General features: G+C 48.2%; 6 protein-coding genes and 1 pseudogene across 11 annotated transcripts; 5 read left to right on the forward strand and 2 right to left on the reverse strand.

Annotated features, from left to right (window-relative positions):
- Positions 1–10,806: 10,806 nt before the first annotated feature.
- On the forward strand, positions 10,807–85,567 carry CORO1C (coronin 1C). Of its 3 annotated transcripts, none has more exons than XM_019977591.2 (11): positions 10,807–10,933; positions 37,842–38,041; positions 57,958–58,080; positions 72,605–72,734; positions 76,418–76,599; positions 78,325–78,444; positions 79,316–79,420; positions 80,785–80,930; positions 83,133–83,190; positions 83,292–83,537; positions 84,603–85,567. In XM_019977591.2, the coding sequence occupies exons 2-11, from the start codon at positions 37,847–37,849 to the stop codon at positions 84,720–84,722; spliced, it is 1,425 nt and encodes a 474-aa protein (XP_019833150.2). In that variant the 5' UTR covers positions 10,807–10,933; positions 37,842–37,846; the 3' UTR covers positions 84,723–85,567. The 3 variants fall into 3 exon arrangements, with proteins under 3 accessions (XP_019833150.2, XP_019833149.2, XP_070625829.1); XM_019977590.2 differs by lacking the exon at positions 10,807–10,933 and adding an exon at positions 11,569–11,587; XM_070769728.1 differs by lacking the exons at positions 10,807–10,933; positions 79,316–79,420.
- On the forward strand, positions 11,741–28,036 carry LOC139176761 (translationally-controlled tumor protein-like; annotated as a pseudogene).
- A 14,558-nt stretch (positions 85,568–100,125) lies between the features above and the next one.
- On the forward strand, positions 100,126–116,405 carry SELPLG (selectin P ligand). Its single transcript, XM_019978000.2, has 2 exons — positions 100,126–100,282; positions 114,424–116,405. Exon 2 carries the CDS (start codon positions 114,429–114,431, stop codon positions 115,710–115,712), a length of 1,284 nt encoding a protein of 427 aa, XP_019833559.2. The 5' UTR covers positions 100,126–100,282; positions 114,424–114,428; the 3' UTR covers positions 115,713–116,405.
- Positions 116,406–122,877: 6,472 nt separating this feature from the next.
- Positions 122,878–135,392, forward strand: TMEM119 (transmembrane protein 119). Of its 2 annotated transcripts, none has more exons than XM_070769729.1 (2): positions 122,878–122,941; positions 133,781–135,392. In XM_070769729.1, exon 2 carries the CDS (start codon positions 133,793–133,795, stop codon positions 134,654–134,656), a length of 864 nt encoding a protein of 287 aa, XP_070625830.1. In that variant the 5' UTR covers positions 122,878–122,941; positions 133,781–133,792; the 3' UTR covers positions 134,657–135,392. The 2 variants fall into 2 exon arrangements, with proteins under 2 accessions (XP_070625830.1, XP_019833601.2); XM_019978042.2 differs by lacking the exon at positions 122,878–122,941 and adding an exon at positions 129,427–129,527.
- A 23,287-nt stretch (positions 135,393–158,679) lies between these two features.
- ISCU (iron-sulfur cluster assembly enzyme) lies at positions 158,680–164,811 on the reverse strand. Its single transcript, XM_019977814.2, has 5 exons — positions 164,655–164,811; positions 163,077–163,190; positions 162,163–162,273; positions 160,658–160,736; positions 158,680–159,225 (listed from the first exon to the last, which is right to left on the reverse strand). The coding sequence occupies exons 1-5, from the start codon at positions 164,766–164,768 to the stop codon at positions 159,140–159,142; spliced, it is 504 nt and encodes a 167-aa protein (XP_019833373.2). The 5' UTR covers positions 164,769–164,811; the 3' UTR covers positions 158,680–159,139.
- A 393-nt stretch (positions 164,812–165,204) lies between these two features.
- On the forward strand, positions 165,205–207,098 carry SART3 (spliceosome associated factor 3, U4/U6 recycling protein). Of its 2 annotated transcripts, none has more exons than XM_070769731.1 (19): positions 165,205–166,478; positions 176,882–177,008; positions 178,102–178,206; positions 180,313–180,497; positions 181,727–181,832; positions 183,054–183,178; positions 190,268–190,423; positions 191,109–191,247; positions 191,729–191,836; positions 192,527–192,604; positions 192,952–193,010; positions 193,925–194,034; positions 199,879–199,991; positions 200,893–200,969; positions 201,578–201,746; positions 203,547–204,001; positions 204,506–204,658; positions 205,386–205,576; positions 206,164–207,098. In XM_070769731.1, exons 1-19 carry the CDS (start codon positions 166,167–166,169, stop codon positions 206,321–206,323), a joined length of 2,928 nt encoding a protein of 975 aa, XP_070625832.1. In that variant the 5' UTR covers positions 165,205–166,166; the 3' UTR covers positions 206,324–207,098. The 2 variants fall into 2 exon arrangements, with proteins under 2 accessions (XP_070625832.1, XP_070625833.1); XM_070769732.1 differs by having other exon boundaries at positions 165,213–166,478; positions 181,781–181,832.
- A 1,514-nt stretch (positions 207,099–208,612) lies between these two features.
- On the reverse strand, positions 208,613–214,004 carry FICD (FIC domain protein adenylyltransferase). Of its 2 annotated transcripts, none has more exons than XM_019977685.2 (3): positions 213,771–214,004; positions 212,059–212,417; positions 208,613–211,243 (listed from the first exon to the last, which is right to left on the reverse strand). In XM_019977685.2, the coding sequence occupies exons 1-3, from the start codon at positions 213,944–213,946 to the stop codon at positions 210,171–210,173; spliced, it is 1,608 nt and encodes a 535-aa protein (XP_019833244.2). In that variant the 5' UTR covers positions 213,947–214,004; the 3' UTR covers positions 208,613–210,170. The 2 variants fall into 2 exon arrangements, with proteins under 2 accessions (XP_019833244.2, XP_019833243.2); XM_019977684.2 differs by having other exon boundaries at positions 208,613–211,246; positions 213,771–213,998.
- Between the last annotated feature and the right edge of the window lie 70,288 nt (positions 214,005–284,292).

Consider the following 284,292-nt stretch of genomic DNA (forward strand, 5'->3'; position numbering starts at 1 on the left):
CAGTACAGTATAGAACCTTGTTGTTCATTCATACTATATATAATAGTTTGCATCTCCTAATCCCAAACTCTTTATTCATCCCTCCCCCTGCCCCGTGGCAACCACAAATCTGTTCCCTGGGTCTGTGAGTCTCTTTCTAACGAGTACTGACTTTGTTACTATTGGTAATATAGCCTTGAATGAGTCCGCATCACAAAACAAGACAGATTCTTATTTGAATCCCGACTGTGTGACTGCACACGCATGCCTGCAGCAGTCAGAGCCTCTATTCTTGATCTGTAGACTAGGTCTAATCAATGCACCTTCCCAGCTTATTGTGCAGATTAAATAAGACAGTGTCTGCCTATGGACACTCAGCACACAGACCTGTAATGGTCGGTAGCTATTTCTGTGAGGGAAGATGATCAGAAAAGCAAATTATTGCAATGCAATTTTATAATTGCTGTAACCAGGTCTTTCCCATGGGTTTTGAGACTGGGCATGGATTTCTGAGGAATCATTCTATAATCCATTTGTGTAGCTAGGAACTGACTGAGCAAGTCCTCACTGACTCTGGAGCTGGAACTCTGGCTGCAGAGGCAGGACCCTGGGTGGTGGGCAGATGGTCCTGGAACTTCCAGGAATGATGGAGCTGTTACAAGAATTTGTCAGACCAGGGTCCACGATTCTGCGCACCATCAACTAGCCAAGTGAAATTAATCAATGCAGTCACGACTTTGAACCTCAGTGTCTTCATCTGTGAAGTCGTGTTAATGACGACAGTTGGCATGCACTGAGGGCCAGCTATGCGCCGGACCTTGTTTTCAGTGTTTATATTCCTTCACTCACTTAATCTTCATAACAGCCCTATGAAGCTGCTGCTAGTATCACATTCCCATTTTGCAGATGGGGAGGCGTGGCCCAGGGAGGTTAGCTCTTTCACTGGTAAATGGCCTGGCCAGGATATAAACCCAGGCAGTCTGAGTCCTCAGCCAGCGTTCTTTTAACTCTGTGTGTGTGCGCGTGTGCTCAGTTGCTCAGTTGTGTCCAGCTCTCTGTGACCCCATTGACTGTAGCCCGCCAGGCTCCTCCGTCCATGGGACTTCCCAGGCAAGAATACTGGAGTGGGTTGCCATTCCCTTCTCCAGGGGATCTTCCTCACCCAGGGAGTGAACCTGCATCTCTTGTGTCTCCTGCATTGGTAGGCACATTCTTTATCACTGTGCTACCTGGGAAGCCCTTTTAACTCTGCAGCTTTATTTTTTTAAAAAAATAATATTTAATATAACGTCCATATTCCAGCTACTTCTCACAGTACTGGGCTTCCCTGTTAGCTCAGCTGGTAAAGAATCCACCTGCAATGCAGGAGACCCTGGTTTGATTCCTGGGTCGGGAAGATCCACTGGAGAAGGGATAGGCTGCCCACTCCAGTATTCTTGGGCTTCCCTGGTGGCTCAAATGGTAAAGAATCTGCCTGCAATGCAGGAGACCTGGGTTGGGAAGATCCCCTGGAGAAGGGAAAGGCTACCCACTCCAGTATTCTGGCCTGGAGAATCCATGGGGTCTTGAAGAGTCAGACACGACTGAGCGACTTTCATTTCATGGGGTTTAGGGAAGGATTAAATGAGGCAAAGCATGAAGAGAGCTGTACCCAAAGTCTGTGGCATAGCGTGTGCCCTGTAAAGGAAGTTGCTGTGTACTTTTTTTTTTTTTTTGCTGTTTTATTCCACCTTCTACAAGGAAAGTATTTTTTCATTGATCCATATTTCAGAAAGGTCCTACATTCCTCCATTGCTGGCCATGAGATACACAGAACAGGTGACTAGGACACAGAGGGGACTGGTCAACATTTGAGGGTCCCCCAGTGAAATGGTACCATGCCTGGGTTGGGAAGATCTACTGGAGAAGGGAATAGCTACCCACTCCAGTATTATTATTATTATTATTTTTTTGGGTCCACTCCAGTATTATTGCCTGAAGAATTCCATAGGCAGAGAAGCCTGGCAGGCTACCATCCATGGGGTCACAAAGAGTCGGACACAACTGAGCAACGAACACATACTATTGCCAGGCACTGTTCTAGGCACCGGGAATATATCAGCTGGAAGAATTTCTGCATCCTGCAGACACGGAAGGAGAGCTCCCTAGACCCCACATCACACGGTTCCTTCCTACTACTAGCAGTTTGGGAGGCAAAAGCGTCTGTGTCTCAGAGCATTTGTTCTCCCATCTCAGCCTCCCTTTGGGAAAAGCCATTTTTCTCGCCTCTCAGAAATGGAGGTACACTTCCTTGGGGAAGAGAGATGATCCTCCATCCAGCTCTTCTGCTGGGAAAGGTAGCCACTGATGGGGACTAACATCAAAACTTGTAAAGAAAAAGGGAACAAATCCAAACCACTCGACAGGGGCTCCTGTGGCCCCGAGAACCGCAGGCTGGTGTGATGTCCCTCTGCGTGTTCAGGGAGTTCTGATTCTGCACGAGAGCACAGCACCCGTTAAGTTCCAAATGCAGCCCTGAGACAACAGTGTCTCAGCAGTTTGGGTACAGGGTGTGGGGAGAGAAGAGTGTAGGTGCTGAGTTAGGAAATTTTTTTTTTTTTTTTTTAGCTGTACCACGCTGTGTGGCACGTGGGATCTTAGTTCCCCGACCAGGGATCAACCTCATCCTTGCCAGTGAAAGCACTGGACCCAACCAGGTCCCAACCAGGACCCATGGTCCCTGGTCCCAATCATTGGACTGACCACGAATTCCTGCAACATGATTCTTGTTTTGTTTTTGACTGCACCTCGCAGCATGTGGGATCTTAGTTCCCCGGCCAGGGATCAAACCTGCATATCCTGCATTGGAAGTATGGAATCTTAACCACGGGACCACCCAGGGAAGTCCCCTTCCTTCAACACGATTTCTGATTCTGCAAGATGGAGTCATAATCTCAGGTTTCCTGCCGAGCAGACGCCTCAGTTTCTTCTTCTGTAAAATGGGCGAATAATGGGCCCTATCTCCTAGGTAGGATTGCTATGAGGATTAAATGGAATCTTTCCTGTAAATCCCCTGGTGCAGCCAGACTTAATAAGGTTCTGTGTTGGCTTCCCTGGTGACTCAGATGGTAAAGAATCCACCTGCAATATGGGAGATCTGGGTTTGATCCCTAGGTTGGGAAGATCCCCTGGAGGAGGGCATGGCAACCCTTTCCAGTATTCTTGCCTGGAGAATCCCCATGGACAGAGGATCCTGGTGGGCTACAGTCCATGGGGTCGCCAAGAGTCGGACAACGACTGAGCAACTAAGCACAGCACAGTACATGTTTGACCCAGGGTTTCTCGATCTCACCACCACTGACTCCTGGGACCTAAGCCTTTTTTGTTGTGGGCTGGGATGGGGCCTGTTCTGTGCACTGCAGGATATCAAGCGCATCTCTCATTATTATATACATTAGATGCCAGCAGCGCCCTCCTAGCTGTGACAGCAGCTGTGACAACCAAAAATGTCTCCAGACAATGCCAGATGTCCCTGGGCAGGAAGTGGGGAGCAAAACTGCCCCCGGCCTGGTTGAGAACCTCTGGTCTAAGCCTTTCTTGTTGCTATTATGAACAAGAGTTCCCTTCTCAGGTGAGGCTGAGGCACCTGGTTTGCAAGGGGAGGCCAGGTTGAGCTTTGGAAGCTGCAGCTCTTGCTGCTGCAGACTGCCTGGGCAGTTTGCAAGGTTTGTAATAAACCTCAATTTCAGTAATGAGATTGACGCGGTTGAGTGATTTTTTTTTTTTTCCCAAAATTCATGTTTAAATTTTGGAAACTTTACAGGAGCATTGTGTGGAGAAATTGTTCCAGCTGGGGTTCTGCTGAGGTTGTCAGAGGGTGACACTGGGCTTGGAGTCTGGAGATAACACCTTGAATTTATAGAATTTCTCCTTTCCCTTTAAAAAGATAATGTTTTTCAAAATGTATATCATTGAATGAACTTTGCAAAAGAAGTAGAAAACACAAAACAGGAAGTGTAACATGGAAACTCACCCATAACGTGGATCCTGTCACTCAGAGATCATTTCTATTATAGTATGTGTAAAGAAAATTACCGGCCAGTATCACTGATGAGCATAGATGCAAAAATACTATTACAAAATGTGTGTTTTATAAAAACAGGACATACTGTTTTTTGACCTGCCTTTTTCATCTAACAGCATCTGGAATATTTTTATGTATCATTAAACAACAAATATTCTTCCATAAATTTTTTTTACTTTTACTGCTTAAAAATCTCCTGTGGCTCCTGGCAGCCTGGAAATAGTCAGGATTCACAGGGGAAAAGGCTGAAGCCATACTCCTTGACTCATGTTGTCCAGGTTTTACCTGGACACGTGGAGGCAGAGACCATGGACCCCATGAAAGGAGAGGGCAGTGGTTGGGTTCTGGGAAGTCATTTTTGCCTCCAGGGCGAGGTGCAGACATTTCTGGCTGTTGTGCATTGTCTCCAGAGCCTAGCCCTATCTGTCTTTCTGATCGTGTCCCTCATTTATAGCCTTCTGTCCAGTTCCTACCCTGGAGTGTATTGATATTAATCCATCTCGTCTCACTGTTTGCCTTGAGGGCTGTTTCCCTAGCAGATAGTGGTGTGATAAGCATTCTTCCACATATAAACAGTTAATCTTCATTATTTGTGGACTCTATATTTTCAAATTCAGCTACTCGTTAAAATTTGTGACCCCCCCACAAAACCATACTCACTGTCCTTTATTAGTCATTTGTGGGCATGTGCGCATTCAGAGTGGAGAAAAATTTGAGTTACTCAATGCACAGGTTGCCAGCTGAGGTTGAAGGAGGTAAAGCTCTGTCTTCTTGTTTCAGTTCGTACTGTAAACAAGTATCCTTTCCCTATAAATCGAGTACCACATTTTTAGCATTTGTGTGTTGTGGCATGATTTTGCTACTTATAATGGCACCCAAGTATAGTGATGAAGTGCTGTTTAGAGTAACTGAGGACAAGAAGGATGTACGGTGCCTTATGGAGAAAATACATGTGTTCGTTTCATTCGGGCATGAGCTGTGCTGTTACTGGCTGTCAGTTCAGTGTTGGTGAATCAACTCCGTGCGTGCGTGTGTGCTCAGTTGCTCAGTCATGTCCAACTCTTTGAGACCCCATGGACTGCAGCCCGCCAGGGACCTTTGTCCATGGAATTTCCCAGGCAAGAAGTGGGTTGTCATTTCCTTCTCCAGGGATGATTCTTTCCAACCCAGGGATCAAACCCGCATCTCCTGCATTGGCAGGCAGATTCTTTACCACTGTACCGCCTGGAAAGTTGAATCAACTACACACACACACACACTCACATATATATATCTCAACAATGTACATGTTAAATAAGATGTCTTCAAGCAGAAGCACACGTTATATATAAAACCATGTTATATATGATTGGTTGGCGAACATGTGACCAGAAGCCTGTAGGAACCTTATTTTATATTTCTCCCAGAATTAATGATTCAATATTCACTCATTTAGTGTGTGTGGTGATTTTATAGAATATATCTCTTGAGTAATGAGAGTTGATTGTGTTTTTGCATGTCACCATGATTATTGCCTTAGGTTAAATTTCTGAGAATGGAATTACTGAGCCCATATAGAATGCCTCTACCGAGGTCTTTTCAGTTTGTATCAGTTAGTTCTTACTGCGTAACAAACCTGTTTCCACCTCTGTAAAACACTGATTTTTAAAAAGCCATATTATTTCCCGTCAACTTACGAGGAGTCAAAGAGTTAGTGTTTGGCAAGTTGGTTAACTCTGGGCCTGGTGAGCAGTATGTGGTTAATAAGTACAAGCTCCATCATATCATTTATTTGTATTGAAGATCTGTAGCAGGTACACACACAAACATAATCATAGGTTATTGTTATTTCTCCCCATTGAAGAGATAAGGAAGGTGAAGCCCAGGGAGGTAACACGACTTGTCTAAGATGTCAGAGCCAGGAAATGGCAGGACCAGTCATTACATCAGAGTTTCTACCGTCAGCTCAGTCCAATAGGGCTGTTGTGCATGGACTCATTATGATGGTCTAAGACTGAACCCACAGTATCTCTGAGGTCTGCCTGTACCATATGACCCAGCAATTAAACTCCTGGACATTTTTCCAGGAGAAATGAGGACCTGTGTTCACACAAAAACCTGTACATGAATGTGTATAGTGTTCATAGCAGCTTTATTCATAACAAATGATTCCAAACAGGAAACAGCCCAGATGTTCTTCAATGGATAAAGGGTTAAACAAATTCTGCTCTCTATGGAATATTACTTAGTCATAATAAGGGACAAAGGAAAAATGAAAAACTAACAACAAAAAGAAATAAGGAACAAACATGTAACAGTCTAGGTGCCATCTCCAGAGAGTTATACTGAGTGAGAAAAAGCCAGCCCTCAGCTGCTGCTGTGGCTGCGGCTGCTGCTGTTAAGTCGCTTTAGTCGTGTCTGACTCTGTGCAACCCCATAGACGGCAACCCACTAGGCTCCTCTGTCCCTGGGATACTCCAGGCAAGAAAACTGGAGTGGGTTGCCATTTCCTTCTCCAATGCATGAAAGTGAAAAGTGAAAGGGAAGTTGCTCAGTCGTGCCCGACTCTTAGCCATCCCATGGACTGCAGCCTACCAGGCTCCTCCATCCATGGGATTTTCCAGGCAAGAGTACTGGAGTGTTCATACAATATATGAATTCATTTGTCATTCTTTTTTTTTTTAAACATTTATGTACTTTTTAAATGTTTAAAAAAATGAATTCATTTGTCATTCTTTTTTTTTAAACATTTATGTACTTTTTAAGGGCTTCCCTGGTAGCTCAGAGGATAAAGCGTCTGCCTATAATGCAGGAGACCTGGGTTCGATCCCTGGGTTGGGAAGATCCCCTGGAGAAGGAAATGGCAACCCACTCCAGTATTCTTGCCTGAAGAATCCCACGGATAGAGCAGCCTGGCAGGCTACAGTCCACAGGGTCGCAAAGAGTCGAACACGACTGAGCGACTTCACACACACACACACACATGTACTTTTTGGCTGCACTGGGTCTTTCATTGCTGTGAGTGGGTGTTCTCTAGTTGTAGCAAGCGGGGCTACCCTTCATTGTGGTGCCAGGTTTTCCATTGCAATGACTTCTCTTGTTGCAGAGCATGGGCTCTAGGGCCCAGAGGCTCAGTAGCTGTGGGACTTGGGCCTAGTTGCCCCTCAGCAGATGGGATCTTCCTGGACCAAGGATCAAAGCTGGGTCCCCCGCATTGACAGGTGGATTCTTAATCAGGGGAATACCAGGGAAGTCCCATTTGTCATTCTTAAAATCACAAAGATTATAGAAATTGAGAACAGATGAGCTGTTGCCCGAGGTTAGGAGGGAATGGGGGCAGGAGGGAAGTGGGGGTGGCTGTAAAAGGGCAATGTCAGGGATCTTCCTGGTGGTGGAAATATTCTGTCTTGTGTCAAGATATAAATATCCAGAGTGTGAGATTATACTCCAGTTTTGCAAGATGTTACCACCGGGGGAGAGCTTCCCAGGTGGTGCTAGTGGTCAAAGAACCTACCTGCCAGTGCAGGAGATGTAAGAGACACTGGTTCAATCCCTGGGTCAGAAAGATCCTCTGGAGGAGGAAATAGTAACCCACTCCAGTAGTCTTGCCTGGAGAATCCCATGGACTCAGGACCCTGGCAGGCTAGAGTCCATGGGTTGCAAAGAATTGGACACAACTGAAGGGACTTAGCAAAGCACACACCATTGGGGTAAAAAGCACATGACCTCTTTGTATTATTTCTTATATTTACATGTGTACCTACGATTATCACAAAATCGAACATTTAAATTAAGAAAGGCATTCCAGACTATTATATACAGAATGGATAAACAATAAGATCTACTGTATAGCACAGGGAACTATATTCCATGTCCTGTGATGAGCCCTAATGGAAAAGAATATGAAAAAGAATGTATATGCATGTATAACTGAATCACTATACAGTAGAAATTAACACATAAATCAGCTATACTTCAGTAAAATAAATTTTTGAAAAAGACATCCTACCCATTGCCAATCAATGATTTCTAGTTCTATTTTGCAGAAAGCAGCACTCCAAGCAGTGAGAATCAAAATTGATCAATGGAGGGTGAATTTTTATATTCCCCAAGTTTTGTCCCCTTCTGTCACTCAAGCAGGGGTCTTGCCTACTGAGATTATTCCAGTAATCTGAGATTACTTCCAGTCTTTCATTTAATTGTTTTATCATTTGTTAATGCTTCCATGGGGCTAATCCAGCTCAGCTTCCATGTTGCCCTGGCAACCTAAGACTAAGGTCCCCATTTGCTACTAAGAGAAACTAGAAAAAAAGATTTTCTTAGGCGCTTCCAAATGCAGGTCTCACAGTTCTTTCTTCTTCATACATGAGCTGGCATGTGTATCATGTAGGATATGGGACCATTCTTCTTTTTCCTGATCACTAAATTCACCGTCATTTAGCGTCTATCTTTTAAGGCTATTTCAGAAATCAGCAGCTTTTGAGAGCAGAAGACTTACAAATCACGCATCTTACCTGCACCTAAATCTCTCCATTTGGGGCCAACTTGGACAGACCCAAGGTTTCCTTTCGAACCCTTGAAGAGGTTGCTATGGATTCAAGAACAATGGGATGATTTTTTTTTTTTCCTCAAAGAGGTATGCAATTTTCCAGCTGCTTCTGGAAGTAGCAGCTCTCCACTGAGCACATTTGGGTCAGGTGTGGGGTGAGCTGGGGATGTGGCATTGCTTCTGGCTTTGGATCCTTTCTGTCCAAGAATCATCTTCCTCACCCTAAGGATAAAACTGGAAGACAGATGCCTTGGGATCCTTCTCAGTATATTTCATGGTTGTGGTATGGTGGTGTCATCTGTGGGGAATTGATGTCCTGGGAAATTTTGCTTTAATTTTATCATTTATAGAACTGGGAGATGGGAATCAACACATTTTAAATACCCTCTGAATGCCAGGCACTATGCTGGATGCTTTGCCATGCCTTAATTCATTGACTCTAAACTCCTGAATCTTCAAAACCATTCCCTGAAGTAAGCACTTGGATGAATCCCACTATATAAAGGCGGAGGGCTGGGTGCAGAGAGGGGAAGTGACTTGCCCGAGGTCACACAACTGGTAAGAAGTAGAGCCTGGATTTAGAGCCAAGTCTGTCAGAATCTAAAGTCCATGTTTTTTCTATTCTGTCATGTTGCCAGAGAGGCGTTTTAATGTTTAGCGTAATGACTAACTGAGGGCTTATGCCAAGTCAGGCTGCTTGATAAGTGTATTACTAACTGGGACCTCATGGAATCCTTCCTAAGGTGCGTCTATTATCTATCTCTATTTTACTGAGGCTTAGGTGGGCCAGTGGTTAGGGCTGTGGGTCCAATGTAGGGGGTGCTGGTTTGATCCCTGGGGAACTAAGATTCCATATACTGTACAGTGCAGCCTGCTCACCCCCCAAAACCCTGAGGCTTAGAGAGGAAACATAATTTGCTTTGATAGCTGTTTTGGTTCAGGTGGACCCTGCTTTACATAACACACACTTCTCTGGCTGATGCTGAAAATGAAAAATTCCTCACTGTTAACTGCAAAGGTGTTTTGCTTTGGGAAGTAAATAGCCTACCCCATCAGAAGATCTGCTTTGTCAGTTCAGTTTACCAGGCCTGAAGATTAGCTTCCCCAAATCTTGTCATTTCAGAGCTTGGTATTTGAGAAAGGGACTCTGGCTATCAAGAGGACAGCTTCACGCTATAGATCAGGAAATTCAGGTCCAGAGAGATGAAGGCAACTGCCCCAGGACACACAGTCTGACGGCAGCAGAGATGGACCCGAAGCCCCGCGCTCTGACTTTTTTAGGCCTGGGTCGCCCAGTTATTAAGTGAGGGACTTCGGCCAGGAAAAGAAAGGGAGAGACCCTGTAATCCTTCATTTCCCCACCTGCGAAATTGGGTCAAGATAGGCCCTCCTGTGTAGTGGTGGGGGATACGCGAGTGTGGGAGTCCAGGGGCCGCCACCTTGTGCTAGCAAAGTGACAAGGTGTAGTGGAATGAAGATCAGCCTCAGGAGTTCCCAGAGCGGTGGGAGGGTGTGCTGGCTGCAGAGGCGGAGCTTCGGGAGCCAGAGGCGGGGATTCGAGGGTTCTGGGCGGAGCTTGATATTTAAAACAGTTAGATGGGCCCTGGGCGGGAATTCAGTCGTGTCCGACTCTTTGCGACCCCATGGGCCGCAGCACGCCAGGCCTCCCTGTCCATCGCCAACTCCCGGGCGGGAATTGCGATGCCACAAATAAGGGTAGTTCGCCCGTGGGCGGAGCTTCTAGAAGTTGGGACTGGGTTTGTGACGCAGAAGGGACAGTTCTGAAGGAATGGGAGGGGAGCTAGGCTTAAGGACCCAAGAAGCCGGCGAAGGGTTCGGATGGGGCAGTGGGCGGAGCTTAGAGGAGCTGATGTTCCAGTTTTAAGGGACTCTGGGGGAATTTTTGAGGAGCCAGGGAATGTGGCTCGGCTGAACCAAGCAGGTCAGTGGGCGGGCTCTAAGGTCGCCGCTCCCTGTTCTGAGGGGGCAGTGGGCGTGGCTCTCCGGTCACTCCGAGGGCTAGTGGGCGGTGCTTGCACTTGGGCACCGCCTTCTTCCAAGGCCCACCTGCATCCCTCGGCGCGACCAGAGGAGGCGCTAGGGAGAGTGAGGCGTGGAACGCGGGGTGGGAAGCGGGCTTCCCCTCCCGGAAGTAGGCGTGGCGTGCCGCAGCGCAGCGGCCCTGGTTGGGCGCGGCACGGCGCGGGGGCGGGGCCTGCGTGCGGCGGCGGGGGCGGTGGCGGCTGTCCGCGCCCCTCCCCCGCGCTGCGCTCAGTGCCAGGCGGGAGGCGGTAGCGGTTGGAGGCTTTGCCGGGCTTTGCAGTGGGGACTTCGGCAGCGGCGCCTCAGGCACCTCGGCCCTGGTGAGCTGCGCGCGCCCGGCAGGGCCGCTTGGGAGCAAGCGGGGCGGGTGGACGGATCTGTCCTCTCAGCATGTGCGGGCGCCGGCTGACAGGAGCCGGCGGGCCGTAGGGCAGGGCCCGGTGGAGCGGACAGGGCTGGGTGGGCGCGCGCAGCGCGGGTCCCTGGGTCGGGGGCCCGCCCTGGCCGGTGTGCAAGAGGCAGGGGTCGGGGCTGCTTCGGGAGACTTGGGGTTCGGCGGGGCGGGGAGTTGAGGACCGAACCGCTCGGCCTGAGGAGAGTGAACCCAGGTCGCCTGTGGGGAGGAGGCTGCTCAGGGGAGACTTTTAGGGGTCCGGAACCCTCCTGGACGGGTGAGAAGCCGCGTGGGAATGGGGCTACCCCGGGAAGGATTGTAGGGGTCAGGGCTCCGCCGGGTTGGGTGGGGTCTTGGGTGGGGTGGGGCTGCGAGAGGCCAAGGCGCTGAGCCCGGGGGCGCCAGGCCTGGAGGCGGGGCTTGAGCCGCCCTGGGGAGCGAGTTGGGGGGGTGCCAGGGGCCGGGCTCGAGTGGGGTCTGGGGGAGCTGGGTTCTGCTTGGGAGAGGTGAGGGCGGCGGTCTGGCCTCGGGGTGCCTGCTTTGGGGTGAGAGGCCGGCTCTGGACCCTGAAGAGCTCTGGGTAAGGGGTCGGGAAGGGCGGGGCAGGGCTGGGGCTGGACTGATGTGGGTGGGGGCTGTTTGAGAGGAGGCTGAGCCGGGCGGTGGGAGCCGAGATCTGGGACTGGCGGGGGAGGGGCGAGGGGGCAGGTTGGGAGAGGAAGAATGGGGCAGGAAGGCGGCAGGGTCGGGGGCCTGGAGCGTCCGCGTGCGCTGGGTGATTCAGAGCTAGGCTCGGATGAGAGCTGAGCAGCTGGCGAGGGACGCAGTTAAGACGGAGCGCGGTGCAGGTGGGGCTCCGCTGCGCCTAAATGACTGAGGATGAGCTCAAATGTAGAGGCTGGAAATACGGGAACCGAGCCCTCTCGCCTGTCCACACAGGCGCGCACACGCTGCCCTCCGTCTCGAATGATATGAATGTGTTGGGGGCAAGTGGCCGGCTGCGGGGAGAGCCGAGAAGAAAGGGGCTTCCTCTTGCAGGAGAGGCGCTGGTCCTCCCGTCCTTTTTTGGGAGTGTTCAAAGGGTTTTGATGGCTGGAAAAGGAAACGTAGCCTTTACTGCATCGCGGTTTAGAATCACATCCTATATTTGGCTTTAATGTAGGCTGTCCTTGTTTTGTGGTGTCTGAAGTCCTTGCTCTACATGTTGCAAACGTGGGATTCAGGGTACGAAGCAAATTGCAAGTCGCTCATCTTCCCCAGGGGAGCAAGATACAGAGGCCTTTCTTTCCTATAAGACATTTAAGCAGAATTGAATATAGTGCGCGTTTGGGGAACGAATGTATTTACTTTTGGAAATGGTTACAACAAAATAGTAGGCCCTCTCACTTCAGCCTTCCTGCCCCGGGTTCCATCCTCAGACAACACTTGTAGGGCTGGTAGTCACTCTATAATAATACATTTCATTGTCCTTATCTGGCAGAACTCTCTCCTGACACCAGCCTGCTAGAATAGACAGAAACATGATTAAGTATAAGCAGTTGCTTTGTACCGTCTGCTGTTCAATTGTGAAGGCAAATAGATAGCTGTTTATAGGACTGCACTTTCTGCACTGCCTGTAAAACTGAAGACATGGGAAGACTCTATTTTGGACTTGATTCTATGTATTTCAGAAAATTAATTTAAAGGAAACTTTTTTTTTTTTTTCTTTTGCCTTGGAGGTACATTTCAGAGTCACAGCACCATGTTTGGATATGAAGCCTAATAGTAACTCTTGAATCTGAGAGTTTGCATAAATAAATAGGGGGAGAAAGTGAAATAAAACTGGGAATTGTGTTGTATATTAGGCCTCCAGGTGCCACGTTCTGTGGTAGATGTTTGTCGTGTGTGCTGGGGATTGAACAAAGATTAGTATAAAGGTTGGGTACACACCTTTTTGACCAATCAGGAATGTGCCCTGTCTGTGTTTGTTTTCAGTTATTTGTGGAAGGTGCATTAAAGCCTGATGGATTCTGACGGACACATACTAACGAGAGATCACTGCACAAAGTATTACATTTTTCATGACCGTTTGTTTCTTTGCATGCAGATTGTGCTAATCAAAAGTTATGTCTATTACTTTATATATAGTTTGGGATCAGATTCAGGGTTGACAGACAAGACTTTTGATGTGTATGCTGCTTCATTTTTTTTTTTTTTTTAAATTAAGATGTAATTGACATGTAACATTGTTAGTTTCATGTGTACAGCATAATGATTTGACATTTGTATACACTGAAATGATCACCGTAATAAACCTAGTTACCATTCGTCACCATACAAAGTTACATTTCTGTTTTCTTTGTGATGAGAACTTTTAAGATTTAGTCTCTTGACAACTTTTAAATATGTGCTAGGTTATTGACTGTAGTTACTGTTGTCTGTAAAATCCCATGACTTATGCATGTTGTTACTAGAAGTTTGTACTTCTTGACTCCATTCACTCCTGACATATAGCCCTTTTTAAATACTTGGATTTTTTGATTGAAGTTTTATGCTCACCACAGCTGTCGCTGTTGAGATTCACTCCACCCATGAAGAGAGTCACTCAGATACCTACGAAATGGAATGTACAAAAGGAGAAGCGATCAGTTCTTATGTTATGTCACTGGGGGTGTGGAAATTCATTTCTGTAAGATGACAGATTATTTCTTAATACTGTGTTTTGTTGCAAACAGTATTTTAGAAATATTATATTTTGGAACCAAGTTGTTTTACCTTTGGTTTCTTTTTCAGAAGTGGAACAATAATAAATTTTGCGTGGTATTTTCAGATGCAGGGTACAAATCCAGGTTTGTTTTCCTTTGGATGCATCCTGTTCCTGAGTTATAAGAACTCTTTTCTGACACGTGTATATCTTTTTAAACATAAGATGCCTTTTCTCTATTAAAACGTGGAAATACTCATGAATATTTTAGTATGACCTAGTACCCAGAATGTTAAGTAATAGAATCTCTCTGGGTTTTCATTGCCCTAGTTCAGATCCTTTAAAATGAGTGAACAAGATTCTATGCTCCTTTTGAGAGTTTATTTTGTATTTCAGTGGCACAAAATGCAATCCTTTTTGTTTTATAACTACTTTATGGAGCTATAATCCACATATCATATAATTCACCCATTTAAAGTGTAGAATCCAATGATGTTTAGTATATCCACAGAGTTGTACAGTCATCATAACAATTTTAGAATATTTTCATCGACCCAAAAGAAACCCTGTACCCATTAACAGTCAGTCTTACCCCCGTCCCTCAATTCTTCTCCCCCCCTGCTCCAGACAACTACATATCTACTTTTTGTCTCTATGGATTTCCCTTGTTTTGGACATTTTCTATAAATTGAATCTATTATATGTGGTCTTTTGTGTCTTTTATTAAGCATAGTGTATGGAAGATTTATCTCTGCTGCAGAATGTGTAAGTACTTCATTCTTTTTCTAATAGTTGAAAAATACTCTGTTCCATTGTTTATCCATTCATCAGCTGATGGACATTTGGGTGTTTCTCCTTTTTGACTATTATGAATAATGCTCTGTGAACATTTATGTACAAGTTTCTGTATGGACATATGTTTTCCTTTCTCTTGGGAATTACTGGGTCATATTGGTTACTCTGTGTTTAACTGTTAGAAGAACTGCCAGATTTTTCCAAAGCAGTTGCACCATTTTACAGTCCCACCCGCAGCGTATAAAGGTTTTGGTTTCTCTGCATCTTTGCCAACACTTGTTATCCTCTGACTGTTTGATACTAGGCGTCCTAGTGGGTGTGACGTGGTATCTCATTGTGGTTTTGATTTGCATTTCCCTCTTGTCCTTTGGGATCCTCCGTGAAACCTGCCTTAGTCCTCGCAGGCAGACACTGTCCCTGTCCTCATGCCTCTGACATTCATCACTCCCATCTGCTACAAGGAACTGTATCTGAACTTGAGCTCACTGTCTGAAAGGCGCCTTCCTATAGAAGGCAGAATGTGAGAGAGAAATGGACACGGAAGGCAGATCGAGATTCGCTTGCTCACAGCGCGGTCTCTAGTGCTGAATGATTATTTTTATTGAAGTTAACTGGAAAGATCCTGAGGTCAGTGGTTTGTTTCTCTGGTTATTATTTACACCTTTGTTGCCTATGTTAAAATAACATGAAGTACAGAGGTAATTCCCCTCTGCCTTTCTGGCACCTGAGTCCGGCTCTTACCAAAAAATTGCTCAGATGTAAACTGAGTGTCTGAAACATTTTCCTGAGGGCAGAATATTCTCATCCAGGCTCTTTCCCCCTAATAAACAGTGATGACTGGCTCACAGCCTTCTCAGCAGGGCAGATGGCCAGGGAACACATTTGGTTGGTATGATTTAGCCCCACCAAGTGCAAGCAGGCCTACCCTGATGGTGTTGAGTCAGTCAGTCAGTGTTGGAACTGCTCGTGTGCACCCCTGATGGTGGGTGTAGGTTGAGTTTTAAAGGTGCATACTGCCTTCCTTTTCACTTGCTCTTGCTTCTCTCAGAGCATCCGATTAACACTTTAATTAAAAATACTCCATTTAGTATCTTCCTAAGAATTAGAAAAAAAGCAGTTGGCCATTTGAGGTTATGTTTTCTTTTTTGTGTAGTCACTGAAGCGATTGGAGTGGAGTGAGGTAAATTTCTAGGACTTCCTTGGTGGTCCAGTGGTTAAGAATCTGCCTTGCAGTGCAGGGGTCATGGGTTTGATCCCTGGTTGGGAAACTATTAATAAGATCCCACACGCCAAGGGGCACCTAAGCCGGGGTGCCTCGACTACTGAGCCTGTGCTCCACAACTAGAGAGTCTGGAGCGGATCCCTCATGACGCAACAGAGATCCCGTGTGCTGCAACTAAGACCTGAAGCAGCCAAATAAATAAATCAATGCTTTAAAACTAGTAAGAATAAATTTCACGTTTGTTCTTTGTCTCATCAGGCTCAATGAGCTATCTGTTCTTACATTGTTTCTTGCTCTGAGAGTTTTGTCTTTAGAGAAGTTGAAGCAACGAAGAATGCAGACCTTCAGAGCCAGACTGAGGGGGTTTCACTCTCTACTCCTGTTTTTAATAGCTGTGATTTTGTCTATTACCTGACCTCCCTGAGCCTTAGTTTCCTCTTCTGTGATACAGAGATGCTAACGGTACCTTGCTAGGTTTTGAGTAGACTCCAAATAAATTTGTGTTCCTTCTGTCTTCACTCTTAAATGTCTATTAATGAATGGAATTGGGGAGAATCAACGAGGGGCAGTTTAACACATTTTATTTTTGATGTTAAGCTATTAGTGTATGGATTCTCACTCCTACCTCTGCATTTTAGACTTCATATCAAACTTGAATCTCTGGAGAGGAAAAAAGTGTTTTAATTTTAGGATAGGAAGGTAGTGTTAAAAATGAGACAGTTTTTGGCCATCGATCTGAACTGGAACTGTCTATTCAGACGAGCTTCTCTTATGCAGGCCTTAGGCTGTATTAGGTCTGTGTATTTTAAGGAGAAAGGTTTAGCTACTGGCAAAAAAATTGATCTTTTTAGGATTTGGAAGGAGATTGTGCTGCAGTGTGTGAGATGCTCACGGGATGGAGTACGCTGTGAGTGGCAGTGTTGTGATCAAGTGTAACGTTCTGTGTGGGAATAGAGCCTCTGTTGTCTCATGGGGTGTTAAATTAGGCCTGTCACTTGAATCTTATATTAATGACAAAAATCGTTCCTTCGGTTTGCCATAGTCAAGAGAAATCAAATTAACGCGGAGGTTGGGGTGAAGGTGTACTCTAAGTGGGAGTAGAAACGCTTGTGTTTTGCATGACTGAAGGTGGAATTTCACAATACATATTTTTCCCCCTTTGGTCATGCAATTATCTACATTAAAATTATGAATAATGGATCGTAATTTTAGCACTGGTAGGTCACTGTCTTTTGACGAATGTATCGTTTTAGTGGGTTTGGGAGATTATTTCTCAGGCCCAGAGGTCCTCAACTTGATGCCCGTGAGGTTCAGCTTGGTCAGTCCAGCTGCCTGGGCTCCAGCTCCCTGGTGACTCTGAATCACAGCTCAAGCGGAAAGTACCTCGCTGGCTTGTTCCTCATCTGACGACCAGGGGACTGTGGTCACAGGCGCTTGAGAAGTCCTGGCATACTTGGGAAGTCCAGGAATTTGACTGTCCCTCCCTTCTGCCTCCACCTCCCTTCATGGATGGTGTAAGTTCATTTTTGTAATTGGTGGTGTTGATTTATACTATAGTGTGGATTTTTTTTTTTACAGTGTGAACCCTGATGGGCTTTCCTTAATTTTTAGTCCTTGACACAATGCAGTGATTCCCTCTTAAGCTTCCACCATGGTCTTTTGCCAGATTTACACAGTGAGCCCACTCACTGTCGTTTGCTTCAGTTCATCATCCAGATTGGTAGTTAGCACCAATTTCTTTTTTCCACTTCTCATCTTCAGATTGTACACGTATTAAACTAGGAAACTTGGTCCAGATTTTCAGGGTTTCTTTTTAGATGTAGTTTGGGGAAACTTGAAAATACATGGAATCTCTCAGATAAGCCTTTGGTAGACGTCCCAGTTTTCATGTAAAGCTCCTTGACAGTATTTTATTGACCCCTTTTTGTGTCCTCAATCTTGTAATCTGACCGTTACAGTATGTAGTTATGGTAAGGATTTATCTTGGGTGTTTCAAAGACCAATTAATATTGCAAAGGTCAGCCCCATTAGGCCATCCATACATGAAAAGGCTCATTTTGACAGGAACAAGATCCGACGGGTACTGGGACTATAGACAGGTGTAATGAAAACCCCACAGGGTTGGCAGAAGTTGATCACTGCTCCCCAGAGTGGTCATTATGTCTCTGGGGAGCCAGGATGGCCTGGGAGCCTGGGCAGGTGGCCATTCAGTGTAGGAGCCTTTTTTGCCTCATTGTGAACTCAAAGTATGTCCTTGTGTTCTGACAGCTGCTGAGGTCTTCATCCTGTGTGAACAAAGCCATAGTTTTTTCACTTTTGTAAATGGCCATAAACACACGTTGGAAAGAAAGTGTTGGGAGAGTGAAGCCTTTGGGGGTGTATTTTCCACTCTTGACATTATCAGGGTTCTTGACAAAATTCACAGGCTCCCCCTCTGTAGGATGAATGTTTACTCACCATTATTTGCTTGCTTCCCATGAAAGATACTTAAATTCCTTTTCATAATGGTCAAGCATTCTTTTCTAGTTAAAGACTCTAATTCCTTTCATTCTTAGGAACTTAAAGAATTGAGGCCGATTTATTAATATAAGAACTCAAGCGCTGCCTGAGCGGTGACTGAGAAACACATGTAAACTTGCGCTATCATCTCCGTTAAGCCGAAGGATTTATTAGGAGACTAGTCACTTTACAAGCTAGATGGTAAATTAATTTTGCGGTTAGTAGTGTCTTTAGTTTAACATTGTCATCCTAGTTTTTCTTGGCAAGCAGGCGAGAGGCCAGAGCCAACAAGTGTTGGCCATCGCTCTTTGGGGTGACACTTAATAAGCTGCGTGTTGTCTGGTTTAGAAATAAAGTAACTGTCCCCTTAGGCTCCCTGTCTTTTATGTGAACCGCTGTTGCTTTACCGTGTTACAGAGGAAAAGGGAAACTGGAAGTGTGTTTGTTTGTTTATTTTAACTCTGAGATGTCCTTTGTCTTATGTAGTATAGAGCTGTCTTGCATGCCCTGGGCTGAATTACAATGTCAAGTGGAACAAGTGATATGTCTTACCTGCAAAGGATAGTTGTGAGTCACATGGTTCCCTGACCCTGAAGGGTTCAGCTGCAACTTCTGTTCTGGAGGCAGCGTGTCCATTCAGTCCCCAACCCAGGATTGGGTTGCATTCCCAAGTCTAACTCAGTTATTTGGAACCGAGAAGGCATGTTTTTGGTATAGATTCAGTGTTATAGTGGTGGGTAAGTTCCCAGCCTAGACTGAAGAAATCTGTTTAAGTCTCAGCACAACTTTTTAAAGTGTTAGTGATGATAGCTGAATTCCGGGTCTTGGGAGCTGGGAGTCGAGTAAGGAAGGAACCCAGCTCTCCCCGGTGCCCAGCCCATGCCTGTCTGTGCAGGGACATCCCGCAGCCTCAGGCCACAGCAGGCCTCCAAGTTCAGCTTCCTTCTCTCTTGACTTGAAGCTTTCACTCCCCTGTTCAGCTGGTCTCCTTTAAATAGTAGTTGCAAAGCAGGTGGTTCAAATGTGTTTCTACTAACTAATGTGCTTCTGGAGGGCCACAGTTCCTATGAGACTGCTGTTACTCAGTGCTAGAACAACTGTGGCCTTAATTGTCTCAGCTTATTTTGCTCATGTCTCTTGCCCCTCTTAGAGATACAGTATTATTATTTTTACAAAGGAGATTCCTTACTGATAAACATCATCTCTGTGAAATGTTGGCCTGTAGTCAGTGTAACAGAGTTTCAAGGGAAAGGTTGAGGGAATTTGAGCGGGCTCAGGCAGAGCCCATGTAGGAGGCAGCCCTGGTTCCTGGAATTGGGAAGAAGCCTTGTCTGCTTTAGAAAGGTTGCTTCTGGAGAGCAGATGATGACATACTCTCCCACATCCACAAGACCTGGGAGGTTGTGGACGGGCTGTGTCTGGAGGTGGAGGGGAATATGGTCAGTAGGACAGAGGGTAACACTGGTGACTCGCTCCTTGGTGGCTGTGCCTCTGCTGAAGTCCCCAAGGGCAAAGGTGCTGAAAGCACAGTAATCACTGGTGTTGATATTGTCTTGAACCATCACTTGCAGAAAACCAGCTTCACAAAACAAGCCTACAAAAAGTACATCAAAGGTGATATCAAGTCAATCAGAGGGAAACTTGAAGAACAGAGACCAGAAAGAGTAAAACCTTTTATCATAGGGGCTGCAGAACACATCAAGCACATCCTTGCTAATTTAAAAACTGTCAGTTCTTTATTGATGAAAACATGAATATGGCAGGTTGCTCTGCTGGACTGCCGTGAGCGTGGTGTGACCCCGTATATGATTTTCTTTAGGGATGGTTTAGAGATGGAATATGTTGATACAGTTGACAGTCACTGTGGGTCCGTCACCTGTCGTCATAACTGGCTGGCTGCTGCTTTTCATCCACACAGCACCAGGGCTTAGACAGATGGGACTGATGTCATCTCAAGCTCTTCATTTGTTCTGAACGGTGATTTATTTGGCGCAAAGGCATTGTTTTTAAGCAAACATGTCGTGTACGTAGTCTAAAAATAAAATGCGTTTAAACTCAAGAAAAAGAAAAGTTCCTCATTCAAAACTCTCATGATCCTTTTTTTTTTTTTTTCTCTTTTCATTTGGGACCCGCGGCTTGAAAGGGTTTTAAGTTTTAGCAGTGACTTGGTTTCTGGAATCTTGGAGTAGTGGTAGGTCAGGTCAGGGTAATGGCTGTAAGTTGGGGTGACTTGTGCTGGCCAGAGCTGTGTGCTGGTCTCCACCTGTATTTCTAATCCTTTATAAACTCATCACAAAGCCCCTTCTTTCCTCAAACAAAGGGAAATAATTGATCTTACCTTTTTGTTATTACCTCTTTAAAGGGTTTGGAAAACATGTTCAACATTTTATGAAACTATAATAAGGATTAGGGACTTGATTTTTCTGGTGCAGGTAGAAAAGACTTCTTCACAAAGTGTTAATGGCAGGCTTAATGTTTTGATTTACTTTTAAAATGTGTAATAGTCATAAAAATACAAGCTTCCTCTAGCCCCCAAGTATACAGTTCTTGATGCTGAATTCTCTGTGTGGGGCCTGAGCCCTGTGGGGGTTGAAAGGACAGGGCGGTGGAGAGTCAGTGTCTCTGGGACACTGGGTTGAGGCCCTGCCCTCGGGTTTACGAAATGGCACTGTGCTGACTCAGGGCAGGTGTAACAGGGGAAGAGTAACGTCGATGGACAAGGCAGATGACCCAGATTGTCCGAGGTCGTGAGAACAGAATACACGTTCATACGGTGCATTTGAGTAAAATGGAAGTGTGGTTTAGCTATGGAGTTATAAAGGCAGAGGGAAATGTAATTTATGGGTGTCACTAACGGTACTGATTTCTGTGCTAATAGCAATTACATTTTGAGCTAAACGAGTAGAAGTTTAAAACAAGTGTGGAATTATTATTTTCCAGTTTGTGAAAGTGAACACTGGCACCACTATATGCCATGTTCCTCAAAGGCAGGGAAGTCTCAGGTTTTTTGGGCCTTCATTTCCCAGTTCGCTGCCGTGTGCCTGGCATACAGTAGGTGTTCAGTAAATGCTAGTCAAATAATTGAACTTCAGTTTTGCATGTTATACTTGTGCTAGGAATTGTTAGTCTTCCTATTTTGCTAGAAGATGAAAGGAATAGAGGGAATTTTCTGTGGTGTAGTACTGCTGATTGTAAACATTTGCTGGTTAAATTATGATAAGCTAGTCATCATTTTCATTTAAATAAATGTGTTAGCATATATGTACACATTTACTTACTGAAACATGTTTTATCTGTGAAGCAGATTTTGGAGTTCTAGTTATTTAAAGCATGAATTCTGATGAACTAATTTATTGAGTAAATTGAAAGTACTGGTAGCATGGAGTTCTTAGGGCTTTGATTTGTGGTTTGGTTAGCAACTCTGGGGCTTCCCAGGTGGCACTAGTGGTAAAGAAGCTGCCTGCCAATGCAGGAGACACAAGAGCTGCAGGTTTGATCCCTAGGTTGGGAAGCTCTTCTGGAGTAGGAAATGGCACCCCACTCCTTTATTCTTGCAACTGTGACTTCAGAAAGAATCTGAAGAAACGTCCTAGTGGAAGTGTGCCTTCGGCTGGAGAGTTTCTGTCAAAACAGGTGTGGGAAGAAACCTGATCTGTACCAAGGTGAGGATTTGTAGTTAAGGTAGCCCTTGAAGAAATGGAGTTTCCCTTTATTGTCTTTCTCCTTCTGTCCAGTTTCCTGTCCTTTAATATACTTGCTGTAAAGTGCCCAGAGTGGACGCTGCAGGGCCCCCAAGCCAGCCCCGGGGAGTCACAGGGCAGGTCTCAGCTCATTTCAGTGGCTCCTAGATCTCCAAGAATTTAATATGTTTGGGTTCATTTCACTTGAAAAATTGACAAGAACCAAGTACATTAATGTAGGGTGAATTGGGCACCCTTCCAGCTGTTGAATCATTTAGGAGTTCATTTGTGCAGTATTAAAATTTGAAAATCCGTAGGCTTTGGTTTATATCCCGTTATAACATGCGATCACAAAAAAAGAATCATTTTGTAGCTGCATTTTTGTGTGTGTTATTTTTGGCCATTTTTAGAGGTTCCTGTAAACTATACATGTAAGCTTGTTATAAATGTAGTTTTTAGACAAGTAGTGTTAGGGGGTGGGGCACCTCTGACCTTCCTGCTGGCCTTCTACTCACAATGCCTAAAGGATTCTTCCTGGTTTCATTTGAGGCATTTGAAAATTCTCTTTTAGTTACTATTATGTAGTCCAATTAATTTAACATAAAGGATTAAGGGCTATGATTTTCTTTTCAAATCTTTATCCAGTTTGGAGGGAAATTGGATTTGGAATGGATGAGGTTACAGTTTTACCAGCTAAGTCTGGTAAAAGCTTCTAGTAATAGAATTCACTCCCAAAATACTTAGCCCAAATGAAAGCTCATTTTGCTTCTGAAAGTGAGCTTTATTTGTCTCCACTTCCCCGGAGGTATTTTCATTTTATTAGTAAAAGAAGATGTGTGACATTTCCCACTTAAAGAACTGAGACCTTCTAAAGGTTTTGAGTGGTGGTAAAGTATTTTTTTGATAGTAATTACATTTTCCCTAGTGATGTTACATTTTACAGTTTCTTGGTTGTAGACACTGATATTCTGATTTTTTTGTGTTTCCCCCCTTTGGAAGAGAGGTATGCTGATGAGGAAGTAGTTTGTAATTTTACCAAAAAGGATTAGACAAAATGACCTGTCCAAAGGTGCGGTAAGACTTCACGAGGTACCGGCATGCTCACGCTCAGTTGCTCAGTTGTGTCCGATGCTCTGCGACCGCATGGGCCATCGCCCACCAGGCTCCTCTGACCATGGGATTTTCCAGGCAAGGATATAGAGTGGGTTGTCATTTCCTTATCGCACTTCACAGATACAGTTTTTTCACAAAGTGGAAGGTTTGTGGAAGCCTCGCATCCAGGAAGTCTGTCAGCACCGTTTTTCCAGCAGCGTTTGCGCACTTCACGCATGTGTTCGCAGTTTGGTGCTTCTTGCAGAATTTCAGACTTCTTCACTGTTATACTTGGTATGACGCTCTGTGATCAGTGGTCTTTGATGGTCCTGTTGCAGTTGTTGTGGAGCATCACGAACCACGCCCATGTAAGTGGTGAACTTAGTCAAGGGGTTTTCTGACTGCGCCACTACCTGGCTGCTCCCTCGTCCCTCTCTCCGTGCGCCGCCCTATTCCCTGAGACACAGCAGTGTTGAAATTAGGCCCGTTAATAACCTTGCAGTGGCTTCTAAGTGTCCACGTGAGAGGAAGAGTGTTAGGTCTCTCACTTTAAATCAAAAGTTAGAAATAATTAAGCTCAGTGAGGGAGGCTAACAGACTTCTTGGGCCGGTTCGTCCAGTTGTGAATGCAAAGGAAAAGTTCTTGAAGCTTGCTCGTGAACCTGGAATGATAAGAAAGTAAAGCAGTCTTACTGCTGATATGGAGACAGTTTTGGTGGTCTGGAGAGAATACCAAACCAGCCACAGCATTCCCTTAAGCCAGAGCCTAATCTCGAGCAAGGCCCTAACTCTCTTCAGTTCTGTGAAGGCTTGAAGTGAAGAAACTGCAGAAGAAAAATTTGAAGCTAGCAGAGGTTTCTTCATGAACTTTAAGGAAAGAAACTGTCACTGTAACATCAGAGTGCAGGGTGAGGCAGCAAGTGCTGATGTAGAGCTGGAGCAAGTTATCCCGAAGATCGAGCGCAGGTTATTAACGAAGGTGACTACACTAGACAACAGATTTTCAACACAGATGAAGTACTCTTCTAATGGAAGAAGATGCCACCTAGGACTGTCATAGCAAGAGAGGAGAAGTCAGTGCCTAGCTTCAGAGCTTCAAAGGGCAGGCTGACTCTCAGTGGCTAACGCAGCTCGTGACCTAAGGTGAAGGCAGTGCTCGTTTACCATCCTGAATATCCTAGGGCTGTGAAGAATCACTCTAAATCTACTCCGCCTGTGCTCTATAAATGGAACAACAAAGCCTGGATGACAGCACAGCTGTTTACAACGTGGTTTCCTGAACATTTTAAGCCTACTGTTGAGACCAACTGTGCAGAAAAACATTCCTTTCAAAATATTACTGCTTGTTGCTGACATACTTGGTCACTCCAGAGCTCTGGTGGAGAGGTAGAATGAGGTGAATGTTGTTTTCCTGCCTGCCAACACAGCTTCAGCTCTTTAGCCCACAGATCAAGGAGTAGTTTCAACTTTCAGATCTTACTGTTGAAGACATACGTTTTTGTAAGGCTATAGCTGCCATAGATGGTGAGTACTCTGATGGATTGTGGCAAAGTCAATTGGGAACTTTCCGGAAAGGACTCACCATTCTAGATGCCACTTAGATCATTCATGATTCATGGGAAGAGGTCAGAATACCAACATTAACAAGAGTTTGGAAGAAGTTAATTCCAGTCGTCATGGATGACTTCAGTGGAGGAAGTAACTGCAGATGTGATGGAAATAGCAAGAAAGCTAGAACTGGAGCCTCAAGATGGGCCTGGATTGCTGCCGTCTCATGCTCGGACTTGGACAGATGAAGAGGGGCTTCTCACAGGGGAGCAAAGAAAATGGTTTCTTGAGGTGGATTCTGTACCTGGTAAAGATGTGAAGATTGTTGATATGACAACAAAGGTTTTATTTAGAATATTACGTAGATTTAGATGATAAGGCAGCAGCCGGGTTTGAGAGGATTGACCCCAATTTTGAAAAAAGTTCTATCATTGGTAAGATGCTCTCTAACAGCTTCGTGTGCTACAGAGAAATCTTTTGTGAAAGGAAGAATCAATTGATGTGGCAGGCTGTTGTCTTAAGAAATTGCCACAGCCACCCAGCCTTTCGAAACTACCACCCTGACCTGTCAGCCATCAACCAAAAAGGGTTATCACTCACTGAAGGCTCAGATGATAGCTAGTTTTTCAAAAAGGCAATTAGGTATTTTTAAATAAAGATGTATACGTTGTTTTCAGACATTATGCTGTTATGCGCTCAGTAGACTGTGTGCACGCTAAGTCGCTTCAGTCGCATCTGACTCTGTGACCCTGTGGACTGTAGCCTGCCAGGCTCCTTTGTCCTACGGATAACGTGAACGGAACTGTTACGTGCACTGGGAAACCCTAAAATTCTTGTGACTCACTTTACTTTGAGATGTGCTTTGTTGCAGTGGTTTGAAACTGAACCTGCATTATCTTTGAGCTGTGTACACCTGTGCACTTTCCTGTCTCTATAAAATGGCTGAAAATTCTGGAAACAGGGAGATTTTTTATTTTAAACAATGTTAGTTTTGTTTTCAAATAGCTTGTTCTGTATGTTTACCTTCAAGCTCTGGGGCACCTCTGTGGGCAAACTACCTTAGTTTGTTAGCCACAGATTGTTACTAATCTGAAAAGTCACAATAAGTAATTTAAATATTTTCCCCTAGTTTTTGCTATTTTCAGATACCCTGCTTATAAAGAGAAGGCTCTTGGGAACTCCTCCTAAAAAGGTGGTTCACCCTGAATTGACTCCCTGCCCCATGTACTTTGCGTCCCAGCAGCACAGTGACTTTGGTGTGAATATTCTATTGCAGTGTCTCCTCTTGGAGACTGTCAGCTCCATGAGAGCCTGGCTCCTCTTCTTAGCATCATGCCAGACACATGATCAGAGCTCAGTAAATAGTTGGTGAATAAATGCATGATGAATGACTGGGATTAAAGACCTCTTCAGCATTCACAGTCGAGCATGTGTGTTATGAGTATAACCGTATGGGTGCTGGTAACTCCATTCTCCTTGAATTGTGTGTGTTTTATGGGGGGATGTAGATTGCATCCCAGTGAAAGAAACGTTCCGTATAGACTTGTAGGCTTTAGATTAATACATTTAATAATAATTGTATTAGTAATAGCATCCTAGAAATAATTTATTTTAGTTCTCCCACTTTTAGATGAAGAAACAACCAACCATAGGACTGAATTGATTTAGTGGTTAGGTGACTGTGTCAGGTTAAGTTTATCTTGCATCAGGCCAGAGTTATTCCTACTCTACCTCCCTTGAAACAGGGTCAGGAGTGTGTTTATTTGATCACTGTTTGCCTAGGGTATATAGTATTAAAAAGGGAAGACGGCAGTTCTTCAGTTGAAGGAGATTAGTGGTTTTTTTTTTTTTGACATTGCTACTTTTTCCTATGGCTAGCTTTATGAGGGAGAAGGCAATGGCACCCCACTCTAGTACTCTTGCCTGGAAAATCCCATGGATGGAGGAGCCTGGTAGGCTGAAGTCCATGGGTCTCGAAGAGTTGGGCATGACTGAGCGACTTCACTTTCACTGTTCACTTTCATGCATTGGAGAAGGAAATGGCAACCCACTCCAGTGTTCTTGCCTGGAGAATCCCAGGGATGGGGGAGCCTGGTGGGCTGCCGTCTCTGGGGTCGCACAGAGTCGGACAGGACTGAAGTGACTTAGCAGCAGCAGCAGCCTTATGAGGGTCTTCATAAAAATGCCTTTAAAAACCCACAGAAAGATCTGGGAGTCTGATAATTTCATTTCCTGCTCTAAGTATATAGCTAAAGAATCATTAAAATTTTATTCCAAGAGAAACTCCATCTCAGTAGTTGGAACAGACTTAGCAAGTTTGAACAGTCATACACAATGTGCTTTCCCCCAGCTGTTGATAAGAAAAGTAGGTCATCAGTATAGAAAGAGCATTTCAAAACACACTTGTCATTAATTTTTAAGTGAGAGTGCTGGGTCAGTCATGTCGGTAAAGGTTCTGCAATTGGGATGAGCACTCTTGGGATTAATTTGGCTCTTTGAAGAGGGAGGCAGAACCAAGCTTCCGAGCCTGGTCTCCTGTGGGGCACTTCAGGGAGATGCTTCAGCTCAGAGGATTTTATTTGGTTCCATCGTGTTGTCTGGGCAGGCGGTGCCTGTCTCTTGGATGGGGGATTCTTCAGCGATCCTTTCTTAAAGCTCCAGGGAAGCATAGCATGGTGCATTTATAAAGATGCTGCTGCTGCTAAGTCACTTCAGTCGTGTCCGACTCTGTGCGACCCCAGAGATGGCAGCCCACCAGGCTCCCCCGTCCCTGGGATTCTCCAGGCAAGAACACTGGAGTGGGTTGCCATTTCCTTCTCCAATGCATGAAAGTGAAAAGTGAAAGTGAAGTCGCTCAGTCGTGTCCGACCCTCAGCGACCCCATGGACTGCAGCCCACCAGGCTCCTCCATCCATGGGATTTTCCAGGCAAGAGTACTGCAGTGGGGTGCCATTGCCTTCTCCATAAAGATGCTGGTGATAGCAAAAAGCTGGGAGATACAAGGGACTGTCGTCCTTATATGTAATCTTGGGGGAAACCTGCCCTTCCTTTGATAAAGTAATAAAAAAAATTCTGTCATTAAAGAGCTAGAGATGACCCTTGCGACCTTTTAAAAGTTCTTGATTTAGTAACTAAAATTCATGGCATCTAATTCTTCTTCATTTTAAGGGAGTTCCAACACAGACCTCTTTGGTTGACGAAGGGTCTTTCTTTAAAGAGACGAGCGTGCAAGAGCTGAAGTGGGATTTCGAGTTTTTGTATTTAGGATCTTTTTCTGTGGCTCTGTTGCTGTTCACGTCATGCTCATTTCTTTTTTAAAAATCACAGCCTTGTTGAGTGTGTTGACAGGTGCTTGTAAGGTGTCTGAAGCCTGCCTCGTGGTGATCTGGTGCAGATGACGGCTTGCTTGGTCCCTTGCCGCTGCGTTTTTTGCTGTCACTCTGAGCTGCCCATCGTACTCTGTGTCATCGGGGAGCGCCTACTGATTTCATTTTAGAGACTCTGTAACCAGGTCCTGTGAGTACAAAGTTATAAACTGTAAAAGCAGGAGTTCTTTTCTTAGAAAGCTCCGTACCTCACCTTTTAGAAAGTATTCTTTTTAAAAAACTAATTTATCTTATTTTCAACCGTGCCAGATCTTGGTTGCTGTGCAGGCTTTTCTCTAGCCTGGGCGCGCGGGGGCTGCTCCCTAGTGCGGTACACGGGCTTTTCACCGCGGTGGCTTCTCTTGTGGAGCACGGGCCCTGGGCTCGTGGCTTCAGGAGTTGAGGCACTCGGGCTTAGCTGCCCCAAGGCATGTGGGATCTTCCAGGATCAGGGATCGAACCCATGTCTCCTGCAACTGAGCAGCTCCCAGGGAAGCCCAGAAACTATTCTTGACATGTAGATCTCCAGCTTTTTATACATGCCCGGCTCTTCTCTTGGACATTTGAGCACAGAGTCCCTTGACTTAAACCTAAGGGTTTTCAATCAGAAGCAAAGATGGGTTTCCTTCGGCATACCTGATGTGTTCTGTCATTCGTCTCAGTGTATTTGAATGCAAACAGCCAGCTTCTGTAGTTTATAAAGTGTGAGCCCAGTGTCATTTCCTATTTAAAAATGGCACCAGCGGGCCAAGTGGAACTGTGAACTGTGGAGGCACCGCCTGAAGGAGTTCTGAGAGGCGTTGCTGGCTGATGTGGGAAACCCAAACTGAATGTGTGTGTGGAGTTTATCACTGAAAAAGTATGAAAGTTCAGGGGGTGAGAAGTTGAACTGCCCTGTACTTTGTGGTTCGAGGTCAAACTGTCTCTCTGGAGTCCTTTATCTTTGGGCGAGTCACGCAGTGTCTCTGGTCTAAAAATGAAGGGCCTGGAACAGATGACCCTTTTTACTCCAGGCTGCTTCTGTGGGGCCCAGTCTGGATACTTCTTGGTAAATCCTACTTGCATTTCTTTGTATTTTCTTTCCAAGAAGCATTTAAAAACCAAAATGTTGTAGGATTCTTGGGTCAGAGCAAAGTGCACTTATTGTTGGTATGCCTCATTTGTGGCATTTGACCTAGGACCTGAGTGGATAAGGGGACGTCAGTGTTTGGAAAGCTATAATGGGTGAATTTTCACCCATTACTTTTGCCCTTTTTTTTTAAGTCTTTTATTGAATTTGTTACAATATTGCCTCTGTCTTATGTTTTTTGGCAAAGAGGCCTGTGGGATCTTAGCTCTGACCAGAGATGGAACCCACACCTCTGCATTGGAAGGCAGAGTCGCAACCACTGGACTGCCAGGGAAGCCCTGTCACCATTCCTCATGTCATGATGAATTGAACCAACATCAAGGCTGTTTCATAGTTGCAGTCAGTTGTCTTAAGTGGTCAGCAGTTTTTCTAAAAAATAATTTCCAACATCTCTGGAGTGCAAACTTTCACCCTTAGCTGCTGTGTGTGAGGAATGTTGTGTGTCTGTCTGACTTTCTGCTGTGCTTTACGTAAAGCAGATTGTTGCATGTGGTCTTTTTTTTCTTCCTTTGTAAAACAGCTTCTATTAAACTAAGTAAATTAGGCTTCTTTTTTTTTGAGGAGCTCATATATGGATCTATTAAGGGATTGGATGCAATAAAAGTAATTTGTTAGGTGAACTCTTCAAGTATCACTGGTGGGTTTGGTTTAAGGCAATTCAAAAAAGCCAAGCCATCTCATATCCAAAAGTGATGAACCTTGAATTTCTGTATTTAATCAGAGTACCTCTCCCGTATTTGCTCCTGGTGTCTGCTGTCTTAGGAATGTGCATCCTACATAGGCTTGCGTGATACCTTTACAGCTTCTCACAAAGACTTTTTAACTGTTGGTGCTGCCATTTAAATAGCGGATTTGGGGACCCTTGTTTCCTCCCCTGCTGTCCTGCTTGCCACTTTCTATTAAATAACGTGTCTGATCTCTCCCCACATCTAAAAGGGCCAGAAAAACAGCAGCTCAGGGAACATGTCCTTTCCCTGTAGGGACACTCTGGAGTCTTCCTGTGGTTGCTGCTGCTCAGCCTCCTGAGCCCTTGAGCGGTCTGGCCTCTGGAATGGTCTCCGCACATGTGCGGAGCAGGATTTTGCTGCTAGTAGGGGTTTTCCTGTATGTGTTCCTAGCAGGATGTGCTTCCTTTCATACACACCACAGAAGTGCATCTGCTGGAATCTTTAAACAGATAACTTCTCAATAAACAGGAAAATGTCAAAATTGTGGTCCCTTTTTTATGAGATTGATGGAAGCAGAGAGAATGGAGAAAAAACGCAGTGACATTTACTCAGGTGTTTGAGTGTTTTATTTGGTGCCATTATAAACACCCTGTTTGGTCTACGTTTCCCCCTGTAAACACCCAACACATTTCTTTTATGGCCTTTGAAATATATTTTCTCTGTTAACTTGACTAGGCATTACCACAAGAAGCATGCCTTTACACTCTCGTCGAGGTTGATGATGATCAGCTGACTGTGAGATGGAAGTTTTCTTCTGAGAATGATTTTTAGCAAACTTTGCTCTGATGCCTATAAAATAGGTCCTTAAAACATGGACCTTATTTTTCACAGTTTGTTCTTGGTTAAAATGTTTACCCAACATGTAAAGAAAATTTTAATAATTTTTTGTTTCCTTAGATGAACTGTTAAGTATTGTGGGCATCAATAGCTTATAGGTTTTCTTTCTTTTTTTAAGAGTCTTTCTTTACAGATCAGCTTTATTTATCTCTGGCTGTGCCGGCCTTAGTTGCTACACTTGGGTTTTCTCTAGGGCAGGGAGTGGGGACACTTTTGGTAGCAGCTCCTGTGCCTCTCTTTGTGGTGGCTTCTCTTGTTGCGGCTCCCAGGCTGTAGCACACTCGGGCTTCAGCAGTTGAGGTGCATGGGCTTAGTTGCCCCACAGCATGTGGGGTCTTACCAGAGCAGGAGTCAAAAACCCGTGTCCCCAGCATTGGCAGGTGAATTCTTAACCACTGGACCATCAGGGAAGCCCTAGATTTTCTTCATGAAGCTGAAAACAAGGACATATTATCTACTGATTAGAAATTTGTGCGGGAATGTAAATTGGTGTAATCAGTATGGAAGATGGTATGGACGTTCCTCAAAAAGGTAAAAATCGAACTACCATATGATCCAGCAATTCTACTTCTGGGTATTTATCCAGAGGAAACTAAATCATTATCTTGAAAAGGTATCTGTACCCCTGTGTTCATTGCAATATTATTTACAATAGCCAAGATAATGGAAACAACGCAGATGTCTGACAGATAAATGGATGAGAAAGTGTAGTATTGTGGAATATTATTCAGCCATTAAAGAGAAGGAAATTCTGCCATTTGTGACAAGATGGATGGATCTTGAGGGCATTATTCTAAGTGAAGTAAATCAGAGACAAATACTCTTTATCGCTTACATGCTGAATCTTAAAAACGAAAGCCAACACAAAACCCAAACTCTAAGCAAATAGCACATTTGGGGGCTTCCAGAGGTGGTGGGTTAGGTGGGCGGGTGAAACGGGTGAAGGGGTCTGAAGGTGCAAGCTTCTGGTTGTAATATAAGCAAGTCCTAATGTACAGCCTTGTCAGCTACAAAAAGGGTAAATGAACTGAAAAGAGGCTGCCATGATGGCTGCTCAACAGTCAAGACTTAACTTTTAATCTGCTTGCTTGGCTTTCAGTATCATTTAGAGACTCGGGCAGAGGAGATGTGTCTGTGAGAGTGTTTTATAGTTGAACCTGTGCTCTCAGCCTGTTCTTACAGTCTTTGTCTTTCAGATATTCATCAGTTTTTATTATAATGAAAATCATTCTAGAACAGTCCCAGTCTTACTGGAAATTTGGGCAGAATGATCAATTGCTTATTATAAGGCCTTGAGTAAGGTTCATAATTCCCAACATTTTGTGGAAATTAAACAACACATTGCAAACAGAACAAAAACCACATTGCATTTTTTCTATCTAAAATCAGTTTATTTTGAAATTTGTAAACATTGATTGCTTAATGATTGCTGCGCTGTCTCCCTCTTTATTACCACGAGGACCTTAATTACTGTGACAGTTGGAAAGAAAAGGCCCTATGCAGTTCCAAGAACTACACTTGAAAGACTAATGGGCAGACAACCTCTCCAAGAGTGAACTCTGATAAGATATTTGAAATTGAATGTATTCTATCCTTGGGCTTTTTGTCTGTGTATTTGTTCAGCATTGTTTCATCTATTCTTTTTAATATAACTGAAAATTAAATTTACTTATAAAATGCCTTCATTTGGGGGATGCTTTAGTTGTGTAATTTGGGATACGATATTTAATAAAAGAACACCTAAGTTTGATGGTATGACACTTTGGAAATTTATAGCTGAACATCTAAGAAATTGGTGAAACACTAATGTATACTACAGGCTTCTTTATCAGGAAGAGGTTTGTTTTTCTGTAGTGAACACCATGCTGCCATGGGAGAATATAGAGTTTTGTAAAGGTTCGTTGATAACTGTTGCTAGGTCATTAATGTGAAATCGTACTTTTGGCTCATAAATTGGCAGGAAGTTGACTTGTTTTTTTTCCCTTGGGGTAGGGAAACCTATTAGCAGGCTCTGAAATAACAGTTGCAGACATTTATCAGACAGTGCTTACTATGTTTCAGACTCTATACTAGGCACATTGCATATTTTTAAAAAACATTTTTATTGAGAGATAATTCACTTATACAATTCACCCTACTTAAAGTATACAGTTCAATGGTTTTTAATATATTCACAAATATGTACAAATATGTAGAGCTGTCACCACAAATCGTAGAATATTTTCATCACTTCAGAAAGAAAGGCTGTACTCTTTAGCTATAACCTCCTATTCTGTGATACCCCTTTCTCCCCACAGGCAATCACTAATTTGCTTTCTGTGTCCATGGGTTCGCCTATTCTGGGCCTTTGTGTGAATAGGAATCATAATATGTAAGCTTTTGTATTTAGCTTCTTAGCATAATAAGGTTTATTTAAGTTGTAGCATGTATTAGTATTTTTTTTAATTGCCAAATAATATCCCTTTGTGTGGATATATGCCATTTTGTTTGTCCATTCATTGTCCAGTGGGGATCGAGCATTTGAATTGTTTTCACCCTTTGGCTGTTGCAAATGGGCTGCTCTTAAAATTCTTGTACAAATATTTGTCTGACTACCTGTTTTTAGCTCTTTGAGGTAAGTTCCTAGTTGTGGAATTTCAGGGTCATAGTGTAACTCTGTTGAATCATTTCAGAACTGCCAGACTGCCCTCCCAAGCAGCCCACTACCTGTGTCTGAGGGTTCAGATTTCTCTGCGTCCTCATTGACACTTATTCTCTGGCCTGATTCTAGCCATCCTGGTGGGTGTGAAGTGGTATTTCAATGTGATTTTGATTTACATTTCCCCAGTGACCAAAAATATCCAGCATCTTTTCTTGTGTTTTTGGACATTTCTCTTTTGGAAAGACCTATTCAAGTCTTTTGCTCATTTTGAAATTAGATTGTTTGTCTTTTTTATTACTAAGTTGTAGGAACTCTTTATACTAGAGACAAGTACTTTATCAGATATATTATTTCCAAAAATTTTCTCCCATTCTGTGAGTTGTCTTTTTACTTTCTTGATGGTGACTTTGAAGCATAAAGGTTTTTAGTTTTGACGCAGTCCATTTTGTATACTTTTTATTTTTGTTGCTTGTGTTTTTGGTGTCATAGCTAAGAATCCTTTGCCAGATCCAAGGTCATGAAGATTTACTCCTGTGTTTTCTTCGAAGAGTTTTAAAATTTTAGCTCTTAGAGTTATATCTTTGATCCATTTTGAGTTAATTATTTTATATTATGTGAGGTCAGGGTCCAGCCTTTTTTTTTAAAATCATGCGTTTATTATGAAAATATGGTAACACATTTACAAAAGACTTGGAAAATACAGAACAAAGTTACATAGAGTTCCGCTTCCAGCTTCTTTTGTGTCTGTTGTGCGGTCTCAGCACCAGTTGTTGAAAAAAAGAGTCTTATTCCCCACATTGAATCATCTTGGTACCCTTGTTGAAATCGCTTGATCAAAGATGTAGGAAGAACTGTCAGTTCTATTCCATTAACTTATATGTCTGTCCTTGTTCTGATTTTGTCAGATACTTTTTCTGTGAGATGGTCATGTGATTTTTGTTTTTTATTTGATTGACACGTTACATTAATTGATTTTCAAATGTCACACCAACCTTGCATTGTGGGAAAAGTCCCACTTGGTCACAGTGTAGAATCCTTTTCACATGTTGCTAGATTTGGTCTGCTAGTATTCAGTTGAGGATTTTTGCATCCATATTTATAAAAGATATTAGTCTAGTTTTCTTGGGATGTCTTTGTCTGATTTTGGTATCAGAGTAATACTGGCCTTATAAAATTAGTTTGGAAGTAATTGGTGAAGAACTGGTATTGATTCCTTAACATTTGATAGACTTCAGCATTGAAGTCATCTGGACCTGGTATGTCAAATATCGTTTTTAATTCTTATTATAAGGTATCATCCTCTTCCATAGGTGAGGAAACTGAGGCTCAGAAAGGTTAGTGGCAGGAGTGGAACTTGAATCCGGATTACCTTATGTCAAGGACCAGGATGATAAAGACAGCTGTGTGTCTCTGACTGTATAGGGCAGTGTAATAAAATGCGATCCTGCTGCAGTCCCGGTAACAGGGGCTCGTTTAATGGTCACTGCAACTTTATGTGTATTGTGTCCATTTCCAGGCAGAGACTCTGACCCTGAAGGAGGTTATGACTTGCCCTGCTGAACCCCAGCCAGGAGGTAAACGGAGTGCTTTGCGCTCACACAGCTGCCCGACTTGCGAGCCCGCCCTGTTCACTGCTCTTCTCTGTTGTGTGCAGTGTGAGCAGCCGTGCCACACGTGGGCAGCTGAGCCCAGATGAGGTTCGACCTCGGGTGTGGATGGCCTGGCCCAGACAGCGCAGCACGGCCAAAGCCCTGGCCTTCGCCCTGTCTGCTCTGTCACTAACACTCTGCTCCGTGGTTGTAGCAAAAGAACCTCTCACTCAGACTTCGTGTACTTGGGATGGAAATTTGTGTAACATACGTCACTTTGTGTAATACAGACGTGACTTTTAAAGGTATTTTAGTACGTCAGACAGCCAGCAGCTTTGTGAGATGTTTTCCAGTGAAGACATTCAAAGCATATTTATATTAATATTCACGTTGTTGGTGAGATTAGATGGTATCCTGGCCTGTTTGACTGAAGAGGAAAAACTGTCTCCATTTTTCAAGTTAGAGGGCTTCCTCACACGTCTGTTCACACTGACTGAATGGTGGCCCGAAAAGCTGACCCAGTGCCCATGTGGGTGGAGGGGCTGGGTGGGTGGAGGACTTCCCAGAGGGCGACGAGAGCTGTCTCAGCCTAGCAGCCAGTGTTCGGGACCTGCTGGGACACTGGGGCTGGAGGCTCCACTGTGCAGACTCAGGCTGTCTGGGTGGCACCCGCTGGTACCTCTGCTCACTTGTGCTGTGTTGTCCTGTCCAGGGCCCCCGTGTGGCTTCTGGGGCAGGTGGGGGCAGCGCCTGACTGTGCCACACGGGAGGAGCAGAGCTGGGTGTCTGGCTGCTCCTAACTAGGCTGTCGGTCAGTTTTCCCTGCAGCACCCCTCCCCCCCCCCGACCCCGCTGGCCACGCACCGACATCAGTTTCCCTTCTGAGCGCTGGGCCTGGCGTCCTGTGAGCTGCTCCTCCGAGACCTCTGCTGCGGGGAGAGCACTCACTTCTGTCAGCTCCACGGGCTCGACAGCATTCCTCTTGCACAGGCTCGTGGTCCCGCTTGCTCTCTGTAGGCTCCTTTCCAGTGTCTTTGCTTCTCTTTTGGCGTTTATACCTGTGTTTATTCCTTTACTGTCATTTTATTAGGATTTCAGGAAGGAGTGGAGAGAAATGCCATTTGTGAATTTCTTTTGTAAATTACCTCATCGTGTCCTTTGTGTGATTTCCCATTGGGATTTTCATGTTTGAAATCTGTAAAATCATTACTTAAGCGGGATCAACTCTTTGGCACATAGTGCAGGTCTCCCTTCCTCTGCGTTAACTGCACTTCTGAAACGCCTGCTAGAAGGTCATGGCGGGGATTCCGGCTTCTGCGACTTGTGTAGGTGGTCAGGGAGGGAAGTGGACCCTGAGACCAGCTGACTGTACGTTGCTTTTTGTATGGACGTGCTTTTCTTTAGGTTTCACCACCTTGTGGAAGCTGTCTTGTCTTCTCCAGCTTGAGACGAATTCATTCTGTTGCACGGATGGAGGGCCCCGGCCAAGTGGGAGGAAATAATTTACCGTCTCCTCACTGAGGGCTTTCGGCATCTGCTCTTCCTGGTCAGCTGGGAAGGTCTGGCAGCTGCTGCACTGAGGAACACGGGTGCGCAGCAGCCTGCCAAGGCTTTGCTGCCTCAGCCCAGCCACATGCCCTGGGCTTCTGCACTTAGCAGTGGGCCCAGAGCCGTGAGGAAGGGGATTCAAGGGTCGGGGCTGGTGGTAATTAGTGGCCCCCCACATATGTCCCATTTGGCACGAGTGGACAGGTATTATGTGCCCTCCTCTGTCCTTGGGGACAGGGGAACTAGTTTGCAGCTGAGTTGTGAAGGTTTGCCTGTGTTCCATCGTCACGTGTTTTCCGGGGGCTCCTTCCTCCCTGGCCAGCATGAATGGAATGTCCTGTGTTAGAGGACAGGAAGATGACACTGCGGTGCAGCCCAGGAGACCTCAGTCAGGTGGGGCCTGCTGCTCCTAAAGCCTGACTGCTTTCAGTGTTGGACAACCCAGTGGAATTTGGGGTCTAAAATGACCCCTGAGGAAGCCCGGGAACACCGGCTTGGTGTCCCTTTCTGTCCCCAGGTCCCCTGGGCCCCTTGGGAAGTGGCTGTGCTGAGTGGTCAGCTCTGACATACTGGTTTCCTTTCCCCTCCTTGAGTTTTTCTTTTCCTCTGCTCATGGCTGCTGCCGTGATGACCCCAGGCCTTTCTCCATCACAGCAGCTTCTTAGCCCAGCCCCTTTCTGCCTGATCAGTCCAGTGTGCCGGTGGCACCCCTCTTATCATCCAGTTCATCTCCACTTTTCATGAAAATTTTTGCCTTGCTTTTTCTCTTCCTCAACCTGGCTTTGGCCCCATGATAGCAGAAGTAGTCAGACTGCAGGTAACATCACCAGAGATGTGGTTCTCAGTTGCTCTGATTGTTCTGCTTGTGTTGGAAGCCTCTTGAAGGCAAGGGCGGTTTGTTTGTGTTGAATTCTCCACTGTTTGTAGCTGGTCTTGTGGAAACACTCGTGAGCAGACACTGCTCTCAGACGGCAGAGTGCTGATGTCTGGGGAAAATGCTTAAAAATGGAAAAATTACCTTGGCAGACTGAGGAAAAAGCCACAGTATCATAATTTGGGAGAGGAGGGGATTCCTCAGCTTCAAATCAACCAAATGACTTCACTTTGGAGTTTTTCTTATCCATAAAGGGGTGGGGGTCATAGTGGATTGTCTTTTCAGTCCCACCCAGCCCTGAAAGGCTAATTTCTTTCATTCTTTACCTTGATTTTTCTCTTAAAATTAAAACTAATGAGCTGTTTCTGGATCTCGAATTTGGAATTTTTCATTTCTTTGTAATTCTTTCCCTGACGCATTTTGCAGTTCTCTCTGAGTACGTGCTGCTAAAGGAAATTTGGATTTGCCATTTGGCCACCATTTAAGAGAGCAGACAAAATGCTATACTGTTCTGTTTTTTTTTCCCTGACTTGGAGCTCTTCATTTGTGAAAGTAAACTTTCTCTCAGGGGCATGATTTTAACTTACTTTTTGTCCTCCCACAGACACGATGAGGCGAGTGGTACGACAGAGCAAGTTTCGGCATGTATTTGGACAAGCAGTGAAAAATGACCAGTGTTACGACGACATCCGGGTTTCTCGAGTGACCTGGGACAGTTCCTTTTGCGCTGTCAATCCCAGATTCGTTGCCATAATCATAGAAGCGAGCGGGGGAGGAGCGTTCCTTGTACTCCCTTTGCACAAGGTAAGTCATCTGACTTTCCATCCTGTGAGATGACACCCTCCAGTAATCTCTGCTTAGCCTATAATGGATTGATTTTGGAGACTGATAGTTCACTAAGCATTGTGTGATTTCTGGGACCATTAGACTCTGCTGTAATTGAGGTTAAGTTCCACACGCTTTACTAACCACATTAGTTTTTCTTTGACAGAGAATCATTAAACAGAATGGTGAACTCTGTTCTGGACATGCCCTCTATGGATAGGAAAGATTCTTACAGTGACGCTGTGAGTGTGGACAGGCACAGGGACTTAATGATTTGGTTAGTAACCATCCGCTTGCCTTGAAAGATTCCCACCCAAAGTGCAACTTTAAAAGCAGTAATGTTTTTAAATGGGCAGAAATTGTAAAAGATATATAAGAAACTCTTGTGTATGTGTGTATGTGTGAGTGATCATGAGGAATGAGACTTCTTGGTTTTGTTTTGTTTTTGAATGGTAAATGGGATGAGAGCCCAAGAAAATGTCCCCAAACAATGCAAATTGCAAGTCTGTGCAGTAGTAAGTTTCGGCATAGGATCTAAACAGCATTCACAAGTGGTAGAAATAAAGGCTATCTACTGAAAGTGGTTCCATGTGATTTTCAGCCTTGCTGGGCTTCCTAGTTCTCCCTTCTGACTTCATCCTTCCAGAGAACCCTCTCTGATATAGGGGAGCAGATAGGCGGTTTGTAACTTTCTGACCATTCTTGAAAATTGTAGATGAGGTCTGTGCGAGCTTTAACAGGAAATCCCAGAATTGCAAATAATGGAGGGGTGGGCGGGCGGGAAACACTGTGAAGAGAGAGCCTGGAAAGAGTCATTTTCTGATTAGCTTTTAGGAGGAAAATAGGTTTGGTGAGTCCTGAGCCCTCATGATAAGGATGCAGAGGCTGGGTCACGTCACAGCTGTTTCCACTCTGCTGGGAACAGTGGATCTCCCTGAGCCCGAGCCATGCCTGTTAGGGGCGTGTCTCCTCATGATGGGCCGTGTGATCCTGAAATGGTTACGGTCCGTGAATTTCTGTCAAAGTTTGTTTCCCATTGTATTTTGGTGTTTTTTTTCTTAGGAAGACTCTTGCTGGGAAAGCTTCCAGTTTTTTTTGACTTTTCATTCTCTCAGATGCTCGTGACCAAACTTGTTTTATTTTAGCATCTGATCTGCACCTCGGTGACTGGATTGATGTGGTATTGTACAACAGAACCATCTCACTACAGAAACAGGACATGGATGCCTTTGGGGAACAAATCTGATATATGTCTCCACATGTACTTTCTTATTGGCAAAGTTATCTATCATTTTTTAAAGAAGACTCTTCATTAAATTGAAATTATTTTGTACTCAGACACTTTCGCTTTTGTGGAGAAAACGTCTGCTTTGGTGGTGAATAATACATTCAGTTCAGTTCAGCCGCTCAGTCATGTCCAGCTCTTCTCGAGCCCATCGACTGCAGCACATCAGGCTCCCCAGTCCATCACCAACTCCCGTAGCTTGCTCAAACTCGTGTCCATTGAAGTCAGTGATGCCATCCAACCATCTCATCCTCTGTCATCCCCTTCTCCTTCTGCCTTCAATCTTTCCCAGCAGAATAATACATTACACTGTTACATCTGTACTTACCTGATTTTGGAGTGGGATTTGGAATCTAATGCCAGTTTTGCATTTGATTGCCACGACTTTTCAGTTGATTTGTCCACCAAGAGCAAGGAGCACTTGAAAACTTGACTTTCAGTGGTGTCTTAATGGTGGCTAGCTGAGAAGATAGCTCAGCTTGTTGACCAAGATCAGGCTCTGAGGCACCGTGATCTCTTTTGAGTTCAAGAGGATAAATTTAAGACTTTTGGGGTTTTTTTTTTTTTTTTTTTTTTTGCTTCAAAGAAATGGAACAAGCCAATTAAGAAGCCCAAAATAAACTTCCGAGTGGCTAATCTTCCTCTGAGTTCAGACAGTTCTCTTCAAGTCCTACATCCACAGAAGGCTTTGTGAGTCCACTTTAGCTTTCACCAACCATGGAAAGCTTAGGGTTCTGCTTATACCATGTAAGGGACACTCGTGTGCAGGTCCAAAGCCAGCTGGATCCTGTGCTTTGGTTTTTAACATGAAGTGGTCAATAAGTAGATTTTAGCATTTTGTTCTTTAAGCAACTGTGTAGGAATTAGGATAGAATGAGTTGCTTCAGAAATTATCATGTTTGAGCAAAGTGGTGGTTTTGGAGGAGCCTCCAGGGCCTGTATTTCCCAGGCTTATAAATAGCATTCTTTGCTCCTTAAATATTAATTTGTGTTGGAGGAGGTGACATTGGCATGAACTAAGCCCAGTGACACCCATTGGAAATAAATCCAGTACTTGGGGTTACCAAATTTTATAATCAATGGGTTCACACATACTCTGGGATTTTTGTGTATTAAAGCATGTGTGTTGCGTCCTTAGGATCAGTGTGGTGTTGAGGAAGGAACATGGGCCCGGGAGTCGGGGAGCCGGCCGCTCAGTGCTGCCTCGGTCACTGACTTCTAGTAGGGCGTGGATTCCTCACTCTGTCCTTCTCTCCCATTTCTCTATCTGGAATGTGAAAGGCTCTGTATTATACGAAAGTGATTTTCTGCTTTGGCAGTTCCAGATGATCTTGCAAGTATTTCTCGTCTCCTGTGGCACTCAATGTTAATATGACTTCTCATTTTGCTACCCAGAAGTCAGCAAGGGAAATGCTGTTGTTCCTTTTTTTCCCTCCTTAGTGCCAACATGTAACTTTGCGAAGTAGATGCCTGTTTACTCCTGGTTGCTTTTCTACCAAAGGCAAGGCTGAGCCAAGCAAAGAAAAGTAATCCTTGGCCTCTGTAGACAGTCCTGTGTCTCAGCAGCTCTTGAAAGGCTCTGCTAGGATGGCAGGGCCTAGCCCAGAGCCCTGGAGTGTCAGGTAACACTCCCCTTTCTTTTCTTCCTAAGACCCTGTCCCTTAACTACTTACTACCTGTGCTTTTAGAAAATAGAACTCTGTTCCACGTTGTCAGGAAACCTACATTTCTGCCTGCTTTGTAGGGCCGACTGCCCCCAGATATCTCTTTCCTTTTAATTTTAGTTTAATAGTATATATTTGAATGAGGATCATAAGTTTTACGTTTTCACAAGTGATAGTTCATTGTTAGATGTGCACAGTTGGTTAGATGCGCATGTGATCAGTTGGTTTGATCGTCTGTAATCTCTGTCCTCCAGGAGTGCTGTGTCTGCCTTTTATTGTGGTCAGTTTCCTGACACCCTCCCCCACCCCCCGAAGATTGCTGGTACTGAGATGTTTGTCTCCCCTTTAGAAGTGCAGCCTTGAAGGAGGAAAACACTAGGGACCCCGAGTGCATGTTGAACCCTTGGTCCTGAACAGGATTCTGTCCTGGAAAAGAGATCCTGCAACTTCAGTGTCTTGGCAACTTTGAAATTGTTTTATAATGAGGTGCTGCTTTTGTTTAAAGGGAAGGGAAAACCAAATTCCCACATGTAATATGAAGTGATGCTTGAAGTGAAGATTGCAGGGAATGATGCTCTGGGTGTGTGTTGGGCTCCTGTGTGTGAGGATGGCAGTCTAGGATTTCTCTAAACATGAACTTAAGGGGATGCGTATGGTTTTAAATAAATATCTCAGAGATTTCTGGTAATGTGCGTCGCCCCCTGCTCCCCACCCGCCACGTCCTCCCCTCATGCCCTCTGCGGCTGCAGTTTTTACCCCTTCTTATAGTCAGCCAGGCTGGTTTTGGTGGTGCTTTGGAGGTTTTCTGTCCACATTAATAAGTGTGTATTGATTTTAAGATGTATTGTGACTCTTTCTGAAAGGCTCCCCATTTTAAAACATGGCCTCTGTGAGTTTTTCTTCAAAGTTAGTGTCAGCAGTAAATACGACTGACTGCAGCCTCATGAGGCTTGTGGTTAGATTCTAGGAGAATCATGGTCTCTGTCTTCCAGGACTTTAGAAATGGAAAGAGTATTAGAGACAAATACATTGATGTGTACACAGCAAGAGATAAGCTTAGGAAGGAATATGTTTGTTTAAGTGTATTGGTTTATGAGGTTTTTGTCCAGAAGATTTTATAGGATTTTAAAGGGTCACTGCTGGGGGAATGTGGAAAGTACTGAGCCCCGAGGTGGGGCAATTTAGATTAGTACGCGTGATTCAGGGTTTCTTCCTTAATACTTCCATCAAGCTGCGGCATGCTGTCCTGTCATGACTTCTCGAGGTGTGGCCTAGTACGTTTTCTGGTTCTTTGGTCTTTCAGAGGATGAATAATAGCTGTCTTGCCGAACAGAAGTTGGCTCTGTGGTTTTGGCCATGGAGTTTTCCCACAACTGCACAAGCTGCCATGTCAGAAGCATGCAGGTTTTGGCCCCCTGTGCGCTCTACCACGTGGGCTGAACAAGCCTTCCTGAGTATGGGAGCCACACTCATGATGTGGGACTGAGGCACTCCCATCCCTGTTGTGAGCCACTGTGGCTTACACGAACACGGCAGTGTTTGTGGGTAGGTGTGTGCGTGCACGTGTGTACACACACACACACTAAAGCTGCCGATCACAGAGAACCTGGAAATCCTAACCTAAACAGGGGTTGAGGAAGTTGGTTAGAATTTTTGCTCGCGATCTCTTATCCACTTGGGTGTAGGATGCAAAGTGGAGGGCTCCTGTCTTCCTTCCTCCCTTGACGGTCTTACTTCAGAGGATTGGCGTGATTGCTGATTTCTTCTTCCCAGCAATTGCCTTGGAGAGCAGGTCTGCTCTTGGCCATGCTGGGGTGGATGTGGCTCAGTCTTTGCTAACCTTCTGGGCCTCTGTCTCCCCTCTGCTCTTGTTCCTCTGGTGTTAGCTGTGTCTGCCTTCTTATACATCGTTATGTTTCTCCCATATATTTTGTGGGAGTATTTGGGATCTTGCTTTATTTATGTCCATGAACTATCTTTTCAATTCATTTGTAGCCCTTTACAACTAGAGTTTTGTGAAAGAATTCGGCCCTACAGAAATCATCTCCGTGAATATTTTCTTAGTTCTCTTAAGGAATGGACATTGCTAAGCCTTGTAGATGCATAGGAAAGAAATTAATCCACTACGTAAGTAGCTGCCTCAGGGCGTTAGGACTTAATTCTTCCATGGACTCAGGTTGGCAAGGGCTGCTTTAGAGTACTTTTCTGTCATATTTATTGAAGAAGAAATTTATTGAGGAAGAAATCTTGATTCATTGTAGTCAGTATTCTAAGTGCTGCTGCTTGATATTTAGTATCCAACTCAGAGTTTACCTCTGATTCACTGAGACAGTGGAAATCAGACTTTGGATTTCCTGAGCTGCTTGTCTCAGGCTGCATCCTCAAGCTGTCAGGTAATTATGCTTTTAGCCACCTGACAGATAGAGGGAGGGTGGTTGGGGTGGTGTGCAGGCTGGCTGGCCGGCTGTGTGGCAGGGCTCTCCGTCGTCTCGCCTCACTCCCTGTGGGCGGCAGCCTCCAGAGTGGCCTCCAGTGGGCCTCGCCTCCTCGTGTCTCGCCGTCAGGCGGTTTCCTCCCACATTAAATGGAAGTGACCTTTCTCGCCGTTGGGATATGGAGGAACTGATGGAGTGTGGCTTCCGAGACTAGGCCTTAAAAGCATATTGACTTCCGCTTTGTTTCTTTTGGAGCTGCCATGTTGTAAAGACCCTCAGTTGGCCTTATGGAGAGGTCCTCGGGACTGCCTGCCAGTGGCCAGCACCGACTGACCAACCTCGTGAGTGTGCCGTCTTGAAGGTGGATCCCTGCAGCCCTGGCTGACACCTTGACTTATGAAAACCCTCAGCTGGAACCACCCAGATAAGCTGCTTTTGCACTCCTGACCCCACAGAAACTTTGTGAGATAAGAAATATTTATTGTTTTAAGTAGCTAAATTTTAGGATGACTCATTAAGCAGTCCAAGACACTTGGCCAGCAAGATCAAACCAGACAATCATAAAGGAAATAAACCCAGAATATTCATTGGAAGGACTGATGCTGAAACTGAAGCTCCAATACTTTGGCCACTTAATATGAAGAGCCAACTCATTGGAAAAGACCTAATGCTTGGAAAGATTGAGGGCAGGAGGAGGAGGGAGCGGCAGAGGATGAGATGGCTGGATGGCATTGTCGACTCAATGGACATGAGTTTGAGCAAACTCCAGGAAGTAGTGAAGGACAGGGAAACCTAACATGCTGCAGTCCATGGGGTGGCAAAGACTTGGACACAACTGAGTGACTGAGCAACAACAATTAAGCAGTAATGATAACTGAAACATTGTACAGTTGACGCTTGAACAACTAGGGTTACAGGCACAGAGCCCCCAGGCAGTTGAATATACACGTTTAAGGTTACAGTTGGTCCTTTGTATTAATGGTTCTGCATCTGTGGATTCAACCAACTATGGATCTTGTAGTACATACTCATTGAAAAAAATCTGCATCCTAAGGGGACCTGCCTAGTTTAAACCCATGTTGTTCAAGGATCAGGTGTATTCTCAGAATATGATGCTTACTTGACTCATAATGTTAGATCACACAGTGCGTAAATAAATAACTCAAAATAGCCTAAATGTCCTTTGCGTGCATGCTCAGTCACTTTGGTTGTGTCTGACTCTTTGTGACTCTATGGCCTGTAGCCTGCCAGGCTCCTCTGTCCATGGGCTTTCTCCAAGCAGGAATAATGGTGGGGGTTGCCATGCCCTCCTCCGGGGATCTTCCCAACCCAGCCACTGAACCCATGTGTCTTACGAGGCTCAAAGGCCTTTTGGGTAATTTTAGATACTATTTCCACCTCTCCTTTTAAAAAAATATATGTAGATAAATATATAGATACATAGCATTCTTTAATAAATCTTAAATGAATATTGAGGGATTAGGTACAGTAGCAAGAGAAATTTATGTTGGATGGCGGTACTTTTATCCTATGTTCTGTGATTTTGTCATACAACCTAAAAATGTGTTATAAGGTTATAGTCTGCCTTATGTGTAACTTCAAATTATGTTATTAATTTTGGGGGAAAACTGTAATGTTAACATAGATGGTGGGACTAAAGGTGATTATTTTCTTCTTTATAATTATCGGTACTTCTTTCAAAATGTTTTATAATGAATTTATTACATGTAAATATTATTTTTAAAAAGCATTCTCATTAATATTACCGAAGTGTATATGAAGAGCTACTTGTTGTTTAAACTTTAATGAAAGCTAAATCAGTACTTTAGAAAAATTACATTAATTCATTCACATGCTTATTCATGAGACATTTGAACACCTGCTCTGCCAGAACGTGTGTTGGATTCTTGCTCTTAAAAAGGCTTTGCCAGCAGTTGACGGTGATCCCTGCAGTGGGGAGATATGTTTGTGCCTAAAGGGCTCTTGACACAGTGATGGGAAATGAGTTCTCACCAAGCCTCAGAAGTCAAGGAAGATGTCACAGAGAATATGTATAGTCTGTGAAAATAAAGTCTTCCAGGATAGAATACTGCAAGTTGGGTTTCTCCTGAGCGTGGGAGCCAGAGGTGAAACAGAAGAGGAGCGCAGCCAACTCACTAAACTCATGGGTGAGAAGAGGGGCCCTGTTCCCAGGAGGGCAGAGAACCAGGGAGAGCCCTGTCCCTCCTCCCTGCGTCGGGAGGACCTTTTCTAGTGTTGGAGAAATGGAATGTTTGATTAGGGAGGAATTTGGAGGAGCTGTAGAACAGCCTTTTGGTAGAAAAATCTCACGCTTTTGGGCCGTTTTTCCCTTCACTTCCAGTATAAATAGTGCAGAAGTGGTATTTTCCTTCACCATTATATGAAGGAAAACCAGAGTAAGCATTGCTCTGAATTTTAGGATTATTGTTAAAAGTGGATCCATATAGCATCTTTGCGCTGTTTCAGCTTCAGAAAGCGGTGGTGACTTCATGTCATATTCACGACATCAACAATGTGCTTGGCGGGCCCCATTCACACCTCATGTCTTGGTTTTTGCATACAGTGGGGTTGCTGTCATACGCCTGTTCTACAGCTGCGGACATTGACACGCAGACCGAGTGACTGCCCAGAGCTCTGAGTCCTTCCGTGGATTAGAACTTTGAGTCTCTATTTGATTTGTACATGTATATTTTTGATTAACATTTATTTTTTCCACTGAGGGTGAAAGATTTAAAAAAAAAAAAAAGAAACCATGGCCTAATTGACACTTAATCCTTGGCATTGTTTCTCTGGGGTTGGAAGGCTTAATAACAAAAAACACTAGCCTGTCAGGGCTCCGATGCTGGCAGCTTGAGAATTGTCTTGAGGTTCGGAAAGTGCTTGGTCTCCGCCGCGCTCGCGCGCAGACAGCGGCTATGATGGAGTCGCAGCAGCTCACATCGTTGAAGGCTTCCTCTAAGTGCCAGGCGTCGTGCTGATAAGTGCCTTCTTTCATGGACTAGTTCAAAAGGAACGGCAGTCTCCCGATGGCGCTTTTCTCTCTGACCCCCAGTCACTGCCAGCACCTGCTGGATTTGCATTGGCTGTGACTCCCCCTGACTGTACGCCGTTGACAGGCAATTTCCATTCCCACAAATAGCGGTGCCCCGTTTTGGAGAGGGCTGGCGATGCTGGGAGCCCTTTGTACCGATGTGGACGTTTGGCACAGGGTAGCTTTGGTGTGACGGGCCAGAGCTTTTACGCAGGGCCAGTGTCCTGATGTGTCCCGGGATGCCCATTCACTGCCTCCTGAAGTAGATGCTGTCTGCTGCCCTGAGCACCTTAACTGTCGGTTGTACGGACAACTGTGAAGGGCCAGGGGGTGGGGCTGGGGGTGGCGGTGGCGGTGGCGGGCACCAGGTGCAGAACAATGACTTCCAAATTGTGTCCCGAGCTGCCAGCCCCATGAGCGCCGCACAGCCTCATTACCACATGAAGCGCCACAGAAGGACCTTTTCATTTTCTCCCAGTGACTGTTCTCCACAGTCATGCTGGGGGTGGGGGGCCGGGGGGACACCCTCCTCACCCCCAGTTATTAACAGTGGAGCACAAAGTCCTGGCAGAAGGAACCTCACCGTGTACCCGGGGGCTATTTTTGATTACAGCGAGTGGCTGTGTCTCAGAGTATGCCCTGGCAGATGACGCCGCGCCCCCGCCCCTCATCCTCCGCCCTCTCGTGGAGATGAGCAGGCAGCCTGTCCTTTGTGCGTTTCCTTGGCTGGCCTCTGGCGCTGCTGCAGTTCACTGATATGTCCACAGCAGCCGGCCCGCAGGCCTGACAGGCTCTGACAGTGGTTTTTACCATATATGGCCATCAGAGCTCTGGGGCTGTCAGCCGGCCAGCATCGTTTCCTTCCTTTGCTTTGATTGGCTGCGCAGCGGGCTTGGAGAATGGTGGGATCTGGGAGTCTGTGGTGAGGGGAAGCCACTGAGTCAAGTGCAAAGAACGTTTAACTCTTTCCTGGTTTTCTGGAGCGTGTGAGCCCGGGCTGAGCACACAGGCAGTGCTGCTGGCAGAGGCCTCTGTGTATAAATGTGACGATGACCCCACATTGGGCAGGCAGCGAGGAGCAGGTTTCTACATACCAATTACGCTACTGAAATAGACTCCAGGTGCTGTAGACAGATTCCTGCCGTCCCCGCTTGTCCAGAAGCCTCTTTGTAACCATATGTAGTAGACGTTATGCTCTCGCCAAGTTGAATTCCGCACTGACTGGGGGTGGGACCTAAGCTGGGTCCAGGCTGAGCCGGAGGGCAGTGATGAGCACGTGTTGGCCTTCTCGGAGGAGCGGGGACTTGGGTTTCCTTTCTGGCTGAGCTATAAGTCGGGAGTAAATGATACAGGCTACTGAATTGGGTCTCTGCTCTGGTGCTCCTGCTTGTTTACAACCACTGCAAGATGTCAGCTGCGTTGGCCATGCAGCCCAAAGCATTTGCCTAAAGAAAGAAAGAAAAAAAAAAAGAGCTGTGATATTTTTCTGGTTTTCATCCCCACTTCAAGGAAGGGTGGGTTTCTGCTCTGAGGCTTGTGGGTAAACCAGTGCAGAGCTGGGATTGGAAGGGGTGGTTCTGGGGCTTTTCCCCATTCGTGAAGGGTCCTGTGGGAGGAACCCCCAGGGTCAGGGAGATGACACTCAGGACAGGGGTTCGGCAACCAGTTCCCCTCCTTTCTGAGTGGGTGTCAAATACTTTGTTTTAGTTTCCTGTAGTTGCTCTTACATGGATAGTTCTTTTGCTCTCCAGCTTTTCCTTTCAAGCTGAACTGTGTTTTGACTCATTTCTACCTCATCATGGGTTCCTAGTTTTTAGGTTCTCAGACCAGAGGTAGTATATGGAATTATTTGTCTGCAGTGATGAGGTTTTTGCTTTATAAATTTTCTGTTAAGTTAAGAAGTTAGGAGATAGAGCCTCTCCATTTGCTGTTGTATATTTAGGCGTGGCTGAGCCAGGAAATGCCAACTCTTCTACCTTTCTGCTTTCTGATGATAAAATATCCATATTTTTACAGTAACTGCCGCCAGATTCTTCATGGACTTTTAAAATGGTCTCCTCACTCTTCAATACAGTTTTTAAAGAGGACATGCAGTGCCAGAATGGTTTGCTTGGCATTTTCACTTGTGCCCATAGAGACTGTTTCTTTTTGCTCACATGCAGGTGAGGGCTCCCACACCGTGCCTGGCGGCTGTGGTGGCCAGCTTACTTTCCAGCGCCTGGTAACCCAATCTGTGTGTGCTCTTCCTGAGCCCCTCCTCTCACCTCCACCTAAGGCTGGCGTTTCTGGTTCCCTTAAGGTAAAACCTCCTCAGAATGTTCCATTCCTGGGCCATGTATGAGCTGTCACTCTTGGTGACCGCCTGTCTGCAGGCCCTGTGTCATGTGCATTGGTCTTCCCGGCCAGCTGCTGGGCGCCTAGCCTTGCCCTGTGGACCACTCTCCCTGCACCACCCCCTGCCCCCCACCAGTCACTGTAGCTCCTTCCTGTGGAGGAACAGGGCCTGAAGAGATTTCAATAGAACGCATATCCACATAAATAATACTGCTCTAAGAAAAAGGAAGTTGAAAAAAAAAAAAAAAAAGAAAGAAAAACCCACTTCAATAGTTACCCTTTTTTGACTCCTTTGAACTCTGCACAGTGTGAATGGAGGCCTTATGCCCAGGCTCTGCAAACTTTTCCTTTGCGTCTGAGCACATGTTTAACTTACCATTCTCCTTGTGGAGAATGAGTTTTCAGGGAATTATTCCAAGGCTGGTGGTGAGAGATGACCGTGCCTCTGGAAAGATCTTCTGATGTATCAACAGTATGATAGTTACTGAACTTTGGACACGTCAAGTGATTTTGATCAGCATTTTTCCCTAAAATGAAAACCTGTATGAATATAAAGTAGGGATGAACAGTTTGGAAAAATCTTTGTTCCTTGAGCCAGGGTATGGGGGGAAGCTGTTTGGGCCTTATATCTGAGGATGGTGTAACCAGTCTGGATAATAAACTCAGATTATCATAATGGATTATAAAATGGCTGAATTATAAGACGACTGCAGATGAGAAGTTTGGAGGGCAGTCGTGGGAGCTGCCTGTACTGGACTGACTGAGGGAGACTGCTGAGGAAGCAGGCAGAACCCATCGCCCCGGAACAGCCTGCATGTCTGACTGAATCCAGAGTGTAGACCAGAAGGACATAGTGTGTGGAATACTCTCAGCATCTTAAAAAGGAATATCTGATTTGAATGATAGAACTAACGTGTCACTTTTTGACACCATGGGAGTTTTGTTTTTTTTAAACTTTACAGAAACATGTTAGTTGTGAGAAAGAATAAGCCTGCCGGGTAAAGTGTTGTATGGCTTTTACCAAAAGTCGCTTTTGGAAGTAACCAGTAATTATCAGATTGAGCCTCCTTGGCACCAGTTTGGTAGCATCTTCAATTTAATATTAAGCGAGCTAATGTGTGGATTGAAAGCAGTTACCATGTCAGGCGGTCGGTCTTAAATCAAGAAATAGTCAACTTAAATGATTAATGCAAAGGTCTTATGGAAGCGTTCCAGAGTTGTATTTTGAGACTTTGGGAGGGTGAAATGTCTGCACCTGTAAAATACACCATTAGCTTCCTTGAAAATACATCCCAGAGTGGAACTCCTTTATAGAAACGTCTGTGACAAGATTTTTGCATGTGTCTGTTTTGTATGTATCCAAAGGGCTTTGATTGCGTGGTAGTGTCTTCAGTGACTGCGATGAGTGCACTTCCTAAACGTGGATTCTTTTTTGAAAGGAGATACAAAAGGTAAGGTCGGGAAGAGCCTCTGGAGAAGGGAATGGCAATCCATTCCAGTATTTTTGCCTGGGGAATCCCAAGAACGGAGGAGCCTGGCAGGCTACAGTCCGTGGGGTTACAAAGAGTTGGACATGACTGAGCAACTAACACTCCACTCTATGACACATAAGTAAGATACTATTAGATGTAAGTGGAATCAGTTGTGGTTTCCTATTCAAGCTAATGGGAAATACCTTTGCAATTAGGAATATTTAGTTATGTTGAATTTTTTATGCCTCAGGAGGAATGTTTTTGCCAACTTATTTAAAATTGCAAGCATTCCTTCCTAGAGCAGTTTTACAAAGATGTATTTACTAATGCTTAAATTTTGATTTTTCACCACCCCCCCAAAAGAGAAAAGAAAGCCTATGGGAGGAAAGTGTTCCCAAACTCTGTGGGTTTAGTGAAGCGTCAGTCTCCAGGAGCTGTGCTGAGGCTTATAGCCCCTTTGAAATATTTGAGAACTTTTCCCAAACCCAGAGTAAACGACAGTGCCAGTGTCCTGGTGGTTCTCAGCTACAGGAGTGCTGGCTGGAACCTGTCGGAACCGCCAACCTCAGCCAGGGCCGCCACGTGGAAACTGCTGTCACAGCTGTCCCTGGTGCCAGCCACACATGCACTTCGGAGCTACATTTTACCCGGGGCTCATATTGCTGGATCTCCGGCGGGCCACTGAGTCCTTTAGATAATAATAGTCTGTAAGCCAGTGCTCTGACCTATTTCACTGATATGTCCCACAGGTGTATGCAGTGGGGTCTGAGCCAGAGCCTTTGGGAATCTTGGTGTTGGTCATTTTCGCCACTTGAGTTGACTTGCTGGTAATTCTCATCACTTGGAGTTTTAGCTGGAGAGGTACAGTAGAAGTTGTCCTATGGCATGTGATGGGGATAACTAGTAAATAATATATTTAAACAATTATTTAAAGCAGGAAATTTACATCTGACTGGCTAGTCTCAGCTAAGCTTTGAATTCCATGCTAGCAAAGCAGTAATATTCTAGATGATGTAACTGAGGTGACGCATCCTTAATGAAACAGTGGACTGATTTGTTAGTAAATGAAATTATTCTATATATAAGCCTTGGGAAATTGATGAGTAGTTCTTAAATCACTGTTTAGCCAGAGATGATACTTTAAAAGCTGTTATTAAGTTCTTGTCAGTCTTCCTTCCATCCTCTGCATTCATTTAAATTTGCTGCTTAGATGTGCAGGTAAGCCATGTTGTCACCATGACTTGTAGTCATGTCTTTCTGAATGGCCCTTCACAATCTAGAGTTAGACATGGATTCCTCAGTTTATTCACTGGATGATAAATGAGGATGTGTCATGATTATGAATGAGAAGTGCATTCGCATTAGGTCCCGGTGCAGAAGGACTTTCAGAAACGATATGCCCTCATCTTTACCATATAAGGCCGTTATAGTATGGTTTCCTTCGGTTTCCAGGGACTTGAGCTCTCAGCAATTTGTAATTCCCCAGCTCCGCCCTTTTAAAGATACATACTCATGGGTGAAATATGTTGTTGTGCTTTGGGTTTGATTTTATTGCGGGTAAGAAACTATTTGGATGTGTAAGCCCTTGGAATCAAGGGCTGATGCCTGACCGTGTGTGGAGAGCATCCTGCGTGTGAAACCACCAGTGCACACTGAAAACGGCAGTGTTCCTCACACGCTCTGCCTTGTGTTCCTTTATCACTACCAGACTTTGAGTTGATTCCCTTCCTGCCATGCTGTAGGAGGATGTGACTTTCCCTGCTTTATTTGTCGTAAGGATTTAGGGCGATGTTATAACCAGAGGAAGCAGCTGTTTGCAGGGTATCAGTTTTGATTAACTTTGGGTTTCTGATGACTAGCTGCCAATAATTTCCACTTTACTCTCGTGCCTTTTTCACAACCTCATGGCATAGTGGAAATTATCTTTCCCTGTAGAAACCTTGTAGGATTGTCAGTGATGTTTTCGATCTGTGCTTCTTGGCTTTCTCTGTTGGTATTTCTTTATCTAGAAAATGGGAATAATAGAGTTGCTCTATCATGCAGGAAGTTGTGCTAATGCAGATTAAAGATCTTCATACAGTTCTTAGCATGTAATGTAAGTCTTCTGAAAGCACTAGTGATTTTTATTACTGATTTTTTTTAATAGAAAGGAGGGAAATAAGTGGCACGTGTCCTTTAAATGACATCCAAGTCCCTGTGAAAATGTTGGGCCCTTTAGTACTTTTATCCTGTAGACTTGTTGGGGCTGAGCTGAGAATGCAGAAATGCGTCTTACTATTCTCAGGTACCTTACTTAACTGAAGAATACTGGTAAGTAGCTATTAACTTTTGGCCAGGGTTGTGTAATTTTAACCTAAAAAAGAAAAGTCATTTAATAAGCTTCTGAGTATATAAGAACAATTAGTTCCCTGGTGGCTCAGCCGGTAAAGAGTTAGCCTGCAATGCGGGAAACCTGGGTTCAATCCCTGGGTCAGGAAGAGCCCCTGGAGGAGGGCGTGGCAACCCACTTCAGTATTCTTGCCTGGAGAATTCCCATGGACAGAGGAGCCTGGTGGGCTGCAGTCCATGGGGTCGCAAAGAGTTGGACAGGACTGAGCAACTGAGCACACACAGCACAGCATTAATGTACTCCCAGATTCCCCTCAAGATTGCTGTATACGTAAGCAAAAGCTCTTCTTAGCTCAGATTGAAAAAAATTATTTGGTGTCCTTAGCTTTTGAGAGCTTAGTGACTGTACTCTACCATTAAGAATGCCACAAGTGGTTTGCTAGGGAGAGCCCCAGAATGCAGAGACCCTGAGATCAAATAAAACAATTCAGGTAGAAAAATTTTCTAAAGTTAAACATTTTAAAAAAATGTAAATTAGTAGCAATGCATTAGTGTGTTTCTCAACCTTATTATATTTTAATTATTTTTAAAACTAGGAAACAAGTCATATATAATAGAACACTCCTGTGCTCACCCACAAGATTAAACAGATGTTAAAATTTTGCCATGTTTGTTTCATCTCTGTTTTTGAAAAACAGTAAAGCATAACAGATGTAGCTAAAACACCATTCCCCTTTTCATCTTTTTTCCTTCCCCAGAGGTAATCATCTTCTCAAAGTTGCTGTGTATCATATGTTTGTACTTTTATTACATGTACATATACCTATAACACAGACTGTTATTTTCTATGTATTAAACTTTTATGTAAGTGAGGTTTATTCTTATACCAAAGGACAGTTAAATTGCTTCTGCTTTTTTCACTATTTCCAACAGTGCTGCCATGAATACCCTTCTTGTGCAAAATATGGGACAGACCATGTAGAAGTGGTATTGCTGAGTGGTGGGCATCTTCCACTCCAGTTGTTTCCAGACTGCTCTCAAAGGAATTGTGGCAGGATACTCTCCTGGGTGCAGTTTTTATGAGTTCCCCTTTCCCAACATCTTTGCTAGCACTTGTATTTAGATTTCTAAATTCTTGCCAGTTTTAATAGGGGTCAAATATTATTACCTTATTGTTTTAATTTGCAGTCCCCTGATTACCAGTGAGATGGAGTGCTTTCCATGCATCTGTTGGCTCTTCAGGCTTCCTTCCCTGTGGATCCCTGTTCCTGTCATTTGCCCCTTATTCTGTTAAAGTGTTGTTGATTTTGTCAGATATACATTTTATGTATACATGCATATAATAGTGTACAAATACAGATGTAAATATTAAATCTTCTCCCATTCTGCAACATATCTTTTTACTTATGTTTTTTGAGAACAACCCACACTGCTGAGTTTAGTTTACGTTTTCCCCCCATTTTGAGGGATGTTGGCATCAATATTTATGTCCTGTAGGTTTCCTTCATGTCAGGTGGTACATTCCTTAGGTTATGGCTTCAGCAGTGTGCCTTGATTTTCTGTTCTCTGGGAATGTTGGTTGGAGATGAGTTCTTCCTTGAATGTTGGGTAAAACTCATCTGTACAACCATCCAGCTCTGTTACATTTGGAATTTACTAACTGATTGGTTTTGAGTGGGCAGTGAAATATGGAGTTTACAGTACTGGTTCTTTTATGGTTCTGGGTCTCTCTAGGTTTCCTGTTTATTGAAAAACTTTTGATACATCACATATTTTCTAGGAGATGGCTTATTTTGTCTGGAATTTTAAGATTTGTTTTAGCTATATTCTACAAGTTTTGATACGGCATGTATTTACTGACCAGTTTTAACCTTTTTCTTACACTTTCACTTTTCTTTTTTTAACCTTTTTCTATTGGCTGTTGGCCAGTTTTGATTTTCTATGTGAATTATTGAGTAATTCGGATGCATTGGAGATTTTTGGTTTATATTTTTCTGTTAATTTTTAATTGTATTGCATTGTACTCAGAACATGCACTTTAGGATCTTGATTCCTTGGTATATTTGGAGATTGACTTTGTGGTATCCTAATTGGTTATTTTAAAAATAAATATTTAATGTGTGTTTGGAAATGATGTTAATATGTGCCTTGTCTTACCTCTGTTGCAGTTACTCATAATTACTACTGTTCTATACAGTCAGTGCTCATTTACACTGATCACATTTACCAGTTTTTTTGCTCACTGCTTGATTTGGGATCCCAGCTCTTTCTTTTGGTTAACTTTTTTTTTCCTGAAATAACCCCTTGAACTTAATTCTTTGAAATTATCTTTGAAATAAGTCCAAGAACTTAATTCTTTGCATAAGAGTCTTTAAATGCTAAGTTCTCAGTATCTTTTTGTTTAAAATGTCTCGTTTTTTTTGGCCGTCCATCACTTTTGAATGATAGTTTATCTGGGTATAGAATGCACAGGTGGTTGTTTTTCTTAGCGTTTCCAAGATATTCCCCCACATCTGTGTTTCTGTACTTGCTTTTGAGAAGTCTGCCCACAGTTGACCTAGGCATGCTCTCTCCAAGTAATTTGTCTTCTCTGGCTGCTTTTGTCTGAGATTTTGTCTTTGTTTTAGGTGTTTCGGAGTTGCACTAGGATGTGAATAGATGTGGATTTGTTCTTTTTCTCCTTGGGACTTGTGCCTCTTCAGTCTGAAGATTTGACCTTCAGTTAAACCGGGAAAATCCTCCGCTCTCATCTCTTCAGTTTTTGTCTTTCTTGCATCCTGTCCTTCTGCGATGTCTGTTGCAATGTGTATCAGGTCCCACCTTGGGCTTCCTGTCTCAGAATGTTTTAAATTACAAAATACCACACATTCAAGAGAGTAACTACTATATAGTTTAAATAATGATAATAATGCATAATATGATGATAATATTAGAAAACAAACACGTGTAAGTTCACCGCCAGCACCTTGAGCAGTAGACTGTTACCTGGGCAGGAGCTCCAGGGAGGAGTGCTCACAGGGAGAGTCAGGCTGAGAACTCCTGGCCTAGGTGCTTAGTGACAGTTCCTTCTTTATGGAAGGGTGTCGTCAGGGATGCTGATAGAGTGGGTTCCAGCAGTTGAATTCTGGCAACATTTTCTGAGCGTTCGAAGTGTTGGGACAGTACCACGTGCTTTCCCTTGATTGTGTCAGTCCGTTCTCACATCCGTTCTGGAAGAAAGAAGTCTAGGGTTCTCGTTTTACAGGTGAGGACCTGAGGCTTGGCCAGGGCCTCAGGGAGAAAACGGCAATGCCACACCCCAGCCCTGGCACCTGGTCCCTGACTTTTGCTGCTTTGTGGCCTGTCAGTGACCCACATGGCTTCTCATATATGACCCAGCTTCTCTATAATACTAATTCAGGACCCACACACACTCTGGGTTGAATTAGTTTTGCAAGAGAAAGGGAGAGTGTGTGAAAAAACCCAGGCCTCAATTCTGTAGGCTGGTCCATCTTCACCCCTCAACTGAGAACTCGCGTTTCTCAGCAGAAAACCCTCCCAGAGACTAAGCCCGACGCCCCTGGCTGACCGTCCTCCTGTGTCCTCGCCGCCCGGGGCCTCTCCTGCTGCCGCAACGTCTTGTGCTGCGCTGTAACTGGAGCTTTAGGTGGACTCCACGCTCGGCCAGGCCAGGCCTCCCTGCTTACCTCTGTGTCTCCAACACTCAGCTCAGTATCTGGCCCAAAGTTCACAGATAGCACACATTTGTAACTCTTAATGATGGAGTGAGTGAATATGTTATGCAGGAAAAACTAGTAATAAGTGCCAGTTTTTCATTGAGTGTTTACTGTATTCCAGGTACTATAATTTTTTTATAGATCTTATATAGATCATTGTAATGCTGGGCTGTGATTTACCTCATTTCTCATTTCCTCTTCATGGTAATCCTAGGAGGTAAGTATTATTATTACTCATTTCATAGGTGATGAGCTGAAACTTACAGAAATTACTTGTCTGAGATCATATGCTGTTTAACCAAGAGAGCCTGGGTTTGAACCCATATCTCTCTGACTCTGAGCCTGTGATCTCTGTTTTAGCACACTGCTTCCCTGGAGATTTCCATAGTCAGTGGAGAAATCCAAATTCACTGATCTTAAACATTTTCCAAAAAGCCTGCCCCTGTGTTGTGACAATTGGCCATAACAGGAGAGGTTTGGTTTTACACTGTAGTGATCCCTTTCTGTCCACCTGTGTTTAGCACATGTAGAAGAACCTCAGAAAGGACTGGCATTAAGCTTTTAAAAAGGAAGTGGCTTTTATACATCTGTTGTTGTAATAGCGTTTGTCTTGGTTAACACTGAATTGGTCCAGCAAGCCACATTGGCTCGTTAGGTTCAAGTGTGTAACGTGAGCACACTGTGACGGTTGCTATGACCAATCTTAAAAGTGGTGCTCTTAATGCGATGTGGATCTGTAGTGACTGAGTGCTAAAGTGGTCTTCTGTTGATTGAAGACAGCAGAGACCTGGACACATCCTATGTCCTTCAGCCCCTGAGCAGTGGTGAAGGCTTTTCTTTGTATTACCTTCACTTGCTTGCTCACAGTGCCATCCACTTCCAGAGCTGTTAATTTGTATATATTCAAGGGTATTAGCTTATTATATTAAAGGTTATATTTTACACTTTGAGTAGTACTAGGGTGTTTTGTTTTTTTTTTAAAACAGTAGAAACACCTATAATTTACAATTCAGCTGTTTGTTAGAATTGTATTTTGGTAAAAAGACTTTTTCTTTTTTGCTGTGTCTCTTAATGCCATTGATTAATTAAATCTCTGGTTCTGGAAATGTAGCTCCTTTGTTTGATAGAGTGTCCCCAGTAGTAACTCAGAGAAGGCAATGGCACCCCAACTCCAGTCTGGAAAATCCCATGGACAGAGGAGCCTGGTAGGCTGCAGTCCATGGGGTTGCTAAGAGTCGGACACGACTGAGCGACTTCACTTCGCTTTTCACTTTCATGCATTGGAGAAGGAAATGGCAACCCACTCCAGTGTTCTTGCCTGGAGAATCCCAGGGACTGGGGAGCCTGGTGGGCTGCCGTCTATGGGGTTGCACAGAGTCGGACACGACTGAAGTGACTTAGTAGCAGCAGCAGTAGCAGTAGTAACTATTTCTAGAAATGCAAGTTGACAGTTCTTATTGGTTGACGTTGGCTGATCTGAATGAACATTATCATTGGTAGAGTGTTGAGAGTTCAGGGTAGAGGTAATAAAGGAAAAATGGATCTGAGAAAACATACAGACTCTGTGGCCTTGATGATACCTAATAGGTATGTTTCTCTCTCCTTTCAGACTGGTCGAATTGACAAATCCTACCCAACAGTATGTGGCCACACAGGACCAGTGTTGGACATAGACTGGTGCCCACACAACGACCAGGTCATTGCCAGCGGCTCGGAGGACTGCACTGTTATGGTAAGTCCCCGTGGTGTGGTGGGCACGCCGGCCAGCGCAGCTCACATGCTGCCTCCCAAGAGTGTGTGTGAGGAGGTTTGAAATGCAGAAAATCGTGGTAGATTTGATTGTCCATTGTATTATGTAAGAATTTAGCAACATCAAAGTTTAACTTTGGTAAATCATTTTACAAGCCCTTATATCAAGGAGTTGTACTCTGTTGTCTTTTTTTCTTCTTTCGTATGAGTGTGTGAGTGTGTGTGTGTGTTCTTCCTTGTTAACAGTTGACAAATCTGCTTGGTTGGGAAGATTTTGGAAAAGATAAAGTGACTTTCAAATATTTCCGTGAATGCCATTGGACAGCATAACCTTCCTCCCCACCAAAAAGGCAGAGAAAATTGTTCGCATGAATTGCATATTCCAGTGAAATATGATGCCAGAGGTTATACAGATAAATGGGACATGAAACAGATACTGAGAGATAGTAATGAATTTTTTGCAAGTGCTTGTTTCCAAGCTAATGTTTGTGGACCCTGATTAAGAAAGTCCTTTCTCTGCAGGTGTACAGACATCCAACTTGAAAGATTTTTAAAGTAAGTTCTTTATGTTCCCTAGGTTCTGAAAGTAGGTTATGTGTGAAACCAGGCTTTGGTGGAAGGAAGGAGTACTTTTGAAAGTGAAGCTTCTTGTTCTTGATTATGTTCTTCTTAGCCTTCAAGTGTAATTATGGGTTTGAATGCATTTTTAACCCTATCCCAACATCTGCTGGAAAGGTTGAGCCTGAGCGCGGAAGGGGAGTCCTGAAGTCAGGTCTGGATGGGAGCAGGTCTTCCCTAAGGCAGCCTCTCACTTGGCAGTAGAGAGCTGCAAGAACCGCACTCGGGTAGCTCCCTCTTGGTTTTCTGTGCACTGAACCAGACCTAGAAACATTGTTTGGAAGGCTTTGTTAATTATAATTATTTTACATAAACACAAATTAATTCCTGAACTGTGCCATTTAAACATTTACCAATTTTTCTCATGGACTTTTGGCTGAGAATAACTCCTCCTGTGATCTCATGATTTTGGCAGCCAAAGCATATTAAAGAAATATGCTGCTATTAAAAGGAATTGTTCCATTTAACATGCCTTGCTAAACTGATCATTTGAATGGCTACAGACACATTTTGCTAAGGGAGAAGAACAGTGTTCAGACCCAATGCCAAATCTTAATCTAGGAAACCTTAACCTTTCTTAGAGAAGGGTGTTTGACACATCTCTCCTCATCTCCAGCATTATTGTTCATGTTGCCCTTAAAAAAAAACAAACAAACCACCTTTGTGTTATAAAACACACTGAACAGTTAAGTGAAAAAGTGAATTGAGAGATTTATGACAGAGTGAACATCCTGTGACCACCACCCAGGTCAAGAAGTGGGATTCTCCCAGCCCTCTCAGACTCTTCCTATGCCCACCCCAATCCTGAGCCACCCCTCCCTCCACAAGTAACCAGTAAATTCACCTCCTTGCCTCTCTTTGTGGTTTTAATCATGTAAACGTGCATCTCTGGATGATGCTAGAGCTCAGCCTTCCAAGTTTTAAGAGCTTGATAGGTCTTTTAAGTCTTTCCTAGTCTACAGGAGGAGTTCCTCCTCCATCCTTTCCTTGTTGAAGATGCCTGACCTTCGACCTGAAGCTTCCAGCAGTCCAGATTCTGCTGATTGCACCCTCATGGTCCAGTTCAACCTGCTTCTCTGTCTTTCAGATTCCCTGCGAGTTGGCAGCTGCATCCTAGAGTGTGATTAGATTCAGATTCCAACCCTTTGACAAGCCTAGAGCTCCAGCTCTGGTCTCCTTCAAGGCACGAGGTCTCAAGATGCCTGTTTTTTTGTTTTTTTCTCTTTTTTTTAATTTGCACAGTTACTGGGTATCAGTTGTTTTCAGTTTTCAGCTGGTAGAAGTTGTAAGCTGGTCCTCCCTCTTATCTATTTAGTTACCCAGGAGTACAGTTCATACAGGAAAGCAGGGTAAACATTTGATTCTTTCCTTTTATTTACCCAGTTTTCAAGATAATGAATTGGTTCTTGGTCTTCCTCAGAACGTGACCAATTAGTTTTTCCTTTGGAGGTTTTCTTCCCCTTTCATTTCATATGGAACTCATGGATTTGAACTTACTTCACAGTTTTTGATCCACTACAGTTCTTCTTTCAAAGCTCAGCTCATTCCGTCTTTGTTAATGGAAACCTGTCTGCAGTTCCCGAGTCCTTCTGACATGACCCTACTTGTTTCTGTGGCTTCCTTACTCTTTGGTATGTCGAAGTGTCCAAGGCCCATCCTGGACATCTCTAGCCCCACGCCTCGAATCGGCCTTTCTCTCAGAGGCCCTGGTTTCTTTGAATGGAAAATGGAATTTCTCGGTCACTGTCCGGGTGCTTAGGGATGCTCATTGTTACTGTGGTGATCATTGTTTATAAGACCGTGTGGTAAATTTGTTCAGAATATACATATATATTTAAAGATACGATACCTTGTGACTTAGTTTTAATCTTTCTAGTTCAAAGTCAGGACTATAGAGTTTTTATCTGACTTCTTTAATAATGCATCTGTCTCCTTTCTTTCACACCCAGAATCCTGGTTTTCAGGGAGTCAAGATGAATTAAAATATTCTAATCTATCTCATTTGCTGTTTCACGGTATACACACAGTAATCTCACACTAAAAATACCAATAGTATCACCACTGTCATGATTGCTGAAAGCAGTTTAAAAAAAAAAAGTCATTTGGATCATCTGACCTCCTCTGGTCGATTGTAGACCCCAGTTCTCTGGAAACCAATCTGAGAGGGCTCCCTCCTGGGACGGGCTGGATCCATACTGAGGAGCAGTTCCAAGGGACGGAATCAACCTGGAAAGGCTCGTGGGAACACGCGCTCTAAGCTCTTCTATATTGACAGCAGCTTGTTATGACCTTTATTATTTATTAGTTCAGTTCAGTTCAGTCGCTCAGTCGTGTCCGACTCTCTGTGACCCCATGAATCGCAGCACGCCAGGCCTCCCTGTCCATCACCAACTCCACGTCCATTGAGTTGGTGATGCCATCCAGCCATCTCATCCTCTGTCGTCCCTTTCTCCTCCTGCCCCCAATCCCTCCCAGCATCAGGGTCTTTTCCAGTGAGTCAACTCTTCGCATCAGGTGGCCAAAATATTGGAGTTTCAGCTTCAGCATCAGTCTTTCCAATGAACACTCAGGACTGATCTCCTTTAGGATGGACTGGTTGGATCTCCTTGCAGTCCAAGGGACTCTCAAGAGTCTTCTCCAACACCACAGTTCAAAAGCGTCGATTCTTCGGCACTCAGCTTTCTTCACAGTCCAACTCTCACATCCATACATGACCACTGGAAGAACCATAGCCTTGACTAGACGGACCTTTGTTGGCAAAGTAATGTCTCTGCTTTTGAATATGCTATCTAGGTTGGTCATAACTTCCCTTCCAAGGAGTAAGCGTCTTTTAATTTCATGGCTGCAATCACCATCTGCAGTGATTTTGGAGCCCCCCAAAATAAAGTCTGACACTGTTTTCCCATCTATTTGCCATGAAGTGATGGGACCAGATGCCATGATCTTAGTTTTCTGACCTTTATACTTGAAGGTAAATTTTTCTGGATATAAAATCCTTGGCTTGCAGCATTTCCTTGAGTATTTAAATATCTTATTTTGGCATAAAGTGTTGCTATAAAAAACCAGATGATGGTGTAATTTTCTTTTCCTTATAGATATGTTATTTTTGCCTAGATGTTCATAAGATTTTTGTGTTTTTTTTCTTAAAATGTAGTAAATTTCGCTAGAATATTTTTGGTTATTCTGAGTTGGTGTTTCTGAGTATGTGATGTGCTCTTTCAGTGTAGCTTCAGGTCTTCTTCTTTTTTTTTTTCCTACCCTCCAGGAAAGTTTTCTTGACTTAGAAGTCTTCAAAGTTTGTTCTTTTGCTTTGGTTTTTTCCTTCAGGGACTCCTGTTATCCAAGTGCTTTATCGTCTTTCTTTGATGTTTGATATTATCTATCTAGCTTTGATATTTATCAGTTTCTCTCCAAACCTTTCTTCTTCTTCTTCTTTTTTTAGCGTTTACAAAGATGTTTAATAGCACTCCTGTCTATTAAAGAAAATACAAAGTTCAAATGCCCAACAGTAATTATGTTTAACACTTGGTATATACATTTGGATAAAGAGAAACGCTGCTGAGTAGACATTGGACTTAAATAAAGGTGTTGTAGGTATAATTCATTACAATTTATATTATGAATAAATTAGAAAAAAGGGCTGAAAAAGACAGGAGAGGTTTATTTTTCATTATTCTTTCATTTGGACCCAGCACACCACGCCCCCGCCCCGCCAAGAACTTATTACTTCCCACCATTGAACCATCATGATGACTCTCCACCAGGCAGTCACAGCACAGAGCCAGCCCCTGGTTCAGTGGAAACATGTTTGGCTCTACAGTTCATATCCTAACTCCGCCCCAGCTTCAGGAGTGCAAGCTCATGCCTTTGGTCACTTGAGACTTTTTAACAAGCACCAACTGATGGTGTTAGCTGATTTGGACCCGAAATGCCACTGTGCACCAGAGAAGAGGCTCTCACTGGATTCCGAATCTGTGATTTATTTTTCAGAAATCAGAACAAGAAGAAACTTATGAGAACAAGGCCATCCTAGGGATGTTCATAAAATCTCTCTTCAGCTTGTGACTGAAGATGAAATTACAGATAAATAAATATCCCCTCCCTAACCAGGTGTGAGGCTTAACCAGCAGCTTCAGAGGCCTGGTCTATCTATCGTGTTCAGAAAGAAACTTTGCCTTAAAAGGTCAGACCAGTAACACTGCAGCCCCAGCGGCCTCTGCAAAGAGGCCTTGCCAGCCACCGGCAGTGGGACATGACAGTGTCCAGCACCAGGCCCCAGGCCTCCGTCCCTGGAGTTTCACAGGCAGGATCCATGTGAGGGGAGCAGCCCGTATTGCTGGAGGATGGCCCAGTACTCCCCAGGGCACACCTGGGCAAAGGATGCCAGACTTTCCGGGCACAGGCAAGTCGACCACAGTTGAGCCTGACACCTCAGGGCTCTGGTTGTCCCCAGTGGGTCCCTAATCACCAGTGACAGACAAGGCCCGAGGTCCTGGAATTCCTCGACATTCAGAGAGCTGGCCTGAGGGCTGAGGTTGGCGCTGGTGAAAGCAACTGGTCCCCCAAATGCCTGGGCCGAGTCCTGCCTGAAAGGCGTGGTCAGGAACCCGGATGCGTGCAAGAGGAGTGGAGAGGTTCGGATCCTCTGAGGGCTCCATCCCAGGGTCACTGGACCTGGTGGCAGCAGGTGGCTCAGGAGCCCCTCGAGTGCGCTCACATGGCGGGACCTGTAGACTTCAGCCACACTGGGGTCTGCGGGCCTTGGCCCCCTGCATGGGCGTACCAGAGACATCTCTCCTACTCATTTCTTGTAGGCTAAAATGTTTCTGCTTTTTACCTTTTATTTCTTTGGGGTTGTTATTTGTGTCTGTTTGCTCTTAGTTTCGGAGAAGGCAATGGCACCCCACTCCAGTACTCTTGCCTGGAAAATCCCATGGATGGAGGAGCCTGAAAGGCTGCAGTCCATGGGGTCGCTAAGAGTTGGACACGACTAAGTGACTTCACTTTCACTTTTCACTTTCATGCATTGGAGAAGGAAGTGGCAACCCACTCCAGTGTTCTTGCCTGGAGAATCCCAGGGATGGGGGAGCCTGGGCTGCCGTCTGTGGGGCCGCACAGAGTCGGACACAACTGAAGCGACTTAGCAGCAGCAGCAGCTGTTAGTTTCTTTGTTAGCCTTTGCTTCTAAAGTACTTTTACTTTGAGATCTAATTTTTTCTTGATTTCCACCACCTGTTCTTGAATTTTTCAAGTTCAGACTTATAACGTTTCCTGTCTTGTTCTCTTAATAATGTCTTTTGAAGCCTATGTGATAGTATTTAAATCGTTTTTTGGCGCGGATCTTGTTAGTGTTCTGTATTGTCTGTCAGGGTGCTATTTCTGTACCGTATTCTCTTTTATTCTCATAGTAGTTTTGGAGCCTTTATTTATTTATTTATTTTTGCCCTCTCTCTCATTTTAATGTGGATTTAGTTTTTCCAAAGCTTTCAAAAGCTGGCTTGCTTTATAAAGCTGTTCAAACTCTGCAGAGCGCCCTCTTCTGTCGTTTTCGGGTAGTGTTGAGGAACACCGCGGCTTGCTCTGTATTTCCTGACCTGCTTTTAATTTGACCTTTCTGATTCCTTTGTCCGTCTTACTTCGGTCCTGCTCAGCTTTGCTTCCATTCCTTGGAATTGCCTCTCGGTGTGGGCCTGTCTCAGAAGGGAGTCCTCTCTGGCTGACTTCGAGAATATTGGGGTCTAGATTTCTCAGCCCCTGCAGACCTTTGCTGTTTAAGGCCCCGTTCTCGTCCACTGCTGGGGAGGCAGAGCCCCTCCTGTTTCCGTTGTGGTCTCCTAACGGCCTGCTCTGCTCAGGTCTGTGGGGCCCCCGTTGCTGCCGCAGGGGTTTTTCACACAGAGGCTGACAGCACACGGGTCGTGTGGCTGTTGGTGATTTTCCTCCACCCACTTGCATCTGGTGGTCGCCTCGTTTTCTGTAAGTGTGATCCCTGTGTTTTGTTTTGTCATCTGGGTGCTCTGTGTTTTTCTGCAGGGACCTGGGGAGATCTGCCGCTGACACCACTGTCTTCCCGGAATCCTCCTGTGTTGCCCCTTTATTGGTTTTGCCAGAGTGAACATTCTGTAAATTTGGGATAAATCTTCCTCCAGCTCTTTTTTAGTCCCTTAAGTATGGGGCTGATATTTTAATCGCTTAATTTGCTTCAAATCATTTGATATTATTGGGCTAATTGCAAAATGCTTTAATAACTCAGCAGTTGAAAAAAAAAGTTTTTAAGAAGTATTTGATCTCCTACCCCACCTGCTTCTTAATACCTCATTTTCCACTTGTTCTGAAGATAAAAACACCATACAATAGATCAAATAATTTCAAACAGCAGCTTTTATTAATTAAAAAAAGAAGAAGAAAAGTTGGCTGTAGTTTCCTCCTGGTGATAGCCCAGGAGCTGCAAATGTAGATTGCTATCAGGGCCCAGCTCTTGTCGAGAAAGGATGCTGAGAAGGTCCCAGGCCACGTCTATCTATTTATCTATCTATGTATATGTATGTTCTCAGCCTTAGTTACCTTACTTGTTTCAAAAACTAAATTAAATAAATAAACACACAAGTACGCCAATTGAGAGGATCAAGGAAGGTATAAATATATAATGAGTTATTTTTCTTACAGTGAGTTTTGATGTATACTTAGAGTGGATTCATGGCAGTAATAATATCTTCAGCAGATAATTCAGTAGGAAAAAATACAACAAAACCAGTTTACCAAATGAACAGTAAATGATTAAATTAATTTTTAAAACTGCTTTTTATATTTATGGTGTAATTCTATGATGTCCTCTGCATTTAAGTGGTGGTTAATTCATGGTGTGAGCATTGATTCTGTGGCAGTGATACTAGTGTTGATCGCAGTTTTAGAGAAGGAATACCAGCCTTATGGTACATCCCTTCATCATTTAGAGATGGCTTCTTGAAGCCACCTGAAGGTAAATTTTGCAGGCATAGTTTGCTTTTGATGTCCTGCTTGTTTTTTTCTTCTCATTTTTTGGCCACTCCTTTGGCATGTAGTGTGGGATCTTAGTTCTCTGACCAGGGATCGACGCTGTGTTCCCTGCAGTGGAAGCGCGTAGTCTTAAGCACTGGACCTCCAGGGAAGTCCTGGTGCACTGCTTCTTAAAGTGATGTTTTGTACAAGCAAATAGCAATGATATAAACCCTGCTCCGGGAAACTATACTCTGCTCCTAGGTTTTCCAGATTTTTTGATACTGTGAGATTGCAGCTGTTGAGTATTTTATTTGGGAAAATTTTAGCTCCAAGAAAATAACCACACCTTATATAATACAAAGAGCAGCCAAGGTAGGTGTAGTGAATTGTGTCGATTCAACTCTGTCCCTTATCTGCAAACACAGATGCAAAGACCAACTGTCCAGACAGCGGGGCCACCTGGCTGGCTCCTTCAGAGTCTGGGAGAGGGGATGTTCCTGCAGAGGGGCACTCTTACTTGTCTTCACCTGGAGGCTCTGATGGTCCCAGATGAGGAGGCTTAAATGGCCACTGTTCTCTTTTCCCAAATCAGTCTTAACATTCCTGTGGACATCAACAGTGATCAGCTCCCTAGTTTAGCCAGTTTTGCGTCTGTTGTAAATTTTCCTGTTGTGGGCTTTGCCTTGAAATAAAGGTGGAAGTGACGTGGTTGGTGATGAGAGCGCATTCCCCAGGGCTCCAGCCCCTCTCAGTCATCCAGCAGGACTTGTTATTTCCATTCTGTCCAGATTGCATCTGGGCCGTCGGCCAAGTGGCTATTACTTGGCACATTGGAACCCCTCTCTCAGTGCTTGGTTTTCTCAAGACCAGCGTTGTTCTCGGTGTCATGGTTCCTGAGGGGTGTCCTGACTCTGCATCCTGCCCGCGGGGGTGGTTGGAAGGCAGCTTCTGCGGGGGGTCTGCTACTCTGCAGGGGCTGCGGTCTCAGCCTCTCCCTGTCCCTTCAGATCAGCGCTTTCCTTCATTCTGCCTTTGGAGTTGATTTCTTCTGCATTTAAAAAACGCGGCCTTTGAGGGGAATCCTTTTTGTGGCTGTAACTCCAGTAGCTGGCCCAGTAGCAAGTTCATGATGGGTAATTAAAGCAGAGAAGCGGTGTCTGGAAACACTTTGTGTTTGCTTTAAATTTGCGCTGTGTTTGAGAAATAAAACCGTCAAACAGATACACTTTAAAATGACTGCTTTGAGAGAAATCACTTTTCTTAATTTTCCTCACTTTTTTCCTGTTAGAACTGTTCTCTGGACCTGTCCTTTTTCATATTCAGAAATTCACGTGGGAAAAGGAGGCCAGTGATACAGTCATTCCTGAACAGGGGCTTAAAGTTGTTTTTTTCCAGAACCATGTTGGCTTTTCACCCACTGATTCACTTTTTTGTCTGGAAGCCCTAAAGACTGATGGCATTTTTACCCCCTTTCTTTCAAAACGAAACAAGATAAAAATTGCCTTAGTAATGTATCATCCACACAGAAAATGCCAGGAATACACAGTATTATTTTAAAAAAGGAAAAAAGCCAGGAGGTGAGGGGATAGCTTGTAGTGGCTGCCAGGCTGAATGCCCGCTGAGGGTTCAGCAGAGGGTGTCTGATGCCTCTCTTCCTCTCTGCTCCCCGAGTATGTGTCTGGAAGAGCGAGTGGTATTAGAGTCCTTGCAGTGGCCACAGAACACAGAGAAGCTAACGGACCAGCCTGGAGATCAGAGCTGATCTCATTTGTGCTAATTGGCCCAGGCATGAACTAGAGCTTTCACACATGTGATATCTTGGACATAAATTAGGCAGTTAGGTAAAGGGCTGAATTAATTTGAAGACAAATTAATTTCATTGCCAAGAATCCTGCTGTTGAGACTTAAAATTACATATTGGGGTCATAAGGGTCACAGTTACCAACAAGAAGAAGAATCATGAACATAGATCCTTTTATTTTGCCGGGCACCGTGTGAAGCCTTCACATGGTGCTTATTTTAATCACTGTTAACAGCGCAGTGAGGCAGGAGCGTGTCCCATTTTACCACTCAGGAAGCCCAGGCCCAAGAGAGGTGACATTTTGTCAAAGGTCACTCCGTTCGCAGTAGTTCACCTTTGGGGGTGCTTGGGGGCGCAGAATGTTTCCACGTGTTGACCTTTCCAGTTACCCTCAGAGGGTAGAGCTGCTGCTGTCCCTTGAATCAAACAAGGAAATCGAGGCTCCAGGAAGTGAAGCCCCTTCTTCATGCTGATGTGGCCACTTAGCGTCCCAGCTCTGGCGGAGACCTGGCCTCTGACATCCTGGCCCGCGGCCACACCAGGCTGCGTCCCGGGTCGTGCGCAGGGAAACTAAACATAGGCTGAATGAGACTCCTGCGACCTCTCCAGTCCAAACTGGAAGGCCGTTGTGGCTGCAGCAGGGAGCCCAGCAAAGGGCAGAGAGCCACGTGCCAGCGGGCCTGTGAGCCAGCTCAGCGGGCACCGAGCAGGGCTGTGTCCACTTCATGTGCAAGGACCTACAGGTGTGCCAGGCCTTTCCCGAGTCCACCTTCCTCCCTGCAGAGGCTGGAGGGCTGCTGTCTTCGCGTCTCCTCGCACAGGAGTTCCCGTCACTGTCCCCTCCTGCTGGGGCTCTCCTGCCAGTGTTATCTTTTTACTCTGCTGTCTCTCAGCCCCTCAGCCAGCCTCTTTGGAGCATCTACTCTTTAGAAAATTGCTCCCTACAGCTGTTTTCTTTTGAAACTAGATCCTTGATTTCCTTCCTTCCCTCTCCCCTTCCTTCTTTCCTGCTTCCGCCTATCACCTAACTCCTATTCATCCTTAGAGGTGTCTCCTCAGGGAATCTTCCTGGATGTACCAGACTCAGGTGGCAGGAAGGCAACCTCGTGACACTTAATTTTCACTCCACTTAGCTTACACCAGTGTCGCGTTGGTAATGTAGACTCTGGTTTCCTAGTGAAAAAGACAAGTAATAAGTACAGCTAACACTTACCCAGAGCCTGCCTTAGGCCAGGCATTGTTCTGAGTGCTTTAGATTGCTGTTGTCACATTGGTCTCCAGACAACCCCAGTGAGAGCAAATTCCTTATTATTCCCATTTTATAGGCGAGGAAGCTTGAGGTCCAGATAGGTTAGGTGAATGTCCCCAAGGTCATACAGCTGATATGTAGAATTAGGATATTCCACATCCCTGCACTGTACTGGGGGCACTGACTGTGTGTCAGGCACTGTTCCAGGACTTTCTTAATTCGTTTAGTCCTCACGGCACTAAATGAAGTCTGACGCTTCCCTGCGCTGAGCCCTTTGACCATCAACGTAAGAGGCCTGGGCTGGAGTGGAACCAAGATCTGCTTGGTTCCTGAGCCCATGCTCCAGCTGTCTGCTTGACTTTGCTGTCTTTTGCTTTCAGTCTCATAGACTGACCACTCTGCTTTGTTAAGACTGTAAACCCCTTGAGAGCAAGATCTAAGCTTAGTTGTCCTTCCCCTCCTTGCCTGGTAATGGGCCTGTGTTATGGTGGCTACTCAAGGAAAATGCTCTTGAGTGAGTGACCGAGATAGTAAGATGGGTTAGGTGTCTGCGTGAAATGCATAAGCCTTGTTGACGGAACCGTGAGGTCTGCCAAAAGTGAGATAAAGAAGGGACAAAGAATTTCCTCATTTTTAAAAGTATATAATAAATATTATGCTCCATCACTAAAATCTCCTTGCCATCCAAAGAAAAGATGAAGAAGCTTGAGAAAGAAGAGATGAAGTCCTGTTATGAGCTCTCATGTTTAAGACAGGAAATGCTGATTATATCCAAAGCCACCCATCACTCCACGCCTCATTAGGGATTTTGAAAATGCACTATTTAATCGGGGTCAGTCAGGCACTGAAGGTTTTACGATCCTTGTGGGAAAACCCGGCAGCCTGCGGTCACAGTGCCACCTGGAGACAGCATATGGAATTACATGCTTTCTGTCCCAAGCCTGGTCAGAATTCATTTTGCAAAATGCATTTCCTGTTGAGTCATTGAAGTCCCACTTCCTAATTGTTTCTGTGCTGACTTTGTGCTTTGATTAAATCAGTGCTTGTTTTCTGTTCAAAATTTCTGTCCTGCTTTACATTCAAATAGCCAAGTTCAATGTGGAGCTGTTTTACTGATCATAAACCCTTGAATAAAAACAGGGGAAAGCAAACAGATAACACTGGAGGGTAGCAGACACCCACACTCCAGGAGAGGGGCCGCAGGCCAGAGTCTGTTCTGTCCGGAGGAGAGAAGCCTGGTCTGGGTGAGGGGTGAGAAGGAGCAAGGTCGACCCTCCTTGCCTTCCCATGCTGGTTCACATCTGCCTCAAAACCCGCTGACTGATGGAGCATTCAGGGGAAATTAGGTGGTTTCTTAAGCCATCAGAAGGCGGGTTTATGGATAATCCCATAATTCACGACTTGCCTACGGTCCTCAGACTGGCACCCTTTTTGTCCTGATTCTTTGCAGGACAACAGCCGAGCTGAACCTTAACCACTCCTAATCCAGACTCTGCCTCCGCTAAGCAATTGAAAACACACAGTTGTTTGTCTCCTCCTTAAAAACCCCCAACAAAGGAAAATTCTACTTCTCACTTGTTCCACTGTTGAGCATGATTTTTTCCACTGGCAAGTTCTAAATTTGTTATGAACTAGTTGCATAAACTCTTTTATGGTAGAAGATTTACTTAATACAGAAGAAAATAATTGTTTTAATCTTTAACCTTTTCAAAAGCTTAAATGTTACTTAATATCTGGTTTTAACAGCTTTATTGAGATTTAATTTACATGTAGCTCACCCATTTAAAGTGTACAATTCAATGGTTTTTAGTATATTCACAGATATGTGCCACTTATCACCACAGACAATTTTAGAATGTTTCCACCACCTCAGAAAGAAACCCCATGTTCTGAGCTGTTGCACATGCACACATACACCCCCAGCACTAAGCAACCACTAATGTACTTTCTGCCTGGGGAGTTCCGTGGACAGAGGGGCCTGGTGGGCTGCTGTCCATGGGGTTGCACAGAGTCAGACACGACTGAAGCAATTTAGTAATATACTTTCTGCCTGTATAGATTTTCCTTTCTGGACATCTCATATGCATGAATCCTACAGTATGTGGGTTGTCATCACTGGCTTCTTTTATTTAGCCTGACATGGTCAAGCTTCCTCCACACTGTAGCATCTGTCAGTGCGTGCGTGCTCAGTTGTGTCCGACTCTGCAATCCCATGGACTGAAAAGCCTGGCAGGTTCCTCTGTCCATGGCATTTTTCCAGGCAAAAATACTGGAGTGAATTGCCATTTCCTCCTCCAGGGAATCTTCCCCACCCAGGGATCAAACCTGCATCGACAGGCGAATTCTTTACCACTGAACCCGCAGGGAAGCCCAGTGTGTCAGAACTTCATCCTTTCTTTGGTCATATATTCCTTTGTGTTTCACATTTCTTGTATTCATCTGTCAGTTGCTGGACATTTGGGTTGTTTCCACCTTTTGGCTATGATGAATAATAATAGGTTTATGGTGCAAAACATATATTTTCCTTTCTCTTGGGTAGATACCTAGAAGTGGAATTGCTGGGTCATAGAGTAACTTTGTGCTTAATCTTTTGGTGAATTTCTAAACTGTTGCCCAAAGCAGCTGCACTATTTTTCATTCTAGCCAGCAGTGTATGAGGGCTCTGAATTCTCTACATCCTCCCCAGTACTTGCTGGTATATGTCCTTTTATTCCAGACTTGTAGTGGGTGTGAAGTGACGTGTTACTGTGCTTTTGATTTGTGTTTCCCTGGTGGCTCATAATGTTGAGCAGCTCTTCATGTGCCTTTTTGCCATCTGTATATCTTCCTTGAAGAAATACCTAGATTTCTTGCTCATTTAAAAAATGGGATTATTTTTCTTTTCTTATTGCGTTCTTTTGGAGCAGGCAATGGCACCCCACTCCAGTACTCTTGCCTGGAAAATCCCATGGGTGGAGGAGCCTCGTGGGCTGCAATCCATGGGGTCGCTGAGGGTCGGACACGACTGAGCGACTTCACTTTCACTTTTCACTTTCATGCATTGGAGAAGGAAATGGCAACCCACACCAGTGTTCTTGCCTGGAGAATCCCAGGGACGGGGGAGCCTGGTGGGCTGCCGTCTCTGGGGTCGCACAGAGTCGGACACAACTGACGTGACTTAGCAGCAGCAGCATTGTGTTCTTTATATGGTCTAGATAAAAGTTGTTTTTCAGATATATGACATAAATTATTTTCTCTCATTCTGTGGGTTGTCTTGTCCCTTTCTTGATAGTATCCTTTGAAACACAAAAGTTTTTAATTTTGATGAAGTCCAATTAAGGTTTTTCTTTTGTGAGAACATTTCTTCAGTACATGTTACAAAACTATTAGGTATCTTTTTATTTTCCCAATGTAGAATTATAGAAAATATGATGTTTGAAAAACTATGCTGCCGCCCAAGAACCTTTGGTGGATAGAGTTTGCTTTCCCCTCAAGACCATGGGCTCACCTAGGGGTTTTCACCCCAGTGCTGCTTTTCGTGGGTGCTTGCTTCAGTCATTTTGTATTTTTCTTTCTATTTTTTGGTATGCTTCTAACTGGAGAGTTTTTAGCTTAACAGTGAATGTAAAATAAAATCTCCACTAATAGTAAATAAAAGCCAGAGAGGTCTAACATTTTTAGAGCTTATGGATATTTTGCTCTTTGTTATCCTACTCCATTTGAAGAACAGCTGTTCGTGTTTCACCACATTCTGCCTTTCATCCAGAGACCACCGTGCGTTCTCTTTACTCACAGCGAGGCTTCCCACAGGATGCTCACAGTAAATGTGATAACAAAAGCCGACCTCTTTCATGTGGATCACCTTTCTTCCTCTTCCAACAGGTATGGCAGATCCCAGAAAACGGACTCACCCTTTCCCTGACTGAGCCCGTGGTCATCTTAGAAGGCCACTCAAAGAGAGTTGGCATCGTAGCCTGGCACCCGACAGCCCGCAACGTGCTTCTCAGCGCAGGTAGGAGCTGAGCGGCCTCTGCTTTCCCCTCCCCGTCACTCCCCACGGCCCCGTGTGGAGGGAGCAACAGATACGTTCCAACTGTGCTGGCGGCTGTGAAATCAGAAGAACCCAGAGTGGGGTGCAGGTGTCCCCCAACCCGTGTGTGCACTCGCGCGCCCGTGTGTGTGTGTCTGTTAAGGCCGCTTGGGCAGATCCAGTGGAAGTGTGGACTTCTTGTCTAGAAGCAGGACGGACACGCGCTCCCTTAGCACGTCTAGCGCTTTGTGGCTCTGGTGAATCTCAGCAGTCAACGGTTCCTGCGGGGGCTCCCACAGCCGTCGGTTGTAGTTACTCCTGCTGTGCTAGAAGGAGCCCGAGTAGGAGTCAGCAGCTCTGGCATTGCTGCCGATGTTGGGGTGATCTTGTTAGTTAAATGGGGCTCGCATAGCCCTCAGTTGTAGTTACTCCTGCTGTGCTAGAAGGAGCCCGAGTAGGAGTCAGGAGCTCTGGTATTGCTGCTGATGTTGGGGTGATCTTGTTAGTTAAATATGCCCTCTCCTTTTAAAAATACTTCCATGTTTCTCCTTGTAGTCCGTGTATATTACAGAGAATATATATAAACAAAAAGGAGAAAATAAAAATCACTTATAACCCCATCACCCAGAGGAAACATCATTATTACCCCATTTTGATGTTTCCAGAAGATATTTCTGTGTGCATAAATTATTTTACATACAAAGAAGGTTCAGACTCTTTCACGTGACCTGCTTTCTGCACTTGCTGGTACACTGTGGTCCTTTTCATACATACTGTGTGATATTTTTAATGACTCCATTAATAGTCCATTGTCTGGATACCTCTGTTTATTTAGTTAGTCCTCTGTTTTTGGACATGGAGGTGGTTTCTGCTTTTTCACTGTTGAACAGCACTGCAGTGAATCTTGTGACCAAGTCCTAGTTGTTCCCTACTGCTTTCCCACTTGTATAGTTTCCAAGTTTCATCTTAAAGAAATCTTCTTCTTTGTTCAAAAATGTGAGCGTTTATCTACTATCATAGAAGCAATACAAAGGACAGGAAGGAGCTTTGTTGGGTGATGGAAATGTTCTAGATCTCGCCTGTGATAGTAGCTAGATGAGTATATATGTCTGTCAAAACTTAACCAGTGTATACTTAAAATGAGTGCCTTGTATGCAAACTGTACCTTAAAAAAATTGGCTTATTAAAAATGCAGTGTTAATGTTAGTGGTAGAACTTTAAAGTCTTTCACTTTACTAGTAAAAAAGAGGGGAGAAGTCCAGTTTTTAACTAGAAATGAAAGGTATTTATAATATAGTGAGTTAATTTAAAAATCTAATGCCTGGTGCCTATTGAAACCAAGAACTACTTAAAAAAAAAAAAAAGGTTCTGTTTTTTAAAATCACAATTGACTATAACTGGAAAGCCTTCCAGTGTTTAACTCAGAACCTCAGTCTGATAAGGAGAGAAAACAATTCCAAAGGTGGAATTCCATCATGGAAAATACCCTACTGCCTGCCTCATCGAGGTCAGACCTAGGCTATCATCGGCAGACCAAGCCCAGTCTCCCTTGTACAGGCTGAGGAGAATGGTTGATTGCAGCGTTGTGCATATTTTAAGACTATATGATCCATCCACAGTGGCTGGAGTCACTTATTTGCCTGTGATGAAGGAGGAAGAGGACAGGTCAAGTCTCCATCCCAGAATTTAGTTCCAACTCTTCATACTGTTGTGCAGCTTTTTCACCCATTTCCTACTTCTAAAGAAATGGGAATAGCAGACCACCTGACCTGCCTCTTGAGAAACCTGTATGCAAGTCAGGAAGCAACAGTTAGAACTGGACATGGAACACGACTGGTTCCAAATAGGAAAAGGAGTACGTCAAGGCTGTATATTGTCACCCTGCTTATTTAACTTATGTGCAGAGTACATCATGAGAAACACTGGGCTGGAGGAAGCAGAAGCTGGAATCAAGATTGCCGGGAGAAATATCAGTAACCTCAGATATGCAGATGATACCACGCTTATGGCAGAAAGTGAAGAAGAACTAAAGAGCCTCTTGATGAAAGTGAAAGAGGAGAGTGAAAAAGTTGGCTTAAAGCTCAACATTCAGAAAACTAGGATCATGGCATCCGGTCCCATCTCTTCATGGCAAATAGATGGGGAAACAGTGAAAACAGTGGCTGACTTCATTTTTGGGGGCTTCAAAATCACTGCAGATGGCGATTGCAGCCATGAAATTAAAAGACACTTACTCCTTGGAAGGAAAATTATGACCACTCTAGACAGCATATTAAAAAGCAGAGACATTACTTTGTCAAAAAGGTCCATCTAGTCAAGACTATGGTTTTTCCAGTAGTCATGTATGGATGTGAGAGTTGGACTATAAAGAAAGCTGAGCACCAAAGAATTGATGCTTTTGAACTGTGGTGTTGGAGAAGACTCTTGAGAGTCCCTTGGATGGCAAGGAGATCCAACCAGTCCGTCCTAAAGGAGATCAGTCCTGGGTGTTCATTGGAAGGACTGATGTTGGAGCTGAAACTCCAATATTTTGGCCCCCTGATGCGAAGAGCTGACTCATTTGAAAAGACCCTGATGCTGGGAAAGATTGAGGGCAGGAGCAGAAGGTGATGACAGAGGATGAGATGGTTGGATGGCATCACCAACTCAATGGACATGAGTTTGGGTAGACTCCGGGAGTTGGTGATGGACAGGGAGGCCTGGCGTGCTGCACTTCATGGGGTTGCCAAGAGTCGGACACAACTGAGTGAATTGACTGAACCCTTAGGTAACTTAGCTGTCCTGGTTATCAGTAGCTAATTTTTGTAAGTGTTTGCAGAATTGGCTTATTGACAGGAGTTTCTCCTTCAGGATGTCCATCCTTTATGTTGCTTCCTCCTTGTGCTAATGTCCTGGAAGCAGCAAATGGTGCCTCTTGGGGCTTCGGGGACAGGGGGCTGACCATGGAGGGAAGGTGGGTTGATGAGCTGAGGGGCTGTGGCTCAGTTGACCTGTGGCCTCTTCGGGGATCAGGTTCTGAATTTACGTGCCTATTTGATGGCAGTTTGTGCTTCTCAAACCAGGCCAGTCTTGGCCTATTTTTCTCTCCTTTTTGAAAATAAAAATCTGCTATGAGGAGATGGCTGGGCATTTCCGTTCACTTATTGTAATTTATATGCTTTGGTCCAAGACCATGTCTTATAGCACCATTGATTGCAGTAACCTCCTGTCCAGTCTTTGTCTTGAGCCTCCTAAACCGTTATTTAAACCCTTTATTTTTAGTTTCTCCGGAAAAGAAAGAAGTTGTATTCGTTCTGATGCATGTTTTACTAGAAAAGGAAACTTACAGTCACTCAGGGTCCACCAGCCCAGTTAACTCTATTTAAAAAAAAAAGAGGATTCCATTTTCCTGCAGTTCTTTGTTTTTGTTTGCTTGGTATTCTTGTTTGTTTCACATGAACTCAGACTTAGCAAGTGTATTTTTCCTTTACCATGTTTCTTTTACACAAATCTGTTTTTTCTTTGGTCATTTCAGGTTTTGACTCCTGACAAGTGGGGCTTCTTATAATTAGCATCTTCATTTCAATACATATGTGTGTTTATCCTCCCTGTGCTTATGATTTTCACAGATGTGTTGTTGTGCAGGCGTTTCTCATCCCTGAGGGTGTGGTTGTGCTTGCTTGCAGGCTGTGATAATGCCATCATCATCTGGAACGTGGGGACGGGGGAAGCCCTGATAAACTTGGACGACATGCATTCAGACATGATTTACAATGTCAGCTGGAACCGGAACGGCAGTCTGATCTGCACAGCCTCCAAAGACAAGAAAGTGAGAGTAATCGATCCGAGGAAACAGGAGATTGTTGCTGTAAGTATTCTTAGGGCAACAGCCCCTGTATTTGTAGTGCTCCAGTGGGTGAGAGCTTTCTGCTTTTTAACACAGACCAGAGAGTCTCGGCTGCCAGTGCATGGGCCCTTGCTGTATATAGAGACCCAACTGTGAATCAGAAAGGGCTTGTCCGGGCTTCTGTCTCCCAGGCGCCCTTCTCTTCAGAGCTGTGCATGTGCAGCTTTTACCCAAGCCTTCCTGGTAAGACTTCCCTGGTGGCTCAGATGGTAAAGCGTCTGCCTACAATGTGGGAGACCTGGGTTCAGTCCCTGGGTCGGGAAGATCTCCTGGAGAAGGAAATGGCAACCCACTCCAGAATTCTTGCCTGGAAAATTCCATGGGTGGAGGAGCCTCGTAGGCTGCAGTCCATGGGGTCACAAGGAGTCGGACACGACTGAGCGACTTCACTTTCTTTCTTTCACTTTCTCCCTCTCAGTTGGCAACCATTTCTCACAGAGAGACGATTGAGAATTTGCAAGGCTAGGGCTTCCCTGGTGACTCAGTGGTGAAGAATCCACCTGCCAACGCAGGAGACACGGGCTCAATCCCGGATCTGGGAAGAGCCCACATGCTATGGGTCAGCTAAGCCCATTCACGACAACTGTGGAGCCCGTGCTCTAGAGCCCGAGACCGCAGTGCTGAAGCCCAAGCACCCACGAGCCCATGCTCCTCCACAAGGGAAGCCGCCGCAGTGAGAAGCCTGCGCAGCGCACCTAGAGAGCAGCCTCCACTCCCCACAGCCAGAGAAGGCCCGCACGCAACAACAAAGACCTAGCACGGCCCAAAATAATAAGTAATAAGTAAATAAAGTGAAAAGAAATTAAGTTGAAGATACAGTATCACCCTTAAAAAAACAGACTTGGCAAGTCTAGATCAGCTAACCCACAGAGTTTTAACTGCATGCTGGCCTGGGACTGCAGGTAGCTCAGTGGATTCCCTCCCCTGCTCCTCAGTTGGTTGGTAAAGGGCCTGATGATGCCGAGCGTTCTTCCCACAGCGCAGCATCCTCGGTCCTGCCCTCTGAGCCAGGCCTCCACAAAATCACACATTACGACAGAGATGGACAGTCAGGCCTTCAGTCACTTCTCCCCTACTCTGTGCCCCATCACAGCCCTGTTCTGAGAAGGTAGCTCTTGCCCAGCATTGCTTTTTATGAGTCAGGCGACAGGCGTGGCTGGTGCTTATCAAGGCCCTGTGCGTGTGGTTTCTCCACTAGAACCTTCCATAGGGCAGAGCTGGTGGGCTCCCATTGAACAGATGAGGCCAAGGAAGGGGTTAACCAGACTCAACTTCCTGTCCCATGAAATTGCTGGACGCCATAGTGTATATCCACCTTTAGGTTATTATCATACTTTTGAGAAACAAATGTTTGGCAGAACCCTTTCACGTGTTTTTACAGAGGCTGGACTGGAGTTGGTGGCAGGGGCTGGTGGAAGGGCTGAGCCTTTCAGTCCAGGCCTGGCGTGCTTGCTCGCCAGCCGAGGGGCCTCAGCCAGCTCCCTCGGTGCCTCTGTTTCCTCCTCCTTTAGGGAGGGGAGGTGGTCAGTACTGACGTGCACGTGTGCACACACAGGTGTGCACACACAGTCACACCTTTGATGTGAGTGGCATGTGGGGTGTAGCTGGGTTCACTGAGCCCCCGCCCTCCCTCACTTTTCCTTCCTGCAGTCTGTGTGTAAAGTGCCTCTTTGCTTTCTCACCCAGGAGAAGGAGAAAGCACACGAAGGAGCCCGACCCATGAGAGCCATCTTCCTGGCTGATGGCAATGTCTTCACCACTGGCTTCAGTCGCATGAGCGAGCGGCAGCTGGCTCTCTGGAACCCGGTATGTACCATCGCGGCCCTGCTACCGCTTCGCAGCCTCGAGCTCTCCCTTTTCTGAGCGCGCCTTGAGATGGGTCAGTAGATGATAGGGTTCTTGGTGTCATATGCTGAACTCCCGCTTGTCTTAAATTGGATGTGACGTTCTCCTCCTCACTGGAGACTCACTGCTGAGTGTATTTTAAAAGTACATTCTTGATGCTCCAAGGAGTCCATGTTTACTGTTGTTTTTCGAAAGAATGCATGAAGAATCCAGGGTTTTAGACTTGGGAAATAGGTTCTAAACTTAGTTATAATGTTTCCTAAAGAACGTGATCAAACGTCTAAATCAAAATAGTCATGCTTGGGAAAGTGTTCATGGCAGCACAAGTGGGAAGAGAGTACTGAACTGCATGTGTGGTCTGACCCCGCTGCGTGTGCTTGTGTGCCGGAGGGGAGCAGCCAAAGCAGTCGTCGCCCCACACCGGACCGTGGGATTATGGTGTATGCGATGACTTTTCCTGTATCTTTTAGCTTTCTAAAGAATATGAGTTTTTTTTTTTTTTTAACTAGAAAAAAGTTCTTTAAAAAGAAAGTAGTCACAGAAGAGATGGACTCTCTCATCTCTCATGGGATCACACTGATGGGCGCAGTAATTATGCAGTCAAGTCAACACACTTCAGTGAGCTGGATCTCATATGGTATTCTCATTAGTAATTACACATATGAATATTACATGTGTGTTCTTTAAACTTTCATTATTATAGGGAAATGGCTAACTTAGAGATGAAAGAATGTACCATCTTATGAAAATTCATCTTTTAAAATGTGTGTGTATGTACGTGTGTTTGTGTGTGTATACACATATGTGAGTGTGTATATATATATACTTCCAGAAAAATATGGAGGAACCAATTGCTCTTCATGAAATGGACACTAGCAATGGGGTTTTGCTACCTTTCTACGACCCCGACACCAGTATCATTTACTTATGTGGCAAGGTAAGCAGTAATTTTCCTGTTTGATCTTAAATTTAATCCTGTAAGAAGAAAAGTTTATCCTTCAAAGCTTTAGTAGATGGGCAGTTGTATAGAGCGCTTTGTAGATGCGCGCTTTTGATGGCCTCAGAGACTCTCCAGAGGGTTCTCACTCCTGGAGTTCTGTGTTAAGAGCCAGGCCTTGGATTATGTAGCCCGACTCAAGTGTCAGAGGTGACAGTCATTACAGGAAGACCCCACACGAAACTCAGAACCCCTTTCTGCTGCCTGATGATCTCTGCCTGACTAAAGTGTTGGTAGCTGTATCTTCATTACTGTTACATCATTTTAGAAAGTGGTGACCTCAGCATCCCTTCTTTTTTTGTAGGCTCAATAATCATGTAGAATTTTTGTAGTTGAAGTAATTGAATTAATAAAAATAAATCTGTTGATGTGTTCCCTTCCCCAAACCTGTCAGATAGTCCCTCACTGGGTGAAGCTGGGGGTGTCTTATTATTACGTCTGGTTCACAACTGATGGAGTGAGCTGCAGACCTGCTTGACATTTTTATAGGTCAGTTAGAAACTGACATCTTGTCTGTTTCCTTGAAAGTTGTATTTGCGATGTTAACAGCAGCCATAGACCTCATCGTCAGCCAGATGTTACTAGCATTGGGTGGAAAGTTATTGTGAGTATGTAAAAGCAGTGTGTGCTTAGCTTGTCTTCATTGCTTTAGATAGTTATGTCATTGAAACAGATGGAGATCATGGGAAAGGAGAGGAGGGTGGAGTACTGCCCAGCTCTTTATCTCTTCTTCCACAGACCTCTTCTCTCCCCTCTGCCAGGCAGGACTGCCTTCATTCTCAGTTTCATGTAACTGCATGATAGTTGTTTATACTCAGGCTAGTGTACTCAGGTCTTCAAAAAACTCTGGACCATCTACGCAAAATGATCACAGAACCTGACAGATTGCAGTGAGATAGCATTCCAATCTGAAGTTAAAGGGTGCTCGCTGAAACTAATGTTTCTTCAGTAGAGAAACCTTACTTCTTCTCCTGTTGTCTGGTGTTAGTGCCCTCAGACCTGTGCCATGAAGGAATGTTAAAATCATTCCTTTGGGCGATGAACCTTTCCTCCCCGACTCTGCCTCGGTGTCAGACACAGCACAGGACAGTCAGAGCCCTCAAGAAGAGGCCGTTTCGAGGGCATGCTAGCCTTGCACGAGCGAGGGTTTGCCCTGCCAGAAAGTGAAACCATCTGAGGCCAAGCCTCCTACGGGGAGGAAGAGGTCAGCGCTGTAGTGGAGTCCCAACCAGCACTGAGTTCAGGGAGGAGTGAGACGCCCACCTAAGCCAGGTGTTTTGGCTCACGTCTCCTGTTTCTTGTAGGGCGACAGCAGTATCCGCTACTTCGAGATCACGGACGAATCCCCTTATGTCCACTACCTCAACACATTCAGCAGCAAGGAGCCTCAGAGGGGGATGGGCTACATGCCTAAGAGGGGACTCGATGTCAACAAATGTGAGATTGCCAGGTAAAAGAATCGGTATTGGAGAGCATTTAGAAGGCTTACACCATCTGTGTTCTGGGAGAGCTTGTGATTGTGCTGTGCCCAGTCTTTCTGCCTGTGTGTGTGCAGTAGAATCTTAGAAATAGTGTCTCATTTCCTTCTTAGAAACATGGGATTTGAGAGCAAGAAGGAACCATTCAAAATCATTTAATCCAACTGTGCCCTCCCCGTCCTCCAGATTATAAACTTGAAATACAGCAGTTAAGTGGCTTTGCTGGGGTGACTCACACCCTGATTTAGTGAAATCTTTGTCTCTTGTCTTGAGGCTGCAGCTGCGGCCAGTGTCCCTTGGCAGGCAACCAGGGAGCCTGTCCCCAGGATGGAACTGAGGGATGGTTTTCCTGCCCTGTGAGGGGACCTGCCAGGTTCCTAACTGGCTCATGGACCTCATGGATCTGAAACTAGACAAGCAGAGATCCATAGTGGGCGTTAGGTTAGTTGGCTTAGGAAGCTCATCTATGTTGTGTAACATCTGCTTCTCTCTACTACTCTGTGGAGTTTTTAAAAATGCATATTCCATGATGCTAGTGACTTTCCTAAGGGGCAGGCTTTTTTTCTCAGTACCAACCGACTGCTGGCCATTTTGAACAACAGAATAACTAGCACAACATTATCAGACATATGATCATACCACACATCTTTATAACACTGCATTTACATGGACATTTTTCTAAGTGTGCTAAGCTGGTCACACAGATAACTGACACATCTTTAAAAATAAAAGAAATTTTTATGAGCCCATTTTTATATAATCACTGCACAGTTGTTTTTTTTTAAAAAATATTTCAACTATACTACTTAAATACTTCAATTATAGCTAGAATAATGAAGCTGTCACAAATACTTCTAAATTGCAGTTTTATTAAAGTAATCAAAATGTGGTTCAAGGACTTCCCCAGTGGTTAAAACTCTGTGCTTCCACTGCAGGAGCCACGAGTTCGATCCCTGGCCAGGGAAGCAGGCGTGCTGTCCAGGGCAGCCAGAAGCAAAACGTGGTTCAAAACAGACTGAATCTGAACTTTAAATTTACATTCAGGATTTGGGAATGGGTTTACTCTACTGTCATCTAAAAGTTTGAAGAGACCATAGTCAGCCCTTGGAATTTGCACGTTCTGAATCTGTGGATTAAAAATACTGAGGGGAAAAAGTTCCAGAGAGTTGCAGAAAGCAAAACTCGAATCTGCGGCATGTGGGACACGATTTACACCCAGCGTTTACGTAACCCTAGGTGTCGTAAGTCATCTAGAATGATTTAGACTGTAAAGTGATGTGCCATTTTGTATAAAGGACTTGAGAGCGTCCTTGGATTCCCATGTTTTGGGGCGTCCTGGACCCATCCCCCGTGGATACCGAGGAGCGACCGTTTAAGTGGGTCAGTCAGGACGCCTCCTGTTTACTGTTTCTGGGGTGTTGGTTGCGTGTGGGGCACTGTGTTAACCACACGGCCCAGGTCCCCTTTCCACATGGTGAGGTGGGTGCTGGTGTACCCCCTTCATGAATGAGGAGCTCAAGGCCGGCTGAGATGGACACAAGCCCCGGGCTGGGAGTGGAGCTGGCCATCCAGCTCAGGCCTGTCTTCCTACCACTGAGCTGACTGCACAGGTTTGGGGCTTGGTGTTCCTACTCTTCTCACGCTCTGAATAATTCCAGATTTTTCTTGAGTGTTACCCCTGATGTGGTTTGCTCAGATGCCAACATTTAATTCCTAGGATTGTTTTCATTTCCTTTTTAAAAACCCTGTTTATACCTACGAATGTTCAACCACTTCATGTTGGCGGAAGACCTGGCATCCAGGTCGTGGAGACTCTCAGAGTGGTGGGTGTTCGTTGTCTTCTGGCTGTCAACCTGGTAGTTTTCTCACAGGCGGTTCCTCATTGGTGATGTTAACCATTTCCTCACAGCTCGTCAGCCCCCGATAAGTGGCACTTGACTGTCACCGTAGCGCACGGCCTCTGCTCCTAGTTCACGGCCCTGTCCGCCGTTCCCCGGCATAGCTCCTCCCACTTCCCCTTCCTCCTCTGTGGATGGGAACACTGAGTTCTCCCTGCTCACCAGGATTTGTCAGATGAGGCGATGGGCAAACGCAGCATGTACAAGAATGCTTACTAAGCCTGTTACTTGGCCTGTTTCACTTCATACAACTTTGCCTTTATCTCTCTTTTGAAGATTCTTCAAACTTCACGAGAGAAAGTGTGAGCCTATTATCATGACTGTCCCCAGAAAGGTAAGTGCCCAGTTGTCTAGGTGATCTGTGTTTAAAAAGAATTTTAAGCATTCCACACCTTTCTTCCTCACCTGTGAGTTTCTCTTCTGTGTGTCATGTAGTCTGACCTTTTCCAAGATGACCTGTACCCCGACACGGCAGGGCCTGAGGCGGCCCTGGAGGCAGAAGAGTGGTTCGAGGGGAAGAATGCCGATCCACTCCTCATCTCTCTGAAGGACGGATACATCCCTGGAAAAAACAGGGACCTCAAGGTGGTCAAGAAGAACATTCTGGACAGCAAGCCCACAGCAAACAAGAAGTGCGACCTGATCAGCATCCCCAAGAAGACCACAGATGCGGCCAGTGGGGTAAGGACCGCCCGGCCTGGGGGAGTGGGCTGTCCGGGCCTGGTCCTTCCAGAGGCGCCTGCCAGCCCTGGGCCTCTGCAAGTACTGTCCCCACCGGGCAGGCAGGGTTCAGCTGTGATAACAGGCACTATCTGTAGGAACTACCTTGACCACATGGCATTTATGGGTTTGATTCTTTTAGTTCTTTTTTTATGATGACTGGAATAGAAGTCAGCCTGTTACTGTTGCTGGGGACAGGAGGTCCCAGAAGGAAGGTCCCTGAAGGAAGGAGTGGTGAGAGAGTGTAGGAGTTGCTGGGTGTTCAAGTGATGGAGTGAGTGGGACTTAGAGGCTGAGATGACCCTGGGTATCTTAGCAAGAGTCATGTCAGGGAGCAGAGGCTGGCAGTGAAGACCCGTGTGGCCCTGGGGAGGGCAGGGGCAAGCCAGGGAGGGGAGGGAGTTCGGCGTCAGCAGGCTGTGGAAGGGAGTTCTGGGGGCCAGGAGGGCCGGGCGTTGTCGATGACGAGAGGAGTGGCAAGCAGAGGACAGGTGCCCTCAGGCTGTGGCCAAGGAGGCTGCTTGAGGCACCGTGACTTTGGAGACAGCAGGGTTTCCTCCCGAAGAATCGGCTCCACGAGGGAGAAACTCAGGCTCTTAGAGGAGCCACAGGGCAGGGGATGTCATTCCCAGGAAGGACCTTCCGCAGGAGCTGATGGGTGCTCGGCAGCCTCTAGAAGGTCACCCTCACCCTGGCCCCATAGAGGGTGTTCCTGCTTGAGGAGGGTAACGGGGCTGGCTAGAATGTGGGGCAGCCTTGCAGGGTTCAGTCTCTTCTGACAGCTTAACTGTATCCCAAGAGTCCATCCAGGCAGGTGCACAGGTGAGGGGCCGGGAGCCATGATGCACAGTTGCTTTGCTGTGGGGTCAGGGGAACTGGCCAGCGCTCATTGCGTTCCTACGAGGCCCAGCCTGCGACCTGCTACTTCCAAGTAGAACATCCCGTTTACGCCCCATACGTGCTACCTGTGTTGGACTTCGCTGCCTTTAGTCACCCTCTCCCCTCCCCCCTTTTTTGTTTCCTTAGCAAAATGAAGCCAAGTTGGATGAGATTTTAAAAGAGATCAAATCTATAAAAGACACAATCTGCAATCAAGACGAGCGTATTTCCAAGTTAGAACAGCAGATGGCGAAGATAGCAGCTTGAAGGTCCACCCCACCCCCCAGATGGGAGCAGGAAGGCGTGGTCCCGGGGAGGGCGAAGGGAGGCACTGCCTTTGGAGACATTCCATTTCAGATCTGTCGACCAGCGACAGGCCACGTTCCAGTAAGAACTCAATTCGTCTCCCAAATTTGCAGAAACAAAATGTGATTTAAAAGCTGAGCTTTTTACCAGAAAACTTTTTTTGATGTTTTAAGTGTTATGTGACTTGTGAACTTCTAAAAGACAAAAGTGCTACTTTGAGAATCCCAGATATTCTGAATTTTAGAAACCCAACCAATTCTGATTCAGTGTCCTGCCCAAGCACCTTTTTTTTCCTTTCTTTCTATTTTTTTTTTTTTTTTACAAACAGGGACCAATGCCACATTGCTTTTTATATTTCTTTTTTTTTTAATGTTGCCAAAACCAAAAGTAGCTTTTTTTTTTCTTTATATTTTGCTACTTTGCAGTATTTGTGTGTGGGTTTTTTTTTTTTTTTCCTTTAATTTGAAAGGGACAGCACTGTGTATGTTTATAAACTAAATGAAGATAAGATATTATTTTGTATAAACATTCATCTGAGAACAGAGCCGTAGCCACACGGTGCTGACTTCTCTGCAGCACAAACCTGGTCATCTTAATGACTGTACAAAAGGAAGACTTGAAAGATCACGTGGATTCGTATTCCCACCCTTCCCCTCCCATTGAGTCTTCTGATCCAAAAAAAAAAAAAAAGGCTCATATTGAATCATTTTCTTTCTCTTTTCTAGAAATTGGGTGGTTGTACCAGAATGGAATTTTGCTTCTTGGTTATCCTGTGCTTCAGATGATTATAATCTAACCTAAACTAGCATGTGTTTCTGCGGTTTTGTTACACACATAGAATCTATGGCCTTCATCCCTTTTGATGTCATATTTCAGGTTTTGGTCAATACTTGACAAGGGTGTCCAGGACAAGGAGCCACACATGCTGTGGAGTGTTCCTTCTTGTCAATTTCAGCAGCTTACCCAAGGTTAGACGGGACACAGACTAGGGAGCCCAGAGGGGAGTGTTCGCCCTGCGTGTCGCCTTGTGTGATCCTCTGCTTTCCTGCTTGTCCTGTGCTGGACAGCTTACCACCCCCACCCCCCCGCCAGCATCCCTGAAGCTCCTGCCCTTCCTTTCTCCCTTCTTCTGTATGTAGCTCTCCCTCTCAGGGCTTCCCTCCTCTTGCGTTTCGGTCCTAACTGCATTCTGCTGAGCTGCGGCCAGAGGGTGCTGTTGAATACCGAGACTGAGAAGGGCCAAGAAGGAAGCAGACATCTGCTGTAGCTTTGATGGTGTCGCTTGTCCTTGTGCGCCCTCTACATAAACTCACCCACGCCCCCTGCAGCGGCTCCAAGGCTGCATCCAAACCCAGAGGCTGCCTAGTCCTGGGCCAGACACTGAGCTTCCAGGCCTGCCCCGCTCCTGGGTTAGCAGGAACCCCTCTCCATTTCCATTTTCTCAGAGCGCATGCCTGAGAAAAAAAAGGTGTAAGGAGCCCTTTTAGAAGAGCTGAGCGATGGAATAGGAATTGTGTCATGCCTTTGGGACCACGGTGGGGACGCTTGCATGTGTGCCTGTGGGCGTGGGGCCGGGACGGGACTGGCTGGAATAATTTGTGAGCAGGGGGCCAGGCTGAGGCAGAGTGTGGTGTCGGTGGGTTGGGCCACGTGTGCAAGCTGTCCATGTGTCCACGTAGAAAAGGTACCATGTTCTTAGCCAACCCTGGGATTGCTGTCTCCACAGTTTCAGGGTATTTGAATGTTTGGTGTGGTTTTGTGTGTACGTGTGTGCTTTAAATACTCAAGTGGATAATGAGATATAAAGAAAACAATAATTACAGTGGTTTATATTCAAGCCTGTATGTGTTTCTTTATCAACACAATCTGCTGAAGACCTTCATTATTAAGATTCAGAAATGTTCTAAGGTTCTGATACCCAATTAATTAAGTGAGCAAAATTGTTGTTGGTGGTGAAACACCATAGGGAATATGGCTTGGAGACATAAGGAGGCAGGAGCCAGTTATTCTGACCTGAATGTGTAGCTTATGGCTTATTTAATGAACGGATTCCCCACCAGGCTCAGAGTTGGTGTTTGACGCTCTGTGGGTTATTTTTCTTGTTTTGTCTTTTTTCTTTTTTTAAATCCGAGCTATCCGAGAGAAGACCCAGTGAATTACTCCTAGATCGGCTCTTATAGAGCAGCCATCGTATTCTGTCGAAACACTTGCTTCCATTTTAAAAGATAAAAGAAAAAAAATTGATTACAAAACGGTGTCCGTGTTTATTTCACACGTCCGCTGTCTTTGAGGCAGCGAGTGCCTTGCTGCCTGACACAGTGTCTCTGACTCAGCGGAACCACCCCCCCCCCCCCCCCCGCCTTTTTTGGAGGGTAAGTATGGGGCATGTATGAGTGGGCCCCCTGGCTCTGGAGGTGGAGTGGGGTTCAGAACCCATCTCCAGCCTTCCCCAGGGGTGGATCTGGGGCAGACTGCCTAGTCTTGCTGAGCCCCTTGTGGTGAAGGAGGGACGAGGGTTCAGGTGAGAGAAATATAAGCTGTGTCTGGTCACCCAAGGAGCCCCCCACACAGCTACCACAGTTCCTCTGACGAGCTGATTCCCTGGGAATCAGGGCTTAGGAAAGCATCTCTTTCTTGTAGAAGCCCAGTACCCTTGGTTTGACTGTGATTTTTATTCCAACAAAAGGTTTTCAAGGTCATTTGAATTTCGTGGCCCTCTCTTAGCTCCCCTTTCTACACTGAAAGCATTATCCTGTGACATTTCAGTGATCACAGCAAAGAATTTCCCACTGTTTGATTTCTCTAAATGTCTGTGACTACGATGACCCATTGGCACGAAGCCTCCCCTCCTCAAATTCCCTCTCCCAAAGTTGCTGTAGTCTGTGGGGAGAACAGAGGCCAGGGCCGTGGTCTGCCCGTCCGTCCGTGTCTGCAGGAAGTGGAAGTCGGCCACGTCCGTCTGCAGCCCCTCAGCGCCCCCGGTCAGGGTGCAGACTCGTGGTGCAGGATGTTTACGACTGACTGGTTTTCTCCCCTTGGCCGCCTTGCTTCATTGCCAGAAGACCCAGGGTGTTAGCCCCAGACAGTCAGCCAGGCCCCATCAAGGGAGAACTTCTGTTTTTCGAAAGGCTACTTCCCTTGCCGTCGTTCTTGGTGTTCTGTGTCCAGAGGAACTTCTGTTGGCACTTCAGACTTTCTTAACCCTGAGTGGCCCTTCTCTTTTCACCAGCACATCTCCAGGTCCTCAAGCCATCATGAGGTCACAGACATGAGTCATGGTCAAGGACACCCACTTTTCCTTCTGTGAATGGGCTGAGAAGTTTTTCCTCCACTCCTGGAGAGAGTGTATGTAAATTGGTACCTTTGCTGAGCGTAGGTTGATAGGATATATCAGAAGCTTTAGGTGTTTTCATCTCTGGAAATTCTATCCTAAGGAGGCTAGCAGGAGCCATGTTTGGGAATTAGAGGAGTAGGAGTTAGTTGAGCAGCTTGGGTTCATTATTAACCACCCCAGAATAGGTTGTTTTTGACAAACCCTCTTAAGGATATGGGGGCTTCCCTGGTAGCTCAGCTGGTAGAGAATCTGCCTGCAATGTAGGAGACTCCAGTTTGATTCCTGGGACAGAAGGTACTGGAGAAGGGAATGGCTACCCACTCCAATATTCTTGCCTAGAGAATCCAATGGACAGAGGAGCCTGGTGGGCTGCAGTCCATGGGGTCACAAAGAGTTGTGGACACGACTGAGCGACTAAGCACACAGCTTCGGGATACATGTATATATAACGAATATTTATATGTAGGATAAAGACCTCTTGAGAAACCTATATGCAGGTCAGGAGGCAACAGTTAGAACTGGACATGGAACAACAGTCTGGTTCCAAATAGAAAAGGAGTACATCAAGGCTGTATGTTGTCACCCTGCTTATTTAACTTATATGCAGAGTACATCATGAGAAATGCTGGGCTGGAAGAAGCACAAGCTAGAATCAAGATTGTCGGGAGAAATATCAATAACCTCAGATATGCGTATGACACCACCCTTATGGCAGAAAGTAAAGAGGAACTCAAAAGCCTGTTGATGAAAATGAAAGAGGAGAGTGAAAAAGTTGGCTTAAAGCTCAACATTCAGAAAACTAAGATGGCATCTGGTCCCATCACTTCATGGGAAATAGATGGGGAAACAGTGGAAACAGTGTCAGACTTTATTTTTTGGGGCTCCAAAATCACTGCAGATGGTGACTGCAGCCATGAAATTAAAAGACGCTTACTCCTTGGAAGGGAAGTTATGACCAACCTAGATAGCATATTGAGAAGCAGAGACATTACTTTGCCAACAAAGGTCCGTCTAATCAAGGCTATGGTTTTTCCAGTGGTGATGTATGGATGTGAGAGTTGGACTGTGAAGAAGGCTGAGCGCCGAAGAATTGATGCTTTTGAACTGTGGTGTTGGAGAAGACTCTTGAGAGTCCCTTGGACTGCAAGGAGATCCAACCAGTCCATTCTAAAGGAGATCAGCCTTGGGATTTCTTTGGAAGGAATGATACTAAAGCTGAAACTCCAATACTTTGGCTACCTGATGTGAAGAGTTGACTCATTGGAAAAGACTCTGATGCTGGGAGGGATTGGGGGCATGAGGAAAAGGGGACGGGAGAGGATGAGATAGCTGGATGGCATCACCGACTCGATGGACGTGAGTCTGAGTGAACTCTGGGAGTTGGTAATGGACAGGGAGGCCTGGCGTGCTGTGATTCATGGGGTCGCAAAGAGTCGGACATGACTGAGTGACTGAACTGAACTGAAAGGCCACAAATGTTGCCATGGAGGGTAGCAGTTGAGGGTAATTTTTCATTAACTGGATTTTTTTTTCTGAATTTCTCAATTTCCTATAAATGTCTTAATTCCCAGGAAGAAGTTAATAATGTACAAGTGATAAATTAATAGTTCGTTAAAGCAGGAGGCGTCATCGCTCAGTGATGGGACATTAAAGTCACATTGGGGGCAGGGACTCCTTAGGGCCTCCCAGCAACACCAGTGTCCATGCTTCACGGGGTCAGTAGTTAAACAAAAGGAAACTTTTTTGAAAATTGGATAATTGCTTTACAATGTTATGTTGGTTTCTGCTGTTTAACAATGCAAACCAGTCATAACTATAGATACAGATATAGATATACTGGAATGGGTAGCCATTTCCTTCTCCAGGGGATGTTCCCAACCCAGGGATCGAACCTGGGTCTCCTGCATTGAGAACACAGGCAGATTCTTTTCTGTCTGAGCCAACAGGGAAGCCCAGATAGAGGTCTATATATATTCCTTCCCTAGTGAGCCTCCCTCCCCGACATTCCACCCCTCTAGATCATCACAGAGCACCAGGCTGCTCTGCCAGGGCAACACAGCAGTTTCCCACCAGCTGTCTATCTCACACACGGTTAAGTATGTATATGCCAGTGCTATTCTCGCTTCGTCCCACCCTCTCCTTCCCCCACTATGTCCGTGAGATACTTCTCTACGTCTCGGTCTCAGGAAACTTTTCTGTTTTCAAATTTAGAAGGAAAAATAAGTCCCTTCTTATCTAGACTTAAGAGTGGGTAAAAGATTTTAAATCCTAAAGCAATTGAATGCATCACAGACAAAAAGACAGATTGGCTGCATAAAAAGCAAATTATATATTCAATACTTGGCATAAAAAATGAAGGCCACAGAAAGTGGGAAATATGTTTTCATCCAACACGATATGGGGTAACATTTTAATGTGCTTAATCTCAGTCCCAGCTGCCACCTCTGTTTGAACAGGGATGGTTCCACCTCCCCAGTGGGGCATGTCCAATTTTATTAATAAGTCCAAGAGGGTTTTGATGTGCAGGTAGCAACAGTCTTCCTCCCATCCCCTGGAATTTAGTCCACCACCTACTGGTTTAACACCGACCTAGAAGTGGAAGGGGTTTGTTAGGAGACACTAGTCATAGAACACTTGATTGAAGTTTCCGAAAGAGAAAAGTGGAAAGAGAGAAATTACTCCAAATATAAAGATCTCTGGGGGTCAGATGGCTGCCAAGTTTGGTAGTTGGGTTGCACGTTGAGGAAGGTGAGTTGAGAGAAGCTGGTGGGCTCTGTGAGATTCAGTGTAGTTTCATGTTACTGCATGGAAATGAAAATGAGAAAGCTGATTTTCAGAGCCTGGGTTCATGAATGGAGGGTGGCAAGTGCTGAGTGGAAGAACCCAGCTCCCCTAAGCAGAGAGCAGTGCCTGGAGCTGGGGTCAGACCAGATGTTAATCCATTGATACAGTCAGCTCAGAAGACTGAAAAGCAAGCGGACAGATTGTTACCGAAACCACTAGATGCTGAGGGTTGGGTTTTGTTTTTTTTTAATGGAGGCTTCCTCATGGTGATCTGAAAGATTCAATATTTTTGGAAGATATGACATGGTGGGTTTGGAGCAGCACTGGGGAGAAATGATTCAGACAAAGGCCTGCAGACAGTTTCGGGTGTAGGAAAAGCTTTGGGTTGAAAGAGGCGAGGGGGGTCATCTGTATCTTAAAGGGGAAGAGCAAGTAACTGGTCTGGTGTCGGGTGCTGTGTGCGAAGGCTTTAAACACCAAGTACCATCCCACCTTCACGGCCGGCTAGTCCAGGGGGTACGGACAGATCACAGTGTGAAGGGGTCACACACGGTCCTGGGGAGCCCTGAGGTGCTGCAGCAGCTGGAGGGGGGCAGGGCGGCCTTCACCTTCTTTACAGTCTTGCTGTCTTCTCATTACTCATTTCTAAACCACCCCTCCCCACCATGGTTCCATTCATCTTGCCATTCACTGAGGAAATACTTATTTTTATAGTGAGAGATTTTTTAAAGGGCCTGTAGAAAAATTGGAGTAGAGCCAATGACCAAGCGGCCCAGCCAGGAAAGGTGGTTTGAATCAAAGCTCAGTGCCCCGTGGGTCAAGAAGTCAACCTTCAGGGTTTTAGCAACAAAATCCCAGCTCTGGGGGCTCTAGTGGTGAGGCCTGAGAGCTGGGAAGTTGCCCCATAGATAACAGGAAGTTGCTGCAGATTCATTTTTGTGCCAAGATGCTATTTGGATTCTAAAAGGTAAGACAGAGCACTTCCCGGCCAAGACATGGCCGTCCTCAACCTCAGGTTCCCAAAGTGACAAGCCAGTCCTTACAGCCTGGCCAGCTTCTACCAGGGCAGCAGGTTCAAACGTCCCCAAAGACCGCAAGTCAGAGGTCCGCATGTAGACCCTGAGCACCTGATTTCTCACCCCTCTTACAGGGCGGCCAGCCGTTTGAACAGCCTTGTAACTGGTTCCTCTACCTCTGCCCCTACCCGCCTCTTCCCTTTTTTGCTTCCAGAGTGACATTTCCCAGAATAGAATCTGTCAAGGTCTCGGGGGGGGGGGGGGGGGGAGACACAAATGGTTCCCCTCTTGTCTCCAGCTCTTCAGCCTCCCTATATGAGAGCCCCTTTGACTCACCCCTGCCTCCCACCCACCCCACCTGGCTCCTGTCTCCTCTCTCACAGCCCATAAATCACTCATGTCAGCTCCAGCTTGAAAATAACGTCCGTATTCTAGCTGCTACTCACACTGCCCCTGTAACCCTGGTAGTTCATGCCCCCTTCCTCTCTGAAACAAACTGACCTGTATTATGTTTTCCCAAGAAAGGGAACTAACGAGACGTGTTCATATATGTATATAGTGAGAGATGTATCAAAAATGGGCTCGCATGATTGCAGAGGCCAAAATCCGCATATCTCCAGTCAGCTGACTGGAGACCCAGTGTTTCAGTTTTGAGTCCAAAGGCATCAAAACAGCGCTCAAAGTCAGGCAAGGAGTTCGGTCTTACTCAGCCTTTTCTATTCTAGTCTGATCTTCAACTGATTGGACGAGGCCCACCCACGCTGGGGAGGGCAATCTGCTTACGTCAGTCCACCGATTGAAATGTGCATCTCACCCAGAAACACCTGCACAGACACACCCAGGATAACACTTGACCAAATATCTAGGTACCCTGTGACCCAGTCAAACTGACACACAAAAGTTAACCATCATGTCTTCCTCACCAAGCTTCCTGTTGTTCCCCACTTGAGTCTATTCTTGGCACCGCAGCCAGAGTAGCCTTTTAAGATACTAAGGCAGGGTTGGGTAAACAAAAGCCCACAGGCCATATCCTGCCTGTTGGAAGTTTCTGTATAATCCACAAACTAAGAAGGGTTGGTTTATTTTGCATTTTTAAATGGCTGTAAGAAAACAGCAAATACACAGAATAGAACAGTGACAAGTAAAAAATGTATCAAATTCAAGTTTTAGTGTCCCTAAATTTTATTGGAACACGACCACACCCATTTGAGCAGCATCTGTGGCTGCTTTCACTCGACATCTTCAGAGTTGAGTAGGTACTAGGAGACCCAGTGGCCACAAAGCCTGAAATTTGCAATATGGCCCTTTTAGAAAAAGTAGACTGACTCCTGTTTGTAGGCTCCAAACCTTCCATGGCTTTTCATCACACTCAGAATAAAAAGCTGGAAGATCCTAAAGGCTGGCCCTTGGCTTCCTGACCTCCTCTCCCCTAATGTTCTGTTTGTCAGAGGCCTCCTACCTCTGAGTTTCCACCTGTGCTATTCTCAGGACCACCCACCCTTCCCCCAACCCCGGTATCTGCAGAGCTCCTAACACCTGTTACCACCAGGTCTATCAACTCTTTAAGTTTCTGTCTCTCCCAAATGGAATGAGGACAGGACCAGTACTTGACGCTGGTGTCTCTAGAATCTGGCATATGCTGTTAATAAACATTTGTTGAGTGAGTGAATTGACTCAACAGACATTATCGGAGATGAAGGTGCCTAGTGGAATATCTGGGCAACAGTACTTTGCTTCCAGAATATGACCTTCCCCTGACCACAGTCCACCCCAGGCTGGACCAATGAACCCGCCACCTTCAGTGGCAGCAAGTCCTTTACGAAGGAGTTGGATTAGGGGTGCGGGGAGCAAGCAGGCAGGGCAGATGTGCAGTGATAGAGAAAGCATCCTGGTTTCCTTCTGCTCCCTGAGTCCATGCCTGAGATCCAGCTTTCCGAAACACCCTAGGAATCCTGCTGCCCAAGCCAGTTTGAGTTGAGTTTGTCTGCAGCCAAGACCGCTTCCTCATACGGCTCTGTTTCTCCCATTAGAGCCCCTTGAGTTCCGAGGTCCAGAGTTCTTCATCTTCGTACCTTTAGGGCCAACGAAAGCCCAGGGCTTGGGGTGGCTTGTTGGAGGCATTGATTTCTTCAACTGCTATGTCTTGGAAAAATCACTGAGTCTGGAGCACCATTTTAAAATTTGATTGCCGTCTGGCCTTCCGGTCTGGGACCAGCCACTGTCCACCCTAAGCTGATCCAGTGAGCCCTAGAGACTCCCTCTTCACTCTGAAGGACTGGCTTACTCTGTAGGCTTCCATCGAAAGCAGCCAGCTCCTGGGGCTGCCCAGAGATGGAGCCAGAATCGGGCTGAAGGTCAACTCCCCGAAGTTCTGTTCTCATTGAGAAGGGGAATTGTTGCAGGAAGAGACCCCTTCCAGGGCCCAAGGGTTGGCTCTTGTGTAGCACTCAGAAGTGAATTGTCCTAGGAGACACAGGTGCTGATGAAGCAAGAGACTTTATTGGGAAGGGGATCCCGTTCCCCGGGTGGAGAGCAGCAGGGTAAGGGAACCCAGGAGAACTGCTCTGCTAGGTAGCTGACAGTCTCAGGTTTTATGGTGGTGGGGTTAGTTTCTGGGTTGTCTCTGGCCAGTCATTCTGACTCAGGGTCCTTCTTGGTGGCAGAAGGACCACCAAGATGTAGTCCTTCTTGGTGTGGACCTAGAAGCTGAGGCGGATTCCAGCAAGGACGCTGGGAGGTTCATAGGAAATATGGACTGGCATCTCCTCTCTCCTCTTCACCCTTCCCGAATTCTCACAGGTGGTGGCTTGTGTTCATTACCAGAACCTCCTGTTGGAAGATAACTCATGCAAGTGGTTACTATCAGGCCTGGCCAGGGTGGGCAGTTTCCATCAGTGTTCCCCCTAACAGAATGACATCCTGGCTCTGCTGGGCCTTAAAGTGGCCATTTTCCCCTTCAGACATTCAAATCAGCAAATGGCATTCTGTGAACCCTCTTTTGTGTCCACGAGGGTGTTGGGGAAAGGGGAAGGGAAGGGCAGGCATTTGGGTGTAGTCCCCTCTGCCTCTCCAGGGCAGGACCTTTTATTACAATATCTCTGTTCTGTATTTTAGAAGAGCTTTGTTTTCACTTGAACCAAGAGTCCCGTGGCAGGTAAATTTGAAAACTGCTGCATCTCCAGCTGTGCCATGCTCAGCCACTCAGCTGTGTCTGATTCTTTGCGACCTCGTGGACTGTAGCCTGACAAGCTCCTCTGTCCATGGGATTCTCCAGGCAAGAATACTGGAGTGGGTTGCCATTTCCTATTCCAGGGAATCTTCCTGACCCGGGGATTGAACCTAGATCTCTTAATGTCTCCTGCATTGGCAGGCAGGTTCTTTACCACTAGTGCCAGCTGGGAAGCCAGACCCCTCTTTGTCTGAGAGGAAGCCAGAGGCTTTGCTATCTGGCTTACCTGGGCTCCGATCCCCTGGGCCCTTCCCTGAGCCCATTTCCTCAGTGGCACAATGGCCACTTAGGAAGGCAGGCATGATTCTATGAGACGCCACCCCCGTTTTCCTGCAGTTTCCTCTGTTTTTTGGGAAATGGATGTAGGGTCACGCAGGAAGTGGACATCTTGTTGGGGGGGGCGGTGGGCCCCAGCGAGTCCCCAGCAAATTGAGAAGATGATCAGATCTCAGCTACTCCTGGCCTTTCAGATACAGTCCCTGCTTGTCCACATATTTCCAGAATTCCACAAGTTTTGTCTGTTTGTTTTTCTTTTCTCGTTTTCTTCAATAAGTGACCAGCTTATGTCTGGTAAATACCAGGTTGAGGCTAAATTCTGCTGACTTTGGCCACCTAATGCTTCCTCTCTTTGTCTCTGTGGTATTGTTTCATAAGAACAGTGTTCCCTACCTCAGTCCCCACCCAGAGAAAACTAAGGAACCAAATGCAACCATAGATAGTCCTTGCCACAAGCAGAGCCGTATAGGTGGTGCTGAGGCTGCTGGGACTGGGCGCCCACCGTGTGACTGCGGCCATCACCACGTGGTGGCTGTGGCACTCGCACCCACCACCCAGCGGCAACACGACTGCATTTAGCCCCCAGATGAGTATTTAGGAATGTCCGAGTGTAAGAAGGTTGCGGGCTGTTTGGATAGCAAATCCTTAGTTGTTCAGCTGGGGACCCAAGGAGCCACACCATTCACTTTAAGACAAGGCTGCTCCAAGCTTTAGTTAATGTTCAGGGACACATGTTCTCCAGAAGAGTCCTAAATGGCCCTCGGTTCCCAGTCTAGCTCACCCCTGAACCCTGAGAGGAAATTAACGCTCCGTGGCTTTGCTGATTGCAATTCCTGCCCCACACCCCAGCCACTCGTGTCTTGGTGAAGAGTGCTGGGAAGTACTGCATATCCTTGCTTCTGCCTACATCGGTGGGCCTACCTGCTGTCAGATCTTGACTGAGTCTTTCCGTTGTTTGGCACTAAGCATTCAAGTCTCTGTTGTGCAGGTGAGCCAGCCTCAGAAAGCTCACGTGAATTCCTTAACCCCACACAGCAAATGTGAAGCAAGGACCCAGTTCTCCTGATCCTTAGGCCTGTGTTCTCTTCCTGGCCACGTTTAGTGCCCCTGCCTAGTGGCTTTTGGCCTGACCACTAACCTGAAGGCCCCAGGAGGACAAGGACAGGTATGTTCCCTGCTTGTGGCTCATCCCAGTGCCTGGCGCTTGTCAGGGCTCAATAAATGTGTCCAGTACTGAGAGAGCCAGAAGCGTAGACTTAAGTGGACCAATGTTTCATTCTGCCCATGGGTGGGGACCAGGTGGGGCCCTTCGCCAGTCTGGTTCTTATAGCCAGTGACTTCTATTTTTCTAGATCAGGGATCAGCAAACTGCAGCCTGTGTGACAAATCTGGCCCTGCATCTGTTTTTGTAAATAAAGTTTTATTGACACACAACTGTGCTCATTTGTTTACATATGGACCATGGCTGTTTCCATGTTACAACTGCAGAGTTGAATAGTGGTTGACAGATCCACAAAGCTGAAAAGCTTTGCTTTCTAGAATTGTACAGAAAAAGCTCCCCCAAAACCCCACAAGGATAGAAGCAGTCAAAAACTGCAGCTTGTCTAGCCATCCTGAAATACAGGGTGTCTGTAAAGTCCTTGTACCGTTTAGAGCCTATTTCCTGATAATAAAGCTGACATATACATCATTATATACCCTTTTCTATTTAAAAATACAGAAAAAGAAAATATTCAGAAAGAAAGGGCCACTGTTATGCTTACAGGGCACTGTAAGCTTCTCTTTCAGTCCGTCCACTAAGCAACCACATCCAGTTGAAAGTATGCTGTTTGTACACTTTTTAACACCCCGTCCTTTTCACCTAACAAGGTACAAGTGCTTTTACACACATTTAGCATAAACGTGACTTTAACGCCTGCATCTTTATCCCATCAAAGGACAGGTTTCCATACTGTGGGACTTGTGTGTTTCTTACCGATATTTCTCTTAGGTGAAATGTCATTGCTTCGATCCCCAAAGACATCTGCAGTACTTTTCTGGTTCCATCTGTAGAAGTGGAAACCCACTCAGTCTGCATGCTTGCGTCTTACTGGTGTTTAGGTGCTGTAAGGTATGCTTTTATGGTTTTCGCACAGACGCCAAGAACCAGCATCCCCTTAGTACTGTTTGCTCCTCTGCCGGGCAGACTTAGCAGCACAAGTCTTAACCTTGACATAGCTTGCCTGCTGCTAAGTTACTACCTTCCTCCTTATGTAGAGCACTTGCTGGTTATAAAGAAGATTCACCAGTACTCTAAAACTCTAAGCCGGCACAAACACGAGCCAGGGGTGTAGACTAGGGGCTTTTTTCTGGCTGCCTGGACTCTGCCACTGACTCTGTGTGACCTTGAACAAGGCACAGCTTTGCTCTGAGCCTCAGCATCCTAACCTCCAAAGGCTGCTGTGAGCCTACAAGCAGATAGATGCACAGAGTCTGGTGCTTAGCAGAAGCCAAGGTAATGTTAAACTTCTGTATTTTAAGGCTTTGCAGGAGAGGAAACCGAGGCTCCAGAGAAGTGACTTGCCTGGATCACTCAGCTTATAAAAGGCCAGTTGCCAGGCCCCTGGTCTTGTGAGTGGTCCCCTATGGGTCACTGCTCCTGGATGGTTTTTCAAAGCTCACAGGGGCATAAGGGCCCGGGGCCGGCCTGTGGAAGAATAAACTTTCCTTTCAGCTGTGCCAGAATCTTCTGAGAAGCAGCTTGAAGCTGCACAGGGGCCAGGAAGGAAAGGAGGTGTCTGGGGGGGTGGGGCCATGCCTCTGCTTCCTTTGGATCCCCTGGCCAGTACCCCCACCCCAATTCCACAGGTGGGGCCCACAGCCTCCCGCACCCCATTCACAATTGAACAAATGACCAGGTCCTCTGGCTCTGTGGCTTGGGAGGGGCTGCTCCCTGCTCTAGGATGATCAACTTATCCCGGTTTGCCTGGGACTGACCCAGTTTTAACACTAAAAGTCCCACATCCCAGGAGCTCCTTCAGTTCCAGCAGGCCTGCCTCGTTATCACCCTCTGTGTAGACTGTCATCCCTGAGCCAGACTCTCACGGGGTCTTTCCTGCTGCAAAGTCAGGGCTGCTCCCCTCTCCACCCCGGCAGGTGGGCTGTTGCCCCATTGTTCGTTCCCATCAGAGTCTTCCTCCTGTCTCTCTGACTTGGCCATTAGCATCTGCCCCTAGTTCTTGGACAACCTTCCATCTTTGGAGGGCTTACTGTTTTATGAATCAAGCACTGGGACCTGGATGGGGTCACACAGGTCTCTGACTCCTGGCCAACGCTGTTCCCTTGACCTCTGCGTCTTGAGGACCTCGTCATTGACTTTACACCTGTGGGCCAGGTGATGGGCTCTGGTTTGGGATGACCTGGGGTTTGAGGTGGACATCTGGGGCGGAGCCTAGCAGAGGGACTGTCCCGCCTCCGATGGGCTTGTGAACCCGGGCCAGAAGAGATGTATTAATATCTGAGATGCTTATGATTGGGGCATGGCCTTCCTCCCCTGGGTGAGGCGTTCAGAGTTTCTCAGCCCCTGCCTGTGAGGGCTGGCTGTTCCCACACCTGCTGAGGAGGAGCAAGAATCTCTGAGTGTCTCCCTTCCTCTTTGGGGGCTTCAGGTTCCCTGCCTGTACAGACTGAGTGTTTGGGTCCCCTTCTGGCTGTAGCTTCCTCAAGTGATCAAGATTCTGTCATGTGAACACCCACTGGGGCTCTGATTTTCAGTTTAAGACAACAAGCCAGGATGTGGTGCTCTCTGTGCATGTATGCTGAGCCCCACCTTGTATTAATACAAAGGCGCTGGCCAGACCCTGGAAGGCAGCCCTCCCTGTTCTTTGCCTTCCTTGAGAGTCTGTGCATTCTCAGGCCTCCCAGCTTTGCACTCTCCTTGGGCTGTTGCCTTCTCCCTGGGCTACTTGTCATCTCAGTGGCCACTTCTCCTTGGAAGAGTCTCATGTCAACTCCCTCCCCTGCCCAGGGTAGGTTTGGAGCCCCTCCCTGGCTCATCCAGAAGTGACATGACCACACCACTCTGTCCTAATGATCTGTTTACTTGTTTACTTTCTGGCTTCCTCATCAGATGAACAGCCACAAGAAGGCCAGAGCCCAGAATTACTTGCCTTAGGGTCTCAGAGCAAAGATGGTGGGGTGTCAGAGTTGGCTAAAGAACCAAAACAGGAAAGAGCAATAAAACAGGCAGAACCTGCCCTCATGGATTTTGCAGTCTGTCTCCCCAGAGAGGTTCTTGATTGCAGCTAAAAGGAGCACTTGGGCACCTTCGAGAGATTCTTAGATCTCCAAAGAATGGTTACATTTGATTTGCAAAGCTCAGGAAGATCTGTGATTTGAATCTCCCCCACCCCCAATTCTTTTCTTGGCCAAGAATCGAGAACCATCCTCCTTTGCATCTGGTCAATCCCTCCTTTCTAGGGCGGGGTGCCTTCTCACCCCACCCTCCATCCCTGTGGTAATACTGTGGTGTGGCCTTTCTCAACTTGAGCCTCCTCCCAACTACTCCCCCACGAGTTCCCATGTGGTTCTAGGTGTTTTTCACGGTCAGGAACCTGAGAGTGACCTCAGGCCCTGCGGGCCCCTGTCTCTCACTCCCCACCAGGCTTGATTAACGTCCCCGAAGCTGTCACAAACAAGGGGCTGTGGGCTGTCACGTGGCCTTGAGTAACCACACTCTCGCTTCCTTCTTTTACACACGGCCGCTGGGGGTTGGTGCGATCCGAGACCACGGCAGGGGTGCCACAGCTGTGCTCGGCAGCACAGGCTGAGTCCTTGTCGCTAAAGCAGAGGAACCACTTCTCCTGGGCCCACGAGGTGGCTGTCCCATGGTCTGCTGAGCACGGTAAGTGCCAGCTTGCAAAACCACGGGGAGTGGCTGGGTGGTAGAGTCCCCAAGGGCCAGCAGGCCTGCCTGACAGACAAGGGCAGGCTGGCGGCCAGCCCCAGGCAGGACCTGAGGTGCAGCCCCTGGAACGAGCATCTCAACACTCTGGGCACTCGGGATTGAGGTGTGCCTGGAGTTCAGAGCTTTATTCTGCTGTCTCTTCTGGGTCCTAACCCCCTCAACTTTCATCTGTCCCTTCCCACGAGTTTTGCCAGCAGCTGCCGGCTTGGGGGTTACTGTGAATTCTTTTTTTTAATGGAGAAATCAGGAATGTTTCCCTAAAAATCATCCTACCCCTTCACGTGTGGGAAACCAAGGCCCAGAGAAGAGATTTGCTCAGGCTGTGGATCCATTTAAAATTGCATTTTTCAAACCTGTGTTCTTTACATTTTTATAGGACTGAGGAAGGGATGCGTGTGCACAGCAAATTATTAAAATATTAGAATTCAGAAACTACCGCCAGCAAAAGAGAAAGTCAGAATAATGATGAGAATATTCCTGTTTTGTGTCCGGAGTGCTTTAGGGGCATATAAGGGCATGGTGGGGGGCTGGTGGCTCAAGCAGTGTCCCTCTATACACACACATACACAGAGACAAGGAAAGTATCAGGGCCGGTAGGCTCTGGTTGCCTGGAATTCTTTTTTTCTTGGAATGTGGCTCCCCTTGCCTCAGGCAGGCCACACCCTGCACGGTAGACGTCTTCCTCACCCGGCTTGGCTGGGCCAGCAGACCCGGCAGACTGAAACTGAACAGAATGGGCTGGGCTGCAGGGTGAGCACCACCTGGGAACCTCAGCCTTCAGAGGAGTCAGGGAGTCATCAGAGAACTCTGTGCCCCCTTTTAACAGATGAAGAAACCAAGGCTTAGAGGGGTGAAGCAGCTGCCCCCACGGCGGTACGGCTGGGAGGTGGGCAGGCTTGCATTTGTGGTGGCTCCATCTGGTCACCGGACCCTCATGGAGCCCACAGAGATCCCAAGTTTTGGTCTCCCGGTCTCCTTTTGCTGAGCCGGAGCAGGCAGAGGGTGGGGGTGGCCTGTGGCTAGAAGGAAATAGGATTGTTACTGGTTGTGCTGCTCACTGCAGGACAGGACATAAGCATCGAGAGACAATGTGTTGGTATAAGGAAGAGCAACTTTATCCAGAAAGCCAGTTGACTGAGGAGATGGCCCACTAGGGTCCCAAAGAACCATCTTACTTGAGTTAGGATCCAGGCTGCTTTTATACTAAAAGGGAGGGGTGGGGTGGCTGGTTGCTGCAAACTTCTTGGAGTTGGAATCCTTAGTTCTTGCAGCTGTCCACAGTAGTTCTGGTCACGGTGTTCCTATAAACCTCTACCAAGACAATTGTTATTTTTTGTTCGGCAACTTTTTAATCTCTATATGAATGGAAAACTGTTATACCTTTAAAGGTCAAGTCTGGGAGGCAGAGCCTTGAGAAACAAAACAGTATGTGTATTTCTGGCTATAGGTGACACTTTTTTTTTTTTTTTCTTTACAAAAGTGCAGAGCCAGAAGGCCTAACCAGAGGCAACAGAATACAAAGGTTAGAGCTAAAGGAGTAGATCTAACGTGGAGCCAGGTCTGTTCTTCTCTGTTACGGCTCCCTACTGTCAGTGTCCATCCCACAATGTTGGCAGCGGTGGGGGTGGCGAGGGTGGGGTCAGTGATCATCCTGGCTACTTCTTGCTGAACAAGGGCGAGGAAGGGGTGATGGGGGAATGGAATTTATCAACTTGAAACTGGCAGTATTCCCAAGTCCTAGGTTGAGCATAAGCCGTTTGCATTCTGAGGACACTGCCCCGCCTTTTTGCAGTTCTGTCACACTTAAGACAAGAAGTCTTGCCAGGTGGCTCAGCCGGCCAATGCAGAAGCTGAAGGAGACGTGGGTTTGATTTCTCGGTTGGGAAGATCCCTTGGAGGAGGAAATGGCAACCTACTCCAATTCTCTCACCTGGAGAATCCCATGGACAGAGGAACCTGGCAGGTTACAGTCCATAGGGCCACAAAGAGTTGGACACCACTGAGTGAGCACGTATGCACACTTAGACGAGCACTTGAACACACACACGTGTGTGTATATGTATATAATTCCACTTTACCTGTATATAAACTCTAGCACTTGAGGGCACGGAGGCTGCTCTGCCATGTGCTATCTTTGTATATTTCCCCTGTTAGCCCCACTTGGACAGAGCTTGATTAAAGCATTTCCTTTCCAGCAAGTACCAGTGAAATGAGAGAGTGAAGTCCTCATTACTTATATGGTAGGGGCTGACTTGAAACAGCAACTTAAGATCTAATGGATTGCAACACCGAGTCTGTCGACCTATTGGCTACAGGTTCTCTTGGTCAGGCGGACACCAGGAATCCAATATTTCAAAAGAGCTTAATTTAAGCTTGCTTCTGGGAACCACTCTAATCCTTTGCAGGGCAACTGGCAAGGCCTTATCCCCAGGTACATGAGTAGTTTCCAATCAATATGATACTTGGCTGATATTTGTAGATAAAAGCAAGCACATTGTCACTGATGTTAGGCAATACAGATTGGGCGATAATTTGCCTTTCTTGGGATGCCATTGGCCCATACTTCTGGTCTTACCTTTCTGTAGACCTCAGGGAGATCATCTAAGTTTTGTCCATTTTTCTGAGTTTTCTAGGAGAGCCCTCTGTAGGTTTCAAAGCAGGTTTCGGTGGGACTCTGATATCTAGTGGTCCCATCGGAAAACGTCACTTGAGCATTTAGTTTACAGAGATGATCTTGGCCTAGGATGAGGATAGGGAATTCAGGCATGTACAGGAAACTATATTTTAATATCAGATTTCCTAGGTGGCATTCCAGTGGTTGTGAAAATGATCACCTCTGTACTTCCCCTGACAGCCCACTGACTGGCGTAGACTGGGAGGTTCTCTGTGCTAACTGAGGGTTTCAGTTCAGTTCAGTTGCTCAATCGTGTCCAACTCTCTGCGACCCCATGGACTGCAGCACGCCAGGCCTCCCTGTCCATCACCACCTCCCGGGTTTACTCAAACTCACATCCATTGAGTCGGTGATGCCATCCAACCATCTTACCCTCTGTCGTCCCCTTCTCCTCCCGCCTTCAGTCTTTCCCAGCATCAGGTCTTTTCAACGACTAAACTGAGGGTCTAGTACGGAGTTTGTTCCCTCGTGTCTACCAGAAAATCAACCAGTTTGCTACTCATTGTCAGTTTTACCCAGGGCTCCTGTGGGGATGTTTGAATTGAGTGTCGTACATCCAGAGGAACCCCAGGCCTCTTCATTCATCATCTGAACATTCTCCCCTCTCTACCGTCTGATAGGCCCCACTCCTGTCCTTTCCTATCCATTTCTAGCCCTCTTTTAGAAACTTTTTTTTATTGAAGTATAGTTGGTTTACAATGTTGCGTTGTTTTCAAGTATATAATACAGTGATTCAGTTATACATATATTTGTCTATATCCTTTTTCAGATTCTTCTCCCGTTTAGGTGATTACAAAATACTCAGGGTAGCTCTCTGTACCATACGGTAGGTTCTTGTTGTTTATTTTATATATAGCAGTATATAAGAATGTTAATTGCATATTCTTATTCCTTCCCAACCCCCTTTCCCTTTAGTAACCATAGATTTGTTTTCTATTTCTGTAGGTCTATTTCTGTTTTATAAAAAGCTGATTTTGTATCTTTTTTTTGAGATTCCACAAATAAATGATATATTTTTCTTTCTCTATATAGCTTATTTCACTCGGTATGATAATCTCTAGCTTCATGCATATTGTTACAACTGGCATTATTTTGTTCTTTTTTAATGGCTGAGTAGTATCCCATTGTGTATGTGTGTATGTAATACACATGTACACACCATATCTTTTTTTTTAAGTAATTTATTTTTTATTGAAGGATAATTGCTTTACAGAATTTTGCTGTTTTTTGTCAAACCTCAGCATGAGTCAGCCATAGGTATACATATATCCCCTCCCTTTTGAAACTCCCTCCCATCTCCCTCCCCGTCCCACCCTTCTAGGTTGATACAGAGCTCCTGTTTGAGTTTCCTGAGCCAGACAGCAAATTCCCGTTGGCTATTAATTTTACGTATGGTAATGAGAGTCCCTTGGACTGCAAGGAGGTCCAACCAGTCCCTTCTAAAGATCAGTCCTGGGTGTTCTTTGGAAGGACTGATGCTAAAGCTGAAACTCCAATACTTTGGCCACTTCATGCGAAGAGTTGACTCATTGGAAAAGACTCTGATGCTGGGAGGGATTGGGGGCAGGAGGAGAAGGGGACGACAGAGGATGAGATGGCTGGATGGCATCACTGACTCCACGCACATGAGTTTGGGTGAACTCCGGGTGTTGGTGACGGACAGGGAGGCCTGGCGTGCTGCAGTTCATGGGGTCGCAAAGAGTCGGACACGACTGAGCGACTGAACTGAACTGAACTGAACTAAGTTTCCATGTTACTCTTTCCATACATCTCACCCTCTCTTCCCCTCTCCCCATGTTCATAAGTCTATTCTCTATATCTCTCCACTGTTGCCCTGTAAATAAATTCTTCAGTACCATTTTTCTAGATTCCGTATATATGTGTTAAAATACGGTATTTATCTTTCTCTTTCAGACTCACCTCACTCTGTATAATAGGTTCTAGGTTCATCCACCTCATTAAAACTGACTCAAATGCATTCCTTTTTATGTGTGTATGTATATATACACATATACACACCACATCTTCTTTATCCATTCATTTGTCAGTGAACATTCAGCTTGCTTCCATGTCTTTAGCCCTCTTTTCCTTTAATTTCAGGCGCTCTCTTCTCCCCAGTGTCCTTTCTCTTTACAGTAAGTCCACTGTTTCGTATGTAGTGCTAGCTTACCTTTCTTAGAGCCTCCTGTCTTCCAGGAATCCAACACAGCCGTTAGAAAAATAGCATTTCACCTTGGGCTTCTTTTGTCTGTGTCTGTTCTCTACTGTTGAATACCTCAAAAGCAATGTCTACCAACTGAGAAGGATTCATTCTAAAGGCACTGTCTAATTTTTACAACTTTCTCCTGATATCTGGGGCACTCTGCCCCATAAAGTTTGCATTTGCCTTTTTAGTGTTTTCAGGGCCCTCAGGATCTGCATCTTTATAGAGTCTGATGAATTCTTCCACCAAATTTAGAGAGGTCTTCACTTGATTTGTGCTGAATTTCTTGAACTTTTTCAAACTCTTGTTTTGGGACCCCTTTTTGAAGCCCTGCCAAGATGTACTTACAGTAGTGCTCTAATAAGGGCATTGGGAATTCCTGGGGGTTCAGTGGTTAGGACTCAGCGTTTCACTTCTGTGGCTCCGGGTTTGATCTCTGGTTGGGGAACTAAGATCCGCATGCTGTGCGGCATGGCCAAAAACAAGCAAAAACGGACATGGCTCCCCCACAAAGGCTCCCAGTTTGGTTCAGCTGTGGGTGCTGCCAAGTGGGCTTTGGGTGTACCATTTGAGTCCATTAGGTGGAGCTGGTATGCTTCTTCCCTGGCCTGATCAGTGACCATTTCTCCTTTCATCTCCTATGAAGATCATATTGAGAAGACTGTGTATGTCTGTTCAGGTAGGGTGGTTAATGGGTAGCAAAACAATTCTGTCCTTTGGAAAGAATCCTCCCTATAAGGAGGGTTGTCCAATTAAATAAATCCAAGGTTGAGAAGGGTCTGTGCATCCATAGGAACCCAGCCAGCTGGCCTTTTTCATTTATGCCCTCTATGGGGCAATTGCCCTGCTCTGGGAGTGGCTCCCGGTCCAAATTGGGTGCCATGTTGGGTCTTGGAGAGTGACACCAGACCAGGTTCCAGTGCCCAGGAAGATAACTGATCCCTTTAAGGAGAGGGAACCAGTCCAACTACTTCCCGAGCCCCAGTGTTGGGACGTAGGGCTGGAGCAAGAAGAATGGGAGGCAGTGGGAGGAGTGGATATGTTGGCATAGTGGCTGGAGTGGCTGGGACAGCCAGCTCCGCCAGAGGAGCACTTCGGGGTCTGGAGCAACATGGCTTCAATCTCCTTCCTTTCCTTTTCTTCCTGTGTGACAGGTTTTCCCTTGGGCTTCTTTTCAAGCCTTTGAAAAGCCTGTATAAAGCAACAACTGTAGGACTTTTCTCATCCTGATGTAATTGTTTGCACAGAGGGGATTTTATCATTCTTCCCCACTTCTTCAAAGAATGGCTCTAATTTCACAATTGTAATTTAGAGAGTCATTCAAAGGCCAAGGTTTCTCAGATCCTAATAGGTACAGTGGCCCCCACATCATTACAGTAAAATGTCCTCTTCCTCTTAGTCATGGGTTCATATCTGTAATCCACAGAAGGCAATGGCACCCCACTCCAGTACTTTTGCCTGGAAAATCCCATGGACGGAGGAGCCTGGTGGGCTGCAGTCCATGGGGTCGCTACTTTTCACTTTCATGCATTGGAGAAGGAAATGGCAACCCACTCCAGTGTTCTTGCCTAGAGAATCCCAGGGATGGGGGAGCCTCATGGGCTGTCGTCCATGGGGTCGCACAGAGTCAGACACGACTGAAGCGACTTAGCAGCAGCAGCAGCATAACTGTAATCAGACCACTCACTTACCCAAAATGCACCCCCAGAAGACTATTTTTGGGGATATTTGAAACATCCCCCGTCTTTTAAAGGCAGACAGGATGGAGTCAGGCTTGTTCTTCTGTTACAGGATGGCTGGTGTGTGTGTGTGTCCGTGTGTCGGTCCGTCTGTCTGTCTACAGATAGCCTCTGAAAATTGTCAGTTCTTAAGCTAAAACCAAGTGTAGGTCTCAGTGAATTCATTTGTGGAAGGACCTCACCTCCTCTGTTACCAGACCAGCAAATTTGGGTACGACAGTTGAGACTTGAATTTTTTTCTTTTCTTTTCCATTTTTTTTATCCACACTGGAGGGGCATATGGGATCTTAGTTCCCCAACCAAGATTGAACCCATGCTGCTTGCATTGGGTTGGAGTCTTCACCACTAAAACCACTGGGGAAGTTCCAAGAGTTGGGTTTTTTTGGACGATGAGAGGAAGGCAAAAAAAAAAAATCTTAGATGTCACTATGGTTTGTGTGTCTGTAAAGGTCCACATAACATTCACCAGGTATGAAAAAAAAATGAAAGTGTTAGTCGCTCAGTCGCTTCGGACTTTCTGTGACCCACCCCATGGATTGTAGCCAGCCAAGCTCCTCTGTCCACGAAATTCTCCAGGGGATCTTCCTAACCCAGGGATCGAATCTGGGTCTCCTGCACTGCAGGCAGATTCTTTACTGTCTGAGCCGCCAGGGAAGCCCTGCTACCCACTCCAGTATTCTCACCCGGAGAATCCCATGGATGGAGGAGCCTGATGGGCTGCAGTCCACGGGGTTGCAGAGAGTCTTACACAGCTGAAGCAACTGAGCACATGTGCGTAATGTCTGGAAAGGCTCCTTGATGGCTCTGGGGTAATTGATAAGAAAAGGTTGGGAAGTACAGGATGACGCACGTGAGGCCGAAAGTCTGCAAATGGCATACTCTGGGCAGCTGAGAGCCTGTTGCCAGGTCCCAGTTTTGTGTCCACTCCTGAAACACGTCTTTAATGAGCCCCCAGGATGCCAGGCCCGTGGGGACTGGGCATCCACTGGAGACTTGAGATCTGAAGGAGGTGGCCGGCCACGCTGCCTGCACTCCAAGGGATCAATATCACAGCACCTACCCAGCACCTGTCTGTCTGCTAAGCCCGGGGCATGTAGCATGAGTCATAAGAGTTTCTGGTTCCTATTTAGCATTTATGGACTGATGGGAATGAATGTTTTGAAAGTAAACAAGCATTTTTTAAAAAACGTTTAAATAACCTGACTAATCATGCCTGGGTGATCTGGGAGGGCTTCTTGGAGGAAGCATCATTTATTCTGGCTCCAGAGAACGTCCAGGCCTGGTTCACAGGTGGTACGGAGCTGTGCCTATGAGGTGGGCTCTGGAGCAAGACCACCCAGGTTCAAATTCCTGCTCCTTCTCTTACTGGCCATGTGGTTCTAAGCACCAAGTGAGCCTCAGTTTCCCCATATTTCACATGGGGTTAATATGAGGAGGTTGTGAGGACTGAGTGAGTTGATAATTCATGCATAGCTCTTAGAACAGTGCACAGGGCGTTGTCTATACTAAATACATGTGATTCACAAACCACAGGAGACTGAGGCTGTGTATGGTACCCAGGCTTCTGGGGCTTCTGGCCCTGGCTCTTTCTGACTAACAAGGTCAGAAGTGTGTCACAGCTATCCCAGGGTTGCAGATTTTTCAGGGATAGGACCTTCTGTACAGAACGACAATGACAGCAGCTTGCCTTTAGTGAGCGCCTGCTAAGTTGCTTCAGTCGTGTCCGACTCTGTGCGACCCCATAGACGGCAGCCCACCAGGCTCCCCCATCCCTGGGATCCTCCAGGCAAGAACACTGGAGTGGGTTACCATTTCCTTCTCCAATGCATGAAAGTGAAAAGTGAACATGAAGTCGCTCAGTCGTGTCCAACTCTTCGCAAACCCATGGACTGCAGCCTACCAGGCTCCTCCATTCATGGGATTTAGTGAGCGCCTACCAGGTACTAAATGTTCAACCTGGACCAGCTCACTTCAACCTGTAACAATCCCACAAAGCATACATAGGCGCTACTGGAATCTTGTATTCCAGATAAGGAACTCACGGCTCAGAGAGGTGGGTTCAGTTGCCCAAGGTCACACAGCTTGTATGTGACAGAGGTGGGACTGGATCTGGTTTGATACTGGATTTGATCCTGAGCGGGGCCAGGGCCTGTCTGTTACCAAAACTGGGGTCCGCTCTCTTGTGTGCAGTCAAGCCAATCTACTGACACCATGTTGTGGGGGAGGAAAAGGCAGTGTTTACTGCAGGGTAGCAGACAAGGGGTCTAGGACAGCTAGGGCTCAAAAAGCCGGAACTCCCCTATGAGGCTTTGCAAAGCACTTTTATTTTTTTAAAGATCTTTTTTGATGTGGACCATGTTTAAAGTCTTTATTGAATTTGTTACAGTGTATGCTTCTGTTTTCTATTTTCTTATTTTTTTTTGGCTGCAAGGCATATGGGATCTTAGCTCTCCAAGGATCCGAACCCACAGCCTCTGCTTTGAAAGGAAAAGTCTTAACCACTGGACCACCCGGGAAGTCCTGCAAAGCATTTTTCAAGGCCAGATGAGGGAAGGAGGAGAGTTGCACAGTTCTGACTGGTTGATGGTTGGGTAACAGGGCAGCATCACAGAGGTTAACATCATCAAGCCTCGGGTGCCAGGTCTGGGGGCTACGTGTTCATCCACCTGGTGGGAGAAGGGCTATCTAGCATCTGTAAAACAACTCAGGAAATGTGCATCAGGTACTGTTATCTAGGTACTTCAGGGAAGAGCTAAAGCAGAGAATATGCGGGGGAGAGGGGGGGTGCAGTGTCTGTCCTAAGAAGGCCCCACAGGGTCCTCCTTGGTCACACGTCCAGTCCAGCAGAACTCAGACCTGAGCTGGGATCTTGGGAGTGGGGGGACGCCTGGGCCTCCACTGGATCCCCTCTCTTGAGGCTGTTCAACCCACACCCTGAGATGCTCCATCCTTTGGATCCTCAGATTTCAAGCTTTTGAATGCTGGGATTCAGGATTCCAGCTGGGAGGTCCCAAATGTCTTGAGTCCCATGAGTGTCTTTCCTGAGTGGTCCAGGGCAGCCGTGCAGAGCTTGGGGCTCGGGTGGGTGTGGGGGTGGCCCCTGGCAGCTCTCTAGTCTACACTGCCTGAGAGCGGCTCAGGCAGAAGTACCCCAGTTCAGGGTGGAAGGAAACGGGCAGTGTCTGATCACCTCTGTCGGGCAAGCGATGAGATAAATAGGATGTGGCATCTCTCTGCCCCTCTCTGTGCCCCACCCACCCCTCTCCGGTGGTAAGCAACTATTTTCCTGCCATCAGAGGAGAGAAGAGGCAAAAGGTGGGGGCTGAAGGAAATGGCTTCACTACCCTCAGCCTCGCTTCCCTAATCTGTGTAACAGGAACCAGAGCGGCCCGCGCCAGGTGGGTAGGCGAACGGGTCCCCCACATGATGAGTTGGTGAAACGATCCATTCACAGTGGGGGTTTATGCCATCTTGTTTCGTTAGGGTACACGTGTCCTAGCAAAGATGAAAGTCATTATCCTACCTGCCACAGATGCTGCTTGCACTCTGCTCCTCTCCTTGTTACCTGCGAGGCTCTTTGCAGTCACAGAGCCTCTGGGAACCGTGCGGGTTTCAGTCATATGGGTGAGGCCTGCCCAGCTGCAGCCTGGCTCCAGGGTGCTGTATCCCCGGTAACCTTCCTCTTGAAGCCCACAGTATGGCAGGTCCCAGGGTCCTGGTTGCCTGAGACTGATGGGGACGAGGGATGGTCAGTGCTAACACTGGGAACATTTGGGACGAGCTGGTCGGCTTAGGCCCAGGCAGGGAGATACTGGCTTTTCCCAGGGCTCCCTGTTGCATCCCGAACAGGCAGGGAAGTCTCTGCTCTCACATAGGTCTTTGCAGCTTCCCTAATGTAGAGAGGTAGGGAGGTCGCCACCTCCGTACCCTCCCGGAGTCAAGAGGCCCGCCCCCCGTCTCCTCTGTTCCTCTGTCCATAGCCCCCTGCTGGATGCCAGCATCAAGGGACCTTCCTGCAGCATCTCATTCTGTTCTCATCTTTGAGACAATACCACCCATCTTACAGATGAGGAAACCGAGGCTCAGACTTGGTAAAGCGATCTGCTCAGGTTATACAGCAGCTCAGTGGTCTCTCTTCCACCCCAGGCTGCCTCCGTGTGAAGGGATGGGTGCAGGGGGACAGCCCACCTTGGGGACCACAACCTGGCCCCTTCCACAGTACCCTCCCAATCTCCCTGACTCACCCAGGTACCTCCCTGACCCGGGAGCCGGTGGGTTGGGTCTTCTGTTTTTGTTCTCCCTTTCTGCTTCCAGGAAGTGGCTAAGCGCTCTGCCTTCCAGGAACCGAGAACTGCCCAAGTGGGGGTAGTGGGGGTAGTGCCCAAGCTCATAGTTACGAAATATGTCCTAAACATGGCTTCCTCTTAAAGTCCCCTGCCGTCAGGAAAGTGGGGCCAAGATTAGGCCATATACTCTTTCCCGAGGTGCAAAAAACGTCTGCCTCCCAAAGGCAAATTCAGAGGCAAAGAATGTGTGTGTGTGCACACGTGTATGACACATTTATTAAGCACGAGCTGCAAGCTGGCACTTTTGAATTCATTATGTCATTGCATTCTCCCCAAAACCCTATGAGATGGGTGGCGTTTGTTGTTCCCATTTTACAGATGATGAAACTGAGGCTCAGAAAGGCAAAGATCTGAGTCAGGGTGATTTCACTTGTAAGGGACAGAGCTGAGACTTGACCATCCTTTTGTTGGACCTGAAAATCTGTGCTCTCAACCTTGTGCCCTGCATAGTACCCAGTACAGAGAGCACCAACCTTTCTGGGTGTTACAGCCTTCAAGGTCCTCCTGATTCCTTCTTTGCCCTCCCTCTCCTAACTGGGTTCCAAGGCTTTGCACCTTCTGCTCTCTCAGCTAGGTTAGGTCTCTCCACAAAGCCTTCCTGAGTTCTCGCTAGCTTTGAATCTGGTCTCCGCGACTTGGCAGCTGTGTGTCTTTGGGCAAGTCGCTCTACCTCTCTGAGCTTCACCCTCCTCAGTAAAATGAGGATATCTGTGAAAGCCAGATGTGTCTGGTGCAAATATCATTGTTTAGTTTAAGAAATTATTTTAAGGTAAGATCAGACTGGTATTTTAGAAACCATCATAATTTTAACTAACATGTGAGAGGTTGAATTGAGTCTAGAAGCAGAGGGTCTATGAGTGAGTTACAGATATTCAACAAATGATGAACAACTGTTCTCTGCTCTGAATTACGTGAAGTACAAGGAAAGGTATTGAATAAATGAGAAAATGCTTTGAAAAAGTAGATATATGTATCAACAAATGTATACTGGAATCACTTTGCCGTGCACCTGAAACTAACCCAACATTGTAAAATCAATTGTACTCCAACTGAAAAAAAACAAGGAAAAGTTTTGGAAATTATCCAGGCTCTGCTCCACTCTGGCATGAGCTGGTCGGCTTAGTCCCAGGAAGGGAGATATTGGCTTTTCCCAGTGCTCCCTGTTGCATCCCGAACAGGCAGGGAGGTCTCTGCTCTCACACAGGTCTTTGCAGCTTCCCTAACGTGGGGAGGTAGGGAGGTCGCCACTTCCGTACCCTCCTGAGTCAGAGGCACCCCTCATCTCCTCTGCTCCTCTGTCCATAGCCCCCTGCTGGATGCCAGCATCAGGGTCCTTCCTGCAGCATTTCACTCCATTCTCATCTTTGAGGCAATACTGCCCATCTTACAGATAAGGAAACTGAGGCTCAGACTTGGTGAAGCAATCTGCTCAGTTTACACAGCAGCTCAGTGTTCCCTCCTTTGCCCTGGGCTGCCTCTGTGTGCTGGGGTGGGTTGGGGGGAAAGCCCACCTTGGGGACCACAACCTGGCCCCTTCCACAGTACCTTGGATTGCATATTGCGGAAGGGTACTATGTCAGGGAATCGAGGAATCTCAGCCCAAAACACAGCTGTTGGTCACCACAGGATTCTCAGCTGCAAGATTTTGAATCCCACAAACACCAGCCACTGCCAGGGGGAGAATAAGGGGAGAGAGAGAAACCCAGGAGGCATGAGTGTTCACAAGGCCAAGAAGAAAGACCAATCTGATGGCCAAAGGGAGAGGCACTGCCCTTTCTGGCTCCCTGGTCGGGAGGCTGAGGGGTAATACAAAGACAGACAGTCACTTCTGCTACCCACAGGCAAACGAGACGACTGTCAGCTCCCTGAGGACAGGCTGTTCACAACAGATTTGAGTCGTTCTCTTGGCCCCAGATAGAGCAGTTGATGGCTCTGGGCCCTCGAGGACTTACAGGATAGATTTACTGAAAGAACCGAAGTAGCTGCTATTTGCAGGAGCTGGAGATAGGAGCAAAATGCTAAGGGCTTTGTAGGTATCATCTCATTTTATCCTCACAGTAGTCTACAGGTAGGTGCTATCATCCCCATCATATAAGCGAGGACCTAGTCAAAGGGAACTGGATCAAGCCAACACATGGAGAAAGGATGAGAAGACTGAGAATCTGAGGGACAGGCCAGGGTTGTGTGAGATGGGAGCCAAGATAAGGGAAACTGGAACAGAGGGATGCAGAGAGAGGAGTCAGCATCACACTCCAAGAGGCCTCAGAGGGCCAAACGAGCATCTTTATCCTGTAGTCCCGTGGTCACCAAACTCTTGCTCATGAACCCCATCGGTGGACAAGATAGGTACATTGATATATTTACAAATTGTGTACAGGTACCACTGTGCTCATGAGACATTGTAAATGTGTACACAAATAGAAGTTAAGTGACACAGAAGTTCATATAAGTAGAAGATCTAATGTAATCTTTCCACACCCCAGTAGACTGTCTTCCCACACTGCACTGGGTCTTCGCTGCTGCACATGGACTTTCTCTAGTTTTGATAAAACTAGTCTCTAGTTTGGACTTTCTCTAGTTTTCTGCGGGAGGGGCTGCTCTCCAGGTGCGATGTGCAGGCTTCTCGTTGTGGCAGCTTCTTCTGTCGCATAGCACAGGCTCTACGGCACGCAGGCTTCTGCAGATGTGGAGTGTGGGCTCCGCAGCAGTTGCTCAGGGGCTCTGCAGCACAGCTTCAGTAGATGTGGTGCACGGGCTTAGCTGCCCAGTGGCACGTGGAATCTTCCCAGACCAGGGATTGAACCTGTGTCTCCTGCACTGGCAGGCAAATTCTTAACCACTGGACCACCAGGGAGGTCTGAGGCAAATATTAATACATTTCTGTGCACTGGGTCAAGGGAGTTGAGGAGTGCCCCCAGATGGATTCACTGATCCTGGTAAGTAGTAACAGCTGCTATTTGTGGAGGGGCTTCTGTGCACCAGGCATGTGAGGGGTGCTGAGGATGCTCCAGACCAGATGTGTTACCATGTGGATGTCCAGGGTCGCGGTCAAGGGTGCTTGGTGGGCCCAGGGGTGCAGCTATCCTGACTCCCTGTTGTCCATGTCCCCCCTCCAGGTGCCATGTTTCTGCAACTCCTGCTGCTTCTGGCCCTGCTGGGCCCTGGCAGCAGCCACCAGCTGGGGGAGACCAGCACGAATGAAACTGTGAAGGCCCCAGGCCCCCTATACCCAGGTGAGGAGACAGACCCAGAAGACGATGAAGACTATGACTATATAGGACAAACGGACCCTCCAGAGATGCTTGACAATATCACTGAGGTCCCCAAGTTTCTGCCTATGGTGACAACGCTGGGGCAGAGAGAGTCTGCAGGGCCTATGACTCCTGAGTCATTCATTCTGGAGGTGTCCACAAGGGACTCTGCTGTCCTGAGTGCCACAGGGGCAACCACCAAAAAACTGAGTCCAAAACTGGTCACACCGGTCCCGCTGACCAAAGAACTGGTTACTGAAATCCCTCCCAAAGTGAAGGATCCATCCACAGAGCTGGCTGCAGCCACAGAGGCCCTGTCCACAGACCCCGTGACCACAGAGGCCCTGTCCACGGAACCCAGGCTTACAGAAGCCCTGTCCACAGAACCCGTGGCCACAGAGGTCCTGTCCACGGAACCCAGGCTTACAGAAGCCCTGTCCACAGAACCCGCAGCCACAGAGGCCCTGTCCACGGAACCCAGGCTTACAGAGGCCCTGTCCACAGAACCCAGGCTTACAGAAGCCCTGTCCACAGAACCCGCAGCCACAGAGTCCCTGTCCACAGAACCCAAAATCACAGAGACTCTGCCCACGGAACCGGCCACCACAGAAGCCCCTTTCAGGGAGCCCACTACCATACCAGCCCTGCCCACAGATCCAACCACTGTGGAGGCCCTGCCCACGAGAACTGCTACCACAAGGGGCCTAACCACAGCCCTTCCTGTGGCCTCTTATACTCCCAAGGGCACCACTGTCGCAGCTGGCAACTTGTCTGATGACTTCACTGGGAACAAACATCATAGCCTTTTTCCCTGGAGCTCTGTGGCCCCACTCCCCGCAGACAGCCTGCCAGACCCGGGCCCCGTGAAGCAGTGTTTGCTGGCCATCCTCATCCTGGCCCTGCTGGCCACCATCTTCCTCGTGTGCACCGTGGTGCTGGCCATCCGCCTCTCCCGCAAGAACCACCTGTACCCCGTGCGCGATTACTCCCCCAGCGAGATGGTCTGCATCTCATCTCTGCTGCCCGAGCGGGGCGAGGGGCCTGCGCCCGTGCCCAACGGGGACCTGCCCAAGGCCAGGGAACAGGGCCGGAAGGCGGGGCCGAGGGAGGGCCGTGAAGGGGATGACCTCACCCTGCACAGCTTCCTCCCTTAGCTCCCGAGCTGCTGAGCCAAGGCCCATGCCGAGGCTCTAAGCCCTGGGTCAGGCTGCCTTGGATCCCCCTGGAGACGGGAATCTTCAGGGCGGGGACCCGGGCTGCCACACACAAGACTGAGAGCAGCCAGGCTCCAGGCACCGAAGCAGGCCTGGCAAACAGAACCTCCGGTAGAGGCTGCAGACGACCCCCCAGCTCCCTGCCCAGCCCCCGTGTGTCCTGGGCTCCCTCTAACGCCTCCGTTCCCTGGCCACTGGAGTCTCATCCTCACGCACCCAGGAGGACTCAGAGTTCGTCCCTGCTGCCATGCCCGCTACCGTTTCCTTCTACGGTCACTGCACAGGAAGGGGGTACTCTGAACTGGATTCCTTAGTTCACTTTCTATCACCCCCCGCTCCTCATTTGGGCTATCTCTCAGGGAACCCACGGTGAGTTGTGGGGGCTGAGTAGGTTCCTTAGGGGACTCTGTGGACCTACAAGCTATTGTCTAGTGCCAGCCTAATCCCATCCTGCCCTCCCTCGCCTCCCCCCCCCGGGGCCTTGATTGAGGTGCTCGCAGAGGTCTCCCGGCACCCAGCTCAGGGCCCAGGACGACACACACACACACACACACACACACACACGTCGCTCAGTCATGTCCGACTCTCTGCGACCCCATGACGGTCAGTAAATGTTTGGTGGTGAACAAGTGATGGCTGAGTGAATGCTTCAGGCTGCTTCCTTCAGGTGGAGAGTGGGTCCTTTTGCTGTTCCCCCAGCCCCAGGGCCCTTAGGAAGCCCCCTGCACAGGCTATTAAGGTTACTTCAGGGGGCACCTTGGTGTATCCTTGGGCGCTGCGGGAGGGGTTCAGGCTGTCGAGGGGCAGAGAATGCTGGCCCCAGGAACCACTTTGTCCAGTGCCACCCATGACATAGTTCAAGCCTGCAGAATTTGGTCCCCCCGCACCCCAAATCTCTGCCAGATACCCCCTCGAAACATCAATGCCATGCACCCCAGAAGCCCACCCTGACCTCTCTCTTCTGCATGAGGCTCATCTCCCCTTAACACCCAGTGGCCCCCTCCTCACAGGGGGAGCCTGGCTACACCCCACAAGGCCTTCCTACAACTGACTGGTTGTCTTACAGAGTTTGAAGAAATGAAGTGAGTCACTTCAGTCATGTCCGACTCTTTGCGACCCCCTGGACTGTAGCCTGCCAGGCTCCTCTGTCCATGGGATTCTCCAGGCAAGGATACTGGAGTGGGCTGCCATTTCCTTCTCCAGCATAGAGAGTCTGGGGCCCAGTAAACTTTTTCTTAAAGGGCAAGATCATAAATACCTTAGGTTTGGCAGCTCACGTGGTCTCTGTCGCATCTTCTCAACTCTGGCATCCGGCATAAAGGCCGCGATTGACTCTGAGTCATGGATGAAGGGGTTTAGCTGAATTCTGTTGAAACTTTAAGGCAGCAGGCTGGGTCAGGCTCTGTAAGTTAGCTTGTCCCTGACTTCAGTGTAGGGTGACCAGATGTCCTGAGACTTTCCTGGTTTCAGCACTGAAAGTCCTATATCAATGGGATATAAGGTTTCTGGCTCCAGCAGATTAGGACAGCAAGTGGCCCTGTTTAAGCACTGAAACCCACGTGGACCCCGAGGGTCAGATCAGGAAGACAAAGGCTTAGAGAGGAGAAGGGTGTGGTTTACTTCCTGACATGGCTGAGCCAGGGTTTCAGACTTTTGATCTTTGCTTCCTAATGCCTTTTAGTCATTTCTGTACACGGGGAAGGAAACACACACACACACACACACACACACTTCTACCTTCTAGAACATTCATCTCAGGGGACTTTTTCTCTTCTAGAAAAATGCCTCCAAGGGCCTCTTTGGGAATTCAGGACCCCCTCCACTCCGTGGCATAACCTGCAGAGAAAGAATTCAAAGAAAAGGTCTAATTGGGGCAGGGGAAGGGGGGGTTGTTGGCTGCAACTCAGAGAAAGGGATGGGGGGAAAGGGAGGAGGAACACGAAAAGCAACAGGGCCATAGGGGACAGAGTCAGGATAAGCGGAGAACTGCCTGGTTCTGTCCTCCCCTGCCCCCTTGCCCTTGAACCTCTACAACAGCTGTGATACACAGGAAGGTGTGTTCAAGGTGCTCTGGTGGGGGCGCTGGTGCAGCTGGGTATCCGCCATGGGCGGGGACAGCCAACCCTGGAGAAGGTGGGGTCCTAAGACAGCAACAGGATTTCACTTCCCCTTTATCAGGGATCAGAAAACTCAGCTGGTGGATTCCACATCACTGGGGTGGGGCCCTAGAGGCTGGAGGACTTGGGGGACATTTGAGCAGTTCCTCTGGGACTTTGCTACCCCGTCCGTCTGGGCAGAGAGCAGGTCTCCGGGCTCCCCTAAGGGCCCCGGGGAGCACCCCTGCTCCCGCACGCTGGTTTTCCGTCTCTACCGGAGGAGGAGCGTTTCTCGGCAGCCCTCCCTTCAAGGTGCAGGATTCGTCAGCAGCGGAGATGGCGAATACTTGAAGATGCCACCAGGGGGCGCCCACCACCAGCTAGTGGAGCCAAGGGCAGCCTGGCGCTTCGCTTGGTCCAGTCTCGGAGGATGAAGGAAGGATGGAGCCAGATCAGAGCTCCAAACCCAGTGGGGAGCTGGTATATATTTATCAACTGGCTTCTCAGGTGGATTGGTGCCCAAAGCACGATTTGAAGTGCTTGCCAATTTCTTTGCTGTAAATACTCCCATGGCTGATTTTGAGCCAGCCATTTATACAGTAGATCATACAAAAAATGTAAATAATGCCAATGGCGTAGATGTAGGATGTAGTAAGATCATGCGGAAGCGATGAGTTTTAAGTATTGAAGACCTTGGTTTTTAACATAATGTAACTTAATTTTATGTAACAACTGGTTCAAATAATTCTGAAAATTTGACAACTGGATCTGAGCCTGATATAGGCTGGCTCCTGCATCCTAGTGTGCCCTTCCACTTGTCTGGACCTCCCTTGCCCTTGAACATCACCCCAGGAATTGCCCCATCCATCCACTGAACACGAATATCTGCTATGTCTCCATGGATCCCCTTATACAGCCTATGAAGGAACTAGGAGTCTCCCCATTTTACAGAAGAGGAAACTGAGGCTCAGAGAAGTGCAGTCACATGTCCCAGATCATACATAAGGATCTGAGATTGGAATCTAGGCTTGAATCAGAAAGACACATTCTTACCACTAAGTCATGAGGTCCTTGAGATCATAGCGGGGTTCTGGGGGAATCCCGTGCCCCAAACTCCCACTCCTGCTGACCTGTCCTGGTGTCTGGAAGTCCCCTCAGCCACCCTTTGTGGCTCCCAGTTGCTGAGAGAAGGCGCTGGGACTTGTTAGTTGCTCAGTCATGTCCAGTTCTTTGCAACCCCATGGACTGCAGCCTGCCAGGCTCTCCTCTGTCCCTGGGATTCTCCAGGCAAGAATACTGGAGTGGGTAGCCAATCCCTTCCCCAGGGGCTCTTCCTGACCCAGGAATCGAACCTGGGTCTCCTTCATTCAGGCAGAGTCTTTACTGTCTGAGCCACTAGGGAAGCCCCGGGATGACGAAGTTGAACCCAGCTTGCAGAGAGCAGGCACAGAGCAGACCCGGGATTCAAGACTGAGAGAGGGGGCTGCACCAAGGCACGGGCGTTTCCTGGGCACTCAGTCTATGCCCAGCCCCACGGCAAATGCTTTATCTGCCTGATCGCATTCAGGTCTCACAACAACCCGTGAGGTGAGGACAATTATTATCCCACATCTCTGCTAGAGAAACTGAGGTTCAGAAAGCTGTGACTTCAGCAAGTTGCACTGCTGAGAAACCAGACTCCGCTGACTTCAGCTCTGGCAGTAGGGAAGGAAGGAGGGTAGACAGGAAATGGGGGACAGGGGGTGGCATGCTGAATTTACTCTTGTCCCTTTGGAGGGGGGTTGCTGCCAGCCCTGCGGGTGCTTCATCTGGCTGTCAATCTGGACAAAGGCTCCCCAAACCTTCCTCCATACCCCACCCCTGCCTGCCACCCAACCAAGTCTTACCTGATGCCTAAGCACGAGATATGTCCTCCATAAACCATTTTCAGATACAGAAAAATGACTGGAAGTACACCAAATCGTTAAGAGAGATTAGCCACCAAGCGTGGGATTATAAGTGAATTTTATTTGGTTCTTTTGACTTTCCTGTGTTTTCCTAATATTTTTCAATGGGCAGAACAAAATCATAAGTGTTTAGGAAGTCTGGGGGTCCCAGGTCTCCCCAGCTAGTGAGTAAAACCATCCACTCTTTAGCTATGAATGCCCACACAGGAAGGCTCTGAGCTGGTGGTCCTGACCCGGGGGCAACTTTGCCCCCCCAGGGGACATCTGGCAATGTCTGGAGATAAGCTGGTTGTCATGACTTGGGGGAGCATTGCTGGCATCTAGTAGGTGGTCAGGGACCCCGACAAACATCCCACAGTGCACAGGCCAGTCCCCCGAGGCAAAGAAGGGTCTGGTCCAAATGTCAGTGGTCCTGAGGTGGAGAAATTCTGCTCTCCCCACTTGGCAGTGAGGGCCCTTGGAGTTCCCCTTCTCAAAAGTGTTTGGAAACCCGAACTGTGTGGCCATGAGCTTGATTGCTGTGTCTCCTCTTGGTGGCTGGAAGCCTGTAGCCATAATTGCTCAGGCTTTTGCCCCCTGGGGTCCCACGGGGCCAGTGCCCCATGCCCAAGCCTGGCACAGTGAGGATGCTGCTGCTGAACCTGGCAGGGTGGCAGCCTTGGAGCTGATTTTCCGAGGAGAGGAGCCGAAAGGAACAGGCCCAGGGCAGGAGACAGGAGCACCAAGGGGGCGAAGATGCAGTCCCTTTCCCGGGCACGTGAACCCTGCCAGGGGCGAAGCATGGTCCCCTCCGGTCCCGGCACTGCTTCCGGGCTGCCCCTCCCTTGGGGCAGTCCTTCCGAGAGACGGATCGTTCTCCCTTGTGTCTGGCCTCTGGACCCCTCCGGTCTTCAGGGGATTTCCCCCAGAGCTTCAGTGGCCCCCTCAGCAAATCACTGGCTATAAATGAATCTGTAGGACGGTAGGGTGCCTTAATCCCGCCAGCAGCCGAAGCTTCTGGAAGCCAACCCCTGCCTGTTTGGACCCCCGTCTCACCCACTGGCAGACGTGTTGGCTGGATGAGGGCAGGAAAGCTGTCATCTCTCACTGTCACTTGGCTCCGGCCCCAAGAGCCTGCTGGTTCTTTCTTCCTCGCACTCTCCTGCCCCGGGTCCTTTGCACCTGCTGCCCCTCTGCCTAGTGCTCTCTGGCCAGAGGTCTGCGGGACCAGCATCTTCTCATCCTTTGTGTCTCAGCGTGAATGTCGCCTCTTCAGAGGGGCCTTCTCTGCGGCCCTGCCCCCACTTTTGTTTAGGACAACCCCCTGCTCCCCTTCAGGGTGGTGGTGGTGGAGCTCATGCTGTCGTGTTCGACTGTTCGTGACCCCGTGGACTGCAGCCCACCAGGGTGCTCTGTCCATGGGATTCTTCAGGCAAGAATACTGGAGTGGGTAGCCATGCCCTTCTCCAGGGGATCTTCCTGACCCAGGGACTGAGTTGCATCTCTCACGTCCCCGGCATTGGCGGGCGGGGGTCTTTACCGTTAGCGCCACCTGGGAAGCCAGATGACCATGTGGATGTACGGATTTTTGCTGTGCAAGGGCGGGGCCTCTGTCCCTCACATTCACTCTCTCTATGACTGCACAGTGCCTGGCAGTCCGCAGGGGTTCAGAAGACATGGACCGCATTGACAAATGGGCAAGGGAGTTTGGCAAGGGGGTGAAGATGCAGAGACAGCTGTGGGACTGGCAAAAATCTAAGCACCAGAAGCAGAAATCAAAAGAGCCTTAGCTTTAAGGCTTAGGGTCAGGCCTGGGTTTCAATCCCTGCTCTGCTGCTTATTTCTGGATGTCGGGCAAGGCTAACCTCTGGGAGCCTCAGCTTCCATACCTGTGAAATGGGGAGAAAAGCCCTTGCTATTCATACAGCTGTGACATGGCTGGCACACTTCAGGTGACCAACTAGGGCCCACGTTAGAGAGGCAGTCCCTGGCTATGGGAGCAGGCGTAGACCCTCTGAGGGGCACCGTGGGGCCTCCACATCCCCCCATGCCTGGAAGTCCAGCCCCCCTGTGGTTTGGGGAGCAAGCCCCCGCCCTGCTAAGCACGCTGTCTTTTGGCCTAAAATTAGCTCACAAATTCCATGGCTGCCTGGTCGGTGCTTCCAACCGACAATTCAAACCAGATGTTTCCAGCTGTTGGGGCCCTTCCTCCCCTGGCCAGCGCCTGCATGTGCCCTGGGGAGGTCGGACTTTACCCGGGGGAGATGGATCGGAGCATGCACTCGGGGGCCCTGGCAGGATCAGGAGCCAGCCTGGGCCTGTGGGCTCACCCCTCTAAGGATGGGGGCCGCCTTGCCAGCTGACCTGCCAGCGAGTGGGGGCTGGGGTGGGTGACTGCTCTGCCTTTTTCCGTTCAGGAGCCTTGTGGGGCGCCTGCTGTATGCCAAGCCTCTGTTTTCGCTGCTGTCCAGATGCTGTGAGAAGGAGTCTCAGTCCGAGGCGCCACTTGCGTTGCTGTTGTTATTATTAGCATATGTATTTAGTGCCAGGTGGCGCTACTGGTAACCCTCCTGCCAGTGCAGGAAATTTGAGAGACGCAGGTTCGATCCCTGAGTTGGGAAGATCCCCTGGAGGAGGATAGGGCAACCCATTCCAATATTCTTCCCCGGAGAATGCCATGGGCCGAGGAGCCTAGCGGGCTACAGTCCATAGGGTCGCACAGAGTTGGACACGACCGAAGTGACTTAGCACACACATACACACCAAGCCTGTAAGGGCTTCCCTGGTGGCTCAGTGGTAAAGAGTCCTTCCCCCTCCAAAGCAGGAGATCCAGGCTCAATCCTACAGTTGGGAAGACGTCCTGGAGGAGGAAATGGCAACCTGCTCCAGCATTCTTGCCTGGAAAATCCCATAGACAGACGAGCCTGGTGGGCTACAGTCCATGGAGCCACAAAGGAGTTGGACGTGACTTAGCGACTAAACAACAACCGTAACAGATAACCAGGGCTCGTTACATTCGCACAATAACCCAGGGAAATGTTCCTATTGCTCCCATTTTACAGATGAGGGGACTAAGGGCCAGAGTGGCGGAGGAACTTAGCCCAAGGTCGCTCGGCTCTGAAGCAGCAGAACCCAGAGGCCCTGAAGGGTAGGTGGTCTCAGCTCACCCTGGCTGAGTTTCCCTCCTTGCTGTCACCCCCACGGGGCCCTTTCCCTCCTGGTGGATGGATCTGGGGGTTGTGGAAGACCCTCTCCGTGAGGCTGTCCCTGGGCTCGGGTGCAGAAGGTGGCTCACAGCAGCTGCCAGGAGAGGAGGTTCATTAGGAGACCCCGGAGCCAAGTGTCGGGTCCCAGCTGAGTCAGAAGCCGGTGGCTGGGGGAGGGGCTGTGGGGATCTGCGTGGGCTTCACAGGGGCCTTCCATGGAGCCCCTTCCCCATCGTCAGCTAGATCCCCTAGCTAAATGCTGCAATGAAAACTCCTGCATGCTGCAAGGAAGACTGAAGATCCTGGGTGCCTCAACCCAGACCCAGTGCAGCCAAAAAAAAAGAAAAGATTCTCTATGATATCTCTTGCAAGCCTCTCACTGACTGAAGATAAATTGAAAAAAAAAAAAAACAAACACCCAGCACCTGCTACCTCAGGACCTTTGCAAGCGTTCTTGCCTCTGCCTGGACCACTCTTCCTCTGATCATCTCCCTGACTCACTCCGCCACGTCCTTCAGGTCTTTGCTTGAACATCACCGTTCCCCTGCTTTGTCTTCCTCAGTACTCCTTATCACCATCTATCATTCTGTATGTAATTACTAAGCTATCTTCTTTTTTGGCTGTGCTGGGCAGCATGTGGGATCTTAGTTTCCTGACCAGCATTGGAACCTCTGCCCCGCCGCCCCCGAAATGGAAGTGCAAGTGTCTTAACCACTGGACCACCAGAGAAGTCCCAGCGTTATCTTTTCATGTATTTATTTGGCTGTTCTTAGTTGCGGCACTCAGGTTCTTCATTGCGATCTTTCCCTGAGGCGCGGAGACTCTTGAGGGCATGTCGGATCATAGTTCCCCATCAGGGATCGGACCTGCGTCCCCTGTGTTGCAAGGTGGATTCTCAACCACTGGACCACCAGGGAAGAAGTCCCAGAGTTATCTTTTGAACGGCCTTCTGCTCGCACCAGAAGGCAAGCTCCCTGAGGACAGAGACTTTTCGTCTGTATTGCTCTCTGCTGTAGCCCCAGCGGTGGGAAGTGTCCGACACATTGCATGTGCACAATAAGGACTGATAGAGAGAGAACAAGAAGAAAGAAATGGAAGGGAAGGATAGGGAAGAGGAAAGGAAGGAGAAGGAAGGAGGAAGGAAGGAGAAGATGAAAGAAGGGAGAGAGAGGGAAAATAGGACAGATGGTCTTAGTGTAAAGGGAGGGGTCGCAGAGCAGGAGACACACAGGATGATGTACTGTTTGGGTGACTTCAGGGCCCCGAAGTCCAGCTCCGGGCCTTCCCCACTCTGCCCCTCTGCTCAAAGATGGGCAGCACCCCTCTCCCTCCACCCCGCCCCTCGATTTCCAACAGTGCTGCCAAGGCGGTTCAGGACCACCATCTCAATTCCTCTTCCTGATGGAGGGTGGGGCGGGGCAGCAGGGGGCTCTTGCAGAACGGCCTGCCGGAGGGCACCTTGCTGAGGGCACCCCGTGGGCAGCTGGCACAGCGGGAGAGCCAGGCCAGGTCTGTGCATCTACACCCCTACCCTCTGACACTTGGGCTCCCACGTGGGCTGCACGGAGCTGCTGCTTGCACCAGGCTTGGGGAATGTAAATGTTTACAAGGCTGTGTGTGGCTGGACAGGTCACCAGGGACACAGGAAGCCAGAGATCCTACTGGCTCTGGTGCCCCCACCCCACCAAAAAAAAAATAATAATAACAAGAGGGAGGCAGGGCTCTTAATTTTTAAAGACAACTTTGAGTCATAACCTACGTAAAGCATAACCATCTGAAGTGTGAGGCTTGATTTTCCCATACACACGTGCCCCCATAACCGCCACCCAGACATTGTCCGGCTCCAGCCCCAGAAATTTCTTTGTGTCTCCTTCCAGTCAATACCCGCCTCCAAGGGTAACTGCCTTCTTCTTCTTCTTTTTTTAAAATGTATCTTTATTTATTCAGCTGCACCAGGTCTTAGTTTCAGCACGTGGGATCTAGTTCCCTGACCAGGGATCGAACTCTGGCCCCCGGCACTGCGAGCGTGAAGCCTGAGCCACTGCACCACCAGGGAAGTTCTGGGTATCCGCTCTTCCGACTTCTGTCTCCACAGCCTGGTTTAGGCTTTGTTCTAGAACTTGTAAATGGAATCACCCAGTCTGTGTTCTGTGGAGTCCCTTTCTTTTGCTCCGTGTGTCTATGAGATTCATCTAAACCGTCTGCCTCCCATCTCATCCTCCCCCTGCGGGGCAGTGTCACTGCACGGACCACAGTCTATGCGTCCGTCGTCCTGTTGGTGGACATCTGGGTACTTGCCACGTTTGGTGTTTTTTCGGCTCTTATGGATAAACCGACTTTCTTGTCTGCATGTGGACGTGTGTTGTCATTTCTCTTGGGGAAATACCCAGAGAAGAGCTTGCTGGGTCATTGAGAAGCATATCTTTAACTTGATAAAACCTACCAGACTGTTTTCCAAAGTGGCTACGGTATTTTTCTCCCTACTGTGGTGGTGGGTTGTTTGCTGGAGTGGGAAATTCACTTAGAATCACACAGCAAAAAGAGTTCAGAGGAAACTCGGCTGACTCCTCCTGGTGTGGGAAGGGAAACTGAGGCTTGGCTCACACAGCAGTGCATGTGGGAGGGGCAGAGCTGGGAGTGAAGAAGACAGGTCTCTCGGTTTCTGAGCTTGAGTGACTCCTGGGCGAGAACCAATTCAGCACCTGCTCTGGTTTCCCTATAAGACGCTTGGTGCCAAGCCCTTTTCCACCGCAGAGCCTTTGAACTTGCTGTTGGCTTTCTTGGCCCTGGAAGCTGTTCCTCCTGCTCCTGGAGTGCCTGGTTGCTCTTATCTGCACATGTCAGTGCTTACACCTCTTCCAGGAAGCCACCCTGACCACAATCACTAGAATAGATGACCGGACACCTGCCCCCGACCCTTTCCAAGCTACTTCCTGTCTCCTCGGCCTTTTTAGGGTGTCTTCTTGAACTGCCAGTTGACTTGCTTCTTAACCGGTTACCCTGAGAGGAGCTCCTTGAGGCAGAGCAATATTATGTCAGTGAATCCCCTCTCTGGGCCTCAGTTTCCCCGTCTGGAACACGGGCAGGTTGGACGAGAGTCATTCAGCCGGTAGAGGGCATTTACTGAGCACCTACTGTGTTCCAGGCACTGGTGACAGAAGAAGCCCTTATTCTGGGCCCGAGAAGCTGACAGTCTAGAGACACATAGAAACAAGTCCTTACAGGGCACCAGGGGTGCAGGAACATAGAAGGAGCTGCTCATCTCCCTCCCCAGACGCTGGGGTTCAGGGAGGGCTTCCTGGAGGTGGTGATAACAGAGATGCAAGGCCAGGGGGGCGCATGGAGGGCAGTGCTTCAGGTGGAGGGAACAGCCAGAGGCAAGTCGCTTCAGCATCTGTCTCATTCACAGTTCTCTCCAGGCCCTGGGCAGCTCCTGGCTCACAGAGACACTCGGTAAAGAGCTGTGGAATGAGTGAACGTCTCTAGTTTACAGATGGGGGAGCTGAGGCATGGGGAGGTTTCACAGCACACCTGGGCCCTGGCCACTCTGCCTCCTTGGAGCCCCCGACTAGGGGCCACTCCATGGGTGTCCACCCGCAGGCCAGGCCCGTGCTGTGATGGGGCCGCAGCCCAGGTCTCTCCAGCTACATGAAAATCTTGCGATATTTTTGCCCAGAAGGCAGGCCCTGGTGGCTTCGGGGGCTGTGTAATTAGAAGCGGCTCTGAGCCCGCGAGAGGCTGGAGCTGGGGGCTGCGGTGGGCCAAGCAGCTTGCCCAGGCTCAACCGGGGAGCACTCTGGCAGAGACTCAAGCCTGGGTGAGGCTTTCCCTCCTCCTCCTCCTCCCTGCCTCCTCAGTCCTGGTTGTTCAGCCGGGCGGGGGTGGGGGTGGTCACAGCTGCTAATTGCAGGCTAGGCACAGGGTGGGGGCTCTGAATTGCTTCCAGGCTGGGCAGAGGACCCGTTGCTCTGTTTCTGAAATTGTGGGTTGTGAGTGAGCGGCCTGGCCCCCTCCAAGCCACAGGCCTGCCCGCCCCCACCCTTGGAGCCATGCGTGGCGCTGTGGGCCGTGGGATCACCCGGGCCAGGCCCTACCATGGGTCCTGGAGCTGGAGAAGGTGGACTGTGAGTCCTTCAGGATGGATGAGGAGTGGTTAGATCCTAGGAACGTGAGAGTGGAGAGCAGAGTGGTCACTGACATGGTCACAAGCATTTATTGAGCACCTCCTGTGTTCCAGGGACCGCCCTAGATGCTGGAGTTACGGCCACTCACAAAACAGGTAGAGGTCCTGGTCCCCCCACAGGCCTAGTTCATGGACTTTTGCTTGATGATGATCAGGAACTGCTCTGAAGGTGCTGGCTTCCTGTCTACCCCCGGGCCTTTGCACATGCTATCCTCGTGCATTCTTGCCTCCCAAAATACCTCCACCAGTAGCTCTACTTCCACCTCCTCATGAAGGCCCCCATGAGCCCCAGGACCAGACTAATGCCCCCCAGACTGGCCTCTCACAGCCTTGGAAATGCCCCATTCCAACTCTTAGCACAGTTTGCAGTTAGATATTCATTGCTTTGTTTACTTGCTTATTGCAAGTCTCCTCTCTCTGAGCCTATGTTTGCTCATTACTGTCTTCCAGGGCCTGACAGTGGCTGGGTGTAAACTCAATGCTCAAGAAATATTTGTAGACTGAATACAATTTAGAATGTCACAGCGTTGGAACTTCAGAGGTGGCAGCCTTGCAGAGGGCATCGAGAACAACCCCACGCTTAGCTGCAGCCCAGAGAGGGACAGAGATTTGCCCAGCCACTCACAGCTGATGAGTGAGCCGGGGCTGGAACTCAGGGATCTTTTTCCCTCCCATTGGTGATTGACGTTTTTGTTATTCTCTCCTCAGATTGTGGGTCGGGATATTTGGCTTAAGGGGTGTGTGTGTGTGTGTGTGTGTGAGAGAGAGAGAGAGAGAGAGATGGTCTGATAGCTGTCTAATGGGGTCACTGGCCGGGTAATTTCCCTGGTTTTATTTTCTAAACAGCTGGCTCCTCTTTGGGGAGGCGAGTTGGGGCTGCTGGGACCATCAAAGGGAGTAGCTACAATCTAGGGCCCTGGTTCCTAAAAGGTGGGCATGATCTGTTGACTCTTGTACTCCGCATGCTCCAGACCTTCCCTGGCTCCCTGTTGCCCCTGATGAATGCTGTTCTGAGCCTTTAGCTCTGCTCTTCCCTCGCCCTCCTCATTCGCTCCTCCCTTTCATCCACTTGGTGCTCCAGCACAGTTTCGTCACAGTCTCCTGTCCGTGTGCAGCATCCTCAGCCACCTGCCTTCATCCACACCGGTCTTTCCTCCGGGAATAACCTTCCTGGGTCTCTGCTCATTCACAGTCACAACCTCTAGGACAACTCCCCTGCTTCTTTCAGTGGACTTCTCTCTGTCCTGGGGTTCCCTGAGCTCTTGGCTTCTCTCCCGCCGTGGACCAATTTCTGTTTCTTAAAAAAAGCAATTAATGTATGTATGCTTCTGCTTGGAAGTCTGTGAGCTTCTTGAAGGCTGGTCTGATTCACCTCTGAAACCTGCTTAGCACCGGGTCTGGTGCACATAGGTGTTCATTAAGCATTTGATGGACGAATGAATGAATGAGCGCAGGAATAAATGAATGCAAGGACTGCTGACTCACTGGACTCCTCAGATCAGCCAGAGGGCCTGGTTCCCGTGCCCACAACTGACTTATCTTGGTTCCCTGGAGGAGCCTCTTGAATGCACCTTGCCTCACTTTCTCAGTCTGTGAAACGGGGCCATGAAAACCCGTGTTCTGGCCACTTCATTTTGGGGTATCGCGAGGCCGTGGATCTCAGGATGTTAGAGGGAACCCACAGAGCTTCCCACCCATCCCTGTAAATGGGGAAACGGAGGCCTGCAGAAGAAAAGGCTCTGATTTTGGGTGTCTGAATTCCCTCCCTGCCTCAGGCCTGACCCTCCACGAATCCTTTAAGCACAGCCCAGCTCCCACTCTGTGCCCTGAGCTTCGGAAAACCTGAGTCACAGCTGGAACCAAGCACAGGGAATTTTCCTCCTCACTTCCAGGGGCCTCGGAGCCTCCCTGACCTCGTCCCCTTGGGCTGGGAGGCAGGATCCCTGCTTGCTGGCCCAGGGGTGCTCGGCAGGACGGCCCTGCTGTGTGTGTCTGTCGGCCTCAGTCTGCCCTGGGGACCCGCGGTCAGGGAGGAAATGCTGCATCTGGTGTCCCGGGCTGTGGAGGGGGCACCCGTGGAGGAGGGGGTGTCCGTGAGTGTGAGCGGGGAGGGGGACTGCGTGTGGCCGGGCTCGGCCCCGCCCCTCCCCTTGTCCCCACCCCAAACCCACTTAATGAAATCAAGCTGGACGGAGGGAGGGAGTGAGGGAGGGAGGGAGGGAAGGAGGAGGCTGGGAGGGCGGGGGAGGGCGGGCGGCAGCCCAGAGCCGCGGCCAGTGGGCACCGCCACGGACTCCAACTCTCTCTGCTCCACCTGGCGGGATACCCTGTGTGCAGAGGAGCTGGTGAGTCCTGGGGCCCCCGCCTCTCTCGGGGAGCCCGGGGTGTCTTGGAGTTCAGGGGGCCGGCGTGAGTGCTTTAGGGGGCTTCTCTAAGTATGCGTGAGCCTTGAGTGTGTGTCGGATGTTGAGTACGTGTGTGACCTGTGTTAACACGACGGGTGGCCAGCTGTGTGTGCCCGGGGATGATGCGTCCTGAGCGCGGTGCTGTGTTGGCCAGAGAGGGGCATGTGTGTGCAGCTGGGGCCTTGCTGTAGGGGGTGTGCTGGAAAGTGGGCGTCGGGGTGGGTATTCCCAGGGTCCGCAGGAGGGTGGTGTGTACGAGGGTGGTCCCACCTGTGGGGCTCCCCAGCAGGTCGGGGGGTACGTGTGTGCACGTGTTGCGTGCGTCCGTGTGTGTTCTCTGTGTGTCTGGGCTGCGGGTCCGTGTAGCCATCCTGGGTGTCGAGACGCTGTGCGTCTGTGTCTTTTGTGCCTGTCGTGTGTCTGTGAATTGTGTGTACGTGTGTGGGTTTCAAGACTTCAGGGAAAGACTCCTGTCCTTCCCCAGGCCTCCCCTCCAAGGGGCCCAGGGCCCTGTCCTTGGCTGCCCTGGAGCAGGGGCTTCAGAGCTTCAGCCAGAACCCCTCCCCCCAAGGCCACTAATTGAAGCCAGGTTTCTGTGGGCTCCCCTCCCCCTCTGGCCACCAGTCCCTGAATGGGGGCAGGGCAGCCCCAGCCCCTCAGCCTCAGGTCTTGGCGGGGTACCTTGGCCCTAGGGATGGATTTGAAGTATCTGCCTATTCCTGACCTCAAGTGGGGGCATCACATTTGAAAACAATGAACTGTGAGTGAGATGGGCTCTGGAGAGGGGCCCTGCTCCCAGCTTGGAGTCCTGGATAATCATGTGGTACTACTAATTGACATCTCCGCTGTGCCAGCCACTGCTATTTCTTGTCCTAACAATAGTCCAGGAAGGCGACCTTATCCCCATCGTACAGATATGGAAACTGAGGCTCAGAGAGGTGCCATGCCTGACCTCAGGACACACAGCTGGGAAATGACCTCCACCCGGGTGTTCAGAGCCGCCTCTCCAGTCAGGCTCTGTCCTGACCGACTGTGTGACCCTGGGCAGGCCTTTCCCAGTGTCGGGCCTGGGTTTCCTCCTGGATGAAATGAGAGGGGTTGGCCTGACCCCACCTCCTCATGGCCCATGAATTTCTGCGTCCTGGGAAAAAAAATGAGGAGCAGGGAGGAGCTGGGGGCAGCTGATGGGCAGGACAATCATGTCAGAGCAGCCCAGGTCAACGTGCCCATTCTACAGACTGGAAACTGAGGCCCAGAGAGGTCAGGGGGCTCATCCAGCAGGGTCACACAGTCATGTCCTGTGAAGCCCCGCCGGCTCCCCGCACTCGGCCTGCACATTTCCCAGGGAGCCCCGGGGAGGAGAGTCGTGGGGGCGATGAACGGACTCGGAGAGTCAAGGTCTCAGTCTTGAAGAGCCAGAAGTAGTTCGTGTGGCCTCTTTCCGTATCCTCTGCCCCAGCCCCCAAGGCTCTTGGGGAAAGGAACACTTCACTCTGTCTGACTCATTGCTGTGCATGTGTGTATGTGTGGGTGCGTGCGTGCGTGCGTGTGTGTTTGTGTGTGTCTGGTCCTGGATTCCTCTTTGGCTACAGCTTGGGGAGATTTCACTCAATGAGGTATTAATACAAATTTGGTCTTTCCTGGAGGATGGGGGGAAAGAGTGAGCACATTTACACATCAGGTGAGGATAATCATCATTTGTCCAGGGAGGGGGGTGGCGGTGGGAGAGTGCCGGCTGGTCTTGGATCCCTGCTGGGGTAGAAATTCGGCTGCTTCTGAATTCCATCTCCTCCCGCCCCGCGCCCCCCCCTCCCCCGCGCCCACCCCCCTCCCCTGCCCTTGCCACCGGGGAGCAGCAGCTCCGTACCAGGCGCTTTCTGAACTTGTGGTCTCATCTGATCCTAACAGCTCCGAGAGGCAAGCCCTGTGCTCACCTCCTTGCCCCGCCCCCAGTTTACAGATGGGGAAAGTGAGGCCCAGAGGAGCCGGGCAGCAGAGCCAGACCCAGATGGAACCAGGAATCTAATACCGGCCTAACTGGCCTTCTCAGTCCGGTGCCTGCAGAGCTTCAGGGCAGAACCTTGACGGCCGCTGCCGCAGGGAAGACCCCTGGCCTTCAGGCCCCACCCGGCCGGCAGTCTATAGTGAGAAGTTTCAGCTGCCACCATGAGAGGTCATTCCAGGGCTTGACTCGAAGCAGCAGGCAGGGAGGTGACTGCTGAGGGAGGGGCAAAACCGCCAAAGATCAAGGCTGTCTGTAGGAACCTAGGCTAACAAGTACCAGGGGAAGGCTCCTGAAGCTCGTGGAACTGCTCAAATTCTGGTCCCAGCTGACAAGTGATGTCAACCAGGGAGTGTTAGCCCATTCCTGGGTCAGCCGGGGGCACATCTGAATGTGAGTGTGTGTGTGAGTGAGTGTTTGGATTCTCAGAATCACAGAGAAGGAAGGTTCAAATCCCAGCTCTAACATTTAGCATCTGTGTGTCCTTGGGCAGGTCACTATCTGTCTCTGGACCTCCAATTCCTCATTTGAAAAATGGAGACAATACTAGTGTTCTGGGCTTTTTTGGAATTGCACCCACAAAAGGGGCTCAGATGAGCAACCTGTGGTAAATGTACACGGTGACCTACTCATTTAAAATGTATCTCTTGACTTCCCTGATGGTCCAGTGGTTAAGACTCTTGCTTCCAATGCGGGTTTGATCCTTGATCAGGGAAATAGGATCCCACATGCCATGGAGCATCCCCCACAATTTTTTTTAAAAGAGCCTCTGGGTGAGTGTTGCCTTGTCTGATGTCCTGGAAATTTCTTTTGTATTTTGCTATCTGAGCCAGTTTGTCTGCATTCATGTCATATTGGGAGGCACCAGGTCACTTGGAACGAGCCAGTCAATGGCCCCATGTCATTCTTACATCACTTCCTGTATCCCCAAGTCACCACGAGTTGGTACCGTCACCTGCTTTGCAGAGCGGGGCCTGAGACCTGGGCTCTCATGGGGACCTGCTGCAAGATGTTGGGCACCTGACTCCTTCAGCCCAGGAACTCGCTGTGTGGCCTGAGGCCTGCCCCTTGCCTTCTCTGGGCTTCTGTCTCTCCCATCTGCATCCCCGAGAGGGGGCGCCACAGTCAGGGGCATGTGAGGCTTTCCCATCCTGGCACATACAGCCTCATCCAGCATCAGGGTCCTGGGCCCTCTGCTGGGCCAGGCAGCGGCTCTCAGGGGGCGGCCTGGGGTCCCTGGGTTTGTCTGAGAGGCCAGGCCAACTCACACCAGCTGGGAGAGTTAATGCTTTAGAAGCCAGGCTCCTCCATAAAGCTGGGCCATAAGGAATTTATTAGTCATCCAGGCTGTCTGGGCCAGGGAGGGTCTGGGGGTTCAAATAGGGAGCAGCCTTCCCGTGGGGGAGGGAGGTGCGGAGTTCATCTGGATCCCATTTGGTGGCAGCCACAGGACTCCGGCTCCAGCTTTGTTTTAGGCACAAGGGTTCCCCCGGGGGGCCTTGAGGTGGGGGTTAGCCGTGGGGCACATGCTCACTCAGGCCCCTGCTGAGCTCAGAATCTGGATGCTTCAAAACTTATGACTCTTTTGGTGACAGGACCGCAGATAGGCCAGGGGCAGTGGGGAGGGCTTCCTGGAGGAGGGGGTCAGCTTGCTCACTCACTCACTTGGCCCTCCCTCGGTGCCTACATCCAAACTCCAGCTCTTCCTTAGCAAGTCTTTGAATCCCTCTGAGCCTCAATTTCCTCACCTGGAAAATGGGGAGAATGTAGTACTACCCCCAGCAGGCAGTTCCCAGGAGTCAAGAGAAATTCATCTAAAATAAAATAGGGCCTGGCACATGGCAAGCAATGAAAGAGTAAGTTCTTATTCGTTGAGCCAAGTCCATCAAAATGCATTTATTGGGTGCTTACTGTGGCGTCCAGGACCCAGATATAATGCAAAACCCTGAAGTTGCCCAGATGACTAAGATTCAGCCTGTGCCCTCTAGAAGCTCAGATTGAAGTGAGTCGTTGGGGGCAGGGGAGAACCTACGTGAACCCCGGGATGGGGTCTATTGCACAGTGGGGAGGCTCAGGCCCATGGGAGGGAAGCGATTGGCTAGAAGAGGTTCTGTGTCCCCTGCACCTCCTCGGGGTCCCCTGAGGCCCCGGGGTCCCACCCTGATGTCTCCCCTGCCTCCCTTCCCCACAGGTCCCCGGCAACATGGTTTCCGCAGCGGCGCCCAGCCTCGCCGTGTCTCTGCTGCTGCTGCTGCGGGTCTTGCCCACCGTGTCCTACTCCGTGTCCCTGCAGGCCGGCTTCCTTGAGGACACGGGGGGCAGCGGGGAGGCCGAGGGCTCGTCGGCCTCCTCCCCGAGCCTCCCGCCGCCGCAAACCCCGGCCCTCAGCCCCACGTTGGTGGGGCCCGAGCCCACGCCCCTGGCGGGCCCTAAGCCCCCCACCAACTTCCTGGACGGCATCGTGGATTTCTTCCGCCAGTACGTGATGCTCATCGCTGTGGTGGGCTCCCTGGTCTTCCTGCTGATGTTCATCGTCTGTGCGGCTGTCATCACCCGCCAGAAGCACAAGGCCTCTGCCTACTACCCCTCATCCTTCCCCAAGAAGAAGTACGTAGACCAGAGTGACCGCGCAGGGGGCCCCCGGGCCTTCAGCGAGGTCCCCGACCGGGCTCCCGACGGCAGGCCTGAGGAGACCCTGGATTCCTCACAGCAGCTCCAGGCTCACATCCTTGCCGCCACCCAGAACCTCAAGTCTCCCTCCAGGGCCGCCCCAAGCAGTGGAGACCTAGCCAGGGCACCAGAGGGCAGATCAGAGGAAGAGGAGAAAGGCCCCCAGGAGGCGGACCTGGAAGCCCAGGGACGTGCGCTTCCGGCAGATAAACCCGAGGTGCCTCCTCTGCCGGAGGAGCCCTGCTCAGTGGAGGCGGACGCAGCTGCAGGCGCCGTGGCAGCCGATGAAGGTCAAGGAGAGCCAGACGTGGCTCCCTTACTCGCCCAGGAAGCCGGGGGCCCAGCTGGTCCCCCCGAAAACCCCTGTGTTTGCGGCAGTGTCCCCCCCAGCATCTAACTGCCCCCTCTCGAACTGCGGGCCCTGACTGTTGGACCCCTAGCGGTCACCTTGGGCATAGAAAGGCCCTTGGTCCCTACCGCGCTCTGACCACCCCGCTTCCCCGGCCACTCCCCGCTGCAGATCCCAGCGTGTCTGACCCTACTACAGTGGGCGGAGATGCTGGTCTCTGTCCCACCTCAGGAATCTCACCGACTTCCAGAACATCTGTCCCCGCAGCCCCAAGGGGCTCATCCGAAAGGCACAGCTCCTCTAGGGGCTGGGACTGGGAGGGGGGTGTCCCAGTCACAGACACATCCGCTGGGAAACAGAAGTCTCAGGTCCCTTGTGACAGTGCCGACGCCGCTGCTTTCCATCAAGGCAGAAAAGAGGAACAGAATAGACATTTTGGAAGAGGTTGAATGAATGGGGAGACGCACAGGGGCCTGGAGGTACCACAGAAGATCCATCAGGAGGTTTCTGTGAGGGGCCCCTGCGCGTAGCACGGGCATTTCCCAAACTGGCTTCCCTGGAAGGACTTTGAGGGCCAAAGAACGAGTCGAGGAAACATTGCTTCTCTGCTCTGTGTACCGTCTCTCCCCTCACCTGCCCAACGAAAGTCCTCCAAGGCTCTGACAAGTCCTGCAGTAAAGGCGCCCATGGAATCCGGTTTCGCTTAGCCTTTCCCAAACTGCTTTTGACCTTGGAATACTTTTGTTTTGTTTTACAGCTACAGAGTAAAATCCTGCAGAGAACACTCTGGAAGTTACTGCTCTAAATGTTCCACGGGGTGCCCCCTCCCCAGTTTCTGGATGGTCCAGGGTGAGGGTGGTGGGGTTTGGGGTCTTGGCCTCTCATCCTGCTACTTACGGCTGTAGGGATGGGGCAAGTGAAGTTCACCTTTCTTGCCAGGGACTCCAAGCGACCTAGAAGCCGGCTGGGAGGTGCTTCTAGGTGTGTGAGGGGACCCCATTCTAGGAGGGGTCTGAAGGTATGGGGGAGGGCTTCCGACACCCAGGCTGGAAGCAGGGGTCCATGGCCCCCCACCCTTCACACACACACACACACACACACGCCTGGCAGCCTGTGCCCACAGCATTCTTTAGTCTTCAACAAGGGAGCCTGAGCTTCATCCAGGATTTGGGGAGGCCCTGTGAGGGGATTCTTGTTTCTATTCCTCCGTCCAGGCTCCACCACCTCTGCACAGCTGTCCAGGTGCTGGAATATAACAAACCAGCACAATAAACCTTTATTCAGGCCTGAGCATGCTGGTTTTCTGGGGGTGGGGAGAAGGAGTCTGCTGGGAGGTTGGGGGGCATTTCCTCTGGGCTTTTCTGTAGGGATGGGGCAACTTTTGGAGGGGTGGGACAAATCAACCTGGCCTTGGGGGCCGGGTGGGTGTGGGAAATGGAGGGAGGGATGGATGCCGCATGGGAACAGGGGCCAGAGTCTGTGCCCCAGAAGCCCTGGGCTCATGGCCACCGAGGCAGCGTCCATTCGCGCCTCTGCTGCTTACGGTGTCTGCAGGAGAACCACCCACCTCTGTTTCCCCCAGGAGACAGGGGCCGTGGAGGGGCTTGGAGCCAAAGTTGTAGTTCCCCCTCTCCCTGCAGAATGGCTGAGGGCCGTTCTGGGTCTCAGGGACAGCACCACACTGGCCGCACCCTTGGCCTGCGGTGCCTGGGGTGGAAGGCCGTCCCTGCCTTTTGTCTCCTCACCCACCAGGCTCCTCCTTGCCTTTGATGGCGATTCCTGTGGCCACTGCTACCCCAGCTGCCAGCTGGAATCCAGACGTGGCTGGGCTGGGAGCATGTGCTGGATCCCTGGGGTGATGGGGGCGGGAGGCTATCCCCACCTCCTGCAGCCCCTCTCCTCCTCCGACCCCACATCCATCCGGAGAGGGCCGGGGTTTGGGTTTCAAAACACACAATGGCCACTGTCTGGCTCAGTGGGGAAGGGCTCTCCCTCTCAGCCCAGACAGGCGACCGCCCAAGGACGTAGGGAGAATTGAAATACAAATACTGAATACCAGGATGCTGTGTGGCTTGGACCAAGTCACTCCACCTCTCTGGGTGTGACGAGCCCTCTGCTTGTTCCTGAGCTCCTGCGGGGTCCTAGGCACAGGGGTGTGGCTAGGAAGTGCATGAAGCTTCCCCAAGTCAGGCAAAACCCAGGTAAGACAGCAGCAGACATTGGAGATCCCTGGGGAGCAGGCAGGGCTGGGTCTCCGATCAGCAGTTGCCTGGCCAGTGGCTCACCGTTAGTGTCCACTGGGCCCTCCAGAGGACGTGGGGTGTGCAGTTTTAGCCACAGCCTGTTTCCCCAGGGACTGGGGAGGAGATTAAGGAGGGGGTCTGAGCCACAGTGCAGGAATTGACCTCTCACCGCTGAGCTTTTACAGCTACTATTCCCTCTGCCGAAGACACCCTTCCACCCCCTCCCTTGCTTTGCTAACTCTAATTTTCTTTTTGGCCATGCAGTGCGGCATGCGGAATCTTAATTCCCTGACCATGCATTGAACCTGTGCGCCCTGCAGCGGAATCTCGGAGACCTAATCACCGGACAACCAGAGAATTCCCGTTAACTCTCATCTTTTAGCTTCTGGCTTAGATATCCCCTCCTCCCCACTCCCTCCTTCCCAGTCTCTCTTCTACAGTCCTGTGGGCTCAAGGATGACAATAGTCGCTTAGTTATGGAGTATCTGTTATGTGTCAGGTGTGGCTCTAAGCAGTGGACATCATCAACTCATGGCAACCCAGGCACTGTCGTCATCCCCATGTCACAGCTGGGGAAACAGAGGTCCAGAGAGAGGAAGTCAGTTGCCCAGATCACAGAGCCAGGATTCCAGCCCTGCGGTCTGATTCCGGAGTCTGAGTTCTCTGGGCTCCACTGCTTTTTCAATGAATGAACGAGTGACTGAATGAAGGACGCCCTTGGGGAGGACAGAACGGCTGCACGACCTCTAAGGCTTGGAGCCCCTCCGCCCTGCCCCCCGCATCTGTGATGGAGTCACCCAGGAGGGGCCTTTGATGGGCTCACATCTGGCCGGCATCAGCGGGGAGTGAGCCGCGGAGGGAGACCACGGTGGGGATGTGTGTGGCGAGTCCAAGGGAGGAGGAGACAGCACGGCTTAAGGGAGCGGGTAGGGTGAGGGGTTCCAGCGTTCCCAGGGATCCCGGTATCTGCCAGGGCAGGAACAGGCCCCCACTGTCCCGGGCCTTGTAAAACCCCACAGCTGCCCCCAGTCGGGGAGTCTGCCCCGGGGCCAGCCCACGGCCGCCTTTGAGGGGGAGGGGGAGGGCCAGCAAAACCACCCTGAGACGTGAACCCCAGCTGGTGTGGGAATGGGGCTTCAGGTGACGTGAGGTGGGGTGGGGTGCTGAAGAGCCCCATCCCCGTGTCCTGCCCTGCTCTGATCGTCTGACAGGCTGGGCATACTCTGGCTGGCATTTTGCTGAAAACAGGAGGGACAGAACCCACACCTGCCGGGCTGCTCTGTGCTGGGCTCATCATCTTTACCCCTTGGGGTTCTCACAGTGGTCTGGGCTCTCCGGTGAGACCACCTGAGTCAGTGCCAGCTCCACACTTGCTTGCCTGGCTGCGTGGCCTTGGGGGAGTCCCCTCGCCTCTCTGGGCCTCTGTGGATAAAGAGAAGATGAACCCACTCCAGCCCGCAGTGTTCTCCACCTGCCCAGCGGGATTACCTGGGAGCTCGGACACTCCTTTCTACCTGGCCCCCACCCAGACCAATGAAATCAGAGTGTCCGAGGGTACAGCCAGGCAGTTGTCACAGCCAAGATGCAAAGTCCACCGGGAGAGGGGCCAGGGGTCTGAACACCACTGTCTCTCCAGCACTCAACACTGCCCCTAGCACATAGCAAGCGCTCTGTGTGTGCACATGCATGTAAGGCAAAGGAGGGATGGTGCCCGCACATCCATAACCACATCTAATCCTTCCTACACTCTCCACGGAAAGAGGAGCAATATCATTACCCTCCCCCCATTTTGCAGATGAGAAAACTGAGGCTCAGAGGGGCGTAGTGACTTACCTAAAGTCACACAGCAGGGCATAGCTGGTCTTTGAACCCAGGTCTGTCTGGCTTCTCAGCCTGGACTCTTCAGTGCTGAGCCTCCCACCTCATTTTAGAACTTCGTGGCCCAAAGGGAGAGCCCCTTCCCTGATGGTAGAGTGGACACGAGCATTTTGTATCCATTGCATTTCATCTTGGGTCCCCCTTCCTTGTTCTGACCCCACCCTGCCTCCCGGGGTGATGACAGTGACTGCCCACTGCCTGTCTTCGTTTTCATTCATAGATTCTTGGAATCATCCAGTTTTTTGCCTTGCCTGGGATGATGTAACCCTCTGAGTTCCAAGGTGGCCCAGAAGTGTGTAGCAGGGTCATAGATCTTTTGTTTCCCAAATACAGTTCTTTATGAGCACCTACTCTGTGCCATGTATTGGGGAGGAACTGTTAGCAAAACAGATCTGAGGCTACATTCTAGCAGAGGAAATGAAACTTCATCAAAGAATCATCCAGATGCAACCACAATGATTAATAACGGAAATAGCCACCATTTATAAGTGGACTGTTATGCACGTGTCTGGCATTTTACCCATATTACTTTTTACAGCTTTACTGAGGTGTTATTGACACACAATAAAACGCACATATTCAAGGGTGAAATTTGATAATTTTGACACGTGTTTAAAGCCATCACCACAATGAATATAATGGATATACCCATCACCCTTTGTAATCTCTCCTTACTGCTCCCCCACCCCCACCCCAGTCCCCAGGCAACTATTGGTCTGCTTTCTGTCGCTGTGAATCACTTTTATCTTCTGGAGTTTTATGTAAGTGGAACCTCCAGTGTGTACTCTGTTTTTGTGTATGGCTTCTTTCACTCAGCATAAATATTTTGAGATTTATTCGTGTTATTATATCTACCAATATTTCACACTTTTTTTATTGCTGAGCAGTATTCCCTTGTGGGCGTCCCATGGGGCGCAGTGATAAAGAATTCACCTGCCAGTGTGGGAGAAGCAAGAGACGTGGCTTTGATCCCTGGGTCGGGAAGATCCCCTTGAGTAGGAAATAGCAACCCACTCCAGTATTCTTGCCTGGAAAGTTTCATGGTCAGAGGAGCCTGGGAGGCTACACTCCATGGGGTTGCAACAAGTAGGACACAACTGAATACACACACAGACACACACACAGTATTCCCTTGTATATGCATATGAAAACTTATCCATTTTCCTGTTGATGGATGTTTGTGTGGTTTCTGGCTTTGGCTATTACAAAAAAAGCTATGAACTACTGGATGTTATTTTATCTCTCCCTCCCAACCTTATTAAAGAGACGATTGTTAGTGCTCCCCATTTTACAGATGAGACACATGGAGACTCTGAGAGGTCAAGTAACTTGTCCAAGGTCACACAGCCAGTAGTTGGAGCATAGAATCTTAAAGAGTGAGAATTTTTGAGCTAAGTGACTTTAGGGAACCTCTAAAGTTGAGAGAGACTCAGACCAGGCCCTCATTTTATACTTGGGCATTTGAGGACCAGACAGGCTGGGTCTCATCTAGAGCTGGGTGAGAATTCGGGGTTCTGCTGGGCAGTCTTGCACTGTATCCAGCTCCACTCTGCTTTATCCTGCCTCTTCATCTGGTTTGGGGGAAGGATCTGTCTGGAGTGGGACAGGGATTTGTCATTTTTTCAGGAGGTTTTAATTTCGGGATTCCTCCGGCTGCTCAGAAATAGCAGGAAGGATTTGGTGCTGGCTCCAGGGCAAGCTGCGGGAGATTCCCCCACAGCTGCTCCCCCTTCCCAGGCGGGTGCAAGGTTTATGGTGGCAGCTGCAAAGTATAAAATAGCTCTGCTCGTAAATCTGCTCTTGCCAGGGTCCCTGATGCCAGAGGCCTCTGCAATGCTCAGCATGGTGTCCCCCCACCCTCTGGGGCCCTGCAGTGACGCTGACGATGCCCTGGAAGGCTGGAGGGTCCAGGTCTAGGGTGGTCACCTGTGGCCTCTCCCTTAGGGTTTGGAGAGTTGGTCTCAGCTGGAGGGCCTGGAGGGGGAAAGGACTAGGATTGCACAGGCCGGACTGGGGACAATGAGGGGAGAAGGTTGTAGTGGACATGGAAATAGGGAACCAAGAGACCTAGTTAGGGTCCTCTTAGCTGTGTGACTTGGGCATATCAAGTTTTTGAACTGTAGGTTCCTTGCTTGTAAAGCTGGGGCCCTATCTCCCCAGAATGGATGTGAACGCACTTTACAATGTGCAGGGCAGGGTCGTCTGGTGGTTAGGGGTTCAGATGACCTGGGTTGGAATCTCAGTTCTGCCACTTCTCAGCTGTGTGACCTTGGGCAAGTCACTTAACCTCTCTGGGCCTGAGTGAGTTTCCTCATTTGTGAAACAGAACCTCGGAGGCTTGAGGTGGGAGTTGCATTCATTCTCGTAGAGCAAATCCCCCACAAGTGCTCATTGAATGTGAGCTTCTGTTTACTGTAAACTGTGAAGTGCCATTCCTCAGGAAAAGAGGGAAACTTCTGTCTCTAAATGTCTGGTTGTTCTGGGAGACACTTCTTTCCAGGTCTAGGTTTAGAAGCTTCAGTATCCTAAGATCAGTGATTTTAGAGGCTTGGAACTTCACATTTTAAACATCTATTCTTGAGGGGCAGGGCAGAGGGTGCTAGAAGGATTGGTGGACTCAGAGCACCACCAGCAGCCAGGAAAGTCCTGTGAACTCTGGGGAGAGGGCGACAGATGCAGCCAGAGACAGAAACAGGGTGCTGTGGCCTTTTGGGGGTGAAAAGCCACCCCCATCCCATGTGCCCCTCTGCAGGGGCTTGGCGCCCAGTGGGGGCCAGGGGTCATGTGGCAGCTGTTCCCCGTCTCCCTCTGGGGTGTGGTGTCCCCAGCCAGGGTTTGGATACTGTCTGGTGGGTACAGCTGGAGACGTGGCTGTCTATATGGGCTGGGGAGCCCAGGGACTCAGGCGGGGCAGGTGCTGGGGCTATTTCTGGGGGGTTGGAAAGGTGAGGGGGACCCAGTGGGATTAATTGCCAGGTGGCCTGGAATATCTCTCCTTCCCTCTCTGCTGTGTATCCAGTATGAAAGTGAAAGTGAAGTCACTCAGTCTCTTTGTGACCCCATGGACTGCCATGGACTGTAGCCTACCAGGCTCCTCCATCCATGGGATTTTCCAGGCAATAGTACTGGAGTGGGTTGCCATTTCCTTCTCCAGGGGATCTTCCCGACCCAGGGATCGAACCCGGGTCTCCTGCATTGCAGACAGACGCTTTACCCTCTGAGCCACCAGGGAAGTCTCCAGGGAAGTATCCAGTATAAAACAAACCAAATGCTTAGACTGGCCAGAAATTTCTCTAGGCGCGGTGGGGGAAGGGCGGAAGGTGTCTGCATCCCAGAAAGACTGGGGTGCAGATCCCAGCGTTCGAATCCCACCTCCAGGCTGCTCAACCCTGGGCAGTTTCTGCTCTCTCTCAGCACTTCACCTGTGAAACTAGGTCCTGCCCTCTTGTGAGGCTTAGATGAGAACAATGCTCCTTGAGCAAGTGGCCCACTTGGGAGACCCCCAAGTCCCCCACCTGTGCCTTCCTCAGAATTTAAATCCCACCATGAGGGTGTTTCCATCACTTCTTCAGCACCCACTGTGTAGCAAGCGTGGCACTGAGGACTTTCTACACACTGGGTTCTCACAAAGCTGAGGGTGCCACGGGTATGATCCACCTTATACAGAGGGAGGCATGGAAGCTCAGAGAGGCCAAGTGGAGGCAGGTCACATAGCCAGAAAGAACATGAGCCTGGTTTTGAATCTCCTGGGCTTTTGGGGATCCCATGCGTGCGTGCTAAGTCGGTTCAGTCGTGCCCGACTCTTTGAGACCCCCGTGGACTGTAGCCTGCCAGGCTCCTCTGTCCATGGGATTCTCCAGGCAAGAACACTGGAGTGGGTTGCCATGCGTTTTTCCAGGGGATCTTCTCGACCCAGGGATCGATCCCGTGTCTCTTATATCTCCTGCAATGGCAGGTAGGCTCTTAACCACTAGCTCCGCCTGGGAAGGCACCGAGATTCCCGTAAGTAGGGCTCTAACTACAGCTCCACGCTGCCTGCAAGCTTACTCGTGAAGGAATGAGTGAATGAATGAGCGCATGAATGCAGGACAACGGGGTTGATGGGGCCCGAGGCCAAAGTGTCCAGACTTCCATGTGACCGCCACAGCTCAGCTGGTGGCAGGGGCGTCATCTCAGTTGTTGGTACTGCATCCTTGTGGTTCTACCAGGTGGAAAGGCAGCAAAGAGTGCTTTGACTGTAACTGGCCACGGGGTCGGGCCCCGCCTATGCACCAACAGAGGATGAGATGGTTGGGTGGCATCACCGATTCGATGGACATGAGTTTGAGCAAGCTCCAGGAGTTGGTGATGGACAGAGAAGCATGGCGTGCTGCAGTCCATAAGGTCGCAAGGAGTCGGAAACAGCAGAGCGACTGAACCGATGCAACAACTGCGTGTGCATACATCTTGCCTGGGGGCGGGGTCTGGATAGGGGGTGGAGCTTGGCGTCCCTGCACCTCCCACCACCACCTGGGGCCGGTCTCCCGGTGTTACCAAGTGTACTGAAGTGGCCTTCCAATCCACGTGGCCGGGGAATGACCAAGCTAGCCTGCTGGGCTCCAACCAATGCTTTGACCCTGCCCAGGATGCTGCATGTGGTCGACGCCGAGAGTCCACCAGGTCTCTGGGGCCTAGCCCATGGGCCCTGGGCTCTCCGGCGGCGTGAACTTGGAGGTGGGGGGCCCAAGGCAGGCACTGACTCTGGGTCTGGGGCCCTGGGGTGAAGGTCTGGCTCTGCCTCTGTCCTGGTTGTGCTTTCTGAGGGAAGTCACTCACTCCTTCTGGCCCTCAGCTGCTTCTCCCACAAAGGAAAGAAGGAGGCAACATCTAGATTTCAGGCAGCTGGTGGGCCTCAAATTGTTCCCGTGTGAGGCGGCGATTGTCAGCAGCCGAGACAAGGGCGGCAGGAAGCCATTTTCCCTGAAGTAAAAAGAGTCACTTGATTCTTGGATGAGAAGATCTTGGGAGAACCTGGCATTTTTTTACCCTCTTGAATCCATTGTGGGGAGAGCAACCACCGCCCCCCTCCCCAACCCGCCACCCCACCTTAAGAGACCCCTGGAAGAGGTGTCCCAGCTTCTTGGACTGCCTCTCCAGCATCTGAACAAACCCTCTCAGAAGCCACTTTCTACCTAAGGGAAGTCGAACTGGCTTGGCCCGAGGGCCAGTTTCCCCCAGCGGAGCCCCCAGCACAAGCTCTGGCTGGGAGGACAGGGCCAACTATGGGCGAGCCAGTTAGAAACTCTTCTGAATTTTTCCCCTGGCCTCTCACGAGATAAGAACATCTCGACTTTGTCCGGATCTGATCCCCGTACTGTCTGGTTTTGAGTAGACTTCAGAAAGAGATAGAAAGAGGCTTTTGGAAGGTGGTGGGGCCACATCGACCAAGCTTGTCCATGTGTTTGCCCCTGAGATTCTTTTCCAGAAGGTGCTATGGAAATACTTCTGCATGGGCCTTGAGATGGGCCTACAAAGATGGTTGGTGCTAGCGCTGATGCAAATAAATGAGAAAAGGGGAAATGACTTAAGTGCCCATCGCTGTGGGAGGGTTAGGGAGATGGTGGTCCTGTCGAGTTCAAGAGGACATTCAGAGAGAATTTGCTTCTGGGAGAAGGGTCTGGACATAAGGACTGTCGTCAACATGTCCTAATTTGTTTTCATGTGAATGATTTCGTGTTGAAAGATCACTGTGAAGCCGATTCCATCAGCTTCATTGAGCTAGTGAGGAAAACACCCATGCTCAGAGAATTGTTGATGGATGTGGTAACCCCAGGGGCGAGAGGACTTGTCACACCATGGGTGAGCTGGGGAGAGGGCTCAGGTCCTGGGTCTGGTCTGGCAGCTCATTGCTCCTGTGGTCTGTGGTCTGTCTTATATGAGGGAAAGGGCAGCCCTGGTGTGATGGATTCATGCCCGGGAGTCACTTGTTGGAAGTGTGAGCCCAGACTTCCGCCACCTGGGCTTCGGGCACCCCGACAATGGAACCAGTTCAGAGTGCCTCCAGGTCAGGCATGGGGGCAGAGCAGACCCTGGGTGAGCTCACAAGGGGAGACCACAGGCGGCAGAGCTGGAGGGCCCCGTGTCACCAGGCCATCCTGCATGTGGATGTCTTTGCAGACACCAGGTCCTGCTGGAGGGGCCTTGCCAAAGCCAGGGATAGAGGCATCACGTTTTCAGCAGTGCTGCCAGACGACTTTTCCAAAATGCGTCACCAGTTTCCACCACCATCTAGGTCTAAGAGTGGTTCAGGTTCCCCACACCCTTGCCAGCAGTGTGCGTTTCCAATCAGAGAGATGAGGAGTGGTATTTCATTATTTTCATTTTGGTTCTCTGATTATCTGTGTGAGAGAGGGGCTTTTAACCCCATGGAGTTCCTCTCCTATGAGTGACCTGTTTCTGGCCTTAGTTTCCACGTGTTGATTGATTAGGTACGCACTGGTTTTCAACATTTTTTGAACCATAAAATCCTTTGTTAGAATAAACTTCCTAGGAATCCTAACATCGGAGGAGGCAATGGCGTCCCACTCCAGTACTCTTGCCTGGAAAATCCCAGGGATGGAGGAGCCTGGTGGGCTGTAGTCCATGGGGTCGCTAAGAGTCAGATTCGACTGGGAGACTTCACTTTCACTTTTCAGTTTCATGCACTGGAGAAGGAAATGGCAACCCACTCCAGTGTTCTTGCCTGGAGATTCCCAGGGATGGGGGAGCCTGGTGGGAGGCCGTCTATGGGGTCACACAGAGTCGGACATGACTGAAGCAACTTAGCAGCAGCAGCAGCAGCAGCAGGAATCCTAACATAAATTGAATGAAAGCAAAGCTGCCTCTTGGAGGAGGGGTGGGATTCCCAGAGGTAACTGTTTGCCCCTCTTCCCCCTCTTCAGGGGCTCCTAGGGCTTATAGTTTGCAAACAGTTGGTATAGTCCCACTATTCCAGCTCTAAGTGGGGAAACTGAGACCCAAAGTTGCCCAGAAAAGATCAAGGCAGGTCCCCAGGTAGGCTGACCGTCCGTGGTCATTCAAGAAGGATCTCTAGGGAGATGGTCCATCCATCAGTGGCAGGTTCGTTACGTCCAGTCTGTGCCCTGCGTGCCATTTGTTTTCTGTGTGATGGTGGTGGGGGTGGGTGATGGATGGTGCCGGAGGTGGTGACGTCAGTGTGGAGGTGGCTGTGGTGGTGAACATCTTTGCTTTGTTCCTCATCCTCATGGGAGTGCTTCCAAAGTTTTCCTGTGATGTTTGCTGTAGTTTTCTGGTAAATGTCTTTTCTTCAAGTTAAGGAAATTCCTTTCTATTCTTAGATTGCCAAGATTTTTGAGTTGCAGATGGACAGTGAAGTTTATCAAATGCTTTCCAGTATCTACAAAGATGATGTTGTTGTTGAGTCGTCGTGTCCGACTCTTTGCGACCCCCATGGACTGTAGCCCGCTAGGCTCCTCTGTCCATGGGATTTCCCAGGCAAGAATACTGGAGTGGGTTGCCATTTCCTTCTCTGGAGAATCCTCCTGACCCAGGGATTGAACCTGTATCTCCTGCATTGGCAGGGGGGGTTCTTTACTACTGAGCCAGCAGGTGAGATGGTTCTTTTTTCTCACCGTGGGGCACTGTATGAAGACCTCCCTGGGAAAGTCCAAATGAACTGATTTTGTCTCAAGCATGGAAACTCGCTCTCTCTCTCTCTCATCCATTTTCTCTGTCCCTTTCTCTTTACCTAAACACAGACACTTTTCCAGGCCCAGGGAGCTGGACAGTAGAGGAGGGCGAGGCATCAGAATAGAAATGATCTCCCGTGCTGGGTCAGCGCTTTCCGCCTGCCTGACTTCTGCTGCCGTTTCCTGTACTAATCCCGGGGGGACCAGCTCCCCCCCATCTGGTTCCAGACATAGCCCGAGACATTCTGAGGTTGCGTTAAAATGCTGGTGGCAGACAGACAGGGGAGGGATCTTGAAGCCTGGCATTCCTCCCCAGGATGCCGGAGGAGGGGGGAAGCTCGGCGGGTGTGTGGTGGGGGAGGAATTTGTCTTGAAAGGGGGGGCGGGTTGGCTCGGGATGTGGGGAGAAGGGCTGGTTGCTAGGCAGAATCGGCAGAGATGAATCATGTCCTGGCGGGAGCTGGTTATGGGCTAAAATGAGAAGTTATCCAAGGATGTGGAATCTTGTTGTTTGAGCTGGAAGGGAGTATGGACTCATCGGGTCCAGTCCCCTCATTTTGCAGACAGAGGAACTGCAAATACAGAGAGAGAGAAAGTTTTGCCCAGAAAGTAAGGAATGGATCTCTTGCCTCATAGCTTTTTCCAGGGATGGTGGCCAAAATAAGCCTTTGGCACCGCCTCCTGTATTGTACGCGGTTACTGTTCTAGGTAACTGAGATTTCATGGTGAATCCTCTGACTCGCTTTCCCCGAGCAAGAGAAATTCAGAGTGTTATGCTGTGAGACAAATATATGGACAGTGTGATGTTGGGGTGGATGGGGGAGGCCTGTCTGGGGAGATGGCATTTGAAGTGAGCTGCAGATGCGGGAGGAGAAGCTCTGGGAAGAGGGCTGCAGGCAGTGGGGCCAGTCTGTGCAAAGGTCCTGTGGTGGGGATGAGTTCGGTGAGTTTGAGACACAGCAGGGAGGCCAGGGGGCTGAGGGAGGCATAAGGGGGACAGGCAGGACCTTGGAGACCAGAGAGAGGTTCAGTGGGAAGCTGTTGCCTGCCCTGCGTCAGGGGCGTGATCCCTGTTGTGACCCCTTCTCCTGCCCCGTGTTGCCTGCTAAGGGCCTTTCCTGTGCATGAATGAGCATTTAGTAAGCCCCTACTGTGTGCTGAGCTGTCCTGGGCCCTTCGTCCACATGGTCTCGTTTCATCATGTGGCAGTGTCTCCCAGGCTGACTGTTGGAGAAGGACAGATGGGAGAGGCCCACGCTTGCTCATGGTCGCTCTCCACAGGCATCGCTGGCCCAGGCTCTGTCCCTCATTGAGACCCTCTGCTTGGTTAGCTCAGCTGGGAAAGGACCAGCCTGCATGAACAGCTTGCCCTTTGGTTCAGCTCCTGAAGAAAAAGAGTGGGAAAGGTTGAGAGGAGACTCTGATCCCGGCTGCCGCCCAAGAAGACTTGCCAGGAAGCAGGGCCATGCTGGCCCGAGCCTTTGGGGTTGGAATGGATGAGCACCCACTGGAAGGGAGGTGGTCCCCAGGGGCTCTGCTGTGATGGGAAAGTGAGCAAGAATCTGGGGCTGGAGGGCAAATGGGACAGTGTGAGAAACTCCCAAAGGGCTCTTTGCCCCAGGATAGTAAGCCCAGCAGATGCCTGGAATTCCACCAGTGATTTACTTGGTGGTATTATCAAGCCTTCCTTTTGGCTTCTCTTTTGTAAGATGCAAATCCCCTTTGGAGAAAAGTGAGAAGATGATATCGCAAACCCAATATTGTGATAAAATTTAGAGATTGTAAGTGATAGGGGCCCTGATGCTGAACAACTCTGAGGGGCCATCAGAGTTTTGTTTTGTTTTTCTCCATGGGGTCACTGGAGACTTTGTTGGGGCTACCCTGCCACCCATCTTCTCCCTCTGCTCAGTCCTGCTTGCTTAACCAGGCTTCCACAGGTGTCAATCCCAGGAACACTCCTAGATCAATGCCCTGCTTGTTAACTCCACCTGAGGGTCAACTCTCTGGGGAATCTGACCTAGCATACTGAAGGTGATGATGATGGTTATAAAGTTGATGATGAAGGTGATAATGTTGATACCGAAGATGACAGTTATAATGATGGTACTGATGATGGTGGTAACGTTGATACTGATGATGACATTGATGCTGATGGTGTGATGCTGATTGTGATAATGTTGATACCGGTGATGACAATGATAATGATGCTGTTGGTGGTGGTAATGTTGATACTGATGATAACACTAATGATGCTGCTGATGGTGATAATGTTGATACTGGTGATGACAATGATAGTGAGGCTGTTGGTGGTCGTAATGTTGATACTGATGATGATGACACCAGTCATAATCATATTGATGATGGTGATAACATTGATACTAATGATGATGGTATAATGTTGGTGATGGTGATAATGTTGATACTGATGATGACAATGATAATGATGATGATAATGTTGGTACTGATGATGACAGTGATGATGAAGGTATTGAAGATGGTGGTAATGTTGATACTGCTGCTGATGACAATGGTAATGATGGTGTGATGTCCATGATGGTGAAAACATTGATACTGATGATGGCAGTGATGATGATGGTTGATGTGCCAGTCTGCTCAGGCTGCCATAACAAGATACCACAGATGTCGTGACTTAAACAATAGAAGTTTCTTTTCTCACAGTTCTAGAGGCTGGAAGGTCTAAGATCGAGTTTCCAATAGGGCTCAATTTCTGTGGGAGCTTTCTGGCTATTAGATGGTTACTTTGTCCTCACACAGGACTTCTCTGGTGGCTTAGATGGTAAAGTGTCTGCCTGCAATGTGGGAGACCCGAGTTTAATCCCTGGGTTGGGAAGATTCTCTGGAGAAGGAAATGGCACCCCACTCCAGTACTCTTGCCTGGAGAATCCCATGGATGGAGGAGTCTGGCAGGCTACAGTCCATGGGGTTGCAAAGAGTCGGACACGACTGAGCGACTTCACTTTCACTTTTCTTTTGTCCTCACATGGCCTATCCTCTGAGCATGAGTGAGGAGACCTCTGTACCCTTATGACCTTTTTTAACCTTAATTACCTCTGAAAGACCCTATCTTCAAATATAGTCACAGTGAGGTTAGGGCTTCAATATATGCGTTTTGGGAGAGGGGACACAGTATAGTCCATAGCAATGATCATGGTGACAATAATGATGGCAGTGACCATGATGGTGACATTTGTCACTACTGCTAATGGTGGTGACGATGTTGCTAATGATGGTGGTGACCGTGGTGATGATAATGACAAGAATAACTGTGATAGTATAGAGGATGATTATGGTGATGATGATGGAAGGTGATGATGATAGGGTTGATGGGGATGATGATGGTGATGACCAGGATGATGGGGATGGTGATTGAGAGAGTCATTTCCTAGGTAGGTTGATAAGAAGTCTAGGGGTCCCCAAGGGGAGAGGGGTCTGGAATTCTCAAGGAGGAAAAAAGGACAAACTTTTTTTTCCCTCTACATTCCTTAGGATTATGCATCCTGCCTGAGGACAGTCTCTGGATTAAACCTTGTGGCTAATTCTGTTATCTTAAAATGTAAATTATGGGAGTAGGTCTGGTCTTTACAAGGATTATGTAACAATAATGTATCCTGCCTGAAGGCAGTCTCTGGACTAAGTCAGTTCAGTTCAGTCGCTCAGTCGTGTCCAACTCTTTGCAACCCCATGAATTGCAGCAGGCCAGGCCTCCCTGTCCATCACCAACTCCAGGAGTTCACTCAGACTCACATCCATCGAGTCGGTGATGCCATCCAGCCATCTCATCCTCTGTCGTCCCCTTCTCCTCCTGCCCCCAATCCCTCCCAGCATCAGAGTCTTTTCCAATGAGTCAACTCTTCACATGAGGTGGCCAAAGTACTGGAGTTTCAGCTTTAGCATCATTCCTTCCAAAGAAATCCCAGGGCTGATCTCCTTCAGAATGGACTGGTTGCAACTCCTTGCAGTCCAAGGGACTCTCAAGAGTCTTCTCCAACACCACAGTTCAAAAGCATCAATTCTTAGGTGCTCAGCTTTCTTCACAGTCCAACTCTCACATCCACATATGACCACTGGAAAAACCATAGCCTTGACTAGATGGACCTTTGTTGGCAAAGTGATGTCTCTGCTTTTCAATATACTATCTAGGTTGGTCATAACTTTTCTTTCAAGGGGTAAGCGTCTTTTAATTTCATGGCTGCAGTCACCATCTGCAGTGATTTTGGAGCCCCCCAAAATAAAGTCTGACACTGTTTCCACTGTTTCCCCATCTATTTCCCATGAAGTGATGGGACCGGATGCCATGATCTTCGTTTTCTGAATGTTGAGCTTTAAGCCAACTTTTTCACTCTCCACTTTCACTTTCATCAAGAGGCTTTTGAGTTCCTCTTCACTTTCTGCCATAAGGGTGGTATCATCTGCATATCTGAGGTTATTGATATTTCTCCCAGCAATCTTGATTCCAGTTTGTGCTTCTTCCAGTCCAGCGTTTCTCATGATGTACTCTGCATATAAGTTAAATAAGCAGGGTGACAATATACAGCCTTGACGTACTCCTTTTCCTATTTGGAACCAGTCTGTTGTTCCATGTCCAGTTCTAACTTTGCTTCCTGACCTGTATACAGGTTTCTCAAGAGGCAGGTCAGGTGGTCTGTTATTCCCATCTCTTTCAGAATTTTCCACAGTTGATTGTGATCCACACAGTCAAAGGCTTTGGCATAGTCAATAAAGCAGAAATAGATGTTTTTCTGGAACTCTCTTGCTTTTTTGATGATCCAGCAGATGTTGGCAATTTGATCTCTGGTTCCTCTGCCTTTTCTAAAACCAGCTTGAACATCTGGAAGTTCACAGTTCATGTATTGCTGAAGCCTGGCTTGGAGAATTTTGAGCATTACTTTACTAGCATGTGAGATGAGTGCAATTGTGCGGTAGTTGGAGCATTCTTTGAGCATTCTCTGGACTAAGCCTTCTAGCTAATCCTGTTATCTTAAAATATAAATTATGGCAGTAGGTCTGGTGAGATCTTTACAACCTCCAGACATTCTTTGGATTCATTGGAGAGTATATAACTCCATTGCTAACACTAGCAAGGGGGTACTTTTTCTACCCCCTTCTGATGTCTATGTCAGAAGCTTTCTCTATCTCCTTTATACTTTAATAAAACTTTATTACACGAAAGCTCTGAGCGATCAAGCCTCATCTCTGGCCCTGGATTGAATTCTTCTCCGGAGGCCCAAGAATCCCAGCATCTTTGCGTGATTCAGCAATAACCTTTCATGATGATGGGGATGATGGTGATGGTGATGTTGGGGTTGATGGGATGATGATGGGGATGATGAGATGAAGATGGGGATGGTGGTGATGGTGATGATGATGGTGATGATGGGGGTGATGGTGTTGATGATGGGGGTGATGATAATAGTGATGGGGATGACGATGGTGGTGTTGATGGGGGTGATGATGATGGCTAACATTCATTGAGTGCTTATTGCATTCCTGGTAATGTGTTTTTGTTTTTTTTTTTCCACTTGTGATCCTTCTTTTAATCCCTACAACAAATCTATCATTTAGGAGCTAGTATTCTGCTGATTTTTCAGGAAGGGAAATCAAAGTTCAGGGAGGTTAAGTACCTGCTTAAGGTCACATAGAGAGATCATGACAGAGCTGGGATTAGAACCCAAGTCCCCAGATCCCCATTCAAGGTTATTTCCTCATATCCTGTGGTCCTGCTCAAAGGGGCTGTGCGTGGTGGAGAGGTGTTTGGTGGGGAGGGGGGTCCAGCCTGACTTCCCCACTGGGGCTTCCTCTGCTCCAGCAGCCTGAGGCTCCAGCGGTGGGGCGGGGGGGATGGAGGCCCCCGGGACCTTTTTTGCACCAGCAGCTCCAGGGCATCAAGCGTTGTCCTCACCCGGGGGGCCTCCAGAGTTATTCTGGGATGTGGGCTTCTCTGAGGTGAGGCCACAGGCTGGAGTGCCCAACAGGACTTTCCAAAGATAGCTGGGCAGGGAGGGTGCCGGTGGTATTTGAGGCTGGGCCTTGGGAGTAGCTGTGCTCTGTGGCTGACCAAGTACAGTGGAGTGAACTTGCCTGTCAAGCCACGTGTGACAGAAGTCACGTCTGTGTGTCCCCTGCACAGGGGCAGGCAGACTACAACTTGTGTAACTTTGGAGGCCATGCTGTGAGGGCTCATCCTAAGGACCATAGATTGGAAGCCTGAAGTTATAGTGTTTTATTTTACTTTATTAATTTTTATTTCATGTCACTCTAGTCTTTTGCCATGGCTTGTGGGATCACAATACCCTGACCAGGGATCAAACCTGGGCCCCAGCAGTGAAAGTGCCGAGTCCTAACCACTGAATCGCAGGGAATTCCTTGTAGTATTTTAAAAATAGTAATAACAGCAGTGGTAACAATGGTAGTAATAGTAACCGTTGCTACGAGTCATGGTAATAAGACTGATGTTAACAGTAATAATAATGGCCGTAAGAGAGAATAGGCCAGTCACGGGTTGAGATCTCGGGCTGGAGCCCCGCTGCGGCCACGTCCTGGCTCTGTGACCTTGGACACATGCCTTTACCTTTTAGTTTCTTCATCTGTAAAATGGGATGATCATAGAATTTTAGGATTTCTGCGGAGTAAATGAGCTCATCTATTTAAAATGCCCAGCAACTGTGCCGGGTGTATCTCTGGGGCTAAAGAGCCGTGTGACCATAACAATGAACATTATGTGTCACATGCTTCATCTCATTTAATGGTCACGTCAACCAGACCAGGTAGGTCACACTGTTATCCCATTTTGCAGATGAATGAATGGAGACTTGGGATGGTTGAGGTCTCTTGTTCAGGGTCACACAGGGCTAGGCAGAATTTGAACCCACTGTTTCTGACTCCAAGGCTCTGAGCTCACCCTGCTCTGTCCTGCTGCTGCTCCCTGGATGGAGAAGGTCTTCTCTGGGGAGCCCTCCTTGAAGGCTTAGCTGATGTCATCTTGAGGGATGGAGGAAGCAAGCAGACAGGCCACAAAGCCACCAATGAGAGAGGTACTCACATCCATCTTCTGGTTGGGGCTGGAGCTCATCCACAGGGTCCCCCTAACTCTGCCAAGATTCAGTGGGACCCGGAAATCTTCTGTCCCATCACAAAGATGGACACAGAGTCTGCTCCCTTCTTGTCTCAAGTTCAAGGGGCCTTGATCACCTCTCATTGCTTGGCTTTTTAAGAAGACTCCATGATACAGATAGCCAGTTTTGGCAGGACAGTGCTTAATGGGAAGTTGTAAAAGTGCATTTTGATGTGGTCCCAAGTGGCTGGAATCCAGGAATAACATCTAGGAAAGGTTAGACTACAGATGTGGTCATAGCCACGGTGTGGTGCTTTGAAGGGGGTGGGAGGTGGGCAGAGGACCACAGCTGGAGCTCTAACCTACCACTTCCTCGCTGTGCTATCTGAGGAAAGTCATTTCAGCTTTCTGAGCCTCTGTTTCTCCATCTGTCCTTCATCCATCCACCCATCTATCGATCCACTCACACACCCTCCACCCACCCCCTCCATCTACCCGTCCATCCGCTCACACATCCTTCCTCTCTCCATCCGTTCACTAAATAGGCGTTCATGAAGCCCCTAGTAAGACAAGAGCTGGGCCAGAGGCTGGGTCCCATGATTGACATTTGTTGTTTAGTTGCTAAGTTGTGTCAGACTCTTTGCAACCCCATGGCCTGTAGCCTGCTAGGCTCCTCTGTCCATGGGATTTCTACTGGAGTGGGTTGCCATTTTCTTCTCCAGGGGATCTTCCCGACTCAAGGATTGAACTTCCATCTCCTGCATCTCCCGCATTGGCAGGGGGATTCTTTACCACTAAGCCACCAGTTCAGTTTAGTCTCTTAGTCGTGTCTGACTCTTTGCGACCCCATGAACCGCAGCACACCAGGCCTCCCTGTCCATCACCAACTGCCGGAGTCTACACAAACCCATGTCCATCCAGTTGGTGATGTCATCCAACCATGTAATCCTCTGTTGTCCCCTTCTCCTCCTGCCCCCAATCTCTCCCAGCATCAGGGTCTTTTCAAATGAGTCAGCTCTTTGCATGAGGTGGCCAAAGTATTGGAGTTTCAGCTTCAGCATCAGTCCTTCCAATGAACACCCAGGACTGATCTCCTTTAGGATGGACTGGTTGGATCTCCTTACAGTCCAAAGGACTCTCAACAGTCTTCTCCAGCACCACAGTTCAAAAGCATCAATCCTTCAGTGCTCAGCTTTCTTCACAGTCCAACTCTCACATCCATACATGACCACTGGAAAAACTATAGCCTTGACTAGATGGACCTTTGTTGGCAAAGTAATGTCTCTGCTTTTGAATATGCTATCTAGGTTGGTCATAAGTTTCCTTCTAAGGAGTAAGTGTCTTTTAATTTCATGGCTGCAGTCACCATCTGCAGTGATTTTGGAGCCCCCCAAAAATAGTCTGACACTGTTTCCCCATCTATTTCCCATGAAGTAATGGGACCAGATGCCATGATCTTGGTTTTCTGAATGTTGAGCTTTAAGCCAACCTTTTCACTCTCCTCTTTCACTTTCAGGGAAGCCATAAATTGATATTACTGTCATCAATAGAAGGCTAAATTATGAACCATCCTACATGGAATCCTGGGTAGCTGTTAATGAGGTCGGTCTACAGGAATTGAAATGGAGAAATATGGTTAAGAGGAAAATAGAAAGATACAGAAGTATGTGTAGTATGCTACATAAACATGTGGTAGCATATCCACATGTTTATGTGGATATGCTTTGGAAATTTCTGGAAAGACAGCTAAGAAACAAATACCAGAGATTGCCTATGAGGAGGGAGACTGGGGAATTCGTAGGGGTGGTAAGGAAGCTTATATATCATTCTGTTCCTTTTCAGGCTGTTTGAATTAGTTAATTATATTTATTATTACTATTTTTTACATTTTTATTTGTTTATTCTTGGTGGCACTGGGCCTTCTCTGCTGCGCCTGGGCTTTCTCCAGCCGCAGCGAGCCGGGGCCGCTCTCCAGCCATGGCGCAGGGCTTCTCATTGCAGTGGCTCCTCTTGGTGCGGAGCACAGGCTGTGGAGTGCTCAGGCTCAGTAGTTGTGTGGCTTGTGGGCTCTAGAGCTCAGGCTTGGTTGCCCCACGGCATGTAGGATCTCTCCAGATGAGGGATTGAACAGATGTCCCCTGCTTTAGCAGGTGGATTCTTAACCATTGGATTCCCAGGAAAGTCCTGAATTTAAAAAAAGTATATTACCTATTAAATATGAAAAAAATTATTTAAAAAAGACTCAAGTTTCTGAGTAATGATACAGAAAGACAAGGTAAAAGCAGAGTACAAAAACCATCCATAATATGCATGGGACCAGGGAAGGATCAGGGAAGGATGAGGGAAGGATCAGGGAAGGGCAGGCGCTCTGGGAGCAGCAATGGTGCCTAGCTCAGCCTGGGGGAGTCGGGATCGGCTTCCCTGCGGAGGCAGTGTCTGAGATGAGGCTCCCAGGCTGAGTGGAAGTTAAGGGAGGGTGCCTGGCTGGGGCCTTCCTAGTCGGGGGAGCAGCACAGGGCTGAAAGGAAGGTTTGGTGGCCTGGATCAAAGAGATGGATTGGTGTAGTAGGAAGTTTGGATGTGTTTGAAGAGTGATAGGGAGCCAGGGACAGGTTTCAAGAGGAGGGACAGGGTCAGAGTGGGGACTGGATTCCAGCAGTGAGGCTGGAGGCAAGGAGGCCCGTGGGGAGGCCAGGAGAGAGATGATAGAGTCCCAGACCAAGGCAGATGCATGAGGTGGGAGGGGCGGAGAGAGAGTTGGAAGGGGACCCCTTCTCATAGGAGCGTCAGCCTCCACGGAAATAATTTCAGCAAACTGCTTGGCAAAGTGCAGAGCACTCCATGGTGGTTCTCTCTCAGGGCTGCATTCTGCGAAACTCCCGGGGAGCTTTGGGAAAACGTCCGTGCCCAGGCCCTACCCGCAAAGCATCAGATTTAATCAGATGTTGGGGTTAAATTGGGCTCCCGGATGACTGAGGCACGGCTGGGGCCAGGCACAGTGCTTGGCGGCAAGTTGGCCAAATGAATGGATTAGGGCTCGCTCTGTGTTGGGGGTCACCTCCCGCTGATGCTCAAGGCACAGGGGAGCCTCCGGTGGCGTCAGTTCTGCGGGGAGAAACAGGGCAGAAGGATCACGGCCTCTGAGGTCGCCCAGCCCACACCCAGCCTTGTGGCCGGGCGTAGCTGACCTCCCAAGCCAGTTTGCTTCTTTGAAACGATGCCCGCCCCAGAGGGCTGTCCTGAGGATGGAGGGGATTACAAATATGAGGGCCTGGCCCGACGCAAGAGTGCACAGCTTGTCACTTACATGTTGGGATCTCCCGTGGAAGAGTTTACGTGGAGACGCGAAGATTCTTGGGATGTCAAGATCTCAAGACTTGAGTTCGCCCACGGGGACATGGTGCCCCCCTGTGGTTCAGACTAGCTGTGTCTGGGCCAAGGACAGTCTCTCATGGAAGTTCAACCCAAATGTTCTTCTCTTTCAGCTACATGACCACATATTTTGAGGTTTGGGCTATCGCCGTGGCTGTTACGAACAGCTTCTGATGTGTAGAATTTAGGCTCGGCTCTCAAAGGGTGTAACTGGGACAAAAATGTCTCGTTTTAAAAAAGTCACAAAGAACAGTGGTGGGGAATTGCAGGGCGGCCACATATACTGAAGACACAAGCGCAGACTACAGGGACCGTGGATTAAACCGCAGGACACGCCACACGGGACAACGTGACGTGGTTCCACCCGGCTGCTGTAATTTGAGGTTCTGATGAAGGCCTTGCTCTGTGGCCTTCCCCGCCGGGTGCAGGGGAAGGGCCTTTGAAGTTCCATGCCCTTCCCCAGAACGCAGAGGAGTTTCGTTTCTTTTTTTTTTTTTTTTTAAACAAAGGAGGTATATTTAAGAGAAGACAGAGCCAGCCTATGCCTGAAAGTCAGGACATCTTACTTTTGAAGTTGGAGATCTGAGTCTTAGCTGGCATTTTGAGGTCATGTTTTCACTAGACCATTGGACCTCCTTTAGTGGGGCTTTGAGCTGCTGCGTGACCGAGGGCATCTCTGCATGACCCCCCACCCATCGCCTGTCTACCCTGGGGGCAGATGGGATAGGCGGACAGAGATGAGGCTGTTATTTGTCCCTGAGTCAGAGGTGGATGTTTTAAAACTTTAGATCACTGTACACATACAGACTGTTCAGAAAGAACTACTTAAGTATCACAGCTGTGCAGGTGTGGACCAAAGAGGTTTCTTCCTGATGGCTTGGTTCATCGCCTCCACACAAAACCACCCAAGAGGTTCTCAAGAGTCGGGTATTGGAACAAACTTATGGCTGCTGGTGGGGGAAAGGATAGGGAAAGGGACAAGTAAGGAGTTTGGGATGGACATGTACACATTGCTATATTTAAATTGGATAACTAACAAGGGCATGCTGTATAGCACAGGGAACTCTGCTCAACGTTGTGTGGCAGCCTGGATGAGAGAGGGCATGGGGGAGAATGGATATATGGGGGAGAATGGATACGTGTATTTGTATGGCTAAGGGCCTCTGCTGTCCACCTGAAGCTATCACAACATTGTTAATTGGCTGCTGCTACTGCTGCTAAGTCACTGCTGCTGCTGCTGCTGCTAAGTTGCTTCAGTCGTGTCTGACTCTGTGCGACCCCATAGACGGAAGCCCACCAGGCTCCTCCATCCATGGTATTTTCTAGGCAAGAGTACTGGAGTGGGGTGCCATACTCCATTAAATAAAAAGTTAAAAACAAAGTCAGATATTGGAACTGCCTGGCCAGACCTGGAGCAGAACCTGGGCCTAGAAACTGATATTTAAAGCTCATTCTTCAGGCCTCTATCTGTTTTCGGTCCATAGCTTTAGGGTAGAGTCCAAGCCAGAGTTTCTCAGATTTCAGAAACCAGGCAAGTTACAAAAAGAATCTTGGAGTCACTTTGAGTTGTCAACCTGTTATTTTGTAAAGAACAATGAAGAGTGATGGCCATGTCCTTTCCCCTCCCCCTTGTTTCAGAAGACAGTACTGATGTCGGCTTTGTGAAGACCTCCACGCGTGGTCTTTGCCACCCAGCTTGCCTGGAGAGGAGCCTCGGTCGTCACCCCATCTAGCATCTGCGAATGAACCCCGTGGGGCTGAAGGCAGTCCTGTGAAGGGAGGGAGGGGCCCCAGTGACAAGGCTTACCAGAGACACCGTCTTACAACATTGCTTTATTATATAGATGCAAAATCTGTTTTATGTACAGTACGTGTACTTTATTTGGTCCTACCAAATAATCTTACCAAGGCTTTCTATTGGTAATCTTCCCTCAAAAGATTCAGGTAGAATTAGATATTGTGCACTTCACGACTACCCAAACCTGAGACTTCGCTACTAACTTCAGTTTTGGGGTCATACACATAAATCGAAATAGACACACGCGAGGTACAGACACACACGAGGTTAAGGCGATGAAAGTGAGCTGCAGGAAACCCCAGGGTTCAGAACAACTAGGCTGTGTATTTTGCTTGAGTTAGATTCGCAACGTGAGCAGCAAAGGTTGTGTGATCTCAGAGCGCTTTTATTGTAGTGCGAGGGCTTCTGAACACCCATGTGACCGCGTGGCTGGGGACGCTGGCAGCCTGTGGGCCCTTTGAGGCATCCATCACCAGGCGCTCATTTCTTCTCGGCCTCTCCTGTTTTGGGTTCTTGTTTCAGTTTGTAATCAGCCAGGGCGGCCTTGATGGCGTCTTCAGCCAGCACTGCAGGTTAACGGAACAAAACACAGCCTGTAAGTTTCTACATCTTTAAGAGCCGAGACAGTGGTGCTGGGACGGGCTTGACAGTCACCTCACCAGGGTGCAGGGTCAGGAGCCATCTGGCCGTTTCCTGAGCCACTCCCTTGGGGCGGCTCTGGGGACAGACTTGGGGCACAAACCTGGGATTCTACGTTAGCTCAGCCTCTCGCTGGGGTAGGGTGAGGGCTGTATACATAGTGTCTGGAGCACTGCGGGGGCGGGGGGGGGAAAGGACACAACAGATGTTAGTTCTCAGCTGCTCACGTGGAGTCGGGAAAGCGCGGTGGATGTCGGTGATGTTGGCTGGCATAACTTGGGTCGCGGCAGTCTGGGGGTGGGATGGCATTTGCCGGCTCACTCTAGTGATCCCAAGTTCGGCAGCTTTTATTTTGGAGTCGGTATTAAAAGGGAGGCTTTGGGGGAAACAAACATTGAGAGCTGGAGTGATGGCTGAGAACGCTGGCTCAAGTTCCGGCGCCCATGAAGGCCTGATGAAAAGGCAGGGGTTTCTCTGAAACCACATGAAAATGTTTACAAGCTACGGCCTTTATTCTTGGGTATTTGAGACTCCAGCTCAAGTGGAAAGAACTCGGGTCTCAGCAGACCTCCATCCCGGCCCCAGCACACACGTCTTGCCCTATGAGTCCTGCCCTGGCAGGAGGCCTGGCTCTCTGCTGATTTTTAACTAATTTGGTCAGTAAACCTCCATCACTTAGTTAAGGCTACTGTGTCTCATTCCCTCCTTCCCCTAGAAGGGTGAGATTTTTAAGGCTTTAGACTGAACGGGAAAGCCAAGTAAAAGCCTTCAGCATCTGGGCTTTCTCTCAGGACAGTGAAGAGGGGGCTACTGCACAGCTGGGCTGAGTCATCCCATATACACAGATGCAGACCCTGAGAGTAACGGCCTCTGGAAAGGAAACGATAAAACGCATGGCAGATGGGATTATGTTGGAAGCCGCATTTTCTCCTTCACTGGTGCCAACTTCACCACCGTGGGGTGGGAACAGCACAGATACGGAATCAAAAGTCTGGGCTTTAGACTCTGGCCCTTCCCTGAGGAGCTGTGAGGCTGGGCCGCTTGAACCTGAGCCCTCATTTGCTGCTCTGTGAGGGGGAGGTGATGACACGACTGGAGGATATTCCGAAAGGTCAGAAGTGAGGCTGTGACCAGCTCTGCATGATGCCCAACCCACAGCACCCGCCTGGGGCCCCGACCTTCTGGAGGCTGTGAAGACAACCCGAGCTCTAACCCTCAGAGGTTATAAAGGTGGATTCCACGACCCCAAAGGACTCACCATTCCCCTGTCCAAATGCACGTGGATACCATTATGGAAAACCCCCAATACCACCCCCACCCCCAGTCCAAGCCTGTTGGCATGCTGGAGGCGACACGTACTGGAGCAGTGCAGTTTCACAGGCGGGAGGCACAGCTCCTTGGCGATGTCTGTGTTTTTGATGGTCAAGGCTTCCTCCACCTGAGAGGCAGACAGGACAGATGGGCAGTTTTAGTGATGCTGTCTGGTGGAACTGAAGAGCAAACATTGCTGGGCTGGGGTGAGCCCGGCCTGCAGAGACACTGTCTCAGCCAGTAGCAGAGCCTGGGGAGTCTCGGAGGGATCTGCTTGAGGCCAGAAACTCCAGCCTTTTTTTTTCTTGGCCAAATGGCACGAGGGAGCATAGTTCCCAACCAGGGACTGAACCTGCGTTCCCTATAGTGGAAGCACCGAGTCTTAACCACTTGACCACCAGGAAGTCCCCTCGAACCTGTTTGCCGAAAGGCAGTGATTTCCTGCGTTGGTTGTGTGACTATGAGCTTCTCTGATGTCCATCGATTCTACGAGCTGGATGGTGTCAGGGAGGTGGGCGGGGCCAGGGCCAGCAGCATAGACAGCTCCTGGGAGGAGACCTTGGGGCTCATCCCCTGCCTGTAGGAGGACTTTTCACCTCCAGGTGGACTGAAAGGATGCCTGGAGTTTGTCTCAAGCCGAGGGCAGAGCAGGAGGCAGGCCTCTGTGGAATACGACCTGCTGGCTTAAGGAAAGCATTTTCCCAGCCTGTCTCCCAGTCTTCCAAGTCTGCTAACTCAACTGAATTAAGCTTCAAGTTCTGTTCCTGCAAACTCAGATGGGAGGCTCTCAAGGTCAGAGAAAGGCCCTCTCCCCACTTTCTGAGGTGTCCTGTCTCCTCATGCCCTCCTCCCCTGAGGATCGTTCCGGACAGATTGGCCAGCACAAGCTAGGTCTTTGCTTCCTGGCTCTGAGGAGCCTGCCGGCCAGGAGGCCCTGAGTCACAGGGGGCTGGTGGCACGTGGCCTGGCAGGCGGCCTGGCTGTAGAGCTGCCCGGCACAGGCCTCCGTGACTCAGCTTGCTAAACTTTGGCTGTTGGGGCTGCAAGGACGAGCACTTACAGTCTGGCTTTACTGAGAGGTTTTAACGAGGACTGGACTTTTGAAAGGCTAGTCTGTTATCTCATGAATCCTTGTAAGCCACCTGCAATCCTTCCTGAAACTGGATGGGAAGGAATAAACAAAACAAACCATGGTACACCCACCCCCTAGCAGACTTAGACTTCTAAGAAATGATAATATCTGTGACCTTGGAGAAAGCCAAAGATATCTCTCCACTTCTGTTGTGTTCAAGGGGTAGGTGGGGACCTTTTTTTGATTTAGTTAAAACATCACCAAAACCCTCAAACAAATAAAAATGGTCAACAACAACAGAAAACCCCAAACTAAAAAAAGTTAAGATTATCCATAATTCCCAATGTGGAGAAGAATTTGATAAAAATCTGGGTAAGCGAAATTAAAAAGAAAATCCTTGGAATATTTAGAAAAAAATTATAGTGTTTGTTTAAACCCTTCCCTTAACCAAGACGCAGGTTCTAGTTTTCAGGAGCCTTACCGTCTTCCCCTTTACCCATTCGGTGGCTAACGAGCTAGAGGCGATGGCAGAACCACAGCCAAATGTTTTAAACCTGGCGTCCACGATCTTCCCCTTTTCATCCACTTGAATCTAGAAAAGAGGCAGGAGTTAGCAGGCTTCTGGTGCTGCCTGCATAACCTGGCACTCAGGGAGGCCCACAGGGCACTTCCTAAGAGCTTTGGTCCTGCTTTCCATACTTAAAAGTTTAGGCTTTGATTATGGAGGCCCCTCTGTTTCAAAGAGTTCAGCAATGAAAAGCTGCAAGCAGGAACAACTATACAGAATTATACGGGCCTCGCTGGCAAAGGTCAGCCAAAAAGTATGGCTCCTGCCCAGTCTCCTCCCACTCCCAAGCCTGACTTCTGGCTTCCCAGCTGCTGGGCCAGTGCGCATCTTAAAACACTGCGAGAGTTGGCAGTAAAGGCCACCGGTTAGTGCTTTTTCCTTTGACGTCAAACCGCATGTAGCGCGTTCCCTCCTGTCTTGTTTCTGTTTTCCAAGATAGGCATGAAGCCGTCTGGCCAGCTTCCCACCACGGTGACGAAGGAGATGTGGAGAAAGCTATGGTTTACCAGAGTGCCAGGCGCTTCCAAAGTGGGGGCAGGCAGAGTTTGATTTATTGCATTTCCTATCCCTCTGGGGATTGCTAACTGATACAGTGAGTATGAACGTGAGATCTGTTTATTCTGTCAGAAGGGGTCAGCACAGTTTACCAGGAGGACTAGGATTCAGCCCCTGTTGGAATCATTTGTAACACTGACTTATCCCACCTCACAGGAATCAAGATGGGGACCAGAGGCAATGCCGGACGTGTAAATGCTCCGTCAAATACAGAGCACTGTACAAGCAAAGGGGTAACCGTTACCACCAGTAAAGATGGAAACCAGGGATACCTGTAATTTCATGACATCACCACACGCTGGAGCCCCCACCAATCCAGTCCCAACATTTTTAGATGTCTTGTCAAGGGACCCCACGTTTCGGGGATTTTCATAATGATCAACAACCTGAAATGAGAGTGAAGACAAATCAGTCACTCTTTTTTGCTGTTCATCTCCCCGACTTTGATGACAAGCTCCTTCAAGTCAGCAAACTGGACCTGGCAGGCCATCACCTAATACCAAATTTCACTTGGGCTGGATTTAAGACATATGGGGATCCTGGAGAAAAATCAGCAAAATCATGTCTTAATTCTGTGGGGTTTTGAACCACAAATAATTACTTGACCTCTAACCACCCAAGTCACAGAGTTGGGCTCAAACAGCACTTTTGTAATTTCGGAACAAAATCCATTCTCAAAAGAATGATTACTATTCAAAAAACTATACGTATGTATGGTCCAGAAAGGGAAGGACTTTCCAGAAGCCTCAAGGAGACTGTTACGGGACTAACAAGGCTATGGAATACGGCCATCTGTGTACGCTGATAAATAGTAACCATGACTGTGTTTCGGGGCCCCGAAATCCGCGGTGCCGCAGCGCGCCCTGGTGGCGGAAAGGCTGCGCGCGCCAGGTCATTCCGCGTGTACTGTCAACAACACACAGCCCTGGGTCCGCGGGGAGTGAGGTCTGTGCGCAAACGCTTGGAAGCCAGAACAGAGTAGACATCTATTCAAACTGGCACACGCGAGGCTTTAAAAACCTTGCGTTTGTTTCCCAGTTAGTCGTTAAGTATTCCGAGCTTCCAGTCCCCTTCCCCCGACCTATCCGACCACGGATTTTGACTTCCAAGTCCAAGGATCTGTAAGATAATATCCAATCTGGACTTTCTGCCCCGGGGTTGATTTACCGCATTCTTTTTGTAGTTAACCGGTTCCCGAGTGAGACGTCTCATGTGGCTGCCGACTACCCAACCTGTCTCTTAACTCACAGCATCCCACCACCCCCAAGCCAAAACAAACACAAAAACGTGACGACTGTGGGTTACACGTCCATGTCCACTCGGAGGCTCTGAGCTCCTGCAACACTAACATCAATCCTCAGTGGCCTCCCTGTGCCAAGCGTCCTGCCCAGGACTCCGCAGGCAATGGTCTCGCGTACGGGGGCGCTGCCCAGACCCCATCTGACGAGCGCGGGGCAGTGACTTGCCCAAGGTCACTCGGCCGCTGTGTGTCCGACTAGCCCGGACAGAGCAGGACCCTGCTTCCTGGGCAGTCGGGAGGTTTAAAGGCTGGATGGATGTTTCAGATTGAGGGCAGCTGCCGCTAGGCTAGCGGAGCTATCATTTTTGTTTCAGGCGCGGTTAGTTGCCCCAGCGCAGCCAGGGAGTCACTCGAGGCGGCATCTTGAGAGGAAGGCCCCTCCATCCAGAGTTGGGGGCGGCCAGGGCCCTGGGCTGCAGTCGGGGTTCCAGGGCCGCGCAGAGCCGGGAGGGTCACTAGGCTGGGCCTCCGCTAGGACCCCTAAGTTCTCTGGGTAGTCGTCACACTCCCGCCCCGCCCCGCCCGGTGCGGACCCCCCGGGCGCTCTTACCTTTTTGTGATAGAGCCGAGCGGGAGCTGAGAGCTCCCGGGCGGGCAGGCGCGGGGCCCGGAGCAACACGGCCGACGCCGCCCGCCTCAGACGGCCCGCTCCAGCCGCCGCCATCTTGCGGGCTTGCGCTTGCGCAGGTGGAGCGCGCGGCCGAGGGGAGGGGCGCGTGCGCGAGTCGGCTCCCAGCTGGGAGCGCGCACCCTCTAACGCCCCGGCGACCTTGCGCCTGCGCTTTCCCGCTGCGTTCACGTGTCCCCGTTTTGTTCCCGGGGCGCGGAGCCTCAAGGTTTGAAATCGCTTGAGGGCTAGTCCACCTAGCTGGGTTCTGAATCTTGAGGATCCTTGAGCTGGAAACTGGGACCCAGCTTTGCGTTCACAAAGCCCCCCCCCCCCCCTAATTCGGCGCAGAGGATCAATCAGTCCACCCTTCTTGGCTCTATTTTGCAGTTTAGGAATTTGAGGATCAGAACGGTTTAGTAACTTGCCCTAGGTTGCGCAGAGGGGCCCAGTTGGGATTCTGACTTGAACAGTCCTGAGTTAGAATCTCGTTTCTGCTCCTAACTGGCTGTGTGCTCCTAGGTGAAAGATAGCGTCTTTGTAAACCTCGATCTTTTTTGTACTAATTCAAGGACAGTTCTAAATCCATTGAGCAAATCTTGTGTTGAGTATCTACTTAGGGTGCTTTGGGAAAACAACCCAAAACGACACGATTAAGCTTGCTAATGAGGGAGCAAGGCAATAAATAGACCCATCAAGGCTTTTCTATCTCTAAAGTGAGAAGCTTAACTAAAGGCAAGAATACGTTGCTCTGATTTTAAAAAGTGTATATGTTTATGTCTCTATTAAAAAGCAAAGTGGCACAGATTAAATCACAAGATATAGCAATGAAGAGATTCTAAGCAAATGTTTATTAATGTAATTTATTGATACTGGTTTGCAGAATATGATCCTAAAAATCAAAACTCACACGTGTATTTAAGTGCTAGGCGCCAGGCATTAAATAAAGAGAAGGAATCTCTGGGAAATGAGTTATTCTCATTAATGGTGCAATCGATCCTTCCCTGAGGACTTAAGACTTTTCTGCGCGTTTGAGGCTCAGTTGCTGGGGAGACTGAATCACGCGCCAGGTCAGACTAGGTGGTAAGGTATTTATTCCAAGAATCATTTTTGACCTTCTCAAGATGGCGCCAAACCCTTAACTACAACCATCACGCTCAGTCCGTGGTTGCCTCTATGGCTTCCACTTCCTGCCTAAGGGCCCAAGTGCTGTCCGACGTTGTGCCGGAAGGCATGCCCTGTTGGTGAGCTTTCTTTTCCGAACAAGAGCTACTGAAAGTATATAAAATAACATGAATCTCGTGTATCTAGAGATTTCCATGTCATCCAAGGCGCATAGTTTCTCTTCAGGTGGCAGACGAGCGGGATTTTGACCAGGCGCGCGCCGCGGGCAGCTCCTACTACTGCGGGTCTTTGGCGGCCAAGTGAGGACCCGGGAGTCTCTGAAAGTCCAAGATGGCGACGGCGGCCGCAGCATCGGCTTCTGAAGCGGAGGCTGAGCCCAAGGCCGGGCCCGAGGCTGAGGGAGAGCAGGATGAGGCTAAGGCGGCTCGGGCGAGGAGGAAGGTGTTATCGCGGGCCGTGGCCGCCGCGACGTACAAGACCATGGGGCCAGAGTGGGACCAGCAGGAGGAAGGCGTGAGTGAGAGCGATGGAGATGAGGAGTACGCCATGGCTTCCTCGGCCGAGAGCTCCCCCGGGGAGTACGAGTGGGGGTACGACGAAGAGGAGAAGAACCAGCTGGAGATAGAGCGGCTGGAGGAGCAGGTGGGCGCGGGCGTGGGCGGGGGCGGCGGGCTCTCTCCCTCGGGTTCCCAGGCCCCAGCCCACCTCCTCGGTCCTCGGAGGTAATAAAAAGCGCCAAGGCCTCCAAACCTCAGTTTCCCAGCGCGTCTCCGGTCCTCGGAGCGCTTACTGCTCGCCAGGTGCTTCGCAAGCGTTATCCTATTGAACCCTCGCCAGAACCCGGCGAGGGAATTGCTGTATTTCCCGTTTTGTGGGAGGACCCTGAGGCTCCCGGTGGAGGGAATTCTCTTGCTCACCGTTACACTTCCTGCAAGTGGCGAGTCAGGCTTTGAACTTTGAATCGACTCCGCAACTCCCGCTCTTAGCCATACCGGTCAACTGTGTCCAGGCCTAGAAATAAGATTCTTTTCCTCCAAGAAGAGTTGTTTGCCTGTAGGAATGACGAAGATAAGGAGCTCTGGCGTGGTAGGGAAAATAGTGACCGTGACGGTGATAATAGAAACGGAATAGCGTCTGGAGGCTAAGGCCCCAGTTGTAGCTCTTCCACACCTGCGTGCGCTGGGGCCGATATTTTAACGTCTCTCATCCTCCACTCTGTAAACTGGGACAAAACGGTTCCCGCCCAGAGAATAGTTGTAACGGTCATCAGGGCTCGGGGCCTGGCAATAGTAGCTATGTGATTTCTAATCTGTAACCTTAGGAGGTACAGGTTGTGGTGTGTCCTATGTAATCTAGGATCCCAGCAGGAAATAGGTGGCACATTCAAGTCAGGAGAGTTTGGAGTAAAGGTCCGTAGAGAGACCGGGCCTCCCAGGTGGCTCAGTGGTGACGATCCTTGGGTCAGGAGGATCCCCTGGAGAAGGAAATGGCAACCCACTCCAGTATTCTTGGCTGAGAAATCCTATGGACAGAGGAGCGTGGCAGGCTACTGTCCGTGGGGTCACAAAGAGTTGGACAAGACTGGGCACAGCACAGCAATGGAGAGGCTACTGAGTCTAGGGCAGGGAAGTCAGGAGCAAAGGTTTGGTTCCCCAGGGCTAGTAGTAGCAGGACCTTTAGGTGTCCACCTTTAGTCCTGTAGAGGTGATGGAGTGACTGGTTTTCTAGATAGTTCGTGGAGAGGACCCCTGAGAGGAGTTGAGACGTTTGTTCCAGGGAGGTAGCCCCCGTTCCCATCAGGGAGTGGGGTGGGCAAGAAGTACCCTGACCTACCTCTGCCTCACAAGCCACATGGCCTACTGGGCAAATCCTGCTGGAAGCCTGAGACCCAGAGCCCCCATGGATGTGGTCCACACGGTGGGTCCTAGGACAGGGAGGGGAGAGAGTGGAGTAGTCTTGGAGGGGAAGAGATGGAGCTCCATCTCGTTTTACAGACGAGGACCCGGAGACTCAAAAGGACTGATGAAATGTTTTGGTCTGAGTCAGGTCTAAAAGCATTTGAACTTTTCAAGGTTGTCTGTAGACCGAATGCCACAGTGGCTATGAGATCACTTAGTGATGTGGGGTTGGTAGCCTGGGTTTCTCAGTTAACTTGGCTGGGTGTGAGATTCCTTATAATGTCCTCTCTGGTGGTGACGTTCCTGTTAAGTTGTGAAGTAGTTATATCTTCTCTCGGTATATCTGTCTCGTTTGTCATCCCATCTGAACCAACCAGGGGTAGGCAGGTGGTTACTGTTTCTGCCTTTCCTAAACAAGCGTGCCAAAGTCCATTCTCTTATTCGTTCAGCAGTTGCAGCGTAATGTGAGGTGGCAGGCCGCCTGTGACTCTGTCCTGGTGGCAGTCTGTTGCTCTGGCCTTTGGCCTTTCAATGAGCCGTTAGCTTGCTTAGTTGGGGAAATAGAATTACCTGTTGAGGGGAAGGGGAGGCTCGGAAGTGGAGGGATTAAACCCTCGATGAGGGTATTTTGCTTACTAGAGTGGAGGACGGGTCAGGGCAGAGGTCTCCTTGCCACTGGTGGTGTGTACTTGCCAACCCTACCTCAGGCCACCACACAGGATGGGATCCGGCAGGTGATGGTGAACTGAAGAGCCTTTGGCTTTATCCTCTTCCTGGGGTCCAGAAATGGACTTTTCCAGTGTTTCCAAAACTCCCTCCCACGTCCTCTTAATCCCAGCCTCTAGTTCTTGCTGTAACGACTCTCCTGGTGGAGCGTGATGGTCAGTAACTTCCAGAGAGGCCCGCGAAGTGCTCGGCCTTGTCGTGTTTGAATTCCGCTTCTCACCCCAAGTGTTTTTATGGAAGCTCGCAGTCGGCTGTGAAATCTGTCCAGATAACAGAAGTGAAGACGTCCGACTGTGTGTGTGGTCGTGGCTGAAACTAGAAGCGGCACCTTGTGGTCCCTTCCCGTGATTGGGCCGAGTGTGGTCCCCACCAGGCGCCTCTGTCACCTCTCTGTCCCGCCCTCCCCAGTCCAGTCCAGGCCGTGCTGTCAGGGCGTGAGGAGACCTGTCGCAGAGCGTTTGCACGATGGCCAGGCCACCTCTCTCTTTGAAGTGTCCTTTGTCCTTGGCGATGTTCTGAGACGGGACTAGATGGGCACGTGTGCGCATTTGTCAGCTCTGGTTGAACTCTGAAAGGTCTCTACAATGCATGTCCTTGTATATTAAAGTACATACTCCCAGAGTGCCTCTCCATATACAGTATCTTCATCATTTGGGCCTAAAAATCAGAAATTTAGACGAAAACCATCCTAGAGACATTTCTTCAGTGGATTTTGTACATTTCAATGCTGACCTCCCTGTGGTGGTCACAGGAGGGCTTGCGTAGATGTTACTCCCAGGACTCCCCACCCCTTCGTGCTCAGAGAACACATTCAGACCCAGGTGAGTTGGAGTGATGGGGTGACCTGGAGAGCCATGCCTACACCTTCATGAGGACAGTGCGCCTCTCACCATCTTCTTTTCTTTCACTGTTGTTACTTGTTGACACGCTTGAATGTTGATGTTGAGACATCGCTGTGTCACGGGAGCCCACTTGAGATCCAGAGGTGCACTCTAGTGCCTTCCAGTCTAGGTAGGGAAACAGAACTGGGGGGCGTTAGAACACTTGTGTCCTGACCGCATTCTGACCTTTTTCAGCCCGTCACGTAATCATGGGGTGGGTTCAGCCTGCCAGGATTTATCAATCATGAGCAGTTGCTTAAAGATTTTTTAAAAAATTATGGGTCGTGGGCTTATGTGTTGTTGATTCTTTATTATCTGTTTGCATGTAATTTATTTATTTGGTTGTGTGGATCTCAGTGGCAGCACGCAGGATCCGTGTCATCTTTCGTTTTAGTTCCCGCCTGTGAGGTCCAGTTCCCTGAGCAGGGGTTGAACCTGGGCCCCCTGCACCCGGAGCGAGGAGGCTTAGCAACTGGGCCACCAAGTCCCTGTTTATGTATAATTTGATGTATACAGATCAGTTCACGTCTGTAAATTGTGAAGGGTGGTAAAGAGATGCACACCCTTGCTCTGCTGCTCACGCTCAGGGAGGCTTCCTCAGTGATGCTGCCTGTCCAGACGGCTGCTCCCGTTCCCACTGCCCTGCCTCGATGCTCACCACTGCCCCACACCCCCAAACCCGGGTGACTGCTTTCTTGAACCTGATGGACTTCTGCTTCCTTCTCTTTTCAAGTGTATAATTTTATCTGCTAAGTCTGCAGCCCTGAGCAGATATTTTTGTTTGTTTCTGAGCTTTTAAGAAAGCGTATCATGCAGTATGTAATCTGGGAGTGCTTTCCACTCAGAGGTGTCTCTGAGGTTCCGCCACGTTCCTTCTAGTTACCCGTTTTGACTGCTGTGTATTCAGTACACCAGGGTGTGAGTAGCACACAGCTTCTCCGTTGTTCTGGCGTTTGAATTGCCTGCAGTTTTCCCCTTAATACAGACTAGCACAAGGAACGCTGTTACTGATAAACTGCCGCTCTTGAAGCTGTGTGAGAGCCAGTATCGTTCACACTGGGCTCATGGTCATGGGTTGTGAACCCGTTTCGGTGGCTGCCCCAGTGTCCCTCTGTGATGCGCTTTCTGTATGCGGGGGTCTGTTTCTGGCACTCCAGTGTTCTGTTGGCCGGTTTGTCCTGTGTCTGTTCCACGGTCTCACTCATCATCTGCTGAGACAGAGCCTCTTCTGTGCAGGTTAATGGAGCAGCTAGTGTCTGGATTACTAAGAGTGTATTGTCAGATGGCAGTGTTAGTTGAATGAATTATCATTCATCTGTCATCTCTGGAGAGGGAAATATTTATTGCTGAAATGTGGCAGATGTTGGAAGAGAAGATACTAACCTAGTCTCAGTGTGTAGACTTTTAAAAATACTTACTTATCTGGCTGTGCTGGGTCTTCGTTGCTGCGAGCAGCTCTTCTCTGGTTGCGGGAACTGCTCTCTGGTTGCGGTGCACGGCCTTCCTGCGGTGGCTTTTTTGTTGCAGATTGTGGGCTCAGTGGTTGTGGTGCGTGGGTTTAGTTGCCCCTCCGTGTGTGGTACCTTCCTGGACCAGGGATCACACCCGTGTCCCCTGCATTGGCAGGCAGATTCTTAACCACTGAACCACCAGGGAAGTCCCCAGACTTTTTTTTTAATTATTTATCTGGCTGCCCTGGGTCTTAGTTGAGGCATGTGGGATCTAGTTCCCTGACCAGGGGTCACACCTGAGCCCCCTGCATTGGGAGCGCAGTCTCTGCCGCTGGACCATCAAGGAAGTCCTTTGGTGTATAGACCTAATGTAACTCATACCCTAACTCATTTGAAAGCTGTTTTTAAAAAATGAAACTTCGTTTTGAGGTAATTGTAGGTTTCCTTGCAGTTCCAATAAATAATATAGACAGCTCCTGTGTGCCCTTTATCCGGGTTCCCCCAGTGGTACACCGGAGTGCAGTTTCCCAGCCCTCGTGTTAACATTGCCAGCGTCATTACACGGATGGGCTCTGCCACCTCAGGCCCCTCTTGCAACCCGGATGGAGCCACAGCCTAACCTCTGACGCCCACTAAGCTGATCCCTACTCCTCTAGTTTTATTACTTCAAGAATATTACATAAGTGGAGTCATATAGTATGTAACCTTTGGGGAGGAGCTGCTTTCACTTAGCACAGTTCCCTCAAGATTCATCCAAGGTGTGTGTGTATATTAGTTTGTTCCTTTTCATGGCTGAGTAGTTTTCCACAGCGTGGGTGTTCGATGGTTCGTTTACCCACTCACCCATTGAAGGACCTCTGACTTCTTTCTGGATGTGGGTTAGAAGCACAGCCGTTATGCACAGTCCTATACAGGTGTTTGTGTGAACCCAGGTTTTACTGCTCTGGAAAAATGCCTAAGGGTGCACTTGTTGGGTGGTACAGTAGTTGTATGTTGAATTTTAAAGGCAACTGGTATTTTTTAACCTCTTCTCAAGCACTTGGTGGTGCCCCCGTTTTCCCTTCTGGCCACTCTTGGTTATGTTTCTGGTTTTTTTTCTTTCTTTAAAAAAATGTAGTCTTGGCCGTGCTGGGACCCCTTGCTTTCTCTCGTTGCGGCAGGGGGGCCACTCTCTAGCTGTGGTGTGTGGGGTCCTTGTGGTGGCTTCACTGGAGGAGCTCGGGCTCTAGGCGTACAGGCTTCAGTGGTTGTGGTAGCCAGGCCCAGTTGCCCCGCGGCACGTGGAGTCTTCCTGGACCAGGGGTCCAGCCTGTGTCCCCTGCGTTGGCAGGTGGATTTTTATCACTGGACCGCCAGGAAGTCCGCCTTCGGCCATGCTGCTAGGTGTGTAAGGACAGCTCGCTGCGGTGTCAGTCTGTGCATTCCGTACAGCTGCTGACATTGACCATTACTCATGTGCACTCCCTGGCCATCTGTGTCTTCTCTGGATATACATTTTTGGTTCATGTCTTTTGCCAGTTTTTATTTGGATTGTTTGTTTTTTAACTCGTTTGGAGTTATATCTTTTAGATGTTAACTTCGTCAGATACTTGGTTTATACACCCACCCCCCACCCCCCACCCCCCGGCCTATAGCTTGTCTTTGCAGCCTCTTAACAGTCTTTTACAGGGCTTTCTAGGCGGTGCAGTGGTAAAGAATCTCTGCCAGAGCAGCAGACACAATTCTTGCCTAGCAAACCCGATGGACAGAGGAGCCTGGTGGGCTGTACAGTCCATGGGGTTGAAAGAATCGTACACGACCAGGAGCTGAGCTCGTGTGAGCACGACAGCCTTTTCCAGAGCCAAAGGTTGAGAGTGTTTATTGTGAACGCTTGTTTTCTGTATTAATCGCTATCATGAATTTTGTTTTTTACTGTGTTACACAGTGGAATACAGTGATTTAATTTTACAGATTGAGCTTGCCTTGTATACCTGGAATGCCTCCCACTTAGTCATGGTGTGTAATTCTTTTTGTACATTGGCTTTAGTTCTGTAAGTTTCCTCTCCACACTGTGCTAGCTGCAGTCTACTTATTTTGATTTGCTGTGTTTTCATTTTCATTCAGTTCTGTGTATTTTAAATTTTCTTTGAGATTTCCTCCTTGATCGATAGATTATTTAGAAGTGTATTGCTTGGGACTTCCCGGCAGTCCAGTGGTTAAGATTCTGCCTTCCAGTGCCGGGTTTGCGAGTTCAGTCCCTGGTCGGGAACTAGGATCCCATGTGCTGCAGGATGTGGCCAAAGAAAAAAAAATTTTTTTTTATTGCTTAATTTCCAAGTGTTTAGAGAGATTGATTCCTACAGTAATTGATTTCTAGTTTGCTTCTCTTCTTACCAGAAAACATACCCTGTGTGATTCAATGTTTTAAAACTTTGTTGAGGTTTGTTTTATGGCCCAGGATATGGTCCCAGTGAACGTTCCTTGGGCACTGGAGAAGACTGTGTTACTCTGTTATTGTTGGGTAGGGTGTTCTTTATATAGCAATTAGATCATGTTGGTTAACGGTGTTGTTGAGTTCTTTTATATCCTTGCTGATAATCTGATAGTTCTTTTAGTTTCTGAGTGGGGGCTGCTGATTCCCAGTGTAATGGTGGCTATGTCTGTGTCTTCTTTTAGCTGTATCAGTTTTTGCTTTCTCTATTTTGAGATTCTGTTGTTCGGTGCCTGCACGTTTGGGATTGTTTTGTCTTCCTGGTGGGTTGATCCTTTCATCATTACGTAATGTCCTGTTTTATCTCTGATCATTTTCTTTGCTCTAACGTCTACTTTATGTGATATTAATATAGCCACTTCTGCTCCTTTTTGTTTGTCGCATGCTGGATCTTTCCCCATCCTTCTACCTTGTATACTTTTATTTGCTTATTTATTTCTAGCTGTGCTGGGTCTTTGTTGCTCTGCAGGTTTTCTCCAGTTGTGGTGAGTGGAGGCTGCTCTCTAATGTGGTGTGTGGGCTTCTCATTGCGGTGGCTTCTCTTGTCGTGGACACAGGCCCTGGGGCACGTGGGTTTCAGTAATTGCGGCAGGAGCACTCAGCAGCTGTGGCTGCCCGGGCTCTAGAGCACAGGCTCAGCAACGGGCTTGGTTGTGCAGTGTGTGGGATCTTCCTGGGTCAGGGCTCAAAGTCACGTCTCCTGCATTGGCAGGTGGACTTTTTTTTTTTTTTTTTTTTACCACTGAGCCACCAGGGAAGCCCCCCATCCTTTTACTTGAATTTGAAGTGAGTTTCTTGTAATCAGCATTCAGGTAGGTTGTGTTTTTATTCACTCTGCTATTCTCTGCCTTTTAATTAGCGTGTTTAGACCAGGTCCTTTAAAGGTAATTATTGATATATTATCAAAGAATAGCAAGAGGAGATAAGAAAGCCTTCCTCAGCAATCAATGCAGAGAAATAGAGGAAAACAACAGAATGGGAAGGACTAGAGATCTTTTCAAGAAAATTAGAGATACTAAGGGAACATTTCATGCGAAGATGGGCTCAGTAAAGAAAAGGCAGAGGAACCAGAGATCAAATTACCAATATCCGCTGGATCATCGAAAAAGCAAGAGAGTTCCAGAAAAACATCTATTTCTGCTTTATTGACTATGCCAAAGCCTTTGACTGTGTGGATCACAATAAACTGTGGAAAATTCTGAAAGAGATGGGAATACCAGACCTCCTGACATGCAAATTACTGAAACATCAGAGGGCAGACACGCTGAGACCATAATCACAGAAAACTAGTCAATTTAATCACACTAGGACCGCAGCCTGGTCTAACTCAGTGAAACTAAGCCATGCCTTTGGGGCCACCCAAGACAGGCGGGTCATGGTGGAGAGATCTGACAGAATGTGGTCCACTGGAGAAGGGAATGGCAAACCACTTCAGTATTCTTACCTTGACAACCCCATGAACAGTATGAAAAGGCAAAATGATAGGATACTGAAAGAGGAACTCCCCAGGTCAGTAGGTGCCCAATATACTACTGGAGATCAGTGGAGAAATAACTCCAGAAAGAATGAAGGGATGGAGCCAAAGCAAAAACAATACCCAGTTGTGGATGTGACTGGTGACAGAAGCAAGGTCCGATGCTGTAAAGAGCAATATTGCATAGGAACCTGGAATGTCAGGTCCATGAATCAAGTCAAATTGGAAGTGGTCAAACAGGAGATGGCAAGAGTGAATGTCAACATTCACTCTTTCCTCCAAAATCACTGCAGATGGTGACTGCAGCCATGAAATTAAAAGACGCTTACTCCTTGGAAGGAAAGTTATGACCAACCTAGATAGCATATTGAAAAGCAGAGACATTACTTTGCCAACAAAGGTCCATCTAGTCAAGGCTGTGGTTTTTCCAGTGGTCATGTATGGATGTGAGAGTTGGACTGTGAAGAAGGCTGAGCACAGAAGAATTGATGCTTTTGAACTGTGGTGTTGGAGAAGACTCTTGAGAGTCCCTTGGACTGCGAGGAGATCCAACCAGTCCATTCTGAAGGAGATCAGCCCTGGGATTTCTTTGGAAGGAATGATGCTGAAGCTGAAACTCCAGTACTTTGGCCACCTCATGTGAAGAGTTGACTCATTGGAAAAGACTCTGATGCTGGGAGGGATTGGGGGCAGGAGGAGAAGGGGACGACAGAGGATGAGGTGGCTGGATGGCATCACTGACTTGATGGATGTGAGTCTGGGTGAACTCCGGCAGTTGGTGATGGACAGGGAGGCCTGGCGTGCTGCGATTCATGGGGTCACAAAGAGTTGGACACGACTGAGCAACTGAACTGAACTGATATATTAGGTCTAAAGCCCGACATTATTCTTTTCTGTTTGTTTCCTGTGTTTCTTGTTCTCAGGGTTCTCTCTCCTCACCTTTGTGTGGGTTACCTGAACATTCTGTGGATTCCAGCTTGGTTACTCATACGAAGGTTTAGAGTCTTGGTCTATATAGTTTCTTAGTAGTTGCTTTGAGTATTTCAGTGTATTTCATTTACATGGTATCTGTGTTTTATCCCTGAGTAAAGTGTTGAAATGTTCCTCCCATTTAGGTCTCTTTACCATTTTTCCTTTGTCATTGTTTTGGGTATCAGATAGTCTTAAAATTATTTCCGTTATCGCATACAGTTTAGAAGAGTCGAGAAGGTTCACTTGTGCTTACCTGTATTTCTGCTCTTTCTTCCTTCCTGATGCTCCAAGATTTCTCTTACCATTTTCCTTCTCTTTGAAGAGGTTCCTTTAGCTGTTTAAGAGTAAAAGCCTGCTAGTGACAGATTCCTTTAGTTTTCCTTTGTTTCAGATGTCCAGTATCTTTGGAAGCAGTGATCTTAATTTATTAACTTCTAGTTTGAAAAGTTTGAAATGAATCATTTTGTGCCTGTCACTCAGCTTCATCTGGTACTAGTCTGTCATCATTCTTGTTTTTCCTGGTAGGGTTTTCATTTGTTTGTTCAGTAAAAGGAAAGCGCTCTTAATTACATGTCCCTGGCATGTGCTGCGGTGTGATACTGAATTACCTTTCAGAATTCTCACCATCTGGCGGGGTATCCCATTTTACAGATGAGAGAATGGAAGCTTAGAAAAGTGAGTGACTTGCCTCAGGTCACACTGTGTTTGTTTCGTTAGCCTGTTGCCTGTATTTCTGGGAGAACCAAGTGTGTTCTGGGGCCTGTAACAGATGTGAAGGAGTGTTGCTGCTGCTGCTAAGTCGCTTCAGTCATGTCCGACTCTGTGCGACCCCAGAGACGGCAGCCCACTAGGCTCCGAGTGTTACATTTATTTTAAAAAGTCTCTCAGAATTCCCTGGCGGTCCAGTGGTTAGGACTCTGCCAGGGGCCCAGGTTCAATCCCTGGTCAGGGAAGTAAGATCACACATGCCGAGTGGTGTGGTAAGAAAAAAAAGTCTCTTGTCTGTTTTTCTCCGTCTTCCTGAGGGAAGTGTCGCCTTGCTGTTTTTGTGTCTCTTCCAGAAAACACGTATTTTGTGCTGGTAGCAGGCGTGCGCTTTCGCCAGTGGTGACAGAAGCTGAGTTATTTGATGATCGCATTCTGAATTTCCACCTGTGTTCCTTTTCCTTCCAGCTGTCTATCAACGTCTATGACTACAACTGCCACGTGGACCTGATCCGGTTGCTCCGGCTGGAAGGGGAGCTGACCAAAGTGAGGATGGCACGCCAGAAGATGAGCGAGATCTTCCCTTTGACCGAAGGTAGCGCTTCCGCAGTTGAGCCACTTTCATAAACACAGAGAATTGAAGGGTCTTTTTTCCCGTGCTGAAAGTGGGACATGCTCCTTATAAAAAATTCGGGATAAGTGTAGTGGAAGGAAGAAAATCCATCCAAAGTCAGCGACTTTTAGTTTATCATCTTCTAGGATTTTGCTAAACATAGTTGTGGTCATGCAATACCAAGTCCACAATTCAAATCTTGATTTCTTTATCGTAATGTTATGATAAAATATTTCTATATAATTAAAATTTCCCCATTCCCTTTCTGCTTCCCATTCTGGTATTTATGTATATAATCTGTTCTCTCAGAAACGGATAATTGTAACTATAGTATAGTTACACTTTCATAAGCAAGTTTAATTTAAATGTTTCATACCTTATTTGTTCCACAGTAGTTGGGCATTTAAGTTATTTCTTCTTAACTTGGCTTATGAAATGTGATTATGCCAAGCATCTTTGTAGTTAAATCTCCATGAGTATATGTAATCGATCTTTTAGGGACAAGTGAGTTAACACAGATCCTAGATCCAGCTCTGTCCCCCTTTCCCTCCCACAAAGCATGACTGTGGAGTGTTGAAGCTGAAATCGATTGCCTTTCAGATGTCTTTCTGGCTTTGTGACATTAAGACCATCATATAAGCGTCCTGAGGCTCAGTGTTCCCAGCAGTATGATGGGGTAACAGTAGTTTCTGCACACAAGGCATTCTGTGTGCCTCGCTTAACACGTGCTCGGCATGTCATGAATTCTTGGATAGATGCCATTGTTACTAATGTTACTGTTGCCTGCCTCTCAGGATTTTGATAGATATTGAAAGAGAAAGTGTGTAAGTACTTTGCAGAATATAAACTGCCCCGTAGCTGGAGGGATATTATGACTTCAGTGATCTGCTCTTACTTGGAAGCGTCAGCCTCGTGTGTGCTTAGTGCAGGTTGTAAGAACTGAATTTCTGTGAACTGGGCCAGGGTGTATGGGGCAGACGAAACCTTTGTATGCTGATGCCTGGAGGTGCATCAGCACACGACTTTGGGCGGGGCTGGGGGATGGGCAGTGATGCAGGGCGCGGGTGTCTTGCAGAGCTCTGGCTGGAGTGGCTGCACGACGAGATCAGCATGGCCATGGACGGCCTGGACCGGGAGCACGTGTACGACCTCTTCGAGAGAGCGGTGAAGGATTATATCTGTGAGTCCCCTGCAGGCCGGCCCAAGCGTGTCTGGCAGGCTCCTCTCGCGTCCCTCTCGTGTCCCTCTTGGTTGCTGGGACCACACCGTGAGGCGCTGCCCCCAGGAAGGTCCTTCAAAAAGCAGTGGGAAAGACTGCAGTGCGGTTATTATTATCACTGTCTGTGGTTTTCAGTTGAGGCTTTTGGTTTCACAATACATGTGGAAGAAACAGATGAAGGGAGGAGGTGAATAGACTTGCCCCCAGCATTTATCTCCAGGGAGAACTTAGCTGCTATTTCCAGGTGACTATGGCAACCCACTCCAGTACTCTTGCCTGGCAAATCCCATGGACAGAGGAGCCTGGTAGGCTGCAGTCCATGGGGTTGCTGAGAGTCGAGTACGACTGAGCGTCTTCACTTTCACTTTCATGCATTGGAGAAGAAAATGGCAACCCACTGCAGTGTTCTTGCCTGGAGGATACCAGGGACGGGGGAGCCTGGTGGGCTGCCGTCTCTGGGGTCGCACAGAGTCAGACACGACTGAAGCGACTTAGCAGCAGCAGCAGCAGCAGCAGCAAAGGTTACCTTTTATGTATTGAATGGAATTTTAGAAGCTTTGGACAGGATGCTTGATTTCCCCCAATACTAAAAAACTTTAAAAATTTTGAAATTATTATGGATTTATAGGAGTTTGCGAAGATGGTACAGAGAGGTCTTGTGTAGTTTCTTGATCCAGTATCCCCCAGTATCTTATGGCTGTAGTACATGCGTGCTCAGTCACTTCAGTCGTGTCCCACCCTTTGCGACCCCATGGACTGCAGCCCACCAGGCTCCTCTGTCCATGGGATTCTCCAGTCAAGAATACTAGAGTGGGTTGTTATGCTCTCCTCCAGGGGATCTTCCCAACCCAGGTATCGAACCTGCGTCTCCTGCACTGTAGGCAGATTCTTTTCCACTGAGCCGCCAGGGAAACCCCATGACTGCAGTACAAACTCAAGGAAATGGACCTTGGTACATACAATGTGTGCGAATAGTTTTGTGATATTTATTTCACCACTGCCTCGAGCTACAGAATCATCCATCTCGGCAGACACTGAGGACTGTATCAGACAATGCTGTGGACAAAATGTTTTTAAAAAAGTGTTTAAAAAAAGTCCCCATTGTTAATTAAATATCCCTTTTCCCTGTCTAATTGTCCTCACTCCCTGTGTGGGCATTTCCCCTTGTGAGAAGTGTAGACCCTCCTGTAAACCTGACTAACCCTCACTAAGGGAGGATTCTGCTTCAAGAGCTCGTTCATTTCATTTTGTATTCCGTAGCCCACGTGGCAGCTCTGTGCTGGTGAGGGAAAACAGAGCAGCTGACAAACTTTAGCTAAATTCTTTGAAATAGATTTATTTCATTGAAAAAGCAAGCCTCAGGAAAACATGCAGGAATTCTCATGTTAGCTTTATCTTTTAGAATTTTTATTTTCCAAGATTAGTGTATAAGCATCAACTTATTTTCAGATCTCTGAAAAGTGACTTAATAGGCAAAATGTATTTAGTAAAAAACAATGCATTTATCAAGAGTTTAATTCATTAGTTTTAAAGCTGCAGGAGTGAGCATATAGAAAGTTTATTAAAGAGGGAAAGAAACAAGGCAGCCAGGTCTCTTGTGTTTTAGAGATTTAGAATCTTTGGTAACAGGATTGGTATTTAAAAAAATTTTTTTTTTCATTTCAATCAGAAGGCTTAAAAATGAATCAAGATTTAAAAGTTGGAACAGTCTAGGCTTTGCAATCTTTCTGAAAAATCATTCAGATTTCTAATTATATTCTTTGAAATCTGTTAAGGGTTCCTTCAATTTTAATAAATCCGCTTTATAACCAGTCATAAGATTACGTATTGCCACCTGGCATGTACTGCTTACATAGTCAGGTCTCTCTGACGATACTTGGTAGGAACGTTAGGTGGACTTCCTTCTCAGGCTGCAGTGTTGATACAGGTGACCTGGGGTGCCTGTCAGTGATGCTGTTCTCTTTATGAATGAGCACTTTTTCAGTGGGCTCATTTCTTCTGTTTGCATCAGAACAAAAGTTTTGACATTTGGGCATTTCCTATCCTAAATATACTTCTCATTTTTAGGTCCTAACATTTGGCTAGAGTACGGCCAGTACTCAGTCGGCGGGATTGGTCAGAAAGGTGGTCTTGAGAAAGTCCGCTCTGTGTTTGAAAGGGCCCTCTCGTCCGTCGGGTTACACATGACCAAGGGACTTGCCATCTGGGAGGCATACCGGGAGTTTGAAAGTGCCATCGTGGAAGCTGCCCGGGTGAGTGCCCAGTGCTTGCCTTCGATCAGCCGCTTACCAGTCTTTGTTCGTGGTCTCGGAAGAACACAATTAACAAAACGGTCTTTGCCCATCCCTTGGTGGGTGGGCAGTAAAGTAAATAAAATCAAGTATCTTTGTGGAATAGCAGGAATGTCTTCCTTGACTAAAAAGCAGATGCCATACAGGCTTTTTGTAGTGTTTAAAAATACTGCTGTTTTAGTTATGGTTCCAGGTGAATGTACAAGGATAACCAAGTCACCCCCCCAAATTATGTATTAATATTATATTAGTATAATATATAAATATAGATTATGTTAATATATACATGTTATCTACTAATGTAATATAAAAATATAATTTGTATTAAAATATAAATATGTTAATATAAATATAAATTATATGTAACATATATAATTTTGAAGGGGTGACTTGGTTATCTTCGTACACTGTATATATAGAGCGTGTCCCATAGTGACTATGGGAGATTTGACCTCATCATAATTGCAGTTTTTAGACTAGACTATGATTTATAGACTTTGAGAGCCCACGCCCCAGTGTCTCTCCCACTACATGTGTGACCACACTGTTGTTGGTATGCGGTGGAGCCCTGTATTACTTGGATCATCATGATTACAAGAGCCCAGGCCCTTCTGGACTGAGTCCCTGTTGAAGAACGTGCAGTGATGCCTGCCCCCCACCCTCCCTGAGGTGCTGGGGCAGAGCCTCTGGCTGACACGTGTCAGTTGTGACCCCATGTGGACTCTGGTCCTGCACTCCCCTCAGTATTCCTGCAGTTTCTGCCTCTGTGCTTTGATTCATGCTGTTCATTCATCCGGGAGTCCGTTTCTGTCTCATTAGTTCCAGAGAGCCTGCAGACGTGTCCCAATGCCAGCTCCTCTAGGAGTCTTTCCTAACTTCCTCCCTGGATAGCTGCAGACAGCCCTAAAAACCAGCCTGAAGCAAGCCACGAGCCTTTGATACTTGAGATGCCTCTGTCCTATCTCATGATAGTCATTTGGGTCCATTTCTTAGATTCCTTCTTGCTCTCCCCATCACCATCAGTTGGTAGAGATAACATTGACATTTGAGCCTCTTACAACGTTTGGCATAATACTTCATGTATAAGGGGTCCTATGAATTTTTTTTAGTGTGAGCTAAAAATGTGCTGAAATAAGTTTTGAAGTAGGCAGAACCAAAGTTTGTCATTTACTACGGGTTTGCTTCTTTAGCCCATGGCTGGCTTCCTTTCCCCTTCTGACTGGGAACAAACCTTTGATTCACAGCTGGAGAAAGTCCACAGTCTCTTCCGGCGACAGCTGGCGATCCCACTCTACGGTAAGAGAAACTGCCCCGTCAGCAGTCGGCGCTTTGGGGCGTGTTATGATTAGGCCTTCCCCAGCATCTCGTGAGGCAGACGTGGCTGGCGTTTGTTTTCTTATTGGACAGCGTCACTGTTGACAAGGCCCTGGGTGAAAATGTATCTTGGATTGTTAACGCTCAGGAGAGTTGTGAGGGTCAGAGGCGGGACTCCCAGTTTCCTGTGTTAAGACATGGTGCGGGGGTGGGCAGAGACAGGGTCTCTGAGAGGACTAGGGAAGCTGACCCCCTGTGTTTTCTGGGGGAATGAGAGTTCTGTCATAAGCATCTTCTCTTCAGAAGAAACCTCCATTACAGGGTGGATATTTGACGTGGGCTTATGTTACGTCTTCTGTGGAGGTGATTTGGTTCATGAGCACAGTTGATTGGAGTAGCTCTGTCTGAATTTTTGGGGGTTGGGAAAGATTCTTTTTCGTGTGAACATACTTTGGCAAGCCAAACCTCCTTTTTTGAACGCAAGAAGCACTGAGAGGACTTCCCAAGCGTGGGAGGAGCTCGAGGCCACCGTCTTGCGTGTTCCCTGGATGCGGTTATGCACCGCACAGCTTCGGAACCTCTGAACCCAGGTGTTACTTCTCTTTTTACTTCCTGGTTTATTTGGGTTTGATTTGACAAATTATAAAGTGGCTCTCCAGTTGAATCCTTGGATGACAAGCAGAAAAGGCCAGAGCGGAGCTGGCTTGTACATTTCACCTCACATACCAGTGTGAGAGAGTGCAGCATGGTGAGTGAGCGTGAACTTGAGCCAGAAGACTGCCTGGGTTCAGAGCCTCTCTCTGCCATTGACTGTGGCCGGGTGATGTGACCCTCTGCTTGTGTTTCCTCAACCGCAATGTGGGAATCACGGTAGAACCTCCCTTGCAGAATTGTGAGGATTGAATGAGATAATGGATGTGAAGTATTAGAACATAGGAAGCAGTAGGTAAGTGTGGTTATAGCCTTGCTGTTAGTTTCATTTTCTGATGGTTGGATTAGCTGGTAGGGCTGCCCAGGATGGTTCTTCAGGATAGAGTCTGGGGCCAATTCAGGGCTCAGCAGAAGAGCTCAGGGTTCAGTCAGTAAGAGCCCATGGCCAGAGATGCGGGAGGGGCCCGGGGCACCTGTCTCAGAGTTTACTCTGTGTTTGAGTTGATAAAACCCAACTGTCAGACCCACAAGACTGACTCCATCTCTCAATAGATATGGAAGCAACGTTTGCAGAGTATGAGGAATGGTCTGAAGACCCCATTCCAGAGTCAGTAATTCAGAGCTACAACAAAGCGCTGCAGCAGCTGGAGAAATACAAACCCTACGAGGAAGCCCTGGTGAGTGTGGCCCCTTTTACATTAAATGTCTGTCTCCCAGCTTTCCCTAAGTCAACAGTTGGGAGTAAAACAGGATCTTTGTCATGAAATGTGTAGGGTGGATAAATGTGTACATTCAGTTTACATCCTGATAATAGGGTGAACGTCCATGTGCCCGCCACCCAGGTTAAGAAATAGCGCGTTGCCAGTCCCTTAGGAGTCTCCTCTGTGCCCTCTCCAGTTGCTTCCCCCCCCTCCCGAGAGGCAACCACTTTCCTGACTTGTGATCATCATCCCCTTGCTCTTCTTTATAGTTTTACACCCTATGAATGTATCCTTAATGTATAGTTTAATTTTGCTTGTGTTTGAGCTTTTGTACAATGGAATCAGGCTGTATATTTTCTTTCATTCAAGATGTGTTTGAGTTTTACTCACGTTGGTAAGTGTAGTTACAGTCCATTTGTTTTCACTGCTGTAAAGTTGTCTGTGTATAAACTGTCCTGTTCATAGGTAGTTGGGCTGTATCCAGTGTCTTGCTAGGAGGAGGAGAGTTGTTCCGATGATTCTCAGACGTATCTCTTGGTACACGTGAAAAAGGGTTTCTGTAGGCACATATGTAGGAGTTGTTGAGGAACATGTATCACAGTGGAAGGAAGTGCTGGGCCCTGAGGCAGAGCTGAGCTGTTTCCAGGCTGTCAGTCGCTGCTTCTGCCGGCGGTGTCAGCATTCTCATTGCCCGCCAGCTGGGATGTTGACATACATTTTAGCCAGTCTTCATGAATTTGAAAGTACAGTTTAAATTTGCATTTCCCTTTCATTACTAATGAAGTTGAGTGTCTTTTCAAACCTCAGATTTCCTTTTTTAAAAAAATCTTTGAAGTAGCTGTTAAAATCTTTGACTCATTTTTCTTTTGGTTTGTCACATTTTTTCTAACTGATATCTGGGTGTCCTGGGTCTTAATGCATACTTTTGGTTGCATGTATTGCAATTTCTTCCTCCCAAGTTGGTGGGTTGTTGTTGCCATCCCACCCACCACCCCCCCCCCCTTCCCCGCAGTGGCATGTTTTGATGACTAGTTTTGTTTTTTTTTTTAAGTAATTTTACTTATTTTTGGCTGTGCTGGGTCTTTGTTGCTGCATGGGCTTTTCTCTGGTTGCGGTGCGTGGGCTTCTCATTGTGGTGGCTTCCCTCGTTGCGGGCACAGGCTCTAGGGCGCGTGGCTCAGTAGTCGTGGCTCCCAGCTCGAGGGCGCAGGCTCAGTAGCTGTGTCTTGCAGGCTTAGTTGCTCCTGGGCATGTACGATCTTTCCGGACCAGGGATCCAGCCCACACCTCCCGCACTGGCAGGCGGATTCTTTACCACAGAGCCACCAGGGAAGCCCAGTGAGCAGTTCTTAATTTTAATGTAATTGGATTTATCATTCTTTCCCTTAGAATTTGTGATTAAGAATTCTCTCCGTACTCTGGGGATACTAATCGACTTAGCTCTTGTTTTTCTTCTGAAAATTTATAGTTTTGTTGTTTGTTTTTCAGCTTTCATCTGGAATGGATCTTTGGGCATGGTCTGAGGTGGGGGCTAACTTTGTTTTTTATGTAGCAAAACAGTTGTTCATTGCTGACTTTGATGATTCTCCCCCGCCCTCACTCGCGTGTTGCCCGATGCCTGTCAGGGATTAGCTGTCCATTTCTGTGTGGGTCTATTTGTGGGCTCTTTGTTCCACCCCACTGGTTCATGTTACACTGTTGTGATGATGTGATGGTTTTACAGTTAAGTTTTGATCTTCGGTAGCATGAGTCCCATTCGTGCTGCTCCTCTTCTAGAGGGCCTTGGCTTTCTTGAGCTATTAATGCTTCCGTTAAGAATGAGAATCGGTTTTTCAGGTTCTACTTAATGATAGTATAGTTACTGTTTTTTTTTTTATTTGGCCACACTATGCGGCATGTAGGTTCTTAGTTCCCTGACCAGGGATGGAACTCGGACCCTTAGCAGTGAGAGTATAGAGTCCTAACCGTTGGACCGCCAGGGGATTCCTTTGAATTTTTGATTGGAATTGCATTGAATCTGTAGATGAATTTGGGGAAGAATTTGCATCTTTTAAATATTGAATCTTCCAATCTATGAACATGTATGTTGTTGTTGTTTAGTCACTCAGTCGTGTCTGACTCTTTGTGACCCCATGGACTGCAGCACTCCAGGCTTCCCTGTCCTTCACTATCCCCTGGGGTTTGTGTAGACTTATGTCCATTGAGTTGATGGTGCCATCCAACCATCTCATCCTCTGTCGCCTGCTTCTCCTCCCGTCTTCAGTCTTTCCCATCATCAGGATTATTTCCAATGAGTTGGCTCTTCGAATCAGGTGGCCAAAGTATTGGAGCTTCAGCATCAGTCCTTCCATTGAATATTCAAGGTTGATTTCTATTAGGATAGACTCCTTTGATCTTCTTGCTGTCCAAGGGACTCTCAAGAGTGTTCTCCAGCATCACAGTTTGAAAGTGTCAATTCTTTGGTGCTCAGCCTTCTTTCTGGTCCAACTATCACATCTGTATATGGCTATTGAAAAAACCATAGCTTTAACTATAAGGACCTTTGTCAGCAAAGTGATATCTCTGCTTTTTAATATGCTGTCTAGGTTTGTCATAGCTTTTCTTTCAAGGAGCAAGTGTGTCTTAATTTCATGGCTGTAGTCACCATCTTCAGTGATTTTGGAGCCCAAAAAAATAAAGTATGTCACTGTTTCCATTGTTTCTCCATCTATTTGACATGAAGTGATGGGACTGGATGCCATGGTCTTAGTTTTTTGAATGTTGAGTTTTAAGCCAGCTTTTTCACTCTCCTTTTCACCTTCATTAAGACTCTTTAGCCCCTCTTCACTTTCTGCCATTAGGGTGGTGGTTTCTGCAGATCTGCGGTTACTGATATTTCTCCCGGCAGTCTTGATTCCCGCTTGCTTTTTCTCCAGGCCAGCATTCTGCATGATGTACTCTGCATATACATTAAACAAACAAGGTGACAATATACAACCTTGACGTACTCCTTTCCCAATTTTGAACCAGTCTGTTGTTCTATGTCTGATTCTGACTGTTGCTTCTTGACCTGCATCCAGGTCTCTCAGGAGGCAGGTAAGGTAGTCTGGTATTCCCATCTCTTGATTTTCCACAGTTTGTTGTGGTTCACACAGTCAAAGGCTTTAGCATAGTCATCAAAACAGAAGTAGATGTTTCTCTGGAATTCCTTTGTTTTTTCTATGATCCAGCAGATGTTGGCAATTTGATCTCTGGCTCTTCTGCCTTTTCTAAATCCAGCTTGAACATCTGAAAGTTCTCAGTTCACGTTCTGTTGAAGCCTAGCTTGAAGGATTTTTAGCATTACCTTGCTAGCATGTGAAATGAGTGCAGTGGTAGTTTGAACATTTTTTGGCATTGCTCTTCTTTGGGATTGAAATGAAAACTGACTTTTTCCAGTCCCGTGGCTACTGCTGAGTTTTTCAAATTTGTTGGGCATATTGAGTGCAGCACTTCAACAGCAGCATCTTTTAGGAGTTTAAGTAGCTCAGCTGGAATTCCATCACTTCCCCTAGCTTTGTTTGCAGTAATAACTTCCTAAGGCCTACTTGACTTCACACCCTAGGATATCTTGCTCTAGGTGAGTGATCATAGCATTGTGGTTATCTGGTCATTAAGACCTATTTGTACAGTTCTTGCCGCCTGTTCTTAGTATCTTCTGCTTCTGTCCGGTCCATACTGTTTTTTATTGTGCCCATCTTTGCATGAAATGTTCCTTTGGCATCTGATTTTCTTGAAGAGATCTCTAGTCTTTCCCTTTTGTTTTCTCTCTTTCTTTGCATTGTTCACTTAGGAAGGCTTTCTTCTGTCCTTGCTGTTCTTTGGAACGCTGCATTCAGATGGATTTATCTTTTCTCCTTTGCCTTTTCCTCTCTCCTTTTTTCTGCTATTTGTAAGACTTCTTCAGAGAACCATTTTGCCTTTGTTTTTCTTGGGGATGGTTTTGATCACTGCCTCCTATACAATTTTACGAACCTCTGTCCATAGTTCTTCAGGCATTCTGTCTTATCAGATCTGATCCTTGAACCTATTTGTCACTTCTTGTGTATAGAGGTTTGATTTAGTTTATACCTAAATGGCCTAGTGGTTTTTCCTACTTTTCTTCAATTTAAGTCTGAATTTGGCAATAAGGAGCTCATGGTCTGAGCCATAGTCAGCTCCAGGTCTTGTTTTTGCTGATTGTATGGAGCTTCTCCATTTTCAGCTGCAAATATAATCAACCTGATTTTGGTATTGACCATCTGGTGAATTCATGTGTAGAATCATCTCTTGTGTTGTTGGAAGAGTGTGTTTGCTATGACTGGTGCATTCTCTTGGCAAAACTGTGTTAACCTTTGCCCTGCTTCCTTTTGTACTTCAAGGCCAAACTTGCCTGTTACTCCAGGTGTCTCTTGACATCTTACTTTTGCATCCCAGGCCCCTGTGATGAAAAGGACATCTTTTTTTGGTGTTAGTTCATGAACATGGTATAGGCCTCTGCTGTTTAGGTCTTATCTTTCTGTGAGGTCTTATAAATTTATCCAGTGCCTTGAACACATTTTTAGATGTATTTCTAAGTGTTTTTGATACTGTTGTAATCAATATCTTTTAAAAGATTTTCTGTTCTAGCTGTTTGTTCCGGGTATATAAAATGAAATTTTTTAGTGATATTTTAATCAAACTTGTTCAGTCCTTATCAATACTGGTAATGTACAGATTTGGGGGAATTTTCTGTGTTGACAATAATACACACACAGTATTAATTATAAATGGCCTTTATTCCCTTTTCTTGGCCTTAGAATATTTTTTATTTCATTGACCACTCCTCAGACCTGTGCTTTTGTTTTCTCGTGTTTCTTATCTTTCAGTTGACCCCCAAGTCACGGTTGGGCTGCATTTTGCAGCACCTGTGGCCACATGTACTGCATACGTTGCCCACTGTCTTTGCCTCCTCCTATCACATCCTAGATCTTTCACTTGGAGTCACTTTTCCTTTGCTTCAGGTCCACCCTTTAGTGTCATGTGCTTGGATATTTGCTTGTAACACATTTTCTGTTTTTTATTTAAGAGGTCTTTGTTCTCCTTGAGAGTTTCTCAGGATATAGAATTCTAGGCTGACAGTTCTGTTCTCTGAGCAGTTAAATATGTCTTTCTGGCTTCTGTTGTGCTGCTGAGAAGTCAGCTGTCTTAACTCTTGCTTCTTGAAAGGAAATTCTTGTTTGTTCTCTGGCCAGCTTTAAGATGTCATTGTCTTTTGTTTGTTTTTATTTCTCTGTTTTTTGGCTGTGCATATAGGATTCTAGTTCCCTGACCAGAGATCAAACCCTCTTTCCCCGCGTTTGAAGAGCAGTGTCCTAACCACTGAACCATCAGTGAAGTCCCAAGATGTCTTTGGTTTGGTTTGATGTCCGGCAGTTTGGTTACAGTAGGGCCAGGTGTGTGGGTTTCTTTGTATTTATCCTGCTTAAGGTTTGTTGGACTTCTTGGCTCTGCTTTTGGTATCTTTAATGGCTGATGAGTGAGAACACAGCTTTTAGCTCTGGGCTAGGACTTTACTCCTCTGACTTGGTTTCCTCAAATGTCAGATGGGATTGAAATGATAACTGCCTCCTGGGATTGTTGTAAAGATCAAATTCTTAATATTATCTCTTAAACTGGCAAAAGCTTAGCTTTCCCTTAGCTTCTTCTTCTTCTAAGTCACTTCAGTCGTGTCCAACTCTATGTGACCCCATAGACGACAGCCCACCAGGCTCCCTCGTCCCTGGGATTCTCCAAGCAAGAACACTGGAGTGGGTTGCCATTTCCTTCTCCAGTGCATGAAAGTGAAAAGTGAAAGTGAAGTCACTCAGGTCGTGTCCGACTCTTAGCGACCCCATGGACTGCAACTTACCGGGCTCCTCCGTCCATGGGATATTCCAGGCAAGAGTACTGGAGTGGGGTGCCGTCGCCTTCTCATTTAGATTTTGTTTGTGGTATTTCTTGTTTCTTTCCCAGTTGGTTGATTTGCAAGATTTTTTTTTTTTTTCAATATTCAGTCTAGTGTTTTCTACCATTTTCAGTGGCACGGTGTGTCTGGGTAACTGATTTTCGTCATTCTTTAGTAGAAACTGAGCCTCTGCAGTATCATCTTTCTATGGTCAGAGCATGTGTGTGCTCTTGCTGGCCCACATGAGCACTCTCTTTTTCACATGTGGATCATTGGCATTTAGTTGTCTTGCACTGGGGGCTTCTCTGGTGGCTCAGATGGTAAAGAATCTTCCTGCAGTGCAGGAGACCTGGGTTTGATCCCTGGGTCAGGAAGATTCCCAGGAGAAGAGAATGGCAACCCATTTTAAGATTCTTGCCTGGGGAATTCCATGGACAGAGGAGCCTGGTGGGCTACAGTCCATGAAGTTTGCAAAGAGTTGGACATAAGTGAGTGACTAACACAGAGCCACTGTATTTCACAAAGAGCCTCATTCATGAAAGCCTTGGCCAGCTGAGTTTTGTTTTGACCATCAGCAGAGTGGCTGAGGAGAGAATAAATTGAATAGGAGGATTTTGTCTAAAAAGAATTTGACTGTATGTCTTTGGATCAGTACACATTGATCATATATTGCCTCTTCTGTCTCCTGCGTGTACCTGTACTCTGGCAGGAGCTGATACTTGGAACGACAAACGTGAAATGACCCAGGGTACCAAGTCACTCTGGTGTGGTTGCATTCACCCCACTCAGTAGGCCAAGAAAGTGATATCTGTTTCGGAACATGGCTAGCAGTGGTCATTGGCCATGTATTTGTCTTTCATGCAATTACTGGTTGAAGGGTGGTTTCAATTCTCTGTGATCTAGGAGTAGACTTAGAAAAGGAATTATGGAGCCTCTGTAACTCTTGCCACGAGGTGGCACTTTGGACTCAAATTCTGTCCGTCAGACTTATAGATCCAATGTGCAGAGGTTCTGAGAGTGGGGATTGGTGATCCTTACCTTGCTGTGGCCATTCTTGCCATGGTTTACTATGGACATGTGTGTGCTCTCTGACAGTGTCACGTAGCCCATTGCAACTTCACTGCCATTCTCCTTTGCCCCAGCTGCAAGCTGAAGCACCCAGGCTGGCCGAGTATCAAGCGTACATCGATTTTGAGATGAAAATTGGCGACCCCGCCCGCATTCAGTTGATCTTTGAGCGCGCCCTGGTTGAGAACTGCCTTGTTCCAGACTTATGGATCCGTTACAGTCAGTACCTAGTAAGATAACCTACCTGTTCTAATCTCACTTTATTTTTACCAATTTAGGTTCTACTTGAAATCAGAAAGAGCGCCAGGAGTTGGCGGTGTGCTGCCCCTCTCTGCTTGATTCACTAAGGAAGTGTTCTCGTGTTTTATTTTATACTGATGACTAACTGAAAAAAAGTTGGCATAGTCTTACTATCGAGGACTTTACAACAGATCAATTTTTCTTTTAACATGTTATTATGGAAAAATTAAATACATATAGACAGATTAGTAAAATGAAATGACAAATACCCATCACCCATCTTCAACACTTAACTAATGGCACTAGTCTAATTTGGTCTGTAATCTTAACTAGTTTTATCTGTTTCCTTACCTATTCCCCCCTTCCATGTTATTCTGAAGCAAATCTAGAGATCCCATTTTGATGGTAACTGTTTCAGTTCATGTGTATTAAGAGGTTTGACTCAGGATCTCAACTAAGTCCATACGTTAGGACTGGTTGATGTCTCTTAAAGCTCTTTGATCTGTAGGTTTTTCTGTACCTCTGTTCTCCCCTCGAACCCCTGGCGGTTTCTTTGTTGAAGACACCAGTCATGTTAAGGAAATTTCTTTTGTTGGTTGGTTTTGCTGAGAGTGTCTGTGAATGGTGACGTCCGAATGAAACTTTCTCTGCTGACCCTGGCATTCTTTATCATAGGACCGGCAGCTGAAAGTAAAGGACTTGGTTTTGTCTGCGCACAGTCGTGCTGTTCGAAACTGCCCGTGGACAGTTGCCCTGTGGAGTCGGTACCTCCTGGCCCTGGAGAGACATGGAGTTGAACACCGAGTGATTTCGGGTGCGGATTGTTTTTGTGGGAAGATGTCTAAGCTTTTTGTCCCAAGTCAAGAACGTTGGGCTGTGACAGAGTCATTAACTCAGCCTTCCCCGGGGGTTTATTTTGGAATATTTGGTGTTAGTGACAAAAAGGGCTCTAAGTGAGAGATAAACTAGTTGTATTTTTGACTTCTTAAAACCTTTTAATGTTTTACTAGTCATGATTTTCCTGGGAGTCGTCGGCTTTTCTCCAGCCCAGTTGACCTGGAGCACTTTCCCGCAGGGCCCCCTGTGGGACTTGCCCTTTCTGCAGAACACAGTTTGTGCACCGCTGTGGTAGCCTTTCTTCTGAATATTTCTCTAGCTCATTTTACTTCGTTGCATCCCGTTATTACTGTTAGCCATATAAGTATTTTATAAGAGGCTTTTATGATGATCTCGATAATTTTATATTAGCTTCTTTTTGAATTGACAACAAATCCTGGCCTTTTCTTCAACTCTAGTGACCTTTGAGAAAGCTCTCAGCGCTGGCTTCATTCAGGCCACCGACTATGTGGAGATCTGGCAGGCATACCTTGATTACCTGAGGAGAAGGGTCGACTTCAAACAAGGTATTAAAGTTCCCGTGTTTCCTGTCGGAACTGAGCTGTTTCTTCGCTTGTCTTTTGGTGGGATGAGGCAGTGGCCCAGGTACCTCACGACGGGGCAAGCGGTGCAGACCAGCCTCTGGTGGACGTTGTAGCCGCTTCAGTCTGTAGGGAGTCACGCCGCAGATGCTAAAGGGAGAGAGGAATGGTCCTTACCTTTTACGCTGGCCCCTGCCAACCTCTTCAGCCTCTTTTCTCCCTTCTGTGTGCCCTGAATAGTTCTTTACGTGGGACAGCTGTGTTCCCTTTAAGTCATTGACCCTCCACCTCATGGGATCCCTTGCCTTCCTCCCTCCCGGAAAAAAAAATAATAAAGAGCAACCAGAGCCCCGCCGTGCTCCCACCCGCCACCCCACTGGTGCTTGTTACGCATGCAGGTGGATTTTGGTTCTGCCGGCTCGGGGAAGACCCTTCCGCTCTGGCCCCACGTGGCTCCCTGGCCCCTTTGTCTTTGCACCGTCTGTGACGTGCTCTGTCTTGGGTCTGCCTGCCTCCCCCACCCCACCCACCGTGTGTGATTAGGGCAGGAACGGGCGGTGTTGTATTTGGCGTCTCCGGCGTGAGCCCAGGGAGTGTCAGTGTGGGATTGGAGAGCACTTAGAAGACGTGGTATGTGATGTCCGAGAGTCGAACCTGCCCTGTGCTTTCTCACAGACTCGAGTAAAGAGCTGGAGGAGCTGCGATCCGCGTTTGCCCGCGCCCTGGAGTACCTGAAGCAGGAGGTGGAGGAGCGTAAGTGCATTCTCCTGCCCTGCCTGCCTGTGCTTCCTCTTCTGGTCGTGGGGCCTTTTCATACCAAGGCGGTTTGCCTCTCCGCTATTCTCTTTGCTTTTAATGTTTATTCATTTGCCTGTGTTGGATCTTAGTTGTAACACGTTGTGTTGCGTGACGTGTTGAGTCCACAACAGACTCTAGTTGTGGACCTCGGGCTTAGATGCCCTGAAGCATGTGGGATCTTAGTTCCGCAACCAGGGATCGAACCCATGTCCACTGCGTTGCAAGGTGGATTCATAACCACTGGACCAGCAGGGAGAAGTCCCTCGGTTACTTTCTAATTTTGTCTACTACTCTTCTTGAAGGTTTCAGTGAAAGTGGAGATCCGAGCTGCCTCATCATGCAGAACTGGGCTCGGATCGAGGTAAATGTTTTCACAGACCTGTCAGTTTCACCCACCTTTTCGGGACCTTGGTCCCATAGCGTGGCTGAAGCTGAGTCGGGGTCCCAGATGACCACCTAGGCTCTGCAGGGCTCTGCGTTGTTTACCTCGCTTGACACGTGTTTGTTGGTATCTGGGGGCATCCGGGCTCCCAGCCAGGTTGCGCAGCAGCTGTCTGCGTTCCAGGTGCTCACTCGTGTGTTACTTCTCTCCCGCTCCGGAGCCCAGTGATGAGCGTGTTCTAGGCGTGAGCAGTTTGCCAGGCCTTTCACTGTGGGCTGGGGATGAAATAGACCCTGTCCCTGTGCTAGAAAGACTTGAAACTTAATGTGGAAGACAGATGATAGTTAGCAGATATGATGAGTTGAATATTATTGCTGGATCGTGGACCCCACGGTGAGTCAGATGTGGACTCTGCCCCTGTGTCCTGTTCTCTGAGGGGAGTCAGGTGTCGGGTTGTTGGTGGATGGGATGGTTGTGTTGAAACCACATTAAGGATGCAGCAGCCGAGGCGCAGAGGTTAAGGGCAGCGTTGGCTCCTGGTGGTCTTTTTGTCCCTGCCTTGGCCTTCGGATGAAACACTTAGAGTTAAGGCTTGATAAAAATAAAATCAGATGCCTGGCCAGCACTGCCCTCCGTGCCTGTGTGCTCGCTCGTGTTGTTCTCGGGGTGAACATGGGCAGACAGCCTGAGGCTTGACGCTGCAGAAAGGCCGGGTCCCTGGGCCAGGCTGTTACCCTGGGGGGCGGGCGGGGCGCCTGGCGGTGTCTGAGCGGCTGAGAAGCACGGATTTGGGGTGGGAGGTTTTCAGCACAGTGTCTGAAGTGTGTTTTGTAGCGGGTGTTGACGTCGTCAGGCCTGAGTCCTTTCCTAACTTGGTCTGTTCATGCGTTCAGGCTCGACTCTGCAACAACATGCAGAAAGCGCGAGAGCTCTGGGACAGCATCATGACCAGAGGGAACGCCAAGTTCGCCAACATGTGGCTCGAGTATTACAACCTGGAGAGGTAACAGCCCGGGGTGAGGGGAGGCGCTTGTCAGGTGTGACCGGCCTCGGCGCTGGTGCTGGAACCCTGCCCATACAGCTCAGACTGCTGCTCACAGGGCGCTGCTCCCTTTATGGTCCTGTCTCTAGTGCCTCGGCTTATTGGGCAGGGCTCTAGAGAACCACACATGATATTCTGTGCCTGGGCTCTTCTTATGGCCATGTGTTACTGGCCACTTATTTTGGTTTGTTTTGATTTGGGGACATGAATATTTTATTTGACTTCTTGGGGAGCTGTATTTTTTTTTCATGTTTGCTTTGTCTATAATAGTTAAAAATACTGAAAAGCAAAGAGAAAAAACCCCCACATTTTCTGCAGTGTCAGACCCACATAAAACCACTGTTTGCTAATGGTTTGGGTATGTTTTTGAGACTTTCCTGTGCTTAAATTTTTAAGAAATGGTGATGTAATTCCAGTATACATATTCTAAATCTCTAAAATTATTTTAAATGATATTTATAACATGAGGGAAGATATAAAGAATATGATCAGCTTTTTAATTCAGTATATCTTGGATGGTGGTGGTGTTCCGTTGCCAAGTGTTTAGTCGTCTCACTCTTTGAGACCCCATGGACTGTAGCATGCCAGGCTTCCCTGTCCATGACCACCTCCCGCAGTTTGTCCACGTTCATGTCCATTGAATCCGTGATGCCATCTAACCATCTCATTCTCTGTTGCCCCCTTCTCCTTCTGCTTTCAGTCTTTTCCAGCATCAGGGGCTTTTCCAATGAGTCAGCTGTTTGCATCAGGTAAAAGTATTGGAGCTTCAGGTTCAGTCCTTCCAAAAAGAATTCAGTGTTGACATCCTTTAAGATTGACTGGTTTGATCTCTTTGCTTTCCATGGGTCTCTCAAGAGTCTTCTCCAGCACCACAGTTCAAAAGCATCAATTTTTTGGTGCTCTGTCTTCTTTATTGTCCAGCTCTTACATCCGTACATGACTACGAAAAGACCATCGTCTTGACTGTTTTAATTTTTCGGCGAAGTGATGAGTTCGCTCTGTAACACGCTGTCTAGGTTTGTCACACCTTTCCTGCCAAGAAGCTGCTGCTTCTCATTTCATGGCTGTAGTCACCATCTGCAGTGATCTTCTTCTAGAGCCCAAGAAGAGGGAATCTGTCACTGCTTCCTTTTCCCCCCTCTGTTTGCCATGAAGTGTTGGGACCAGATGCCATGACCTTAGTTTTTTTTTAATAACTGAGTTTCAAGCCGGCCTTTTCACTCTCCTTCTTCAGCCTTATCAAAAGGATCTTTAGTTCTTCCTCTTCGCTTTCTGCCATTAGAATGGTATCATCTGCATCTGAGGTTGTTGATATTTCTCCCAGCAGTCTTGATTCCAGCTTGTAACTCGGTCTGGGCTGGCACTTATCATGATGTGCTCTGTGTATAAGTTAGATAAACAGGGTGACAGTAAACTATCCTGTACTCCTTTCTCAATCCTGAACCAGTTCCTGATTCTGAACCAGAACCCTTGTTCCATAGAGGGTTTTAAATTCTAACTGATTCTTCTTGGCTTGTATACAGGTTTCTCAGGAGACAGGTAAGATGGTTTGGTATTCCCATCTCTTTAAGAGTTTTCCATAGTTTGTTATGATCCACAAGTCAAAGGCTTTAGCATAATCAGTGAAACAAGAGGTATATGTTTTTCTGGAATTCCCTTGCTTTCTCTGATCTAGTCAGTGTTGACAATTTGATCTCTGGTTCTTCTGCCTTTTCTAAACCCAGCTTGAACATCTGAAAGTTCTCAGTTCACATAATGCTGAGGCCTAGCTTGGAGGATTTTGAGTGTAACCTTACTAGCATGGGAAGTGAGTACAATTGTCCGGTTTGAACATTCTTTAGTACTGCTCTGTTGGGAATTGGGATGAGGGTTGGCCTTTTCCAGTCCTGAGGCCAGCTGGGTCTTCCAAATTTGCTGACATATTGAGTGTAGCTAATAGAATCATCTCTTAGGATTCTAAATAGCTCTTCTGGAATTCCATCACCTCCTCTAGCTTTATTGACGGCAGTACTTCCCAAGGCCCACTTTGCTTCACACTCCACAACGTCTGGCTCTAAGTGAGAGCCTGTACCGTTGTGGTTATCTGGTCATTAAGATCTTTTTGTACAGTTCTTCTGTGTATTCTTTCCATCTCTTCTTCATCGCTTCTACTTCTGTTAGGTCTTCACCATTTCTGTCCTTTATTGTGTCCATCTTTGGATGAAATGGTCTTTTGATATTTCCAGTTTTCTTGAGGAGATCTCTAGTCTTACCCTTTCTGTTTTTCTCTTTTTCTTTGCATTGTTCTCTCAGGAAGGCCTTCTTGTGTCTCCTTGCTATTCCCTGAAGCTCTGCATTTAGTTGGGTGTATATTTCCCTTTCTCCCTTGCTTTTCACTTCTCTTCTTTCCTTGGCTACTTGTAAAGCCTCCTCAGACAACCACTTTGCCTTCTTGCATTTCTTTTTCTTCGGGATGGTTTTATTGTTGCCTCTGTACAATATTGTGGACCTCGTCCATGGTTCTTCAGGCAGTGTGTTTACTATATCGGATTCCTTGAATCTGTCATCACCTCCACTGTGTATTCATTTGTGTTTTATTGTTTAGTTGCTTAGTTGTGTCCAACTCTTTGTGACCCCCCCCATGGACTGCAGCCCTCTAGGCTCCTCTGTCCGTGGGCATTTTCCAGGCAAGAATACTGGAGTGGGTTACCATGCCCCCCTTCAGGGGATCTTTCCAAACCAGGGATCGAACCCAGGTATCCGGCATTACAGGTGGATTCTTTACCAGCTGAGCTACCAGGGAAGCTCAAGAGATTCATAGGGGATTTGATTTAAGTCATACCTCACTGGCCAGTGGTTTCCCCCGCTTTCTTTAGTTTAAGTTTGAGTTTTTCTCTGAGGAGCTGATGATCTGAGTCACAATCAGCTCTAGGACTTGTCTTTGCTAACTATATACAGCTTTTACATCTTTGGCTACAAAGAGTGTAATCAGTCTCATTTTGGTATTGACCATTTGGTGATGTCCGTGTGTAAAGTCATGTCTTGTGTTGCTGAAAAAGGGTGTTTGCTATGACCAATGCGTTTTCTTGGTGGATTTCTGTTAATCTTTGCCCTGCTTCATTTTGTACTCCAAGGCCAAACTTGCCTATTACTCCAGGTATCTCTTGACTTCCTACTTTTTGCATTCCAATCCCATATGATGAATAGGTCATCTTTTTTTGGTGTTAGTTCTAGGACATCCTCTAGGTCTTCATAGAACTGATCATCTTCAGCTTCCTTGGCACTGGTGGTTCAGACATAGACTTGGATTACTGTGATGTTGAATGGTTTGCCTTAGAAACAAACTGAGGTCTGTCGCTTTTAAGGTTGCATCCAAGTATGGCATTTCAGATGCTTTTTGATTGTGAGAGCTACTCCATTTCTTCTATGTATTCTTGCCCACAGTAGTAGATATAATGGTCATCTGAGTTAAATTCACTCCTTTCCATCCATTTTAGTTCACTGATTCCTAAGATGTCGATGTTTACTCTTGCCATCTCCTGCTTGACCACGTCCAATTTGCCTTGATGCACGGACCTAACATTCCAGGTTCACATGCAGTGTTGTTCTTTACAGCATCAGATTTTACTTTGATCACCAGACACGTCCACAGCTGAGCGCCGTCTCCGCTTTGGCCCGGCCGCTTCATTCTTTCCGGAGCTGTTAGTAGCTGTCCTTCACTCTTCCCCAGCAGCATGTTGGACCCCTTCCGACCTGGGGGGCTCATCTTTCCGTGTCATGTCTCTTTTCCTTTTACACAGTTCATGGGGTTCTCGTGGCAGGTATCCTGGGGTGGTTTGCCGCTCCCTCCTCCAGTGTATCACGCTTTGTCAGAACTCTCCACTGTGATCCCCCTGTCTTGGGTGGGCCTACATGTCATGGCTTGTAGCTTCACTGAGTTACACAAGCCCTTTGGCACGAGAAGGCAGGTGATCCTTGAAGGGGTATCTTGGGTATTGCATGTCACTAAACTTATTTTTTTTCTGTTTTGAATATTTTGCCCCTCCCCAATTTAAAAAAATAATATGTGCTCAAGTTAAAATAGAACATTTACAGAATGTGAGATAGAAAGTTACTTAAAATCCTCCCCCAGAGGTGACCACAATTAAAGCTTGTTGAGTATTGTACTAGATCAGTGGTTCTCAAATGTTTTTGTCTCAGGTCCACCTCAAGAGCTTTTGTTTATGTGAGGTATATTTATTAACATTTACCATATTAGAAAATGAAACTGAAAAATTAAAAAAAAAAAACAAAAACCTATTCATTTAAAATTCACTGTGAAGACATTTAACAAAAATAACGTATTTTTATAAGAAAGGACTGCTTTCCAGACTCCAAAGTAACATAGTGAGAAAGTGGCCTGGTTTTATACTTTTTACAAACTCTCTAATCTGGCTCAGTAGCAGACAGCTGGATTCCCCTGTCTGGTTCTGCACCCTCTCTGTGGTGACGTTTTCATTGGAGACTATAAGACTGTTCTGTTAACACCCACTGGTGTGTCTTGCACCGAGCAGACCTCTTTACCCACGCAGGATTCCGTGACATGCCTTGTGTGTGGAACATGCTGAGCCATCAAGTACTGCAGCTCTTCTAAATACTGATGCATCTCATTATCCCATTTGTTTGTATCTGCACTGATCTTCACAGAAAGGGCTTTAAAGTAGGAGGCTGTCAGACTCACAGTGGCAGATGCAGGTTTTCCAAGTTCTGATTTTCACTTGAAAGCCCCAGTTTTATCAGTCAACAAAAACTCTTAAGAGGTTTTTCTGGAAGTGACAGCCTCACTTGATTAATTTTTGAAAACGTCTGCCAAATACACACGTCTGAGTCACTGTAGTTTTTGTCACTCAACTGTCCTCTCAAGTGAAAATAATGTCCCATGAAAAAAAAGGAAGCAGTCCAGCTTGCAGCTCAAACAGTAACCTGAGATTTCTTTGCTCCAAGCCCTGTACTTGGGTATGAAGAGGTGCTTGATGTGTGCTTTCCGTTTGTCACCCAGAATATCACCAAGATGGCACTGTCTTAATTTGTGCCAAGGGCCACTGTAGCTGTGGTATCCTCAGTCCAAATGTCAGCACAGTGAAAAAGTCCAATAAGTATGTCGGTGTATAAATGAAAGTAGTTTTGACTTTGCAGGCCTCCTGGAAGGGTCTTGGAGACCCTTAGCCGTCCATGGATCATACTTTGAGAACTGTTGCCCTAAATTTTTTCTTAGTGTCCTAATGTGTATTTACAGTGTTTATGTATGTTTATAAAAACTTTTTAAACAGGAGAATATAGTGTCTTATAACGGTTGGGATGAACAGAATATTGTTTTGTAACTATTGTGTTGAGCAGCATCTCATTTCACGTCAGTGTGGGAAGACTTGTATGACCCTGGGCACGAAACCTGCTAGTCGCTGTGTTGGTGGCTTTCCCCTCAAGGGGGTGACATCCTAGAATCTCTCTGGGGACTTTCCCCTGTCGCCCCAGCTCTTGGGTCTTTCCACACACCTTGCACATGTAAAAGCAGAAGGCCTGGCTGTGGACCGCTGTTCCCAGGTGCCTCTTGCACCAGCACTGGCTTCTGAGGGAAAGAGTGGTTTAGAAGAAAGCCTTCACTTTTGACTAGGGAGCTTTCTGAGACAAGGAGGAAGCATTAAAACTATTGGCACGAAGAGCGCGGTGTCTCCTCGGCGCTGAAGGTGACGCTAGGCTTTGCTGCCGTGGTGTTAGCTGTGTGAGGGTGCACCCCCCCGTGTCTTCTGCTGGGTCCCTGTGGCCCCAACTCTGTGTTTTCCATCCCAGGGCCCATGGGGACACGCAGCACTGCAGGAAGGCTCTGCACCGGGCCGTCCAGTGTACCAGCGACTACCCGGAGCACGTCTGTGAGGTGTTGCTCACCATGGAGAGGACAGAAGGTGGGGACCTCGGTGCTGCCTCGGGCTCGGGGCTTGTCCCTGAGGCCAGTGTGGTCTCAGGGCAGTAGGCGTAAGGACACATGTGTTTACCAGCCCGCCCCGGGGGCCTCTGTGATGAGACCATCGTGCGGTGCTCGCCACTGAGAGGGGAGTCCCGCTGCCTTTCTCACACTGCACGTGCAGAGGGGCCCATGGCGGGGCTCTAGCACAGGCCTCTCGGGCATGGGGGCGCTGCTGTCGTGTGCGGCTTCACTGGGCCCACTCTTCCCGCTGGGTACCAGGAACGCTCTTCCCACCCCCAGTCCAGACGAGCAGAACCGTCTCTGGACGTTGCCAAGGGCTCCCTTGGATCAGCAGAGCCTGTGTTCCAGCACAGCGCGGCGAGGCCCACGGCGAGACTGCTCTCTGATCACGTGTGCCTCCCTGGTGAATTTCAGAGCCTCCGTATACAGTTTCCACAGGCATTAGTCTGGATTTTGGGTACTAAGAGTCCCTTAGAACTGGAAATAGACACCTAAACAGCAGCATCAGTAAGAAAAACACCCCAGTATTTATCATCTGAGGAGCTCTTAAAATCTTTTGATCTCAGTACAAACGTTTTGTACCTTTTGCATTAGAATGTTTTCAATAATTGCCACAGAGAGCTTGTAATAGAATCTAGTCTGGTTTTCAAATCTCTTTTCTAAAAGAGAATGGGTGATCTAAACACACCTGGAAGAACTATTTGAGTTCTGAAACTTGAAACCTATACAAATGAAATCTTAAAATGGAAAACCGATTCTCCAGTTGTTACTGTTGATGAAGAGCTCTCTTCCAGAGGTGTGGGGAAATTAAGACAATCTATGTTTTTATATCCTTTAAAATCCAGAGAAGTGAAACTTTGCTTCTCCTTCCTCTCAAGGTACTTTAGAAGACTGGGATATAGCTGTTCAGAAAACCGAAACGCGACTAGCTCGAGTCAACGAGCAGAGAATTAAGGTAACGATGCTCTTTGTTTCAAGTCTTTGAACCTCTGAAAGCTTTTTTTTTTTTTTAATTTCTTATTGGAGTATAGTGGATTTAAAATTCTGATAGTGATTCTGACTGTGTTTGGTATGAATGGTCCTTGTTAAAACCTTTGGGGTCATCCTCTAAGAAGTGTATTTTATTCAGTGTGTTAACTATGAGATCGGTGTTTAAGACTATGTTTTTTTTTAGATTGGCTTAAAATGTTAGCCCCAATAGTAAATCCTTTAGGTAGTGGAGTACTTAAAGGTTACTGAAATAGACGAAGAAGATAAAAAAGGAGCCTGACTGACGTAGCCTAGTGGTTGGCGCGTGAGCGCCCCCAGATGACTCAGGGCCCGTTTTATAGATGTTTTCCTTTTTACTGGTAAGTCATTCCTGGGGATCTTGGGAGACATAATATAGACTTGAGATGCAGCTCCTTAAGGGCCTGAAAAGGTGGGACTTAGCACCCCCCCAGCCCACCCTTCCTGGTCTCCTGGGGGTGGTTGACCTCCTGGTGTGCTCACCTCTGCCGTCACAAGTCAGTGGACTTCGTGTAGCGGCCACATCCACTGACGCACCGTGTCCTGGCCTTTCAGGCTGCAGAGAAGGAAGCCGCCCTTGCCCAGCAAGAGGAAGAAAAGGTGGAGCAACGGAAGAGGGCTCGGGCCGAGAAGAAAGCGTTGAAGAAGAAGAAAAAGACCAGAGGGGCGGACAAGCACAGAGCCGACGAGGACGATGAAAAGGAGTGGGGCGACGATGAGGAAGGTAACATCTGGCAGGACTTTCATACCTGGAACATCCTAGACTTCCAGACAGGGTGCCGAACAGCACAGAGAATTTCTTTCTGGAACCATTTGAGGATAAGGTCCTGGAGGGCTTCCCTGGTGGCTCAGACCATAAAGAATTCCCCTGTCAGTGCGGGACGTGCTGGTTTGGTCCCTGGGTCAGGAAGATCCCTGGGGAAGGAAATGGCAACCTACTCCAGTATCTTGCCTGGAGAACCCTGTGGACAGAGGAGCCTGGCGGGCTACAGTCCATGGGGTGGCACAGAGTGGGACACAGTAGAGCAAGTAACATACGCGAAGTGCCCGCCGCCTTCCCTGTCACTGCCTCCCTTCCACGCGGTGGCGCCCGCCTGCCCTGCTCGGCTCCCAGGCCTGCCCCAGGCGCCACCCCTGCCGGCATGCCGTCCCCCACTGTCCCCTTCCTGAGCAGCGCCTGCCTTTTCCCCCGCTGCGGACTTTCCCTCCCCGCCTCACCAGGTGTGGACGTTTCTGTACCCCCAGTCCCTGGCACCTGGCTGCTGCCCTGCCCTGCGCCTATACTGTACCCACCCCACCACTTGACTCCCCCCTGGTGGTTTGAGTTGTAGAATTTTCTGGACTGTGTTTCTGTCACCCCTGCCATTTCACGTGTGGGCAGGTGTGGGTCAGATTTATTTCATCAAACTCAGTCAAGGTAAAGAGTGGTCTCTAGATGCTAAAGGAGGCTCAGTATTTTCCAAGTGCAGAGCTATCAGCTGGAGTCAAAAGTGATGGAGTCATTGTTCATTTCTTGGGGCCTTCAGAAATGATCGTGGGTAGCTCACTGCCCTTTCGGGGTCCTGGTGTAGCAGGGGAAGGCACAGGGGACCTGTGACCGCAGTGACATGTCATGGGGACTCGGGGAGCTGTGGGTGAGAGTCATGGTGGAGGCTGGGGAAAGCACTAGGGGCCAGCGGGCTGCCCAAAATGGTGAGGTGGCGCCCCTGTGGGGCAGTGGCACTGCACCTGGGCATCAGGGGAGGGCGAGCGAGTGTCCAGAGAGAGGGGGAGAGGGGGCCGGGGCCCGCAGAGCACAGCGTGGCCCGCTGTTCTCTGCAGCCTTGGGCCTGACCCTGGTCGGGGCAGGGTGCTGGGGTCGGTGAGGCAGGCCAGCACGCCCACCAGTGGTCTCTAATGCAGAGTGCTGAGGGCAGGCCCCACCTGGAGGGCATTGGGGAACTGACAGAAAGGTCTGGCAACAGGCGGCCCATGCTGCTTGGTTTCAGTCTTGTTCCCCTGGCAGCACTGGGGAGTGTTGATTGGAGTAGAGTGGTGTTGTGAAGCTCTGTGGAAGGACATGGGACAGTCATGAATGTGGGGAGGAGCTAGCTCTCTGTACCACTTCCAGGGTGGCCCAGGGAGTATGCACTCCCGGGTCACTGAGGTGCTTGTTTACACGTGCCCCTGGGCTCCATCCTCCTCTCTGCCCTGGGCTTTCTGGGAGGGGTCCTAGGGATTTGCCGGGACAGTGTGGAGACCCCCAACCTCTATCTCTTGTATGGTTGAGCATGGACGATGAGCATTTAGAATGTCACTTGCACCTGAGTTGTCCCCTCCCCTGGATGTCACTGGGGCCTGGCAAGGAGTGGGATGTGCCTGGAGGGTCGGGAGAGACCTGCCAGAGGGTTGAGGGCATGCACCCTGGCGTCTGCATGGGTCCAGGCGTCTGGTGGGGAGAGCTGTCTCCCTGCTTGGTGTGCCCTGGCTCAGCTCAGTGCCAGGAGACCGTTACCTAACCATCCTTTGCCCTGATGACCCGCAGAGCAGCCCTCCAAGCGCAGGAGGGTGGAGAATAGCGTTCCTCCTGCCGGGGAAGCGGAGCCGGGCTCCGAAGCAGACCTTTCCGGGAGCAGCGCCCCCGCGGCCACGGAGCCCCCCTCGGAGCTGAAGGAGGTGCGGGGGGGTGCCCGGCGGAGGGATGTGCCCAAGGTGCCGCACGACAGCAGCAAGGACGGCGTCACCGTCTTCGTCAGCAACCTGCCCTACGGGCTGGGGGAGCCGGCCGCCACGCTCCGGCCGCTCTTCGAGGCCTGCGGGGATGTGGTTGAGGTGCGCCCCATCTTCAGTAACCGCGGCGACTTCCGCGGCTACTGCTACGTGGAGTTCAGAGAGGAGGCGGCGGCCCTGCAGGCGCTCCAGCTGGACCGGCAGAGTGTCGAGGGCCGGCCCATGTTCGTCTCCCCCTGTGTGGACAAGAGCAAAAACCCTGACTTCAAGGTTGGTTTGGGGAGTAAGCCTGCCTTTCCATAGGTTGCAGTGGGACAGACTAAATGCTCTTTGCTGCAGCCTCCCGTCTTTAGAATCTAAGTGGAACATTTGTTCGGAGTGAAATGCCTGAGTTAACTGGGTCCGTTCAGAACTGGTTCGCTGAGGTCTCTACGCGGGGCTGGTCACTGAGCTGCTGGTGTTGACAAGTGATGGTAGCAGTAGGCACCGTGTAACAGCTCCTCCCCGTGGGGTGGTTAGGAGTGACGGGGCTGCGCCCAGCGTCTGTTGTGTTACCTTTCGACCCTCACCCAGACTTGGAGAATGGTGGCCTTTATTCTGGCCGTTTTCCAGAGGAGGAAGTGAAGGCTTCGAGAAGTGAGGGACTTGCCCAGGGCGAGTGAGCAGTTCTTCGCACCCAGAGCCAGCTCTGGCCCAGCCTGTGGATGAGGCCTGACCCTGCCGTGTGGGGAGCTGGGCTGGGCCCGGGGTGTGAGTCCTCTCCCTCCTCCGTAGGTGTTCAGGTACAGCACTGCCCTGGAGAAACACAAGCTGTTTGTGTCGGGCCTGCCCTTCTCCTGCACCAAAGAGGAACTCGAGGAGATCTGCAAGGCCCACGGCACCGTGAAAGACATCCGGCTGGTCACCAACCGGGCTGGGAAACCCAAGGTCGGTGTCTGAGCCTGGAGCCCGGGGGAGCCTCTGTTCAGATTACTTGGTTCTAGAGTGGTTTCTGGTTTGTCTGCTAAGAAACAGACAAGAAGTTAACAGAAGGATAGGTGAACTAGGCTCTTTCCATTTGGAGTCAGGTTAACTTGTATGTAGATAACTACATTGAAAAGAAAAAGGTGTTGCAAGAAACGTTACCACAAATTAGCAGGGGCTCCAGTGCGGCCCCAGGCTGTGGGGCCTTGGGGTGCGGTGCCTCCCTTTGCAGTCTCCTCCCTCCCGCCCGGACCCCTCTTCACGAGGCCTCCGGCATCTCCCTGAATCCCTGCCCTGGTGTCCCCCTTACTGTGTTCTCCCCTCTGGTTCCTCAACCTCCTGTGAAATCCTTGACCACGTTTTGAGTAGTTGTTTAAGAAGAGTTTGGTTTAAGAGAGGCCCCTTCATGTTTGTCCAGGTTAATTGAGAGCTGATGAATATATGGGCATTACTGGGTTTATGCTGGCCCATCTCTGGCACATGGTGCATAGAACTTGAAGAGTTGTCTGAAGTTACAGTCAGTTGCAGAAATAGGGGAGACTAGGGCAGGGAAGGAACCTATAGGCCAAGGCAGGTGGCGGTGGGGCAGGGAAACCCAAGGGAGGGGCTCTCTGAACTGGCCCGGGGGCCTGAGTGGGGAGCCGCGTCCTGGCTTGCAGCGCTGACCTGGCCGGGCCTTCCTCACCCTCAGGGCCTGGCCTACGTGGAGTATGAGAACGAATCGCAGGCATCGCAGGCCGTCCTGAAGATGGACGGCATGACCATCAGAGAGAACGTCATCAAAGTGGCCATCAGCAACCCGCCGCAGAGGAAGGTTCCAGAGAAGCTTGAGGCGAGGAAGGCCCCAGGGAGTGCCCTGCTGCCGCGGCAGGTCTACGGGGCGTAAGTGTCGTGCGCACTGGTGAGGCCTTGTGGTGGCGCCACGGTGACCCTGTTTCCCTCTAGGGCAGTGAGTTAGACGGAGGGTCAGGCCTGCCTGCTCCGTCCCGGGGCAGGGGTTCCCCAGCAAGTCCACGCCGAGGGCCAGCCCAGAAGTGGGCCCTCCCTCGTCTACACTGGTTTACACCAGTGGTTTATTTAAGTGTTAAAAAGTTTTTTAAAAGATGGTGGTCACTCTGAAGTCCCCTTTGGCAGGTGGACCCACGTGTGAGTCCCAAACCTGACAGCTGGATGTTCACCAACTATAACCCCAGCAGAGCTGTGTCCTCAGCCCATGGGCACGAGGCAGCGAGGTCGCAAGGTTGTCTGGTGAGGTCTGTACGGTCACAGCCATTCTGTCCACCCTACGTGTGACGGTGTTGTACAGGCGTGGCCCTGGCCAAACAGTTGTGGAAAAGGCGGAGTTGGGTCGGGGAGCTCAGGGCTCGTCTCAGCCTTGTTTGTCGCCTTTCACCTCTTGTGTTGGGGTGGTCCTGGCTCATGCCACCAGTTGTCGCTTTGGGAGGTCCATGCAGTGTTTGCTCTTCCAGGCGGGGGAAGGGGAGGACCCAGCTCTCTCTGCTGCCTCGCGCCCTGCAGCGCCCCAGCGCCGCCACCGCCCAGGCTGAGAACGGCCCCGCCACCCCAGCCACCACTGAGGCTCCCAAGATGTCCAATGCCGACTTCGCCAAGTTGCTTCTGAGAAAGTGAGTGGGACGGTGCGAGAAGGGAAATGCCTTACTTCACGCTGGCCGGGAAGACACCTGGTGCCCAGCAGGGCCCTGGCCATGCAGGGCCAGGTGCAGGGCGCGGCCACGCGCTTCCTCTGGTTTAGGCAGGACTGGAAAAGGGTGTCCAGGGAAAGAAGCTGTGAGTGCTCCCTCATATTGAGGGCAAAAGGACGAAAACCACCACTCCACAGGCTGGGTGCAGGGTGCAGTTTTCTGAGATACCTGTGTGTCTTGAAAGAGCTGAGAAACAGAAGTGAAACTCGAACACACTGTTCTGAGACCCACTTGTCCAAGTATTTTTGGCCAACTCTGGTCCCTTTTTATAAGACACTTCTGTACACCCTGCACAGCACATGTGCCCGTCACTCTTTTAATTTTTAAAAGACAAAATGGCAGATGCTAGTAATTCACCAGAATGGCCTATTTTAGTAAAGGGGTGGGGAGGGGACGTCACTTAAACAACATCTGATGGAGTTTTGTTCACGGGGGCTGTGCGTTTTTATATTATGTATTTGTAAATGACTTGTCAACCCATTGTTTTGTTTGCCTCAAAGCAAAATATCTGTGACATTTGTTTTGTGTAGGAGCTTTGCGCGCCATCTGTGTGGCCCACTTTCTTTGCCTAGTGACTAGTGAGCTGTGTTCTTTGTCTAAATACTGAGTTTCAGCCCTTTGGTTTTGTTTAAATACCATGTCAAGTGCAAACTTAAATTCTCTCCATTTAGCTTTATTAAACTGAAGTTCTCTTAAAACCATCTTGCAAAAAGGTACTCAGATGTGTGTTCAAACACGTACTTTGAAATGGGTGTACCTTGCTTTACCTGATAGATGTGTAAATAGACCTTTTATACGTCAAATCCGGTTGTTCTGCTTTAAACCATTTCAGCTGTGAGACCTCCACTTTACAGCAGTTCAGCGCCTACAGCTTTTCTACCCCTCCTCTTTTATCCAGCATTTATTCCTTTGAAAGTGACGTTGCCAGTTCAGTAGGAAAACTGACTTTATAAAGGCACTCTGGGGAAAAATATTGGAATTCTTTCCTTGGTGATGAAAAATTGGCTCATTTATCTGTTTTTAAAGGTTTTATGCATCAGTCAGGCTTTACTGTACTTTTTAGTGTAACATTTTTAATGGACCATTTGAAACAGGGAAGTGGACAGAATAGTAAACTAAACCCCATACGCCTGTCATCGAGCTTCAGCCTTGCTCAGCCGTCTCCGTCTCCACCTCTCCCCTGTACCCCCGGGTCCCACAGGAGACCCCAGACATCACAGCGCCCTGTCATCGAGCTTCAGCCTTGCTCAGCCGTCTCCGTCTCCACCTCTCCCCTGTCCCCCCGGGTCCCACAGGAGACCCCAGACATCACAGCGCCCTGTCATCGAGCTTCAGCCTTGCTCAGCCCGTCTCCGTCTCCACCTCTCCCCTGTACCCCCGGGTCCCGCAGGAGACCCCAGACATCACAGAGGCCCTGCTATTGGAGCACCTGTCTACGGGTTTAAAGACCATGGTTTTATCGTTATTTCTAGAAACATGAGTAGTGTTAATGTCAGCCATCCAGACAAATGGCCAATTTCCTATTGTTTCATAATAACCCTTTTAATCTGTAGGTTCTCTGTACCTCATCTTTTACACAGAATGCTTGTTAGGTGTTTTTGAATTCAGGCAGCAGCTTTAAAGCTGTCGGAAGAGCCTGTGTTCTCTGGGGGTGGCTGGCCGTCCGCTCCGTGCAGAGGCCTGTTCTGTGGGTGAGAGGCTGTGGGTCAGGTGGGACCAGGGGGCCGTGAGCCTCCGCTCTCAGTCCAGGTCACAGGGCACTAGGTGACGGTGGTGTCCTCCTGCTGTTCCAGTCCTCTGACCTCACTTCGTCCTTGGGTGTACACAGAGCTCGTTAGAGGTGGGCCTTTCAGACTTGAGTGGGACCCCATTTAGGTGCAGGCTGTCGACTGTTCCAGAAACAGATTTTCAGGAACATAGGAGTGGGTTTGTTGTCCCCGGTTTGGCAGGGGGTGAGGGGGGTGGGGTGGAGGAGGAACTGATGGTGAAGAGATACATGAAAAACCATTTCAGTCATTTCAGTCTTTGTGCAAGGGCAGTGGTTCATGCCCGTTGGCATACCAACCAGTTCTGTCTCTCTCTCGTGACGTTACCGTCTTGGGTCTTTCTTGTTTTTCTCTCTCAACAATACAGGGCTAAAGTTCTGAAAGAGTCCCTCCTTCATCCCTAGGACAGATGGGAACATCTCTTGAGGAAGGTAGCAAGGTCTTAGGCATTTATGTAACAAAATACTTTATTAGTAATTTCTTAAAATAACACCCTTCAAATATAGCTAAAGTGCAAATTTCTCCCTCTAGTACAAGGCAAGCCCTTCAGTCAGGCTTCCTTGGTGTGCTTACAAAGAGCAAAACGGTAGAAGAGTTAAGGTTTAAGAAATATCTTATGGCATACAAATAGAAAAATATCTTTTATCAAGGTTTGAATAACTCATTTGGGGCCATTTCATATATCTTTTCACTTATCTTTTAGAAAACTACTCTGCTTGTTATACAAGTAAATAACTGTAGAAACACTTACTACATCAGAAGAGGGTCTTCATTACCGTCAGGATCTGAATTGTCTTCTCACCCAACACTCGGTGGGCATTCACCCTCATTCAGACGCTGACAGCCCAGTGTTGGACATCACCGGCTCGGTCCCCAGAAAGGGGCTCGGTGGTGTCCAGCCTCTGGACTGAACAGCAGCGGTTGTGTTGGCATCTGTGTCAGGTAATGACCGAAAAGACTCTGCCTCCGTAACGACAGTGTGGGTGTGTTACATGTAACATTTCATCTTTTTACAAGTTGCTAGAAAAATAAGGCCACGCCAAGACAATCTATGCTGCTTCCCCCGAGGGGACAGGGGCCGTGGGGCCGGTAAATAGACGAGAGGGACGCATCCTGGCTGTGGCTGAGGGTGTTTCTTGGTTCCCACAGAGCGGCGTCCTAACTCATCACAAACGCTTGTCTGGCACTGACTTGGCATCTGTCTTCTTTGATGTGTCCTAACACTTGATTTGCAGCAGGATTTAACCGTCGGGTGACAAACCCAGAGAACCTTTAGACTAAAACATCTGGTCTGAATTGGTGCAAATATGAGAAACATCAATAGAAACCAGGCTAGCCACACCTCTTCTTAGAGAAACAGCCACCTCTAGGACCAGAGTTTGGAAACTGTGGCTCAAAGCATGTTCCTTGGACTAAGCAAGGTGTCTAACTAGAGACATGGTGAATGCTCACTTCCTGTCTCAGAAATCTGCTCTACCAGTAAGATTAGTCACAATACTAAGCTCTCTGTCGGGGAGCCAACGCCTGTAAGAAAGAAAGCTTTCAATCCTTTCTCAACTGCGACTGGGTCCTCCTCAGCCGTGCGTCTCAGGGAGGCACAGACCCTCTCAGCCGGTTCCAGAAAGTGCTGGAAGGAGTTACTCCTCCAGGGCTCAGCCCACACTCCTCCCCTTAGTGCAAATTTTGCTCCAGAACCTGTGTTCTGGTCACACGAGCATGGATGCCCCTGAAGCCGCTGGGACCACCCCAGGGGTCAGAGCCACCAGCAAACACCACACGTGTGCCAGGTCAAAGGAAAATAAATAACTTGGCTCAGTTATAAGTTATCTTGGGGGCAAGGCTTAATAATTTAGTTTTCTTCTTTAAAGAGACATTTGGAGGTAAAGAATGTTTTCAGTTTCTTACCCATCTCCTCCTGCTCTAGGAGATGACTAGGTTTCTAGAAATGTGGAGTTTTTTTTTTCCTCCACTGGGACATCCCTTGCCACCAAGGAGGGATTTATAGTGTTAGGGCTTCACTGGCAGCGTCTCCTTGAACCCAGAGTGGTTGGGTCTGGCCTCTGGCAGTGCCACCGGGTACTCTGTGGTGGCGAAGAGCAGGGTGTCCAGGGTGGTCTCCGTGCACTTGGCAATGAAGCGGATGAAGGGCCTCACGTCGCCCTCGTTGGCGACCTCCAGCACGTGGTAGTACTCAGACCGCTGCTCCTTGCGGATGGTGATGGGCGGGTAGCCCGCCTGCATGAGGATGAGGTTCATGAGCAGGCGCGAGGTCCTGCCGTTGCCGTCAATGAAGGGGTGGATGTAGACGAGCTTGTAGTGGGCCAGGGCCGCAAACTCCACCGGGTGCAGGCTCATGGCGTCCTCAGAGTTGAGCCACTGCACGAACTCCTGCATCTGCTTCTCCACCTCCTGCGGGTGGGGCGGGATGTGGTGGCCCACCAGGACCTGCGTGGTGCGGAAGCGGCCGGCCTCTACGGGGTCCACGTAGCCCAGCACCCGCCGGTGGATCTCCAGCACGTCGCCAATGCTGACGGAGCCCACGCGGGACAGCAGCGTCGTGTTCACGTATGTCATGGCCGCGTGCATGCCGATGACCTCGTTCTGCTCCTCCAGGCTCTTCCCCGGCACGGCGTAGCGCGTCTCCAGGATGTGCCTGATCTCCGAGAGCGTGAGGGTGTTGCCCTCGATGGCCACTGTGTGGTAGATGTGGTGGTAGTACGTCTCCTCCATCACCCGGCGCAGCGCGGAGTTGCCCTTGGGGATGGACATGACCCTCTTCACTTTGCTGTCGATGATGCTGAAGAAGCGCTGGTCGATCTCCTCCACCAGCGGCAGTGTGCGGTCGCGGTTGACCAGCGCCTTCTCATGGTGGGGCGCGATGGTCAGCGCGCGGGTGTACAGGTAGTCTGCCTGGATGATGTCCTTGTCCTCCTCCGAGAAGATGCCGAACTCGTTGAGCGCGTCCACAAAGCCCGGGTCCATCTTGAGGGCGTGCAGGAAGAGCTTGTGGGCCTTCTGCCGCTTGCCCTGCCGTTTCATCTCCAGGGCCTGGTTCAGAGCTGCTTTGGCCTCCAACTTGCCTGCTAGAAAAGAGCCAGAGGCCCGGGTCAGGGAGGATGGGGGCAGGCAGAGGACGTTCAGGGGGTATATCACCTGGGCTGTCTCCCCCACAGCCTCAGGGCCCCCTCCAACCAGGCTGTACCTGCCCTTCCGTGTGCCTGTGCAGAGAGGTTTGTTCTCTGCAGCCCCGTGGGGCCCTGGGCTGGTCATTGTCCACTCAGTCCCCAAGCCACTCCCTACCATGCGGGCATCAGCTGGGTGCCCTGGCCCACTCTGAGCAGTCATGTTCCTGGAAGGCCGCAGTGCCCATCAGGAGGCCCTCCCCTACAGCTGCTCCAGCTCGCAGCCACTCTAGTGACTTCTGGAGGTACGGACCCTTCTCCCTGCATCCACCCGGCCCCTTTAGACCCTGACTGTGAGGGGCTCCCCACTGCTGCTAGGCCCTGGGGGGCTTCCTCATCCCTGGACCTTTTGACCTAACGGTTTTCAACCAGACCCTCCATTACACCTGGCCCTTTGCTGCCCTCCCACCTTCAGTGCCAGCCACATCTACTGGCTGGCTTTTAGTTCAAGGGTGCAGCGCCCTCCTACCCTTTCCACCTGGATCACTCTCCTCTCATACCATCTTCCTCAGATCTCTGCAGGCGTCCCCTCCTTCAGGGAGCCTTCCTGGCGTGCTCCCTTGGCTCCCTGTGCTCCATAGCACTACCCGAATCTTGGCCACCTATCACCTTGTCTAGCTTGGAGCTCAGGGCGACCATGTGCCCTGCACACAGGACATAGCAGGCCTGCTGAACACCTGTGGGATCAATGGTTGTTGAATGGCCAGTCTTACCTGGAGAGGCCTTGGTCTTGACCGCCAGCAGCGCCGCACCCCTGGAGGTGAGACTGAGCTCCGTGGACGGCCTGGTGCACTTGATGACAGCGGGCTGTGCCCGCTCCAGCTTGCTCCTGAGCAGGTAGAAGCCCTTGAGCACAGTCAGACAGTGCTCTTCCACGGTCCCCAGCGGCAGCAGCAGGGCCAGCAGGGAGCCCAGCACCATGCTCAGCAGCATCGCCCACAGGAAGCGGCCCCAGACTGAGACCCACTTTGGTTCAGTCACTGCCATCACCGAAGCCATCGACATGAGGGTCATCTGGGCCCAGGGGCAGGCCCCTTGCACACGTCCACAGGGGCCTGGGGGAGAGCGGGACCTGCAGGAGGTGAAGCAGGGGAACGACACCTTCAGGACACAGGTTTGGCTTCAGCAGAGTCTCAGAGACCTACCCCCTCACCCCCACGCCTCTTAACTGACGACCGGCGGTGGGGGCAAGGCGAAGATGGGTGCCACGTCCAGGGTGGTGCGACTGAAAAGGAACGCTGCTGCCGCTCAACACTTCCTAAACACTTGCTGTGTGCCAGACCCCGTGCTGAACCCTGGTGGCAGCCTCATGTAATCTCTCCTGTGGTCTTCAAGCAGAAGCCTGGCTCTGCAGCTGAGACAGGTTCAGGGAAGTGAAGGCCCTTGCCCAGAGGCACCTGGACAGCAAGTGAGGGCTTTGGGACCTGAGTGCAGAACCCATGGCTCTAGTCTCCCCACTTAGGCACAAATCTCTGTGGCCTCAGACCCGACACTGGGTGTTCTGGATACACAAGACACGTCCAGAACAACTAGGGCAGTTCTGAGGCTCGTTTGAGGAGTACAGCTGTTTGGGGGCCTGATTTGGTGCCACCTGGGCAACCACCTCCCCCTGCTCTGGCCCTGACATTACCCACAATACTGTTTCCCGCTTTGGCCTTCCTTTTCTGGCCTGTCCAGCAGGCATCTGGCCTAGAGTTTGGGCAGTCTTAAGAGGAACTCAGGTTCTGGGTCTGAGACCCTGACTGCCCTCTGTGACAATGAGCAGGTGCCTGGGGCTGGCAGTGGGAGGGGAGGAGTCCAGTCTGCAAGCACCATCATGCTAACAATAAGCATTTGTTAGGCAACTATGGTGTGCTGGGTACTGAGCTGAGTACCAGCTGTGCCTTATCTCCCCCCTCATCATCCCACGGAGGTAAGCTGCCCCAGGCATTAACTTTTCAGCTGAGGAAAACTAGCACACTGATTAAGTCAATACCCAGACGACCCACAGGAAGTAAACAGGCATCAGGAAGGAATCCCCAGTGCATCTGTGTCTAGAGTACCTAGGTCTTAACTCACAACCCGGGCCCAAGCACCTGCTCCTGGTACTAGACCAAGACCTAGAACTGATGACGTTTCAGGGGGGCCTGGCTTGTCGATACAGCACATCTGAAAGGCTTGGTACAAACTCTAATGGGGAGGTACAGAAGAGGTTGCGGGTCACTGCTCCGTCCAGGTGGTCGGGGCTCTCCGGCCGGGCTGCAGCTTGCCAGGGAGGAAGTGCGTTCCTGGCAGGCAAGAAATCTCAATGCTCATTAGCTAGGAAGAGGGAAACTGAGGACCTGAGAGGACACTGAACTAAGGTCATCCTGGGGACCCGCCCGTTCCGAATCCCACCCAGGGTTCACTGCCCCGCTGCTCCCTTCCCCACGCACCCCACCCTCACCTCGCGCCGCTGCAGGGCCCTGTTGCCGCCTTCTCAGCGCTCGCAGTCTTGGCCGGCGGCCGGCTCCCAGGACCTCCGCCGCCGGCCCGTGGCCCCGCCCTCGGCGACTCGCCATTGGTCGGCCCGCCAGCCTCTTCGCAGCGGATTGGCTTTCTCAACTTGTCGGCGTCTCGCATTTCCGGGTCCCTGCGTCGGCCTCCGCTTTCCCGGGAAAGACGCGCCGTGGGCCACTCCCATTGGCTGACTTCTGTATCGGTCTCGTGCTCGAAAGAGCCAATAAGCAATAGGGAGGGCGGGGCCAGGGCGACCAGCGGGAGTACTGGGCGCGGGGAAAACCCCCGCCTAGGCGGTTTTGGGGCCTTCTGGGTAGCAACTGGGAAACGATGTTCCGATTGCGTTTCCCTTAGGCCCAGGGGAGGATGAAAAAGGGCCCTGGGAAGGAGGGAACCTCAGTTTCCTTAGGTGTAGAATGAGGAGGCTGATGGTTTAAACCTGTGTCTGATTTCCCAGCCCGCATTCACAGCCTGGTCTCTGCTACCAGGGCTGCCGGCTTCTCTCTCTCACCTTCTTTTCCTCATAAGTTTTAAGTTTACATACTCTTGAGAAGAGCCAGCCTGGTTCTCCTGCCGCCCGGTGTGGACAAAGAATGTTGCCTGCCATTTTAGTAAACAAAGAATGTTGCTGCCTTTCCTGTAAACAACAGACTATGGCCATCCCAGAAGCCATCAACCGGCTGCCCAGAGGGTGTGTCCTGAGGGGAATTCAGGATGGGGAAAAATAGGATAGGGGGCCCAGACAGTTCAGATGCAATCAAAAGAATAATTTCAACGAGCCTAGATTCTTCCACCTTCTCATATAGAGGAGAGCACTAAAATCATTAACTTGAGGTGTCTGTTTTTGTGATTAACGGTCATGTTTGGATGTTCAACTGCATCTCTCCCCCACCACCCCCTCCACACGGCCCCAGCAAAAACTCATCCTAGCTCCTTCCTTACCTGTTTGGAACAGTTCTTCAGAGCTGAGAGACTGTGCATTGGGCCATATAGTCCTCAGTAATGTGCCCGAAGAAAACAGCTTTGAAGTTGTATGGTTTCTGTTTGTTTTTTTTTTTTTTTTTCTTCTTCAGTTGACAGAAGTTTTCCTTGAAGCAGAGAGCTGAAACCTCCATCTTAAGTCACAAATATTGACATTAAACATACAGGATGTATCCAGAAATGCTAAGCTCTAAGTACATGAGGTTAAAAAAAAATTGTTACTACTACAGATTCTGAAGTCAGAGAGACCTGGGCTTAAATTCAGACTCTGTCACCTCCACTCTGTGTGTCCTTGGGCAAGTCTCAGTTCCCCCATTTGTAAAATGGGGGCAACAGCCTGCCTTGCCTTTGCCCTGAAGTTTGGGATTTGCAGAAGCCCTGGCACCAAATCAGCTCCTCTTATCCCATGCACAGCATGACAAAATGCTGAGAAGCTGAGGTTTACAACAAACAGGATTTATTCAAAAGGCAGCCAAGTGAGGAGACAGGAGAACAAATCTCAGATCCTTCTCTCTGAAAGCCAGGGGCTCAGGGTATTTACTTGAGTTTCTCTTGGGTTTCCCTTGTGGCTCAGCTGGTAAAGAAACTGCCTGCAATGTGGGAGACCTGGGTCCAGTCTCTGGGTTGGGAAGATCCCCTGGAAAAGGGAAAGGCTACCGACTCCAGTATTCTGGCCTGGAGAATTCCATGGACTGTATAGTCGATGGGATTGCAAACACTGAGCGACTTTTTTAACAGGAGGGAAAGGGGTAGGGCACAACATTTGAAAGAATGACATAGCCCAAGGACACAAGATAAACCAATTAGAATCAAGTGGGACCAAGATGGCAGACAAAACTAGCCCTTGATCCTCAATCAGCAAGTGAAATGACACACCCAGAGGTGCCAAGACAGTTCCAAGGCACTGTCAAAAGACCAAGAAGTGGGCGGTGGCCCAAATCCTGGAAATCTCCACCCCTTCTCAAAAATGGGTGGAATAATCCTCCCACTCATTAGCATATGAAATTACCCAGCCTATAAAAACTAACCATGCCACATTTTGCACCGCACTCGCCCTTTGCGATGGCCCATGCTCTATCTGTGCTGGGCTCTATCAGAGTGTGCTTATCTCTATATCTGAATAAATCCACTACTTACCTATCATTTTGTCTCTCACCAAATTCTTTTTTTTTTTTTTTTTTTTTACCAAATTCTTTCTGTGATGAGACATCAAGAACCCGAGCTTCATTAGGTCCTGAAACCAGGTACCATGGGTTTTGGCTGGGTTTGAGTCCCAGCCATGTGTATTTAAGTTCCAAGCAGGGTTTTGGCTGGATTTGAGTCCCAAATATTGTTTCCTTGGGCTCCAAAATCACTGCAGATGGTGACTGCAGCCATGAAATTAAAAGATGCTTGCTCCTTGGAAGAAAAGTTATGACCAACCTAGACAGCATATTAAAGAGTAGAGACATTACTTTGCCAACAAAGGTCCGTCTAGTCAAAGCTATGGTTTTTCCAGTAGTCAGCTATGGATGTGAGAGTTGGACTATAAAGAAAGCTGAGCACCCAAGAGTTGTTGCTTTTGAACTGTGGTGTTGGAGAAGACTCTTGAGAGTCCTTTGGACTGCAAGGAGATCCAACCAGTCCATCCTAAAGGATATCAGTCCTGAATATTCATTGGAAGGACTGATGCTGAAGCTGAAACTCCAGTACTTTGGCCACCTCATGCGAAGAGCTGACTCATTTGAAAAGACCCTGATTCTGGGAAAGACTGAAGGCAGGAGGAGAAAGGGATGACAGAGGATGAGATAGTTGGATGGCATCACTGATTCAATGGACATGAGTTTGAGTAAACTCTGGGAGTTGGTGATGGAAAGGGAGGCCTGGCGTGCTGCAGTCCGTGGGGTTGCAAAGAGTCAGACACGACTGAACAACTGAACTGAACTGAGTCCCAGTTATGTGGGTTCAAGTCCCAAGCAGGGTTTTGGCTGAGTTCAAGTCCCAGCCCCATGGGTTTGAGTCCCAAACTGGGTTTAGGCTGGGTTCGAGTCCCAGCATGTGGGTTTAAGTCCCAATCTGTAGTAAACGATTTCACTTTCACTTTCAGGGTATTTATGAGATGAATAAAGCTGCTGGGTGGTTGGAGGCATGGGGACCATGGGGCAGGTAACTGGAAGAAGGCGTGAAAATGATGTTTCTGTGCAGGCGTAACTAAGCTCCAGGCCTCCACACATTCAAAAGGTCACAGAGGGACCCTCACCATGCCCAGGTGAAGGGTGGGTGATCCTAACCCATCTCAACCAGCTCAGTTCAATCTAGACACAACTGACTCCGGCTCTGGTAAACATCTTATTGTTTAGCTACAGGCACTTGTGACACGTAGCAGAGTCCTATGGTCCTTCTCCCCATGCCCCCTGCCTGCCTTTTGTCCGTGGAGAAACTTTCACCAAGAATGAGTTTAATCGGAGAAGTGAGAAAATGCAGACACAGAGGAAGAGAGTCCAACAAGATTAAATAATAGCTTTGTCATTATGCACAGTCAAGGACCTTTCGTGGGCTATAGATAATATTCTAAGTCATATCTTATGAGCTGTCTGATAGATACTGAAACCCCCACCAGTGGAAGAAGTTAACTACCTGATGGCCAAATAGCCATGACATAAGCTGCCACAGTTCCAAGAACTGGCCTCAAGAAAATGGGAACAAACCGACCCTGGACCTGAAGATTAACTGTACTTAAAACAATCAAAATGATGCTCGTCAGACTGCCATACAACCAGTTTCAAGATGACTGTCGGAGCTGACGGTGCTGTTTCTACGTGCAGCCCCCTTCCTCCACCTGTAGAAGCTCTTTCCCACTGTTTGTGGTGGGTGGGGGTGAGAAGTCAGCCTATGGACTGAAATCCTTCCTCCACCACCCTGGTTGCGGGCAACAAAAATAAAGCAAACTTTTGTTCCATTACTGTTGCTTCTTTATCAGCTGTTGAGCAGCGAACAGTCCATGCTCCACGTTGAGTTACGCTTGGGGGACACACAACTCTTAAAATGACCTTAGTGGAGGCAGATGAGATAGATTCGACCCACGGTTGCCCCTATTTTTGGATCATTCCTTAATCTTAATAAAGGCAACAACCGTTCTGGCTCCTTCTTGCCGAGAAGGGGTATAGCTTGATGAATCAAACCATGTAGCACCATTCATTTGAAAATATTCTCTTGTTCCCAGATTCGAGTCAACATTTTGATCCCAATAAACAATCACCACCTACATACCAGCTGTCTGCATTTATAGGCCCAAGATTGGTAACTGAAACCGCAAAGATGTAGCCTGAGGGGGAACACAGAATGCCAGACATTAGAAGCTCCAATACTTTGGCCACCTGATGCAAAGAACTGACTCATTGGAAAGGACCCTAATGCTGGGAAAGACTGAAGGCAGGAGGAGAAGGGGACAACAGAGGATGGGATGGTTGTATGGCATCACCAACTCAATGGACAGGAGTTTGAGTGAGCTCTGGAAGTTGGTGATGGACAGGGAAGCCTGGCGTGTTGCAGTCCATGTGGTCGCAGAGTCGGACACGACTGAACGACTGAACTGAAGTTCTTATGGAAGGAACATAGCCTGGGAAAACTGAGTACAGTTTCTACAATATCTTGACCAAGTAGAACCTTGCTGGGGCCAGACATCAGGGTCTTAAAAAAAAAAAAAAAAAAAATCCAAGCAGAGGGCCTTCCCTGGTGGCCCACTTGTTAAGACTTCACCTTCTAATGCACGAGATGTGGGTGTGATCCCTGGTCAGAGAGCTAAGATCCTATAGGCCTTGAAGCCAAAACACCAAAACAGAAACAATATTATAATAAATTCAATACAGACTTAAAAAAAAAAAAAAAGTCCACATTAAAAAAAAAACAAAACAAAACATGACTTTAGAATCTAAGATCACAAGGAGAGGACCAAATTTCAGCTTAGTCAAGAAAAAACCAGGGGACAGGAAATTTTCTTATTAGCCCAATATATTGCTTGTGGAGGGAGAAGGAAATGGCAACCCACTCCAGTATTCTTGCCTGGAGAATTCCATGGCCAAAGGAGCCTGGAGGGCTATAGTCCATGGGGGTCACAAGGAGTCCAACATGACTGAAGCGACTTAGCATAGCCTTGCTTGTTAAGACAAAGTGAAGTTAGGGAGAGTCAGAAAATTAATGAGAGGCACAATCAAGGAATCAGCATGATCCAATGCAGAAAAAAGACTTTGGATGACATGTCCAATAGCTAGAGAGATGAGCACTTTTCACACTTTGGCCCAAGTAGGTAGTCGCTGAATTGTCCTTCCAGACCTGGGAGGGTAGAAGCCAAGAGAAGGTGTAACAAGAGAAGAATCATCCTGGTAACCTAATGAGAGAGTTAATTCTTAAGGTAGGTTGATAAGGAGTCCAGGGCCCTTGAGGAGGAGAAAGGGGTCTGGGGTTCTCAAAGAGGAGAAAAGGACATTTTTTCCCCCCCTACATTGCTTGGGCTTCTTTGGTGGCTCGGCTGGTAAAGAATCTGCCTGTGATGTGGGAGACCTGGGTTCAATCCCTGGGTTGGGAAGATCCCCTGGAGAAGGGAAAGGCCACCCACTCCAGTATTCTGGCCTGGAGAATTCCATGGACTGTATAGTCCATGGGGTCGCAAAGAGTCAGACCCGACTGAGTGACTTTCACTTTCACTTCACTTTTGTCTTAGTCACATAAAGCGTTTTTGCTTAAACTCTGAGTTGTTATGACAATAGTCTTTAAGACTAACTTGCTTTAAGCCCAGAGCTCATGATTACACAACAAAACAACTCATCTTGCTCAAGGGTATGTTTTTCCTTAAGCTCTGGACTAATGAAAGTTATGACCAACCTAGACAGGATATTAAAAAGCAGAGACATTACTTTGCCAACAAAGGTCCGTCTAGTCAAGGCTATGGTTTTTCCAGTGGTCACGTATGGATGTGAGAGTTGGACTGTGAAGAAAGCTGAGCACCGAAGAATTGATGCTTTTGAACTGTGGTGTTGGAGAAGACTCTTGAGAGTCCCTTGGACTGCAAGGAGATCCAACCAGTCCATTCTGAAGGAGATCAGTCCTGGGTGTTCATTGGAAGGACTGATGTTGAAGCTGAAACTCCAATACTTTGGCCACCTCATGCGAAGAGCTGACTCATTGGAAAAGACCCTGATGCTGGGAGGGATTGGGGGCAGGAGGAGAAGGGGACGACAGAGGATGAGATGGCTGGATGGCATTGTCGACTCGATGGACGTGAGTTTGAGTGAACTCTAGGAGTTGGTGATGGACAGGGAGGCCTGGCGTGCTGCAATTTATGGGGTTGCAAAAAGTCAGACATGACTGAGCGACTGAACTGAACTGGACTAATGATTATGTAACAACAATGTATCTTGCTGAAGGACACATATCTCCTTCTTAACAAGAAACTTCTGACTAATACTGTTGTCTTAAGATGTCTGTTGTGGGAGTGGGTCTGGTGAAAGTATATCAGGCCTTGCTAAGACTGGCAAGCAGGGCACTGTCCTTCCCCCTTCTGCTGTCTGTGTCAGATGATTTCTCTGTCCCTCTTTATAATTTAATAAAACTCTGCTACACAAAACCTCTTGAGTGATCAAGCCTGGTCCCTCGTCCCGAAGTTAAATCTTTGGAGATAACAAATTTGACATCATTCACTGAAAGCTATCACTAACAAATTAATTAAACTGCACTCTGGGACTTCCCTGGCAGTCCAGGGGTTAAGAATCCACCTGCTAACGCAGAGTACATGGGTTTGATCACTGCTTGGGGAAGATCCCACACGCCTCGGGGCAACAAAGCCCATGTGCCACAACTACTGAGCGTGTGCGCTCAAGAGCCTGTGCTCAGCAACAGGAGATATTAATGTTTGGTAGAAACCAACACAATTCTGTAAAGTGATTAACATTAATTAAAAAACAAAAAGAGAGATGCCACCGCAGTGAGAAGCCCATGCACCGTAATTAGAGAGTAGCCCCTGTTTGCAGCAACTAGCGAAAGCTGGTGCTCATCAACAGAGACAGTGCAGCCAATAAATGAAGAAATACAATTTTAAAATAATGATAAATAAAATCTATAAAAAGAAAAAAAGAATCTGCCTTGTAATGCAGGGGACATGGGTTCAATTCCTGGTCAGGGGACCAAGATTCCACATGCTTAAGAGCAGCTAAGCCTGCGTGTCACAGCTACTGTGCCCGCGGGTCACAATGAAAGATCCTGAATGACATAACCGAGACTGGCGCAGCCAAATAAACAAACAGATATTAAGGAAAAAAGCAAATTGCCTTCTGAGGATTACCAGAAGGCAATTGCCACCTCTGCAGCAATTGCGCTCACCTCAACTTCTTTCTCTCAGCTTCTTTCTGAGAAGAAACTTGAGATTCCATAAGGGGCTCCCTGCCCCCTTGCAGAAGTCAGTGGAACTTCTGGAACCAGCCAAGGTTTGGATGATCTTGGTCCCGGTTTTTCTTCTGTGGCAAGCATGGTTTGTGTTTCCCCATCATGTCCTCATAAGGTCTGATCCAGAGAGGATGGAGCTGGTTTTCCGGATGTTTATCCTTTAAGGTTTCAGTCTAGAGGTTCATTGTCTCCTCTAAGAGCTTCCTAAATGAGTTTCGCTATGAGTCCAAAGTCGGGGATCTGAATGTGGCAGAACCCAGCCATCCCCCCAGGACTCCCTGTTAGTCTAGAGCTTCCTTTCTGTCCGGGAGCAAGTCTCTCTATCCCTGTGAGAGTTCAGAACCGAGTATTTCACAGAGGGCTGAGAACGCTGCCTTTCTCTTGGACTGCCCCCCCACCTCCCCCCCCCACCCTCCACCGCCACAGCCTCTTTCAATCAAAAAAGTTCAAAATTGATACTCTATTCTGGTCTGAGGCATTTGTTTTATTGGACATCAGAGGATTGTCCACAGCACTGGAGCAGGGCTCCCTCCTTTGGTTGAAGGCGCCTCAAATCTTTTGCCAGAATTTCTCCAAACTTCGTGGGAGGAATTTTTAACCCCCTCAGGAAGCAGTGTCCTCGAGTAGCGTTATTTAACTCTTGCATCTAGACTTTCCTATCTGACAGCAGAGAGTGGAAATCTCCATCTTAACTCACAAATATTAAAATCAAACCTGCAAGCCATGCCCCAAAGTGCCAGGCATTAAGTAGTTGTTAGCAGTACAGATTCTGGAGTCAGGGAGACCTGGGCTCAAATTCAGACTGTGTTCTCTCCGCTCCATGTGAGCTTAGGCGAGTGACTCCAAGCCTCAGTGTCTCCATCTGCAAAATGGAGGCAACCTTCCTTCCTTTTACCCTCGAGTTTGGGATTTGCAGTAGGCTGGACACTTTAAGATCCGACCTCCTTCCTCTGTGACTCACACTCCCCCTGGGAACCAGTTCCCAGCAGTGGCTGTGTCATCAGTGGAGTCAACAGCCCTGGGTTCAAATCCCAGCTCTACTACTTGTGAACTGAGTTGCATTAAGCTACTGTCTTGGCCCCATGGACTTCCTTTTTGGCCGCTCCAGTCAGTGGGGACAGGGCCCACTGTGCTTTGGTGGGTGTCAGCCTGTTTCTAGTTTAGGGAAGCCATTGACCCAGAGCACAGAGGGACGCGTCCAGGTCACTGTCACAAAGCGGGCACACAGCAAGGTGAGGGACCCAACAGCTCTGACCCTGGCCCTCTGGGTCCCCTGTTTATATCTGCTAACTGGCCCCCATTTCCACCAACTCCCCGCCCTTGGCATGGGGTGGAGCACTTAGCAGAGGTTGAGAAATCTTGTGGACTTGAACAAGAAATATCGGAAGCAGGACAAACCATGGAGTGTTTAGGAAGCACAATCAGGATGGTGGTTATTTCTTGTTTCTCCCTTTTGAACAAAGGCCATGAACATTATTACTTCCCCTTGAATCTCACTTTGGATGGTGCAGTGATGTCCTTGTAAGAAACCCTCCCCAGAGGAGGGCCTTCTCGGACAGCTAATTATGGGGGACAGCGGATGGAGTGGAAAGCGGTGAGGCTCTGGGCTGGACAGATGTATGTATTCAAGTGCAGGGTCCTTCACGTCCTGGCTGGACGACCTTGAGCAGGACACTGACCCTGTCGCTGAGCTGGTATCACGGAGCTGGTATCCCCTGCCTGGCATAAGGGGATGTAATCACCTGCTTTTAAAGACATCATCCTCTCTCCCTTCCTTGGAACACCAAGTATAAACTCTTTAATGAGCTAGGACCGTGGTAGCAAATCTGGAAGCCATACAAGAACCAATAATGAGAAATACTGCCTGGGAGTGAGACACGAGGGAGAGGTGGGGAGTGTGGAGAAAGTGAGAACAGTAGTCCCAAGTGGGCAGCGGTTCTCAGCTCTAGCCTTCTACTTCCCTGACCAGGGACTGAACCCCAGGCCCCTTGCATTGGGAGTCTTAGCCACTAGGGAGATCCCATCTCGCCTACGTTGATTATGCTGGGTGCAGCCCCAAAGTTGACAGATTTGCCTAGATTTTAAAGCAAAATGTCCTTATTTATTTTAAACAGTTGGCCTGTCTGCCCACTGGCTACAGAGGGCTGCCAGATTGTAATCCCTGTTGCAGGCTTTTAAAACGTATGCGGAGATAGTGGTAGAGAACACAGAATTACTGGTAACACTGCTGCTGCTAAGTCACTTCAGTCGTGTCCAACTCTGTGCGACCCCATAGATGGCAGCCCACTAGGCTGCCCCGTCCCTGGGATTCTCCAGGCAGGAACACTGGAGTGGGTTGCCATTTCCTTCACACACAAGACCTTTTTAGCAAATGGAGGCACTACTGTCTATGGACACCAGGGGGCAGCACCTCACTTGTCATCGCTTCTTCCATTCAATCCCCCGTCAGGAGATCCCACTCAATTTTCTGTCTACATTCAGCTGTGCACAAAATATGGTCCCTGAAGCGGCATTGAAAAGTGGGCTTTCTCCATCTTAAGCACTCTGTGTTTGGTGGAAATTGCCTCCCCGTGGTCCATGGTGCGGTTTTATAAACGCTTACCTTGACTCTTGACAAAGAACCTGGGAAGTGGCTGCCTGGGAGATGTGTCTATTATGCAAAACAAAACAAAACAGAAAGCCCTTATGCATCTTTAAGAAACAGCAGTCAAATGCTTCCTCCTGGCAGAGGTGAAATCCGAATGACTCGACTTCATTTAAAAGAAAATTCTCTTGCGCTGGGACTCTTTCCTCACTCTTTCTCCTTTGCCTGGATTTCTTTCATTTCCCTGTGGCTCAGGTAGTAAAGACTCGGTAATGCAGGAGACCTGGGTTCAATCCCTGGGTCGGGAAGGTCCCCTGGAAAAGGAAATGGCAACCCATTCCAATATCCTTGCCTGGAGAGTCCCATGGACAGAGGAGCCTGGCGAGCTACAGTCCATGGGATTGTAGAGAGTCGGACACAACTGAGTGATTAACACAACCTGAGGCTGAAGAGGCCCCAGCAGGCCTTCTCTCTGATTACTGATCAGTCCTTCTTATTAAGCTCAGTGCGGTCAGGCCCAGTTTCTGAGGCATTCCCCTCCTACCCCAGAGACAGGGGTTTGAAGACCCCGTGTAGGTGTCCCTGGGCTGATGGCTCGTGCCCTGGATTTAGGACGCTTCTCATATCATCCGGTGTTGGATTGATTTTCACCACTGAATGGATCTCAGACATGCGAGGAAGTGTTCTCAGAGCAAGTCTCTTGGGGAAGCCATAGGTGCTACTTTCAAAAAATTAAACTTATTTTTTCTTGTTAACAAATCAATGACACTATTTCTTAAAAGCAAGATGGGATTATTATAGATGTAACAGAAGGCACAAATAAACAACAATGAGGAGAGACTTCCCTGGTGGTCCAGTGGCTAAGACTCCATGCTTCCAGTACAGGGGGCCCAGGTTTGATCCCTCGTTAAGGAACTAGATCCCACTTGTCATAATTAAAAGACCCCGCATTCTGCAGTTAAGACCTGGTCCAGCCAAAATAAATAAATAAGCAAATAAATAAATAAACTTTAAAAAAATAAAGGGAGAAAGATGGTACGTAAGAAAATTGGTAAAGTTAAAAACAATAAGAAGAAAATCACCCATGCACAATTACCCTTGATATTATTCTAGGCACACCTATGTTTAAATTAAGAAAGATTTCAGGCACCCAGAATGCATGGATAACACATGCATAACCTGCATACCTGCCACCCAGTTTAAGAAACACCATGTCATATTACAAACGCACCGTGCAAAGCCCCATGGAGGCCCTCCCCGACCACACACCCTTCCCCTCCCAGGGGGAACTACTATCTTGAATTCAAAGCTTATTATACTCATGCATGGCCTCTTGCCTTCATTCATAGGTATGTATTTCTAAATAATATTCAGCAATTTTCCACTTACCTGTCCATGGGCACTTGGATTGCTTCTCATCTTTTGCTGTTACAAGTAATCTTTCTCTATTACAAGCGGCACTGTAGTGGAATTCTTGTACCACTTTCAGGGCACATGTGTTGAAGTTTCTCTCTGGCAGTTTCTCAAAGCATCACCTGGGGAACTTTTAAAGACGTACCCCTACTAGGACTGGATCCCTCTGTGGTCCAGTGGCTAAGACTCTGCACTCCCAGTGGAGGGGGCCTGGGTTCCATCCCTAGTCAGGGCACTAGATCCCACATGCTGCAGCTAAGACCTGGCACAGCCAGATAAATAAGTAAATAGCACCCCTACCTTGGCCTGCTCCAGATCAATCAGTTCAATTCAGCTGCTCAGTCATGTCTGACTCTTTGTGACCCCATGGACTGTAGCACGCCAGGCCTCCCTGTCCATCACCAGCTCCTGGAGTTTACTCAAACTCATGTCCATTGAGTTGGTGATGCCATCCAATCACCTCATCCTCTGTTGACCCCTTCTCCTCCCACCATCAATCTTTCCCAGCATCAGGGACTTTTTAAATGAGTCAGCTCTTTGCATGAGGTGGCCAAAGTATTGGAGTTTCAGCTTCAGCATCAGTCCTTCCAATGAATATTCAGGACTGATTTCCTTTAGGATGAGCTGGTTGGATCTCCTTGCAGTCCAAGGGACTCTCAAGAGTCTTCTCCAGCATCACAGTTCAAAAGCATCAATTCTTTGGTGGTCAGCTTTCTTTATAGTCCAACTCTCACATCCATGCACGACTACTGGAAAAACCATAGCCTTGACTAGATAGACTTTTGTTGGCAAAGTAATGTCTCTGCTTTTTAATATGCAGACCAATAAAGTCCTCCAAAACTCTCCTTAATTCTTAACAGATTTTTATTATTATCTAGGATTCAATATTTGCTTACTTAAAAAATACAATAAAATTACAAATCTTTAGGCCTACCATTGATGATTTTGACTAATGTATTTTCTAGTGTAATGCAAGCTCCTTAAGAGAGAGAGATTACTGGAACTCCCTCTCAAGCTGCCAATCCCTGTACCTACTCCTATCCCCGACCAGAAGCAACCACTCAAACTCTCTGTATCTTAACTAGTTCAGTTCAGTCACTCAGTCATGTCCGACTCTTTGTGACCCCATGGACTGTAGCACGCCAGGCTTCCCTGTCCATCATCCACTCTCAGAGCTTGCTCAAACTCATGCCCGTTGAGTCGGTGATGTCATCCAACCATCTCATCAATCATCTCATCTTAACTAGAAGAGGAAATAATTGTAGCTGTCACATTATCTCATTGTTAGTAGTGGCAACTACCATTCATTAAGCACTGACTGTGCTAAGTGGTTTATATGTATTATTTTAATGGAGTTTTGTAATGATGCCATGAAGTAGATATCCTTAAACCCACTTTATGGAAGGAGAAACGGAGGCTCAGAGACAGGGCACTAGCCTGATGTCACACAGCAAGCACGTGGCAGAGTCAAGGTTTGCAAGCAGTCTTCCTGACTCAGAAGTCACAGTTTTAACCACTAGTGAAAAGTGAAAGTGAAAGTGGCTCAGTCGTGTCCGATTCTTTGGGACCCCACAGACTGTAGCCTGCCAAGCTCCTCTGTCCATGGAATTCTCCAAGCAAGAATCCTGGACTGGGTGGCCCTTCCTTTCTCCAGGGGATCTTCCCAACTCATGGATTGAACCCAGGTATCCCACATTGCAGGCGGATTCTTTACCATCTGAACCACCAGGGAGGCCTTTTAACCACTAGGAGACCCTACAATTTCAGAGCCAACAGGTTACACTTGAACTCCTCAATTTTATGGTGGAAGCCGAGGCTGATAGGAAAGACGGGGCCATGACACAAATCCAAGTTTCTAGATTCCTTATCCACCAACACAACACTTTCTCAGGTAAAAGTACTTTGGGAAAAGGAGTGAGGAGCAAGGAGGGAAAACTCTTTAAAAGCCATCTTTTATTCTCAAGACAATTTCTGGATCCGTTCCATCTCAGTTATCCATTGCCGTAAGAAATAGCCCCTAAACTTAGCAGCTTAAGACACGGGAAGTCACACACTGTCACTTCTGCCAAGCTCTACTGGTCACAACACAGACCACACTTGGTAAAAAGTATGGGAGGGGACTACCTAAGGTTAATGGAGAAGTGGAGATCACTGGGGACCATCTCGGAAGCTGCCGACCCTACACCCACGGCCCCTGCCCTTCCTCGGTTCCAAGAGGTCTGCCCAACAGCCCGACAGCTTGGACTGCAGGTTCCCCGGGCAGGGAGTCTTTGCAGGTGTGAGTTTCTCCACCTGTGAGAACAGTGGGATCCCAGTTACCAACCGCCGTTCCTCCAGTTGTTTAATGAAAGCTTTCTAGCCATGTTACTCTCATTGGCCCCAGGAGCTGCCTTGCCTACTCCTGCCTGAAAACATGGTCATGTCGATGTGGATACCGGCTCTGATACTCGAGACCCTGCTTTAGATCACAGCTTCTAAAAGGTGTGGCTAACACCCGCTCCTCTTCCCACACGGTGATGGTGACTCAGGGTGACCACTAACCAGCATGGAGTGTGGACCCTGAGGTGCCACCGCCTGCATCCTCAGATTTCCCTGCCTCACCTGATTCCAGGTTGCCCTTCCCGCCACGTCCATCAGCCAGGCATCTGGTGCCTGGGAGATGCTGGGTAGAAGGCTGCAGACCACCTGGGTGCAGAGAGCAGGCCTTTTGGGCACATCCTAAAAACTCTCCGTGAAAGCTTCCTGTTGCCATAGTAACGTGTTGACATGGGAATTAACATGGGTCCCTTGCTAGCCAAGAAAACCAAGCTTTTAAAACCCATTCCCCTCTTTCAAATAGATAAGAATTCCTAGGAGGCCTTTGGAGGGACATCAAAGCCTCTTTTTCAGGTGTTGAGGAAATGCTCGTTAAAAATTACTGTGAAATGAGTGCAGCCCTAATCAGGGAGATGGTGGAGGGTTTGGAGCTCTTAGAGGAATTAGAGGCATCAGCTTAGAGCCAAGGCAACTTTAAAAAAAAAAAAAAAAAAGCTTTCTGAGATATAATTTGCACAGCACAGTCCACCCATTTAAAGGTATGCAATTCCATGGTTTTTTAATACATTTATAATTGTAAAGCCATCCCCACAATGCAGAGACCTGGGTTCGATCCCTGGATCAGGAAGATCCCCTGGAGGTAGGGCACGGCAACCCACTCCAGTATTCTTGCCTGGAGAATCCCCTAGGCAGAGGAGCCTGGCGGGTTATAATCCATTAGGTCGCAGGGAGTCAGAGGTGACTGAGCGCAGAATTGTAAAGCCATCCCCACAGTCAATTTTAGGACTTTTTATCACTCCTCCTGAAAAGAAACCCCCATCCCTTCAGCAGTCACTCTCATTTCTCCCCCACTGTCCTTCCTCAGCCCCCAGTGATCTATTTTCAGTCTGTGTAAATTTCTCTATTCTGGGCAATTCCTAGAAATGGAATCATACAATACGTGGTCTTTTGTGACTGGTTCCTTTCAGTGTTTTTATTCTTCTTTGCTTCCTTAAGCTTCTCCATGGTTTCTCTGACAAAGGCATCTCCATTCTCTTTAAGAACAATTTGCTATGTCTGGAGGTACAGCTGCCAAATTAGCCACCGGGGTTGGAGATGGATGGAAGGAGGCAGGTTCTTCTGAGGCCACAAACCCTGGCCCTTCACGTTCGTCCATGAGGTTTCCCTTCGAGAGATACAAACCATGTGTGAAGGGAATTTTGGTCGCTGGCAGCAGGGAGCTGAGTGTCAGAATGACACAGGCCACAGATGGATGGCCTTGGCCCAGCCTGGTGGATAAAACACTGACTGTGAACACTGACCTGGGTTCAAATCTGAACTCCACCATGTCCCAGCTATGCAACTCAGGCGACTGACTCCACCTGCCCGAGCCTGTTTCTCTAGCTGTAAAGTGGGGCTAACAATAACACCTATATCAGGACTGCATGTGAAAAGAATGGGCTTCCTAGGTGGCTGAGTGGTTAAGAATCTGTGTGCCCGTGCAGGAGATGCCAGAAACTCGGGTTCAATCCCTGGGTTGGGAAGATCCCCTGGAGGAGGAACTGCAACGCACTCCAGTATTCTTGCCTGGAGAATCCCATGGACAAGGAGCCTGGTGGGCTACAGTCCATGGGGTTGCAAAAGTCAGACACGACTGAGCGACTAAGCACGCACACATGCACACACCGGAGAAGAAACCCCATCATGCTTTTAGCCCATCTGTGAATCATCTGTTTTATGATTTTGTTGTTGTTGTTTAGTTACTAAGTCGTGTCCAGCTCTTTGTGAACCCACGGACTGCAGCAGGCCAGGCTCCCCTGTCCTCCACTATCTCCTGGAGTTTGCTCAAATTCATGTCCATTGAGTCAGTGATGCTATCCAACCATCTCATCCTCTGCCGCTCCCTTCTCCTCCTGCCTTCCATCTTGAATCATCTGTTCTATGATTTACTTTTTTCCCTTCCAGTTTTTGACCGTACCCCATGAAATGTGGGATCTTAGTTCCCTGACCAGGGATTGAACCCACAGCCCGTGCAGTGGAAGGCAGAGTCTTAACCACTGGACTTCTCATCCTTTAAACACAGAGTTTCATCCTAAGGCAGTGATATTGGTGACATCATGGGATTCAAAGGGGTTTTCCCTAACATACACTATGCTACTGCTAAGTCACTTCAGTCGTGTCTGACTCTGTGCGACCCCATAGACGGCAGCCCACCAGGCTGCCCCTTCCCTGGGATTCTCCAGGCAAGAACACTGGAGTGGGTTGCCGTTTCCTTCTCCATACACTATAATGGTACTTAAAAAGTGATCGTCCCAGAAATTAAATTTCTTAAACAAGGCCAGGAATTTTTGTGTATTTTGCTTTCTGACAGAGCTCCAGCCCAGTGCCTGGCACACCGCAGATGCTTAGCAAAGGTTTGTTGAATGAATAAATGAACCAATGACCTTAAATCATCCTCCGTGCTTTGGGGAACATGGAGACCATGCATAGGAAGTGTGCTTGGCTTTTGGCCCAAGGTGAACATTTGATAAATGTTGGCTATAATGATTATGAGCTGGGACAGCCAGAGGAACCGGGGTCCTTGGGCAGGAAGCCCACCTGCCCTGCCCCCAGCCCCCAAGCAGCCATCTTCCTGCCCCTTTGGTGAGGGGGGGGAAGGAGATGGGACTCAAATCCACTGAACCCAAGACAAGTTTTGTTTCCTCTGAGTCCTCGATCTGGATGGCTGGACTGAGCTGAACCTTGACAACGGGAGAGCAGCCATGACATCTCGATGGAGATGTTCACGGTCTACGAGGGCTCAGGGTACACAGCGGCCAGACCAGTCCTCGGCCACTATTTATTATCGTTGCAGGCACTTTTCTGAAAGAGACGGCAGGAGTTCGGGCACATCACTGCTTCCAGCTGTCCCCCGTGAATGCTGTGTGCTCACTGGGTTTCCAGGAACATAAAACCCGCTGTCAATGGACTTGCCCAGAGCCTGCATTCGCTGCGTTTTTGTTCTTGTTTAGTTATTACATTAAGTCTCCTGTGATTACAGAGCCGACAGCTGGTAAGGATTTGCATATGGCATGAAATTAAGTTAGTTCATTTTAATGTCTAAACTGAGCAGGGTGTGAATTTGTCTGGTGGAAACTCTGTCTCCCTTATCTGTGTTTGCACATCTGCTTTGGGCACTAGCTTCTGAGGTCTTCAAGTCTCGTTTCTCCTCACTGTGCCCAGGCAGGACAGGGGGTTGGCTGCCCCTGCGAGAATTCCAGAAGGGATTTCTGCACCTGGGGCTTAGAACGTTCTCTTTTACATTTCAGGAGGAATTACGACTTAAGGGCTACTGGGAAGCGAGTTAGAGTTCTGGTTCCCCAGCTTTGCATCTTTTATGGCTGTGTGGCCTTGGGCAAGTCACTGTCCCTCTCTGGGCCTCAGTTTCTCCACCTGTCAAATGAGGGGTTGGAAGTAACATTTCACTGTGTGGGACCAGGACGGATATTGTACAGCGTTTAGCATCCTTGGTCCTTGGGTGTCATAGGCCAACAGTCCCCCACCACCAACCCCAATCACTGCCAACCCCAAAACCCCTGTGCACGTTTCCTGATGCCTCCGCAGCCATCGCGGTCAGTGCTCTGTGCACCTCCCTGGTCCCTTTCCTGTTTTCACACGCACTGCCTTCCAGAAGTCTCCAACGACCAGCACCTGTGCCCTTTACTGGCACACTACCCTCATGCTGCCAGAATCCATTCTGCTGGGAATTTAGGTTTCCCTACCCCCCGGGCGCCCTTAGTCAATGACACAGAGGTGTGGTGTCGGGGGCGGGGCGTAAATACTTCAGCTCCCTCGCCTCTCACCTGGGGCAGCTGCAGTGTCCCCAGTCCTCCCTGGGGGATCGAGTGCAGGCTACCCTCCGTGTGACTGTGCCCAGGGATAAATCCATGCACCTACGGGCAGTTAATCTTTGACAAAGGTGGCAAGAATATGCAATGGAGAAGAGACAACCCCTTCAACAAGTGGTGCTGGGAAAGCTACGTGAACACAGTGAAATGTGAAGATTCCCTTGCATTGTACACAAAAGCAAACTCAACATGGTTTAAAGACCTCAATGTTGGACAACACCACAAAACTAGGAGAGAACAGAGGCAAGACATTCTTTTGACGTAAATCGTAGCAATATTTCCTTAGATCAGCCTCCCAAGGCAAAAGAAATAAAAACAAAAATGAACAAATGCAATCTAATCGGACTGGTCGGGGAACCAGATCCCGCATGCTACAACTAAGACCTGGCACAGCCAGATAAATAAATATTAAAGAAGAGACAATCAACAAAATGAAAAAAACCCTACAGAATGGGAGAAAATATTTACAAACAACACAACTGAGAGGGTGTTAATTTCCAGAATACATTAATACAAACAGTTCAGTATCAAAAATCTCAAACAACTCAATCAAGAAATGAGCAGAAGACCTATATAGATATTTTTCCAAGGAAATAATATGTGTTGGAGAGGATGTGGAGGAAAGGGAACCCTTGTACATTGTCTTTGGGAATGTGAACTGGTGCAGCCACCATTGAAAACAGTGTGGGGCTTCCTTAAAAAACTAAAAACAGAATTACCACATGAACCAGCAATTCCACGCCCGGATACGTATCCAGAAAAAAAAAGAAAACGAATTTGAAAAGATACACGAAAGCAACCCAAGTGCTCATCAACAGACGACTGGCTTAAGAAGATGTGATATATGTGTGTTCAATGGAATATTACTCAGCCATAAAAAAGAATGGAATGTTGCCATTTGCAGCGACATGGATAGACCTAAAGGTTATTATTAGGCTGAGTGAAACAAGTCAGACAGAGACAAATGCTCTATGATATCCCCTACGTGTGGAATCTAAAAAAAAAATAATACAAATGAATCTACATACGAAACAACGACTGGGGCCAAAGCCGAGGTCTTTCACCCAAGTGGCAATCAAGCCAAGGAGACTTGGTCTTGGGCTGGGCTTTCCAGAAGGCCCAGAGACAAGGATCTGTGTGTCCAGGGGACTGAGCAAGGCAGGGCGAGGACAGGAAGGACACCAGACAAGGTGTAATCTCAGCAAAGCCCCGGGGGGGAAGCCCGGGCGGGTTAGTGACATCCCAGGAAGAGAGCTGGGCTTCCACACTATGGCCCTGACATCAGCTAAGGGCTTCCTGGGAGAAGCGCTCAGGCAGCGCTGGCCCCTGCAAGCAGCAGGGGAGAGCCTCCGGCAGCCGAGGGCGGGGCTGCAAAGAAGAGGCCCCGGGGCTGGCTGGTGGGTCTCACTGGATGGATGCAGGGCCCCACCTCCTCGGGTACAGACCCGGTTGAAGGTGGGAGATGCTGGGACAGACTGGAAAGGCTGCTCTCAAACCCCAGACTGACTTGGTGCTCTCTTGTCTCTGTGTGACCTCGGGCAGGTCCCTGAGCCTGTCTGAGCCCCAGCCTTCTCCTGTGAGAGATGGAGGCATCGTCTCTCCCTCTCCCCAGCCGCCCAGGGCTTGGCAAATCGTAAAACACGACACACATGCAGGATGTTTGCCTTTCTCTGGGTTAAGGATTTCTCTATTTCATGCCTCTGTTCGATATTTTAAATCGAATGGAATTGTGTATTATGTTAGTTTGCCAGGGCTGCCATGACAAAAGACACAGACTGCTGGGGGTGGAGGAGGTAAGGGGAACTTAAACCACAGAAACGCATCTTACTCACGGTTCTGGAGGCTGGCAATCCAAGCTCCGGGTGCGATAGGGCTGGCTCCTGGTGACAGCCCTCTCCTCCATCTGTGGACGGTGTCCTCTAGCTCTGTTCTCCTTCCTCTGTGCACACAGGGTGGGATGGGGGCTTAGGATCAGTACAGTCTTGTTTTCTATTTGTTTTTTTCTTTTTCTATTTCTTAATGAGCGTAAGATCACTGAATGTGGGTGAGGTGGGGGTTGTGGGAATCAGGCATCGTTACTGAGGTAGGCTGGTTGCACTAATGGTCCCAGTTAACGTTCTACCTGTGTTTATGAAATTCGTTTTCTAAAGCTCAGTCCCCTCCCACTCTGGGTCTGGACCATATGACTTTCTTTGGCCAGCAGCATGTTAGCATTTGTTGCTGTGTAGTTGCTAAGTCGTGTCCCACACTTTGCAACCCTGTTTGGCCTGTAGCCCGCCAGGCTCCTCTGTCCATGGGATTTTCCAGGCAAGAATACTGGAGTGGGTTGCCATTTCTTTCTCCAGAGGAATCTTCCCTACCCGGGGATCGAACCTGTATCTCCTGCACTGGCAGGCATGTTAGCAAGCAGAAAGCAAAAACAGACTGGAAAAAGTGCTTGCCTATTTCCATGGCTCGGATGGGCTCCTGTAGTCACCATGAGAACATGTCTGGGCTAGCTGGAAATGTGTCCAGGCCAGAATGTGAAAGGCACGTGCATGTGAGAGGCACATAGGAGAGCGCCAGGTTGTACCAACTGAGGCCGACAACCAGTTGACCACCAGACATATGGGTGAGGTCGGCTGAGGTCAAACCTGCTAGCCAACCTGCAGACTTGTGAGCAGTAACAGGAAGCGCAGTTGTTTTCAGTCAGTGGGGTTTGGGGATGTTTGTTACACAGCATTATTATAGCAGTAGATAACAGCTATATTTGCACTCTGTACAGACTCCCTCCCTCCTCCTTCAGCTCATATTTACTGAGCATCTGTAAAGTGGCAGGAATACAGTGATGAGCAAAACTAGATACAGTCCTTGCCCTTAGGTAGTTGACAACACGGCTCCCATTTCTGTCACTCACCTTGAAAGACTGAACTCAGTAAGAAGGTGACTTATCTTGTACTCAGAACAACACATTCTGCTCTGGGCTGATCTGGGACGGGCTGTTTCTCACAGCGCGGTCTGTTCCTTCTCTCGTACCCATTTTAATTGGTCCCCAAGCCTCTGCAAAGACCACCACTGGTAGACACAGTTCTTCCCAGTAATGGAAATCCTTTCAAAATGATGTGTTCAACCAGGGTGCTCTTAAGTAAAGAGCTCTTAAGTAAAGAGCTCACTCTTATGTAAAGAGTGAGCAATTCCTTGTATTTTTTTTATAAGGTAGGGAGAGTTTTATGCGCGATAAAGTATGATGTATTGTGATAAACGATGCTTTGGTCCGAGGTCTATGCAGAAAAGCCCGGCATTTCTCCGAGTTCTGGGAAATACACTGTAAATAAAAGTGGTGGTTTATTTTTTGGCTGGGCATTTTTTTTCTAATACCGTAAAGAGATGTCAACGCCCATTTCTTAAGGGCGAAATATGAGGCTCTCTTCCCTTCTCACCAGTGAGATGCCTAAGGCTTGCTGAAACCTTTAGATGCTTACTGAAAGCGGGGTCTGGGCTAGAGTATGGGTCACACTGTGGTCCTCATGGCTCCTGCTGGCTCATCCGAGTTCAGGCAAGCTGGGGAAGTTGGCACTCTCTGAGCCTGGGCTCCTGTTGCCCTTTGGATGTCATTCCCCAAACAAGTCGTCTCTGTGATCAGGCTGTGGTCGGCAAATCCCCCTGTAAAAGTAGAAAAGTCGGTCACGGCTCCATTCCTGGCCTCAGTTTCCCTATCTGTACAGCTACCCAGTGATAGTTCACTGCCTCTCTAGCTGTACCCATCTATAAACAAGCCCGGCTGTAATTCCTCCCCCGGCTTTATGCGTTTGTCAAAGACGCATCTTGGAGACAGAAAGACAGAGAGAAATGGGTCTCTCTGGTAGCATTTCAGGCAGCGTGATGGGAAGTGGGAGGCCATTCTGATTTGGCGTGTGCTCAGGGAATGCTGCTGCTGGCTTCTCAAATGTGTTATGTGGGGTGGGGTCCTAGGGCTTTGATGAGCTCCCTAAGCTGGCAAAGTTCCCCTTCCAGGCTTCACTTTCCATTAGACGGAGCCAGCAGTTCTTGCTTTGCTGTTCTCATTGACCCAGTGCCATGGTCAAGTGAGATCCAGGACGTGGGTGTAGGATGAGAGCCTGAAGCGCCACAAAGCCCACCGCCACCTTCCTTGACCTCGTGTTGTTTGAAGCCACTGCTGCTGGCTGCAATGGCTGGGTGAACGTCTTCGGTATTGATACGGCCACAAAGAGCCCAGGCCGTTAAGAAGCGCTCTACCAAACATGAATTACGACACCCAAGTCCCATTGAGCTAGGGCTGAATGTGGCTATTTCCCTGGGCCCAGGAACCATTTCTGGGAAATGGGAACCTGGATGGTGTTTTATCAAACATTTATGGCTATTGGTTTGGGGGGTGAGTTTACAAGGCGCTGTAGGCTGTGCATCGGGAAATTAAATTTCTTGCATTTTTGACTCAATCCTAATCACGCCGCCAGCCATGGGATTTATGAGGCTGTAAAATTTTAAGCCTGGTGCGGGCTGGAGGCCCCGCTGATGGCTTCCAGCCTGGGTCTTTGACAAGAGGTATCCGCCAGGAGCTGGGGGGCTCAGTGGCCCGTGGGTTCAACCACCCCCTGGCAGGCACCTGCTGTGTGCTGGGTGCTGGGAGTGAGCAGCACAGATTGGGAGACCTGCTCTCTTGCTGCCTCCAGCTTCCTCACTGGCATGGCCAAATGATTCCGCAAGTAAACACACAAGTGCAAACCGTGATTAAGGGAGTGAGGGGACGTTCCAGATGATCTGGAAAGGAAGAGCGGGTTGAACAGGGGACCCCACAAAGATATGTCCATGTCCTAATCCCAGGAAGCTCTGAAGGAGAATGTATTTGGGGGAAAAAGTAGGGGGTCTTTGCAGATGGAATCAGGTTAAAGATCTTGAGATGAGATTTTCCTGGATTTTCCAGGTGGGTCTTAAAATCCGATGACAAGTGACCTTATAAGAGAGAAGGGGAGGGACTACCCTGGTGGTCCAGTGGCTAAGACTCTGAGCTCCCAATGCGACCCAGGTTCGATTCCTAGACATCTGGTTCCCTGCCTAGGAAAGTACACAATTAGGGACTAGTTATGTCTATGCCGCAACTAAGAGGTCTCATCCCACAACGAAAGGTTCTGAGTGCTGCAGCTAAGACCTGGTGCAGCCAAATAAATACATACATAAATAACTATTTCAGAGAGAGCACGAGAGAAGGGGAGGAGGACACGTGAGGGTAGGGACAGAGGACAGAGTGATGCAGGCCGAGTCCAAAGGACACTTGGAGCCACCAGAAGCTGGGAGAGGCAGGCGAGAATTCTTGCCTAGAGACTCAGAGAGGTCAGGGCCCTGCTGACACCTTGATCTCAGACTTCTGCCCTCCAGGATTGTGGGTGATTGAATTTCTATTGTTTGAGGCCATCAAGTTTGGGGTGCTTTGTTATGACCCATGCAAACTAATATAGGTATAACATAATTATGACCTGCTTTGGGAAATCAAGGAAGGCTTCTGTGAGGAAGTGACTTCTGAGCTGGCAAATGTAGTTTAAGTAGGAGTTCAGTGGTGAAAGGGTTTGAGCTGGAGGTGAGGGTGGTGACATGGAGGGGAGAAGTGTTTTGGGAAGAAACAGCATGTGAAAAGGCCCCTGAGCTGGAGGAACTGACTGTGCTCCATCCACAGCCCCTCCTGTCCATTCTGTCAGTTTTTCAGAAGTATCCCACTCTATCCCACCTCAGGACCTCTGCACTTGCTGTTCCCTCTTTCTTCCAGGCTTTTGACCCGTCTGCTTCATCCTTCAGAGTTCAGCTGAAAGGAAATTTTTGGCGAAGCTTTTCATGATCACTCTAACTAAACGCATTTCCTCCTTCCTTCTTCCTCCCTTCATCAATTTGTCTCCCTTACAGCATTTAAAATAGCAGTGATGAGAATAGCTAAGGCTAAAATAGCTCTCACTATGTTTGATGCACTCTGCTAACTGCTTTACATGTATTATCTCATTTAATTTTTCCAACTCTGCTAGGGGACAAATACTATTTTTTCATGGTTGTTAAATTCCCATTCTACTGACTGTGAAACTGAGGCATAGAGAGTGTAGGTGACATGATCATAAGAGTTGGAACTGGGATTTGAATCCAAGCCGACTGGTTGTAGAGCTTGCATTCTTGGGAACGATGTCATACTCATCAAAATCTGGACCTGGCTGTTTCTTGTTTGTGGTCACTCTTCCCCACTGGACTACAGACTCCAGGAGGTGTGGTTCCAGATGCTTCTTGCTCACTAATGTGCCCCAGAGCTCAGTGTGGCCAGGGCTCATGTTCAGCAAACCCTTGGCAGCTGCCTCCTGCCTTCTGGACTTCGAGAGCCTTGACCCGTCCTGACTGCAGGGTCCTCACCCCTTCACTGTCAGATTCACCTGGGACAGTGATGGGCCCTAGGGAGCATTGGTCGTGCACTCGGATTCCTGCCTGTCCCACAGTCTTCAAGGGAAGCCGTGTGGCCCTTCTCAGCCTCCTGTCTCCTCCATCCTGGCAGGTGGTGGGAGGAGACCCAGATGCAATGTTGCCAAGAGGCACAGAGGGTCACTGCTGCCCCAGAAACCTGCCCTCACCGCCCTGGCTGGGCTGCTGGGTGTGAGGGGTTGGCAGGACTGAAGCTCGGAGACCACTCTGGGGGTTCCAGCTGTTGTGGGCAGAGCTTGGATATCCAGATGGAAGGCCCCCATCTTCCAGGAAGCCTGGATGTGCCGCTGCAGGTGTCCTGAAGCATCAGTCCCATATCCATGGCAACCACGCTGAAAAGCGGTGGTTACCGCCTGGCCGTCCACGTCTCACTCAAGCCGATTATCCGTGGTGCAGTCAGCTGTGGCCCGGCTGGCCTGCGCTGCTCCACGCCTTTGGCCACCAGGCACCAGCAGGGTATCGGGGGCGTTCTTTTCTCCTGCCGATGGCTGAAGCTCATTTTAAGTCTTTGCCTGTGGCGTGTTCACTAGCATCCTGTTGGCACCAGAGTCACATGACCAAGCTCACGATCGGTGGTGGGGGAGGGCAAATTAACTGCCTCTTGTGGGAGGAACCTGGCAGAGGGCTAATGTCTCAGTACTTCTGTCTGCTGCGTGTGTGCCCAGAGGCCCCCGAGGTGAAGAAATGCACGCAGATGACGGAAGACAGCCGCGGAGCCTCACACACGTGCAGGGGCCAGGCCACCTGTGCTGGCCACTGAGAGTGTCCGCTGTCACCATCGATTAAGGACAAGAGGGGATACTGGTTTGGAGGTGGGGCAACAGGGGCCGACTCCCTGGGATTTAGATCTTGAACACAAAGACCAAAAAAAAAAAAAAAAACAAAACAAAAAAACAACAACACACCACCAACCAGAGTTCATTCATCTTCAGGGAGATGACCCAAATGTGTCCCATTAGTTTCTGCACTTATGATATGTCCCCTCTGTCTCCCTGAGCTGCCCTCTGGAACATGGAGTTTCAGCTTTTCCTTCTATTTTCATTCATTCACCAGGATTTACTGAGCATATACTATGTTCCCTGGCAAGCCACTGCCAGCAACCGAAGGGTGCTGATGGATGTGGGGTGATCCTCTTCTTGCACCCCAGCACTTTGTTTAACCCCAGAAGAGAAAGTGAGTCACCCAGACTTTGGAAATGAATGTAGATTGGCCCTGTGACACAGAATGCCTGGGTTCTTTATTTTCTCAGATCAAGGGAAAGCTGGATTAGCCCTGCCCTGCCTGGCTGGTGAGATGTTCGTAGGGACCTCTCCCTACTCTAGGTATTAAGAGATCAGAGAGAGACTCCCCTGGTGGTCCAGTGGTTAAGAATCCACCTGCCAATGCAGGGGACATGGGTTCAATTCGTGGGCTGGGAAGATCCCACGTGCCATGGAGCAACTGAGCCTGTGCACCACAAATACTGAAGCCTGAGTGCCCTAGAGCCCGAGCTCGGCAATAGAGAGAAGCCACCGCCATGAGAAGCTCGAGCACCGCAACTCGAGAGTAGAGCCCGCTCGCCACACCTAGAAAAAGCTTATGCACTGCACTGAAGACCCAGCACAGCTGGAAATAACTAAAGAAGAGATCAGATAGCTCACGGGTGTCCTACAGAGGTCACTGTGTAGTTTCTCCTTGCCTTGAGCTGTGTGTCTTTTAGGGAATGTCCATGAACTGGCCATGTGATCCTTGGCAAAATGATGACACTGTTGTAATAAACAGGGTTATACACTGTGTATGCCCAGCTTTATCCCACAGGGCTGAAACTGACCATTTACTTATTGCTTCCCTGGTCAGGCTGGAAGCTTGGTGAGAGCGGACATTCAGCCAGTCTTCCTCAATTTCCATCTGTCCAGCAGTGCCCAGCACCTAGTAGGTTGTTCATAAATGTTTAACGATGGGTGAAGGAAGCCCTGGATTTGAAGCAGAAGCTCTGTGTCTGCTTTACCCTGCTCTGTGGCCGTCAGTAATCCACTTCTCCTCTCTGGGCTTCAGTTTCCCTGCTCATGGAAAAGGCAGGTCGAATTCGATCATCTCCAAGATGTCATCCAGTGCTAAGATTCTCTCTGCACTTAGGGTACAGCATAGGGCTTCACTTCCTAGTCCCTCTGCATTGACCAATCCCTTGTCACTGGGCAGGGTCACGTGACCAATTCTGCCCAATGAGTTGAGGACAGAAACGACAGCAGTCACAGTTTCTGGGCTGGGACCATTTGATTGCTGGTAAACCATGCTCCAGGTGTAGTCTCCCTCTGCCTCGAGGTGGAGACTGCGTCTTGCAAGTGGGGAGGTGGAGCCAAGGTCTTAGTTGAATGGGGGCACAACTGTGAAATAATCTGACTATTAGAAGTAACTCATTTGGGAGATCACTGTTACTGCAGCATAATGTGGCCTGTCCTGCCTGCTACAGTTACTCCTGGTGGTCTGGAAGGGAGTTGCTAGGGAGCACAACGCAAGCAAAGAGACTTTTGAGAAGGTTATTTCATTCCTGGAGGTGAGAGAGGATGGAATAGCAGTGTTCGGTTGAGGAGAAAGGCATGAGTCAGTTGCAGGTTGAAGCTAAGAGGCCATGGCATGCGAATGGATATTAGGGATAGAAGAAAGAATTACTTCTGCTAGGCTTACTTGTGTCTGTACTTGAAGGGCTTTCCAGGCCATGGATTGGGCTGGAGATTCCTCCCACATTCTCATATTAGAGAATGAATTCTGCTCACCTTTTAAGAAGCAGGTCTCTGCTTTCACTTTTCATAAAAGGCAAGGGAAAGCTCACTCTGGAGGGGCCAGGGGCCTAGGCCTGCCTCTCACAGCCACGGTGCTGTTGGCTGGCAGCATCGCCGATTAGAACGGAGCATGACAGGTGCTGGTCAGTTGGCCGCGCAGCAGGCGTTAGGGAAATGGACTTTGGCTTGATTATATTATCTGGCTGTCCCCAAAGAGGTGAGAAAATGGGCCTAAATCCCTCTGGCTTTGTGCCTCGCGCTCTCCCATCCCACACCACCGCCTTGTGTAAGACACGGCTCCATCAGAAAATGGCTTTTTAGAACAGCTGCCGAGAAAATGGGTTAGCCAGGGACAATCTTATTAGAGTGATAACTGTGTCAGGAGACGAGAAAGAGAGAGATGCAATTTAGCCCTGTATGTTCTCATTAAAATGACTGTGCATCTTTGTGAAGGACTGCTTTAACAGGACCAAAGAGAGACAAGCCCCGTGGGTGACCCCGGGGACTGGGGGTGGGGGAGGCTCGGTTCACATGGCAAAGGACAGCTGGCTGAGAGTGTCCATTCCAGAGGAATGTGCCCTTGCATTTGTTCCAGCTGCTAGAGCTGAGCTGTGCAATGTGGCAGCGACTAGCCACATGTGGCTATTTGCACTCAAATTTGTTAGTTCAGTTCAGTCGCTCCGTCGTGTCTGACTCTTTGCGATCCCATGGACTGCAGCACGCCAGGCCTCCCTGTCCTTCACCAACTCCCAGAGTTTACCCAAACCCATGTCCATTGTGTCGGTGATGCCATCCAACCATCTCATCCTCTGTCGTCCCCTTCTCCTCCTGCCCTCAATCTTTCCCAGCATCAGGGTCTTTTTAAATGAGTCAACTCTTAGCATCAGGTGGCCCAAGTATTGGAGTTTCAGCTTCAACATCAGTCCTTCCAATGAATATTCAGGACTGATCTCCTTTAGGATGGACTGGTTGGATCTCCTTGCAGTCCAAAGGACTCTCAAGAGTCTTCTCCAACACCACAGTTCAAAAGCATCAATTCTTCTGTGCTCAGCTTTCTTCATAGTCCAACTCTCACATCCATACATGACTACTGGAAAAACCATAGCCTTGACTAGATGGACCTTTGTTGGCAAAGTAATGTTTCTGCTTTTTAATATGCTGTCTAGGTTGGTCATAACTTTCCTTCCAAGGAGCAAGCGTCTTTTAATTTCATGGCTGCAATCACCATCTGCAGTGATTTTGGAGTCCAGAAAAATAAAGTCTGACACTGTTTCCATTGTTTCCCCATCTATTTGCCATGAAGAGATGGGACCAGATGCCATGATCTTAGTTTTCTGAATGTTGAGCTTTAAGCCAACTTTTTCACTCTCTTCTTTCGCTTTCATCAAGAAGCTCTAGTTCCTCTTCACTTTCTGCCATAAGGGTGGTGTCATCTGCATATCTGAGGTTATTGATATTTCTCCTGGCGATCTTGATTCCAGCTTGTGCTTCTTCCAGCCCAGCGTTTCTCATGATATACTCTGCATATAAATTAAATAAGCAGGGTGACAGTATACAGCCTTAACATACTCCTTTTCCTATTTGGAACCAGTCTGTTGTTCCATGTCCAGTTCTAAGTGTTGCTTCCTGACCTGCATACAAATTTCTCAAGAGGTAGGTCAGGTGGTCTGGTATTCCCATCTCTTTCAGAATTTTCCACAGTTTATTGTGATCCACACAGTCAAAGGCTTTGGCATAGTCAATAAAGCAGAAATAGATGTTTTTCTGGAACTCTCTTGCTTTTTTGATGATCCAGCGGATGTTGGCAATTTGATCTGTGGTTCCTCTGCCTTTTCTAAAACCACCTTGAACATCTGTTCATGGTTCACATATTGCTGAAGCCTGGCTTGGAGAATTTTGATCATTAATTTACTAGTGTGTGCTGCTGCTGCTGCTAAGTCGCTTCAGTCGTGTCCGACTCTGTGCGACCCCATAGACAGCAGCCCACCAGGCTCTGCCATCCCTGGGATTCTCCAGGCAAGAACACTGGAGTGGGTTGCCATTTCCTTCTCCATTGCGTGAAAGTGAAAAGTGAAAGTGAAGTCGCTCAGTTGCGACCGACTCGTGGTGACCCCATGGACTGTAGCCCACCAGGTTCCTCCATCCATGGGATTTTCTAGCAAGAGTACTGGAATGGCTTGCCATTGCCTTCTCCTACTAGTGTGTGAGATGAGTGCAATTGTACAGTACTTTGAGCATTCTTTGGCATTACCTTTCTTTGGGATTGGAATGAAAACTGACCTTTTCCAGGCCTGTAGCCACTGCTGAGTTTTCCAAATTTGATGACATATTGAGTGCAGCACTTTCACAGCATCATCTTTTAGAATTTGAAATAGCTCAACTGGAATTCCATCGCCTTCACTAGCTTTGTTCATAGTGATGCTTCCTAAGCCCCACCTGACTTTTCATTCCAGGGTGTCCAGCTGTAGGTGAGTGGGAGTGATCACACTCTCGTGATTATCTGGGTCGTGAAGATCTTTTCTGTACAGCTCTTCTGTGTGTTCTTGCCACCTCTTCTTAATATCTTCTGCTTCTGTTGGCCCATATAATTTCTTTCCTTTATTGAACCCATCTTTGCATGAAGCGTTCCCTTGGTATCTCTGATTTTCTTGAAGAGATCTCTAGTCTTTCCCATTCTATTGTTTTCCTCTATTTCTTTGCATTGATCACTGAGGAAGGCTTTCTTATCTCTCCTTGCTGTTCTTTGGAACTCTGCATTCAGATGCTTATGTCTTTCCTTTTCTCCTTTGCTTTTCGCTTTTCTTCTTTTCACAGCTATTTGTAAGGCCTCCTCAGACAGCCATTTTGCTTTTTTGCATTTCTTTTTCTTGGGGATGGTCTTAACCCCCTGTCTCCTGTACAATGTCATGAACCTCCGTCCATAGTTCACCAGGCACTCTATCTATCAGATCTAGGCCCTTACATCTATTTCTCACTTCCACTGTATAGCCATAAGGGATTTGATTGAGGTCCTACCTGAATGGTAAAAGGGAATAAAATGAAAACTTGCGTCAGCCGGCTGCTCCAGCCACCTGTTAAGTGTTCACCAGCCACGTGTGGTTAGTGGCTCCCCTACTGGGCAGCACAAGACCCACTGCATCTCCATCGCTGCAGAAGTTTCTGTTGGGTAACTGTGGTGTCAACTGTCAGGGAGGCTTACGATGGAAGACACTGAAATAACAGAAAAAGGGAAGGTTGAACCTCCCTGGTGGTCCAGTGGTTAAGAATCCACCTGCCAATGCAGGGGACCTGGGTTAGATCCCTGGTCCGGGAAGACTCCACATGCTACAAGGAACAATACCCATGGACCACAATTACGGAGCCTGCGTGCTGCAGCAACTGAAGCCCACGCACCCTAGAGCCTGCGCTCTGCAACGAGAGAAGCCACCGCAAAAGCACGGGGCACCGCGTCTGGAGAGTAGCCCCCTCTCGCCACAACCAGAGAAAACCACCATGCAGCAATGCAGACCCAGTGCAGCCAAAATCAATCAATAACATTGAGAAAAGGAATTAGACCATGTCCAGGATTTTTGCGTTGATTTAAAATCAAACCCACATTCTAGACACATGCATATACGCATGTACATGTCTACGTACACCTGTGTTTCTAGATTTTTTTTCCTATGTATTGAAAACCGTGAAGTCACATTAATACCTCTGATTCTAACCCATCACTGTGGAGTGCACGGTGGTTTTCTCTCTGTATTTGTAACTTTCTTCTCTGGTGGTGAGAAATCTGACTGCTCTTATCCTCAATGTATTGTTTGATCAACAAAACAATTCTCCCATTACAGCCGCCACACCTACTTTGCATGGATGTCCTAGTCACCCTAACCTCATGCCAATGCCCTCCTCGTCCTGCTTAGGATCCGACAGCAATTATTATTATTGCTGTTGTTATGATCACCCTTAGTAGATTGACGGGACAGAGGAATAGATGGGGGCTGCTCCCATTGAGACAACCTGCTTTGATCTGGCCAAAGGAGCCCATCCAAGAGGCTCATGGGAGCCTGTCTTTTATATTCATAAGATGCTTCTCTATAGCCCCCGCTAAGAGGTCAAAGTAATTAAAAATCCTTCATAATTACCCAGTGTTCAGAAACTGATGGCTGGTTCCAAGAGCCTTGCTTTTTATTCTGTTTCACCTCCCCCACAGAAATCTAGGGGAGAGAAAGCAAGTAGCAGCTGATATGATCCCCCACTCACTTTCTATAAAGAGGAAAATTAGCTGCGCTAATAATCATGAATATTAATGTATAGCCAATTTCACTCAATTAAAATGATGATCTATAATTCTGCCTCACAGCTTTATGGAGGCCATTTCAATGACTCCTGAGTGGAGTTTTGGGTACTTTTCAGAGTTCACGGGTTTAGCTGAACTCTCTCACCCCCATCACTGGCTTCCACGTAGGACCGACAACATACTCTTCCCTGACCAAGTCACTCAACCCTCACAGCACACATTTTCTCTGTTTCTAGGCTCCAGGATGTATCACTGTCATGGCAAGGGCATGCGATTCTGCATAGCTTCTGATTGTGATACCGTTTTTCCTGAAAACCACTACCCCTGCTGCTCCTCTGATGCACAGGGTCCCTCGGATATGTATCCTTCCCTAGTGCCCTAGTGACTCAGATGGTAAAGAATCTGACTGCAATGCAGGAGACCTGGGTTCAATCCCTGGGTCAGGAAGATCCCCTAAAGAAGGGAATGGCTACCTACTCCAGTATTCTTGACTGGAGAATTCCATAAACAGAGAAGCCTGGCAGGCTACAGTCCCTGGGATCACAAAGAGTCGGACACGACTGAGTGAAGTAGCCATATTTATTCAGTGAAGTTCTACCTTCTCTGGGCAGAGCTGGCAGGCCAAAGGGGGTGGGGCACCCCTAGCTCCAGATGGGCCAATTAGAGCATGAAGCTTCCCTGGGATTTTGGCATCAGGACTAAGAAGGTCCAGTGTCAGAGGATGACTTTGATCAAAACTAGAAAACTTAGGAGCTGTAGGCAGCTATCTGCTCTTCCATCACACAAACTGGGTATCCCAGGGGCCAAGAGAGAAACAGCCTGAGATCTGGACATCTGGAGGGCTTCCTGCCTCCCCTGGGTCCTGGCGTGTCCCACCTCGGGTTCCTTGAAACACTTCTGTATCCTTGTACCCAAGCCCCCTTTCATTCCTAGCATTAGATGTAGAAGGCCTCTGTTACCTGCATCCAGAGAGCCCCAAAGCTAACACAGCTGTCAACAGCCAGGCGTCTGTTCTTCCTTCTGAGACTTGAGCGGGCATTCCTGGCAATCTGCACTGTTCAAAGAGCCACAGTCTCCACCAGAAGAAAGCCCCAGGCTGGGCCAGGGAACGGAGCAGCAGTCATAGCCTCCAGCCCTCAGGTTCTATTCCTATCTACCCAGGGACAATTGTGTTAAAAGAGAGGAGAAAAATAAGACAACATAAATCAGGCCAGTGGAGAAGATCACTCAGAAGGTTTGGTGGTTTTGATGCCAAACAGTGGGTTGCCTGACATGTTATGTTTCAGCTGGTGGTTTGGGGTTCTTGTAGACACAGCTGCTCTGTGTCAACGGCGCTCTGCTGTTTTCCTGTGTGCCCTGTCACTCTCTCAGAGAAGGCAATGGCACCCCACTCCAGTACTCTTGCCTGGAAAATCCCATGGACGGAGGAGCCTGGAAGGCTGCAGTCCATGGGGTCGCAAAGAGTTGGACACGACTGAGCGACTTCACTTTCACTTTCCACTTTCATGCATTGGAGAAGGAAATGGCAACCCACTCCAGTGTTCTTGCCTGGAGAATCCCAGGGATGGGAGAGCCTGATGGGCTGCCGTCTATGGGGTTGCACAGAATAAGATACTACTAAAGCGACTTAGCAGCAGCAGCAGCACCTGTCACTCTCTAGCTCCTGACCCTGCTCTATTCTTCTGAGCACTCAGCCCTGCCTGGTACTCTAATACCTATTTGTTAGTTCATTACGCGTTGATCATCTCCCTCGACTAGAGCAGAGACCTTGTCTATCTTGCTCCGTTCTGTACACAGTATCTAGAACAGGGTCTGGCACATACCAGGTAACTAACAAACATTTTGAACCGTGGTGCTGGAGAAGACTCTTACAAGTCCCTTGGACAGCGAGGAGATCAAACCAGTCAATCCTCAAGGAAATCAACCTTGAATATTCATTGGGAGGACTGGTGCCAAAGCTGATGCTCCAGTACTTTGGCCACCTGATGCAAGGAGCCGACTCATTGGAAAAGACCCTGATGCTGGGAAAGATTGAAGGCAGGAAGAGAAGGGGATGACACAGGATGAAGTGGTTGGATGGCATCACTGACTCAATGGACATGAGTGTGAGCAAACTCCGGGAGACAGGGAAGCCTGGTGTGCTGCAGTCCATGGGTGTCAAAGACCTGGACGTGACTTAGTGGCTGAATAACAACGGCAACAAGTATTTGCAGGATGAAGAAATGACTGAATGAACAAATGAATGGGTGAATTTTACCTCTCTTTGGTAAACCCCAAGCAGAGGCTCTGGCTACTGACCAAATATACCACAGATGAATGAATTTTTGTTTGTTTGTTTTGTTTAACCTTCTTCCTGGTACCCAAGAGCCACTCATAAGGACAAGCTACTTTTCCTGGGTTCAGGCAGAGAATGTGGCTTGGAACTTAGCCTTTTGATCCAGCACACCTAGGTCTGAATCCCAGCTCTGCCACATGAGCTGTGTGCCCAGGGGGTAAGCTACTAAACCTCTCCAAGTTGCATTTCTTCATCTTTGAATGGGGGAATGATAATAGTTTCTGACTCATCAGGTTATTGTGCAAACTCAATGAGCCAATGAATGTCAGTTTCTTAGTCCTGTAACTGGCATATGGTACTTGCTCAATAAATGTGAGTTATTATTATAGCTCCACTAAGAGATATCACCCTGCATTGGTGAACAGCACTGATTCATTGGTTCATCAGTCCATGAACTGATTAGTTAATTCATCAACATGTTTCGAGTATTTGTGTGTGTTAGGATCCAAGGATGTGAATGAGGGAGCAAGATGGTTTGCCTCTCCCAAGGAGAATAAGCATCATAGGAGAGAACTCAGAGATGATCAAAGGCCCGGCTGTCTCCGTGACTCTGGGGCCTCCAACACAGGTCTTGGAGGTAGGATCCAAAGTGATGCTGGGGGATTTAGAGAAATCTTGGAGTGGGGAGACATGGGTCCAGTTCTGGTTCCAACTTGCTGTTTAAACTTGGCACATGGGGACTTCCCTGGTGGTCTAGTGGTTAAGACTTCATGCTGATGCTTCCAATGCAGGGGGCACAGGGTTCAATCCCTGGTTAGGGGATCCCATGCACTGCCTCATGCAGCCAAAAAAAAAAAAAAAACCTATGTTTTTCTTAAACTTGGGAAATGTCCATCATCTTGCCTAATCCATTTTCTCACCCCCAAAATGTGGGTGAGATCAGTTGGCTTCAAGCCTGATGTACATCAGAATTATTTTTTTGGCGGGGATGTTAAAATACACAATACAGGCCTCTGCTCTGCAGAAAGTGATTCAGATATTGGAAGGACTGAGGCTCCAGGTACAGCCTGACACAGCCCTTGGGACACACTCTGAGGAACTGTGAAATCAACAATAAAGTTTCCTCCCTGTGGTTTGGCATTCTTAAATACAGCATACTGTCCCCCTTGAGGATAAGGTATAGGAACTGGCCTGATTTTTCCTCCTCCCTCTCAACACAACCTTTAGCTCCCCAGGGAGCTTTCCATGGTCCTGAAGTCAGTCCTGGACTAACTTTCTTGTTTTCTTGTAGAAATTTCCCCAGTTGGCATCCTCTGGGTTGCTGTTCCTTTACGAAAGGAGGTTGAATCAACGTGAAGGTCTCCTCCGCCTGCCCTGAAGTTGTTCCAGTCCTTCCTCTGCGTTGGTGAGAGAAGAAAACAGTGTTCTTGTTTCCATGCCAAGTTGCCAGGGCGCCGGTTTCCATGACAGCAGAGAGGGGGGAACTGAAAGCCTGGCTCTCACCTACAGAGGAATTAAAAGCCACCCTCGTGGAGAACAAATGATGATTCCAGGAGGATGCTGGAAACTGGAGAGTGTAGGCTTTTCATTCATTCAGCCACATAGCGTGGGGCTCCAGGGAGGAGATGGCATGGAGAGTGTGGAGGGAGGGGAGGTTTTGTAGGGACTTTCACAAGGAGGCTACATAATAATGTGAATGGCAGTCACAGGGACCTCCCTGGTGGCCCAGTGATTGGGACTCTGTGCTCCTACTGCAGGGGGCACAGGTTCGATCCCTGGCTGGGGAACTAAGATCCAGTATGTTGCACGGTGCAGCCAAAAACAAAAACAAAAACAAAAAAACAAAAGGCAATAGCATTGATAACATTTCACATGTCCATCATGGTTTAAAACTTGTGGCAGCCACTTTAGACCCTCAATATGTACAATCCATGGGTTTTACTCAGGAGGAAATGGGGCTCTCATGTGGAGAAGTGACTCATATATGACCTTCATGCTGTCTCTCTGCAGTGTGTGGGATTTCTCATCACTTGACTGGACTTCTCCAGCAGTGTCCAAGCACTGACTCTCCTCTCCCTCATCCAAATCCACCAGTCCCCTGTCTAACTCACTCCCATCACTGGCAATGACACATCTAAGAAGCCACTCTTAGCCTGAGAACAATAATGAATCGAAAAGCTATTGCCTAAGGTCAAGTTTATTCCTGGAGGCAGTATCCTAATTTAAAGTAACAATGCCAGTGGGAGGACTGACACTTTGCCAGATGATGGAGGAAAAGAATTTTTGCACACAGGTGCATTTCCCTACTCCGTTTACACGAAGGGCTGCTCTTATTCACATTCCCTTAGAGAACTGTTCTGTATATCCTCAGGACAACTCTATGAGGTACTATTATTATCCACATTTTGCAGATGAGGAATGCAAAGTCCAGAGAGGCTGTCAAAGCTCACACTGCTAGGAAATGCCAGAGCTGGGATTTGATGTGCACACGACTTAGTGATGAGCATGCACGCATGCACTAACACTCCAGTTGGACGTGTGTGTCCAGGTCAACTGGCAAGAAGCCAGGATAAACCCTTGAAGAAACTCTGCTTGCTTGAAGCCTAAGGGTCCTTCTAGGGCTCTGCTGTGATTAATTTCAAAGTGGATTCCATAGTTAGGAGGATTTGGGATCACAGAAAGGTGTCTGGGAAAAAGGGGTTTGGGTTGGGTTCCTTTTGGAACAGTGACCCAGCACAGGCTGACATGAAGTTGGCTCAGTCCAGAGGTAGTAAATATAGAAGCCTCACAGTTACAGCAAAAGCAAAAACAAAAAAAACCTCTGGAGTCATGCTTTGCCATTCTTGGAGGGCCTGATAGCATCTTTAGACTTATCTCTTTAGACTCCAGAGGTTGGGTGGCAATGTCAAGATGAGAGTTGATGTTTGCAGAGACTCAAGGTTGTGATCTGGGGGAATAATTAGGATTATGCCATCAGAAGAAGTCAGGATCTTCAAGTTTCGGAGATGAACAGGACCTCAGGAAAAGTCAAGCCCAGTATATCCCAAAGTGTTTCTGTGCCTATCAGCAGGGATATATAAGATGATTTAGGTGTTGTATTAGTCAGGATAAGCTCATTAAGGCTACAGTAACAAACCAACCCAGAAAGGGCTGGGGCTTAATGCAACACAGTTTTATCTTTTCTCCCCAAATTCTGATGAGAGTCTGCTGGCCCTCCAGGGTGGTGGTCTTCCGTGCAATGGTTCAAGGACTCAGGCTGCTTTGATTTTTGTAATGCTGCCATTTCACTGTGTAGCTTCCAGGTCATTCAAGCAGGGAAAAGAGAATCAAGGGGCTGTATGGGCTGTAAAAATGACAATAGACACAGGATCTAAACATCTTTGCTCTAAACAAGAACCAACTAGCAGGAAGGAAGGAGAAGGGTATTTACCAGCGAGGGGCTTGGGACCACCCAGCTCCTTTTGGCATGTCACAACACAGGTTCTCATTTATCCCCAAATATAACCAGAAACAACTTTCAAGATTTGTGCTTAAGTTAGCCGAGGAGAAGGAAGGAAAGATGAGGCTTCAGGATGTTCCTTAGAGGAGGGGAATGTGGACCTTGTAGCAAATTCCCAGTAGGCTACTGTTTGAAAGGGATACAAGGACTTCCCTGGCTGTCCATTGGTTAAGACTTTGTGCTTCCAACGCAGGGGGCACAGGTTCAATTCCTGGTTAGAGAAACTAAGATTCCACATGTCACATGGCATGGCCAGAAAATTTGTTTAAAAAATTAAGGGATACTGATACATATTTGAAAGATGGAGCCACAGATAGAAACTCGAATGCATGCATACACAGAGATACGCAAACATACTGACGCCAACACAGAAAGACACACAAATCACACACACATTCAAGCACACACAGGCACACTCTCACCCACAATGATACACAACACTCGGCTTCCTCTCTGTGTGACGAATCGTCCCAAGGCCAGGAGGAGAGGCTGAAAGGCCCCGGAGGTCCCGTGGCGGGCAGTGAACTAGGTCTGGAGCGTGTAAATCTGGGGTTGGCAGAAGAATGAGCTAAGCCACCCCCATCTCTCTTGCGGGCGTCCCGTAAATCTCTCCCGGCCCCTGTCCCGCCCTCCCGGCAGCAATCCTCACTGCCAAGTCTCCCAGGTTTACTAGATTTAGGTCCCGGAGTGCTCTGTTTGCGCCCCTGCCTGGCAGAGCCTGCCTTGACAGGGGTGGATTTACCATCCCTGGAGCCTGCAGAATCAATACTGCCTCCTCCTTGCTGGAGGGACAGAATGGGGTTTGCAGGAATGAACCACGCTTTGATGGACCTGGGTCCCTGCTCCTGGTGGAGGAAAGGGAAGAGGTTCCTGACACAGGAGGCAGGACCCCAGCTCACTGTGACATGGCCACCTGTGGACCCCAGGACCCGAGGCTCCAGGGTCAGGTAACTAAGGCAGAAACCAGCTGGGAGTCCTGGAGATGTCACTCAGCCCGTGGCCTCCCCAGGGCCAGGACGTACCCCGTGTAGTGGGTGCAAGGACCGATTCTGTACTCAGCCTGCCTGGGTCTCAACTCACCCACTGAGCAGCTCTGTGACCTGGGACTAGGTAGGGAGTACCTGAAGCCTCAATTTCCCCATCTGTAAAATGGGGATGAAATGGTCTGTCTCTTACAGTGCAGTCATGGAGCTGTGACATGTTTAAAGCATTTCAGTACAGGATCAGACCCTGGGAGACAGAAGTCTATAAGCGCTGGCTGTTCTTCTCATTAATGCCATGTAATGTGAGTCAAGGAAGAGCCACAAACCCAACTCAGAGAGAGGCATTCACAGTGATGCTAGAAGCTTCCAAGAGACAATGGCTGCTGAGTCTCCATCCATCTCATTAGGAGAAGTCTTGATTGTCCCAAATATGCCAGGACCAGACTCACTGGGTGGCCAAGCCAAGTGACAAACGACCCCTACTAGGGTGCAGTCGATGGAGGGGTGGGACCAGCTTCAGGGCCTGCTGGCCCATTTGGTTACCTGACTCTTACATGGGTGTTTGGTGACAGGCATGTCCATCCTAAAGGAAATCCCCCTGAATAGCCATTGGAAGAATTGATGCTGAAGCTGAAGCTCCAATACTTTGGCCACCTGATGCAAGGAGCCGACTCACTGGAAAAGACCTTGATGCTGGGAAAGACTGAGGGCCGGAGGAGAAGGGGGCGACAGAGGATGAGATGGTTGGATGGCATCAGCGACACAGTGGACATGGGTTTGGGTAAACTCCGGGAGTTGGTGAAGGACAGGGAGGCCTGGCGTGCTGCGGTCCACGGGGTCACAAAGAGTCAGATACGACTGAGCGACTGAACACAACAACAGTGGGTGTTACCATGTGGAGCCCACAAGGGTCTACCTTTCTCTCCCTTCCTCTCTCCAGGGCCCAGGCTTTCCGTTCTTTCTTCTCAGGTCTTTATGGAGCACCTACTAAGTACTGGGTACTTGGACTAAATAGACCTGCTCCTTAACCCAGCAGTGTCTGGATGGTTCACTGGGAAGACAGACTATCAACAAACAGAGTGGCAAACAAGGTAATTTTAAGTGGTAAAGAGTCCTTTGAGAGAGTCACCCAGCTGATAAGATGGGAGGGGTTTTATGTGAATCCAGGAGGACCTCTTGGAGGAGGTGATATCTGAGTTGCGACCTGAAGGGGAGACAGAGCATGCTGGGCAGACACCTGTGTGTGTGTGGGGAGCGTGGTGCAGAGGAGAGGGCTGGGAATTCCAGGGAGAGAGAAGAGCAAGCAAAGGCCCTGGGGTGGGGTGGGGAGAGCTGGGGGTTTCTAACAGCAGGAAGCAGCACAGGGTGAGCGAGGCAAGTACTGCAGGGGAGAGGTGTGGAGGGCAGGCAGATGAGTCCTGCCCTGCAGACCAGGGTGAGAAAAGAGGGTTTTATTTTAAGTGTGAGCAGAAGTTATTCGCTGGAGGCTCCAAGCAGGGGAGAGACACGTGATCCCATTTATATTTTAAACAGAGGACTCTGGCTGCCGTGCAAAAAGGAGCGGCTGGCTGGGGGAGACGCCAGGCTGGAAGCTGGGAGAGAGGGAGGAGGCGGCTGCAGAAATTGCGGTGCCTGGGCCCAAGGTAGCCTCAGTGGAAAGGGAGAGCTGGATTCCCCGTACATTTTGAAGGAACAGCCAACAGGACTTGCTGACAGGTTGACTGGATGGGGCATAAGGGTGATGGATTTGAACCTGTCTGTCTTTATTTAGGCCCAGTTCTGTTTTAATATCAGCCTTTCTATCATGGTTAATATTGCCGTGCCTCAGACTCCCGGGAGGGCGGGAGGAACGGACTGCAGTGGAGACTGTGATGTCAGAGGTCTGGGAGGTCGCCCTGTCTCCGCTACTGACTTGTTAAGGGATGCTGGTTGAATCACAACCCTGCCTCGCCTTGGTTCCTGTGTCTCCCTTGTGAAATATGCACGGCCATCATGTCTGGCGGAGGGAGGCTTGGATGTGAACTTGGGGAGCTTGGAAAGCAGTGGAGCAGGATGGTGGCAGCAAGCCCACGCCCCTTTGCTGGCCGGCCGGCCCCCCAACCCCGCCTCCCTCCCTGCTCTCGCTGTGGTTCTGAAGGCCCTCTCCTCCCCTGTCTGATGCCACCAAAGTGGACTGATGTGTGGGACGGATGAGGACACGGGGCAGAGGGAGGGGAGATGGCTCTGAGGGCTGTCTTGGGCAGAAGGGCCTGGGAGGGAGCGGCCTCCAGCATGACAACCAGGGAGGAGAGGGCCACGGCTGAGTGCTGAACAGCCCTCGTTGGGGTCGGGCTGGGAGGAGACTCACTTTCTGACCCATCTTTCAAGAATAATTTGCTACACAATTATTCTGGCAATTCTTCAGCACCCTAAAGAGAAGGCAGGGGGCTCAGGAACCTCGTTGGGAGAGGGAAAGAAGGGTGATCTTGTTCCCTAACTAGGGGTGACTGACCGATGTGCATTAGTCGCTCAGTCATGTCCAACTCTTTGTGACAGCATGGACTGTAGCCACCAGGCTCCTCTGTCCATGGGATTCTCCAGACAAGAATACTGGAGTGGGAAGCCATTCCCTTTTCCAAGGGATCTTCCTGATCGAGGGATGAAACCTGGGTCTCTAACTAGAGGCGACTGACCAGAGCCCCTGGGAAAGTTCCCATGAGCGGGGACATGAAGGAACTCTCTGACACTGTGGGTTGTATACACTTGGGACTTAGCAGTCCCAACTGGGGAACCTCTTTTTAAACATCTATGAAATCATGATTATGTCCAAGGATGTTTAATGGATCTTCTCCACCTGGAGACATCCTAACTGCCCATCAGTCTGGGACTTGTCCAACAAACAATACCACGACGGCACGTACCATGGAATACTATGCAGCCGTTGAAAAGGAGAAGGCCAATCTCGGTGTCACCCCGATGGAACCTCCTTAATACAAAATGAAGTGGAAACAGGCAAGTTGGAGAATCATGTGTGTAGTGTTATCCCTTTTTTGGTAAGGAAAACAGGCACAGAGAAAGGAACTCTACAATAATCTGTTAACATTCGTAACTTCATGGAAGTGGGCTTGGAGAATGGAGTGGGAGAGATTATTGACTTTTTCTTTAAACTTCCAGCACATTACAACAGGCATGTGTTTATTTTCACAATTCAAAAACTGACTGTGTGTTCTTGGAAGTTCAAGATGTTCTCAAACTTGCTAAATCTACAGGGAATTTTGCACCTGAACCCCAGTCCCTGGTATTAGGAAAAGATACTAGATGCATGATTGAAAGAGGATGAGTGAAATTTCTAGGCCTGTGTATCTCCTTTCTCCGATGGTCTTTAAAAGTCTAATAAAACAGGAGCCCAGACGATGGAGTCAGAAACTAATGAATACCTCCTCATGGGGGGTTTGTATTGACGTAAAACAGTCTCGCCACCCAACACGTTAGCATGCCCCCGCTCCAGCTGGTCCAGGCCACGGCTAGCTGACAGCCTGGAGATGAGGGGCCAGAGTTCCCTCCTGTGACCCCTCTCCATCCTCTGGGTTGACAATTCTGCTGCTAGAATGAGACAGTGAGGGGTGAATGCGTGTTAGGGGTGGTGCTGTGGCGTCCAGCTCTGGAGGCTGTGATGGGGGACAGTGATGTTACTACCAGATGGGGCTGCTGCTACTTCGGCAGAGCTGCTCATTACAGACAAACCCTCTGACAGGTAAACGCAAGGGGGTTGTTCCTTAGTCTGTTCATTAGCTCTGACGTCGTCCCCAGGATATCTGTTAGCTGATGTGCTGGTGGGGTAGGTGGAGGGGTGTGGATGGGTGGGGGACTTCTCTCTTCTCGTCTCTCATCTGGCTGCCTCCTTCCTGATGTCAGAACAGAGAGCCCTGATTCGCCACTGGGATTCCACACTGGTCCAGACTTTGCCCATCGCCTGCCCCACCTGCCCGTGTCTCCCCGAGCCGGGGAGAGCTCCTCCCTCCCCCAGAACAGCAGCTCAGTGTTGGATTCCCTTGTTCATGTTTTGTTTTCACAGGTGACAAGAGCTCGGGATGCTGTTTCTCCTAAGCGTTCTAACGGGAGCCTCCATGAACACAATGCTGAATCATATGAGGGACTTGGAGAAATTTCAGGGATTCTGGTCAACCAAGGGATAGAAGATCTTAGGGCTAGGTAGCAAGTACTGGTTGTTAAATAACATACCCCCTATTTATAACGAACTGTGTATGCTCAACACATAACTCTTGGAAAACACAGAAGGGCAAAAAGAAAATTAAATATAAAATTCCTCTATAATTTCTCCAGTCCAAAATCACATTAGCAACACACACACACACATGCAATGTATATATTTACCCCAAATAGCAGACTCTGCATCTTCTTCTGTAATGGATTCTTTTCATATGGGCATACACCCGCAACTACCTTCTTTCAAACCATCTATTTTTTCCCAAATGCAAATATTATAAACAACACAAAATGTAAAAAAAATAAAGATCTGCTATAATCTCAATCCTCTGGGTAACCATTATCACTTAAGAAAGTATTTTTAAGGCTTTTTTTCTGTGCACATGTGCACCAGTGTGATTCCTATAGGCTTGGCTTCTTTTTTTCCAGCCCCACGTCCTCAGCACCTACAGGAATGTCTGGCATGTGGTAGGTGCTCAGTAAATATTGCTGAATTAATGAAACATAAATGCATATTTAATAGTGTTCCTGGAGTAGAGTCAACTCACACGTTTTTACAAATCAAAGCTGGGAAAGCCTTCATGCAAGACATTACATTCATTTTCTGCTTTCTGGGAACGAGCCTGGAGTTTACCTTTGAGAAAGACCGTCTCTTAATTCTGGATGTGAGCAGGTGGTGAGCAGAAGAGAAAACTACCAGTCTGCAGTTCTCGGGGAGGCGCTAAAAGCCCGAATGCTGAAGATGCAGCTAGAGCTCTTACATATTCTAAAGAGGACTGAAAGGCAACTGTGTTCACAGAACGTAGCCTTGCAGGCTGGGAGAAAAAGGCCCAAACTTGAGAGCTGGGCAGCTCCAGGTCTCGGCGTGCTTATTTGCCCTGAGAGACAGGGTGTGTTTTCTTCTCCAGGCATTTGCTCCCTAGAACTTGGGGACTGAGGACCAGATGACTGGAGTGTGCATATCATGCACCCAGGAGGCTTTATAAATGTAGATCCCCAGGTTCTACCTTGTGCAGCAGCCGTCTGCTGCTGCAGAACAAGTTACACCCAAACTTAATGACTGAAATAGCAACAATGAATCTTTGCCTCACATAGTGTTTGAGGGTCAGGAACTGGGGAGTGTCTGAGCTGGTTGGTCCTGGCTCCTGGTCTCACATGAGGTTGCGGTCAGGGTGTGTGTCAGAGCTTGGCTAGGGCTGGAGGACTGTTTCCAAGGTGGCTCTCCCACGGCTGTCACGTCTGTGTTGGATCTCAGCAGAACTCGGTGTCTCAGCACATGGAAACCTCCATAAGGCTGCTTGAGCATCCTTGAGACATGGCGGTTGACTTCCCCTAGAACAAGTGATCCAAGAGACAGCAAGGCAGAAGAAGCTGCAACGTCTCTTCTGACATGGCCTCAGAAGTCACTCCATTAATTCCACAAGAGCCTACTGGTTACACAGATGTTATGGACTGAATGTTTGTGTCCCACCCCAAATTCCTATGTTGAAACCTTAATCCCCAGTGTGCTGGTAACAGAAGTGGGGCCTTCAGAAAATGACTGGGGCATGAGAGTGGAGCCCTCACGGATGGAATCAGTGTCTCGCATAAGGGACCCCAGAGGAGTCCCTTGCTTTTTTCTGCCAGATGACAACACAGAAAAAATACGGTCATCTATGACTCAGGAAGAGAGCCCTGACACCTTGATCTTAGACTTCCCAACCTTTGGAACTGTGAGAAATGTTTGTTACAAAGAACTGATGCTTTTGAACTGTGGTGCTGGAGAAGACCCTTGAGAGTTCCTTGGACTGCAAGGAAATCAAACCAGTCAACCCTAAAGGAAATCAATGCTGAATATTCATTGGAAGGACTGATGCTGAAGCTGAAGCTCCAATACTTTGGCCACCCTATGCAAAGAGCCGACTCATTGGAAAAGACCCTGATTCTGGGAAAGATTGAGGGCAGGAGAAGAAGGGAATGGCAGAGGATGAGATGATTAGATAGCATCACTGACTCAAGGGACATGAATTTGAGCAAACTCAGGGAGACAGTGAAGGACAGAGGAGCCTGGTGTGCTGCAGTCCATGATGTTGCAAAGAGTCAGACACGACTTAGTGACTGAACATCTACTATGGTATTCTTGTTGTAGCAGCTGTTGGAGACTAAGATAACAGGTCAGGCCTGCTCAAGGTAGAAGGGGACGACACACAAGGATGTGAACACCAGGGATCCATGGGAGGCAGGGATCATAGGGGACCATCTTGGAGGCTGGATGTCACAGCCTGATTTCACAGGTGTGTGTGGGGCTGAGCTCAGGGGTCTACCTTCTTTCAAAGTGCTCAGGTGATTCTCCTGCTTTGGCCTCAACACAGAATTGCTGGCTCAGTGGGTGGCTGTAAACAGCCTCCTGAAACTTGCTTTCCCTGGGTTGTGGGAGAGAGGGGTGAAGAACATTAGTTCCATTGGCTTATACATGCAGTAGAAGAGTTTGGACGATCCTGAAAATGACCCCTGGGCCTGTAAATGGTCTTTGTAAGAAAAGGCAGTAAGCAGATCTGCTCTGTGGTTTAAGGAGCCCCACTTTGGTGTCAGACAGGCTGAAAATTTCAGTGTTGTTTGATCCTTCTGAACCTCAGTTTCTCTTACTATAAAATTAACTATTACAATAAGTGTACATGACTTTGAGAAAGTTCAAATGATCATTTTTTGGAATCATCAATTCCCTTGAGAATCAGATGACAGCTGGGGAACCTGTCTGGCATAACTTGCCTCTCTTCTGGAAACATCACTCTGATTTATCATGAGGAGCCATCTCTGCTCTTAATCAATGGGATTTGGATTAACCCCATTCCAGGTTCCTGGATAGACAATGGTAGGCCTGGCCAATCAGAGCACGTATTGCATCCCCCAGGACAGTGATTGGTTCAGGTAAGGCATGTGACCACAGAGCTGGTCCAATCAGAGTGGATTCCAGGACTTCTAAGAGAGTTACATACAGAGGCATTCTTTTTCTTCTTGGGCCCCTAGCTGGTGGGACTGTAAACAGCAAGGAGCTCCTGCTGTCATTTATCCTGGGGTAGGTGGTTGTGGTTTTGTTGCTAAGTTGTGTCTGACTCTTGTGACCCCATGGACTGTAGCCCACCAGGTTCCTCTGTCCCTAGGACTTTCCAGGCAAGAATACTGGAGTAGGTTGCCATTCCCTTCTCCAGGGGATCTTCCCGATCCAGGGATTGAACCCAGGTCTCCTGCACTGCAGGCAGATTCTTTACTGACTGAGCTACCAGGGAACCTCCTCTTCCCTGGTAAATACCTCCCTAAGGGAACAAATAGAAAAGAACCAAGTCTTGATGGTACCTTGTGAGTACCTGGATCAAGCCATGCTTGAATTTCCAAGTTATACCAGACAGTAAATTCTCCTTAAAGCTTAATCACTTTGAGTTGGGTTTCTGACACTAGCAGTCTTGCATAATATAGCAGCTGAGGTGAAACCATTTTGACATGCTGAAAGCCCCCAACAGATGCAAATTATCCGTACTAAATTTTCATGCATTTGATACTTTTGATGGAGATGAAGCAAGGGGATATTTTCCTGGATCACTCTCCCATTCTCTTGGGAAAACAAATTATTTTCTTTGTTTTGAGAAGCCAGGCATCTGGCCACTCTCAGAGATATAACACAGCTCTGTTTCAAAGCAGGGTGGTGTCCGGCATATGTGACTGCTCTTACTGAATACGAGACACTCCCCTCTACAAAAATCAACTTGTTTCCACTTCTTAGGGGAAAAAAAACAATCAAATCCTGAATGAATAGAATTTATAGTTTTGGCTTTTCCTTCCATCATTTTCCTGCTAGATCACTGGTTCTTGCTACTGACTTGTAGCAGCGTTTGGTATAAGATGATAGTGGATTTAGCACAAAATTTTATGAGGCAGTGTAATTCATTGAGATACTCATTTGTGTTTTGTTTTGCACAGGAAAATAATCATGAAAGTTATTTGTAAGTTCTTCTCTGTGGATGCTATGAGGAAAGGGGGAAAGAGAATGGGCAGACAGACAGGCAGACAGACGACATCTGCTACTGTTTGTTGTTATTCAGCTGCTAAATCATGTCTGACTCATTGCAACTCCATGGACTGCAGCACGCCAGGCTCCTCTGTCCCTCACTATCTCCTGGAGCTTGCTCAAATTCATGTCCATTGAGTCCGTGATGCTATCTAACCATCTCATCCTCTGCCGCCCCCTTCTCTTGCCCTCAATCTTTCCAGCATCAGGGTCTTTTCTAATGAGTCAGCTCTTTGCATCAGGTGGCCAAAGTACTGGAGCTTCAGTTTCAGCATCAGTCCTTCCAGTGAATATTCAGGGTTGACTTCCTTTCTGATTTTCTGGTTTGATCTCCTTGCTGTCTAAGGGACTCTCAAGAGTCTTCTCCAGCACAATTTGAAAGCATCAGTTCTTTGGTGCTCAGCCTTCTTTATGGTCCAACTCTCACAACCTGTGAGTGATGACCGCTACTGCTGGTGCTCAGAAGTGGTTTGTTTCCATTTCTCTCTCCTGTGTCTTGTTAGACACCGTGACAAACTGCAAGAGTAGTCGTGTGCAGGCGGAACTGTCCCAGAGAGAGTCGAACCTACTTGATAGCCAGTGACCTACATACAAAGTCTGTGATGAGCTTCCTTGGTGGTCCAGTGGCTAAGACTCTGCACTCCCAGTGCAGGGGGACTGAGTTCAATCCCTGGTCAGGGAACTAGATCCACATGCTGCAAGTAAAGGCCTTGCATGCTGCAGCTAAAGACCTTGGTACAGTCAAATAAATACATACATATTTAAAAGTCTGTGAATCCACCTCAGGCAGAGGACTGGGCTGACGAGAGATTTCAGGGATGCTGTAGGAGAATGCTGGGCTGTGATGCTCTTCCTATTACAGCCCGTCACCATTCATAAGTCAAGGATGTGCAGCTCAGATGATGCTGGCAGCTCATTCCAAGAAGGCACTTGTTATCTCAGAGAGGAAACTCGGTCCATTCTGTTCATCCTCCAGTTGGCCACTCTTGGCTGATGTCTCAAAAAGGGGGAGGAGAGGAGTGACTTTGAGGTGTGGGGAAAACGCAGAAGAGAGTAAGGGAGAGATTTCCCCAACACTAGAAGGGGGCTGGTTGGAGCTCTGTAGGGGCCACGATCCTACACAGAATCCTGGGGCGATGGCTGGAGCCCCACTGGGGGCCAGGATGGGGAGGTGTGGAATGGCTCGGGTTACCTGAAGAAAGATGGACCCTGGATACGGGGCTCTCGGTTCCTACAGTCAAGCTTAAACAGCTCTGTAAGGGCTGGATGACAGACAGTCAGAGTCAGTGGGGGACTGGAGAGCAGAGGCCTGGCCTTTGTTTCCCGAGCCCCATGTTAAGCCTCTCAGATTCCAATGCAACTTTAGAGAGGGAAGGACCATCCCAAAATACAGAGATCGAATTTCTTGTTGACTCTACAGGAAGGGGCTCAGAGTTGATTAAAAATACAAGCACAGCATTCATTGTATATTTGATTTTGCAGGCTGGGTCTTTCGAACAGAGCTATCACTTACTGAATGGCTTCTAGTGCACTGTGTTGAATATTTTAACTTATGGTATTGTCTTTATCCCTCAAAGCAACCCCAGGCTATTAGATATTATTGCATTTTATAGATGAGGAAGCTGAGTCTCAGAGAGGTTAGGTTGCTTGCTGTAGCAAACGTTGCTGGTGCCCCTTTGCACCTACCCCTTGGGTCTTACCATTTCAGGGTTCCTGGACCGGTCTTCCAACCCCCAGCGTGGGCACCTCTTTGCCTGAAGGCTCTTGCAGGACTCCAGCGACCACAGGCCCAACAGGCCAGCAGTGCCAGGGAATGAATGCCCTCAGGGGGCAGCTCTCAAATAAAGACCCATAGGATAAGTCCCCTGGCCCTCCTGCTCCTTAGATGAGCTACCATTTGCTCCCTGGACGAGATCCCTTGATGGCTTCCTTGATACTCGTCCTGCGTGGGTTCCTTCTCTTCCCCAGCCCCTGGCTGGTGCTTCAAGAGGTCACCTTCCAAATCAGCTACTTGCACTTGACCCCCTTGTCTCGGAATAAGTTTCTGTGGGATCCCAGCCAGAGACACTTGCCCACAATAGGTAGCAAATTGGGGAGCTGGGTTTTGAAACCCTGTCCTGCTTCTCTCTGACGCCTGTGCACTTAGCCACAGCACTAGAGCTTTCTTCTAAGCTCTATGGACCTGCACTTTAGGTGTCTGCAAGGGTGCCATGAAGTTCAAGTTCTCTGCCACTCGACAAGCTTGAAGGCAGTGATCTTGCAGGACGTGTGCATGTGAGGTGAGCACTGACTATGCAGACCCCCAGTCTTCTTTGCCATCCAAGCGGCCTGGAAGTATAGCTCCTCCAGGCCCATCCCAGGGTGGAGTTCTTCTGCTCTTCACAGGGCAGGAGGAGGGAGGGTTCTGTTGCTCCGAGGAAGCGCCTGGGTGCTGATACTGACTCTAGTTAGCATGCTGCCCGAGTACATCTCCTGCAGGCTGGCCATCTCTCAGTTGGGCGATAAAGTAATTTAACTAGGGCTGTCTTCCAGGCTAGAGCTCCTGGAGATTGCTCCCCATTTATCACAGGGGAAAAATCAGAACCCGCAGCTCCTGGGCTGCCAGCACCATCCAGGCTGCACGCTGTTGATCTTTGAATGGTGAAGTTCTGAGACGGGTAATGAATGGAGTCAGAGCCCTCATGCTCCAGCAGCTCTGAAGGCTCTTCTCAACCCAGTCCTCCACCTGATTTGAATTCACAGGCTTCTGCGTTTAGTCATGGGCAATGGGGTGTGAGTTGATGGACCCTGGGAGGATTCTCCTGCCTACAGATGCCTACTCTGCTGGCTTGCCATCATGTTGCTCAAAACGGAAAGGATAGGGTGGGGGTGTGGGGGAAGTTAAAGGAATATGTTTTTTAAGTACTATTGCAATGGTGGTTGTTTGTTTGCTTATATGCAGGGGTCTGTGAATTTTTTTCTGTAAGGGGTCTGATAGTTAAGTATTTTAGGCTTTGCAGGTGATTGCAAATATTTTAGGCTCTGTGGCAATTGCTTAATCTTGCTGCTGTAACACAAAAGCAGTCAGACAACATGTAGGTCAATGATTGTCGGTCTGTTTCAATAAAACTTTGTTTACAAAAGCAGGCAATGGACTGGATCTGGCAGATCAGTGGACCTTGGCCTATAGCAGTACTTTTCTCTTTCCCTCTTTTCTACAGGAACTGATTTTCATTCTACCTCTCTTGTGTTCCTTGGAGACTGACTCCAGCCCCAAACACTGAAGGTGGATTTTGATTGGCTGAAGCTAATTAGCTCATTTCATTTTCCTGGACATGGGTTGGTTCAGGGGTGGGCATGTGACCACAGTCCAATCAAAGTGAATGCCAAGACTCTTGCTTGTAATGTTGGGAGGAAGACACTCTTCCTTTGTGGACTGTGTGAGTTTTGAACATGAGAGCTGGAACAGCTGCAACTGTTTTGCTATTATGAGGAAAGCCTTTTTGTGGATGACATCATCCAAAGACCAGGAGAATCAGACATGAAGAGTGGGCCTTGAGACTTTCCGATTATATATCACTCTTTCTAAAAGGCCAGTTTGAGATGAGTTGTATGTATTTGTAGCAGTAAGGATCTTAATAGATTTTCATGTAGCTAAACATTTTGCTTTACAGATATTGCCTAATTTAATAGTCGTAACAACTCAATGCAGAAGGCATTCAAACCCTATTTAGCAGATGTTGAGACTATAACATAAATAGATGAAGTGGCATGTCCAGAGTCATGCAGTATCAACACCATCATGCATGACCATCTGGGACCCCTTCTTGACACCTGCCCCTCCCCCTTGACAACTGTGATTGGTGGTTCTTGAGAGGGGCATGTAACGCAAGCTGAGGCAATCAGAATCCTTCCCTGGGAACTGTTCTCTCCAGAACTGGAGGAAAACAGCCCTTTCTTCTCCAGTTCTGCAGCTCTCCTTTCTAGAAACTTCTTTCCCACCATTTCCACGAGATTATGGAGGGAGCAGCCATATTATGACATGACTGTCTCTGATCACAGTTGATGAAACTGGATAGAAAAATGGACCCAAGAAGGACTCATCAATTCTGTGGTTGTTTACATGTATATCCACAAGTCCTCGGAGATGGCAATGGCACCCCACTCCAGTACTCTTGTCTGGAAAATCCCATGGACGGAGGAGCCTGGTGGGCTGCGATCCATGGGGTCGCTACGAGTCAGGCAGGACTGAGCGACTTCACTTTCACTTTTCACTTTCCTGCATTGGGGAAGGAAATGGCAATCCACTCCAGTGTCCTTGCCTGGAGAATCCCAGGGACGGGGGAGCCTGGTGGGCTTCCATCTATGGGGTCGCACAGAGTCGGACACGACTGAAGTGACTTGCAGCAGCAGCAGCCACAAGTCCTCTGATATTCTTTCAAGAGGTGAAGAATTCCCCTTCTCTTGAACGTGGGCTGGACTTAGTGCCTTAGTTAGCAGCATGATGGTATGTAACTTTGGAGGCTGGTCATAAAAAGTGTAGTTTCTGCCTGGTGTTCCCTGTCTTGGATCACCTTCTTCAGGGGAAACCAACACCCAAGCAGCCCACAGAGAGGCCTGCGTGGTGAGGGACTGCAACAAAACCAGTGCAGACTTGTCAACCATTAGAGTGAACTATTTTGGAAATGGATTCTCCAGCCCCAGTCAAACCTGCAAATGATTTCCAGCATAATAGAAACCCTGAGCAACCATCACTCCGTCAAGCTGCCCCTGGATCCCTAACCCACAGAAACTATGCGAAGTAATAAATGTTTTTGTTGTATTAAGCCGCTCAGTTTGGGGGTAATTTGTTATGCAGAGGTAGATAGCTGATACAAGACCCTTCCCTGAGACTTTTAGGCTTGGGCTTGAGAGTCAGGCCAAGTGGACTTGCGATCTGTTGGCAGCCGTATGTACCACCATAAAGATCAGTGTGTTTGAAGAAGCCAGTTTTCAGAGCAAGAGGGTGAGACGAGAGAGTGAGAAAAGAGAATGAGGACAGAGACGATCTGTGGTCAGTGGAGCACTATTTCTTCTTACCTAGGATCCCTTCTAGCTCTTTCAGTGACAACGCCCTGACTTGCTTTGGCAAGAACCACCTGTTTCCCACTCTTAGTTCATGTGGGTTGGGTAGAACTGATTCCATACTCTGCTTCCAGGGTGAGTGTGTAACTTACAGTTTTTGTACCTACATGAAGGAGTATCTGAAGCCACAGTTACATGAGACAATAAGTAGCCCCCCCCACACACAGCCACACACACCACTTTTTTTTTTTTTGGCTAAAGTTGGTGACTTGGGTTTCACTTACAAGTGAAAGAGGCCCCACTGAAACAGAAGGAGAAATGAGCAAAGGACAGAGATAAAGACATTTATCCAGCTACCAATTCCTGGATCTAGCTGTTCCTGAAACCCAATCAAGTCTTGCCTTTAACAACAACAGCAGGGGCAGCAGCAACAACCAACATTTACTGAAGGTTTAAAATAAATTCCACCTTTTGCTTCGTTTCTTTCACTTGCAACTAAGAAGGTCTTAGAGGTATAGTAGCTAATGCAGAACATGTCTGGAAGGGGGGAGAATGTGCCCTTAAAGGGAAACCAAACAAAGAAAGATTTACAAGACACAAGGGGGAAACGGGGCCACACTGTAACTGTGCCATCTGTAAATTCTGCCTGGACCTCCTCTGTGCTTAGGGCTCCTTGTGGTAAAAAGCACAGCCCCACGGGGAAACTAATGGATCGCAGGCCAGGGAGATACAGGATTCAGGACTGGGCAGAGAAGACAAAGCAAGGCGTGTGTCTGAAAGCCTTCCAAATATTTAAAACTAGGCCCCGAATCTACCTTATTATTATAGGAGATGGCATTGTAAGGCGAAAGTTTTTAACTGATAATAAACCATTTCCTTCCTTATTTCTGTATTTTTTTTTCTGCTTAGATCCCCCCCGCCTTTTTTTTTGTATAGGATGCAAAGTACAAGCAGTCGCTCCCCTCTCTCTGATAGGGATAAAATGGGATAGTCACACAGGTTATTGTAGAAGTTGTAGTTGTTGTAGACGTCCCAGTAGGGGATTATGGATAGAAAGGGAAACCTTGGAAACTTCAGGAGACCATGTTAATAATGATTGCTCAATGTAGGTTAATGATTGCTCAAGAAAGCTACTGGAACATCGTTCAATGAAGCAGGTTTGCTTAACTATAAAGCCATAAACAAAAGCATGAGATATGATCCAGGCCATCGGGTGAAAGAAAAATGTCACCACCCCTCTACTGACTTGCATAAGCACTAACATAACCCTGGTTTTACCTCATAGGGTCAGACACTCTCCTGCCCCATATGAAGGAGGAGCTGGTGATGTAAGCCTGACGTTTACTTGAAGAAGGTGGTCTTCCCTCCCTCCCCCACTTTCATTTGATTATAAAATTGTAGCCCACGTAATACTTGGGGCAGAGACCCCTCACCTGCCTGCATCTCTCACAAGTGTTGTATATTAATACATTTCTTGCTTATCATTTTGCTTCTTGCTGAATTCCTTCTGTGCTGAGACACAAAGAACCTGAGCCTCAAGTCCAGATACCCAGTGAGTGATTCCAATTAAAAGACCACGGGTTTGGGCTTCCCTTGTGGTCCAGAGGTTAAGAATCCACCTTGCAATGCAGGGGACACTGGTTCGATCCCTGGTCTGGGAAGATCCCGCATACCTCGGGGCAACTAAGCCCATGCGCCACAATTACCGAGCCTGCACCCTGGGGCCTGTGAGCTGCAACTCCTGACTGTGAGAGCCCTAGAGCCCGTGCTCCACAAGAGAAGCCCCTGCAGTGAGAAGCCTGCACAACGCAACTAGAGAACAGCCCCTACTCTCTGCAGCTAGAGAAAGCCTGCACGCAGCAACAAAGAGCAACCATTAAAAAAAAAAAAGATCGTGGGTTCAAATCCCAATCTGTCCTAAGAGAACTCACAGAACAACATGCGTACAAGCTTAGTTGTGTCCCACTCTTTGTGACCCTTTCTACTGTAGCCCACCAGGCTCCTCTGTCCATGGGGTTTTCCAGGCAAGAATACAGGAGTGGGTTGCCCTTTCCTTCTCCAAGGGATATTCCCGACCCAGGGATCAAACCTGGGTCTCCTGCATTGCAGGCGGATTCTTTACCTGCTGAGCCATTGGAGAAGCCCTCAAGTTCCAATCTGGGTTTAGGCTGTGTTCGAGTCCCAGCACGTAGGTTCAATCAGAGGTGAATGGTTTCAGGATCAGGCAAGGGTTCCCCCAAGGAGGAGACAATGAAATAGAGACCCAAGGAAGAGTAGGACTTAGCAAGCAGAAGCATGTCAGGAAGGGCTTTCCAGGGAACAGCAGGTGCAAAGGAGGCAGAAGGAGATGTCTGAGAAACAGGCCAGTGCAGCCTCCGGGCAATGAGCAAGGGGTATGTGTGTGTGTGTGTATCTGTGTGTGGGTGGGCGGATGTGGGTGGGTGTGGGTGGTGTGGGTGTGTGTGGGTGGGTATGTGTGTGTGTGTGGGTGTGTGTGTGTATGTGTATGGGTGGGTGGATGTGGGTGTGTGTGGGTGTGGGTGTGGATGTAGGTGTCTGTGGGTGTGGATGTGGGTGGTGTGTGTGTGTGTGTGAGAGAGAGAGAGACAGACAGAGCTTGTGGTCGTGTGGAGGGTGGGATATGAAACACGAGGTAGGAAAGATGGTCAGGGGCCAGATGTCTTTTTACTTTATAAAGTGCAAAGAATTAGTCCTTAATCAAAATCAAGGGAGAGTGTCCCTGGTGGCTCAGTGGTAAAGAATCCACCTGCCCATGCAGGGGACATGGCTTCAATCCCTGATCTGGGAAGATCCCACATACCGCGAGGCAACTAAGCACGTGTGCCACAGCTGTGGAGCCTGGGAACCACCACCACTGAGCCCATGAGCCGTAACGACTGAAGCCCGCGCAACCGAGAGCCCGTGCTCCACGGCAAGAGAAGCCGCCAAAATTAGGAGCCTGCACACCGCCCTGGAGAGTAGGCCCCGCTCGCTGCAACTGGAGAAAAGTCCAAGCAGCAACAAAGACCCGGCACAGCCAAAAATAAATAAATAATTTTTTAAAAGATGGAAAGCCATTAAAGAACTTGAAAACAGGCAAGGGACATAATCACCTCTTCAGTTTGGGAAGAGCCCTTGGGCTGTGCACGGGCCAAGATCGGAGGCAGGAGATGGGGTGGAAGCAGTGGCAGCAATCCTGTAACTGGCAGAAGGCGTTGGTCAAGGAGATGCAGGAGAGGTGGATGGAAATACTTAGGCAGCAGAGTGGAGCTGGGGACTTGGCTGGGCATTACTGGGTGTGTAGCGGAGGCAGGGGAACTGTTTAGCTCCGTTGGCGACGGGAAGAGGGACCCACCAAGGGAAGCACGTGGCTGGGGGCGGTGGTCTGGAGCAGGGATGCAGGCGGTCAATTTAGGTTTGTGCAGGATGCCTCTGAGGCATCTTTAAACATCCAAACATCCAGGTGTGACCGACACGGACAGGTTACTCCCTCCTGCAGGGTGGGCAATTTACAATTACTAAAGCTGATTTTCTCACTGCAATCAGGAAGCAAAGATGAGGCGGGAAGAAGAAAACAAACTTCGTTGTGGACACTCAAGATACATTTTGTTCAACTCCTGAGCCGTAGTAGAGAACTGTCAGGCAAGGGAGGTGTGTAGGGGGATGGAGAGAGAGGGGCTCTGCTTCAGTCCCACTCTTGAAAGATTGTAGGGTCGCAGTCACTCGGTTCAATGCAATTCAGCTGAAATCCACAGCATTTCTTGAGTACATGCATGTGGGCTCAGTTGCTTTAGTCATGTCTGACTCTGCCACCCCGCGGACTCCTCTGTCCATGGGGTTCTCCAGGCAAGGATACTGGAGTGGGTTGCCGTGCCCTCCGCCAGGGGATCTTCCTGACCCAGATGTTGAACCCAGGTCTACGACATTGCAGGTGGATTCTTTACTGTTGAGCCACCAGGGAAGCCCTTGTTGAGCACATGGCTGGCTTAATGGTGAACAGAGGAATTCTGTCTTTTTCTTGGTGCCTCCCTGGAAAAGACTCAGAAACCATCTGTTCGTGGCCTGGATGGAGGGACCGTATATTTGAATAGTGGCAAAGACAAAAAAATTAATCAGGACAAGTAATCAAAACTAAATGAGATCCACGTGCTAAGTAGAAGCTCCACCAGCTCTGCCAAGTAATTAGGATTAAACAGAAATATGTTTTCTTTTGCCCCCTGCCCTCATCAACCTTTTCCCAATGTCTTTTTTTTCCCCTCTAAAAGTAAAGAGAAGTCTTAACAAGCACCTCAGTGAATGATGTGGAGTTCTCCTGGAGTTTTCAATTTGGCTGTATTGATTTATAAGGTCTTTTCAATTACTGAATTCTTCTTGGTGGCCGTGCACAGGGCCAGAGTACGTGAGAATCATGCTCTATTGATCCCAGGTACTTAGAGAGGGGGCATTTATGTGTCTGCTTTAGATGGATGAAGTTGCAAATAATGAAGCTTCCCACACAACATTTATTAAATGAAAATCTAGAATTCATTAACACAAGAACTTGTCTCGTATTAGAAAGAAATGGAAGGGGGGGTGGGCTTGAAGAAAAAAATAGAGACTCCAGTAGTTATCATGAACATAATATATGAAGCAATTTGAATTCAAGGGAAGGCAATTTAGAATCTTATTAAATTTTCTTCTCTCCTTTTATTGTGTGAGCACGGTTGGGTGGCTTCTGGGGAGTCATCGATCAAAACAGAGGTATGTGGAGAGGTGGGGACTGAAAAAGGCCAGTTCCCAGATCCTTGCTTTAGTTACAATGGGATTGCTACCCAGTGCCTAGGATCTGGCCCAAGTCAGGGACTCAGTAAATACGAATGATAAATAATGAATGAGTGGATGGATGGATGGGCCTGGATCAGGAGAGACCATTAAACATTAGCTGTGGTTGCCCAAGAGGCTGGCATAGCTGTTGGCTAAGCCCTGTCAGATTCTGTTTCCAATTCATGCCACTGCTTCATCGCTCACTCAGTCACTCATTCTCACTCACTGTGTACTGAGAATGGACCGTATACAAGGTTATGTCAAGTACTTGCCTTAAGTACTCTAGAGTTGCCTTTGTCCGCACATGCTCAATCATGTCCAACCCTTTGCGACCCCATGGATGTTAGCCCGCCAGGCTCCTCTGTCCATGGGACTCCCCAGGCAAGCATACTGGAGTGGGTTGCCACTGCCTTCTCCAGGGGGTCTTCCCACCCAGGGATCGAGCTCGAGTCTCTGGCGTCTCCTGCACTGACAGGTGGGCTCTTTACCACAGAGCCACCGGGCATAGTTGCCTAGGGGTGTTCTCACAAAACACCACAAATCAGTTGCTTAAAATCACAGGAATTAATTTTCTTATAGTTCTGGAGGCAACAAGTCCAAAATTGTGTTAACACCCTCTGAAGGCTCTAGGGAGGAATCCTTCCTTGCTTCGTCTAGCCTCTGATCACCCCAGGCATTCCTTGGTTTGTGGCAGCCTCCTTCCAGCCTTTACCTCTGTCTTCCCATGGCCATCTTTTCTGTGGTTCTGTCTCTCTAATCTCCCTCTCCTTATAAGGACGCCAGTCATCAGGTTTAGGGTTCACCCTGACTCTGTCTGACCTCATCTTAACTTGGTAACATCTGCAAAGACCTCATTTCCAAATAAGGTCACATTCACATGTTCTGGAAGGACATAAATTTTGAGGGAAAGCTATTCAATTCAGCAGAAGCAATATGGGGAAATGCAGATTGGTGCCTGCTAACGTTGAGTAGGGGAGATAAGAGAAACACACATATTCAATATGTAAATATATAAACACCTCCCGGTTTACAGCGTGGCCCTAGAAGCCAGTTTTAAGCTTGGAACTCTTGAGTTGAAGCACTTGCTGCTTTAAGGGGAGTGGGGGGCCCATTACTGAGGGCAGGGGGTATTAATGGACCCGGGCTGAGTACAGCAGGACTGTCGGTAAGACTTTCACCTGGGGGGTGAAGAGGATACAAAGCTTGTGCAGTGTCTCTGGCATATGAATGACATGGGGGAAATAAAAACTGTAGGAATCAGAAAACTGAGTAGCCATTCCCTTGAATCGCTGGATGCGTTGGAGAGAGAGAATGATAGGTTCCGATCTATTCATTACCATGGAAAACCACACATAACAGAGCATCTCCTTGGGAAAATTTAAAGACACCAACTGGGGGGTTCCCTGGTGGCTCAGTGGTAAGGAATCCGCCTGCCAGTGCAGGAGACATGGTTTCGATCCTTGATCCGGGAAGATCCCATATGCCACAGAGCAACTAAGCCCGTGCACCACAACTGTTGAGCCTGCGCCCTAGGGGTGGGAGCCCCAACTGCTGAAGCCCGCGCACCCTAGAGCCCATGCTCCGCGACAAGAGGAGCCGCCACAATGAGAAGCCTTCGAGCCACCCTGGAGAGTAGCCCCCGCTTGGTGCGCTGGAGAAAAGCCCGCGCAGAGACAGAGACCCGGCACAGCCAAAAATAGATAGATAGATAATAAATAAAATTATATTAAAAAAAAAGACACCCGCTGGAAGGCAGACCAAGCTGATGACCAAGTACCAGACTCAACTGTGAAAGTCACTGAACTTCAGAGAAAGCGGAAGTCTCAGCCTAGGCAAGTCGTCTATGCCAGAGTCAGGACCCTGATAGACAGTGAGGGAGAGAGAGAGACCCTGAGAACTGAGGATGTCTGAGAAGGGGCACTTGGGAACCTCAAATCCTTTGATTTTCCTGAGCCCTCCATGCCTGCAAAAGCGGTTCACTCACTCTTCCTTGTCAGAAGAGCGCCCCCCACCCATATTTGCTTGAAACTTATGCAGAAATCTCAAACGAGACAGCTACCTATAAATAATCCTTCCTCTCCCCAGCACCTGTCCCCCCGACCCCACTACTCTTGGATGTCAGGCCTATAAGAAGGTTTAACCAGGAAAATGCTGGAACTGCTCAGGGAGGAGAGACAATGGACTCCAGAGGAATTGTAAAAGCTTGAGTTGGGAGAGAATATTTTGGAGTGACTGCAGGGAGCATGCAGGATCAAGGGGTACAAGTTTGGATAAAAGGGAATCAGTCAATGTGAGGCATTCTTCCCATGATGTTAGAGCACATTTAACTTCTGGTTAAGCACCCCAGGTGCCCATCTTGGTACACTGCCTGGATGCGTGAGGAAACTGTCTTATAGTGAATGAAGCAGAGAGGCGAGATTGGAGGAAGGGATCAAAAGCCCTCAAGGAGCGAAAATGCTCGAGGGGCTATACTACCCAAGAGCAGAAAATCATCAGATGACTGGATTCCTTGGGAAGGCCTGGTGGACCATCCTTTCACCAAGGCCATGAGGAGGGTATCCATAAGGGGTCACCAACGTCATTGGGAGATTCTCTAGTGGTGCCCTCTGAGGGTGGGGCTGGCAGAGACCCTGTTACAGAACTTGGGAGCAATGGGAATGGTGGGATTGGGACCAGAGGCCAGCAGGCAGCTCTCACCCATCAGAAGTAAGGAGGTTAGGGGCTTCCCTGATGGTCTAGTGGCTAAGACTCCATGCTCCCAGCGCAGGGGGCCCAGGTTCAATCCCTGGTCAGGAAACTAGATTCCCAGACACCACAACTAAAGGTCCCGTGTGCCACAACTAAGACCTGGTACAGTCAAATAAATAAATATTAAAAAAAAAAAAAAAAAGCAAGGAGGGCACAGTGACTGTCATAGGCAGTGAGTCAGAGCGGTAGCCAGGGTCGCTTGACCTGTTGGGGTCTGTTGAGGTGCTTAACAGATCATGATGTTTCTGGGCAGGATAGATAAACAGTCAACAAATGAGTTTCTAAATATGTATAATCAAAGAAGATTTAAAAAAATGGATGCACAGAAGACTGAAGTCAGTTATTTCCAAGGAAATCCACCATCCCAATTTCCATGCCTTGAAAGAGTTCCCAAACCTGCTGCTGCTGCTAAGACGCTTCAGTCGTGTCTGACTCTGTGCAACCCCATAGATGGCAGCCCACCAGGCTCCTCCGTCCCTGGGACTCTCCAGGCAAGAGTACTGGAGTGGGTTGCCATTTCCTTTTCCAATGCATGCAAGCATGCTATGTCGCTTCAGTCATGTCCGACTCTGTGCAGCCCTATGGACAGCAGCCCACCAGGCTCCTCTGTCCATTTGATTCTCTAGGCAAGAATACTGGAGCGGGTTGCCATTTCCTTCTCCTGTCCCCAAACCTATAATCCATCAACTGAGAGAGAGGGCAGAGTTCTTACAAGAAAGGACCCTGCAGCGTCGTGGTAGCGAGTACAGTTGTAATGTTCTTAGTTTTTCACCCAGATCTACGACATTCACTCAGGTATCTGCATACTGCGGTGCGGTAGGCAGAATAGTACCCCTCACCTCAAAATGTCTACAGCCTAATTCCTAGATCCTGGGAACACATTACATTACACAGAAAAAGGGACTGTGAAGATGTAATGAAGTTTCCAGATTTTTAACAGCTTATTGACCAGAGATGTAGTAATACATCTTTTGTTACCCGACCCTATTGACCAGAGTGTTTCAATTCACTTACATAACAAAGCGCTGGCCACAAGCATTAATGTCTGCCAAAGTCCCCCAGTCAATAATGTGTTAAGAAAGGGAGATAATCCTGGATTAACCAAGTGGGTCTAAACTCATCACTTGAGCCGTCAAGAGTGGAGAATCTTCTCCAGCTGGAGACAGGAGAGAAGGCAGAGGGGAAAGTCAGAGAGATTCAAAGCAAGAGAGCGACTCAACCCACCAATGCTAGAGGGAGGCCACACGAGAGCATGAGAAAAAACGCGGGAAGCCTCTATGAGCAAAGACTGGCTTCCAGCAAGGAAGCGGGACCTCAGTCCTACACCCACGAGGAAGTGAGTTTGACCAACAACCTGAATAGGCTTGGGAGCAGATTCATCCTCAGAGCTTCTGCAAAGAAACCCAGCCTTGATTTTGGCATTATAAGACTCTGAGAGGAGGACTCATGGAGTCACGCTACACTCGGAATTTTGACCTACAGAACTGCGAGATGATGAGTAGATGTTACTCCCTTGTCCCCCTGTTTTTATGTAGTGTTTACTTACTTAGTCATGGACTGTCACCACACTAGGCCGTAAGCACTCTGAGGTCAGGGACTGTGCCCATCTTACTCCTAAACATACCCCTGGCACGCAGCACAGTAGCCGGCACGTAGTGGGTACACAACAGACAGTGTGGGACCGAACCTTGCCATCGTTTACATCAATGCCATAGTGCAAGTACATGCTATTCCAAGCCAGCAAGTCTGTGGCAGGGTGTGTCGGCAGTGAGAAAATCAACACAGGGCTATAGGGTATGAGTTGAAACTGACACCCACAGACCCAAAGCAGCAGAGCGGTTCCTGACTGAGAGTGTTTGCATACCTTGGCGATACTGAGAGTTCACTTTCAGACCACTGCAATAAAATGAGCATCACAATATGGGAAATCATGCGAAGTTTTTCATTTCCAGTGCATATAAAAGTAATGTTGACAGCATACTGTAGGCTATGTGTACAAGAGTGTTGTGTCTTAAAAAACAATATATATATATCTTAAAATAATACTTTATGGCTAAAAAACGCTAACCATCACCTGAGCCTTCAGTAAGTCATACTCTTTTTGAAACATTCGTTATCAAAGGCCACTGATCACAGATCAACATAACAAATACAGTAACAATGAAAACGTCTGAACCATTGCCAGTGTTTCCACCATGTGACACAGAGACGGGGCGTGAGCAAACGGCACCAGCAGACTTGCTTGACGCAGGGTCGCTACAGGCCTTCAATCTGTAACAAAATGCAGCACGTGAGAGGCTCGATGAGCTATGCCTACCCCAGCTTCATCTCCTAGACTTTGCATGGGAGAGGGACCGACGTGATGCTTTAAAGACCAGCTGCTGGGCATCCCCGTTTTCGAATGTACAGTCTGAATGGATGCAGTTAATTGTGGGCATGACCCTCACGTTCACATTGGTCCTTTGACCTGTGAGGTAAGTCACTGTACTAGGAAAGGCCAAGTGGGAACCCCTGAAACTACTTCCTCCAAGCCAAGAGAGCAAAGAAAAAAAAAACATTCTAGGGGGAAGATGGAGATGAGTATCTCCCACACAAGGCTTTATAGAATGCGTGGATGTTGGACTCACATTTCTGTTCTAATTCATCAGTCTAGCTCCTGGAGAAACCAGGCAGATCATGGTAGGTGATAGAGGATGACCTCAAGTATCATCAGTTATAGCTCTGACCACATCACATTCTAGTTGCGGATTCTTTACTAGAAAAGACTATCCGGTCTCTTCTCTGAAGACGTATGGCCACTGAATGCATGCTTTTCAATAACTGTCAAGAATGAGAATTGGAAGCAGTTTTCATTTGCACGGGGACAGATAAGAGATAAATTCAAGGTCTTTCCCCAGAGTTATGTTAATTTCCAATTCTCTTCCTGAACATAGTCCAAAGGGATCTGGACTCCCTAGAAATTCTGCAGAATATCATATAGGTCTACTACATTGATGACTTTATGTTCATCTAACTGACTGAACAAAAAGTGCTAAGTACCCTGGATACCTGGCAAAGACAAATTCGCTACAGAAGGTGGGAGTGAAAACCTATTGTGATTCAGGAGCTTGCCATATCAGTGAAGCTTTTCCTGGCCCAGTGATCTAAAGCACATCAGTACATCCCCTCTTACGCTGAAGACAAGTCACTGTATTTTGCACCTTATAACACTCTCTTGAGAGTCCCTTGAACTGCAAGGCGATCAAACCAGTCAATCCTAAAGGAAATCAGTCCTGAATATTCATTGGAAGGACTAACGCTGAAGCTGAAGCTCCGATATTTTTGCTACCTGATATGAAGAGCCAACTCATTGGAAAAGACCCTGATGCTGGGAAAGATTGAGGGCAGGAGGAGAAGGGGACAACAGAGGATAAGATGGTTGGATGGCATCACCGACTCAATGGACATGAGTTTGAGCAAACTCCGGGAGATAGTGGAGGACAGGGAAGCCTGGAGTGCTGCAGTCCATAGGGTCGCGAAGAGTCGGACACAACTTAGCAACCGAACAACAACACTAAAAAAGCAGCACAATGCTTGGTGAGCTCCTTTGGGTTTTGAAGGGAGATCATTTCACAGTTGAAAATAACTCTCTGACATACTTACTGCATGACACGAAAGGCTGCTAGGTTTCTCACAGAGCCCAGCAGCAAGAAAGGGCTCCAGAGTGAGTCCAAGCTACTGTCCGAGTGGCCCTGCTATTTGAGTCATATGACTTGGTAGATAACACTGAACTAGAGGGATCTTTGGTAGAGGAGGATGCTGGGGTTTGGAGGAAGACCTTGCCATCTGTAGTGGACTGAATTGTGTCCTAACCCTTGGTACCCATGAATGAGACTTTACTTGGAAACTGGAATTTTGCAGATGTGATGACGATAAAATGAGATTCTATTGGTCTAGGGTGCACCTTCAATCCAATGACTCATGTTCTTATCAGGAAAGGGATATTTGGAGGCAATTTCACTGGGAGAGAATAGAATGTGAAGACAGAGGCAAAGACTGGAGCGATACTTCTTACAAAGCCGAGGAAGGCCAAGGACTGCCCGCAACCACCAGCTGGGAGGGAGGTGAGGGACTGTTTGTCCCTTAGACCATTGGTCCCCAACCTTTTTTGGCATCAGGGACTGGTTTCGTGGAAGACACTTTTCACAGACCAAGATGGGGGTGGGTGGGATGGTTGCTGGATGATTTAACTGCATTACATGTGCTGTACACTTTATTCCTATTATCACACCAGCTCCGCCTCAGATCATCGGGCATTAGATCCCAAACAGTGGGGACCCCCCGCCTTAGAGCATCCAGAAGGAACCAACTTTGCCGACACCTTGATTTTGGACTCCTAGCTTGCAAACTAGGAGGAAATTTGGAAATGAAACTGCCTTTCATTTCCAATGAAGGAATACATTTTTGAAGTTTTTAGCTCCCTGGTTTGGGGAACTTTGTTATAGCAGCCCTGCAAATTGAATACGCCATCTAAGGCATTGAACTATATACCGTCTAAAGTATAGACCTGAAAACTGTATAAAAAGCCACGCCCACCCTGCTGGCGGGCTGTGCTAAACACTGAGCGTCTGGCCACGTGACATCAAGGGGGAACCGGCTCAGATGAAGAGTAAAAAGACCCTGGGCCCACCTCTTCTGACGTTCACACTAAAATCACAACTGTGTAAAACCCATTGATGAAAAAGGTTGAACCTAGAGAAGAAATTCTAGAACTAAAGACAAACAGCAGGAACCACAGTGACAAAAGAGGGGCAGACCCACAATATAGCCAAGTTCCATATCCCCAGCGGGGGGCCCCACAAGCTGGAGAATAATTACATTTTAGAGGTTCTTCCACAGGAGTGAGGGGTCTGAACCCTACGTTGAGCTCTAGGGGGCCTGAACCGGGAAGATGAGCCCCGAGAGCAGTTGATTTTGAAGGCCAGGGTACCTTCAGGGGTCCCAGGAAGCTGTAGAAAATAGAGGCTTCATCCTTTAAGGATGCACACAAAATCTTATGTGAACCGGGACACAGGGCAGAAGTAACTTGATAGGAGTCTGGGCCAGACTGACCTGCTGGTCTGGGAGAGTCTCCTGGAGAGGGCAGGGGAGGGCAGCTGCTGCTCACCCCCCAGGGACCCAGACCCGGTGGCAGCGATTCTTGGGAGCTGCCACCACAAGGATGCTGATGCTGGTGGACACCCTGGAATCCTTCCTGCAGCTCATTAGCACCAAGAACTGGCCCCGCCAGAGAGTCTGCAGAAATCAGTGCTGGGACAGCTCAGGCCAAGCAACTGAGTTGGGACACAGCCCCACCCAGCAGCTCAGGCTGCCTTAAGACTCCCTGAGTAAACAAGGGGGACCTAATTAAAAGCTTTTGCACAGCAAAGGAAACTATGAACAAGGTGAAAAGACAGTCCTCAGGATGGGAGAAAATAATAGCAAAGGAAACCACTGACAAAGGATTAATCTCCAAATATGCAAGCAGCTCAATACCAGAAAAACAACCAACCTAATCAAAAAGGGCAGAACCTAAACAGACATTTCTCCAAAGACACACAGATGGCCAATAAACACATGGAAAGATGCTCATCATCTTGCATTATTAGAGAAATGCAAATCAAAACTACAATGAGGTATTACTTCACACTGGTCAGAATGGCCAACATCAAAAAAATCTACAGATAATAAATGCTGGAGAGGGTGTGGAGAAAAGGGAACCCTCTTGCACTGTTGGTGGGAATGTAAACTGATGTAGTCACTGTGCCTAACAGTATGGAGATTCTTTTAAAAACTAGGAATAAAACTACCATCAGTTCAGTTCAGTTCAGTTCAGTTGCTCAGTCGTGTCCAACTCTTTGCGACCCCATGAATCCCAGCACGCCAGGCCTCCCTGTCCATCACCAACTCCTGGAGTTCACTCAGACTCACGTCCATCGAGTCAGTGATGCCATCCAGCCATCTCATCCTCTGTCGTCCCCTTCTCCTCTTGCCCCCAATCCCTCCCAGCATCAGAGTCTTTTCTAATGAGTCAACTCTTCACATCAGGTGGCCAAAGTACTGGAGTTTCAGCTTCAGCATCATTCCTTTCAAAGAAATCCCAGGGCTGATCTCCTTCAGAATGGACTGGTTGGATCTCCTTGCAGTCCAAGGGACTCTCAAAAGTCTTCTCCAACACCACAGTTCAAAAGCATCAATTCTTCGGTGCTCAGCCTTCTTCACAGTCCAACTCTCACATCCATACATGACCACAGGAAAAACCATAGCCTTGATAGACAGACCTTTGTTGGCAAAGTAATGTCTCTGCTTTTGAATATGCTATCTAGGTTGGTCATAACTTTCCTTCAAAGGAGTAAGCGTCTTTTAATTTCATGGCTGCAGTCACCATCTGTAGTGATTTTGGAGCCCCAAAAAATAAAGTCTGACACTGTTTCCACTGTTTCCCCATCTATTTCCCATGAAATGATGGGACTGAATGCCATGATCTTCGTTTTCTGAATGTTGAGCTTTAAGCCAACTTTTTCACTCTCCTCTTTCACTTTCATCAAGAGGCTTTTTAGTTCCTCTTCACTTTCTGCCATAAGGGTGGTGTCATCTGCATATCTGAGGTTATTGATATTTCTCCTGGCAATCTTGATTCCAGCTTGTGTTTCTTCCAGTCCAGTGTTTCTCATGATGTACTCTGCATAGAAGTTAAATAAGCAGGGTGATAATATACAGCCTTGACGTACTCCTTTTCCTATTTGGAACCAGTCTGCTGTTCCATGTCCAGTCTAACTCTTGCTTCCTGACCTGCATACAGGTTTCTCAAGAGGCAGGTCAGGTGGTCTGGTATTCCCATCTCTTTCAGAATTTTCCACAGTTTATTGTGATCCACACAGTCAAAGGCTTTGGCATAGTCAAGAAAGCAGAAATAGATGTTTTTCTGGAACTCCTTGCTTTTTCCATGATCCAGCGGATGTTGGCAATTTGATCTCTGGTTCCTCTGCCTTTTCTAAAACCAGCTTGAACATCAGGAAGTTCACGGTTCACGTATTGCTGAAGCCTGGCCTGGAGAATTTTGAGCATTACTTTACCAGCATGTGAGATGAGTGCAATTGTGCAGTAGTTTGAGCATTCTTTGGCATTGCCTTTCTTTGGGATTAGAATGAAAACTGACCTTTTCCAGTCCTGTGGCCACTGCTGAGTTTTCCAAATTTGCTGGCATATTGAGTGCAACACTTTCACAGCATCATCTTTCAGGATCTGAAATAGTTCAACTGGAATTCCATCACCTCCACTAGCTTTGTTCGTAGTGATGCTTTCTAAGGCCCACTTGACTTCACATTCCAGGATGTCTGGCTCTAGGTCAGTGATCACATCATCGTGATTATCTGGGTCATGAAGATCTTTTTTGTATAGTTCTTCTGTGTATTCTTGCCATCTCTTCTTAATATCTTCTGCTTCTGTTAGGTCCATACCATTTCTGTCCTTTATCAAGCCCATCTTTGCATGAAATGTCCCCTTGGTATCTCCAATTTTCTTGAAGAGATCTCTAGTCTTTCCCATTCTGTTGTTTTCCTCTATTTCTTTGCATTGATCACTGAGGAAGGCTTTTTTATCTCTCCTTGCTATTCTTTGGAACTCTGCATTCAGATGCTTATATCTTTCCTTTTCTCCTTTGCTTTTTGCTTCTCTTCTTTTCACAGCTATTTGTAAGGCCTCCCCAGATAGCCATTTTGCTTTTTTGCATTTCTTTTCCACGGGGATGATCTTGATCCCTGTCTCCTGTACAATTTTATGAACCTCATTCCATAGTTCATCAGGCACTCTATCTATCAGATCTAGGCCCTTAAATCTATTTCTCACTTCCACTGTATAATCATAAGGGATTTGATTTAGGTCATACCTGAATGGTCTAGTGGTTTCCCCTACTTTCTTCAATTTCAGTCTGAATTTGGCAAAAAGGAGTTCATGATCTGAGCCACAGTAAGCTCCTGGTCTTGTTTTTGCTGACTGTATAGAGCTTCTCCATCTTTGGCTGCAAAGAATATAATCAACCTGATTTCGGTGTTGGTCATCTGGTGATGTCCATGTGTAGTCTTCTCCTGTGTTGTTGGAAAAGGGTGTTTGCTATGACCAGTGCATTTTCTTGGCAAAACTGTATTAGTCTTTGCCCTGCTTCATTCCGTATTAATCCCACTACTGAATATATACCCTGAGAAAACCGCAATTGAAAAAAGACACATGTATCGCAATGTCCACCGCAGCACTGTTTATAATAGTTAGGGCAGGGCAGCAACCCAGATGTCCATCAACAAATGAATGGATAAAGAGACTGTGGTACATTTATACAGGGGAGTATTACTCAGTCATAAAAAGGAACACATTTGAGTCAGTTCTAGTGAGGTGGATCAACCTAGAGCCTTTTATTCAGAGTGAAGCAAGTCAGAAAGAGAAAAACAAATACTGTATATTAACGCACATATATGGAATCCAGAAACCTGGTACTGATGAGCCTATCTGCAGGGCAGCAACAGACACAGACACAGAGAATGGACTTGTGGCCACAGTGCGGGAAGGAGCGGGTGCGATGAATTGAGTAGCATGGGAACATGTTACCTTACCATATGTAAAACAGACAGCCAGTGGGAACTTGCTGTGTGACCCAGGGAGCTCAAACTGGGGCTCTGTGACAACCTAGAGGGGTGGGATGGGGACATATGTATACTCATGGCTGATTCATGTTGATGTATGGCAGAAACCAGTATCGTAAAGCCATTATCCTCCAATTAAAAAAAAAAAAAAGATTCCCTGAGCCCCACAGCTGCCTCTGGACGTGGCCCTGCCCACCAGAGGGTCCAGCACTCAGCTCTGCCCACAGTCCCAGAATCCCCTGGTCCTGGCCCCACCCCAGGGGGTACCAGACTCACCTGGCAGACACCAGATGCAAGAAAACCACAGTCTCGAAGCCCGTGGACCCAGCCAGCTCACAGCGAGCCAGGCCCTGCCCTGGGACTAGCTGGGCCCCGGCCCTGTCCACTAGCAGGCGAACACAAGCTTCGGGACACTCGGGATCCCATGCCCAAGTGTGTCGGGACCTGCCCGTAAGGTAACATACTCGCACATTCTAGGCAATAGGAAATGGGCATCTTTGGAGACCATTATTTTGCTACCACAGGATCCAAATAAAGTCCACATATTATGTTTGGATGATATCACTCAAGTCTTTAGAAATCTATAGATTCCCTCCTCTAAAACTTTGTCCTTGTAATTCATTGTTGAACATACTGGGTTCTTTTTCCTGTAAGTGTCCTGTAGTCTTAATTTTGCTATATATTCTTGAATTCTTCAAATTATTCTTCTGGTCTTTTTTTCTCTTGTAAATCAGTAGTTGGATCTAGAGGCTATATTAAATTTATGTTCATTTCTTTTTGTAAGACTACTTGATAGCAAGTATTTTGTATTTTGGGGTGATATTAGTAGCTGTTGGTGCCCAGTCCCTACATCAATCAATTCTATAGGGGTTGCAAAAAGGGTGATACCCTAATTCTGTAATTCTGTGTTCATACTTTATTTGGAATATATCTACAAAGTGTCACATGCTACTTGGCTAGCCTGAGATACAGTTCTTTTAGAAGAGCCACCATAAAGATTTCTTTTCCTTTATTTTTCTATTTTTTCACAGTAAAGCGTTGGCTCGCTTGCATCCTCCATGAGTAACCAGTGAGTGTCATTTTGAGTATCATTATGAAGTCAAGGATCTCAGCATGCTGCTGCTGCTGCTGCTAAGTCACTTCAGTCGTGTCCGACTCTGTGAGACCCCATAGACGGCAGCCCACCAGGCTCTCCCATCCCTGGGATTCTCCAGGCAAAAACACTGGAGTGGGTTGCCATTTCCTTCTCCAATGCATGAAAGTGAAAAGTGAAAGTGAAGTCGCTCAGTCGTGTCTGACTCCTAGCATATTTGGTGTCAAACCCAGATCTATACTCTGGTTTTAGAACAACAGTCTCCAAATGTCCTCTCATCAAGAATCCAGCTATTCTATTCCCTAAGACTCCTTAACTGAAAATATTTTGCTAAGTCCACTGAGGAAAATAAGAATTAATAAGTTCTTCAAATTTTAACACATTAAAGGCATGAGTTGATGATCAGCAGGGAAGTCACAATACGACTGTGCATTGTGTTGTCAGCATTCTAGCCCAAATAAAAAATTGTTTAGTCAACCTGGTCTTATCCCACGCCATGAGCCTCTCTACAACGAGAATAGTTTGAATACCCTTGTTCACGTTAATGGTTATGAGAATCCCTTGTTGAAAACTGCTGACTTAATAATAACAGCTGGGACTTCCCTGGTGGCCCAGTGGCTTAGACTCCATGCTCCCAATGCAGGGGGCCCGGGTTTGATCCCTGGCCAGGGACCTAGCTCCCGCAGGCCACAACTAAAGATCCCCCATGTTACAATGAACACTGAAGATCCCGTGTGCTGCAACTAAGACCGGGCACAGACAAATAAACAAATATTAGAAACCAGTAACAGTCAACATTACTGAGTTCCTCCTAGGGGATGGGCAGTGTTCTAAGGACTTCAGTGTAATGCTTAATTTTCACAGTCACCCTAACAGGTAGGCATTTTGTGGATAACATTGAGTCACAGGAAGGTTAAGTGACTTGACTGAGGTCACACAGTCAAGTGATGTGCTTGATGTGCTTCATCTGCTAAGAGATGAAGCTGGGGTTGGCAACTCTGGGCTCATCTCCCACGTAGCAATTATTGGCAGAGTAGTGGCTCTCTCCTTGAGACTGAGTGAGTATTCACACAATACCCACCCTGCCTCTTCATTTACTGATATTACTTGCCTAACTTCTGCAGGTATTTGAGTTTGAGAACTCTGACATGGATCACCACCCCTTTAGAAGTCTTGGGATTCTGGGGAATTTTAATGGGGTTGGTAATAAGAATGGATGCCTCATCTGAACCTGTCCAGGGAACAGAGTTTTATTTGTCCTGCATCCCATGCTGGGCTGGATTTATAAACACAGAATCCTGGGGCCAAATTTAACAGAGTGAATTATGTTATTCCCCCAATGTAGGCCACAGCATCTAATTTGAGCTTAACTTAGGAACTGTGTGTGCAATTACCCAGTGAGGTGATGGGTGATGGACACGTTCAAGATGGGATCTGGAAGCACTGGACCAAATAATTTCCTTTTTTTTCTTTCCTGCCACAAGAAACAATTTTCTTCCCTGTTGACTGTACTGGTGGATTCAATGCTTCCTTTGATCCCTGGAGACCACACTGAAGTTGTGGCTCAAAGACCAGCCAGCGAGAGACAATGAAACTCAAGCCCTGAACCACGGTTATTCCTGTGTGATATGGGGTTATTTTCCCAGGCATTCTGGGCCTAGTAACATAGAGACCTGGAAGTGTTTCCCGGAGATGTTTGAGTCTATGCCATCAATGGGGGCTCTGAGACCAGGTCGATTTCATTTCCATACAAGTGGTGGTATACGATAGCATCATGGGCTCAATGGACTTAAATTTGAGCAAACTCTGGGAGATCAAGCCAGTCAATCCTAAAATAAA

Source organism: Bos indicus, chromosome 17, assembly GCF_029378745.1.
Source record: "Bos indicus isolate NIAB-ARS_2022 breed Sahiwal x Tharparkar chromosome 17, NIAB-ARS_B.indTharparkar_mat_pri_1.0, whole genome shotgun sequence".
Classification (NCBI taxonomy): Eukaryota; Metazoa; Chordata; class Mammalia; order Artiodactyla; family Bovidae; genus Bos; species Bos indicus.

Coding starts and splice junctions, on each gene's coding strand:
- CORO1C (XM_019977591.2), top strand. CDS start 37,847: ATGAGGCGAGTGGTACGACAGAGCAAGTTTCGGCATGTATTTGGACAA. Junction 38,042..57,957: donor TTGTACTCCCTTTGCACAAG/GTAAGTCATCTG, acceptor CTCTCCTTTCAG/ACTGGTCGAATTGACAAATC. Junction 76,600..78,324: donor GGAAACAGGAGATTGTTGCT/GTAAGTATTCTT, acceptor TTTCTCACCCAG/GAGAAGGAGAAAGCACACGA.
- SELPLG (XM_019978000.2), top strand. CDS start 114,429: ATGTTTCTGCAACTCCTGCTGCTTCTGGCCCTGCTGGGCCCTGGCAGC.
- TMEM119 (XM_070769729.1), top strand. CDS start 133,793: ATGGTTTCCGCAGCGGCGCCCAGCCTCGCCGTGTCTCTGCTGCTGCTG.
- ISCU (XM_019977814.2), bottom strand. CDS start 164,768: ATGGCGGCGGCTGGAGCGGGCCGTCTGAGGCGGGCGGCGTCGGCCGTG. Junction 162,274..163,076: donor GTGATGTCATGAAATTACAG/GTATCCCTGGTT, acceptor CCTCTTTTCTAG/ATTCAAGTGGATGAAAAGGG. Junction 159,226..160,657: donor TGTGAAACTGCACTGCTCCA/GTACGTGTCGCC, acceptor GTTAACCTGCAG/TGCTGGCTGAAGACGCCATC.
- SART3 (XM_070769731.1), top strand. CDS start 166,167: ATGGCGACGGCGGCCGCAGCATCGGCTTCTGAAGCGGAGGCTGAGCCC. Junction 177,009..178,101: donor GATCTTCCCTTTGACCGAAG/GTAGCGCTTCCG, acceptor GGTGTCTTGCAG/AGCTCTGGCTGGAGTGGCTG. Junction 193,011..193,924: donor AGAACTGGGCTCGGATCGAG/GTAAATGTTTTC, acceptor TCATGCGTTCAG/GCTCGACTCTGCAACAACAT.
- FICD (XM_019977684.2), bottom strand. CDS start 213,946: ATGCGAGACGCCGACAAGTTGAGAAAGCCAATCCGCTGCGAAGAGGCT. Junction 212,418..213,770: donor GGGCCCTGCAGCGGCGCGAG/GTGAGGGTGGGG, acceptor CACCTCCTGCAG/GTCCCGCTCTCCCCCAGGCC. Junction 211,247..212,058: donor CAAGACCAAGGCCTCTCCAG/GTAAGACTGGCC, acceptor GCTCTTTTCTAG/CAGGCAAGTTGGAGGCCAAA.